This window comes from Nycticebus coucang, chromosome 9 (assembly GCF_027406575.1).
Source record: "Nycticebus coucang isolate mNycCou1 chromosome 9, mNycCou1.pri, whole genome shotgun sequence".
Taxonomy (NCBI): Eukaryota; Metazoa; Chordata; class Mammalia; order Primates; family Lorisidae; genus Nycticebus; species Nycticebus coucang.
In genome coordinates, this window is record NC_069788.1 from 76,343,960 (window position 1) to 76,616,314 (window position 272,355).

Here is a 272,355-nt window from a genome sequence, read left to right on the forward strand (position 1 = left end):
TAAAAATCTGTACATTGAAAAACCATTCTCCTACTTTCTAGTTGTCAGTTTCTGGTATGTCTCTCCAGCATTCTTTTATGAATACATAGATATATCTTTTGGGTTTGCCCATAAAGGAAAGGGAAGATGGAAGAATAATAGCAGTTTATGTGTATTATGTTTTTGCAATATGCTGTAAGTATTCATTTGCTTCTCAAATCAATTTAAGGGGTGATAATTATTATCATCCCTATGTCATATAGATGCAGAAACTAAGGTGAGTACAAATTGAGTTAAGCACCTTGCCTAGGTGTGCGTGGAGGCAGGATTTGAACCAGGCAGTGTTGGAGCTCCTTATTTACATTCCCTGCCCCTCAGGCAGAGAGGTTCTGTGACTGCCAATGGAGGAGTCTCCCTGATAGCTTTCTACCCTGGCAATGTTCAGGATCAAATAAAACACTGCCCCCCTAGTCCTAGAAGAGAAGTCAAAGAGAGCTCTGGACTGTGACAGGCAGGAGTAGCAAAAAGTCAGTCAGTCCCATGGACGTCTCATGGTCTACAAGGGAGACCTGTACTTCCTCTGAGGTGTGTCCAGGATGTGCCAGAAATGGAGCTCTACATGGGTGGTCCTTCCACCTCCCCAACAAGGCATGTATGGGGTGTCAGGGCCCAGCAGTGTCTGTGCCCCCTCCCCGTATGCTCAGCATCTGTGGCAGTCTAATGAGGTGTTGAATGAATGCCCGCCCAACGTAAGAGATGGAGCCATTCTCTAAGCCATTAAAAAATTATTGATGACCATTTTGGGCCAGGCTAGAATGGTGAGGAGACAGCAGTGCACTGGACATTTCTGCCTTAAGGAGTCTACAGTGTAGTGGGGAACATAAGCAAGTATACAGGAAGCTGTGAAATGGGCAGTGGGAATGGCCAGTGTCATGGTGAGAAGCAAATGCCATGCAGATGATTCATCTGAAAAGGTGTGGGCAGGATTAGGGGAAACAACTGGGAATTATGGTATCATTTTTAAAATATGCATTTGGTCTTTATCCCTTGGTCCTGGCAAGAGCTCCTAAAACCCTTGAAATTTCCTGAGTGTTAGAAGTGTATGTTGTTATTCACAGCAAGCCCCTTTTGACTATGTGAGTCATTACAAAAGTTTTGAGACAAACAAAAATGGAGAAAAATATAATCTACATGGACAGAAATAAACAATGCCCTCTCAGCAACACCAGTAAGCCAAGCAAGGTGCAACTTGCACAGGTGAATCAGAAAGGACACTGTTGACTATGTTTCTTGGAAATGAAATAATGGACCATAACCGTCTGTCTCAAAACTTTCATAGTGACCTATGTATATCTGTTTATGCTAACAAAGTGACTATTGGGGGCCCCGTAGGCTGGTAGATGGCACAACCAACAAAGTGATTAGAGGGCTGAGATTTTCTGAGGATGTGAGTAGAGTGGAGACTGAGGCCAGGGGATGGAATGGTGTAGACTGAATTGTGTCTCCCCCCTAAAAAAAGTATGTATGTTGAAACCCTAACCCCTAATGTGACTGTATCTGGATATGAGATTTTTAGGAGGTAATTAAAGTTAAATGAGGGCATAAAGCCCTAATACAATAGGCCTCTGGCCTTTTAAGAAGAGAGAGAAATCCCTCCCAGATATGTGAGAATACAGCAAGAAGGCAGCTATCTGCAAGCCAGGAGGAAAGCCCTTACCAAAACCTGACTGTGCCGCCATCTTGATCTTGAACTTCCAGCCTGCAGATTTGAGAGGAAAAAAATTTTCTGGTTTTTAAGATACCCAGTGGATGGCATTTTGTTATGGCAGCCTGAGGTAATAGAGTTGGGGCAGTGGGACAGTGACTTCTTGTGGAGTAGCGAGAAGTTCACTGAAGTTGGAGAAGCGAAGAAATCAGGTAGTCAGAGCATCAGCTGGGTCAGCCACATGAACACCAAAGTCACCAGAAAAACAGAGTGCTGCAGACAGTGGGCAGTTGCCAGGGACTGTATGGCACAAATGAGGGGAGCTGATGGGGAGGGTGTTAAATGATGGCATGTGTTCCCTCTGGGAACAGCAATGGCCTCTGGTGGAGGGAAGGGAGAGACAGGCTCCAGGCCCCCAAGAGTGGGCAGCACAAGGGACATGGAGGCGAACAATCCACATCAAAGGACCGGTGACCTAAAGGAATTATAGTACATCAACTCTGCCACCCCAATATTTAGTCCAGTACATAATACCTCCCATCAAAAGCTCAAAATGTTTTTCTGAAATTTCTCTGTGGAAAAAAACTGTGAAAAGAAAGGCAATTACTAACACAAGTGATGGAAAACAAGGAGAAAGAGGAGATGCCTAGGGAAATTATGGTATTTTTGACTGTGGGAACTGTAAGGGCTCCAGGGATGCCCTTTGGGGATGAGTAGAGTCTGTTCTGTGGTTGTAGAGCAGAAGGAAAGTGCATAAACAGAGGCTGCACCAAAGAGCCTTGGATCCCCACAAACAATTGCTCCAGATCCCATAGAAGGCAGCCCAGCAACAGGGAGGTCCTCATGCTTCTGGAGGTAAGTCCACTTGCCACTGTTGTGAATCATAGAGAAAACCCTGAGGGAGTGATGGAGCCCTCCACCCTCCCAGTGTACCAGTCAAAGATTCTGGAAGTGGGAAGTGCACTTAAGAACTAGGAGATGATCCAGACATAAAGTGGACAGCACCAAGACTTGCTTCCATTTCCAACTGTACAATTTATAAGTCCTTTGGAGAAAAGAGATGAAAGAAGCCCAATCTATGTAAAGAGATGTCCTTGTACATGTAGTTAAAAAAAATAATAAGAAAACTTCAAGTTTGCCTATAATGTTGTATTTTTCAAAAAATTTTTATTTCGCACTATTAACGGGGTACAAATGTTCTGTTACGTGCATGCTTTTATAATGCTTTAGTCAGGGCTGTAAGTGTGCCCATGCTGAATATTGTTCATTGTATCTGTTAAGCAGGTTTTTGCCCTTTCCCTTTCTGTCTTGATTTCCAATGATTTTTACTTCTTTCTATGCCCCTGTGTGCCTATCGATTTGGAACAATGTTGTATTAAATCTCAACTGATTCCTATTGTTTGCAAAATCTTGAGTCATAGAGCACACCTTTACATGTATGATTTGTTAAACAAGATAAAAGAAGCATAAACCATCTGAAAAAGATTAACAAATTGGACTACATTAAAATTTAATATTTCCATAGAATATTATATAACAAAGACACCAAAAACAAAAGTAAAACCAATATCAGTAACTATAAAACAAGCCACGGACTGGGTGAATATACAGTAGAACCCCCATGGTTGACCACCTCCCTGCACTGACCACCTTGTTAAGTTGATCTAATTTTCATAGAGTGGACATTCATCACCTGTATGTATAGTACAGAAGGCATAATTCCTCATGTTGATCATTTCCGTATGTTGACCAATCTGTTACAGTTTCTTGGGTGGTCAATTCACAGGGTTTCTACTCTATTTGCAATGCATGTAACTGATAGAGGTTGAGTATCCAAGATACATAAAAATCATAGTTTTTAAGAACAAACAATTAAAAATAACCTACCTCTTCACCACCAGGAAAATGGATGAATCCATTGTCATAACTTCATATGAATAATGCAGAAGTAGCAGTGTAGAATAAATACCTGAGTATCAATGGGGACAAACTTTGAAAACATGCAACTGAGAAAAAAGAAGGGTACATGTGAAATTTACCAGGTGTAGAATAGAAATGTCTTAACACAATAACTAAGAAAATGCTGTGAAGGCTATGTTAACCAGTGTGATGAAAATATTTCAAATTGTATATAAAACCAGCACATTGTACGCCATGGTTGCATTAATGTACACAGCTATGATTTAATAAAAAAAAAAAAATACAAAACACACTAAACATTGTGTGTGTGACTATAACATTGGTTATGTACACTCACATGTGAAAATATAGAAATATAGCACACCAGCAACAGAATGGGGGGCCACCGAGAGAGAGGTGCTGGGAGGACAGAGGAATGGTTCGTGAGCCATGGCTGGAAAGCACACTGTTACAGTCTTTTCTGAATAATTCTCTATGTTGGAAACATTCAGAGAGAGAGACTTCTCCAAGTGTCTGGAACAAGGTAACCCTGATTCTTCTTCGGAGCCAGTCTGAGCTACTGTCAGCTCTCGAAATGGCCTGTTAGCTTTCCTCTCCTTCCCTCACTACCCAAAGTGAAGTCTGCCAAAAGCCTTGTCACTGGGCAGCTTCTTGGAAATTAATGCAGATTCGCAGGCACTCCACAGCCCTGCAGAAGCAGAATCTGCATTGTAATGAGCCCCAGGTGACTTTGTGCATTAAAATCTGGCTCGACTCCACAAAACTACTCCTATTGTCTCAGTCCCTCCTGCTCATTGCCCCATCAACTAGATAACTCCCAAAGCTCTACCCAGCTGCCGTGCAAGGATTGTTGACTCTAAGATAGCTTTGAAGCCATCGGAGCAGGAGTTGTCTGTATGCTATGTACCTACTTTTACCAAGACATGTAGCATTATCATGAGCTGCTACCTGGACTATGAGTTCTCCATCAGTCCCATTAACCTTTGGGGGACGGTCCTATCACAGCACACGGCATGTGACATAAGTTCAATGCATGTTGTATGAGTAAATGAGAATCCACATTTTTAAGACTATCATCCATGCTAAAAACGTTCACCAGGGAATGGAGTTTCTGATTCTGGACACATAGAACTAATTTCTTGCCATCTTTTGTTTGTTTGTTTTTGTTGTTGTTGCAGTTTGGCCAGGACCAGGTTCGAACCCACCACCTTCAGTATATGGGGCTGGTGCCCTACTGACTGAGCCACAGGCACCACTCTAATTCTTACCATCTTTTTAAAGTTCTAAATCTAAAATAAATTCATTTAAAAATCATTTACATTTACTCAAAATGTGCATGTTTAAAATTTTGTAATGAAGTACTATGTTTTTATGGCACACCTTAGTAATTTGATATAAAAATTTCTCTATTTTTGGAACTCTTGGTCTTTCGAGGACTCTTGGCCCCATTTGAAAACCTAATGGACAATGCGGACCTTCTCCCCAGATAAATGCACATAATTGGTGGTGTATGATCTTGGTATTCACAAATGCAAGCCAAGAGCATCTTCCCTAAAGTCAACAAGGCCATGTCTGATACCTTTACCTTGAGTGATTGTGGAGTTTTCCACTGTGTCATACGAATAAAGATGTGTCAGCGGATGGTCCCAGTACATGACAGTTGTGACGGCAACTTCATCCCTCTTGTTGCAAAAACAATCCCAACAATCATGACTCCCTTAAAAACTTAAACTATTGTTGACTCACGGTCTAGGGCATCTTCTTTTGAATCAGACCCACAATTCCACCCCTGAGTGTAAAGGACAAGAAGTTACCTCTAGAATCTATGCTTCCTGGAGGACGTGATTACGGAGAGCCTGAGTAAGCCACCAGCCCTGTCTAAAGCAGTTACTTGGGCCAAACAATAATTCATCAAATGGCTTTTTGAAAGACATGCAAGAAGCACCTTGGTAGCAGTTAGAAAGGCAGCAGAAATGTTTTATTCTACTTACAAGCACCATCCAACTACCATGTGGTTTTGAGTATAATAAACAACTACCAATAAACAACTAACACAGGAATCAAGGGCTGGGAGGAGCTATGTATATTACACCAAGTCATGAGGTCAAATTTCCCCAAACTCATTTCCCTAAAAATAGAAAATAAAATCCGACTGTCTTCCTTGTTTCAGTGAGTGACAAAGACTGGGGAGAAGCACCACCTTGGAGCAGTAATTACCTTCCCCTGCCACCACGCTCAGTCCCAGGAACTGAAAGTCACCGCATATTATAATAATAATCATGATACTGGCAATTGGCATTTTTACCACTTTTAACTCTTGAAAGCTTTTTCGTTTTGTTAGCCTAGCATTTTGATTACCTTGCCAGAAAGAAGAGGCTGCTGGAACTTCTGCCTTCACTCAGCCCCACCAGCCCACCCCCAGCACAGGCCCTGAGCAGCACCCACAGAAACCACCAACTTGTGTATGTCAGACAGTGCCAGAGTCACAGGCGCCTCACCCGGTGCTGCCTCGTTTATGCGGAGCTCTCAGACGTTTGTGAAATGATCCCGTGGGGACATGAGTAAGCACTTCCTAGACTTTCAGTGCTGAAGTCAGAGGTTGATTGAAAAAGACTTAGACATTTTAGAAAAGGCTTAGAATGTCCAAGCAGGGCAGTATTCACAAGACAGGCTAGCCTTACCAGAAGAAGAACTTCTCTCTTTAGCTCTCACTGGAGATAAAGAGAAATTTGAATGAGTAACATTTTTATTTTGGATTTTAATTTAAATATTATATTGATGTTTTCAAAGTAAAACAACTACATCACAATAATAGAAGTTAAAAATGAACATTAGCTTCCATTGGTGGAACGTGCTTCCTCCTGTAGCTCATTAACGAAATTAATTGGTTAACTAACAAGGAGTCAATTTGGGCCTCCCTGGGATGGCAGGTTTTGCTGTTTCCTTCATTCACCATTTACTGATTGCTAATCCTTCATTAGCACCATTTACTAAGTGTTAAATATGAAGGATATTTGGACCTTTGGGGAGCTTAACATTTCATGGGGAGGGGAGACTCAGAGAAAACCCGTTTTAATACATTTAAGCCATCTGTTTCTGGAGAGATGATTTTGGAGAATGACCATTGTAAACCCATCATCCATGCAGGAGGAGGAAATGCAAGCTTGATTGTATCAGTAGTTTCTTTGTTGATCATAAGGTGTTCTATGCGAATTTGTTTCTAGGGAGGCAGCATGGAGAAGGTATTGACTAGAAACCAGAAAACTGAGCTCTAGTCCAAGGTTGGACTCTTATGAACTACTGGATTTAGGTCAAAAGATAAAATTTCCCTGGGCCTCAACTTTCCCTTCCAAAAAATGAGGGGCTCACAGTAAATGGCTAGAGACTCCAGTTAGCTTCATTATTTGATATCATGCAAAAACACACTTTCCTGCCTAAGAAAGGGAGCCATTACTAATTTCTTATTGTCTTGGAAGGAAACCAGTCATGGTGCCCTAGCAAATACACAAACAAGCTCAACCCTGAACAAGGTGTGAGCTTCCCTCTTCTATCTTGACTATCCTCCACTGGACCTTAAGGTATCTAATAAAATCAATGAAAAGAATGTGTCCCCCTGCCCTGGGCATAAGCTATTTGCAAAGCTACATAAAGGCTTTAGATAAAGTGACTTCACACTTGGGCTTAAAGGTAAACAGGGCTTTTCACAGCAGAGAACGTCAAACAGTCTTATTCAGTCTGAGGCTGAATTCCAGCACTGACACTGCCAGAAGTGAATAAGGAATAGAAAAGACTCCGGGAAAGAGTCCAGAGACCATGGGGAGGGGCTCGTAATAGGAAAAAAGAGAGGAGCCCCCTAAATTATTTTCCCTAAGCGGCTAATTAGCACCTTAATCTGAGTCAACAGAAGATGTCTATGAAACTATCAGTAAAGATGTGTCTGTGTAGAACTGTGGTTCCCAACCCTGGGCCTTGGATCAGTACCTTTCCATGGCTTGTTAGGAACCAGGCCCTACAGCAGGTGAGGTGTGGGCAAGCCAGGGAAGCTTCATTTACAGCCACTCCCCGTATTTACAGCCACTCCCCGTTGCTCACATCACCACCTAACCACTGCTTCCTGTCACATCAGGTGCAGCATTAGATTGTCATAGGAGCATGAACCCAACTGTAAACTGCAGCTACAAGGGATCTGAGTTGCACACTCTTTATGAGAATCTAATGCCTGATGATCTGAGGTGGAGCTGAGGCAGTGAGATCAGTGCTGGGGAGCGGCTGCAAATACAGATTATTATTAGCAGAGAGGTTTGACTGCACGGAGACCATAATAATCAATTGCTTGCAGACTCATATCAAAGCCTTGTCAGTGAGTGGCAAGTGACAATTAAGCTGCATCTGCATTATGGTGAGTTGTATAATTATTTCATTATATATTACAATGTAATCATAATAGAAATAAGTGCACAATAAATGTTAAAGAGCTTGAGTTGTACGAAAAACATTCCTGCACCCCCCAGTCCCACCCCATCCATGGAAAATTTGTCTTCCATGACACTGGTTCTTGGTACCAGAAAGGTTGGGGATCACTGGTGTAGAAACTTGCCAAAACTGGGACCAGCGGGCTTCACGCTGAGATCTAAGAAACTGGGGACATGAACTGGCCACTCAGCCCACATGTGCTTCTGCAGGGGGAGATAAAAAGTGGAGAAGAGAGAGACACAGGTACGGGACACAATTGACTTGGTTTTCTGATCTTTTTACCTTCCCACTGTTTAAAATTCAGTAGGCCGAGCACAACAAAAGCAAATATAAAGCGTATGTTTACGGAGCAGACATATGGGCAAGGAATGAGTTGAATTCTTCGCCAATTCCAATTGGAATCTGGACATGTTGTTACTCTCATTAAATGAAAATGTGAAGGATAAATGCTCAGCAAAGATCAAAAAGAGAGAGGTGTTTTAAAGTTGCCATAGAGAAGAAAACAAATTAGGCCTTCCAGCAAAGGCCTAATTTGACACTGCCTTGTCACCAGGCTGAGGCTTCCGCTCCCTGGAAGCTTTCATGTGCCTCGGAAGAAAATAATTACCATCAGAGGTACTCTACGAACAACAAAAGAAATCTTCCTTCTTATTTTATAGTCATGGGTCATTTTAAAGCCCAGATGGCATTTCTCGGTTTAATCACTAACCTTGGTTTCAATTGACTTTCAGCCACTTTTTAAAAAGTCAAGGGCGTAAAAGAATTTTCACAATTGGGAATATTCAAAAGAAATGTCCTGCAGACTCCAAATACAATTTCGAAGAAAGAGGGCCAGAGGGGTTTGAACAACAGCAATACCTTTTTTCATAAGTCGATTGTCTTCTTGTTGGAGGAGAGAAATTGGTCTGCACAGGTTCAGGATTGCTTGTTTAAAGATATCTATTTCCATACGTGAACGTCTCATCTGAGGCGAAGCATTCAGATCATTTTTAAATGAACTAGATGGAGGGAGGAAAGGCAAGCACATAGAATAGCATCACATGAAACCGTCGGCATTCTCCATTACTGGATCCTTCTGCAGAGAGGCTCCCTCAGGCTCTCCAGGCCTTCACTGAGTCCTTTTATGACTCCCAAACAGTTCCAGGAACAGACAGTGAACTCCTAAAAGGTCAAACGAAAGGTGAGGGGCCAGAGTAGCTCACCTGAACTTCTAGTCAGTTCTATTTTCAGCTATAGGATTTTCGGAGTATCTCGCACAATGAAGACAGAGTGTAAGTTACAGAATTTTATACTTAAGAGGCTTTGCACCCCAAGTATATGTCTGGACCCAAACCAAAAGGGAGGCAGGCAATTTTGTGAAAAGCCCTCACCTCCCTGACTAGGTGAACAATTTCCAGAGAGCTTAAAGGCTCAGAGGTGTCTCCGGGGAGGGCGCCAGGGATGGCCTACTGAGCTGGGGGCCTGGGAGAGGACATTTTCCTGGAGGGTTTTCCAGGATCACTACTGTTAGGGTAGAGAAGAAAAGCAATTCCAGAAGCAAAGGTCCAGATCATGAAGCCCACTAGGCCTGACTTTCTGCTGAGAGGACAGGGAGGAAGGGGCCAGAGCCATCCGTGCAGTCATCCACGTGTGCTGTTCCCAATCAGAGATGGACACCAACCCCACCCAATCAGAAAGCCTGGCGGGAATGCCCTGCTTTGCTGAGCCCTGCACTTCAGGGGGAGGGGACCTGATGAAGCAGATGAGAATCCTGAAGTTGGCAGGAGGTAAGTATGAGTTTCTATTTGGAGTTCTGGTTCTGATACTGTGTGACCTCAGCAAGTCATTTAGCATCTTTTAAGTCTGGTGTCCTCATTGCCTCATAGTTGTGAAGGGTACTTTAACTGAGGTGATACACACAGAAAGGTGATGAAGGACCCAGAAAATGATAGTTGTGAGGTAGTTGTGAGGATTGTTAAGGTTATTAGGAATGTATCACCTTCTGGGTCTGTCCAAGAGGCAGAGCTATGTGTTTGCACCAAAACAAGCTAAGCTGGAGGAGAAGGGCCAGGACGCAGCATTAGACCTGTCCAATGGATGAGAGCAGGGCCGTTTCTCAGGGTAGTTCTGTGGGGTGTGGCAATCCTGCCTTCTTGATGCCCTTTAGCCTAGTGGACAACATGAAGGGCCGGAACTCCTGCCCCTGGGCAAGTTGAGGCAACGGGGGCAGGGCATTTAGGACAATACGTAGTGGTCTGGGATGGCAGACACTGAGGCTCTATGTCTATCTGACTCTATCATAGAATGTTTAGCAGAACTAATGGAATGAAATGTCCGCAGGGGGATCCAACTTCTCTTCTCTGTGCGATTGATACTGCAATTCGCCCCAAGTTTGTGGCGCTGAAGGACCAGATTAGCTCCGTATACACAGCTGGAGTTGCTGAGTCCAGATGACCATTTCTGACAGGCCCACAATGACAGTGTGCATCTGTATGGCTGTTTACAGTAGCCAGTCCTCTTTGTCCACATTATCTCATTTGTTTCTCACCCAAACCTGTGTGGTGGGGAGTAAGGCAGGTGCAGTGATGATTCCCATTTTACAGATGAAGAAAGTAAGGCCGGCAGAAATGATGTGACTGTTCAGGGTTACACACCCTAACCCTAACGGGCATCATGGGTGCAGGATTGCCACACCTGGGTAGGGTTGTGAAGGCTGGGCAACAATCGTCTGGCTTGAAATGCCTTACTTTTCCCATTAGGTCCTATTAGTGTTTCTTTGGGCTTGAAATTTTAGGTTTTGACTCAAAGAAGCAGATGCCCAAATTTGGGGGGAGGGGGCGGTTCATATATAAGAAAGCAGATGATGGAGCTGGGTCTTGTGTTGTCTCACACTCATCTGTCCCAGATTAAGGGGAAATGAAACTCCCAAGTACTTCTTGCTCTCTTGGCAAATTGGCTTTAACAATGGAAGAGCAATGCTTTGAAGAAAAGGCTAAAGTTGGGGGCTAATCAAAGTAAAAAGGCACCTGAAGCTAGCCTCTTTTCCCAGTCCCTCAACCTCCAAACAAAAATAGTTACGAGAGCCCTGAGGGAAAGTGAGCAAAGCTCTGACTTCAGCCCCCCCAGTCATGTTAGCCAAGAGCACTTCACAGCTCCTCCATCCCAATCCCATAATGACAGGCCATGTAAATAGCAAATTGTGGTCTTTTAGGTCATGTTAGCTAATCAAGTCCATTTTTTATTTGTTTTTTTTTCATAAGCCAGTTAGCCTTGGGTTTTGTATAATTTGCATGTGGAAAAAAAATACTGATGCACTCACACTGTAGGTAATTTCCTATAGATTCCTTGTTGTGTAAATAAGCATAAGAACCCAACTGATCTGCTGTTTAAAATTAATTTTCAGACACTGACATGTGAAGTATTCCCTTTAACTCACCAGCATTCTGTGCCATCTCCCCATTGTCTCTTGTGTCCTCAAAGACTTACATAAGAATGTCAACCGTTCCAAGCCACCTTAGATGATGCTCTATCCAGTCCTGTGTTCTTTGTTTTAACAGCAGCCATAGGACGATTTTTGTGGATTGGTGACCCACAAGGTATCATTTTCAAAAAATTAGATATGATTTACCACACAACCTACAAATTCTACTCCTAGGTAATTACCCAAGAGACATGAGTGAGAGTGGGGAAAATTGCAGCCTTCTGATTTCAAGATTGTTCCTAACTAATCACCCAAGGAGAGAAGAAAAGCCATTTGTTTTGTAAAATTTGGATTCAGTCAAAAGACCACATTTAAGGACTTAGAAAGCCACATTTCACCTTCTACAGGTTCCCTCTAGTAGCCCCAAACTAGAGACAAGCAAATGTCCATGAACAGGAGAATGGACAAGTTATGGCAGGTGCATACGGTGGAACACTACTCAGGGACAAGGAGTAAAATGTTGACATAGTGACAACACAGCAAATCTCACAAGTGTTATGTTAAGTGAAAGAAGCCAGACACAAGACAGTAGGAGCTGCCTATTTCCATTTATTCAAAATTCTAGAGCAGGAAAAACTAATCTCTAGTGAGGGAAAGCAGACCAGTCGTGGCCTAGGGTGGTATGTGGGGCTGGGGGATTGGCTACAAAGAGGCACAACAGATGATTTTGGGGTGGGTTAAATGTTTTTTATTTTGATTTAGGATATGGCTTCATATGTGCATACAATGTCAAACCACACATTTAAGATGTGTATATATAAACTGTACCTCAATTAAGGTTTTTTTTTTTTAAGTGAGGTTTTTCCCCTAGGGTTTTCTTAACATCCTTTTAAAACTCGTAATGTTTACACTTAAAATAGCATCATCCATTCTTCCTCTATAAATACTATAAATCATATTCTGGAAATGCCATACACTGACTACACGTACCCCCAGAGATCCTTTCCCCTTTCCCAGACGTGCACTTTTCATTGTTTCCTTTGCATGTTCATTCTTGCTGTTCCTTCAGCTTGGAATACCCTGTTCCCTCTTCTCCCCTTGGCAAAATCTCACACAGCATCCTCCTCTTCCTTTGTTTATCCATTCAGCAAATATTTATTGAGTGCCAGGCCCTGTGACCAGCAGTGGAGCTAAGGAGAAAGATAAATCAGGGGCCCTTGTGCATAGGGACACAAACTAGAAAATGGGGGTTTCCTCGAATGCCCTCAGATTTCCATTCCCAGTATTTTCTGACTGATGAAAAAGACTGTCGGAGAACATGAACCTGGAGGCTATAGCCTGCTTGGTTACTTGACCTAACGGTGGGCTGCTTATTCCATACACATGTATTTTGCAGCCTCCCTAAAGGGTCTATATTAACTTTAAATGGAATCATTATGGGAGTTAACAAGGCAGGAAAACAAGTTCCAAGAAACTAGAGTAAAACTTGGCTTAAATGCATTTCTAAGTTGATGACAAAAAGGGATAGAACATGGGCATGGAAACACAAGTGGAACTAGAGAATTTTAACAAAGTAACAATCATCATGCCTTTCATATAGAGCTTAAGGCCCAGTAGGCCTTGCTGGCCTCTTAGACCACAGCCTGGTTCATAGCCCATAATTTTGCTGATATACATGTCTTTTATCAGTTATTGGGCGTGGCACCCATATCTCAGTGGTTACAGTGCCAACCACATACACCGAGGCTGAACCCGGCCCTGGCCAGCTAAACAACTACAGCCAAAAAATAGCCAGACCTTGTGGCAGGCGCCTGTAGTCCCAGCTACTTGAGAGTCTGAAGCAAGAGAATCACTTAAGCCCAAGAGTTTGAGGTTGCTGTGAGCTATGATGCCACAGCACTCTACCGAGGGTGACATAATGAAACTCTGTCTCAAAAAAATAAATAAATAAATAAATAAATAAAATCAGCTATTGTAGCAAGCTTTTGTTAAAATGTATTCTTCAAATATCTATATATTTTTTCTGCTTCCCCATCAACTTTGGGTTCCAAACTATTAAGTCTTTACTTGATTAAAAATGCCATCACAGAGATAAAAATCTGTAGATGGAGGAATTACTGATTTAAAGCAGGAAAATGAAATATTAATGTTTGAAAGAGGGTTAAATCACTTTTTAAAAGTAAAAGTAAACCTCTTATTTTGTAATAAGACTTATAAAAAGTTTTGAGACTTATAAAAAGAATTACAAAGATATACAGAGTTTCCTCAGAGGGATGATTATAGGCAGATCCCACCAGCCAGAGATGCCTGGAGTCTTATCTCCCCAGATTCACCATGCCCAGTTGCAGGGAAGCTGTTACTCAGCTGCCATCTTGCTCTCACCTTGGTGTGCCACACCTTTTGGGGGCAAGAGGGACTTTACCTAACAAATGCAATCAGTATAACCTGGCTTATTGTACCCTCAAAGAATCCCCAACAACAACAACAACAACAACAAAAAGGAACACAAAGATATACAGAGTTTCAACATATCTCACACCCAGTTTTCCTTATTATTAACATCTTATGTTAGCCTGATACATTTGTTAAAATTAATGAACCAATATTGATACACTATTATTAACTGAAGTTCATCATTTACTCAGATTTGCTTAGTTTTTATCTAATTCCCTTGTCCTGTCCCAGGGTCCCAGCCAGGACATCACATCCCATTTAATCATTCTGTCTCCTTAGGCTCCTCTTGACTGTGAGACGTTTTCAAACGATTGTTTTGGTCACCTGGACAGTTTGGAGTACTGCTCAGGTATTTCATAGAATGTCCCTCAGCTAGGATCTGTCTGATGTTTTTCTCATAATTAGACTGGGTCATGGAGTTGAGGAAGAAAAATCACAGAGGTAAAGTACCATCTTCATCACATCATAGCAAGGATACATACTATTCAACACAACTCATCACTGTTGATGTGAAACTTGATCACCTAGCCAAGGAAGTGGTTATCAGGCTTTTTCACTAAACCTTACTGTTTTTTTTTTCCTCCCTTTCCATACTCAGCTGTTTGGAATGACATCACTTTGTGTAGCTCACACTTAAGAAGCAGGGACTTAGTTATGCTCCACCTCTTCTACAAAGTTTATTCTTATGCAGGAAAGATTTGTCTCTTCGCACTCATTTATTTATTCAATCGTTTATTTTTATCAGTATGGACACAGTTATTTTATATTTTGGTTTCCTATTCAATTGCACTTTATTTTATTGCTCAAATTGTTCCAGCTTTGGCCTCTGGGAGCTCTTCCAGTTGGCTCCCTCCTCCCTTTGACACACTTCTACAATTGTATGTGTGCATGGGGTGGGGGAGATGTTCAATATTTTCTTCCTTTGCAGCATTACACACACCAGGATCATCTTACAAATTTCCAGTCCTAGAATCAGTCATTTTTACAACGATCCTTGCTTCCTTTTATTGGAAAATGGTACGTGGGTCACTGTGAAAGTTTTGAGGCAGAAACCCAGTGGGCAGCACCCTTTCTGATTCACCTGTGCAAGTTTCAACTTGTTCAGTTTATCTGTGTTGTTGGGAGGGCTTCATTTGTTTCTGTCCATGTGGATTTTAAGTCTCTTGATTTTTGTCTCTCGAAACTTTCATGATGACCTATACTATTCGAAATTAAGATCTGTTTACTAGATGTTCTCATTAACATAGGGTGTTAAATCACCTTATAAATAGACAAAATATTTTCTGTAAATTTAAAAAAGCTTAAAATACTGTTAACTTAGCAAAAATAATTTCATGACTTTCCCATATATTTATATTTTTGCCATAGAAACTATATATCTTAAAGCCCTCTGAGCTGACCCATGTGTAGACTGAAAATTTTAATAATATGGCATGTATGGCCAATATTTTTAATATAAAAAGTTTTTTATGACTAATAGTTATAAATTCAAACTAGGCTTATTTAAGAAAAAATTATTAAAAAAGAGTCTTTTAGACAAACCAATGCCTTGATCAAAGCATTTTGCCTCACAAAGTATATTCTGGATCTAATAATCTAGCTCCTTTAGTAGTATTCAATCCCCCTATCACCTCTACCTTCTAGTCATTGAAGGAAATCCCTTTACTAGCAATAGAGAAGACTAGGAGAAGGCTCAGACCATTCAGCTGTAGGTTTTTCTTCATCCCCACTTAGAATTAATAAGAAAGGGGCTACTTAAACAGCATTATTTTATCTCTCTTAGGAAGTGAAAATTCTCTCCTCTGAACCAGAAATTTTCAACTGGTGTGCCATGAGAGGATCTTAGGTGTGCTGTGAACATTTTTAAAGATCATTAATTTATTTTTGAATATAGTTCAAAGCACAGTAAGTATATTCTGTTTTTTTAACTTTTTTTTGATCAACATAATTTAAGTGTGTTATGGAAGTTTAACTATAGGTTCAAGTGTACCATAAGATAAAAAAGGTTGACGAACGCTGCTCTAAACTCGTTTCTTCATTGTTCTCCCCACATACCCTTCTGACGAAGATTATCTGGAGATTGCTTATCCATTGCCAAAGCCCAGTGTTCATACTTGAAACCTTAAGTTCCTTTGCAAGTGTTAGGATGATTCTTATCAAACAGAAGAGGCTATTTCCATGCTGGGCTGGGCGGTGCCTGTGGCTCAAGGAGTAGAGTGCCAGTCCCATATGCAGAGGTGGCAGGTTCAAACCTAGCCCCAGCCAAAAAAACAAAAAACAAAAAAAAAAAAAAAGAAACACACAATGTTCACATTTTGTCTTGGCATTCTGTCCCTTTTTTGTATGTGTGTTTGTTGCAAAGATCATTTTTAACATGTTGCTAACTGGTCATGAGTTCCAGTCAACAATGTGTTGAGTACAATAAGACAGACAATGGTGACATCTGTGATTAGTTAGCCAACAAAAGACAACATCAAATTTTAGATCAATTTATTTTACCAATTTTTTTTTACTCAATAAAAGTGTTCAAAATTAAATTTGGATCAAACTTAGAAAGTAACTGTGCCCTATCAATCACATTTACAATGTCATAACTCTGCATAGAAGTCTTATCTTCATCTATTTTCACTTGGCCTTTTGATCAAAAGGGTGAATTTAGCTTGTACTGGATGGTTTTTTAGAAAAATTAGGTGGTTGGTTTTTCTCAAGCAATTACCTTGAGCTTTTCTTCAGATAGATTATGTGATGTTTTTATTACTTCTGCTACTGAACAAAAGTAGCTTTTTCATTTTCATTTATAATATGCTTTGTAAATGTCAAATTCCTTGTTAAGAAGTCAGAGTTGACATTCCAAAAGTCAAAGGGGGATATAAATAATATTCAAATATATACAACTAGAGTTGGAAGTAACTTTAATCACTTTTCCCACTTTCCAAAAATCAAGGTAACTTACATTTCAAACGATTATTCAAATAGAAGAAATCAGGCTGCAGTAAGAAAAAAGAAAGACATATGATAATCTAAACTGTGATATATCATCTATAATTTGTGTGGAAAGAACATGAGTATACGAGTAAAACCCATGTGAAATCCATTTCGTATGACTTATACATTTAGTTAATTAACCCTGACCCCAATTCCTTGGAATTAACTTTTACAGAATTGTGGAGGATTTAAAATTAGGTTTCCATCAACTTTAAAGGTAAGGTAAAAATTTTTCTCCTCTTATCTCCAAGGAAGTAAAATTGTTCTAGTGTGTTAGTGATTAGGTTATGACTTGCATTTCTTTACTTTATCAATTTTTAGAAAATTATAAACTGGTAGATTATTTAACATGCTTTCAAAGGAAAAGAGAATGACTCAGCTTATTGATAGTAATCAGTGAATTCAAGATGCTAACATAAATTTAGGGTCACAAACTCAGATGCTTTCAGGAGCCAAATAACATGCATGGATAGTTTGTACCAGCCAAGGTACACGCAAGCTGGACAGCGCCTGCTCATTTGTTGCATTCCCAGAAAGCATGGCCCTGCAAACATGGGGCAACAAAAGGGCCAGGGCTTCTGTGATGTTAAGAGAAGCCCTAAACACATTTTTTCCCTAAATGCTCCATCTCCCAATTTGGAAAGGTTAATAAGTATTTTTTCTGAAAACATTGCCTTTGGTCTGTGAGCTGCATTTGGCCTACAAGCCATTATCTGCAAGCCAATACTACCCACAAGAAGTTCATATTGGGAGCTAACCCAGTAAATCACAATAGCTTGCAAGAAGAAATATAATTATCAAATTCATTTGAATTCTTATGTTGGCTGAGTACTATGTCTGAGAGATTAAATAAATATGAAAAGGTTGCTTGGAGACTTAAGAATTAAAGTAAACAGACTTGCTTTAGTAGATAGTATCTTAGTTGATAGTATCATCAAGAGATAAGTCAGTACATTCATTTATTGATCTTAGTAGATAGTATCATCAAGAGGTAAGTCAGTACATTCATTTATTCCGCAAATATGTAATGAGAGTCTTGCACATGTCAGGCAATGTTTTAGCCACCAGGATACAGCTGAGTACAAGGTACTTATTCCTCAAGGTGCTTACATTGTACAGGTGGGAGGTAGTAAGTAAATAAGTAAACAAGAAAAATAGCAGGTAATGACAACTACCATGTAGGAAGTTCAGAAAGGGCAATTTGACAGCAGATGTCTGATTAGCTTCCCTAGACTAGCCAGTGGACCTAAAATTGGTCTTAACCTCAGAAGCTGTCAGAGTGTCAAATTCTTCTTTTTTCCTTTTGTGCTAGCTATGAGATCACTTGTATGTTTTAAGAAATTGAAGGCCAATTTATTTTAAATTAGTTACATTTTAATCTTCTTGACTAAATTTGGTGGAAATGTCAATCCAAGAGGGATGTAAGAAAACGGCTAATCTAATCAACAGCTTAATTACAATGCCTGAGTCAGTGCTGCAGATGGTTAATTCCAACATTCTATGCTGATTCCTTTTAGCTTCGGTTTTAGAGGGTACCACTTTCCAGTGTGCCCCCAAATTCTGGGAATGTACCATTTGAAGATTTTTAATTACATTTAGGAAAAAAGAATAATAACAGCTTCACAATGAAACACCTTTCCCAGGGACAGGGCTTCTCCCATCTACAAATGCATGTTAACAAATATCTTTCTTATGGTTTTGTAATCAGCCCCTGGATGAGGAAACGAAGAAACCCTGGTTTGTGCAGGCAGAAGGTCTGGGTTCAAAACCAGCTGTTTGCCTCTGCTACAAGCCAACTCTCTGATCTGATTCAGTCACCTAATCCTCACTGCTCAGTCTTGAAAGCCCATCCCCTGGGGCACTGAACATGAGGACTAAGTGAGAATGTGAATTTGAACACCACCTTTAGGATTGTTACTCTCATTGGAATGGCCATTAAGATCAATAGGAATGCCTGTTTTTCTGGTGAGTTATATGAGCTGGGGGTGACTCATATTTGTAATCCTAGCTACTTTGAAGGCTGAGTTGGGAGGATCTTTTGAGTCTGGGGATTCTGAGTGTAGGCAACATACCTAGTCAGACCCAGTCTCAAACAATCAACAAATGAATAGGTGCTTGTGACTGTGGACAAATGAAGCAGAGCCAAACACAAAGCAGACCTCTTCTGGAAAAGTCCGCCACTGAAGAGGAAATAAATGAAATCTGGAAAGTGATATTTAAATTAAGAAAGAGACATGTAAATTACATATAATAGAGCCTGTGGCTCAAAGAGGTAGGGCACTGGCCCCATAAACCAGAGGTGGCGGGTTCGAACCCAGCCCTGGCCAAAACCTGCAAAAAAAAAAAAAAAAAATAATAATAATAAATGGCTAACATTCACTGAACACTTACTCTGCCTCAGGCATGGGGCCTTTAACTTGTGTTATCTTTTCAAATGAGGGGAGGAGAAGGAAGGACAGGTTAAGCTAACAAATATTGTGAAGTTGGAAAAAAATCATTACCACATACACGGTATGCACCATCACCCCCCAAAGCTCTATAAATACATACAGGTTTGACACCCATTTCTCAGAGGTTTGTTGTCTTTTACAGGCCTTTTGGGCCCCTTCCGCCTGTTATTATCTAATCTCCCCTTCTCAGCCATGCAGGGAAGTCCACAACCTCCCCTGTCCCCCTAGGCCCAGCCCACTGGCAGCCTTCAGAAATAGTTCTCATGTGCCAGCATTTTATGCAGTAAGCACATGTTGCTGGTAGCATTGAACTGCAAGTTAAAAATTTATTTCACTAAATTATATAGCGGTTAGCCGGGCAAATAATGGAAATGCAAAAGAATACATTCAGTATATGTAGCTTAGAGTATATTCTTTTGTAAAGCAAAAACATTTCTTTCATATTTCTTTTTTTTGCCCCCAAATTAGACTAGAAATGGCTTGCTCCACTTAAGACTTCATTAATAAACCTCTCAGAATATTAAATGTCTCCAGCATATGGGGACGCTGGGGTGAAAAGTTTCGAGTAATTCTCATTGAACCCCAGCGCTGGGTGCAGGAGGAAATATGCTAATACAGCCGTTCGCCGCAGGGCTGGTGTTATTTATATAGCGTTGGTTGGGCAAGGCTGGCACTGGAGCAGGGAAGAGAAGGGAGAGGTTTGTCTTCTTGTATGAGAGTGTATAGATTGTTTGCCTGTGGACACGACGTTCCAAATGAGAACTCAAAATCTTGGAGAGGGGATGGGGCATGCCATCACGTTTATAATGTGTATATATAACTTGTGTTGGAGATAACATCCTTCTAGCATTGTGCTTATATAGCATGCACGTTGGATTGGGGAAGAAATGGCGATTTGGGAGTGGGTGCTGCAGTAGATCTCCCGAAACCCAACGCTGCAGGAGACTGGAGACCTGAAATTGGCAAATATGCCCTCTTGACCCTGCTCCTCCGACACAAAAATCAGCCTTATCTGCCCCTTCGAAATAGGGCACAGGGTTGTTTCCGAAGGCCGGAGACCCTCGGACTCGCGAGTGGGGTGCAAGTAGCTGAGCAGCTGGGCACCCCCGAAACGACTGAAGTCACGGAGACCCGGCGCATGCAGGGTGGGTGGGGCTGCGGGAGCCAAGCCTCGAGGACGACCCTGTCCACAAGGTCCCGGTGCGCGAAGACTCCCCCTGCTCTGCTTGCCTTTTCCTCCCTTCCCCCGCCGGGCCAGGAGCCAGCACCAGCAGGGGATCCTCCGGCCAGGCGTTCCCCTGGTATCCCGTTTCCCCCGCCCTCCTCCCGCGGATCAAAGGCGGTGTTGGCGGCATGTCCCAGCTGGAGGGGGCGCTCGCGCGCAGGAGCGGAGCGCAGCAGGTGCCGTGGTTACCTCCACCTCGGCGGGGGGAGAGGGGGCGGGCCGGAGAGGGGGAAGGGGAGGAGGAGGAGGAGAGAGGCCGGCTCCCAGAGCCGGAGCGCGGGGCCGGCACGGCAGGCTGGGTCTCCAGCTCTTGGTTTCCGGGAGGCGCCCGAAGTCCGATAAATACATACCCGGCACGGAGGGAGCCGCGGCCGCTGCCCGCTCCTCCAGCACAGCCACCCGCAGGGCCCCAAGCAGCCGACAAGGGCGCGGGCCGGGTGCGGCGGCGGCTCCTCCTCCAGCCGCGGCTGGCGCGGAGCAGAGACAAGCGGCAGGCTTGGCCGCGGAGCCGATGAGCCGCGGCAGCTGAGGGCCCTGCCGGCCTCTGCCCGCCTCTGCCCGGCGCCCAAGCGGGGCCGCAGCGCCCGGGGCGCGGGGTCCGGCGGCTGACATGGGGGCGGCCTGACGCACCGGGAGCCGCCAAGCACTCTGTCTCGAGCCGCGGGCCCTCCTCGGCGGCGGCGGCAGCGGGCGCCCGGCCCGGCGCGCTCTGCCCTGGGCGCCCGCGGAGCCTCCGCCGTGCTCTATGCGCCTCTGCGGGCGCCGCGGCCCCCGGCCATGGCGATAGACCGGCGGCGCGAGGCGGCGGGCGGCGGGCCCGGGAGGCAGTCGGCCCCGGCCGAGGAGAACGGCTCCCTGCCGCCCGGGGATGCGGCGGCCTCGGCGCCCCTCGGGGGACGCGCTGGCCCCGGCGGCGGCGGGGAGATTCAGCCGCTGCCCCCACTGCATCCCGGCGGCGGCCCGCATTCGAGCTGCTGCTCGGCGGCTGCGGCCCCGAGCCTCTTGTTGCTGGACTACGACGGGTCAGTGCTGCCCTTCCTCGGGGGCCTGGGCGGGAGCTACCAGAAGACCCTGGTGCTGCTCACCTGGATCCCGGCGCTGTTTATCGGCTTCAGCCAGTTTTCGGACTCGTTCCTCCTGGACCAGCCCAACTTCTGGTGCCGCGGGGCCGGCAAAGGCGCGGAGCTGGCTGGGGTCACCACCACCGGCCGGTGGAGCGACTTGGGCAACTGGACCAGCCCCCCGACCAACCCCTTCTCCACTGCTGCCTGGGGGGTTCCGGGCAACCGAAGCAACAGCAGTGGCGCGTACGGGGGCGACACACCACCCTTGCCATCCCCTCCGGACAAGGGGGACAACGCCTCCAACTGCGACTGCCACGCTTGGGACTATGGCATCCGCACCGGCCTGGTCCGGAACGTGGTCAGCAAGGTAAGGACAGAAACCTGCCTGGCCCCGGGTCCTTCTCGCGAGCCCCGATCCCCCAGCCGGATCACCTCCACCCTTCCCTCCATCTCCCTCCATGTAGACCGAGGTCTGAGCCTGAACCAGCGGGGAGCCGAAGTCCCCAATTGGTGCTAATCTGTTTGTATATGCACCCCACAAGGGCTTAATTTTCTTCGTCCCCCAAATCAGATCTGTTTACTTGGGTATGCGAGGGCTTTTTGCCGCCTTCTGCGGGGAACACTACAAGCCTGTTCTGAGGGAACACCATAGCCTCTCCTAGTTTGCACCCAAACTCCAGTCCCAGTACACCTATGGAAAGAGCGCCCCTCCCCCTAATAAGACTGGACCGACTCTCCCCCACCCGCCGGGGTGAGGCGGCTGACTGTCACCAGTCGGCTCTGGAGGACTCGCCTCCTGCAAGGTCTGCCAGCTGGAGCCAAGACCGCGGCTCTGATCTTCTGCCTGGTTAGTTGTCCCTGTGTCTCCCCCATAGAAATAGCTATCCATGAAAATAGCGTCCTATTCCCAGATCTTCCGCTTTCTGGCAGACTTCAGCCATACTGCGCTTGGTTTGGACACAGGCAAGAGCCACTAAGTGATAGGCATGGGGCTTTGGAAAATACGCGCCCCTTCACAATGCTCGGTTCTGTCCAAAGATTTTTGACTTTAGCCTTTGCCACCCCCAGTGTTCCCTACAGTGTGTTCTAAGGACTTTAGTAAACATCAGTGGAGTATAGGAAGGACCCTGAGAATATGTTGGGGCCACAGCAGCTGCCTTGGGTTGAGGCCCTGAGCTACCTTGGTGACCTAAGCTGAACACCCACTTTGTCCTCTGAGTCCCGGCAGCTCCCCTTGCAGAGACATTGCCTTGTGTAAAAGTGGCAAGAGTGTTTTGTGAGAGATGTGTGGAGGCCTAAACACCAAGAATGGGCAATGGTAGGCAAAACCCTCAGCCATGATTTGACAACTTTCTTAACATGTAAGAGATATCATATGCCAGCTTGTCAAGCAATTTGTGTTTTTTGTCTCTTCTGTGTTTAAATAATTCACATTTCAAAGAAATTGTAGACTCCTCCCCCCACCCCTTTCTGGGCAATTCTGGGCTGAGTTTTAAGTGCTTTGTCTAAATGCAAGAATGAAATTTGGTAGTTTGTAATAGTCAATGTGTATGTATTTCCACCACCCCCTAAGTGTGTGTTGGTAAACAGTTGTAGCTCATGGACGTGTAAGATGAAACTCTTACATCATCATAATCATTGTTTTAATCTTGCACCAACCTGGCCTGAAATGCTGTGTCCTGTGGGAACTGTCTGGCTTAACTGCAGGGTAATGGGGAAGATTCTTATAGCTTGGTTCATTTTGATCCCCTGCCCCCACCCACTCACCACAACCCCAGACAGCCTCTCCTTTCCAAAGGTGTTCCTGTGACTGTTTTCCATTCATGGAGGGCACTATTTCTTTTTGGTTTAGCAGCACAGAATCAAAAACAATGACTATTTAAATCACTATGTCTGGCAGACTGAGGATTTGGCAACATTTTCAAGTATTTTAAGCCCCATTCTAGAGCAGAGGAAGAATAACGGATCAAAGTGAGTATAAAGAGTGATCCTGGGGTGAAAAGGGAGGTGAACTTGAAGGTTAGGAGGTAGGGTGGACTCTCTTAGCGTGAGGACCCAGGAAACTGCTATTCACACTCTGCCATGCATGGTGGGAGGAGAGAACAAAAATAGTTTTAAAAAACTGTCTATAGAGGCATATTGGCGAGCGGGGCAGTTTCTCTAAATTAGCATTCCAAGAGGGGCACAGATAGCTCTAATATGTGTGGCATGTTTTGGGGGGTGCTTGATGACATGTTACTTGGTGACACTGAGAGGGGAAAGCCTGGGCACACTAATTAGAGACATGTTTCTTATACAATACAGACTAGAAGGGACGTACTGATTTTCATGGACAAACAAGATGTAAATAAAGGACTGCCTTGCACAGTGTTCTCTGTATTTTAAGCACATAATAAATGCTTTAAAGAGTTTTTCAAACACATTTTGGCACATTTGGGTAGGGAGGCAGACTTTTTCCTATGCGGGTGCTGGATCAGATGTGCAGATGTGGAATGTGTACTGTGATGGGTGCAGGAGTTTTAGGGGTTAGGCACTTGTCGGCTTTGTTCCCAAGTAGAAGCAGAAGTAGAAGAAAGTTTCACCTTCTGACAATGGATCAAAGTACAAGGTCTGAGAAGTTGCCTCTTGTACCCTCTTCCCTGCTCCATTCCCAGTGCCTGAATCATTCAGCGTGCATGCATGCTGGTCCCCCTCTGTCCCTAGATGCTGGCTGGGGATGGGGAGACAGAAGAGATGCTGAGCACAATTCTCCACCTCTTCTCAGTTAGCTGATGCTATGCTCGCACCTACTTAAACCCATGAAACTGCAAAGCCTTTCTCCCCTCCTGAGTGACATCCCTGACATGTGGTTATCCATCCTCAGTTTAAACACTTCCACGGATGACGGGTGTGCAGCCAGCTTGTCCTATACTTGCTCTGCCTTGCAGAGAGATACGCTTTTTTGGCGACTAAAACTCAGGTTGTCTCATGCCTATTTGTACAGCTTGATCCTCAGAATGATTGTTTTTTATTCATCATAAAATTCATTTTCAATAATTTATTTCCTGGCTAAAAAAATCTACTTCAGCTGTACTGAGTATTCCACTTGACTAGTGTGCCTTTTAAGCATGACAACCAGAATACAACCCAGCACCCCCTGTATGTTCTCACCCAAAGAGGTAGATACTGTCCTTCCCCTATTAGAGCCCACAGTTGATGCTAAAGGCTTTTAGTAGACATGACATAGTTCTCTATCCAGACCATAGTCACCAAAGCCACCATATCTGCTTCGCAGGATTATATAGAAACAGGGCTTTCTCAGTCTTGGGCTCGTGTAGTGTGGCACACATATAGGTTTCATCTTAATAGTTTTTGAGTTTTTAGATTTCTCCTGTTAGGATCCTTTTTGTTTTTATGTTTTGTCTTGGTCCTTGTTATTTGTTATCTACACCACAATGTGCATTACAGACTCTGCAATGCCTTTAATGACAATGATAACACCTTTCTTTTGTGCAGTCATTTATAGTTTTCAAAATATTTTCACATACATTATTTTTTTTATTAAGAATAATAACCCAAGACCTTTCCTAACACCAAGTGGTATCATGGATTTTAAGTTAGTGAACACACTTTTGAGTGGGCCAGGTGTTCTGCTGTGGAACCAGGGATTGTAAGTCCAAAAATGCATCTAACATATTTGCCTGCCATGGGGCATACTCATCCAACACAAAGCCTATTTTATAACAGTGTGTTGAATATCTCATGCAACTTATGAGACACCATGCTGAAAGTGAAAAGCAGAATGGTTGTACAGGTACCCAAGGCATGCTTTTGTACAATCATGAAGAGGAAAAATTGTTAAGTTGGACCATTGCTAAGTCAGGACCATTTGTATTTCACTTCCTGGTAACTTGTAATTTTGTAATTTATCTCCTAACTCTGTTGAAAGGTATTGTCAGTATCTCCCTGAAAAGAGAAATCAGATTCCTTCAGAGTCAAATAGCGAGCAGGTTTTAGGGAAATGAGAATGAACAGGTCTGGAGCCTGGCTCACTTGGCTTCTCTCTCCCACAGCATTTCCCATGCAGTTCAAACTTGCAGATAACTTCTGAGATTTTGGTCAAGGTTTAAAAAAAAAAACAACTCCACAGACTTAAAAATAATTTGCCTTATTCTGAGTGAATCCTTATTGGTTTTTAGCACTCACCACTCTTGAATAATCTCTAGGATTTTGCCAACAATCAATGCCAGCTAAACTTTCCAAGCCCTGTGTTTTTTCCCTATTTGAAGTTTAGGACATTTGTCCATCCCCAATCTTCTGATAGTATTCCTTCTATTCTGATGAATTCACAAAGATTTCTGACCTTTTTCCTGAAAATTGTTTAAGCTAGGAATTAATTTTTATGCTTTTTCTAGGGCTAAAGACTAGAAGTTATTTAAAGTGACTCCACTGTAGTGTAATTAAGGCTAAATATAGTTACACTATCATTGCAATGGTAATATTTTTACAAGTAGCCCACAATTCTATGATCCTAGCCTTATAACTAGCTTTCACTTTTGGGGGGTGGGGGTGGGGTGACAGGGTCTCACTCCATCCCCCAGGCTGGAGTGCAATATCATTATCATAGCTCCCTATAACCTTGAACTCTTGGGTTCAAGCCATCCTCTTACCTCAATATCCTAAGTAGCTATGTCTACAGGCCCAAGTCACCACACCCAGCTAAGTTTTTTATTTGTTTGTAGGGACAGGTCTTGATATGTTGCCCAGTCTGCTCTTGAATGCCTGGCATCAGCGATCCTCTTGCCTTGACCTTCCAAAGTTCTGGGACTTTAGGCATGATCCACAGCTCCTGGCCCATTTTCACTTATAAAATGCTCTACACATATACATATTTTTAAATTATCAATCCAAGTGTCCATTTAATGAAATCTGCTATTTTTTCTTGACACCATATCCAAAGCATTTGTCCAAGTCATCAGAAACATAATTACTTAAATTATTTTCCTAATGCTGGACTGACTCCCATGAGGTGTTGTGTATATACAAAACAACTGTGAACATCTTTATGAATATCTTTTACAAATTGACTGTAGTAGATAATGCATGCACATGGTACATAAAACATGCCGTAAAAGTAACGTTTCTTGCTGTCACTGCCCCTAGTTTTCCTCTTCAGAAGCAGCCATGGTTACCACTTTCTTATTTATCTTTTCAGAAATACTCTATTTTCATTTATGTATTTTCACCCAGAAGCAGTAGCATATTATATTCACTGTTCTTTACCCCTTTTTTACTTACGTTGGTGATGGGTGCATCAGTACTTACACTTACTCATTCTTTTTTAATGTCTGCATGGTATCATTGTCTAGCTGGGTCATAATTAATTGGTCACCTACTGAAAAGGCATTGGGTTTGTTTCCAGTCTTTGCTATCACATACACAATATGTAATGAAATCCTGGCAGGCATGAACATTTATTTATACATGTGTAAGAAATTCTTAGAAGTAGGAGTGGACTGCATTTTTATTTTGATAAAATGCTATCTATAGAGACACTTCCACTGATAATGTGTGTGCTCCTGTCTCCACACCCTCCCTCACCCAGGGGTAATATAACTTTCAAATGTTCGCTAGACAGACATGTAAGAAATTATATTTGGCTTTGGTGATTCATACTTCTTAAGAGGGAGGTTAAATATCTTGTAGAAAGTTTTGAGCTATTTGTATTTCTTTTTCTTTAAACTGTCTCTTCATTTCCTTTGCTTTTATATTTGTGTATATGTTGGGTGGAGCATTATTTTCTTGTTGATTTATAGGAACATTTTATATATAAAGGAAAGTAACTTTCTGGGATGTCTTGTTAGTCTTTTCACCTCCTTCGTTTGTCTTTTGATTTTGTTTATGGTATTTTTGTTATGCAAAAACTTTTTGGTTTGAGGCCCTATGCAGTGGCTCAGTCCTGTAATCCCATCACTCTGGGAGGCTGAGGCTGATGGATGGATCGCTTGAGTCATTGTGGTGGGCACCTGTAGTTCCAGGTACTCCAGAGGCTGAGGCAAGAGAATTGCTTGAGCCCCAGAATCTGAGGTTGCTGTGAGCTATGACACTACAGCACTCTATCAGGAGCAGCAAAGTGAGACTCTGTCTCAAAACAAACAAAAAAGAGTCCATTGAATTAAACTTTTCCTTTATAGTTTCTCGGCTTTATTAGATTTAGAACTTCCACACTCCTGAAATATGGGAGAAGAATTCCCATATTGTCTACTATTTTATGATACCATTACTTCTTTATTTTGGTGTTGCGGGTAACTATTAGGATAAATTACTAGAAAGGGAAATACTATGTAGATGTTCAGAGGATATAACCAACATTTCATACAGACTTTGACTGTATGAAATGTTGGTTATACAATGTCCTGAATCATCTCCCTTTTCATTTTCTTGTTCTGAACTAGCCTCAAACCTCTTTTGTTGTTAGTCGTTTTTGTAAGTTATAATTTGTTTTGGCTTTTAGTCCAAGGTAGGAATGAGTCAAAAGTTGCTGTCATTTAAAAACACCCAGACTTTATGAATGTTAGTCCTAGTGTTGCCACAACTTCGTGGTATGCCAGAACCAGCTTGGCTTCTACTGACTCTAGAGGGGCTGAGAAGGGCTGACAGGGGCACCTGTCCTTTCTCTTTGACTTGTTCTTTCACTGGCCTATCAGAGATAGTGACCTTCATGACTGTATGTTTAAGTTACAATACAGTCAGCTGTGGTTATACTATGGCTTTGAGGGGGTGGGCAGGCATTTGCAGACTACCCCTCTGGACAGATTGCTCTTATCTCTGTCTTCTCAGCCTCCTAACCAGGTTTCCTGCCTCATCTTGTTACTCTTAAAACCACAGGCCCCACAGACAGAAAATAAGATGGAAACCCAACCACCTCACTCCCCTGTTTGAAGCCTTTCTGGGTTCCTGATCCCTAGAGCTCTCTATCACTACCGAATGAACTACCTAGCTGGCAAGGGTGCCCTCAGGCCTGAGCCCCATGTGTCTTTCTTCTCCCTTGCTACCCACTTTGTCATAAGGGGCCTCTTGTGTATACAGTGGTTCCCAGCCCAGCCTCTTACTGCCTCAGTGCCTTGTTCATGCTGTTCTACTTTCCTGGAACACCCTTCCCTCCTTCCTTAATCTGTTCTTCCTTCACGTCAGCTCAGTCCTCATTCAAGTGACAGTGCCAACCTGTCCTCTCCTCCTAGCACTCCCTGCACCCTGGCTGAAATGATGTGAGTCTGTCTCTCATTGGAGGTCTTAAACCCACAAGTCAATAGCATAAATGTCTGAACTCACCTGATTTTCATGTTGTGAAAAGGAGAGATTTTTAGTTTGGCAGGTGTGAGTTGCAGCACGATACTGCTGCTTGGTAGCAGCTTTGGGAACATTACTTAACTTGAGTCCTCATCCACAGTCTCACTGGGGAGCACCCACCCCTGCCCCCACATGCCTGGCAAATAGCAGAGGCCTGGGAAATCGCAGGTGCCTTTCTTCTTTCCCCTGGTGGGGGAAGGATGGCCTAAATGAGTCACCTGAGAAGATGGGGAGGGGCTGAGAGGCCACACCTGGAAGGGCCTTTCAGTCCTTGGAAGTTCTCATGTGTCAGCTGTCTTAGACCAGAAACTGAGGATGATGTGGAGAAGCAGGTGTGCCCTTGACATACTCCTGCATGCAGGGTGATCCTAGGAGCCTAGCCAAAGAGCACTGTCCAGGAATGTATGTGTAGCTGTGTATGTTTGTGGAGTTCCAATCTGAAAGTTAAACAGCTCACCTGGCTCAGAGAGAGGCCAGGATCTGAAAGGAAGGGACCTTGTGGGGTGCTTACCCTGAGGGCAGGAGAGGGGGCTTTGCCCAGTCTTCACTAACCACCCGGTCTTTACTGCCTGGGCTGGAAACCTGAGCTTATGCCATTTAGTGAAGAACTAGCTACATATGCTTAAGTCTGGCTCCACTGTGCTGGATGAAAACACAGATCAGAGAGGGTGGAATTTTAAAGAGCCATGGTAGCCTTGAGCCGTAACAAGCAGAGCTCAGAGAGAGATGAAACCAGAGAAAAGGCTGGGCTCCTTCCTACCTGAAGCCGAGTTTCTATAGGCTGCCATTGACTTTGACCTCAGTAGTCTAAGAACTTTGAACTTCTGCAGGTGGTGGTTAGTTTTTTGGTTTTTTTTTTTTTTCCTCAACATTTACTCAGTGCTGGTCATTATCAGTGGGCAGATCCCCCTCCAAACAAGTGACCTAGAGATTGACAGAGGCCTCTATTTCTGGGAAAAGGGATATGGTTTTGGTTGTATCAAGTGGATTTCCTCTAAAATAAATCATTGCTGTGAGAGAACACTGCAGGAGCTCACCAGCCCATTGTGTTTGTCCAGCTTCTCCTTTACTTTTTTGGTTACGAATAACAAATTAATTAAATTACATTAAATTACATTAATTTAGTTATAAACTAATGTAATTTAATTAATTTATATATAAATATAAATTTATATATATTTATAAATATATATTTTGTATAAATGTAATTAATTAAATTACATTAACAAAATACGAAAGGATTTCATTGGAAAGATGCAGGGCAAGAGGTGGAGGCTTGAGATCACAAAGTGGTGTGGGGGCGTCTTTCAGGAGCTCTGCTGCCACCACAGTCCCTCTTGGAAGCCACATCTCAGCCCTGTCTCCAGTGTGGGCTTCGTTCCCCCTTTGGGCTGGCTTTGATGCTTCTGCTCATGTGGTCCCTGGTCAAGCAGCAGCCAACAGAGGAGGCCAATGTCCGTCTGTCAAACTCCAGCTTCCCGAGTCCGAATCTCATGCCCTGCTAGTGCTGTGCTAGGGAAAGGCAGCTTTCAGAACAGGGGTGCAGTTACTGGGTGCTGGGGGTGGGGAGCTCCTTCAGATCCTTCCACAGGGTGTGGGACTGGCTGTTCTTCACTTGGGGTGGAATGGGTTATAGGCAGATCTCTTTGCCAATTAATTGAGAAGAATTGAGTATTGATGATTTAGCCATTAAATGCTTTCCAGGGGTCCTCAAACTTTTTAAACAGTGGGCCAGTTCACTGTTCCTAAGACTGTTGGAGGGCCAGACTATAGTTTAAAAAAAAAAAAAATCTGTGAACAAATTCCTATGAACACTGCACATATCTTATTTCGAAGTAAAAAAACAAAACGGGAACAAGTACAATCACACCGCCTCATGTGGTCTGCGGGCTATAGTTTGAGGACCCCTGAAAAGTACACGTCTTCTTTTCCTTCCCAGAGGCTCAGGTTGTACCTCACCTGGCATTGGCAGGACCACACCTTTGGAGGCTGCTTTTCTGGGAATAATGCAAGATGTCCTTAGATATTAGCTCCAGGTCACCTAGGACGCTTGGAAGCACATAGTGGGGGATCACTGAAATGGTGTTGCCAGTTGTCACACTTCTGCCTTCACCCATAGCCAGTCTCTGGCTTTCCAAACCTTTCTTCTAGTCAGGACCAGCTACATAATTCGCAGGGCCCAGTCCAAAGTGAAAATGCAGACCCCTTGCTGATGAAGCTGGCAAAGCTAAACAGCTGTTCCCTGAGCGTTTCCCTGTCTGTCTGCTTTAATTTTCAATAGCTCCTCTGTTGCTCTGCTCCTTTCTTGTGTTTTATATCTTTTTCTAGATTTTCTTTCGATAAAAAGCAAAACATAATTTTCGAGGGCCTGCTTTCTTCAGGAACAGCTTCACAAAGCCCTAATGAATTTTGTTTGGGGTGTCTGGTTAGTTCAAGGTGTGTAACAGTAAGAAAGGAGCCTCAGAGCCTTCTGTGAGATGGTTGGTTTACTTATCAGACAGGGAAACAAAGAGCTGAGTCATAGAGATGTGTGGTTAAGGATGTTAAGTCATAGGAATACTTAGCTGAGTGCTTATCAGGCATTTTTTTTTTTTTTTTTTTTGTAATGTGGGGAAAAGGAGGGTCAGTCCTTTGTGTAATTTAATTCTAGCTAACAGACACATTTTATTTGTTAGTATCATTTTTAAAATAAGTGCCAAGGCGATGATGCTGGCGTAAAACAACCACAAGCATCCTAGTGGTCATATTAAATTATGGATGGATTATGCACTCAGCACCATAATTTGCATTATAGAGAGTTTCCTCCCAGATTAGGTTAAAGGCTCCTTTTTGTGTGTGCTTACAAAATGATTTACAAATTGGGCGCCCTTGATTGTTACATATTGAGGAGTTCCACTGTTCTCGAATATACAGAAGCATTGGCAGTAAGCAAAGTCCTACTTGCCCACTTTTAAAAAAATTGTTTTTATTTGTAATTGTGGTAAAATATACAAACTTAATGAAACTCACCAACTTAACCATTTTTAAGTGCACAATTCCATAATGTTAAGTACATCCACATTGTTGTACACCCGTCACCACCACCCATCTCCAGAAGTTAAACTCTGTAGCCATTAAACTTCACCTCTTCATTCCTCCCAGTCTCCAGCCCCTGGCAACACCCAATCTACTTTCTATCTCTTTTTGACTATTCCAGGTCCCATATGTAAGTGGAATCAGAGTATTTGGGGGGTTTTGTGATTGGTTTATGTCACCAGACATACCGTCCTCAAGATTCAGCCATGTTAGAGCATGTGCCAGAATTTCTTTCCTTCCTAAAGCTAAATAATATTCCATCATACAGTGTATGTTCATCCATCAGAGGACGCTCAGGCCTCTTCCACCCCTTGGCTATTGTGAATTTGCTGCTGTGAACTCAGGTATTGTCCTCCTTTTTGAAGACTGTTTCATGAAATCCCTCCATCCCTGCCCTCCCCTGTCAGAGCTGATGCTGCAGCCACTTGTGTGGCACCTGCCCCAACTTTCTCTCAGAACATACACCCTGGTAGGTGCCACAGGCATGTGGAAGTTGTTTCTGCCCTAGAGAAGGAGCTCAAGGTACAGCCAAAGACAGAGAGTAAACCACGCATCCCAGGTCCAGCATGGACCAAACTGGGGCAGGGCAGGAGCTAAGGGTGTGGGGTGCAGAAAAGAACATGTCCTGGGAGGGCAGAGGAGGTGCCCTGGCCCCAAAGCAGGATGAGGTGCAGGGGTTCAGAGAAGTCACTACCATATGGTGGGCAGGGACGCCCAGGAGCCTGTGGCATTTGAGCTGCCCCCAAGGAGGGATGGAGTTTGGCAGGTAGAAAGGATTGAAAAGGACCTCCTCTGCAGAGAGCTGATGGAGGCTGGAAAGGAGCATGTGCTGGGGGCAGAGAGGATGTGGCCTGCAGGAGGACATGGGTACTGACCTCACAGGGCCATAGAACCAGTCCTGGGGCATAAACTTGTTTTTCTTTTCCCCTAGTAGATAATGAATCTCCTAAGGTTTTTAAACAACGAAATGGTAGAAGAAAAAGATTTCAGGACTTGATAGGAAGAGGCCTGGAAGAGACATGTTCCTCATCCTGGCGCTCAGCCCATATCTACCTGAGGGGGTCCATCCACAGCCCCCTCAAGCCAGCTCCTGGGATGCTAACCTCCCAGGACATACCCATGTCACCCAGTGTAAGTCCTTTATGCCAAACATAGCCAAGACCCTTCCCATGGGCCACAGCCACTTCCCTGTTGGGGTATCCCACCCTTGAGAAGCACCACCTCTGCCTAGTTTTTCTGCCTTGGGTGGTCCCCCCTCCCCTGGCCCAGCACCCTCTGCTGCAGATGGCTTTCAGGCCACCTCCTGCAACATCTCACGGGACTGCTTAGAGGCTTCATGGCCTCCTTGTAGTAGTTTCTAGGGCTGCCATAACAAAGTCCCACATACTGGATGTAATAAACAGATTGGCTTCCTCAGTGTTGTGGAGGATGGAAGTACCAGAGCAGGTATCAGTAGGGTTGGTTTCTCCTGAGCCCTCTCTCCTTGATTTGTGGCCATCTTCTCTCGGTGTCCCTCTGTGTGTGTGTCTGCGTCCTCATCCCCTCTTCTTTCAAGGACACCGGTCAGATTGGATTAGGGTCCACTCTTATGACCTCATTTTATCTTAATCACCTCTTTAAAGGCCGAATCTCAAAACATAGTCACATTCTCAGGTCCTGGCAGTTAGGACTTCAACATAAGTGTTTTGGGAGAACAGTTCAGCCCAGGACACCAAGAGTTCCAGCACACACCCTGAGCAGGGCCATTCTGATCTGTATCTGTACCTGGGATATTGCCTCAAAGCCCTATACCTGTGTTTAGTTATCTGCTAGACTGGCCCTCTCATCTCATCTCTAACCTCCTCCATCCCCCTTGCCCCAGATCCCAGTGTTTTGTTCCTGAGACACTGCAGCTCTTATAACTCCCATGCTTCATATCCTTCTCTTCTGTCCATGGCCTTTAGGACAAATTTGGGCCTGGGTAGTGGGTTTCACAGTCCTTGCCTGCATCTCCTGCCTACAGCCTCTGTGTCCTCATAGAGACCCTGTATTCCACCCACCAATTTATTTCCCCAGCAATGCTCTGTCTTTGAACATGGTCTTCTGGAACCCACACCCTCACCCTTTAAGTCTCCTTTGCCCCCTATTCCTCCATCATCCCCATCCCCCACCCCTGCTATCCTGGTCACCAGCACCTTTTCCTACATCCTCAGCACCCGGACCCAGCAGGTGCTCAGCAAACATTTCCTGAATGGTGCCAGTAAGGATGTGGCAGAGGGACTGTTGTTCCTTCTGGGTGAGGTCAGGTGATTTAATTATGGGATGACAGATAGAAGAAGACAGAGTCATAGGTTAACTCAGACCTGAAGTCAAATTTCTAACTGAGCTCTTGAAGAGAAACAAGAGTGATGTTGTTTATCTGAAATAGCAACTAATCAAACTTGAATTCATACAGTGGGCTGTAGAGTAGATTAGGTCTCTAAGCCACTGGTTTTCAGAACTTTAAGTCACAGCACCTGTTCTTTAAATTGAAGTGGGTTCTTTGAGTCTAGGTCAGGAGTCCTCAAACTACAGCCCGGGGGCCACATGCGGCGGTGTGATTGTATTTGTTCCTGTTTTGTTTTTTTACTTCAAAATAAGATATGTGCAGTGTGCATAGGAATTTGTTCATAGTTTTTTTTTTAAACTATAGTCGGGCCCTCCAGCGGTCTGAGGGACAGTGAACTGGCCCCCTGTTTTAAAAGTTTGAGGACCCCTGGTCTAGGTAGTGGGTGGGGGTAGTCCAGAGTACTTAGAGTCACCTTGGGGAACTTCTGGAAATAACCTGTAGGACTCAGGCATCAGTTGTTTAAAAAAAGTTCTCCAGATGATTTCCATGTGCTATAATTTTGCCCCCAGAGGACATTTGGCAATGTTTGAAGACATTTTTTGGTTGTCTCACCTTTTGGTGGTGGCAGGGGGAGATTGTGGGCTGCTACTGGGTTGGGGTCAGGAGATACTTTTAAATCTCCTATGGTGCACGGAGGAGGCCTCATAACAAAGAACTATCCAATCCCAGATGTTTCAAGTTTGAGAAAGCCTCTTCTAGGCTAATAAAAACATTTATTGTGCTTCTTGGTTACACCCAACAGACAGCTGGGACCTCTGGGACAGTGAGACCCCTGTTCCTCTATACTCCACAGTGGGGGTGAAAGGAAGTAGAGGGCCACAGGAGGGAATTCATCCTGCCAGGGCTCCCTGCCCTCTGTGAAGAAAGGGTTTGATGAGCTCATTAACGGCATACACAAACTTTAGTGGATGTGTTTAGCCTATGTCAGGAAGCACATTTGGAAAAATGGCCATGGCAATTTATGTCCAAATGAATGTTGCTAATGGGCCAAGATATTCCTTAAAGTTGGTCCTTTGAACCTCTGCTTGGAATAACGGTTAATTACTGGAAAAGGAAACACTTATTTGGAAGTAAAAGGTATTTATTTTCAAAATATCTCTAATTCAGACTAGCCTTCTCCATAATTAATTCCCATTAAGGTGGTTTTATAGTGTTGTCAGCAGCAGGAAACGCGAGCCCTCCCGTGGGACACAGACATCAAGTGCTGGAGGCCAGAAGCAGACGTAAGCACTGTTTACATTTGTGCAGTAACAGATCGGCCGGCTCTCTCCTGGGGCCCAAGCAGTGAGCCTAAGTAGTCTTAGCATAACCTCTCCTACCTGTGCTGAGGGCAGGCACCTCCTAGGATCGCCACCTCTGAAAGGAACTGCTAGCCAGGTGACCTCCTACCCTGGGGGCCCTGGAACCCCCCTCCCCAGCAGGATCAGCCCCTCCTAGGATGGTCACAGCATGGCCTGCCCATCCCACTTGCTCAGCCCTGGATGGTAGTGTTGTATTCCTTTCTGATTGTGCTTGATGTTCTTGGCGTCCCTAGCCATGGTCTCTGCAGGTGAGACTTAGCCAAGTGTGCTGGCACAGACCAGCATGCATGTCTGAATCTCAGAAACTATTTTCAAGCAGTCAATAGGAATGCTTCAATTAGAGACTGTCCAGTCAGAGGGAGTGAATGGAAGAAGGTGGTACATTTTCATAGGGGCCTGTCCCCGGGTTGGTTTCTGGAGTTATACATATGGATACATCAAATCCAGTACATTCCAGAGTAGAGGGTGTTTTCCCTTTTAAATAGAAGATTTATTTTTAATCTTTTTCTGGGAATTCCCATAAGAAATAATTTGTCGAAAATGGATATCATCAAAGCTATGAGGGTTCTTTTTCTTGGGGTTTTCTTTTTGGTCCTCCATGTCTGCTGATAAGGTGTTTGAATTGAACAGTGATTTAAGTATAAGCAGTGGTTTCTCTATTTAATTCTTTCCCATTCGCCTTCTTGTTTCTCACCATTTATAGCTCTGAGGCAGAGTCTTAGGAGAATGGTAAGGAATGAATTTCAACTTTGGTGATAAATCTCATTTTCAATGGCAGTTTTTAGGATGCTGAAATGACCTCTGATGGGCAGAATTTAAAGACATTTAAATTAAAGGCATGTCTCCTTAGGCATAGGAGGTGATGATACACAGTAATCTTTCCTTCACCATCTGTTTGAATCTGTATAGCAAACATAGTGGCCTGTGTTAATATGCAGGGAAAATGCCACATAAGACAAGCCAGAGCAGTTTGTTATGTTCAGGTTTTTACTGAGCTGCTACTGTGCATGCAGCATTATTTTGGGGGCTGCTGATAGAGAGTGAGTTGGGGGGTGAGCCTTGAGTATATGTGGCCCCAGTAGGCAGAGCCAGGCCAAGGGGTAGGTGCTGAGCAGAAGGATAGAGGTGGGAAGAGCCTGAGCTGGGAATAGTTGGGAGGTGAGTCCTGGAACGGGACAGGGAGGAGGCATCCATTTCAGGTAGGAGAGAATGGTACATTGCCTGAAGGGTTTAGAGATGTCGGGGGTCAGTTCTGAGCTGCAAAGAGTCCAATACCCCACATCAAACTGAGTTTTAAAAATACAGAAATACAAATGGCATTTCTAGAAGTCCAGAGATAGGAGGGACTTCAATCTCTAGTTCTTTCTCTTTCCCTTCCAGACTTTTCTCAGCACAGACTTCATTCTCATGCTGTGTTAGCGTGGGCCAAGTAACAAACACCTCAGACTGGGCAGCTTAAACAGCAGGAAGTTATTTCTTCGCAGTTCTGGAGGCTGGAAGTCTGAGGCCATGGTGTAGGCAGGGCTGGTTTCTCCCGAAGCCTCTGTCTAGGGCTGGCAGCCAGCCGTCTTCTCCCTGCCTGCCCACACGTGGTCATCCTTCTGTGTGTGTTGTATCCTCACCTTCTCTTATAAGAACACCAGTCATATTGAATCATGGCCCAACTAGAGATTTCACTTTAACTGAATCATCTCTGTAAAAACCTTGTTTCTAAATCAGGTCACATTTTGAGGTCCTAGAGTTCGGACTTTAGCATATCTTGTTGTGGAGAGAGTGAACACAATTTGACCCCCCTCAGAGTCTGTTCCCAGAGGTTGGTGATTCTGTTCTCACATCAATTCTGCAAAAAGAGGCCTTTCTGTCCCTTTTTGTCTATAGTAAAACTCTTGATATGCAAGTGAAGGTGCTGCTGGAACTCCTACTGGAGGCAGCCGTGGTAGCTGGAGTCCAGGTAGTAACGGGAAGGGCAGATCCTGCCACTGTAGAGAAAAGAGATGGCTGTGAACAGGGGTGGGCATGTGGGACATAGGTCATGGGGCAGAGAGAGGAAAAAGAGGAGAGGAGGAGGGGAAAGGGGAGAAGAAGGAAGAAGAGTTGGTTGTGACCGGCTTGCATGACTGGGTGTTTTACAGGTGCCAATGCTGAGTGAATCCTGATGACAACCCCTGAGAAGTGGGCCTCTCCGTGGCTTACGGCACAGCTAAGCATTGAGCTGAGATTTGAGCCCCACTGGTCTGAATCCCAATCTTTGCAGACTGTCTGTGAGCAGAGGATTTCAGATGGCTCTCTGCTCAGTGCCTTGCTGAGCCATTCGTGGCCTGGGTGTTCTGTTCTGGGTTTGGATGGAGGAGTATAGAAGGATCGGGGCTGCTTTGCTTGCTTTTGATACAGTGACAGTAAGGCTCTTGTTTGTAACTGACAGCCCATCCCCACATCTGTTAGGAACCTCAGGCCTTGAAATAGCAACTGTGAGAACTGTTGATGGCTCTGTTCGTGCTCTTGGCCTAGAGATCTATTTCCTAAGCAGAAGGGAAGGTACAAACTAATGCCTTCACTCCAGAAGATGGATCCAGGTACTGGGGTTATTCTGCCAGAGGCTGGCCACACCCCTGCATTTCCTTTCCGTGCCCCCTGCGTGGCCCTAGTGCTGTTAGGGGGAGGAAGAAGCTAACACCCATCTGCCCCCTCATCCATCAGATACTTATTTCTGTGCTGCCTTTGTGCGCTTATTGAAAACAATTTCCCAGATTTATTTAAAGGGAAGCATAAGTTACACAGAGTAAAATGCACAGATCTTCTGTGTGTAGTCTAGTAAGTTTCAACTCACACGTAAGCCAACTAGCCACTACCTAAGTAAAGGTATTTCCCTCACCCTAGTGAATCCCCTCCTGCCCACTTCCAATCACCCCACACCTTAGGCAGCCACTGTTTTAATTTTTATCACCATAGCTTGGTGCTGCCTACCCCAGAGGGTCACGTAAGCGGCATCATGCCGTCTGCAGTCTTTCATGTCAGCGTCATCCTTGAGATGCAGCTGTGTGCATGGTTGTGCCTGTTGACTGTGGGTGTCATTCCACTGTACGTACGCGCTGCTGTGCTTCCCTCGCTACCACTGATGGACATGGGGGTTGTTTCCAGATTGTGGCTGTTACACATGGGCTGTTGTGCTCATTATGAACAGAATATTGTTAATTCCTTTCACTCTCTACTCCCCTCAGTTGTAATATCTAAAAGTTGGTTGGCAGAATCAGGGCAGCCAGTGAGAAGTCTTGACTTGTTTATAAGTTTCCTTCTTTCTCTTTTCCTTTCGGGGGTAGGAAGCAGGAGTGATGGGGGAGGGGTCAGGGAGGGAACTACCCTGTCTAAGGGGCAGGGATCCCTGGCCCCAGACAGTTCTGGTCCCACATCGCCAGGACTCATTCCTCAGGGCTGATGAGGAGGCCCTGGGAAGGGCAGTAGTTCCCTGTGGGTGGAGAGAAGCCCGTGGGGGTGGCACTGCCAGTCAGCTGCTGCATGTGACCCAGGGTGACTTAGCAGGTGTTCCGATGAGTTTCATCTCATCCCTTTGGTGTGTGAGAGTAGCTTTGGGTGGCCAGGCCTTCTGCCTTTCTGTAGCTATCTCCTTCAAGTGAGGGCTCTATGGGGACTTCCCCCTTCTCTCTGTAAGAGTGACCTGGGCAGGCAGCTCAGGGGCTTGAGAGCCCTTTGAGTAAAACCCCAAATAAAGCAGATGGATATATGCTGTCACCCACCCCACAGCTAATACAAAGAGCTGCAGAGTCCCTATTTGTAGACACCCAAGTGAAGGAGAGGAATTCTTTTCTGATAGAATCTGACCTGCAGGACCCTATGTGTTCCCTTCAGTAGGTTCAAAAGGCCACCAAGGAAACATTTACCAGCGGAGATGAGTTAGTGAGAGAAAGGGGCTCAGCCCTCCCAATCCCCCCCTCCTATCTAAAAACCTTAGGGGAATGATGATCCCCACCATGCCTGAACACATGACAGCTGGGCGCTGTTGTAGGGTCCTCACAGACCTCGCGCCTGCGAGCCACTCTGCACTCGGTCAGAAGCATGTCTGTGCTTGTGTGCTTGCATCATCCCAAGATGAACTGCATTCCTTTCAAAGCAGGTTGAGCAACTGATGGTGCACTTTTATTAGGGTAACAGTTTAGAGATCAGAGGCCCCAGACATTCAACATAAATGATGTATTTATCATGATAGCTGTTGAAATTACCAAGCCAAAGAAGAAAGAGGAGACGCATTCCTGGAAGTCCTCCCTCTGTCTGAGTCTACAGTGAGTGAGGAGTAGTTGTATATAGCAGCAAAGGTTAGTTCCTTTGGGTTTTGCAAAGCAGTCTCAGAATTTGGGAAAGGAAAAAATCATTAAAAAATTATTTTAAACGTAGGATTTTTCATAGTCTCACAGTACTCCTTATCTCAAAGCCTACATAGTGTGGAAGGAGCCAGAGTTCACTCAGCAGAAAGAATGGAGCTTTCCTGCTGCAGGTGCTCAGTTACTAAAGATCCTGGAGTAAAAGTGGGGTGAGGAGCACTGGGCGCAGATGCAGACGAACTGAGTCTGAATCCCAGCACTGCCATCTTACCCCCAAGGAAGCCAGGGTCTTGCTTAGCCTGTTAGAACTTAACTGTGTAAGGTTTGTGGGGATTACGTGAAATGATGGATGTGAAAGTTTCCTCTCAGCAGAGTGTATGCTTTGAGATGTGCATTTAATGAGTTCCCAGTGGGATTTTCTTCAAGGAGTTCCCAGTGGGATTCAGAGAATAGTCATGCAGTCAGTGAGTACAGTGCATTGTACAGCTACCTACAGTTTCCCCGCCATTAACTTTAGACCTCTGGAACAAAAAGTATGGAAGGTCACAGATCACAACTGAGATCAGCCCTGGCAAATGATGGTCTCTGTGGCCCATGGTCAGCAGACTGAGCCATGGACACATGTGGCCAATCTGCCTGCTCGCTATCAGGACCCTTCCTTTGGCACCATCTTGTCCCAGGCTATTCAATATCTCCTCATTGAGGAGTGCTTCCTAGTTCCTCTCAAATGGCTAAAATTTCCTCTCGATTCTTACTTTCCAAAACACCTGGGTAGCTAATATTACTTAAGAGGTTAAAGTGGTTTACACTAAAGTGCAAATGACTGATAGGCTTGGCACTACTTTCTGGGCTCATCCATATCTTAACCCTGTTATTCAAGGATGATCAATAGCCTGCTACTTCACACATACCCACAGGTGGTGTATTTTGAAAGGCGGGACCTTTAGCGACTCTCTCTTCCTTGCTCCCATCCCCTGTCCCCTGAAGAGGCAAGGTGGGGAATTTGGTCTTCATCTTCTGAAGGGCTGTGATGCTTGATCAGGATATTTCCAATAGCAGGAGCATCAACCAAAAGCCTCAAATAAGGTTTGATTTTAGTTAACACTTTAATTGCATTTCAAAGGTTAGTCTTGATAAAAGGTCTAATTCTGTAACATGGGGTGCAGGGTATGCCCCCATAGAGATCTCTCCCCTCACCCATCCTAACTCAGTATCCAGCCCAAGTGCAGGGCTCCCTCCTTGAAGCCCCTTTCATCCCCACCCCATACTTCTAAACTCTCATACATGCTATGTTTTTCCATCACAAATAACTCTTCCCTCACCTCCCCACCAGAGCTTTCCCTTCTGGTCTTCCAAACCTGGGTAGGGCCCCTCCGGATGCTCTCACGGTTCCTTCTATGTGGCTGCTGCTACAACTCTTTATTTCTCAGTATTGTCTTATCCATGTCCCATCCCCTCCCCCTCCCACTCCCACCAAAACTCAAGAGCAAGGACAGCCCTTTCTGCACTGTTATTTCCTTGGGGTCTGACACTCAGTAGGTGACCAGTAAATAGTCATTAAATTCTGAAACGATGCCATCCGTCTGCAGTGTCAGTGAGCCCTGGCCTGTGATGCTGTGCCAGAACCTGAGAGCTTGGGATGGCCTGCTTTGAAGAAGTGAGAAGTCGAGGGGAGTAGGTGACATTGGGAAGTGGGACAGTCTGGAGAACAATGTCCTTCTATACTTCTATCCACAGGCAAGCTGTGGAGAAAGGGCACCTTGGTAGAGACAAGATGTTGGGCATAAAGGTCTGCACCTTGGGGAAGATTTTCTTGAGAATGTAATCTACCAGACTGACAGTCCTGGCTGATGCTTTTTGCTAACATCTTAATTTGGGGTCTCCTCCAAGCACTTTGCCATCTGTGTTTATGTTAATCAGGACACTACCTCATTACCTGAAAGTACACATTTAAAAAAACACATTGTTGTAAAACATATACAACATGAAATTTACCGTTTTAACAATTTTTAAGCATGCAGTTCAGTGGCATTGAAGTATAATATATCATATTGTTGTGCAACCATTGCCACCATCCCAAATTTTTCACCTTCCCAAACTGTAGCTCCATCCCCTTAACTAGTAACTCCCCATCTTCCCTTCCCATTCATTGGCAACTCCCATTCTACTTTCCGTCTCTGTGAATTCGACTCTTTAGGAGCTCAACTAACTTTAAAGTTATTTACTCATATGGAGTATCTCTGGCTTAGTTTACTTAGCATTGTATTTTCAAGATTCAACCACGTTGTGTCTGTATCAGAGTTTCCTTCCTTTTTGATGCTGAGTGAAAACCAAGTGTGTGTATCTACTGCCTCTTGTCTGTTTATCCATTGGAGGACACCTGGCTTGCCTCCGCCCCTTGACTGTTGTGAATAATGCTACTATGAACTTGGTGTACAAATACCTTTTTACTTCCCTGCTTCCGCTTTTGGGGGTACATAGACTATTTTTTAAAATAAAGTGTTGTCAGTAATTGCCTGCACACTACATAACCACCATCGAACTTGGGCTGACTGAACAATTGTCCTTCTGCAGAGAGGTGGGGACACGTGGTGCAGTTGTGTTTCTTTTCAAGGAAGCAGAATTTTACACAGTTGATGGCTTCTTGTTGTAGTGAGCTTTTGTAGATCATTTCCTAAGTATTTAATGTTTGTCCATGTCTTACCAATTAGCCATCATAATCGCTTGAGAAGCCAGAGGAAAATAGTTATCATTTTGATTTTCTTTGATCAAAGGTAGAAAAACATTCCTCTGGTTATTTTGAACATCCTTTGATATACACAAATCCTTCTCCCTTCCTGTATGTTGATTGTCAGAGGTGAATAGGACTGTTTTGCCCCAGCCTTAAAACCCTAGAATTTCTATGTGATATATTTGCATTGTGTTCATTTATTAGATCCTGAAGGACAAACAAAATATACATGGCAAAGAGAGGCTCTTGAAAGTGTTAGGGGTGGGGAGAGGGTTTCTAAGGCCAAAAAAAGTTTGGGAAATGTCATACAAAGCCCCTTTTTAAAGATTCAGGACACACAGTAACATATTAAAGGTTCTGAGAAGTTGTGCAAAGGAAACAATAGCTTAACTTTGTTTAACTGAATTTGTTATTGCAAATTATTTAGCCACTGATTTCCATTTTTAAATGAACACCTGCCAGTGCCCTGTCTGCTGTCTTCAGAAAATGATTCAGCTGCTGACCGAGAAGTGAATGCATTTTAAAAATGCAGCTACACAGGGAGGATAGTCCAGTTGTGAAGGGTTTCCTTTATGGAGCATTTGTTTTATCTTTTAATCTAGTCTTATGCTTCCTGTTTGCCAGAAAGAACTAGGGGATGCCAAAAAGGCCAACTCGCTCGTTCTATACTGAGCTTTGTCAAGGCTGCTCTGTAACATCAGTAGTTAAGAGGGAGTATTATTTTGGAAGGGCTGGGGTAGAATCCAGGTACCCTGGCTTGCCAAGCAACACCAAACCCCTGAAACCCGAAACGCTGATTGCAGTTACTACTAACTAAGAAAGACCTTATTATCATGTGTATCTCTAGAGTTTCCTCCAACAAATTCACATCTTCTAAGTCCTGTAATTCCAAAACCATTAGTTGCAGAAGGATATCTTTTCTGGAGCTGTCCACCCTAGGCTTCTCACCAATATTAAAAAACTGTAGGGCGGTGCCTGTGGCTCAGTGAGTAGGGTGCCGGCCCCATATACCAAGGGTGGCGGGTTCAAACCTGGCCCCAGCCAAACTGCAATAAAAAATAGCCAGGCGTTGTGGCGGGTGCCTGTAGTCCCAGCTACTTGAGAGGCTGAAGCAAGAGAATCGCCTAAGCCCAAGAACTGGAGGTTGCTGGGAACTAGATGCCATGGCACTTACTTTAACGACAAAGTAAGATTCTGTCTCTAAAAAAGAAAAAAACTGTAGCACTCTGCTCAGCCTGTAGCTATGAGAAAAGACAGGAAGTACTACTGATCAGAGACCATGCAGTGAGGGCTGCGATGTGGGCAACTCTGCAGCTACTGTGGCATGAGAGGGGTCTCTGTTTCCTTTCTCTGTCCTCTTGTTGAGGTTTGAATTGTCACACACATCCTCCGTGACTTTCCCTGTCCCTTACATAGCCAGCCCAGGCCTCAGTGAGCGCCTAGGGTAGCAAGCAGCAGTCCTCAGGGAGACATCCTGGCTGTGGCTTAAGGCTGCTTTGAGGTTTTGTCAGCTCTTGGAGCTGTTTCTCACTTAACTTGTGGTCACGATGCCAGCGGCACCCAAGTGGGAGGCGGGAGCCCCGAGCCCCTCCCCGCCATCCGCACCTTGTGTGTGGCTACTCTCTTCCTCTGCCAACCTGATCCCAAGGCTGGCCAGCCAGGAGCCAGACTTGTATAATCAGGTTCTGCTATCATGCTGATAGTTCAGCACGGTGTCCTTAGGAGATAAATAGTTAGTTCAAGGGGGAAAAAAATACAAACACACTTTTGAGTATAATAGTATTGTAAGCTTTTAAGAACCATCTTACATATTTTTTTCTTTTGGTCAGAAAAATAGTATATTTAAGGAATGATTGCAGGAAGCGTTGCAAATGAAGTTGTGTTGCTATTTTCATGATGAGGCTGAGGAGGTCAAAGTGAAGGTCGCCGCATCCTGAGATCCAGTGGAAGCATAGTAGAACCCCCTGTGGAACTGGACCAGGTTCTCCCCCCAGCTCCTCCTAGCTGCAAATGCAGCTGTTCCTGGGAGAGTTATCTTCTGTGCTCGCCTGGCCCACTTTCTATTCTGGTGCCAGCTATGCAGACAGGATGTACAAATAGTAAAATACCCCTTAATTTGGGTCATTTAGGGGTGCGGCTAAAATGGATAACTCAGACTCTAAATAATCAAAACCCTTTTTGAAGTAGTTTTATTACTCTCAGATTCAAATGTTACTTACCAACAGACATAAGCCCCCAAGGACCTGCTTAGCTGACAAAATTAATGAGTAATAATCACCTTGTGCCAGTTACTGTACCAGGCACATTCCTGATATTATTTTTGACTCTTAAAGGGTAAGTTTTGTGACTCCTACATCACAAATGTTGAAACTGAGCCCCCTTGAGGTGAAAAACTAGCCCCGGGTCATAGGATGGCCACTGGCACAGAGCTAGTATCAGAACACGGGTTAGTCGGGCTCAAAATCCAAGCTTCTACCACGGTTCGCAGCAGCTCTTGACAGCCACGTTCATGTGCTGGGCTCAGACCTCATTTCAGTCTCTAAATTCCATGCTTCAGCCTCTTACTTACCATGTGACACTCTTCCTCACAGATAATGGTGATCCATGGCCTTTGTGGTGAAAACAAAGGCCAAATTGGTAAAAATTTGAAAAATTATGCTCTGGTACAGTGAGACTGTTGAGTAACTTTGGGGCACCGTGTGAGTACAGGCTCAGGTTTTGTGTAACTTGTTTTTAGCAAGTTGGTATTGGCTGTCTTCGTGGAAAAAGGGGTCGTTTAATCACTGGTTTAAAGTGCTGGTTTCCAGTGTGAACCAGACTGGGCAAAATAAACAACCTTGTTGGAAGAGACCATTTCATTTTAATGGCCACCTGAAAGGACATTCATGTCCTTTTCAAGATGATTAGATCAATGTTGAAACAGAAGAAAAACTGGTTTAGCTTCTCAACTACTCTTATTCATGTGTTGTAAAAAAGATGACTATTTGGCAAAAAGCCTAAGAATTGGTCTCAACTAAAATGTTGAGTTCATTTTCTTTATTCTTTCCTTATACTTGGGGTATAATGAAGGTAGTGCTGAAAGACTGACCATTAGGTTAGGAGTTGTCTTGGCTCAGAAGCAATTGGCTCGTGAAGATTCCTGGGAGTATCATGAATCCCTGTGCGTCAGATCAGCCTGACATCAAAAAACAAAAACGACATTTTCTGTGATAGTCTGGTGTAGAGCAGCTGCAACTGAGGAAACCTGGGCTCTGCTCATGTCTGGCTTGTCTGCAAGTTTTTTTGTTTTTTTTTTAATTAGTCACTTCACTTCTCTGGGCTTCAGACTCCTCATTTTAAAAATTAGTAGGTTGACCATAACCTTTTCTAGCATCTCAGTACTAAAAATAAGATTTGGTGATATTATTTTTAATGGCCGCCATTTATCAAATACCTGCTACTCATAAACACCTCACAGATTCTTTTTGTTTCATCATCACAATAGTGAAATAACTCCTGCATCTGTCCTGTTTCCACTATGATACTTTGCATCCACGTATGTGAAGTGTATTGAACACTTGGCAAGATAAATGTTATTATAACCTGTAAAAAATTAATATAAAGTAAAAAATTGTTTTATTTGTATGAATTGGCTGTTTCTTTGAGTTTATTGGGGGGAATCAGGTATGGCTTTACAATCTACTTAAGAGTCATCTGACCTCAAACTAGTTGCTTCACCTCTCTTGCCTCAGTTTCTTCATCCAAAAAAAGGGCACACTGATAATAATGTGATAGGACTGTTGTGATGACTCACTCAGTGAAGGAACTTAGTCAAAGCAACTAGCAGAGTGCCTACCACAGGATAGACCCTTAACAAATCTTAGTTTCCTTTCTTCTCCTAAAACAATGCTTAATTTAGGTAGTAGATTTGTTCTATTAAGAGTGAAATCATTAATTGTTTTAAATAAGTTACTCAAATACCCAGTTTTCTATTGGCTTTTCCAACAAAACTACAAGTATCTTTCCCTGGAGGAATATTACCAATAGTGAAAAGCTTGGCGGAAATATTTAAAAACCATATTGCCTATATAAATTTGGCATAATAATTATGTATTAATTATTTAAGTTAAATTGTATTTGTAAAAATAATCACAGGGAAAGAAAGGATTAAGAAGGTAAATAGCATGACCTGGTGAATAGAAGCAAACTCAAAGAGCATGTGAATTTCTGAGAGTGGTAGTTCCTGTGTGACCATATCATTTGGTATGTCTCTCATTCTAGAACTTTGCTTAGGTACTAGGCATATAGAAATAAGACATGAAGCCATGGTCCCTTTCTTCAAGGAACTTGTAGGATAGCACAGGAGTCAGCAAACCTTTCCTACAAAGAGCCAAATAGTAAGTATTTTTGGCTTTGTGGCCATGTGGTCTCTGTTGCAATTGCTCAGCTCCGCTGTTATAGTACACAAGCAGCCATAAGTGAGTACATGAGCAAAGAAGTGTGGCTGTGTGCTAATAAAACTTTATTTACAGAAATAGGCAGCAGAGCCATATTTGGCCAGTGGACTGTAAGTTGCCAACCCCTGAACTAATAGTAGAAATGCTTATAGGCCGGGTGTGGTGGCTCATGCCTATAATCCTGGCACTCTAGGAGGCCAATGCAGGGGGATTCCTTGAGCTCAGGAGTTCAAGTTCACTCTCCTTGAGCAACAGCGAAACCCTGTTTCTACTAAAAGTAGAAAAATTAGCCAGGCATGGTGGCGGACACATGTAGTCCCAGCTGCTCAGTTGGGAGTTGGAGGTTGCTGTGAGCTAGGCTGACACCATACGTAAATAAATAGATACATACATACATGGAAGCTGGCCATACTTGATAAAGAGTGTTGAATAATTTTGGTTGAAGTGAGTCTTATCCTTTAAAGAAGGTGCTGAGCCAGAAAAGTCAGGGTTAGGGGAGTGAGGGTATTGTGGAATGGGGCACGGAAGAACAATGTGGGCACAGGGCACAAAGGCTTTTGGGAGCTGGCAGCTGCCTAGTGTGTGTGGGTCACAGCAGGGATTGAAGCGGGGAGTGGTGAGAGAGGCAGGTGGAGGGTAGGCTTGTATGTAGGAGGCATAAAGGAAGTTCAGCAGGACCGTGTTACAGCAGGGCCATAGCCTGCGGCAGGGAAGCTGTAGAGGCCTTTGTTTTCAGCAAGTGAGAGATGATTTTCCTTCCACCTCCAAGTTCTCTCCATGATTGATCACCCAGGGTTATTAAGTTCTTTTCATTGCAAAGATTCCTGATGCTAACATCAGAAGTTTCCCCACCCTGGAAAGGAAGAGCAGAGAGAGAGAAGGAGGGAGGAGGGTGGGGTCTTGGTATCTGACACACCTTTTGAGGGCAAGACATGATTATAAGAGGGACTTTACCTAACAAATGCAATCAGTGTAACCTGGTTTCTTGTACCCTCAATGAATCCCCAACAATAAAAAAAATGTAGAATATAAATGTCTTAACGCAATAACTAAGAAAATGCCAGGAAGGCTATGTTAACCAGTGTGATGAAAATATGTCAAATGGTATATAAAACCAGTGTATGGTGCCCCATGATCGCATTAATGTCCACAGCTATGATTTAATTAAAAAAAAAAGAAAGAAAGAAAAGAAAAAAGTTCCCTACCCTTGGCTCCTTTCCAGAATCAGTGGGGATAGCTTACACGTTAGTGTGGTAGTCCAGTTTGCTTCATGCACTGTGTTATATTAGCAAATATCCTCTTTACATATGAAACAACTTTAGAATTTCTCAAGTAACCAGTCTTCAAGTTATTCAATATCAATCAATGTGCTGCAAACCTGTGTGTTGATGTCACTTACAGCATTAATAGTTACGTCCTTCTAATACAGTGGTTCTCAATGTTCCTAATGCCGCGATGTATTTTCACTGTTACAAAGGAGTCGTGACCCACAGATTGAGAACCACTGTTCTAATACTTGGGGTTCTGTGGGATCCTTTCCTCCCTTTCTCCCTCTCTTTGTTTCCCCTTCCTTCTTGTTTTGTAATAGGCATCTTTATAAAGCTTACTAAAGTCAGTGAGGACTATTAGTAAAATATACATGCAGAATTTGGAAAGACTCTTCAAGGTTTTGGTTAACAGAAGAGCATTGAGTATTATTTTGCTTTCTTTTTTTTTTTTTTTTTTGTAGAGACAGAGTTTCACTTTATCGCCCTTGGTAGGGTGCCGTGGCCTCACACAGCTCACAGCAACCTCCAACTCCTGGGCTTAAGCGATTCTCTTGCCTTAGCCTCCCGAGTAGCTGGGACTACAGGCGCCAGCCACAACACCCGGCTATTTTTTGGTTGCAGTTTGGCTGGAGCCGGGCTTGAACCCGCCACCCTCGGTATATGGAGCCGGTGCCATACCGACTGAGCCACAGGCATCTCTGCTCTCTTTTGCCTACCTATTTGACTTCCCCACATGCCACAGAAGGCAAACCTCGGGCTAGAAAGATACATATCCTTATTTCTTTTAAAAAAAGTAAAATAAACCAAGTAAAAAGAAAAAGTAAAAGTGACTTATTTTATTGTTCTCTCAGAGATAATGCTACATCAAGTCATCTGAGGGTGTTTCAAGGTGATTATTTTCCTGACTACCTTTTAAATTCTTGTGGAAAGAAGTTTATGTCTTTAGCCCTTTAAAAATGTCAAATTCAGTGAGAACTGGGAAAGCCTGTGTCACTAAATGAAGCTGTTTCCACTTCTCTTCCAGCAGGAGGTCTGTACGGTGCAGAAGGAAGCAGGCAGTAAGAGTTGTCATTTGAAGCAAAAGAAACAGAAGATAATTGCTTAAGGGTGACAATGAATCTAAAATTACTACATTACTCATAAAAAAGGGACCACATGAAGTTTAAGAATTTGACTAGCTCTCTAACGCTGTGGCTTTGGAGTAGGTTTTCTGCCAGAGGCTTGGAATGCAGGTTTGCTGGTTGAGGTGTATCTTGCAGGAAGCAGGGACAGGCTGGTAACAGATTTGTGCAATGCCAATTTCTTTCAAAGTGTCATGGTTTTTATTTTGGCACCAAGGTAGGGAGGAAGAATAAGTTGAAGAGCAATTTGAGCAGCAATTAATGAACAACAGAGAAACAAAACTAAAAAAAAAAATTTTCTTTTCTCCAGAGTACCTGGCAAGGTTGTTCATTATGTCATTTAAGGAAGCTTGCAAGGATGCCAAGTCTAATTGGCAGTTGTGTTGGCTACTGTTGACAGTGAACCTCCTAAAATTGGAGGATGAGCTTATAGGAAAAAAGCAGGGAGTATTTTGAGGTTTTCAAATCATGCAGTTTATCTTGACTTTTCTTGGAATCTTTTAGGGAAAAAAAAATCTGTACACTGTTAGATTAACAATACTGAAAAACAAGGGACAGCATAGGCTGCCCTAAATGTTGAGAAACTAATTGTAGCCAATGTGCTTCATCAGCCTAGCTCACGGAGGCTGCTGCTTTTGTCCGTCTGTGACTAATCTTCCAGGGCGGACTCCGTGTGTGTGTTCTTGCCGTTTCTATTGTCTTCAGTTAAGAAATGCCGGCACAGCAAATCCACAGTGGTTCATGAGAGGCTGCTGAAACTCTATTTTAGGGGGGAAAAATGCTGACCTTACATTTTTCTAAATTCCTTTGACCCAATGAGGAATTTGTTTTATTTAAGCTCTTGAATTTTAAGCAGTACTATCCTCTTTGTAGCGTGGAACAAAAGTATTTCCTTTTATCTAAACAGACTGTACTCCGGTTTAGAAAAGATAGCTTGCCGAGTAGATTGGAAAAGCCCTCGTGGTCTATTGATGGAATAAGCGCAAATGGGCATCTCAACTACAAAAGATGAAACTTTGGGGAAAATTTTCATTCAGTTCCCTAAAAAACACTTTTTGCTTTAGTCAGTGGGTATTAACATACAGAAACTTAAGGCTGCAAAGGCATGGTTTGTTCCAGGCCACTTTCAAAATAAGCGTTCTCTAGGCCTGATGTATAAGATTTCTTTAAAATACATGTTCTTTAAAAGGTGAAAAGGTTTTTTCCTTTGTTGCTTTGCTTTTTGATGATTTTATGTTACCCTCACCACCATCATTACCGCCGTGGGACTTTACATTATTTTTACCTATATTTTTTTTTCTCTCATTTCAAGGTATCTAGATTAATTGGAAAAGTTTAGAAATCAAGAAAAGTATAAAATTGAAAATAAAACTCAGTCTTAATTCTACTCTCCGGAGATAATCACTTGAAATACTATGGAGCATCTTCTAATTTTTCCTGCATACACACCCATTTATTATTCACCGTTTTTTCATTCTGAGGCCTTATCTTACCATTATATTGTGAACATTGTTTTCAGTTGTTCATTTTCAAGAGCAAAATTATCAGTGGCTGTATAGTATCATTAGACATGTAGTTGGGTTCTTACTTTTTACTCTTATGACTTAGACCTAGTAACCAACTGTCTTTGATTATTTCATTGGGAAAAAGTTCCAAGAAAGGGAATTGCTGATATAAAAGGTAAATGCGATTAAAAGTAATGTGCTATGTCTTGCCAAATTGTCTTCCAGAAAAACAGTCTCTATATTGTACACATTTGTACAGATTTTATACCTCTTTGTTTCTCTTGCATCGCTAGAACATTGAAAAACAATTTTTTTGGAAAGCAAAATATTGTGTTTTGATTTCCTTTAGTTGAATCAAACATTTCCCAAGTGATTTTTTAACTATTTGTATTTCTTGTTCTGTCAGTTATCTGAGGGTTTAACCTATTTCTAGTTGGAGTCTTAAGGTATATCGACATATAAATAATCACTAAATATTAGGAGTTAATCTTGTGCATATATTTTACAAATTTAGGTCTTTATAATTTCATAATTTTTCTTATGATAATTTTGATGCATAGAAGTTTTAAATAATTCAAATTAATATTAAAATAGTAACAGTTAAACTGTTAGAAAATATACCACTCATTTCCTTAGGTAGTTTCTTTCTTCCTTTTCTTTCCTTCCTTTGCCTTCTCTCCCCTCCCTCCCCTCCCCTCCCCTCCCTACCCCCTCCTTCCCCTTGGTAGAGTGCCATGGCGTCATGGTTCACAGCAACCTCAAACTCTTGGGCTCAAGCAATTCTCTTGCCTCAGCCTCCCAAGTAAAAAGGTACCCGCCACAATGCCCGGCTATTTATAGAGGCCGGGTCTTGCTCTGGCTCAGGCAATCCACCCGCCTTGACCTCCCAGAGTGCTAGGATTACAGGAGTGAGCCACCATGCCTGGCCCCCTTAGGTAGTTTCTTTTCCCCTTAATTTTTATCTTGGGAGATTCCATGTGCACTTCAAAATCAGACAAGTAACCTATTTCCTATTTTCTTGTTCTTGTTTTATATTTTATTTTAACATAGGAATTATTTCTGTTGAAAATGATTAACTTCCTTATCTCTTGCTTATTTTCCATCTTCTTTAGAAATTTCATTAATTTCCTTGATGAATATTTCTCTACCTTGGCAAATCAAACAATTCAATTACTCCTTTTAAAGTAGCATAAATTATATTTACATTAGCTTATCCTTAAAATATATAGGTATAAAAACAGTCTACCAAGTTTCCTGTAACCTTTGCCATTTTTTTTCCTTTTAACAGAACATGTAGCAGCTAATAGCGTGTAAAACATAGACACACACTTTAGAGTCATTGTCTCACCACTTAGTCATAGCTCACAAGCTTCTCATGGCATCACCATAGAATGTCCTGATCTTGGAATAATGGCAAAGAAAGCAAGCCTAAGATGATGAAACAGGGCCATGACTTTAGCACTTTTATGATCTTGTTAAACCTGCTGATGAAGTGTTAACCTGCTTAATTAAGGGATTGTTGTCATTGTTCTCTAGGGAATGGATTTCGGGGAGACTGGAGTTAACACAGGGAGACTCTGATATTAGTTCAGGAGAGGAAGGATGGTGATCTGGTCCCATCCTGTTCTCTGCATTCCCTGCAAACGCCATCCCAGGGAAATTTAATCAGAGAATGATGAGATTTGATTTGCAAAGACCAGAAGCCACTCTGGGATATTTTAGGAGACAGGGATTGAATACAGAGAAGTAGTGCTTACTGAGTCGCTAGAGCAGCGGTAAACTGGGCCTCAGGAAGGATTCCAGAGACTAGCCTGGCCAGGGAACTGTGTCTCAGTTACCAGGCTGGGAAATGAGGACGTCTGTGTGCCAACACTGGCTCCAAGATTACACCTCCTCAGCTACCTCCGGAGCTGTTGGCTTCAGGACCACCCAAACCCTGTCAGATCTGACCAGCAAAGTAGACATCCTACTTCCTCCCCTCTAATACTCATCTTTATTCAAGTCATCAGAGAAATTAGAACTAGGCTGCTCACTCAAAGTTATTTTGGGGTGTGCACCTGATTGGCAGCACTGTAATCACATTTGGAACTGTGGCCGTCCAGCTTAAAAGTGTTGTTTTCAGTCTTCTAGCCCACACTGCAGGAACATGCACCAGAAGGAGGCTGGAATTGCAGGTGATGAGTAAGCGCTTCCTGTGCCCTACAAGTCAGGTTGAACACAGGAGCCATGGAGTGGGGGGGGATAGATTTGGAATATGTTTGTAAGGAAGAGCGGCTGGACTGAGTGATTGATTTGATGCAGAAGGAGGCAGTAAGAGGGACATGACGATGGTAGTGTCAGAAACAAAACCAAGCTGGGCACAGTAATACATGCCTATAGTCCCAGCCACTCTAGAGGCCAAGGCAGAAAGATTGCTTGAGCCTAGGAGTTTAAGACCATCCTGGGGGCCAACATAGTGAGACCCTGTCTGCACAAAAATTTGTGGGTGTTTTTAAAACCCATTACATTAAGGCCTAATTTTGCACTTTTTAGAATCATTACTCCTCTCCGATTTTTCTAAATCTTAAAAATTTTGACATTGCTTTAAATGTTGTTCAGTGAAATGAGCAAATGCCACATCTTATCTATAGTGATGTGAACAAATTTTGAGAGCCAGGTTATCTCACAGCTTCCTCATACTTGTGGAATTCTTTAGAAGGTAGTTCTGAGTTTGAATGCATTTTCTTTTCCCTGTACATTTTTGTCAATACTAGAAGTAGAGATCAAACAAGGGCGTTGGCTGAGTGGACTCCCCAGTTCACCCCAGCGTGCTGAATGGCACTTCCCCCAGAGGGGAGCCTCTGGGTTGGCCAGGGCGTTGCTCAGATGAGTAACCCTTATCTTGGCTGGCCTGCTGGGCCTCCAGTCAGAGTTGGTTTGCTTGATGATTCAGATAAGCTGCCTGTTTTTGTGCTTCCTTGAAGAGGGTTTACGGCGCCAGGTGGCTGCCTTGCCCCAGATTCCATGGCCTCCTCTCCCAGGTGGGTGCTTATAGGCTAAGAACTGGGGTATTGCCGGCAAAGACTTCTAAGCAGGCCTCCTTTCCCTGCCAACTGTGCAAGTGGTTCAGTCTAGCTCTCCTGTTTTCATTTTTCACTCTGGCATTGTTAATTGATAGGGGTTGTATTAAGGTGACTACTGAACATCTCATTAGGTGGGGACTAAATTGGGTCGTGCCTGCCCAAGGCCAGGTCTCGCAGTTGCTCAGGTGGCTGAACTCACAACACTATGGGCAAGTTCCTCCACTCCCCTGAACACTCTTATTAAAATCTCTCTTGTCTCCAGGTCATCTCATATAAGCATAATGTATTCATTTGCATCACTTAACCTCAAGTAAACTCATCAATGGGAAGTCTTGGTGGAGACATGAAAGTGTTTAAAATGATTCTCAGCCATCAAGACAGCAGATGGTGCCCTTCTCCGGGGTGGCAACCTGTGGTTGGGGCTCCCCTCTCTTGCCAAGAATGTGCCAGGCAGAGGCTCCCGCACGTGTGCCGTGGTTGGGAGATGGATAGTTACAGGTGTTGTAAGCACCTCCTCTCCTCCTAGTGTGTATAAAATGAGCTGCAAAAACAGAATGTGCACCCACTGTTAGTTATGAAGCTGTGGCACACATCTCCCCAAGCACAACCTGCATTCCTGGAGCTAGAAGTAGGCTGCACACTAAAAGGTATCTATTATTAAAAATACATTTTCTTTGAACAATAGCACATTTGTGAATGTTGGTTTTCCAGGCTCACCTCCAAAAGCCTACTTAACTCATTGCCTAGCTTTACAATCCTGCATTTGCAGCTCAAAATAACAGCCGAAGCCTTGTGCATGGTTTACATGGTGTTTTAGCCTCTCCTTGCTCTCAGGAGTTGCTTGTTTGAACTCTAGCCCAGGTTGTGATGCTCATTCATTGTCTGCAGAGTGGCAGGGAAATGACAGGGCAGGGCTGGCCAGTGGTTCTTAGAATCACCTGAATGGCTTAATGACACTGCTGTGCTCACCTCCAGAAGTTCTCATTAGTGGGTCTGGGATCAGGCCCAAGGATTTGCCATTTCTAGCTAGTTCCCAGGTGATGCCATCACTGCTGGGCCCTTGGGCACATGCTAAGGACACTGCAGTATCTAAGAGGAGGTTAACTCTCTAACGGGCTCTTGCATCTAAATTCTTTTTTTTTTTTTTGGCCAGGGCTGGGTTTGAACCCACCATCTCCAGCATATGGGGCTGGCGCCCTATTCTGTTGAGCCACAGACGCCACCCTAAATTCTTAATAAGATTCTATGCAACCAGCAGTGCCCTCTCCACAAACATGTTGAATAAACCTCCACAACAACAAATCCCAAACCACCCTTTATTGACGAGGCCCTCATTCTGGCCCTTCGCACATTCCCTTGTTCCAGTTCTTCCTGAGTCTGGTGTTACCAACTACTCTGGAAGCAAGTCGGGTAGCAGAGTGAGTCACTCTCCTCAGTTCTCTGGAAAGTTGTCTCATGTCTCGGGGGCCTCAGAGAACAGGTGTGCATCCCGAGGAGTCCAGGGCAGTCTCGGAGTGGGAATGATGCAGCAGATAGCACCTTCCCACTCTGTCCGGGCCACGTGCTTCACTCTGCATCCACTGATGCTGGGACCCACAGCTGTGGACTTGCCAGCAGTTTGGTAATGGGGGGCAGGACCTAAGCTTACATTGCCCTCTAATAATCCTCTATATTACACTCTGAGTCTAAAGAGAGACAGACCAAGGGGTCAGGAGAAGACATCTAAGAATTCAGGGCTGAGATCAGGTCTCGGCCTGATATCTTCTATATACATGCCCACTCCCCATCCTGTCTTTGCTTCCAGGACACCCCCACCCACTCTGGCATCCTCAAGTCTCCTGCCTGGTACCTCTCTCTAGCTCAGTGGTTCTCAACCTTCCTAATGTTGTGGCTCTTTAATACAGTTCCTGTGGGTCGTGACCCACAAGTCAAGAACCGCTGCTCTAGCTGCTTCTCCACCCCAGCCTCTACAACCCCTTGTCTCCACTGACCTGGAGTTGACAGCCCCAAAACTGAAGCTTTTGCCCCTTCTTTCTGACAGAAGGAGGGCATCTGTCCCCCTGATGGTAGGTGGGAGCACAGAATAGCAGGGTAGGCCCTGCGGTCTTCACAGCCTGGGTGGTGAGGACATGTATATTTGCCCCTCTGACTCAGGCATAAGCTGGGTGTGGATTTGAGTGCTGTGTCCCCATTTGGACATACATCACTTAGAGGGAACACACACAGGTTTCTCTCTTGCTTCTGAAAATGAAGAAAAGGAAATTACCAAGATTGTTTTTATTTTTCTTATTAAAGAATAAAACTTTATTGTAACACATAGTCTGAATATTGTATTTACTAATCAGCTTTTCGTCCAAGTAGAGCAGATAGCTTTACGGGGGAATATAGGAAAACACAAGGGACATTTCCAAGGAATGAATAAGAAAGATGAAAGCTCATATTTCAATGTTAACTCTTTCCTTTAAGTTTTAGATGACTTACAAAGTTTGGGGAGTGTTTGGGGATGAAAATGCAAAAGTCACTTTTGATCTCCTTTGGTCATTAGAATTCCCAGGCAGAAAGTTATTAGGGGCTCCCAGGCCATGGGAGCAGTTCTGCAGGGTGACGGGGTACTGGTCCTCAGGGAAGCCTGGGTCTCCCACTTGCTCCCCTGCATCTGGCTCTGTTTACATTTCCCAGGGTGGGGTTGGGGCATAAGAACCCACCTCCCTAGACTTCATATATCACTCCTTGCAGACTGTTATGGTCTGTCCCAGACTAAAACATTACATTTCCTTTGATGGGAAAATTATTTTTCTCATTGGATTTTCAAAAACACGGAAGAGACTTACTGGCGTATGTGACATGGTACTGGCAACGGGGGCTGTGATCCTTACAAGGTTATTGTATTGCCCTAATGATTGAATACAACTAGCTCTGTGTATGCTTCTCTCTGATTTATTTTCTATTTGCCCCTCTCTAGTGGGATCTTGTGTGTGATAATGCCTGGAAGGTCCATATCGCTAAGTTCTCCTTACTGGTTGGATTAATCTTTGGCTACCTAATAACTGGATGCATTGCTGACTGGTGAGTACCACCGTGCCTGCTGCACAAACCTTGGGAAGCAACAGCACACGTTTGCTGGCTAAAGAGGAGTGGTCAGTGTTAGCTTATGCTGAGTCTTCTCTCTGCCCTGGTGTTGGTGCCAGAGCAGAAGGCTTAAGCTCTGGAGAATACAGAGCTTGAAGAATTGGCCCATGCACATAACAGACTGTCCAGAAGTGAGAATTTAAATTTGGAGCAGTTCTCCAGCTGTTAGAGCCCAGCAAAACCAGCCTGTTTCCCTACTTGCTGCTAACATTCGGAAGAGCTTGAGGACTTGTGTGCAGAACCCCATAGGCTGGGCACTGAGAGATGGGTGCAGAAGAGGCATTTAAACATAGGGATGAGGAGCTGGAGACCTTTGCCCCTTAGCATCGCATCTTCCTTGGGGACCATAGGGAACTGGACCTTGAGGTATTGGCAGCATTTGAGTGCCAAATGGGATCTGCAGGCTAGGGGAGGTTGGTTGCCAGGAGTGAGAATGAATATGCTTTGTTTGGGTGGGTAAGGAAGTCTGGGTGGCTGGAGCAAAGTGTGTGATTCAGGGTGCAACAATAAAGTTGTAGGATGGAGACTGGGAGACATTAACGATGGTAAGGACAATGACTACATTAGCAGCTACACTTACTGGATGATTACTGTGAACCAGGCACTGTGCTAAATATTTCCATACATTAAAATACCCTCACAAAACCCTTGTTAGGTAGATGCTGTCATTACCTCTGTTTAGACTTGAAAATCCAAAGCACAGAAGTTTAAGTTAAATCTTCGAGCTCATCCAGCTTTAAGCCAGAGATCTGGGTCTGGAAACTCAGCCACGTGGCTCCAGAGTAGCCTCTCTACCCAGGCACTGCAGTACTTTTATTTAAGGCATTCTGTGGTCACAAGGGCCACTGTGGTGACGTGTCTGAGCAGGGAGGCAATTGCACAATGTAACAGGTTTTTCAAGTATGGGACTGCTCAGGGAGAGACATGGCATAACTATTTCCCCGGAGGAATTTGTTTTTCTGGTGAATCAGGACGTTTTGGGCCCAATGACATAATGAGGGCTACCAGGGATAAGAAGAGAACTCTATCGGTCATTGTATTGCCCTCTGCACCCCTAAAGATCACTGGCCTTGGCAAGAGCCTAGAGGGTCAAAGCAGAGGGTTCCAAGATCATGTTAAAGTTGGAGACATTTCCTTCCCAAAACTAGCATCTATTTGGAAGTACCTTGTACTAACATATAATGTGACTTCCTGTGTGCTCGGAATCTGCCTCATCATCTTATGTAGATTCGTGTTCTGGACACATTTCCCTATGGACAGAAGTAACAGAGAAGCAGTTAATGACCTCTGGGGCCCCTGGTAGGGGCTGGTGTGGGTTTTTCTAAAACAAATATATGACTTCACATATTTTCAGCATGAGCTATACTATTCTAAAAGGTAGTTTCCCAGAAATTTGCATTGAAAAAGTTAGGAAGTTATACTAATATAATTCATGTCACCTTCTTTCAAAAAATGCAGACTTGACTGAAGCTTTACTGTCCTTCTTTATTCAATAGCTGATTTAAGTGGAAAGTAAATATGGACTTTTAATGAATCAGCATATAAAGGTTTAAATTGTTTAAAGGTTGTTTGCATGACTTATTCTTGCACATATGTGCAGCGTGGGCCCCGATCACATACCAGACCTGAGGACAAAAGAGTCTGGGTCTTTCTCTGGGAGCAAGCAAAAGTCTGACATTGCAAGCCCACTTCACTGCAGCAGCTTTTTCAAGAGTCAGATCGGCAAGAGGAGATTCCCTGGAGTCAGGGGCAGGCTGCTTAGGGGTGTAGATTTTTGAATATTCTGAGCAGGCCTCCATTTCAGTTTGAAAGTTTGGTATTTTCCAACCTTGTTTACTGGCATTTTACTCTCTGCTTATGACTTACTTAAAAGGAAATATACCCGTTTAAAGGGAACTCCAGACCTCACAGCTTGTGGCCCGTTTCACAGCTGCGTGGGGAAGTAGATCAGGTCATGTGGGAAGCCTTGTACCACTGCTGTCAGCATGGGATGATGTTTAAGTGGTACACTTCTTTCTTTAAAAGGTGATTGTATTTGACACAATCACTATTTAATAGATTTTGTTTGGGGATATACCCTGGGTATCATTATATTATAGAATCTGTTCATTCAGGTATCCCAGAGGGAGGGCGGCCAGCGGCTCCTGAGGGTGTGCCCTTTCTGCTGCATCTGTTGCTATGGAAGCTTTCTCACTTTTCTCTAGCCTCCCTGGGCAGCTAGCTGGTCATGGTGGGCTGCCCCTTGCCTTCCAACTCCTGGCTGAGAACAGCCAATGGGAAGCAGATCCTCAGGGCAGAGGAGGGTGAGGTGGGGCATTTTTCTCCCAGCTTGGTCTCTGTAGACATAGAAGGGCTGGTTGCCTCCTGTCTGAGCCCCTCTACATAGCACCCCACTCTCTGGAGCCCAGGACCATCCTTTCCCCAGTGCTCCCTGCTGTTAAGAGCTGCAAAGATCAAACACCTTGCCTTGTGGCTTCCTTCATGGCTTGCTCACTCTTACAAATAATCCCTTTTTAAAATCTCCACTAGCTTCATTTAAGTGGGGCCTCATTTCCTGCTGAGATCCTCTATCAGTTCTACTACATGCTTGGTGGTGGCTTACAGCACAAATTAATTGTCTTACAGTTCCATGGTTCACAAGTCCAACAAAGGTCTCACTGGGCTAAAATCGGGGTATTGGCAAGGGCAGAGGCTCTAGGAGATGGGCAGTTTCCTTGCTTCCTCCAGCTCCTAGAGGCCACCTGCTTTCTATGGCTTGTGGCCCCTTCCTCATCTCAGAGCAGCAGTGGTGAGTTAAGTCCTCCTCATGCCACTCTCTCTGGTTCCTGCAATGAGAAGATGTGTTCCTTGTTGTTAGATTGCACCTTCCTGGAAAATCACCTCATCTTGAGGTCCTTAAGCTTAATCTCATCTGCAGAATTTGCTTTACGATGAAATATTCATCGGTTCCAGGGATCAGAACATGGACATCTTTAAGAGTCATTATTTTGTCCACCACAGATCCTAAGTGATAAAGCCTTCTATGTTACAGACAGAAATGGGGTTTATCACTCACCACTGAGGGGGTTCTGCTCTGGGGAGCCAGTTTATACTAAAACTCCGATGCTAGTAAGTAAAGCATACTGAATGCTTGCTGAAGCCCTTGCCCATATCCATACCTGTCGGCAGCCCTATTGAGTAGGCATGAACTGGCTCTCCAGAACAAACTTGGCCATTCCTGAGATGGCATAGTTCATAAGTAGTAAGCCTGGATTCAAAACCAGGATGCAATGATTTCAAAGACCATGCTTGAAGTTATCACCTATAGGTTATATAATCATACTTACTGAGTTTAACTGCCATTTGGGAGGGAGGGACTTAGGATGATTTCTACAAGATTAAAAAAAAAAAAATCAAGCATCTTTTCTAAAGTACCAAAACAGGGCAGACCATGTTTGGTAGGCGTTAGGAATGCAGAAGGGCAGGGAGGAATGAGAGCTGAGACACTGAACTCTTTACTTGGTGTTGGGCATTGCATTTGTGCCGATCATTCTTAGTAAATGATCTCAACAACTCCGCGAAGTGGGATGCTTACTCCCATTTTGTAGACAAGGGAAGTAAAGGCAAATAAAAATGGATGTTAGATTTTATTTTCCCATTTTAGGACAATGACTAAGCCATATTTTAAGTTTATTTCTGTAAATGAATTGGGGTTGGACAAAAATCATCTATACAGTCCTCCATAGCCCTAGCACCAGTTAAAGGAAGCAATAGCTAAAACCTCTAGATGAGATAATTAACTTACATTAGTGTTGAGACCCTAGCCTTGGTCTCATTCCACTGAACTAAAGTGACTAATAGGGATGGTTAGAACCTTAAAAAGTTCTGAGGGCGGCACCTGTGGCTCAAAGGAGTAGGGCTCCGGCCCCATATACCGGAAGTGGCGGGTTCAAACCTGGCCCCGGCAAAAACTGCAAAAAAATAAAAATAAAAATTCTGAGTGAAATTCTGTCTTATTCTTTTCCTAGAATTTTCTTTGAGAGGGTGAGGACATGCTTTTTTTGTTCAGCAGCTTAATTAACAGATAACTTACATTCCATAAAATTCACCCATTGTAAGTGCGCAATCCAGTGAGTTTTAATGTATTTACAGAGTTATCCAGCCATCACCATGCTCTGAGTTTAAGGCATTCTCATCACTGTAAAAGGATGATGAAAATGTGCCCTTTTGAGGTCTTTCCACATTCTCTCCCCCAGGAATTTATCTGTTTCTCTGCCTTTTCTGGGCATTTTGCTTATAATAGGTGCCTTTGAATAAACATATTTAGGATAGTTCAATCCATGCATCTATCCTTTGTGGTATTAGTGTGCTAGGTCTGGATTTTTTTGCCCTTTTTCCCTTCCAGACAAAGTACATCCACTCTACTCCAATTTCTCTGTGAGATATCCTTCTAGACCAAGCCAGTTGTTTGATGAAGAGTTATTGTTGAAGTTCTATTCATAATGAGTTAATGAAGGAAAAGAGGAGAGTTAGCATGGGGGGATAGGGAGCTGGTGACCTTTCAATTCCCATGGACCACCAACTATTGTCCTCCCAGCCACCATTAGAAACACCTCGCCCCCTAGTGGTCACCAATCTGGCTCCCGCCAGCTCCAAAAGATGTGAATTTAGGTCTGATGGGTGGCCTTTTCCAGAAACTCAATGGCCTCCCACCAACCCCTTGCTGCCAGTGGGCATTACTGTTAGTTCACTATCAGGTTCACGCCAGGTATTTAAAGTTCAAGCTACCTAGCTTAGTGTGTGGCCCCTTAAAAATTACTTGTCATCATGTAGCTGGAACAAATTGGCAGGTGGCTTGACCCCAGCTCTGTTAGACTGTGTGTAGGTTCAAGCCCCTGACTTAGTTAATAGCCCAGAGAAAGGAAATAAGCCACTTCGCTAAGTGCCATGTTGACTTTCACTCCGGTTCCAAAGGTCAATGATTTCTCAAGACTTTTTATGCTGGGTGTGTCAAGGTTCACATTTGGGATATTATTGATTTTGTTCCTCTTGCCTCAAATCATCCCTGCATATTCTCAGAAATAGATTCAGTGGATAGATTCAGCGACAGGAATTAGGTTCACAGCATGATTCCTATACCCAGTAGCTGGTTGATCTTTGCTCCCCGTCTCCAGAATTAGAGGGTTGGGCTAAATCTCCCCAAGGGCCTTCCCACCCATAGAATACCCATAGTATTCTGCGATACAGTGAAGTGGGTCTAGTCTGAAGACTTTTAATGTAGTACTTATTCCACATATATTGGGTGCCTGCTGGATACAAGGTTTCAGCAGCTGGCATCACTGCCTTATTTCCTGATGATTCCTGACTTTTTCCCTCTCCATATGCAGGGTTGGCCGGCGGCCTGTGCTACTGTTTTCCATCATCTTCATCCTGATCTTTGGACTGACTGTGGCACTGTCAGTGAATGTGACAATGTTCAGCACACTCAGGTTCTTTGAAGGATTTTGTCTGGCTGGAATAATTCTCACATTGTATGCACTACGTAAGTAGGAACCTTCATAACTAGTCTTAAAAAGAAAAATTAGCAAAAGTATTACTACTTTTAGGGTTCTGGGAAAGGTACTATGCATGTTGGTTGTTTGGGATGGCAATCTTTTGGAAGCGCAAACTTTAAAGGCCTTGATTGTTGTGAAAGAGCCTTTTCAGGCAATGTCATACAACATTTACTCAATCCTGATCTCCAGATTGGTTTCAGTACATGTCAAAGGATGTGAAAGTTTGTGTAACTGCTTGGAGAAATGGCAATCAGACCATAGGTGCGAAGGAGCAGCTTTTACTTTCCTCCAGAATTTTCTGCACTGACATTCTGTGTCTTTTCTCAAGTGCATAAACGGGAATCCCTGTATGTGGTTCCTGTTACTGTGATATCTGGACTTAGTGTTTTCTTTCACTCTTTAAGAGTTTTTCTTTTCTTTTCTTTTCTTTCTTTCTCTTTTTTTTTCTTTCCTTTCCTTTCCTTTTTCTTTCCTTTTCTTTTTTCTTCTCTTTTCTTTTTCTTTCCTTTTCTTTTTTTTCTTCTTTTTTCTTTTCTTTCTCCTCTAAGGCCATACAGCAGTGGTTCTCAAACTTCCTAATGCCTTTAATATAGTCCCTGTTGGTTGTGACCCACAGGTTGTGAACCACTGTCATACAGAGTCCAAATTTTCCATTCTCATGTGCTTAGATGTGATTTTAAGTGATCTGAAATTAAACCCTAAGCATTGATACTAGAAGATTAAATAGTAATATTTAGTAGTATTTGGTCTTTTTTAGGATGGAGAGAATTTTTTTCCATTGAGCTGTTATGGTCCTTGGCTGTATTAAGTCTGCTGTCAAATATGGTTATGTTTCACTTTTTTGTGGTTGGTATTTTCTAGAACACAACCATAAGCCCATAAGGAGAAAAAAGTGCTAGGGCATAGATGTTTTACTTTTTAATCATCTTGTGGAAAAATCTGTTGGGAATATTGTAAAGTGGTCCATGATATGTTTTGTCTTTTTCTTTCCTTTGACAACATGGGAGTTAGGTATAGATTGAATAGCAATTTCCAGTGTGATAAAATAAGAATAATTATAATGATCTTAAATTTGCATGTTAAAGGCTTCTATTAGATAGCTAAAATTTTTGTTCTGCTGGAAAGATAATCAATTTATGACAGAGATTTATAGCCACAAGGAAGAAACAGGAATAGAAAATGGCTACGTGTATATTCTAAATCCAAAGTCTGCAGTTTTGTCATCATCTTCCAACATTTAACTAAATTGTAGTTTCTCAGAAATCACCTTTTTTGGTTTATCTACATTTATTTTAGAATCCTTGTCCTTAGAAACATGTGACAATATTGATGGATCAAGGTGATGGGTGTTCATTTCTTTGAACAAATAATATAGATATTGGGCTTGAATGTTCTCAGATAAAATGCCTGTGCCCTCTGTGGCCCGCCCCGACCCCTGTCTATCTGTACCCAGGAGAAGGTCTGAGCTCTCTTCTTCAGGCCCTGTATATGCAGGCATGCGGTCTTGTCCTTCCATGTGGATGGCCATTAACAGGGACAGCTCTGTACTTTGACAAAATATAATAGCTGTGTTTCAAGAGCTCCATAGCGAGCATAACCTCAATCTCACCATCCCCAGGTGAGAGCATGTTCATGGAAAATTGCCTTACTGCAAAGTTGGCATATTGGTTTTACCTTAGATGCCAACTGCTAATGATTGGTTGAAGCTGCCAGAAGACTGCTGAGAGAAGACTTCTGAGGACACATGGGGGCTCAGCAGAAGAGAACACATTGATCCGTTAGCCATGTCTGCCAGTATTAAGGCTGCATAAGTAGCTGCCATTTGCCTCTGAGGGGATTATCCCTGAATTAAGCCAGACCAGGAGTGACTTATACCTGAATGGCAATGTTTTAGCTTCACATAGAATTGTTTTATTGACTTGAGTTGTGATATACCTTTGACCCTATGAAACCTATTGCTACATTTACTGTAAAAAATGAATCTAAGTATGTTTTTTGTTTGATTACATAGTGAACTTTTTATAACTAGAAAGTAATCTACCACTTCAGAATCATCTTACAAAGAGTGTGCCTATCCTAAGAAACTGCTTTGCTTATATCTCCTAGGCATAGAATAGTATAACCATAGTATTTGCAAATTTTTCTAGGTGGCAAATATTTTAGGTTTTGAAGCCACGTGGTCTTTGTCCTAGTTACTGAACTCTGCCTTTGTAGCATGAAAGTGGCCATAAATAGTATGTAAATGAGCAGGTATGTGTGTGTTTCAATAAAACTTTATTTACAGAGACAGGTGGTAGGCCCGATTGGACCAGTGAGCTATAATTTTTCAACCACTGATATAAGTGATTGGTATGTGAGCCTGAAAACAAAAGCTTTCAATTCTGATTTCCTGCTTTCATAATAACTTTCCTACTTGTTTTCTCTTTAGTTCCATTTTTCTATTTCCATAATTTACATTATTTGTTGTATGTATTTCTTTAAGCAACCTAAGAAAAATAAAGCAAAAGACATGAATGATGATTTGGAGTTTGTTTAGATAATATTTAAACAATGAAAATCAGGGGATTTGACTAAGAGATGGCAGAAGAGTCAAGTTTGACAAGGGAGAATCACAAAAAGAAAATAAAGTCATACTGGGCAAGTGGGACTTGGGTAGGATGTGTGCGGGCTGCCCATGTCTCTCTACATGTGGCAGTCTTGGGAGAAGGCAGAAGATGGTAACAAGAAGTTAAGAGAAGAACTCCCCACGAATAAGATAGGATCGCTGACTTGCTAGCCCTTTATATACAAGTAGTGTATATACTTAGATAATGCTAAGAAATTTGTTGTGCTTGAAGAAAATTATTGATAAACTGGGTCACAGGGTCGAAGTACTTTTTGACTCTAAAGAGAAGTTTAAAACTTTTGGACATTGATTATTTGGAAGTTGCATTTTTTTTTTTTTTCCTTTTTTGTTTTGTTTTATTGTTGGGGATTCATTGAGGGTACAATAAGCCAGGTTACACTGATTGCAATTGTTAGGTAAAGTCCCTCTTGAAATCATGTCTTGCCCCCATAAACTATGACACACACCAAGGCCCCACCCACCTCCCTCCTTCCCTCTTTCTGTTTCCCCCCCATAACCATAATTGTCATTAATTGTCCTCATATCAAAATTGAGTACATAGGATTCATGCTTCTCCATTCTTGTGATGCTTTACTAAGAATAATATCTTCCATGTCCATCCAGGTTAATACGAAGGATGTAAAGTCTCCATTTTTTTTAATGGCTGAATAGTATTCCATGGTATACATATACCACAGCTTGTTAATCCATTCCTGGGTTGGTGGGCATTTAGGCTGTTTCCACATTTTGGCGATTGTAAATTGAGCTGCAATAAACAGTCTAGTACAAGTGTCCTTATGATAAAAGGATTTCTTTCCTTCTGGGTAGATGCCCAGTAATGGGATTGCAGGATCAAATGGGAGGTCTAGCTTGAGTGCTTTGAGGATTCTCCATAGGAAGTTGCATTTTTAATTGTCCCAACTTTTTCTCCCCCTTCAATCATAAGGTTTTTATCTCACTTAATGCATCTGCTGGAAAGACTTATGCTTTCTCAGAACACACCTGCATATCATTCTTTTTTAATCTTGCAGGTGCGTGGCAATGCAAGTTAGGAGAGTAATGATTTCTGCAGTTTTAGTTTCTTGCCATAAGGGTGGACTCGTCCTTTTGAGAAATGCTGCTGACTTGTGAAAGTTTCCTGCTTTATTTACAAGGCTACTTAAGGGATTTGTTCCGGCTCTGGATTTTTTCTAAGATGTATGCTGGTTAAATACTCTAAAATACTCTAAATACTTTCAAATTTGGGGTTTCCTTCAAGTTGCCAAAGGGAGAAGTGGTTGTGTAATAAAGGAATAAAATAGAGATTACTGGCATCTTCACAAGGAGTCTTTACGCAGAAGTAGAGTGCAGGTCGTCTAGAACAGGCGAGAGGAAGCCAAACTGAATGGGTTTACACAGGGCCACGGTAGGGGCCCTGAGACTGTCGCAAGACCCTGATACAATTAAATACACTTGGACTGCATCAGTGGCTTAATTTAATCTTTACCTCTGGACACACACAAACACATGATAAAAAAGACTTAACTAGACAAGAGGCACATAACAAAAAAAGAAGCAGTAGATGATATTTCCCTACTTGTTTATGAAAATTAAGTCTTATAAAAGACAAAAGAAATAGTCACTTCAATAAAGGCAGACATGATTTGTTGTGGTGTGAATCCTTTTCCCAATCAGGATTCAAAATATTACAGACAAAAAAATGTAAAACATTATTGAAGATCTGTCTTTCTTCCAATAAAGTCAATGAGAGATTATTAATTTTTAAGTTGGTTTGATGTTGGATGTAGTAAATAATCCTATGGGAGAAAAATAGACAGTATTTTTTAATATACTTTGTTTTAGTTTCTCTCCCCATTTGACTCTATTATACCTTTTCCCTCCCCAACCATAGTTTCCTTCTTTGAAATAATGAATAATATCTTTTACTGACAAAGAGACCTGAAGCTTAGTTACTGGGGGCAAATGAAAGTAATTTATTTCCCCTGACAACAATGAACAATTTTCTTAAAAAATTCTCTCTTATAATAACACTCCTTAAACCCAGACAACCTAAATAATTGGATGAATTTTACACATGATTATAGAGTGAAGAGACATTTTACAGCTGACTAAGTTACTGATTACTTTGCAAAATTAGAAGCCAAGTCTTGACTTACCTGGTAAATAGACTCAGAGAAATCTTGAGTTTGCTGTGGGTGGGGTGCTGCTCTGTTCCTCACATGACAGTAATGGTTTTAGGCACTCACAGAAGTGGTTGAGTAATTTCTGATGTGCCGGTGTAGAATAACTTTTTTTCTTTCTTATACACTCATATATTTTTATACTTTGATGTTTCTCTGAACTAATATTCCTTGCAACATATTTCAGTCAGCAGGATTGTTAAGCATCACTACGCTATACATATTTTAAAACATTGACTGGACTAAATGGTTCCATGTAGCAAGTGGGTTCAGTGTGGAATGAAGAGAATAGAGATTATTGAACTGTGTGGAATGAACAGAATGAAGATTTCCTATGTCAAGCAGGAATGGCTTCAATTACTTTGTGGTTGACTTCTGGGAAACAAAGATTTACATTGCATTTCAGTGAAAGGGAAGTTTTATGTGAACACACGCTTTGTTGGTTCCTTTCTCTTCACCTGACTTTTTCAGATATCTGGATAATTCTTAAAGAGCTAAATGTTGACCTTCCATTGGATCCCACACTTCTATTACTAGCTGTCTACCCAGAAGGTACCTGGATCTTCTAATAGCACCAAGTCCTCAGGGTGAAAAGCTGGTCTCCTGGTGGGACCAGCTCTGCTGACAAGGCTTTTTCCCCCTAGGAAATGAGTCAGAGTTTACTGAAGACCTTTGACAGACCATTTTATTTTATTTTTTAAGGCTTCAAAAGAATTTTGGTTTTACCTAGGTTCAAACAGGCATGACTAGGAAATCAGAGCAGATTGAGGCCTCTCTGTTGGTCGTTTGCTCATGAGAAACACATTACTAACCCTGCAGGCATACTGTGAAAAGCAAAAGAGTAAATTTATAAGCAAAACCATAATGGAGCATTTGCCCTCTGCCCACCTGTCTCCCCTCTGTCCCACCTGTGAGCAGTCAGAGCTTCTGGCTTCAACACAGAATTTCTATTATAGAAATAGAAGTACCTGGTGAATAAATTCAATCCCTAATGAGGTGGGGATGCTATGATGGCCAGTAGGTTATGGTTACTGGTCTGATACTGAAGGCATGAGTTGTCAAACAGAGAGTTACAAGTACTAATTTTTCTCAAAGTTGTACCAGTCCATCAAATGAAAAATTTTCATATCTTTTTTCTCTCTGTTCCTATTAACATGTTAGCCAAAAATTGGACTTTTTCTTTTTATGCACATGTAGACCTTTCTCTGAAAAAGTAAGCAAGTGCCTTTAGGACATGATAGAAAGAAGAAGTGGTCAGGGACATCACTGAGACCCATATGCCCATGTGAGACCCCAAACTTAGTGCAAGAATATGTGTAGATATTGCCTAAATACACAAATGTGCATATTTCTTTGGGTGTCTTGAATTTGATGAAGGCAGACCTGTCTCAAGATCAGTGGAAGACATAGTAAATATTTAGAGATATCTGGGCATTTTAAAAAGTATTTGGATGCCTTTTCCACACAGTGCAGAATATTATTAAACTGTGCATATTCTTTTAAGGACTAGGTTTTTCTCAAACTGGAATTTTAATGGTACATGTGTGCTTTGCTTGAAACACAGTTGTTCACTGCACTAAAAGGTGAAGTGGAAAGATGGAAGTCAACAGGTCTGTGCTATAGTGTGGACTCCAAAGCTGACTGACTGGCTGGTACGAATTTTTTGATCTGAGCTCCTTTCCCCTCAGGGGATAGGGTTTTTAAATCATGTCCTGTGTAACCATGGGATCCCCTCCTAGAATAACTCACGGAGAATGGTTGGAAGACAAAACAAATGGAAAAATCACAGGTGCCATCATACCTTCCTGTTATAGAGTTCCATGGCTTTTGAATTCTTAGCCTAACTATTAACCTCTTTCATTGTTGAAAATTTCATAGAGAGGGTTGGGCAGTGAAACCAGGGGTGCTTGACCCGCCCCAATTGTACCCTTCTCAAGTCCACATTAACCACTAGAGTTGTTTGGCTTCCATTCTTGTTGTCTGTGTGGCTGCCTACATCAAGTATCTACACAGTTGATCTGGAAGAGGTGAGGTGATAGGGCAGGATTAATGGTTAACAGCTTTTCTTTCTCCAGGGTTCCAGGCCCTGCCCTCATGTCAACAGTCTTGCCCTTGTTGGCCTCTGCTGGGAAACCCTTTCTTGCTCACTCCCTTCTTCTGTCTTGCCACATGTTTGCCTGCTGGAATCCTATTACACTCCCACCTGGAAAGATAAGATGGGACCTGAAGCTAAAAGCTAGGCTGACCAAAGAGAAAGCTCAGGAACATAAGAGAGCAATATTGGATTTTGCTTTGCTTTCTATTCATAAAAGAAAATAAAAGGAGGAAATAAATCAGTCACCTTGAAAGCAAGTAAAGAACACTAGGCTTCTTGAAAACATACAAACGTATCTTGTGGAAAGTGAAATCGTTATTGGTTTGCCAAGACTCACTGTTAGTGAGAAGACAGAATCTCCACTGAGAGCATGGAGAGAAATACAGCTCACGCAGTGCAGAGCCACGAAGCTCTGTTATCGACAACTGTGTTACGCAAATCAGCACACCATGCCAGAGGAGCTCTGCTTCAAATAGTTTAAGTTTATGTTTTTTGGTAACCCTCACAGACATAAAAGACTTTCTCCTTTGTTCATTTGTTCCACATACATTTGAAGGCCTGGCAGGTGCTAGAGGATCACCCTTGATTACATCTTGATGTATTACCTTGATTATATATACTAATCCCTGGCCACTCTCAGATGTTGAGGACACAGAGACAATCACATGTTTCTGCCCTCTGGGACACTCAGAATTTAATGAGTAAAGATACAGGGACAGGCCCTGATGAGACTAGGGTATCAGAAAGAGACTCCTGAGCGCTGAGTTTTTGTGGGGTCAGGAAGAATAGGGGTTTGTGGTGTGCAGTGGGTGCACAGATGCTGGAAGGGTCTGCTGTGCTCTGGGGATGAGGGCCTGGCTGGAGCTTGGTGCACTCTGGGTACTGTGGGGGACTAGAGCCTGGCTGGAGCCTCGTACATTCTGGATACTATGGGGGATTATGGATGGGCTGGAGTTGGGATTGTAAATAGCAAATCCTGGGAAGGAAGATGGGACAGTACCTAAGATTCTGTCCACTATGGCCTTAGGACAGTGGCAGGCCACTGAAGGACCTCAAGCAAGAAAGGGAACCCTTTAGAAAACCTTAAGATGTACTCGAGCTGCAGTGGTAAAGAAGGTAGCCAGGCTAGAAGCTGGGAGGGAGCTACAATAGCTAGGCTTTAAGGAGAGCTCGAACAAAGGCCATGGCCATGGGGAATGAGAGACTCTGAGAAGGTAGAGTCCATGGCCTAGATGACTAAAGAGTATGGAGAAAGGAGGGGAGGCCAGGTGAGTGGGTTGGCCTCCTGGATAGATAGAATTTTTCCCTGTATGATGGAGTATTCAGACCCAGGCATTCTGATTCCAAATCCTGTGGAGATTAAGGTGAGTTGATAGTCCCTTAGGGCACCCAAGGAGATTCAATTCATAGGTGATTTGCTATTCAGAAGTTCAGAAGCAGGTCTGTACGTTCTCAGTGTAAAGGTAGCTATTCTGAAGGCTACCAAAATAACTAAGATCACCCAGGGACAGTGTAGCGTGAAAAACCAATGGGTAGGGGTAGAATAACCAATTCCGGCAGATGGAGAGGAGTGGCCTGAGTAGTCAGTGGAAGGTCAGGATAGGCTGGTAACCAGGGATCCAAGGAAGAGGCCAACAACAGTGTGTGATAATGAAGGATGTTGAAAAATACAGCAATGATTGCCTAATAGGCCAGAGGTAACTGTGGCAAGAGCAACTTTAATTCCATTTAGTGATTAATGTAATATGAATTATCTCATTTCAAACATAGGTTTTAATTTACGTATACTCCAAAAGAATACTACCTTGTCCTTATGTCAAATATTTCAGAAAGTTGCTGTATTTTTACTATAGTAAAATACACGTAAGGTTTTACCATTTCAGTCATTTTTAAGTATGCATAATTTAGTGATACATTCACATTGTTGTGCAAAAAATAATTTTTTGAGAGTAATAAATGTTTACTGTTATCAGGTAGAAAAAATAGAATTGGAAGGCAAGTTGGTAATGACTGTTTTTCCTTGAAGTTGCCTGAAACATTATCTTCCCATGACTCAGTACCTGGCAGTTCAGATATACTACATGTAATTGAGTAGTGTTAGCAATGCAGTTTTGTTCTCTGTGTGAGGTTGTGATGCTCAGACTAAAAGGCAGCAGGCAAAGACTTGATAGCCTCCCTAATGCCCACAGTCTGAAAACCAAACATCTGATGGCACCCACATCCCTCTGTAGCCTAGACCCCTTCTCTGATCCACCTTTGCACAACCCCCAATATTGCCAGCTTTTTGAGAGAGAAAGTTGTGTGCTTTTGTGTTTGGGAGATAATCCTGGGGCACATGCCCTTCTTGTCCCATGAGCTACCATAGAATAGTCAGAACTTGTACAGTTTAACAATTTCAATCCAATAATTTCCTCTTTGATACAGAAGGCATCCCTGAAAATAGTTAAATGGAGAAAAATGGAGAGCTCATCATCCAAATCTATATTTCCTATAAATGAAATTGACTCCAACCATTCTGCTTCTTGGCAGTTTTGCCACTGAAAAGATGGCCTTTCTTGAAATGAGTGTTCAGTTTTCTCATATTTCACTTGGGTTTCTTAAGCCCCGTATACACAGAGCCTACTGACCACGTATAGGAGTTATTGTGAGAACTTTCATGTGAGCCTGGAGCTGTCGGGGGAGTATCTAGTTACTCTGATACACAAATCTTGTTCTTTGAAAGGGTTTAATTGAATTAGAAAACGCACCACCCATTGAGTCCAAGCTGCAGTCCTGGGATACTGCAGTGCCCAAATCCCTCTTTTCCTTTGTAATCCTTACCCTAAAACACAGTGGTGTTCTCTGACCTGTTCCTGGTTGGATCTTATTTTCCATTTCCTTTGTGGGGTCACTGTAGGGTCTTATTTCATGTTCTCTTCAGGGGGTGATTGCTTTTCTGTTGTTTTTCCAAGCTCTCCTTTTCTGGCATTTTTCCTTTTCACCTTGTGACAGTGGAAGTGAATGTTTGCACAGTTGGCTTTTCATTCTCCGTGTCCGTGTGGAGTGCAGGGAGAGGAGAGAAGGGCAGAGTGAGAAGCTTGGCCACCTCCAGTGCTGAGAGGCCATTGCCCCGTTCCCACCCCCCTTTCAAAGGACGGGGAGGTAACTCCGAATGAACTCAGAGGAATTTACCCTCTGAAAAGGTGTGCAGACAGCTGATGTCTTCACATGTTGAAAGTTATTGTAAACAGTTTTGGCACAGGGTGAGAGCAATGATTGTCACGTGTCCAAGTTATAAAAGAAAAAGTAAAATCAAATGAGTAAACCCATGTTTTCATTTTCTCTCCCATTCTCTCTCTCACATCATCCTATGAGGCAAACCAATGGGGGAGTGTTTCGGGCAGAGCTGTCAAGAGAGCTTATAGCCACCATGGAAGTATCTCTGCCTGTGCTGTCCAGTGGTCTAGCCCTGGGCACATGTGGCTAGTGAGTGCTAGAGATGTGGCTAGAGTGACAGAGGGACAGTTTGTTCATTTTGATTAATTTAATTTTAATTTAAGGAGCACATGTGGCTGGTGGCTACCATGTGGCAGGCCTGGTTCAGACAGCAACTAGAATTAGTAGCCTCATTCCTCCCTTTTCACAGCAAAATCTCTGAAAAGCATGTGCCCTGAGCTGGTCTCTAAGGCCTTGTTTCCCACCCTTTCTTTAGTCCACTCAGGCTCTCAGTATCTCCCCACTCCGGTGAAAGTGCTCTTGATGAGATAAACCACATTCTCCACGCTGTCAGAGGCACCCGTGATTTTCTCTATTCTTAACTAACCTTCTCAGCAGCATCTGATCTGGTTTGACTGCTCCCTCTTCCTTGATTTCATGACACCACACCTGCTTGGTTTTTAGTACTTCCTTTGCTGGCCTCAGAAAGTTGGATCTGGGTGGTGCCCGTAGCTCAGTGGGTAGGGTGCCAGCCACATACACCAAGGTTGGCGGGTTTGAACCTGGCCTGGGCCAGCTAAAACAACAATGACAATGGCAACAACAACAACAAAAATGGCCGGGCGTTGTGGCGGACACCTGTAGTCCCAGCTACTTGGGAGGCTGAGCAAGAGAATTACTTAAGCCCAAGCTTTTGAGGTTGCTGTGACCTGTAACTCCACAGCACTCTACCCAGGGCGACAGCTTGAGACTCCGTCTCAAAAAAGAAAAAAAAAAGTTGGATCTGGGTGGCGCCCGTGGCTCAAGGAGTAGGGCGCCGGTCCCATATGCCAGAGGTGGCGGGTTCAAACCCAGCCCCGGCCAAAAAAAAAAAAAAAAAGTTGGATCTGAGGCTCCCAGCACCTCTCCATTTATGCTTTCTTCATATCTGCTGTGCTGGAAAAACGTGGCATTAAACCAACATCATATGCCACAGAGACTCCCAAATTTATTTCACCAACTCTGATCTCCCCTCTGAATTCCAAACTCATGTATCCAACTCCTTTAAGGATATTCCACTCAGATGTCCAACAGGCATTTCAAGTTCAGTGTGGCTAAAACAGAGCCCTCCTTCTTCCACACCCTCAGAGCTACTCACTAATCTTTACAATCTCAATAAATAGAACCATCATCCATGCAGTTGCTCAAGCCACGCTGTGTAACTTCTTCCTTTCCTCTTCTCTCTCCCCCTTGATCAGTAAGTCTTCTCAGCTCCACCTCAAACTATATTCTGAGTCCTTCAATTTTTCTCTACCGCCACTGCAGCCCCCCAAGGCAATGCCTGTTCATTTCTTGTCTGGACATCTAACTGCAGCGGCTTCCTATGTGACCTCCCCACTTCCTACTCAAACTTCTACAGGTCATTCTTCACTTACAACCAGGGTGATGTTAATATAACCTGAATCAGACCTTACACTCGCTCTGTAGTCGTTTAACAAGAGCCTGATTTGTGAAGCACTGAAAACCAGAACAAGAAAGTGGAGTCTATTTCTACCATCAGAAAGACTTGGCTGCTCTGGCAGTCTGATGACAATGGGAGCCCAGGCCCCTTCTGACATGCTAATCCAGCCAGTGGAGGGGTGGGAAGGAGGAGGAGGGAACGTGCTCATTGAAGTCACTGCCCTGAGGTCATAAGTACCAGTTCCTGTCTGCCCACATCCAATTGCAAGGGTGGCCAATGGAGGTAGTCTTATTTTGTGCAGGGTCTAAGAGGAAGGCTGGTGGTCTTTACCACCCCTTTCAATGGCTTTCATTGCACACCCCAAACTCCTCTCCAAGGCCGGTGTGATTCTGTAGCATCTGGCCCTGGAGATCTCACACCACATTCCAGCCAGACTGACCTTTGGGCTCTCACTGGTTCCTTAGGTCATTTGTACTAACCTTTCCCTCTGCCTGAAAGGCTCCACCCCAGACCTCTGCAGGCCTGGCTGTGTCTCATCACTGTCATCTCTGTTCAGGTTACATCTGTGAAACTTTCTCAGGCCACCTAGTCTAGTCGGTACTCAAATAATGTCTTTAGACTCGCCCTGCCTTTTTTAAAGCATCTGCTACTATCTTAAAATATCTTTATTTATGGGTGGCACCTGTGGCTCAAAGGAATAAGTAGGGCGCCAGCCCTATATGCCAGAGGGCGGGTTCAAACCCAGCCCCAGCCAAAAACTGCAAAAAAAAAACCAAAAAAACTTTATTTATTTGCATATTTGTAACTCTTCACCCACTCTGCCATGATAGCAGAGACCTTATCATTTTTGTTCTCCACACTGTATCCACTCCTTAGATTTGAACCTGGTGCAGAGTGGGTATCTAAATGCTAGTTGGACGAGTGGATGAACATGTGGGACGTGGCGACGTTCTATACGGCGGTATTACAGAATGGAGATGTGTGTGTGACTATATAATATAAAAGCTGAGAGTTCAGTTCCCACATTTTAGAGATGAAGAAACAGGACAGTTAGTTTCACATAGGTGGTTTTGAATAGGAGAGGGAGTTTGTTGAGGTTTCTCACAAAAGCTTGAGACCCAGATGGGTTTGGGTCAGATGCCAAAACAGTTAATTGGATTTCAAACTGATGGCTTACTGCTATTATCCTGTTACTGATTCATGTAGAAGTCACATTTTAATGAACACTGATGGGGTGTGGTGATACCAAATGATCACATGGAGTCTTCCCCTCCTTTTCCTCAGCACTGTTAGTGGACTGTCCCCTTGAGTCATTGCTGTTATTTTCATTGCATCCCCATGAGAAGAGGGATGGAGGTGATCTTACCAGAAAGGAGGCTTTCTGGTAAGTCCGTGAAATTTTCCATCACTGTAACGAGTCAGGATATGGCATCTCTACATTTCACCTGTGCTGTTTGCCAAATTTGTTGGCAGAGCAGCACCAACATCAACAGTAACCGTCCTGGTTCACACAGCTCAGTAGGTGGGGCTTATAGGCAGCACGCCTGCTTCAGCATTGGAGTCCTTGGCTTTAATTCTGCAAGCCAGTGGCTTGGCAGATAGGCAGCATATCATTTAAACCTGCAAGAACTGAACTTGGTGTGTAGAAAGTAAAGCACTCATAGTTCAATACATTCTATATCCTCATTCAAGGTCCACTTACACCTATCTGGCTTAGGAATGCTGAGTGAAGTCCAGCTTTGGATATAGGAAACCGATTGATAGAGACACAGCTAAAACAGCCTGAGAGTGTACATCTCAGCATTAGGTTCTCCTTAGATGACATTTAAACCTGCAGGTGAGCCCCAAGTACACCCTGAACCCTGGGCCCCTGGAGCACTGGGCTTCCTCTGGGTGTGCAGACTGCTACTCATGGGAAATCTTATGGACTAAGGTCCTTGCAGAATTCTTAACTATCACCTATTAGGTTTGCTTTGGGACTTGATGAGACTTTGGGAGGAAACAGGAGTGGACAGGGAAGGGAAGGATGGGAAGTTATACCTAGATCTCCTTATTCTTATGGAAGGAGGGAGCATTTTTTAAAATCTGATTAAATGTATTCCACAGAATACTTGAGATGGCTGAGTGTTCGTAAAATTTCCAGGCAACCCTGCCCTCTTTTCTTCAGTACCTTTTCCTCCTCAGTGTCACTAGTTGTGAGTTAAGTGTAGGCCCAGAGGTTCCCTCTCCCTGGCTGAGGCTCAGAGCTGTTGCAGACAAGCCCACAAACGGATGATGGCGACTGGCCCACTGGTGCTGTGCCAGAAGTCTATTCAGTTCATCTAAAACCAGGCCATTTTTTGAAATGCAAAAGGATGATGTCATTTTCAGAGTTCGGCCCATCCTTTGCCTGGCTGAGTATTAATTTTTGATGATGGGTGTATCAGCTTTGCAAAGTTAGCAAAAAGAAAACAGAGCAAATCTTTGAAATGGGCTCCAGCAAGACTGTTCCCCACTACCAGGTATGGTGGTGTGCTGGTGGGTTTCAAGCAGCTGGGAACAACCGAAGTTCAGATAGTAGCACTCTGTCCTCTCCTGCCTGTTTTGCACACATTGATTCTGAGCCTTTGGAGAATCAGGAAGGACAACCGCATCCCTGTACTTTGTCTTGCACAGGCCGGAGGCCAGATAGCCAGGTGTTACTCCGGCACCCCGATGAGTCTAGATCTTCATGGATTTGGAGCAGGTGCGGGGGGTGGGGATGATTTGGGGAAAGCAGCCTGAAAAAGTGGTAAGGTGTGGCAGTAGAGCAGGAGAGGGGAAGGTGCCAGGGCACTCTGTTGAGACATCCCTCCCACCCTCTGCCCCACCTCCCTGCCTAGAAAGCCTCCCCTGCTGCCCACTCAGAGTTCACCAGCTTGCTCCTCTTACCGCAGCCTCCTGCTCTAATTCCCTGCATACCTGTAAGTTTTTATTGTGGTAGAAAATTGCATTTTCTACCTTAACAATTTTTAAGTGCATAGTTAAGTAATGTTAAGTGCATTCATATTGTTGTGCAACCATCACCACTGCCCATCCCAGAACTTTGGCATCGTCATCTTGCACAACTGAAACTCTGTCCCCATGAAACACTAACCCCCACCCCTCTCTTCCCAGCCCCTGGCAACCACCATTCGGCTTTTTGTCTCTATGAATTTGACATCTAGGTGCCTCATACAAGTGGCATCATATAATAGAGTTTGTTCTTTTGTGATTAATTTATTTCATTGAGCATAAGGTCTTTAAAGTTCATCCTCATTGTGGTCTGTGTCAGAATTTCCTTCCTTTTTAAGGCTCAGTCACATTCCATTGTATATATAGACCATATTTTGCTCATCTGTGTTCATCTCTTGATGGACACTTGAGTTGCTTCCATGTTTTAGCTATTGCAATTAAGGCTGCTATGAACTTGAGTATACAGATATCTTTTCGAGGTCTGCTTTCAGTTTGTTTGGGTATATACCTAAAAATGGAATTGCTGGATCATATGGAATTTTATTTTTATATTTTTGAGGAACCGCCACACTATTTTCCACCACAGCTACCCTGTTTTAAGTGCTAACATTGCATAAGGGTTCCAGTTTCTCCTTCCAGAATCTTTGTCAACACTTATTATTTTTGGTTTTGTTTTTGTGACAGTGGATGTGATCTATATACACGTTTTACTCTGGTGTTTTTGTCTTATTCCACCCCTCCCCCGTGAGGATGCACGTGAGCTTTGTGACATCAGAGCCTTCATCTGAATGATTCTCACGTCCCAGAGCACTGAATGTATTTGTTGGATGAATCGCCTTTGTTCATTTGTTGAAATGATTCCCCTTGATCATTTACAAAACAATACAAAATCAAGAGCTAGAAAGATGATTTGTCTGGTTGTAGACTGTATCAGGGTTTGATGTGATTTTGGAGTAACTGTAAGAAAAGTGGCATTTGCCAGGGGTGCCTTTTTAGGCTTCTCTTTTAGGCAGCAAGAATCCCCCAAAGGAGTGGCACGGGCTGTAGGACCACCAAAACTTTCCATCTCCAGGTTGTACCCAGGATGATGTCTTGGTTCCTGCTAACGCCACCCTGAGAGAATTTAATCAGAAAAGCCCATAACTCCCGAGTTGCTTTAACTCTTAGAATGCAAGGCAGCTATACTTGCTTTTCAGTCTTTTTTTTTTTTGGTAGAGACAGAGTCTCACTTTATGGCCCTTGGTAAGGGTGCCGTGGTGTCACACAGCTCACAGCAACCTCCAATTCCTGGGCCCAGGCGATTCTCTTGCCTCAGCTTCCCAAGCAGCTGGGACTACAGGCGCCCGCCACAACGCCCGGCTGTTTTTTGGTTGCAGTTTGGCCGGGGCCAGGTTTGAACCTGCCACCCTCAGTATATGGGGCCAACACCCTCCCCACTGAGCCACAGGTGCCCTTTTCAGTTATCTTTTTAAAACATTTTATTTTGAAATAATTTCAGACTTAGGGAACAGTGCTAAAGGCAGTGCCGAGACTTTCTTCAGACCCTTCACTCCCCCGCCTTCCCCTAGTCTCACGTACTCAGGCTGTGGTTATCAAAACTGAGAAATTGACATTGCTGCACGACTACTAATCAAACGACATACTTTATCCGGATTTTACCAGCTTTTCCTCTAACATCCTTTTTCTGTTCCAGGATACTCTGTTGCGTTTGGCTGTCATGTCTCCTCAGTCTCCTCTGATCTATGACAGTCCCTTGGTCTTGCTCTCGTGACCTGGACACTTTGGCAAGGACAGTACCATGAAGGGCTGGTATCTTGTAGAACGTCCTTCAGCGAGTGTCTGTCTGATATTGTGTCTTGATCAGACCGGGGTTGCCCATTTAGGGGAGGAGCACTACCCCCGTCATCATGTTGCATCGGGGTCCTGGTATCAACGTGACTTACCACTGGGAAAGCTTACTTCATCAGCTGAGACAGTGTCACCCTGGTTTATCCTCCTGGAGTTACCATTTTCCCTTTCCCCACTCTGTTTGTTAGGAGCGATTCACTTACACTTAGTTCATTAAAAGGACTCCCAAAAATGAAGGGCAGAGACCTGAGTTCCAGGGTTGCTACTGTTTACCTCTTACCCCCTCTGCTAGCTGTGCCTTTTTCAAATCTACACAATTTGTTTAAAAAAGAAACTTGCTGAGGTTTTGATGAGAAACTAAAGAGTTGGGTATGGTTGGAGAGGAAGGGTGTGCATTATTGTTGACTTTAGAGGATAAAATGATGGTTTCAAAGATGAAACAGAGAAAGGCCTGCCCCCTTCCCCACCCCCCAATCAGGGTAGCCTCCATCATGTTCTTTGTGTGGGCACCAGTTCCCTGGATGGGAGACCTGGGTCCTACTGCTGCTCCCACCCCTCCCAGGCTGAGTGACCGTGGGCAGCAGTCCTGGATTCTCTTTCTTCATATGTAAAACAAGAGGATTGGCCCTGGAAGGCCGCTCTGAGTTCTCGGGCCATCCCGACAACACTTGGCATGGCTACTGAGGAGCAAACAGCCTCAGAGCCCAGCGGTGCCAGCCTCCTCTGTGGTTCGAAGAACAAGGCTGCTTTAGAAGAGCCAGGAGCTTCCTGCTTCCTGGTGGCTGCTTTATTTGGAAACCGCACCCCCATTTTCCGAACAGGCCAGCTTCTTGAGGAGGAAGAGGAAGACAAGTTCCTGGGGCCACTTGCAGGATTCATGGGTGTTTGGCTTTGTGTATAGAATAAGCAAATTTTCCCTTTTTCTCTTTCTGGAGCTGAGGCTTGTCTATCTTCCTGAAGAGTCTGCTTAGACCACTGCCACCCACAACATCCTCATCTGCCTCCCTTTCTCACCTTCCCTCTATTGTTTCTAAACTCCCCATGGTGTGCTGTCGCGGCCACCATGCAGTGGCTGCCCTGGATGTTTCTACCTAATGTCGAGCGGGGTCTTTTAATAAATCCATCTTGCCAGGCAATTCAAGCCCAAGAGCAGTGTGGAAATGGGTTCGTTTTTAAAACCCTTTGTAATTTTTAAGTGAGCAGACAGGATGAGTGTGTAATAGGAATTCAAGAGCTATACCATTTAGAGTGAGACTTGTTGGATCTGGCAACAGCTTGGTTGAATTCAGAACTGGGCCACTTGTTGCAGCATCTTGGCAACCTAATAGATTATTCTGTGGATGTTCTTTATAGAAGATGAGCAGGAAAAACATGAGATGACCGAATTTCCCCTTGTAACATTCTAGCTTTAATACATCTCTCTGTCCTGTCAACAAAGTGCTGTCTGAGGAATGTTATTTGTTTTGAGGACAGGGAGTTTTTTTTTTTCCTATGGGCCTGTTGCAGGCACATTTGTTTGTGGGTAGGGATGTCCTGAGCCCTAGTCAGGCATGGCTGGCACTGAGCACAGGCTGTGACCTCAGAGGACTTCCCCTAGGAACCTACAGACTTCTAAAGGAACTATGATGATTAGGCCCAACAGTGGGGTCATGGCTAGTCTATAATAAACTTGCAGTTATGTGGTTCAGTTAAGACAGCCATATTTTGGAAGATTTTTTTATTGTGGTAAAATATACATACCATGAAATTTACCATCTTAATCATTTTGAAGTATGCAGTTCAGCAGCGTTAAGTTCATTCTCATTGTTATTATTACTATTATTTTTTTTTTTCTTTGCAGTTTGGCCGGGGCTGGGTTTGAACCTGCCACGCTCGGTATATGGGGCCAGTGTCCTACCCGCAGAGCCACAGGCACTGCCCTCATTCTCATTATTACACAGCCATCGCCACCACCTCCAGAACTTTTTCAACTTCCCAAACTGAGATTCTGTCCTCATTAAACACTAACTCCTCATTTCCCCTTTGTCCAGCCCCTGAAAGCCACCACTCTACCTTCTATTTCTATGAATTTGCCCATTCTGGGAGCCTTATGTAAATGGAATCATACTTGTCCTTTTATAACTGACCTGTTCACTTAGCATAATGTATAGGTTCTTCCATGTTGCAGCGTTTGTCAGCATTTTCTTGCTTTTTAAGGTTGAGTCCCATTCCGTTGTATGTATATACTACATTTTGTTTGCCCATTCATACTCAGGGTACTTCTGTATTCTAGCTGTCCTAAACAGTGCTGCTGTGAACATGGGTGTACAAATACCATTTTGAGTTCCTGATTTCAGTTCTTTCAGGGCATATGAATTTGGACAATTATATTTACTGACTCATCCTAGAAAAAGTACTAGCACCTCATTGCTCAATATTACCTTCAAAGTACTCCCCTTAGGAAGCCTTGCACCGACATCAGTCCACCTTTCAAAGCAATTTTTCTAGGATGAGTTCTCGGACTTAATTGCCCTCATATACCCAGAAGTGGAAACTGAATCATGTGGTTTGGGGGACTTTTAAAATCACTAAATTCTTTAGAGGCTATCTTTGAGGTTCTGACTTAACTTTCCACAAAATTTAATGAATAAAATTTTTCATTAACATTTTTAAAAATAGAAGTAACAGTAGGCAGAAAAGTGGTAATTATTTGGTAATTAAGTTTCAAGTTCAAGCTAGGTGGTATGACAAAACCAGAAGGTACCACCATTTCATGTTTCATTTTCTTTGTGGTGTCAGATATCTCCATGTTTATTCTTGCCATCAGGAAAGTGTGTTTTCTAAGTGATTTTTCCACTGGTATGATTTAGAAGTATTTATAAATTTATGAATTATTATTAGTATTTTTGCTTACCTATACTTTTAAAGGATTAAGAAGTATTTTTAGATAGAAGTACTTGTTTAAAATGAGTCTCATGGATTAAAATCTATTTTTATAAAGTTGACACGATAAGAGTTTCTTTAATTTATAGAAGGAGCCACTGCTTTGCAAAGATTCACTGAGGAACGTCTTTATAATTGCACACTTTCCCAGTGCATGGACATTTCACTTAATGAACAAAAAATCAATTTATGCTCATTTTTTTTCTCCTGCTTATAGCAGTCTATAGTCTAGAAGCATCTGCTGTGATAATGAAGTGTCTCGTGTCAGTTTGGCCTGGCACCACTTCCGTTTTCTCCAGTAGGAGCAGTGTGCCTCATGGCTACCCATATCATATCTGGAAACTAGCACTGTTCTCTACCCACCAGAAGCCTGAAAGGAGTGTGGGAAAGCAGGAGAAGCTGATGTTTCCTCAGCCAGAACAATCTCTGAGAATGGCAACTCTGCTCATGTCACTTTGTTCCTTGCCTTAATCTGTCAAAGGCTCTCGTTGCTTTTAGAATAAAGACTTCCCTACGGCTTGTCTGGTATGTAATGGGGCCCCAGGGGCCCTCTCAGCCTCCTGTACCCCCCACTTCGCTGGCTATGCTCCTTTTACTGAGCTGGTTTCAGTTCCTTAAAACCTTTATAATCTGTGCCATCACTAGACTTTTGCTAGGCCACAATCCTGTGACTTTTTCTCAGGGTGAAATTTGCTCGTAAAGTCCTCAAATGATGTGCTTGCTACTTTTTCTCCGGATTTCCTTCTGACCCCTCATGTAGGAGTTGGAGGCCTGACTTCTGTGTGCCCACAGAAGTCTTTGCCTTCCTAGTCGCAGAATCAGCACTAATTTCATTGAGTCCACATTCAAAATCACTGAATTCTATTTTATTAACTAGTGGGTCTATAAGAATGCTCATGAGATACATGGTCAGATATAAAGGATTCTGACACTGGGCTTATTTGTAGACTCACTGTGTCCCTCCCCAGCCCCACCGTCAGAGTAACAAGGAGCCTGAATTTTGTGTTATTTACTCCTTCAGACCTTTCTTTATCATTTTGCACCTTTAATAAGTTGAATCATACTGTGTGTGTTCCTCTGTAAACTTTATTTCACTTGCATTATTCCTGAAATGCCATCTGTGTTGATCTTTATAGCTTCAGAATTCATTTGTTTCTCCGTGGTCTGAATATGCCGCCATTATTATTTGGGCTGTCATTGCTTTTCCACATATCTCAATTCCTTTGAGTTCTCTTACTCCCTCATCTTTACACGTAATTTTAAACTCTGACCGGGTAGATAAGAGTTTATGTTGCTCATTTGTCATGCCCCAGGATCTGGCATGAAATGAAAATATTTGTTAAATAAAATTTTGTTCTGTAGGTCTGCCTGTGAATAGTTAGGGGGTTTACCATTCTACCATCCTATCAGTAATCAGCAGCAGTGTCGTTCCTGTTTGGCAAGAGCTCTTCCGTCCTTACCCCTTCCCTTGTCTGCACTTTAGATCAGAGCTCAGCAAACTTTTTATAAAATGTCCCAGATGGTAAATATTTTAAGATTTGCAAGCCATATGTTTTTTATCACAACTACTCAACTCTGCCACTGCAGCATGAAAGCAGCCATAGATTATATGTAAACAAATGGATGTTCCAATAAAACTTTATTTACAAAAACAAAGAGTAGGCCAACTTTGACCCAAAAGCTACAGTTTGCCAATTTCTGTTCTGGATGACTCACATAGTTGGAAAGAAGCACAATATTGCTACTGGGTCAGAGAGAGGAAAACTTAATCATAAAGTCCAGGGGAAATCTCCCAGCTTGGTACCAAAGGTAGAACTCAGCTTATGGCACCACATAAGGTGGGGGCAAAATAAAACTCAAGGTAGTGACTAGGCTCACACCTGTAATCCTAGCACTCTGAGAGGCTGAAGTGGAAAGATTGCTGAAGGTCGGGAGTTAAATTGAGGAAGAGTGAGACCCCCATCTCTAAAAAAAATAGAAAAATTAGCCAGGCATGGTGGTGCACACCTGTAGTCCCAACTTCTCAGGAAGCAGGAAGATTGCTTGAGCCCAGGAGTTTGAGGTTGCAGTGATCATGATGCTACCGTGCTCTAGCTGGGGTGACAGAGTGAGATGCGCACTTGCTCTCTCTCTCTCTCAAAAAAAAAGTCAAAGTATCAATTTTCATCCTTGGGCCAAAATGCATCTTAAAGTTCAATATCTTATGTGTTATAGACTATGTCACAAAGCTGTGAATAAAAATACTACTACAAGATTTGGGTTCAAATCGGTTCCATGCTAGAACAGAATTTAGTTTTTCATGTCACTGTCTTTCATCCCAACCTTTCTTCCCTGATTCATCTCCAGCATGTGAGGCTGGAGCCTGGATGGCTGTGTATACTGAAAACGCAGAGCTCAACCCTGTTGCTCCAGCAAGCACACAGAATAGATTCTCAGGGAGAAAGTGTTGACTTATCTTTGTTGAGTTGAGCAGAGCAGGACCTTTGAAGACCTCTAAGTACAAGTGGTGGACTGACCCTTACTGAGTCATTCTCCTCCTGTTAAAGTGAACCCCTGCCCTGATGTCATGACATTGAGGTGAGTAAGGTGGGACGCTGTAGGGAAAGAACATGAGCTTGGAGGCAGAAGGATTAGTATCTGGGTCAGTCTGGGTCTTCTCATGATGGAAGGGGGGATATGTGACTGGGTCAGAATTATTGTGAGGGATGTGACTCGCTTGTCGTGGAAGCAAATGAATGTGAAAGGAGTGTGGCTGAAGGGGGTCAACATGGTGATGAAAAGGAATAAGGACATTATTGTGCACCGTAAGGTGCTACACCAGTTCCTTCTTCCTCTTCATTCTTGCTGCAACAAAGTAAGGAGTAAGTCCCACTGTTATCCCCCTTTCACAGATGGCAAAGGGGCACAGAGAAGGCAGAGCATGTGGCCAGGCTTGCCTGGCCAGGAAGTAGTAGACCCAGAATTGAGAGCACGTGGTGTGTCTGGCTGGACAGTCCCCACTGTTGGATGTTGGTGCATTTGTGTTGAGGACTAGTCCTGAAACCCCTTACGACTGAGTTGACTCAGTTAGCCCCATTCTGCTGTCCTGTGCCCAACCTACAGTAGAATAGACAAGAACTTTCCCAGTGAAAAGTCCCTGAAAAAAAGATCAGAATGTGAAAGTGAAAACAGCTGAGGCTCCACTGTGGTGTGGGTGCTGTGGGGAATGGCCAGGTACACATTGCTAAGGTGGGGCTGTGCCCTGTGCCTGGCAGAGACGACCATCACAAGGGACTGGAATTTGATTCTCAGGCTCTGATGAGGGAGACATAGAATGAGGTCTAGAGACATCAGCTATTTTTCTGAGGACACAAAGCACCCAGGGATCAGTACCTTCACATATGATGTGTCTTTAAAACATTTTTGAAATGTTAAAGACTCAACTCCTGGTAATGAAGCATGGAAGACATTGGTGCTCAACTTGTTGAAATTTTGTCAGTATTTCCCTTGAGATTGGGCACATCCATGCAACTAGTCCTGGTCAATGAGCTGTGAGTGGAAGTGACCTGTCCCTTCTGGATGGGAGTGTATAGCTAACTATCTGTGAGAAACCCTCTACGCCTCCAGCACTTCTGCCAGCAGCATTCACGATCATGGCTACTCCTTTAACATGCTCGATGATGAGCAGAGCCCCTGCCCAAAACTCAGTGGCCAGGTAGTACAAGCAAGAAACAAACTTTTGATGTTGTAAGTCTCTGAGATTTTTAAGAAAGTTGTTTGTTATTACAACATGACACAACCTATGGCTGATCCACAAATGCACTGAAGTTTGCTCCTTTCCTTAGAAACAGCGTGGTTATACCACTTTGTCATGACTTGGTATGAGTTAGTAATAGCATGAAAGAGTGTTAGTGCTGACTTTGGTTGTACAGAGTTTGGTAAACTTTAAAGACGTCCCCCAGATAGAGTCCAGGTTCATAGGACTTTGCATATATTGACTTAAATCCACTAAAATAGTTAGTTTCATGATAATGTCAAGAAATATTTTATTCGTTCGTCAGGCCATTATTAGGCCACTCCAGTGTATAAAAATACTATTACCTGATGCATCCAGATCAGTTATTCCCTTGATATTCTTCTCATCAATTCCTTATTTTTGTGCTTCAACATAGCTCTTTATAAAAAGGGCTTATATCTTACCCAACTATGTCAGATACTACAGGACAGATTAATGGAGGTGTTATATTCAAGAATATTTTTTTCTTTGCCCAAAATGATTCCTTTTAGTTTGAAACTTTCATAAAAATGTTTCTAAAACATGCTCAACTTGTTGAGTTTGGGCAAACCATTCCCCTACTAGAGTCAGTATTATTCAGATATCAAGCACTGCTCTGACTTAGAACCTCTTTTCCATTGTGTCCTGAATAGATATCATTCAGCATTTCTGTACCTATCATTCCTCATCATGTTCTTATTCTCTCTGTCTTTCACACACTCTTTCTCTCTCTCCTTCACTATCTCTCTCTCTCTCTCCTTCACTGTCTCTCTCTCTCACACACAGGCATTCACGCACATGCACGCATACACACTTGCTCTATAAAGATTCAAGTTGATCCTATTCTGAGATCCCTAATATTGGAGAAATGTCTGCATGTTATTTACATCTAACAGACAAAACCACAAGAACTCTTTGAAGCTTCTGCTGGGAGCTGAGAGAAGCTTGTTGAGTGCCATCAGGTAATCTGAGCCCACCCTAGCTGCAGGACTTCAGTTTGAATTGCATAAGTTTCTGCTTAAGCATACACTCCAAGTTTCAAGTTTTCGACTTGTGTTCAAGGTGATAGGAAACAAGGGTGGACTTAGGGGGAGAATTTTAATACTGGGGGAAAGGAAAAACTGCAACATTCATGTCTGCAAAAGATGTTCTTGTCTTTTTCTTTCACTTAAGCTAAACTTTCCAAAACTAAGAGGAAAATGCTATCTATCCGCCCGTCTCCCAACCTCACCCCTCTCCCATTGCAGGCCTAAAAGAATGAAACCTTAAATTTGCTGCATGGCATTCTTTAGTTATGTGACAAGGATTCATAGCAGAAGGTATATTAGTTTTGTCCTTGACTATGAGAAGCATATCCTAAACTTTCTTGGGGAGCATTTGGTGATTTTTAGTGTTTATAGTCTGATGATTTTTAGAGTTTATAGTTTGGTGATTTTTTAGAGTTGTCTAAAATGTAAACCATTCCCTTAAAGAACTGAACATAGTCCTGGGCCAGGGAGAGGCTGGGAACAGGAAAACTAATGAGGAGACTATTGGCAACATCCAAGCAAGACAGAAAGAAACCAGCACAGGGCCCATGAAGGGACGTATTTCTGCCTCCTATAGTCTTATCTCTTCCAGAGAACAGACTCTCCTGAGTAAATTGAGTCCCTTCCACAGCCTTCAACTTCCAATCTGGCAAGTTATGAAATGACTTTTGCCAAGAGGAAAGAACATGTTAGGTGGGGGGAAGCCTAAGGCCCTTTGGTAGAAGCGGGGTACATTTTAGAATGGCTGCTCTGATCGAGAGTCAACATCAGAGAATAGAACTTATCTCAGAGGCAGGCCGGTATGGGAGAGCATCTCTGGGGAGCTCATTAAGGGCGTCAGACCTACAATGGAGAAAACAGGGCAGAAAGGGGCAGGCTGACAGGAAGACCCAGTCAGGCTGTCCTATAAAGACGGGCTTTGCTACAGTCCTCGCCACAGTCCAGCTTCTTCATGTTCAAATCTGACAGCAAGAAACCTAAAGCTGTGTGGATGTTGTCTGAACCAGGGTGAGCACTCAGACCTCCTGAATAGCAGTCTAATGCCCTTCAGGTAGGGAAGAGGCATCTCAGCTGACAGACTGGAAATATACTACAAGACAGGGAAGAATGAGGGCTTTTCAAGGGAAAACAGTGCCTATTGCCTAAGTAACAATAGCAGCAATGGTTGCATCTTGCAAGTGTAAGTGCTGATAGGAGGGCAAGGTGTTCAAGTCTTTCAGCCTCTTATTCCTAGGAAAACTGTCCAGGTCCCCACTGCCCACTCAGATGGACTTTTGGCCATATTGCCTTGACCTCACAGTGCACCCACCTGACAAAAAAAAGCTAATGGAGAAAGGATCCCAGGTCAGCTGAGCAAGAAGTACAAAGTCTCTGGAGCTGTTGATAATGTTAAATGTTAAAGGAGAAGTCGAGGGCATGTAAGAATTAGTCACAAGTGTCTTAGGTATGTGCTGTCATTGCCAGTTTTCAGGTAAACAGATTCCGAAATGATGTTGCCTGGCCTGCCAGACACCCCAGGACTCCCTGTGTGTGCACCCTGTTCCCCTGAGGAATTGCTCTCAGGAGTTGGGCTAGAGCAATAACCTTAGTCAGGCAGAACTGCCAAGGTTCTGTTGCTCTTGTGGTGACCACTGGGCTGTGGAAAGGACTCGATCTGCTCAGGAGCGCCTGTTCTCTGGAAGAGATAAGATACTATGGGAGGCGGAAAAGCTTCCCTCCCAGGGCCACTGTCTGTCTTGCTTGGATTGTGCCAACAGTCTCCACATAAGCTTTCCTGCCTTCGGCCTCTGCCTGGCCCAGGACCACGCTCAGCTGTGGCATGACCCGAGTCTCTCTGACTCTGCAGCCTGACTGTGTTCAGTGCAAGATCTTAAACATCACAGTTTCACTCACTGGGTTCTGTGTAGCTGCACAGGAGCTGACTGGCATTAAAGCCATGAAAGGTAGTCCCTCACGGATCTGTTGCTTACAGACTGGGAGAGAAAGAGCATGGGTGCTCACTCACTACGCAGCTCAGGAACAGCAGTCTGAGAGGCCTGCAGAAAGCCAGGCAGTCGGAGGGCTGTCTGCATTCACCCCATGTCTCTGCCCCATGTTCCCTCTGTTAACCTGCTCTACCCAACCCTTTCCCCCAACCCTCATCTGTACCCTTCCCTCCATCTGAGCTAGTGGAAGCTGTGGAAGCTGCTTTAAAAGCACTCTCCACCATTTACATATCCAGATTCTACCACTTTCTTGGTAGACCAACTTAGAAGGCCCTTTTTCTTGATAGCTTCTCTCCCATCTCTCCCACCCCAAGCCAGGGGCCAGTCCCACTCTGCTGACCCCCTGCATGATCTCACTTGCCTTTCTCATGTGATGCCTTCTCTCTCCAGCTAGTCTACAAGGTGAATAAATGTGTGTCCCATGGATCTTTGTCCAAATGACCCAATACAGTGAACTATGCCTAAATGCACTAAACAGTATTTAAGAGGCATGAAAATATTTGTAAACTAAATGAATTAATTAAGGATTGATGCAGCGTAGCTGAAAATCATGAGGGAAAAAAACAGCATGAGCTTTGACAGATATGGAAGTTTTCCTGTGGAATGGAGGGCTCAGGAGGGAGGTATTTGGTCAGACAAAGGGATAAGAAAGCATATTCTAGGGCAAAAAAGAGGCAAAAAGTGGCTGAAATGGGAGCTACAGGATGTAGGTGGGCTGTGACTGGTAAGGGCTCTAACCCGGCTCAGACAGGACAGGTTGGGGAGGGCAGCCAGAAGGTTCTCTTCACTAGGTGACTTAGCATTGGCCTCTTTGGGCCAAGGCACAGCAATGTCAGATGAGTTGCTCAGATTAGACAGCAAAATGAAGAGGGAGAAGGCAGCGGCTGGGTGTCCGTCTTTGGTCTGGTTTTCCACTAGTGGAAGCTGCTTTAAAACGCTTATACAATAAACTTTTGTATTCCAAAGCCAGCGCTAGTATTTACAGATATGCTCTCACTGGCGCAGTTGTTAATGCAATCCTCAGAATCTCCATTGCCCTAAAGGCAATGTGTTCTTCCAAAGAAATGTATATAGCTATAAAATATTCAGAGATGAAATATTGAAGAGGCTTTCTAATGCCTGCTAGAAATGGAATTGAAATACACATCATACCAAATGAATTTATTTCTACTATTAAAATTCCTGATTTACCAACTACTTAAAAGTCAACTTCAAGTAAACAGAATAGGCATGTGTTTCCCTCCAAGGGGAGTATTTTAATAAGAGTAGAAACGGTTGACAGACATTCATCTCTGCATCTCTCCTTACTGCTCTATTAAACCAGAAATTGGCCTTTGGCAGTAGTGACCTAGTCTGTGTGTCCAAGGCCAGATAATTAACTGGAAGGGGGCCAATTGCAGAAGTGCTTTTACTGTCGGATTTAATACCAGCCCGGTATATCCAATACAGATATACACATTAGAGACTTTAAATCCCCTCCCTGGAGAGAAAGACTGTACACAAAGCAGTAGATTACATCTGCTGAAAATAGATTGAGCAGTTTCTCCCCAGAACTCATATCTCTGCCCACAGAGATAGCTTCAGCACTAGCCCACTGGCCATATCGATTCTGAAGAGAAAGCTCACTGTAGTGCGCTACCACCATAGTAAGCGAAAGGTTTAGTGGGATACATACTGTGCTGAATATATTGAAAAACATTAGCTTCCTGAGGTTCACTACCTAATATTCCATTTCAAAACACTGAATATTCTCAGATATAATCATGAGAATTCATCAGACCCAACAGCAGTTTTATAAGCAATATTTTGACAGGGGGTGGTTTGTTTTGAAGCTGGGAGTACTGAAAATGTTAAATGATGGATGGGGCAGATAAACCAACTATCAAGTGATTCTTTTTTTTTTTCCCCCCTTGGGCTTGTTTTAAATTTTATTCCTGCTTATTTTTCTTTTGAGGTGATTATTTTCCTTTATGCATGAATTCTTTGTGAATAAATATCTTGGCATTTTCTTCCCAGGCTTCCTTACTTTCATCATTAGCACCACTATTCTTTTGATTTTCTCCACTCACTCTTTATAGACCCTTGCCACTGTTAGATACCAGAGCCCATCAATTTCCTCTTTAAAAAGGGTTCTTAAAAACCACAGCCATCCAGAAAGAGAGATGGAGGGAGGGGGGTGGGGCCTTAGTGTGTGTCACACTTTATGGGGGCAAGACATGATTGCAAGAGGGACTTTACCTAACGATTGCAATCAGTGTAACTGGCTTATTGTACCCTCAATGAATCCCCAACAATAAAAAAAAAAAAAAAAGAATAATGAAGGGCTAATAACTCAAGCAAATCACCATGAAAAGAGCAAATAACCACATCAGTCATTGGGCAAGCAACATGAACAGAAACTTTTCCAAAGAAGACAGGTAAATGACCAAAAAACACGTGAAAAACTGCTCATTGTCCCGAAGTATTAGAGAAATGCAAATAAAAACCACTTTGAAATATCACCTAACACCAGTGAGAATAGCCTGCATCACAAGGTCAGAAAGCTGCAGGTGCTGGCGTTGGTACAGAGAGAGGGGCATGCTTATGCACTGTTGGTGGGATTGCAAACTAGTACAGCCTTTCTGGAAAGAGGTAAGGAGAATCCTCAAAGAACTAAAAGTAGACTTCCTAGGTGATCTCACAAACCCGTTACTAGGCATATATCCAGAAGAAAGGAAAAAATCGTTTTACCATAAGGACATTTACACTTGAATGTTTATCACAGCTCAATTCATAATCAACAAAATGTGGAAACAACCCAAGTGCCCATCAAACCATGAATGGATTAATAAACTGTGGTTTATGTACACTGTGGAATACTATTCAGCCATAAAGAAAGATGGAGACTTTACATCTTTTGTATTTACCAGGAAGAATTTGGAGAACTTCTAAGTAAAGTATCACAAGAATGAAAAAGCGAATATCCCTGTACTTAAGGCGAACATAAAACTAGTAGATGGACAACTACACACCCACATGAGAGAAAATGCAATTAAATTTAAGAATGGGTGTGAGAGGAGGTGACAGAGGGTTTGGTAAGCACCTAACGGGTACAATGTAGGAGTCTATGGCATGCCTCCTGGGTGAAGGGCTCAACTATAACTTGGACTTTACCTAACACCCCCCCCCAAAAAAAACCCTAATTTCATATATCATAGTATTAATGCTTAAAAAAAAAAAAAAAAAAAAGGAGCCTTTGCACCTTTTGGTGGATACAAAATGTACCTACCTGGATGGATTTGCAGAGTATTATTCTATGCAGATTACCTTAAGGATGGAAAAGCAAGCATCCCATATACTCAACACTAATCTGAAACTTATAGATCAACAACTACAGGCCCACAGGAGAGAAAAACACAATTAAATTCAAGAAGAAGGGAGGGGGCTTGATAAGTTCCCACATATTGGATACAGCATATGGGTATATGGTACACTCAACTACAATTCGGACATTACCTTACAAGCACAAATAATGTAACATAACCGTATGTACCCTCATCTTAATGCCCCCCCCAAGGAATAGTGAAAATAGTAAATTACAACTTTACAATGTATTTGATACTATATTTAGTGTAAAACATTATAAAAATGAAGTATATGGTAATTAAACTAAAAGAAAGCGAAGTAAAAAAAAAAAAAAAAAAAACAGCCATCAATCACCCTAATTCTAACCCAAATCTATTAGAATCCTGAAAGGATAAAGTGGGGAGAAACATCTGAGATTGTTATCCAGGGTCTCACGTGGACAGATCCAGCATGGAAACTGCCTCCTGTCTGGGCTTCCATCTGTCCCCCGTGCTGGCTGTGCAGGCTGACATGATACTGGGACTGTTGCAGCAGCTTGTCAGCTGCTCACCCTGCTCCAGGGCCCTGGCCCTCCTAAGCCTTCCCTCCAGTCTGTCCTTGGATTCATCTTTTCATCATGCTCAATTTCTTTTCTTTCTGGCTGCCCATGGCTTTCAAACTTTCAGCTTTTCGCTGAAGGCTCCTCATCATTCGATTCCACCCAATTGCACTAAGGCATACTCTTTATTCCAGCCAACCTTCTCTTGGTCCCTCAACATACCGTGGTCATTGCTGGCTCCAGCACTTTGCTCATGTTGTTACTGCCACGTAAATGCCTATAGAGACCCACCTGAATGTTTGTGTTCCCTGCAGCCTGTCATTACAGTTCTAGACTGTGCTGACCTCCCAGCTCTGGATGGTTTATTCTCATCCACCCCGCTGGATCTGCCTGTTTACCACATGCACAGTGCTAAAGATGCACAGCCTTGGGCCTGGCCACACAGCTGAGAGTCCAGCACAGGCATTAAAATTTATACATAAATAATCCTGGTTCTGGACAGGATGTAATAAAGGCTAGCTTAAAAAAAGAGAGAGAAAAGTAAATAAAGTTGGGCCTGTGTTAGTTGGGGCCTACCTAACACAGGTAGTCCAGGGGGAGATAGTGTAGTGTAGTGGTTAAGAACTAAGATTCTGAAACCAGAGGATCTGCTGCTGATAACTAGCTATGTAACCGTAGGCAGTCACTTAACCCCCACAAAGGTGGAGATCACAAAAGCACCTGCCTCCCAGAGTTGCTGTGAGGACTGCATGAGTTAACATTAAAGTGCTTAAGGCAGGGCCTGCCACATAGGGTCAATGTTCACTGTTATCATCAGCATCTTCTTCATCTTCTCCATTGCTGCCTTCTTTACCTGACTGTAAGTTTCTGAAGGGCAGTGGTCACAATGTTACTATCTGCTAAACGCGCATGCATGATGGGTGCTAGAAGGATAGGTGGCTGCTGCCTGGCTTCTGCCTCACCTTTGATTCAGGATCAGAACAGCAAGAGGCCTCCATGTCTCCCCCAGGCCTTCCAGTCTCACATAGCACACTTCAGAAGAGGGGTATTCCAAAATGAATGGCTGAAGATAGCTCCTGGAGACCACCCCAGGTTGGCTGATTTGCTAAGAGGACTCACAGCACTCAGCATGGCTGTAAATTATTACAGCAATTTGACAAGGAGCAAAACCAACAAAGGGAAAAGGCAGGTGGTACCAAGTCCAGAGGATACCAGGCACAGGCTCCCAAGAGCCGTCTCCCAATGGAGTGACACAGGATGTGTTTACTTTCCCCCAGCAGGAAAGCTCGCCAGACTCCATGGCCCAAATGCATTCCTGTCACATGAGAAAATTAAGCTTAAGCATAAGGGCCCCCTCCCTGGCCATCTCCCGTGCCCTACTCTGTCCGTGTTGTGCACTCTTAGCATTCACTCCCATCCTTCCTGTCCAGCACAGCCACCAAGAGGAGCCTGCATGCTGACATGTCAGAGGATCTTACCATTTTATGCCACCTCTGCCAATCCCTGTTTCCTGTCACTACATTCACACCCTGCTTTGAAACCCAGAAGGACTCCATGGCCTGATGGGCCTGGTACGTGCTCTGTCTCTGCCAGGCTTTCTTGTCTTCCCATTCAGAGTTCCAAGGCATCCACAGATGTCATCTCCCAACACCTGTGCCCTTGAGCTCAGGTTCTGCACCAGGTTGCTTAGGTTCAAAATCTCAGCTCTGCTGCTTCCTAGCTGTTTAAGTGCAGACTAAAAACTGTTTCTCATTTTTCTCTCCTGTAAAATAGGGATGATAATAATACCTCTTGGGATGATTGTGGGGTTAAAGGAGATAACAGATCGTATTGATTCTAAGATGCACTCCTTACACACATAGATACAAACACACACACATTTTATTTAGCATTTATGAGTCAGACTTTTATAGTTGATGACTGATATTGTCAAAAGTTAACTTCCAGCTTTTTCTTTCTTGGTGGCATGTTTGATGCATCTTAAAATTGATCGCATCTTAGATTAGATAAAATACTGTAAGAAGTATGGAGCACTTTATACAATGCCTAGCAGCAAATAAATGTTCAGGAAGATTAGTTGTTATTGCTGGTATGAAGGTCTTTATTATTATCATCAACAAAAAGATCAGCTAACATTTGGTGTTTTCTGTTTGGGTATCTAATTCTTAAAACCCGCAAGGCAAAGATTCTCATCCCCATTTTACACGTGAGAAACTGAGACTCAAGAAGTTCAGGCAACTCATCTCCACCCACAGGATCAAGTAAGGGCAGATCTAGGGGTCTGTCCAGGAGTCTAAGCCACCTGTCACGGGCCAGAGTTAGGCAGCTGCCCGTTTTTATATGGTCTGTGAGCTATGAGTGATTTTTACGTTTTTAAACACTTGGGGGAAAAAGTCAAAAGATTAATATTTTGTCACTCAAAAATGTAATATTCAGCATCCATAAATAAAGTTTTTTAAGACACAGCCTTGCTCATTTGTAAAGTGAGAGGCTGTGGTGGTTTTTACTCTACAGTGACAAAAATCACATGGCCCAAAACACCTGAGATATTTGCCATTTGGCTATTTTCTGGAAAAGTTTGTTGATTTCTAGTCTAGTCCTTGGCACTTTGACTTGTGCCCTTTTGAGGAAAGGGAATGTCTTGTTCATCTTTTTATCTTCCACTCTTGGTAGGCACTCAATAAGTGTTTGCTAAATTGACTTTCTGTAATCACCACTAAGTCTGAAAAGTAAATCTCAAGCCATGCTGGTTACCATGACACCAGATAAACATCGAAATAAAATGCTCGTCAGCTCAGGGAGAGGAAAACCAGTTATAGAGGCTCTCCAAGACACTTTTTCAAATCAGTTCATATTTGTGTTGCAGTATCTCTTGGAGAGTAAATAAAATAAAGTGATTTGTGAAGAACAAGGCCATGTTGCCAGGAGCAGGTGAATGGATAAATAAATCTCAAGTAGGAGATGTTTTCAGGAAATCGAAAACTTAACAGTTCCCTGCTTGTCAGTCCCTAGAAGGCCTGCTGTGTTGGGGTAGGACCAGACACAGGTGGCAGTGGGGCTCAGCTGTCCCCCTAAGCAGGGCTACAGAAGACTGAGTCGTGATGTCCTAGCTTTGAAAACTCTATTGATTTCAAGAGATCAATTTTTTTTTTCAAGAGATCAATTTATTTTATTGAAACCAAACCACGATCGATGTTTTCTCCGCATTAAATGTTTACAAGGTAGGCGAGTGTAAGCACATTCAAGGTCACTGTGGGGACTTGCTCAACTTGGAGTTTGAGCCAGCCATGAGCACATGGACCCACAGTCAGGTGAGAGAAGCTCCTACCACTGTGCTGAAGGGCAGGAGCTGGCACCTGGCCGCAGCTCTGGGGGCTGAGGGTGTTTGTAGCTGCTGCAGCCTGAGACCAGCATGGATGGCCATTGCCAGCATTCCTTGAGGCTCTGTCTGGAGCTTAGGGCTCCCATGGGAGGAAGCCTTGCTTTTCACAGCTGTGTGGAGAAAGCATCATACAAAGTCAGACACAAGAGTGTGCCCTCGGAAGGCCACATGCACCCTTGCTCCACCGGTGAGACTTGAAGTTCCTCAAGGACCCACACTCAGGGTTCTCCAAAATTTGTTTAAAGGATTTTAATTGTATTGTTAAAAATAATTTCCCTTGACGTCATTTCCCACAAAAGGATCACTCTTAAAAGATTTTTTGCCTTCCTAGCTTTGGCTAATGTAAACCTTTTAGTTTTATAAAGAAAATCAATGAAAAAAAATAAGTTTAAGTGAAAAGAAATTCCCAACCAAACATTTTTAAATTAGAAAGTATATATTCAGTAAAGTGAAGTTTTGGTAAAGTCTGTTGTAGCCCATTTTCTAACAGGCATCCTGATAAAATTGGCTCTATTTTCTTATAATTTACATCTTTCTCATAAAAAAATGTTGCGATGCTCAATTGTGTGTTAATTGTGGTTACAATGTACTGAGTTTGTATTTTTGTTTATTTTTTTCTCTTGAATATGAAGATGTACATAAAGGAAATTTTCTTCAGAAAACACATCATGCTTAAGATTTATTGAGACTGGGCTGGATGACTCACACCTAAAACCCCAACACTTGAGGAGGCCAAGGTTAGAGGATCCCTTGAGAACAGCGTCTCAAGACACCCAGCTGGGCAATATAGCAAGATCTCATCTCTACAATTTTTTTTTTAATTTACCAGGCATGATGGCCAGCTACTATAGTCTCAGCTACTCAGAAGGCTGAGATAGGAGGGTCCATTGAGCCCAGGAGTTTGAGTTCACAGTGAGCTATGATTATACCACTGCACTTCAGCCCTGTCAAAAAAAAAAAAAAAAAAGAAAGAAAGAAAAGAAAAGATAAAAAAAAAGAAGACATCTATTGAAAACCATTTCTAATATTGAAGCCACATTTCATACTCACATACATGTGTGCCCACACATTTTAAGCATGAAACACTTTAATAGTTGGTTAAAATGTTCGTATGAACTGGTCCAAGGCCCTTAAAAATTGTGTCTTCTAATTAAGAACCTAAACAGACATTTATACCATTATTTCTAATAAGTTACCTATGAACTGACAGAAAACATTTGTGAATATGGATACTGCCTACATTGGAGAAAAATTACAGTGAGATAATGATGATTTTTAGAATGCCAGGGCTACAGTCTTTTTTGTGTGACCATTTTATTGTTTGAATGTTTAGATTTAATTAGGGGCCCTGGATAGTGGGACACAAGAATTCACATAGTCTTTGCCCTCTGACCCATTCCCTTCTGCCTGGAAACGTCCCCATATCTTTAGAAGAAATGCTTGAAGGAGACTGGAGGAAATATCAGCTAGGCTAAATTATTCATGGGAATATTAAGAAGGAAAAAAGTATTTTAGTAAAAAAAAAAAAAATGTAAACCTCACACCCTAGTGACAGAATAAGGTTAAAAATAGAGCCATCTCTGGGAAAGACCATAGAATTTTAATTAGCTCATCACTCTGAGCAATTCTGGTGTGTCAGCAGGTTCTTCTGTGCCATATACACATTTTTTCCATAGGTTTAAGTAAAAATAGGAACTGGTGTGCAGCCTAAACAAGCTGCATAAGGAACACAGCTTCCAAACAACGTAGATCTTGGAAATAGGACGTTGCTGCCGGGCCCCATGCAAGCCTCCTTCTCCCGTTTGGCTTCTGCGCTATTCCTTGCTCTCTCTCCCTTCATATTATTTTTTCCTCCACCCCTTTCACAGCTAATCATTCCCTATTCTATTGGAATCCTTTTGCATAACATATTACTTTGGAGGATTTGTTTCAATTTCTCTGAAATCTTACGGATTAAATTGCCCATCCTTGACTTTTTTCAACTTGTAATCACTCTGACCCACTTTATGTTGAAATTTGGCCAGTACAACAGAGAAGAAACTTCCTTTTAAAGCAATATGTGTGAATATTTTTGGGTCAGAGGCCCATCCAGAGTCTGATGAAAGCTGTGGGTCTGTTCCCCTGGAAAAAAATTGTACATTTCTTACACACACGTGTGCACACAGGCACACACACAAATTTTCACTTAAAATTTCAAAAAACTCACGGATATCCCCAAGACACATCCATGCATCCCTGGTTGAAAGTTTGTAGCTAAGGGGCAGGCTGAGCTGAGCATGGGCGAGGGCCTTGGGGAGCCTTGACTCGTGCCGTTGCCAGCTGGGGACCATGTGGGAAACACACACAGGAGGGGCCAGAGAGGGGAGCACATTTCCAAGATGTAGATGCCGTCAAGTCCTTTGTCATTTGGAACCAAGGATTCAATAAACCTTCTGTTTCCAGAAAAAGCCTTTTGTGCAAAAGGATAGAAAGTGAGTACTTTAACTTCCCAGCCCAAGGGCTGCCCACTTTACCCTCTGCCTCAGTCATCTTTTTTTTTTTTTTTTTTAGAGACAGAGTCTCAAGCTGCCACCCTGGGTAGAGTGCCATGGCGTCGTAGCTCAGAGCAACCTCAAACTCTTGGGCTTAAGCGATTCTCTTGCCTCAGCCTCCCAAGTAGCTGGGACTTCAGGCGCCCACCACCACACCCGGCTATTTTTTGGTTGTAGTTGTCATTGTTGTTTGGCAGGCCCGGGCTGGACTCGAACCCACCAGCTCCAGTGTATGTGTGTGGCTGGCGCCCTAGATGCTGAACTACAGGCACCAACCCTGCCTCAGTCACCTTGACCTCACTCAAGATCAGGTGAGAGGCAAAGGCCCTCTCAGTCCACTGGTGAAGACACAGAGCCCCAAAGTTTCCTGGTGAGGCTGAGGCAGCAGAGTAGGACTTGGCAGTCAACAAAATGTGACACAACCCTGTGAGGATAATGCAGATTCCAGTGCCTGCATTTTTCCTTGTCCTAAGCAGAAGAAAAGATGGTTAAAGCTTTGAGTCCCAGTCATTGGGTGCACTGGTGGGGACAGGACAGAGTCTTATCCCCTTTCCATTTCATATGACTAATTTTTAAGCACTAACAATTGGAGTTCTTCAACATAGGAGCCACTTGAGAACCTCACTTAGGAGTTACTCTCAGCCCGTCTGCTGCCACTTCTAGCCGTGTGACTTTGGGCAACCTAACTCACCTCTCTTAGCTTTAGTTTCCTCAACTTTGAGATGAGAACTGAGAGTGTATTTTTCTTGGGATTGTTATGAGGCCATATAGTGGATGTCTGGCCCCATCTCTCCACTTTCTGAGACCCAGATGCTCTTGGTCCTGCCCCAAATTGGTGTGGGCGTGCTGTTAAGGAGTAGGGTAACTGCAAAGACACGTGCAGCACCGTGGAGGTCTGGGGAGGACAGTACTGTAGATGCCAAAGCACTCAGCTCACTAATCAGGGGTCCTCAAACTTTTTAAACAGGGGGCCAGTTCACTGTCCCTCAGACCATTGGAGGGCTGGGCTATAGTTTAAAAAAAAAACTATGAACAAATTCCTATGCACACTGCGCATATCTTATTTTGAAGTAAAAAAACAAAATGGGAACAAATACAATCACACCGCCGCATGTGGCCCATGGGCCGTAGTTTGAGGACCCCTGCGGATGGTGTATAAAAATAGACATTTCTATTAAGCAATGAAAAAAAGCAATAGATATTCCAATGACGACCAAAGGACAAGGCTTTGAATATCTAACCAACTGTACCAGTCTGACTCTTCAGCCCACCTTAAAACTTTGATTTCTGGACTGTTTTGGAAATGTGCTTTGACTTTTTAAAGGCCATGAGATTGATGCTCCTGCTACTAACACAATTGTGACCTCAGGGAAGCAGAAAGGTCCATGGAATAGAGTGTTTCCTTTGAGATACACATGTACTTTACTCTAAAGGTTTGCTGGCAGATGAGTGGTGGAGGCAGAAGGCGCCTTCTCAGGAGTTGGTGGGGCCCCTAGAATGACTAAATCCCATGTTTGCATGTAAGCAAATTCCTGTTCATCTGCTCTCTGCCCACGACTTGGTGCTAATCCCCCTTGCCCTTTCCTTCTGGAGGAAACTGATTTCGGGGAGGGGAGTTGCGTAACACTGACAAATCTCAAGAAAGTTTTAATTTCAAGTAGAGGATGGGGTAGGGGACAGAGGCCACTTGCTAAACTAGGTCTTCCTTACCGTCACTAAAATCCCTTGTGCCTAGGGTCGTGGCGGTGTCTGCTGGGGAGAAGACGGGGAGGTGAATTATTAAGCTCTGTGCTTTAGTAGTTCTCTGAGACTGATATTTGGGGCTGGCGTTTTGCATACAGGCATGGTTTGAGCAAGTTTTGTGAACTTCAACAATTTTATAGATCGTACAGAAGTATTTTCCACATGCGGTACCTTGAGTAGCAAATAACTCAGGAAAAGTTAGTTTGCATCCATTACTGGTGGTAATAACAGTAATCTGTTGAGTCAGGAACTATAAAAGACACTGAGCACTTATTAACCCGTCTGCCTCCCAACACTGTGAGTTAGATATTCAATATCACTTAACAGAGGGGAATGCCACCGCTCACAGGAGGTCCAAGGCCACATGGCCCTGATGTGGTAGAGTCATGGCTCACGCCCGTCTCTTTCTTTTTTTTTGGCCAGGGCATCTCTTTCTTTTTTTTTTGGCCAGGGCTGGGTTTGAACCCGCCACCTCCAGCATATGGGGCCAGTGCCTTACTCTTTTGAGCCACAGGCACCACCCCTGACACCCGTCTCTTTCTAACTCAGATACCCAAGGGCCTGCCACCATTTCTCCAGCTGTTGCCAGATGTCCTCAGCACTCTGATACATGTATCATTACTGTGATGAGTTGAGGCAGCCAGAGAGAAATTCAGTGAATGCAAGAATAAGAAACCAACATGTCTTTGATTAAATTAATGTGATGTTTGGAAAATAAACTTTTCTGGTTTCCCATTTCCTTCTGCCTCTGATTTTCCCAGTAGACTTAAGTGTAAGCATTATGGACATGGTGATATTTACAATATTTTTAAAAATACTTTTTAAATTTTAGGAAGGAAAAATTGAACACATGACACAACCATGGCCCATGGTCACAATAAAAAAGAATATTTTTTGAATGGGATTATCCTGAAAAATCCAGGATAAATAGTTTCCATAGTTATAGGTCTACATTGGGTTCTTTGGTGTTAAATTCTGTGCCAGAAGCACTATCACACAGAGAATGTGTGCTACTCAAGGGCACATGCCCCAGCACCTAAGCAGGACCAGGCACATGGTGGGCTCAGCAGCACTCAGCAACTGACTGGACCAGAGCTAAAGCCAATATGTCTGGGGAAATCCTGTCCTATTGTCAAAGCAGTACGCCAAGACAGCTTCATGGTGGACCTTCCTGCACATTCCCAAATCAGAACAAGGAAACAGAGGTCACGTCCATCTCTGGAGCTGGGCTTCATTTTCTCCGTAGTGGCCCCTGGGCTCTCTGGAGCTTGGGTTGCTCTGGGAACCCCTACACCTTTTTGCTCCCCCTTCCGAATCCCTTTTCTACTTCATTGCCAGGGCCACTTTTCAAAACCCAGCCCCCTGGTGTCACTCTTCTGCTTCCTGTCCTCTCAGTGACTGCGACTTTCCTCGAGCCAGCTTCTAAGTCTCTGCCTACACATCCCAGACTGTGGGCAATGCCAGCTCCTCTCTGCATTCCCTGTGGTCCACTTCTCCCTGCAAGGCCCAGGAAGGGCAGGTGGGTGCCTCCCTGCTCCCACACTGCTGCCTCCGTGGGAGTGAATTCTTCCTCTAGCTGCCCACTACACAAAGGAGACCTCACACTGACCCTTGACACCCCTCCTGACACCCTCCTTCCCTTCTGTGTCGATTTAGATGCCTCCTATGTGACCTCATCATGTGGTATGAGCAGGGAACATGGGCCAGGTGTGACCTCATGTTTTCATTCAAAGAAAGTAATGGATTTTTTAAAAGAGGGATCACATATAAAAATTTCTTAGCCTAAGTGTTGGAAAGCTTGGATTCTGGTCCGAAAGTTAGGGCTTAATTAGCTGTGTGACTTTGGGTAATTTACTGTAACATAAAATGGGAATTATGGCTATTCTGCCTTCTCTAGTCACCATGGGAATCAGATTCACTTGTGTGCATGGAGAGGTTTCTATACATTGTGAAACCCTGTGCAAGTGTTTGGTGATACTGTTAGAGCACTTGATGATCGTTTCCAAGTAAGACAGGATGGCATGTTTGTGTGAAGATTGGATATGAACTTTCTTTTCTATATGTCTCTTACCTTTATCCCATCACAAAGACCCTCATGAAAGTGCCCCATGAGAGCAGGACAACCAAGAGATACACAGAAGTCAGAGCATACCGGGGTCTTAACATGGGCGAGGTGGGATAAGGTCAGCACCTGTTTGGGCTACTCGCTAGAGCAGAATGTCCTTTGTGCCCTTTGCAGTGCCCAGAGGTGGCTAATGCCTGCGGGATCAGCCAGTTCTTGGCCCTTCCCCACATCCTGTCTCCTCTCCGAATGTAGAGCACATGCCCCTGAGAGCACTGGGCAGTGGGTAAGGGCACCAGAGTGACTGTCCTGTGAAGGACCAAGCAGAGGCCAGGGTGAGTGGCTCCCACCACAGTCCCAGGAAAGCACCCTTTTTTCTCCCTAAGGAAGGTGGGTATCCAGAGCAAAGAAGGACCAGGTTGGGGAGTTGTGCACTTCCCCTTCATGAGTGGTGTTGTCTTCTGGAGAGTCACTGGCAGACCTCTCAGTGCTGAGGCTGCTGATGGCCACACTGGGCCCGGGGCTCACTGTGGGCCTCAGCAGTCCTATCAAGGTGAGACAGCTGGATCATGCGTGGGACTGAGCCATGTTCCTGCCTGTTTCTTTCCTGTCCCCTTCCCTTCTTCTTCCCTCCCCGCCCCTCCTCAGCCTGTGTCTTCCTTGAGGAGGAAGGCTGAACACCCTCCTATGTCCCGTTTTGGCTGGAGTCCTGGCCTCTGGGACATAGCCGCCCAGGCCACTGCCAACTGTCTGGGCCTGATGCTGTGTGGACCGCGCTGCCCGAGCCCATCCACACTGCTATGCCAGGTGAGGACGGGTGAGCCAGACTACAGGAAGAAGAGACTGACCGGTGGAAGGGAGATCCTTCTGCTTGTGCGTTCAGTTTCATTTTGAAATGAATATATGTCACAAAAAGCATGCTGCTGCCTGGGCATGCCCTGTCTCACATCTCAGGTGAGTGCAGAACCCGTTTCTGATGCTCGTGGGCTACGGGAGAGTCCTGGCAGCACAACCAAGGACTTGCAGATACATGCTGTTAGGCAGCGATGTCACCCACTGTAGGCACAGGGGTCGGGCTGCTTGGGCGGGCCATGGGGGCATAGACCTGGCTGGGCTGCCAGCGTCTGAGGAAGGAGGTGAGCAGGGTGCTCACACAGGACAGGACGCCATGGCCACTGAGCATTGAGCAGGTCAAGTAGGGATGTGGATCAGAATGCACTTCTCAGCTGCTGAGCAGTCTGGAGTTGAGAGGCTATTCCTTAGCTCAGCCTGTTTAACACTTCATTCATACTTGTGTGGAAACAGCAGGGAGCAGAAGCTGATATAGGACTCTCCCCTGTCCCCTCCACTCCATTCCCTTTGTCCTAGAAATCTTAATTGATGGTCCTTAATGTCTGCATGAAATTCAGGTTTCCTCTCCTGGGTCCTGGGGTCTGTGAGCTCTGGGACCTGCAGCCTTCCTCCTGGTGGAGATAGGTCAGGGCTCCTGTCTCCCACTCTTTGCTCTGAGCAACAGAGAGACAAGATTTGTAGACAGTGGACTGACTCAGGCTTCCACTGGGCCACAGGGCTCTAGTCCAGTGAACCTTCCTGAAAAAGTGGAATGGGAGCTTCACCATTCTCATTAATCCTGATCCCCTGGAGCCCAGGTCTGTAGCAAAACCCCAGAAAAATTATGGTCTTTGCTTCTCTAAGAACTGTTTGGCCCAGGAAAAGGGTTTCTCTGTAGTGCTTCGATTCCTGACGAAATTTCATACTAAATTTTATTGATTAAAGTGTACTTTAAGCTGGTAGGGTTTTTTTTCACTAGAGGACCTCACAGAGGCTTTGATTTGCTGATAAGCATGTGAACATTCAAGTGTGTGGGATGGTACTGATGCATTTTCTCTGGGTCTCCAGGGCCCTCATATGGAGCTCTAGCAGAGCAATAGCCCACACTGCACCGTGTGTGGCCTCGGAGTATTTTCTGTGTCTGGTTGTAATTCCCCAGGAGAGGGACTGTGTCTTTATCTTCCTAGTTATTAGCATGGAATTGGTATGTATTTCACATATTATAAATGTTTATGGCACAAATGCCTTTGCGAGCTATTGAATGGCCTATGTTTCTTCTTGCCCCAACAATGTAATTCAACAGCAACAACAAGAATTATTGGGTAATAATTCTTTTGAGTAGTTTTTCTTGGATCCCATGGGGCTTGCAGTTGTCAAAACTGTGCTTTTTCTTTTATTTTCTTTTTTTTTTTCTTTAAGACTATACTTTCAAGTCTGATTTCCAGTGGAGTGAGAAGCGACACATGGGTCTGGCCCTTGCCCACTATGAAACTAGGGGCAGAAGTGTAAGTCTGGAGACCCAAACCCCAGAGCCCTTGGAAATCAGAGCAGGCAGGGGGTCAGCATCTTCTCGGGACCCCAGGGGGGACCCCTCTCTCACTACATCACCCTGGTCCTTACCTGGCCATATGATGCTGCTTGAGGTGGCCAAATCCTAATGGAGGACAGCTCTTGAGAGAGGATAGGATGTGGGAGGAATAGTCATTGCTTCATATGGAAGCAGCCCAACTGTGCTACAGAGTAATGTGGGAGTCTTCAAGCTCCTTACAAGGGCAGGGCTTAGGATCCTAGCAGCCTCACTCTTGAAGCACCTTTTTCTCTGTTTTGGAGTTAGAAAGGCATTCTGGAGGGTGTGTTCTGCCTGTTGCCACTGTAAGGCTCTTTGGGGAGGGAAGCCCTGATCTAAGTCACAGCTGGATGGGTCTTTATGTCATTTGAGCAATTTCACTTGGGGTGAAGCATAAAGTGGAGACTATACATAGAAAATATGTGAACTATGGGAATGTAAAATGTGGGACACTTGCCGTGGCCTGGATATAGTCTCCTGTCTTCTCCAGCTCTTCTGTGGCTGCAGCTGTCTCACTCGAGGCTTTTCCCAGCCTCAGCGTCTGCTGGTCCCACTGCCCCTACTCCACCCCAGTATCCTTGCTCGAGGGAGAACTTTGTTGATACTGACAGGTCTCTGTCAAGGAGTCCACCTGTGTGGGGCATTTCTCTACATCACTGAACGATCCCTTAGGAGCTCAGCCCAGCTCATGGACCTGTTCGTTTCATAAGTTACTAGGATGCATCTGGAGCTTGGATGAGCAATTAACATAGGAATAAGTGAACAGAAATATGGAGATGTGTGCAGTAAGGTTATTGTGGTTGACCTTTGCACGTGCAAAGGTCTTGAAACATCTGCCCCCGCCCCCCACTATTGAGCCATTGCTTAAAATCTGACCATGAGAATGCCATCCTCTATTTTAAGCCACATAGGAGATGTGAGCCCCTGAGAATGTTGCTGCAGTAAGCTGTGTGGATCACTTCCACCTCTTGGTGCCTGAGCTTGTCTGATCCTTAGGAGAATGAGGACCCTGGGGGATAGGGGCAGGCACAGATGGGCAGCAGAGCTCCCAAAGGCAAATGCTACCTGCTTTCCATTTGGGGTGGGGGTGAGGGGTTGGAGGGAGTAGATAACATAAAATTTACGATTTTAACTATTTTTAATTGTACAGTTCAGTGGCATAAAGTACACTCTCATTGTTCTGTAACTGTCACCACCATTCATCTCTAGAACTCTTCATCTTCCCAAAGTGAAACTCTGTCCTCATTAAGCCCTAACTCCCCATTCCCTCCCCTCCAGCCTCTGGCAGCTACCAATGTACTTTCTATTTCTGTGAATTTACCTATTCTAGGAACCGCATGTAAGTGGAGTCATATCTGTGACTGGTTTATTTGCTTTAGCATCATGTCCTCCAGTTCCATCTATGTTGTAGCATGTGTCAGAATTGTGTTGCTTTTTAAAGGTGAATAATATTCCATTGTATGCATTACCACATTTTGTTTATCCATTTGTCTATTGAGGATACTTGGGTTGCTTCCCCTTTTTGACTATTGTAAGGAATGCTGCTATTATGATTATGGAGGTACAAAGCTCTTTTCATGTTCCTGTTTGCACTTCTTGGAGTATATGCACCAAAAGTGGGATTGGTAGATCATTTGGTAATTCCACATTTAACTTTCTGAAGAACCACCGTACAGTTTTCCATAATTGGCTGCACCATTTTACATTCCTACCAGCAGGATATAAGGATTCCAATTCTCTACATTCTTGCCAACACTTACAATTTTCTGTTTTTTAAATAACATCCTAATGGATGCAAAGAGGTACCTTATTGTGCTTTTGAGTTGCATTTCCCTGATGACTAGTGATGTTGAGTATCTTTCCACATGTATATTGTTATTGGCTATTTGTGTATCTTCTTTGGTTTCCAGTTCAAGTTTGCATGCAAGATACTTACTCAGATGGACACTTACATGTGTGGCCCAAGAAGAGCCACTTGATGATGAAGGATAAATGAGACAGCACCAGCCAGCATAGCTTAACAGTGTCTGTGGTCTGCCTGAGAGCCATGAATTTCCAGTGAGGAGCTCATTGTAGTATTGTCCCAGAATAAAATGAGTGTTAAGTGATGTGTTCCCCTTTCCCTTCTCAATGCTTATCCTTTTCTCAGTTGAAATGATCTGTGGTTTTGGAAGTGGCCTAGTTGTCTCTAGCCTATCTCTATCCTGCACTAAATTAATAAAGGAATTTTCATGGTTGCAATTGTATACGTTGGACTCCCTGTTTCCCTTTCATCCCGAATGACAGAGATGTGACTAGGCATCAGTGGAACATGGAATGGAAATGGATCCGTCAGTGGATATGGAAAAGTGATGGGTGGCGACTGTGATAGTGCTGAATGATAGAAACCAGACAGCACACAGGATTCTATGCCTGAAGGGAACCAGGGCTTCCCTTTGCAACGGCAAAGTCTCCCGGTGGCAAGTCCCTATTTGACACTTCCTTATCAGCTCTTTCTGGTATTTTCCGTGGTTGATGAAACAGAAGTTCTCCTGGGAAAGCATCTTTTTAAATTTTATTTTATTGTGGTAAGAACACTACCATAAGATCCACCCTCTTAATGGATTTGCAGTGTAATATATGGTATTGTAACCTATAGTACAATGTTGTACAGTAGATCTCTAGAGCTCATTCTTCTTGCTTGGCCGAAACTTTGTGCCAATTGATCAGCAGCTCACCATGTCTCCTTTTCCCCAGCCCCTGAAATCACCACTCCCTCTTTGATTCTGTGGTTTTACCTATTTTTAGATACCTCCTAGAGTAATTGTACAACCCTGTAACTGGCCTGTTCCTGCTTAGTGTAATGTCCTCAAAATTAATTTGCATTTCAGTATGTTCAGAATGTCATTCCATTTTAAGCTGAATAATATTCCATCATATGTTTTACCACATTTTGTATATCTGTTCATCCATCAGTGGACACTTGGTTTTCTCCAATCTTGCCTATTGTGAATAGTGCCACAGTGAACGTCCGAGTGCTCACCTCTTTGAGATGCTAATTTCAAGTCTTTCAGATAAATATCTAGAAGTAGAATTGCTGGATCATATAGCAGCTCTATTTTTAATTTTTTAAGGAACCTCTATTCTGTGTTCCATAATAGCTGCACCTGTTGCATTCCCACCAACCGTGTGGAAAGTTTTTGATTTCTCCACATCCTGGGGACTCTTTGATTCTGAGAACTTAGCCTGTCTCAGCCTCTTCTGCACAGGCCTTTAATGATTGCCTCTGTTGAAAACTCTCCTGCCAGACCCCTTCCCTTCTGTACCACTCACACAGCAGGACAATCCTACTTACTTTTCCCTCGGGGCCAAATTCAAATGCTGTTTCTTGGCCAAGTCCTCCTAGGGTCTTGCCGCTTTCTCTGCATTCCTACAGTGGGCATCACATCTGTCTTACAGTCACGTGTCTCTTCCGTCAGCCCCTGAGGCCAGCAATGTGGCTAATTTATCTTGGCCTCTTTCCTAGTGCATAATCTTTGCTGCATAGGTGAATGGGATGCATTTATTATGCACAGTATCCTTCTGTTTTCCATTATTTGTCATTATTCAGCATTTTCTATGGGCCAAGAGCTGGGCATGAGATAGTGTATAAAAACATGGCCCCTAACCTCAAGAAGCTTTTACTTTAGTAACTGGAAGGGTCAATTCTCAATTTCTTGTATGCTTATGACATTCCTTTAGGTATCTTTTTGATGTTCAGAGTAAACACAGTAGAGGGGGTTCAGTTTTGAACGTAGTTAAGATCTCTGCCTTCTCTAGCAGATAGAAAGGAAGAAAAAACACACACACCTGCTCTGTATTTGAAATTGCTTCCTCATGCTGCCTAACAAGGGACATGATGGCTGCTGGGCCACACCTGTATCCACAAAAATTAAAAATTAAGAAAGCTGTCTGGATAATTATTAGCAAAGACTTTGCAGAGGCTGTGATGAGTCCTCCAGCTGGTTGTTTGCACTGGGAGTTTTACAGTGCGCTTGACCTTTGCTTAAGGTAAGGGAGGGTTTGTTTGTCAAAAACAATGATAAATATTCCCATGGCCATTGAAATGCTGCTGGATTTGAGACTCTGGGAATGTGACGTGGGTGCTGCAGTAAATATGGGCTTTTCATACAGTGCCTGCCTTGTTTCTTGTTGTTTGTTCTGCTTTGGTTTTCTCTTCCAGGCTGTATGCTAGGCTTACTGCTTAAAAATTGTCTGTGTGTGGGCAGTGCCTGTGACTCAAGGAGTAGGGTGAGGTCCCCTATACCAGAGACGGTGGGTTCAAACCCAGCCCTGGCCAAAAAACTGCAAAAAAAAAAAAAAAAAATTGTCTGTGTGGTCCAGGTTGCCTTAGGCTTTAGAACCAACCACAGTAGTTGGGATCTAGAAGCCTGTGCCTCCCTTAGAGGCACCACTTGCATCACATCACTGTGTCTGTGAATTGGCCTTCGAAGGCGCCGGTTCCCATCTTGGAAGTGGGGATAATATTTGACATTCTTATTTATAGGATTTGGCAAGGGTGCATGAGGTAACACGTCTATAAATGCTTTGAAGGACTTAGGCATGATCATGCACCTTAGGACGTTTGTTGTTGTGTTCATGCAAATTTCAAACCCAGAGGTCCAGGCTAACCCATCCTCGCTGCTGAGATGATGAAGAGGGAGGAAGATGGTTACAACAAAACTCCAGGCTTAAGAAGAAATGTTTCACACTGATGTGAAATGTCAGCTCAAGAGATGGGAGTGTTTATTTTAGAACTAAACCCACTGGCCAGCACGTCACATTGTCCAGTTCGGTGGAGAAGCCAGCAGGAGAGTAGTGAGGAGCAGCTAAGTTTAGGGTCAGCTTTATTTTCAGAGGCAAATGAGGAAGGGAAAGACTGCCAAATCACTCTTCTGAGGTTTCCTCTTCCCCTTGGAGAAGGTCACTGCCTTCTCCAAGATGGGGGTGTGGTTCTTTAACCTTGCAGACTTTGAGGTTGGATTTAAGACGCTCTTATATGATCTAATTCTGTCAGCTGTTGAGTTACTCACCATTTCCTTTCGAATGTTTTCAGTAGCCAGCCGTCCAAATCCTAAGAGCTGGCATGCAGAGGGAAAGACTCCAGAGAAAGCATGCATGCTTTGGTTCTTGTCATTGTTATTAACTATAAAATATTTCTCACATCACGTGCGTCCACTACTCAGACTAGGAAACAAAGCCTAGTGTACTCCTGCCCACATCTTCTTTCCCCTCCCTCTATCCAGAAGTCTCCACTGCCCCCTATTTGCGGTTTCTCATCCCTGTCTGTACTTATCCCCATGCAGTGTCTAGAACATAGTATTATACCGTTTTGTTTCTCAAAACCTTTATACAAATGGTATCATTCTTTTTTTTTTTTTAATAACTCAGCACTATATTTGGAGGTTCCTCTATATTGATGTGGGTAGAAGGAATGTCTGCTTTAATAATTGGGGTTTACCCAAGGTTGAAAGAGGCCTTAGGACCCCTTGGCCTGTGACTTAACAAATACCAAAGAAGAATAGTAGATGAGCCAGGAAATAATGTGGTCTGTTTCCTCCCTGTCAAAATCCATTTTGGAAGGCACAAAGAAGATAAACCAGGCACCTAATGCCCTAGCTGTGGAACCTTGAGTAGGGCTGACCCAGGGCTTAGGGCAGGAAGGCACAGATCAAATCCAAACTCAGAAGAACAATGACCTTGTTATGATCGTTTCTCTGCCCAGCAACCTCCTGCTTTTTCTCTTTCTTATACAAATGGTAAGAGGGGAAAAAGTTATACATATATGCATATTTATTTTTTCAGATATATATAAGTAATTATCTATTTTTCATATATAATTATATATATTTTCACATATGAAATTATATATTTACATATATATGAAATGATATATATTTCATATACATGAAATTATACATCTATATTATATATGTATATATTTTTTTGGACCAGAGGAGGGTTGCTATGTTGTCAAGAGCAGGGTATGAGGGACCGAGGAATAGCATACATATCTTTCTCATGTTTTTTAATTTCAAAAATTAAAAATTTATTACTGTGCATAATAAGTCACTCTCTTTCCTCTAGTATTCTTAATTTCTCATTATCAGTTTGAAGATGAAGAAACTGGTGGTATCAAGGCCTATCAATTCATCTTATTTAAGAGCTGCTAAGTCATATTTGGAGGGAGATTATTGTTTTGTTTTTTTTTAATCATAGAAGATAATAACCACAAAGATAGGAAACCACATCCAAGTAGGTAGAGTATGACAACCCAGAGATAAGAATTTGAATACTGGGGCAGTGCTTATGGCTCAAAAAGTAGGGCGCCGGCCCCATATATCGGAGGTAACAGGTTCAAACCCAGCCCCAGCTGAAAACTGCAAAAAAACAACAAAAAAAAGAATTTGAATACTGGGGTGTAGTGAGGTGCTAGTTTTTTTGTTTGTGTTTTTATAAACTCAATAATAAAAGCCTCTTTGTTTTTCCTGTTGACTGTTAGAGGCAGAACTATAGCACACAGATATCCGAACACTTCATGCTTTTATAGTTGACACTGTGACCCTCTGGCCCTCAGGACAGTACTTTGTCTATTCTGCCATATTGCTGTTCATGAGCTAATGAGGCTACCATCTTAATTGACATGGAAGGACAAATATTTATTAAGGAAGATGACATTGAATTATGAGATTCAACAGCCCATTACATGTTCACTTCCCCATTGTATCTTCCCCATTGTAGACATTCACTAATTATTTGATTGATTAGTAGGACATTGGAGCTGGTATGGATAATTGGAATCTAGATCAATCCCTCTAACTCCTTGACTTCCCCCTAACATTCCTTTTGGGATATCTACTAAAAAATGGAGACCAATTTCAGTTCATTCATTTGTTCACTAATGAATGGTTCATCTAGCCTTTATTGAGTGCTTGCTGGATGCTGGGGCTCTAAGGATGGAAAGACATTGTTTGCCATGGATACACCCAGAGTCTACTATACCTATGCATCTGGGGCATGTACAGGGGTCACTATGACAGAGGCATGTACTGAATACAGTGGGGGCATGGGAGGAGAATCTGAATCTTTCTGAAATTTTCTTTTGTTCACCAAACTCAGCTCTTACAAAGGAAAATGAAGCAAAAGAAGGAAAAGTCTGAGTGCCCTCAGTCAGTCATTTCTTAGTAAATGTGCCTTTCCTGTCGAATTACTGTTGTGATGTCTTGAAGGGAGTATCCAGTGCCCATCCAGTGCCCTGACTACCAGTGGACAGGGGATGGGTCCTGCTGTGCAGACTGTGTGTGACCTTGCATGTGTCTTTAGATTTAAAGCTTCTTCCAGTCCAGAGACACATGGCTCTTGTTTTGGTCATGCCAACTTCAAGGAGAAAATACCTCTGATCATCATGCCCATATGCCATTCAAGTCTTCAAGTAGTTTTGTCTGATCGGAAAGGTGGTTTAGCTACCTGCTACTCCAGGGCCCACACCAAAGGATCTGTCAACCTGCCCAAGGAATGGCATGTTTCCCCCACTGTCTTCCTAGAAAAAGCAGAGCGTCCCACCCATAGAAGACCTGGCAAAGTTGATGGGCTTGAATTTGAAAGAAGCCTCTGAATGTGGCTTCTTTGATACCAGAAGTGGCATCCCAGGAAACACTGCTTATGTAGGGAAGTATCTGCCTCTACTAAGAAGTCTGGGGGAGCCCTTGGGAACAGTGACCCTGGAAGCCAGAAATTACATAAGCACATTTAGGTGGTAGTATGAGGGACAGAAAGAACCACATCAATGAGGGGAAGAGAAGGGCACAACCCCCACCTAGACTGATTTGGTGATTTGAAAACAAAAATCCCAGTAGTCCTAGTCTTTTGGTTTTCAGCTGAACTCTTTTCCTGATGTCCGAGTACTTGTGATCTTATAAAGCGTAATAAACACCTGAATCAGAGCAGTGTGATGTCACCTAGCACCAAGGTCTCAGTACCCATTGGGTGTGGTCTGGGCCTGAAGCCAAACTGCCTGAGCACGATGTTGAGACACAGGAAGTTGTTTAAACTAAAGCACCATAAATCAGGATGAGATTAGCAACCAGGAGAATGGCAGAGGCCGGGACATCTCTTAATTGCGGTTCTGGCCATGGTAGGAAATCTAACAGAGTTTTTGTTCAAATGCTGGAGAACCAGGTTTCTGTTAAGGCAGCCAGGTAAAGACTCCAATTATGTGCGTTTTGTGACTTTCTGCCGTCTTTTCTTCAAAATCTCCAAGAATAAAATATTATTCTTTTGAACAGGAAAGTAACAATACTTGTGTGTGATATTAGATTAAGCAGAACACTCGTGACTCTTTGCATCTCCTGACAAGATGTGGGACCAGTCAATATCTGTACAGGGATTATATTTATTCTCTGCCTTCACTTTTAAGTAAGACTTTTACCCTATCCTCAGTAACAAAGTTTTGTTGGGATGAAGCTGATCATCAGGGTTCTGTTAGCAATGTGAAAGGTGAGCAGGCATCCTCTGGGGGTTCCACCGCAGGTTACACTGGACAGTATTTCCAAACTGTTGCTTGTACTGTTTTTGTTTTGTTTTGCTGTATGCTTTTCCTGCTTGATAAAAGTCTCTCACTCAGACTAACGATAGAACTATATGTTCTTTTCTTTTTTTTTTTTTTTTTTTTGGCCGGGGCTGGGTTTGAACCCACCACCTCCGGCATATGGGACCGGCGCCCTACTCCTTGAGCCACAGGCGCCGCCCTATATGTTCTTTTCTTTTTTGAACACTGGTAAGCAACACTAGTCATTCACAGACTTGAAAGAAACTTGGGCGATTTTCATGTACTGTGAAGATGTGATGAAAGGACTCAAGTGAGTGCATTTTCCGTGATTCAGGTGAGTCCCAGTAGTAGCAGATTTCTGATTTTCAGATGAAAAAACGAGAATGACATGGAGATTAGCAACTGTAGAAATTAAACCCTTACAGTGGGTTTTCCTTCCTTTTTGTGTTAAACCTTTGTTTTGGCTGCGGCTTGGCCTGTGCTCACTTAAGCGCTCTCCAGCACACATTCTCTCTGTACGTCTGTGTGTGTCTGCACATCTGTGTCTGGGCATGTCTGTGTGGTTTTCCCCATCAGAGCAGCAGGACAGGAGGTGCTCACTCATCTCCTTCTGTAACCTGCCTTGCCCTTTCCTTTCTCTGGGGGTGGCCCCCTACCCAGGGAGGGGAGGCCCCAGGGTGCTTTCTTTTTATCTCAGATTTCAGAAAGGAACCTTCCCATTGGGCCTTGGGCAGACGTCTACCCTGAACATCCCTCCCTGTTTGCTGTTTGTGGTGGCTCAGAGGGGAGCTCCGTCTGCCTCCAGGTGTTCCTCCCACGCCATCTGCACAGCAGGGAAGGGCTTGGCCTTGTTCTCTTTACTCCTCCTCTTCTAGGGTCACATGTACCCAATGAGAATGCATTAGAACCCAGCTTTTCTGGCTCAGTCCAAAGGAAGCAGCAGCTCAGTCCAAAGGAAGTTTTGGCACTAAATAGCAGTAACGTGGCATGTTTAAGGCCCACCCTGTGATGCAAGGTGGGTTAGGGGAGGAGATGTGCTATAGAATCTTCCAAATGGTCAATGGTTTATTCTTAGGCTAAAGCCAAGAGAGGCCAAGAGGAGAGAGGCTGCCAGGGCAGCAGAGGGAGGAGTGGGTGGGGAGGCCACAGCAAGGGTGGACAATTCATTCTGGACAGCTGCTCATTCATCTAGCCATGCAGTACTTGCTGTGTGAAGGCTCCATGCTGCCTGGCGTGCTCAGGGCAATTCCTGGGGTTGGTGTTCATTGCCCAGCTCAGCCACCCCCACCCCTAGAAAATCTCAAGACTCGTCTTTCTGCCAGCGCTAGCGGACAACATCAGATTACTTTTCCCCACACCCTTTTCCTTTGCCCCTCCGTTTTCCACCTCAAGAGGCTAAATCATCAGGCATTTTCCACCGTACTCCAATTACACTGGACAAAGAGCCATCCAGCTAGAATGCTAATAGGGAGATTTCTTTTCCATCCCGTGTGAGCCTCACAAAAGCTCAGGAGCTGTAAATGTGGGGCCTCTCCAGCTCTTACTTTCTTTCCTGTAATTCTATACAAATGGCATTAGCCTTTTATAAGGTCTTTGTTTGCAGCCATTCAGAGGGTACTTTTCATCTCACATTGGTTTCTTGAATTTTAAGTGGGATTTCTTCAAATCAGCCTGGCGTTACTTCTCATAGAGGAAGTGCAGGCTCACAATTATCAGTTGGTAAATTCAAAAGGGTTGTTCTTTACAAAATATCTCTTCCAACACAAATGAGAAGAGAAGAACATCAAAAATTAAAGTACCCTTTGATGATACTAGATTATTTCCCTTATAATACATCAGTGAGAATGGCAGCGGGAACAGCTCCCTGCTACCCGCAAGAAATTCTACTTGTATTCTCTCTCTGATGTGGAGATAGCTCAGCCTTCCTGAAGGAATCTGCTCTCATAATAAAAATCACGATTTGCATTTTTTTAAATGATAGTACTGATTTTTCTGTTAGAAACTGAAGTAAAAGGAAAATATGCTACCTCTGACAACCGATGTGTCACATTGATCAGATAATCTAGTTCTTCATAACAGGTATAGTCAAACTTGTCTGTAAAGGGCCAGAATACGGATATTTTGGGCCATGCAGGCCATATGCTCTCTGTTGCAGCTACTGGACACCACCGTAACTATCACAAGCTAAAAATGAATGAGTATGGCTGTGTTCCGATAAATTGTTTGTAGACACTAAAATTTTAATTTTACGTGTACTTCACACAAGAAATATTCTTCTCCTTTTGGTTGTTCTGAACCATTTCAAATGTCAAAACTTAGTATGCCACTGGTTCTTGAAAAAAAAGTCAAAACCTTTGTTAGCTCAGAAGCTGGATAAAAACAGACAGTGGGTTATACAAAAAACAGGCAGCGAGTGGCAGGATTTGGCCCAAGGGTCATAGTTTTCTGATCCTACCTGAGAGCAGCATTTTTAAAGAAAAAGAGTAGAATTAGTGCATCACACATAAGAAAGGTTAATTATTATTTCATGAAGCTTTTGGAGATTGTGTGTGTGTATACTGGTCACTGTGATGTCCAGTACTTAGAATTTTCTATCAACCATGGTCTTCCTCATCCCCCAGACCTGTATATGCCCTAAGGACTCAAAGGCTAAGAATCAATGGAGTGTGACAAATGTTAGCCAGCAAGAGTGGGACAAGGTGACGGTGGTCATTTTCCTTACTGTATCAAAGAAATCAAGACCCCTGGCATAGGTCCTCTCTCCCAGGTCTATGATCAGGGAGTGATAGATGCAATAAGTAAATATCTATCCTGAAGGTATTAGGTTTCTTAGGACACTACCTACTCAGTATGAATTTCCTGCTTTCATGTCTGGCCTATTTCTAAGTAGTTCGAAGAATGCATCTTCTCTTTTCTGCTCTCACATCTCTCCAGACTCAGTGATATTTAAAGTATTTGGTTGGTTGGATATTCAATATTCTTCCCCAAAAAGAAACACAATAGTGTGTGGGAAGAGGAGTGATGCACTTTAATTTGATAAAAACATCTCATGTCAGCCGTGACAGTTGGCCTAACTGTGAGCCAGGCCACAAAGAGGTGGAGGAGGAGAAAGAAGGTGTATCTTGGCACTGTCGTAATGCAGGGACTACAGGGGATGCCCCAGGGATGGTCTACATTCTACAGAAACTCCAGGGGTCACAGGACTGGCTACAGGGTTTGGCTTTGTGCTTTGGTGGTAGGTGTCAATTTGGCTGAAGAGTCTTCTAGTTGCAGGCTAGAGAGACAGAGATAGACTCTTGGGTGCCTTTGGAATGGGAAGGAAGAAAGATAGGGGCAGGGAGGTGTTTAGGCTTCTCACTGGCCAGCCGGTGGCCCCCACTTGGCAGTCGAGGGCAGACTTCCTTGAGGGCTCCAGGGGCCTGGTAGGGAGGAGTGAACAGCTGGGAGAAATGGCCCAAGGAGCAGCTGGCCTCTGCAGGGAACCTCCCCCTCCTGGCTATTTAGAGAAAAGACAGCTGTCCTTGAGGGCTGACCCAGAGGAGCCTGAACCTTCCTTACCATCCTGCTCAAAGGAGGCTCTGTGGCTTTATTGTTTACCTAGAAGGAGAAACTGTTTATTCTTTTGAAGGGATAATGAAAGATTAGCTACTATTTCCAGGGTGATGACGAAGGCTGAGGAAACAAGTAGAAGAGAAGAGAATATCAGTTGACTCCCCTCCAGAACAAAGACTAAATTACACAAGTCACTTCTGCCCTGACTCTGGTCACGGTGACTTCCAACCCACAGTTGGTGGAAAAGGGTTTGTCTCCTCACAGTCGAGGACCCATGCTACAAGATTCAGGTGGAAGGTGGGAAACCCCAACTTTCCCAGTTGGATCCTAGGATGACTGGGCAGAGCCTGGGCTGGAGCACCTGGGCTCAGGTGTTGGGCGGGGCAGGTCCTGGGGGATGGGCAGGGCACCACACCAGGCTCAGAGTCTGGAATGTGGTTGATTCTCACATGATCGTCAGGTTAGTTAAGTGCAGAATGGCAGGCCTCATGGTCCCCTCAACAGGGCCAGAGCCAGTTGTGTGCGTAGGCAGGAGCCCAGTGACCAGGCAATGGCCTTGCGGTATAATGAATCTGAGGGGAATATGGATACAATGCAGACTGCTATTGTCACTCTAAGCAGATGGCCACAAATCTACCAAAGCACACCTTCACAGGGTTAAGAAGAAAATCTGGGAGCTTACAGAAAACACAGTGCCTGCTCCAGAAAAGATAGGACTTAGGCTTCAACCCAGAGCCAGGACACAATAAGGGGATGTAGTTGTTCCAGGCAGTGGTCAGAAGCCAACATCCTCCCTTCTTTCTCCCCTTCCTTCCTTCTTTCCTTACTATTTTCCATAAGAATAGAGCCATGTAATGTGCAGGCACTGAAGGTTAGAATATGGGATTAAAGAAGACAAAAATAGTGTCTCTTTCCTGCTGAAGCCAGGAGGAAAGTCCAGGAGATAGATGGTATGCAAATAGTCACATAGTATACCACCCCCCAAAACTGAGACAAGTGCTATGAAGGATGAACCGAGGGTGATCTGTGGGAGCATGGGGTGGCCTGAGTTAGAGGAGGAGATGAGGGAGTGGAGACCAAAAACCTCTAGGAGGAGACATTACCCATGCAGAGACCTGGAGGCCTACCCAAGGGAAAGACAGGAGAAGGGCATCCCAGCTGAGGCACCTGCCACATACTTCCCAAAGCTGGTAGGAGCCTGACCTCTGAGCAGCAGGATGAAGGGCTCATCGCAGCTGCTGGAGAAGAGCAGGGCAGACCTTATAGGATCTCTTATGTCACTCGTAAGACTTAGGAGTCTTATGGATAAAATGAGAGTCTCTGGCGGGGATTAGAGAAATAATGAGAGATCAGATTTTTATCCTAAAAGGATTACTTTGGTTGAAGTGTGACCACAAGGAAGCCATTGCAGCTGTCCAAGCAGGAGGTGATAGCAGAGCAGACCAGGGTAGGAGAATAGAGAAAAAGGAGACAGACGGGGAATGGTGGGGTTGGGGGAAGGATGACCAGACTCTGTGAGGAATCAGATCGGGAGGATGAGGGCAAGATCAGGAGAACCACAGGTGTCCAACACAAGCTGCGAGTGGGGGAGATGCTGCTTCCTGAGAGGGCCAGAGGGGGAGAAGCAGCTTGGGAGACCCAAGAGATCTAAACAGAGATGCAAGGCATTGGGGGCCATGGCGTAGTTGGGTCCTGCTTCTGGTTACCCAGCAGAAGGAATGGCTATTTCGGTTGTAATTAACTTCCATACTCCTAAAGTCCTGCCCAGACTTCAGGAGGTAAGTTTCTCAAGTCAGCCAATCAACCAGTACTTATCCAGGGTCTGCTCTGTGTCAGCTCTTTGCTAGATCCCTGGGGATTAAGAGGAAGTGTGAGAAAGAACCTGGCCCAGCAGAAGGTTCCAGTCCATTGGGGGGATGGACATGTGTGTGTATAAGATAATGGAACCATACAAAATGGAAAGCAGCTGGGTGTCCAACAGTGAAGTGAGGAGTGAGTTCATGAGTGGTATGGCCACTCAGCCAGACCTCATGCAGTCATAGAACGTCACATGGGGGTGGTTATGGCTTGAAGAAATGTGCACAGTGTAATGCTAAATCACAAAAGCAAGGGCCAAGTGTAGCGGCTCACACCTGCAATCCTAGCACTCTGGGAGGCCGAAGTGGGTGGATTGCCTGAGCTGAGGAGTTAGAGACCAGCCTGAGCAAGAATAAGACCCCATCTCTAAAAATAGCTGGGTGTTGTGGTGGGCACCTGTAGTCCCAGCTACTTGAGAGGATGAGGCAAGAGGATCACTTGGACCCAAGAGTTTGAGGTTGCTGTGAGCTGTGAGGCCAAGAGGCATTCTACCAAGGGCAACAGTATAAGACTCTGTCTCTAAATAAATAAATAGCAAAAGCAAGCTGATAACCAATTTTTTTTAAAACAAACTTTTTAAAAGATTGGGAAAAAATATACTAAATTAGGAAAGCTGGGTATTTGAATTATTGGTAATTCCCTTAATAGATGTTTCTGTATTTTCAGAAATTTCCCATGATGATCATAGGGAAAATCCCCGTGATATCTTTGTTTAATTTGAAAAGTTAAAATGTCTGTGTTGTTCCTTAAATGCTACTGGGGTATACTCTGTGTGTCATATGTATGTACTGACCCAAGATAGCTTTGTCAGTATTCCTGGGCTTTGGTGAGGGCAGAATATTCCTAAGATGAGGACTGAGCTGCACCAAGGCCTGGCAGAATCGAGTGGAAGGTGCATTTGAGGGATGGTAAGGGGTAAACTCATCTCCCAAGGACTCCCAGGAGGTGGTGGGCAGATGCAGCTGGAAAGTAGCTGAAGGTGCCAGAATCCCAGCCAAGGGCTTAGACACAGTAGCATGGGAATGGGCCGCCAGCAGAATGGTTTGAAGAGGCTCTGGCTTACTCAGAAATGACCTTGTAAACTGTGTGGCAGCAGATGCAGGGGGGACCTTGCCCGAGCTGGATCAGAGCAATATAGATGGGGAGAGGCCAGTCAGCACGAGGAAGATTTGTAGGGAGGAAGCTTGCTGGACCCAGGGACTGCATCTGTGGGTCAGATACCCCAGCTCTCAACCTGGGGGAACGTGTAGGTCATTAACAGACATAAAGGGCTGACTTCTGGGTGGGGGGGGGGCAAGGTGAGTTTAGTGTGCAATGTGCAATGCTGGGTTTGGGAGGTGGCAGAAGCACAGGAGCAGAGACACTGACCTGGGAGGTTGGGGGACACCGCAGGGGCACATCAAGCTGGCAGCGTGCACATACCGGAGGGGCAGTCAGTGCCCTCCAGCAGACAGGAGCTTTTCTGGGCTTTGAGCAATTCAAGTGTAGAGAAATTTCAGTAGGAGCAGGCTGAATCACCCATACGTTGTAAGAGGAACATTTTAAATGCTGAAGTGAAAGCCCTTCAAGGGAGCATAACCGCAGTCAGCAAACAAGGATACCACCCCACTCAGTATATTCTTCAACACTAAGGAGGCCCACAGCTCACAACGCAGAGAATGAGTGACCCAAAATGAGGAAAAGGCTCGGCTATGTGTAACAGCAGGTTTACGTAAACACAAAAACAGAAATAACAACAACAAGAAATCTCTTTGGCATCATGTAGGCCACTTTTACTACCTGATTATTTGGGGTAGAACTTGTTACATAATAATAGAAATGTATTAGTCAGGTAGTCAGCAAGCAAGGAGCTCCTCACCTTGATTCTGTATAAATACCAGGCCCATGTTTCTCTCTTATCCTCCCTTGTCCTGTGAAAGGCACTGTGTTTCTAGAAATGTAAGAAACTGATACTCTCTTTATAACTTAAAAGTGAGTAATGTCCCTTTAAGGCAATGTTTTCAGCCTTTTTTTTTTTTTTATCTCTGGACACACTTGAACCTATAGTTTCACTTCCATGGCACACTTAAATTATGTTGATCAAAAAAAGAGTAAAAGAAAAAAATATACTTTGCTTTGAACTTCTTTCGAAAATAATTTGATCAATGATCTTTAAAACTTTTCATGGCACGCCAGTGTGCCGTTTCATGGCACATGGGTTGAAAGTCACCGCTCTGAGGAATCCTTTTCTTAAGGCAAATGTAGATGGACTATATGAAATTCAAACCCATGTCCTTGCATTGGTTTCTTATTCATTTGAATCTCTGTACTTCCATGTGCTAATTCTCCAAATGCTGATGCCAGGAGTCTACTGGATTCACGAACATGGTGGGAATGACACTAAAATGAAAGAGTGTAAGGAATTCGGACAGAGCCAGACGTTCCTAGCATTTGGACATAGGAAAATGTATATTACAGCCTTAAGCAATGGATCTTTTGTCTTGTTAAGTATTGGACAATAAATAGCCATTTTCTTTGTATAAAGGAAGCTTGAGCAGTCAGAAGTCCATTTATTTCCTGACATTTAAACTGCATTGATAAATTCACCAAAACCAAGGAGTTGGTCCCCTCATTGCAGGCTCCTACTTCTATACCCAGAAGCAGAAGCACCTTTATTCCATTTTAAGGAGGCAGCAGGCAGATAGTTTGCAAGAAGCTTGTTTCTGAAATTATAAAGACTAAAAAGGTGATATTGAAGGAGTTTGTGGTTGCCTATAATGTTTACTTATTTTAATATGATTTTGGAAGTGGTTCTTTTAAGACATGCTGTCCACTTTTCCCTTTATGCATCATTCTGTGTATTCAATTAGTTTCATTTAACTTTCAGTGGAATTCCAGACATTTTAGAATTGCTTCTAATTTCCCAGGAAACTTAGAACCTGGGCTGTCTGGCTCCAGAGCCCAGGTTCTTATGTCCTTGGAATTCTTCAGTAGATCATTAGACTCTTTACAGGGGTCCTGTAGAGCTTCTACTATTTCTGTTGTGTTTTATTTCTTATCTGCACTAACAAAGTGGGAGGAGAGGGGAAGAAAGTATGGCACATTTAGAGATTTGACCAAGCTGTATGTGTGGTGCATGCATGATCTCTATTTATTTCTTAGACTTGTTCAAAATATGTAAAATATGACATAATATTTTTCAAAGTTTTTTATTTCAGTTTTCTCTTCTTTCCTGCTTATATATTCTTGAGAATTCTTGGAAAGTGTCTCCATCAGATTCTAGATCAGATCTATCCAATAGATAGCCTTGAAATGTGCTAGTACAACTGAAGAACTAAATTTTAATTATACTTAATTTTAATTATTTTAAGTTTAAATGTAAGTACCCATATGTGACTCCTCTACTGGACAATGTAGTTCTGGAAGAAAAGGCTGCAGAAATCAAGATATTCCCCAGGACTATCAGAGACTAGGCTGTATATTTTAATTCATGTACCATTCCCTTAGCAAAAATCCTCTTAAAAGATTTTCTAACTTAGGGATAAATGAATCAAGTCTAAATTTCACTGAAGGCAAATATTCTAAATATTTATAGAATGTTAAGTTCCTTCTCCTGTCTTGTGCATTCTGTCTTGTCCTTTCCAAATGAAGCATTTTTCTTCCGAGTGTGTGTATAAAGACTGCTCCCTAACAGGCACCGCTGTTTGACAGAGATTAGCTCTTCCCTAGGTTTAACTACAGCCTACTCCCGGAGATCGTCAATCACTGTCATTATGTTTGGAAGTAGATGGACAATTCAAGACCAACCTATGGTCCTTGACATTTGGCTGGTTGCTGAGTGTTTAATTATGTCTCAGCAAACACTGGAGCAAGCCCTCCTAGGTAAGCTTAGCTTATTAAAGGCTGGTTTCATTAATGGTCATGGTGATAAATTGTGCTAGTCTTATTTAAAAAATATGTCTAAAAGGAAGACAATATGTATAAATGGTGAGAATTTGTATGTGTGTGCGTTGTGGTGGGGGATGTGTTTTTGAAGGATAAATGTGGTATTTAAAATCAGAAGATCTGAAGTCAAGTCCTGGGTAATTTAAACTGTGTGACTGAGGCCTATCTGGTAACTAGCCTCTCAGGATCATCTTGTACGATGTGGTGGTGCTTGTTTACATGGTAAGTGTGGTTAGGGATAGGTGTGGAGATGCAGGTGACTGTGTTGGTTGACAGAGTGTCCAGAATATGCCACTGAGCATAATGATTGTTTTGAGCTGAAGGTATTTGAAAACCAACAGACGCCAGAAGAGGCTTTGTCTGTGTTTCTCTCATCTACCTCGAGCAGAGCCTTCCCAAAAGACTTCAACTATTCATTTGAAATCTCCCTGTAAGGCAAGTTTCCCTGACCAGAGGCAAAGAGGGGATAAAATAGGATGACAGGATGAAAAATTATATAAACACACTTTACCAAAACAAACCTTACTTTCCATTATTTTCCCATTTCTCAGTCACTTCCCATCATTTATTGTCCCTTGAAATATACCCTCTCCCTATGTTAAGATGGTATATAAGCCCTAAATTGTAGCCTCTTCTTCCAGCCGCTCTCTCTTTGTGAGCTTCTGCAAGCAGACCCAACAGGAATAAATGTTGTCATTTCCCTTGCCAGTCTGTCTTTGGTCAGTTTAATTCACAGTCTCCTAAACAGGAACCTAAGAAGATAGAAGGAAGATTTTTGCTCACCCACACTAATGTGAAGGTGTTAGTATAATGGTGATTCAAGATGGATGAATAATCCCAGTGGTTTTGCTGACACTGGAGGGAAAAGGTTCTCAAACTTTGCCATGTATACAGCATCTTCTGGGACCCCCTGTTAAACTTGGCTTCCTGGGCTCCATCCCGAGAGCACCTGCTTCTGTGGGTCTGGCATTGAGCCCAGGTCTGGCATGGAGCACTGATTTGAAATTCAGCCTTCTGTCTTGAAAAAAAATCACTGAAAATGAGTTTTCACACAGACACTCCTAAAATTTAAACCCATATCGTTTTACCAAAAGGAACAAAAAACTGGTTTAGGAGTTACTAAACTTGGATTAGCTTCTTAACGCTTCTGAACAGATTGCTTCCTCTAGCCACAAATTAAAATATATTTAATCACTTCGTCCCTAGGATTTGTTTAGGAAATGAGAGAAGTACAAGAAAATTTAAGTTGTATGGTTTTTTTTTTTAACTTCTCTTTTAAAGAATTTACATTAATTATTTATTTTACCTAAAGCACATCGCTTGGGGAAAAAAAATTTTTTTTTTAATTTTTCCCAAAATAAGTGTGGAGCGGGCAGGGCATGGCCTGGAATTATTTTTGGCTGTGTTTTATTATTTTCCAGCCCCCTGCTCAACCCCCCACACTTGACAGGGAAAGTTGGGTCACAATAGATGACAAATGAATTGCTCAGTGGTTTCTTCTCTCTTGCCTCTGTTCTGTCAACTTTGTCAAAGGCAGCCCAGCATGAATCAGAAGTGCCAGCTGAACATTCACCCCATTGCTGGGATGGTTTGGTACGACAGCATTTACATATGAATGTCACCTAATACTGTAGAAATGATTAACAGAGTCACATCCTAAATGGAGTAATACTATGATACTATGATTCGTGTGTGTGCTTTCATGTTCCGGACCCCAGGGGGAATTTGAGGAGCAGGGGGACGACTGAGGGTGGGGAAGGAGAGAGAACCAAACCCCCCAATCTCCTGTAGGAGTTTTCCAGTGGGGTCTGACATTTGTCTTACTAAAAATGAGTTTCAAGTATGTCCTCTAAACTTTACCTTGAAATAGCCTCTTGCGGGCGGCACCTGTGGCTCAAAGGGATAGGGCGCCAGTCCCATATGCTGGAGGTGGTGGGTTCAAACCCAGCCTCGGCCAAAAAACCACAAAAAAAAAAAAGAAATAGCCTCTTGCACTATATGAAAGCTAAGCTTTTGGAATAAAACCTTTGTGACAAAAGCAACAAAAATTGTGTTTCAATGGCGTAACTAACTCTACTCATATTTCAGTCCTTCATCTTTAGCATTTTCCCTCTCAGCCTGATTCGGGAGATGGCTTTCTGAGAAATTCTTTTGCACTGAACCACAAAAGGACTTCTGAGGGCATCTGTGAGCCTCTCCAAAGCCTGGATGTGAGGAGCTTTCCTCTCTATCAAGTGTTGCGCATTCTGAATTTGTTTCCATCAGAGCCAAGAACTAGAAGAAGCCCTATAATCCCCAACTTCACAGCAGGCCATTTGCAATTCTGTGAACAATGGGAAGGCGTTGTCGCCTGCATATGTGATGGTAACACCAACAAACGTTTACACAGAACGTAACAGATGGGCTCCTTGCATTTAACTTGATCCTAAAGAAGGAATGGAGTGGGAAGACATGACTCTTTAAATAGAGTTACTCTAAAGCCACATTGCCTCCATTTCTGTTTTCTCTTCCAGACTTATCCCGTCAAAAACCACAGGTACCTGGGGACAGTCTCACGGGTTCTCACATGTCCTGCTCGTAATGGGCAAGGGCCCCATCTGTTTTCCATAAGGATTGCTGCTCCGTCACTTAATAAATTTGCTATGGCAATTGTCTCCTGCTTTTTCACATGGGACCTTGAAAATCTTTTTTGGCTTTTACACAAAGGATTATTTAGAAAGTTCTTTTCTTATACTATGGTTAGAGATAGGGTCACTTTGCAAGTTGCCATTCTCATGCAAAAAGTCTCCAACAGTTTGCAAGAGTTATGAACGTTTACAAAAGTTCATTTATATCATGGTTACCTAGAACTAAAGGAGCAATTTGTCATAGATGTTATGGTTGTGAACAAGTCCCCAGGCCAGCCCACAGGCTGTTTAACTGTGTTCCTGAATTAATGTATTAATGTGCTGTTTTAAGGCACTCGAGTGACTGTGCCAGGCACTTTGCCTTATATCATTTCCTTTAACTCTCATAATCAATCCTTCCAGCTAGTGCCCGTCCATACTTCATAAGAGTCACAGTATATCATATAGCTGGTACTTAGAAAAATAGAAATTTCAGCCAATTTCAAAGCCTCTGCTCCCATGACTTCCCTCTCCGGAATAATGCTGTTTTTTATGGGAGAGCTTCTAGGCTAGAAAACACCTCCCCTATGGGGAGGAAATAGGAAGGGAGGTGTATCTTCATGGATACAGTCATTTTTAATTTCCTACGTCTGCATAAGGAGGTTCAGATATTCCTCAAGCATTTATGAATTAGAAAGCTGAGGCTGTTATCCCAGGAGGGAGGGGCCCAGGGATTGGGAACTCAGCTGAACCAGGAATGAACAGAAAACAGAAAGCTTTATGCAAAGCTCGACAAGTCTCTGAAGGCAGATTGCCCTCTGTCTCTATGGAAGGCTTGTGTGCAGGGTGGGGGGGTGGAGGGAGAGTGGGGTAAATCACAATGTTTTTCTTTTGATCAAAGTTGAGAGAGGAGCTTTAAAGGATACAGAAACCTCAATTTGCAGAAAGAAGACTGACATGGGCTTTAGTTGCCATGAGAATCACAGCCACAGAGCCATTGTGTCCCCTAAGAAATGCCTGGCCACTCCCTCCCTTCCACCTGCCCTTCCCTCTGCTGATAGGTTCTCTCCACCCCTTACCCCTTCATCTGGCACCTCCCCCTCATCTCGCTTCCTCTATTGGGCGCTGCTGATGCCCAGCCCTCCTTCTGGGCCTCTTCCTGGGCCTCTTCCTGGCCCTTCTTGATGGAGTGGTGGCTCTGGACTAGAAAGGGCAACGTTCTCAGACAAGAGCAAGAAATCCAAAAGACCTCATCTTATATAACTGAACTCATCTCAGTGCTACCACTTTTAATTTTGTACAGGCTTTTAATTCTCTAACAGCATCATTTTTTAATTACAAAAACTATCACACAATTATGAACTGTTGCAATTCTAAAGGTGCTGCTGTAGAGAGCTAAAAAAAATGTTTTCCTCTACCCTTTTTGGTTCAGCACCAGGAGCCCTGAAAATTAAACTGATTAAAGATGGATTAACAGGAGAAAAGGGCATGCCAATTTTATTTAGTGTCAATATTTTAATTTTTACATGTACAGAGGCATCTCACAGGAAAAATAAGCGAAAACCCAAAGAAGCAATTAGGCCTGAGCACTTACATACTATTTTAATGTAGAGCAATAAATTTGTTGAGAAATGACAAGACAAAGGAAAAGGTTTGGGTTTCTAGGGACAGTAAATTGTGGGAAGGTAAATATATAGGAAGTTAACAGAAGATAAGAGTTACTTCACTAAGATTTATTTATGTAGATTCAAGTTGGTACTTTCCCCAGTGATAAGAGTCATCTTGTGCCCTATTCCTCAGATGGGAGAAGGATGGGATTGGGAGATATCTTCACGAAGGGAAATTAGACAGGAAGGTGGAGGGTAGAGAGCTTTTCTTATGTTTGCTTTATCTCAATTGCCTTCAACTCAAAATAAACCTTATGCCAAAATGGGGTATTTCAGGGTGACATACTTTGATCCTCTTCACAACTTTGTAATCTTGTCCAACTTTCCTTTTACACATGAGAAAACTAAGAACCAGAGGGAGTGCTCAGGGGTCACTGAGGCTGATCAGGCCTGAGGCCTCACCGTGTCTCTCCCACACCGGACTGCCCAGGCCCTTTGCAGAGCTGGAGCACACTGGTCCCCAGGAAATACTCACCCAGGTCTCTGATCCCTTGGCTACCTGTTATCTTCTCACAGGGGCCTGGGCTTGAAATCTGGCTCTTTCTTTAACTAGCTATGTTTATGAGAGTCAGTGAGTTAGATTTCCTGAGCTTTAAAGAGAATATTAACACCGTGGGAAGGACAGGGCAGGTAAAAAAAGGAAAAAAAAAAAAGAATGTTGACCACTAGGAATTATATACATAAAATTTAAACAAGGGGTACGTGAAGCACTTGGCCCAGAAAATGCAAACCTCGGTGAGTCACTAAGCTGATCAAAGTCTGTCCATCTCATTCTAAAAAAAATGATCATAATTATCTCCCTCATAGGTTCCTTCCAAGAATAAAAATAAAAGGTACGATGTCCAGTGTGTGGCACCTACTGGCCCTCCCTGAATGATGACTGCTGTCCCCACCATCACCATTAGCAGCTCTATAAATGGCTCCTGTGTTTTAAGCAGCAGATATGCACTGAGAGCTCCAGGGCAGTGGGGTGGAGATCTACCCTAACAAACTGGCGACTGGCTCTCCTGCAGCTGAGGCAGCTCGAAGGGACTCACTGCATTGGTATTTGATGTAGAGTCCTCAGAGGCAATATTCATGACAGACCCAGACCCTCTGCCCTTCTATATGTGTATATAATAAAAGCTTCAATCATTTTTTAATCTGTTAGCTCCCATGGAAATTGTTTGTATGGATTTAATTTAGCACATGTTAATTAAGCAACTGGTAAGTGCCAGATACAAAGCTAGACATTAAGAAGGCTATAGATGAGGGAATGTGGTCTTTTCTCAAGGAGCATGCTCCTGTGGGGAATAAGTTCAAACCTGGTGTGCAAGGAGCTTGGAGTTGTGTGAGGAGAGCAGTGTGCCAGAGGGAAATGGGAAGTGGGCTGGGCCAAAATCGTGAAGAACGGGGGATGGTGTGTTTGGAATCCTAGACTGGACTTGGCATTTTAGCAGTGTTGAAATAGAACAGAGCTGCACTTTCGGGACAGTAACCTGTCGGCAGCATGGATGGCCCGTGCATCAAAGGGAAAGCTCTTTGGCAGTGAAAGCCCTCATCTAAGATGACTGTAGCAGTCTAGGAAGAATAATGAAAATGTGGCAATCCTTCCAATTGCCTGGAGTCAGGGTCCATGGGCGAGTTCTGTCTCTCAGCGGCCCACCATTCTGGGAGACATTTGCTTGTGCATTTTCTATCACTTTAAGCAGCCACCCCAGGAGAATAGTCCAGATTTGAGTCAGCTCATTTATAAGCTCCTACATCATAGAACTGGAGGAACAGATGCACCCCCACCAAGGGAAGAAAGCCCCTGACTTCCAGAAGGGAAGAAAAAAATGCTGGATCATCTTAAAAGTGACTGAGGTTTAAGAGGTTGAGTGACTGCTGCAAGGCCACCCAGATGTGAGTGAGCGGAGTCACTGTGGACTAAACTCAAGTCCTCAAGCAGACAAATCCATCTCAAATGGACAGAGGTGAAGTTCACTAGGGAATTTAAGGAGGGAGTATTTTATTACTTGGAGTTCATAAAAGTGTTACTCAGCATCTATTCACTGAGCCCACACTATGCATGCAGCTGGTGTGGCTGGGATACAGTGTGACCTGTGATGTCCCCACATGGGATTCGAGAGCCAGGCCTTCTGAGGCTGATCCACACAGGGACACACCGGGCGAGAGGAATTCACCACAGAAACATCTCAGAGTCAGGGAGGACATTGTCTCCATATTCCCAGTGTGGGACTTGGCTGGGAACTAAAGCTCTATGATGTCAAACTCCTCGTGGCTCAATCTTCATGTGCAGGAAGGTCAAAGTCGCACACCATGTTGAAGAAGTGCTGTCAAAAACAAGATGGGCCCAGACCTTAGAATGTCTCAGAATCCTCTGCTGCTGAGGACACATCCTTTTATTTGGGCTGAGTGGAAAATTACGTATCGCTCCTGCCTGCTGGTACATTCCCCACTGTGGACTGTTCCTTGAAAGCCCCTTTCTAGTTGCTGGCCTGATGTGACCCTTTGTTTCATTGACTGATGCTGTTAGGTTAAATTCCTAGAATAGCATAAATAAGTTTTCTGACTTGTTAGAGGAGGCAGAAGCTAATTTTATGTCCCATCAAATTTTATTTTTGTTTTTATTATAATCTCCATTTTTACAAAAAGCTAAAAGCAGTCCTAGGGACTTATAATCTCCAAAGGCAATGTAGTGAGGCCTGGAGAGCCTCAGGCATGGAAATCATACTTTGCTTTTGCTACCAACTAACTCTGTGACCTTATTTTCCCCTTGAATAAAATGAGCAGGCTGGACAGGGATCAGTTGCTACAGACGGGTGGTGTGCAGGCAGACCCTGACCCAGTGCATGTTTTGTGGGACCCAGACAGTGTTTTATTTTCTAATTGAATGTAAAGGCCTTTAAACTGGACAAGAACTGGGCAATGTGCCCCAGCTCCGCCCCTCATACTGGCTAGTTTCGGGTGTTCCTTATTGTCTGGCATTTGACTCTGCCAACCCTGGTGGGTGTTGTCTGAGCTGCCTTTCATCTGAAATAGGCTTAGAAATTTTGAATTTCTTTGCAACTCCAGGTCTCTAAATGCTCTGTCTGCCTTGCCCTCTGGGCATTGGAAGTAATATTTTTTTCCAGTGGGGAAAAAAAGTCACACATATGGTGGTCATAAAAAAGCAAATATGTAGTAATCACTCCAAGGGTGATAGGCCAACAAGTGTTATAAAATCTAAGGCACCTTTGTTTTATTTTAAATATGCTGATGCTACAAAGGGAAAGTTAACTATGGCACCTCAGGGCTGGGATGTGTAAAACTCTACTTACAGCTTTTAGAACGCTGGTGTCCAAAAGGGTATTCCCTGAGCCAGCAGCATTGGGAACTCATTAGAAATGCAGATTCTAGGTCTCTGCCTTAGACCTTCTGACTGAGAACCTCTAGGGGTGGTGCCCAGAAGACTGTTTTGTTATCTCTAAAATGGGGCAATACATCAAGGTGCTGAGAGGATCCAATGATGTAGTATTTTAAAGCACCCTACAGTGGTTCCTCCACACAGGAGCCTGCATCTTAATCCCTGCACAGCTTGTTGACACAGATGGCTGGACCCAACCCCAGTTTTTGATTCAGTACTTCTAAGAACGGCCTTGGGATCTGTTTCTGATGCGGCCCCAAGTGAGGCTGCTGCCCCAGGTTTGAAAACACACTTGTAAAGCACTGTTCTAGAGGCGTTCTCCCCTGTGTGATAAGGTGTGGGGAAGCGAGGCGAGGTGATTTCCATTTTACATGGAGGGGGCAAAGCTTCCAAGAAAGATGGTGCTTGGGCAGAAACCTGAGAAAGGGAGAAGGGAGCCCTGTGACTTCCAGGCACTGGGGACAGAGGTGAAGTGCACAGTCCAGAAGTGGGGTATGCTTGCTGGCTTTGAGGAACAGCAGGGAGGACAGTGTGGCTGAAATGGTGTGTGGAGGGGAGCATGGCAAGTGATGTAGTCTGAGGGACGTGGGAGGGGTAGAGATGGTGTGGGGTCTTGAGTCACTCTGGAAGTCTTAGCTTTTGGTCTCAGTTGGATGGGAGCCCTTGGAGGGGGACATGCTATGTGAAGTTATCCAGAGTGATTGTGATTATAGGGGCCAACTCTTCGGAATTTACTATATTTCAGAGTAAAGAAATGGCCCTTGTTGGTGAATACAGGTTTCTTCTTTACAAAATTCAAGGTGAAAACAATACACAGTGAAATGGAATTATAAAATCACCATTTTGCACTCACAAATGAAATCATCATTCGAGGCATTGATCAGCAAAGGATACTGAAACCATCAGGGAAAATGTTGGTCAACAACTCTAGGAGGGAGCCCACGGAGCAGAGTGGACGTCCCGGTCAGGAAGCACGGGCGCTACCGGTACAACATTCTTACCAGAAACCTTGAACCCCAGTCTAACTCAACTGTCAGGTCAAACTTCAAGCGTAGAGGTTAAAAGAGAGAATTAGGTAAAGAACTGACAACGCCATGAGAAAGCAGTGACAAAAACTCAGAACCCATCTGGTTTCTTCAATAATACAGTGCAGCATGAGGGAGACTCCTTCTGGATTGAAGGAGACTTAAGAGATCAGCAGTATGTAGATCTTGTTTGGATCCTGATTTAAAAAAAAAAAAACTATGAAGAAACTTTTTTTAACTGAGTAAACTGAACAGACTAGATATTAAATAATATTAAAGAATGGTTAATTTTGTTAGATGTGATGATAGTACTGTATTTATGTAAGAAAATTTCCTGCGAATACGCCCAGGAAGCGGTGAAGAAAGGATCCACCACGGTTGGAATTCGAGGTACCAATATAGTTGTGCTTGGGGTAGAAAAAAAAAATCTGTTACCAAACTTCAAGATGAAAGAACTGTGAGGAAAATTTGTGCCCTTGATGACCACGTGTGCATGGCTTTTGCAGGACTGACTGCTGATGTCACAGTAGTGATAAACAGAGCTCGTCTGGAATGTCAGCTTACAGTGGAGGACCCAGTTACTGTGGAATATATAACTCGCTTCATAGCAACTTTGAAGCAGGCACTCAAGTAGTTATGAGTGTACCCACAGGAACCAGATTTTTGGAGTTTGAATCCTGACTTTGCTACCTCTTAGTGCCTTGGGAAAACTATTTACCTACTTTAGGCTCGGTTTTCTTATTTATAAAATTAGCATTAAAATAAATGCTATTGGAGAGATTAAAGATGGCGGCCGAGTAACAGCTTCCCTGCAACTGGGAACAGCCAGTCTGGGGACACAAGACTCCAGGCATCTCTGGCCAGTGGGATCTGCCTATAATCATCCCTTTGAGGATACAGGGAGCCAGCAAGGGACTTCTGGACCCCAAGAGGAGGACAAAAACAGTGGAAAACTGGCAAGTGGTTGCGTGTGTTCAATCGACCTAATCCCACCGGCAGCCATAAGTACAAGCAGCAGTGAGACTGCAAACTGGAAAGGCCTTACCTGTGAACTGTTTCGGTGTTCTTGGACTTGGCACTCTGTTGAACTGCCTTGGGGAGAGCTTGAGCAGGAGTGTGGAGAACTTTGGGCATTGTCTGGGGCCCCAGACTGAGCCACTGAGCTGGGCACAGGAAGCCATTGTGAAAGAACTGCCCCAGCAAGCTCTGCCCTCAGGGTCTCAGAGCAAGGATTGGGCGGGTCAAAGTAACCTACTGACTGAGCTGCCTTACAGCTTTAATCCTTAGGGGCAGAGTGAGACGGTTTTGGCACACTGGACCCTTGGGCTTTTGCCCTGGGTAGAGTGCCGTGATGTCACAGCTCATAGCTACCTCAAACTCCTGGGTTTGGCGCCTCCCAGATCTCCATAAGAGCTGTGCAGCGACCCCCGACTGGTGACCCACACCCACCAGGCCTCCACATTCCCTGACCAGGAACTGCGGGAGCCCCGCAACCCTGCATCCTCCCTCCTGTGTCCTCCCAGCTTCCACACTAGCCCGTTCATCTGGACAGGGACTCTGGTAGCTGCGTGCCCTTTGGAGCTCTCCCTGCCTCTGCACAGAGCTCTTCTCCTGGCCAGAGACTGCTGGAGCCTTGGGCTCTCTGTGCCAAAATCACTGGGCGCCTGGCACTCCCAGAACTGTGCGCACCACCCCCAGCCCTGTTGCTGGATCCGGGTGTGTCACAAACCAGAGCTGCTTCCACAACCAGAACTCCCTAGCTAGAGCAGCCCCAGAGGAACTACACAGGGTCACTCTCTACAAAGATCTAGCAACAAGAGAGTGATCCCACTGGGGTCTAATCTTGGAGAGACAGCTCCCCAACTCTGAAGACAGCCAGAGGCAACGGTGAAAAACAACCATGAGGTGAAATCAACAGAAAAACTCTGACAATATGAATAATCAGAGTAGATCAACTCCCCCAAGAATCAGTGGGGCAGAAACAGCACAAGACCCCATACACAAACAAATAGCTGAGATGTCAGAAATTGAATTCAGGATCTGGATAGCAAATAAGATTGAATTAGAATTCCAAAAGTTATCTCAAGAATTCAACGGATTCAAAGACCAAATGACCAAAGATTTCGACACATTGAGACAAGAAGTTCCATCCCTCAAAGATCTGAGAAACAGTGTAGAATCTCTCAGTAACAGAATGGAGCAAGCAGAAGAAAGGATTTCTCACATTGAAGACAAGCTTTTGAACGCTCCCAAACCCTCAAAGAAGAAGAGAAATGGAGAGCAAAAACAGACCACTCTCTTAGAGAGCTCTTGGATAATTTGAAGAAAACCAATATTCGTCTTATAGGGATCCCCGAAAGTGATGAAGTGGCTTCACAAGGCACAGAGTCTCTTCTCCATGAGATTATGAAGGAGAACTTTCCAGACATGCCAAGAGATTCCAAAATTCAGATAGCAGACAGTTTCAGAACTCCAGCATGACTCAACCCAAATAAGACATCCCCCAGACACATCATAATTAATTTCACTAAAGTTAATATGAAGGAGAAAATTCTGAAAGCTACCAGATGAAAGAAAACCATTACCTACAAGGGGAAGAATATCAGAATAACTGCAGATCTCTCTGCTGAAAGCTTTCAAGCTAGAAGAGGATGGTCATCGACTTTTAATCTCCTAAAACAAAATAACTTTCAACCCAGGATCCTGTACCCAGCTAAACTGAGCATCATTTATGACAGAGAAATTAAATACTTCAACGACATTCACATGTTGAAGAAACTTGCCACAACTAAACCAGCTCTCCAGGACATTCTTAGACCTATCCTCCATAAAGACCAGCGTAATTGTCCACCACAAAAGTAAACCCACCCAAAAAAATTTTTGATCAAATTCCAACTTCCACAGTCGCAAAAGGATTACAAATGTCCACCAGTCTCTCGAAAGTCTTATCAATACTCTCAATTAATGTGAATGGTTTAAATTGTCCTCTAAAGAGGCATAGGTTGGCAGACTGGATACAAAAACTCAAGCCAGATATCTGCTGCATCCAAGAATCGCATCTTACATTAAAAGACAGATATAGACTCGAGGTGAAGGGATGGTCATCTATATTCCAGGCAAATGGAAAGCAGAGAAAAGCAGGCATTGCAATCCTGTTCACAGACACAATAGGCTTTAAACCAACCAAAATAATTAAGGATAAGGATGGACACTTCATATTTGTTAAAGATATACTCAATCTGATGAGATCTCAATTATTAATATTTATGCACCCAACCAGAACACACCTCAGTTTATAAGAGAAACTCTTAACAGACATGAGCAACTCGATTTCCTCCACTTCCATAGTAGTTGGAGATTTTAACACCCCTTTAGCAGTCCTGGATAGATCCTCCAAAAAGAAGCTAAGCAAAGAAATTTTAGATTTAAACTCAACCATTCAACATCTGGACTTAACAGACATCTACAGAACATTTCATCCCCAAAAAACTGAATACACATTCTTCTTATCAGGCCATAGAACATACTCCAAAATCGACCACATCCTAGGCCACAAATCTAACCTCAGCAAATTTAAAAAAATAGAAATTACTCCTTGCATCTTCTCAGACCATCATGGAATAAAAGTTGAACTAAATAACAACAGGAACCTGCATACCCATACAAAAACAAGGAAGCTAAACAACCTTATGCTGAAGGATACATGGGTTATAGACGAGATTAAGAAGGAAATCACCATATTTTTGGAACAAAAGAACAATCAAGACACGAATTACCAGAACCTCTGGGATACTGCAAAGGCACTCCTGAGAGGGAAATTTATAGCACTGCAAGCCTTCCTCAAGAAAATGGAAAGAGAGGAAGTCAATAACTTAATGGAACATCTCAAGCAACTGGAGAAAAAAGAACACTTCAACCCTAAACGCAGCAGAAGAAAAGAAATAACCAAAATCAGAGCAGAATTAAATGAAATTGAAAACAAAAGAAGTATACAACAGATCAATAAATCCAAAAGCTGGTTTTTTGAAAAGATCAATAAAATAGATAAACCTTTGGCCAACCTAACCAGGAAAAAAAGGGTAAAATCTCTAATTTCATCAATCAGAAATGGTAATGATGAAATAACAACAGACCCCTCAGAAATTCAAAAAATCCTTAACGAATACTACAAGAAACTCTACTCTCACAAATATGAAAATCTGAAAGAAATCGACCAATACCTGGAAGCACACCACCTACCAAGACTTAGCCAGAACGAAGTGGAGATGTTGAACAGGCCTATATCAAGCTCTGAAATAGCATCAATGATACAAAATCTCCCTAAAAAGAAAAGCCCAGGACCAGATGGTTTTACATCAGAATTCTACCAAACATTTAAAGAAGAACTAGTACCTATGCTACTAAACCTCTTCCAAAGTATAGAAAAAGAAGGAATATTACCCAGCACATTCTACGAAGCAAACATCACCTTGATCCCCAAACCAGGGAAAGACCCAACAAGAAAAGAAAATTATAGACCAATATCACTAATGAATATAGATGCTAAAATACTCAATAAGATCCTAACAAACAGAATCCAACAACACATCAAAAAAATTATATACCATGACCAAGTCGGATTTATCCCAGGGTCTCAAGGCTGGTTCAATATATGTAAATCTATAAACGTAATTCAACACATAAACAAACTTAAAAATAAAGACCATATGATTCTTTCAATTGATGCAGAAAAAGCTTTTGATAATATCCAGCATCCCTTCATGATCAGAGCACTTAAGAAAATTGGTATAGAAGGGACATTTCTTAAACTAATAGAGGCCATCTACAGAAAACCCACAGCCAATATCGTATTGAATGGAGTTAAATTTAAATCATTTCCACTTAGATCAGGAACCAGGCAAGGTTGCCCATTGTCTCCATTGCTCTTTAACATTGTAATGGAAGTTTTAGCCATTGCAATTAGGGAAGAAAAGGCGATCAAGGGTATCCACATAGGGTCAGAAGAGATCAAACTTTCACTCTTTGCAGATGATATGATCATATATCTGGAAAACACTAGGGATTCTACTACAAAACTTTTAGAAGTGATAAGGAATATAGCAATGTCTCAGGCTACAAAATCAACACCCATAAATCTGTAGCCTTTATATATACCAACAATAACCAAGCCGAACAAACAGTCAAGGACTCTATTCCTTTCACAATAGTGCCAAAGAAGATGAAATATTTGGGAGTATACCTAACAAAGGATGTGAAAGATCTCTACAAAGAGAACTATGAAACTCTAAGAAAAGAAATAGCCGAAGATGTTAACAGATGGAAAAACATACCATGCTCATGGCTGGGAAGAATCAACATTGTTAAAGTGTCCATACTGCCCAAAGCAATATATAATTTTAATGCAATCCCTATGAAAGCTCCATTGTCATACTTTAAAGATCTTGAAAAAATAATACTTTATTTTATATGGAATCAGAAAAAACCTTGAATAGCCAAAACATTACTGAGCAATAAAAACAAAGCAGGAGGAATCACGCTACCAGACCTGAGACTGTACTATAAATCCATAGTGATCAAAACAGCATGGTACTGGCACAAAAGCAGAGAAGTAGATGTCTGGAACAGAATAGAGAAGCAAGAGATGGATCCAGCTACTTACCGTTATTTGATCTTTGACAAGCCAATTAAAAACATTCAGTGGGGAAAAGATTTCCTATTTAACAAATGGTGCTGGGTGAACTGGCTGGCAACCTATAGAAGATTGAAACTGGATCCACACCTTTCACCATTAACTAAGATAGACTCTCACTGGATAAAAGATTTAAACTTAAGACATAAAACTATAAAAATACTTAAAGAAAGTGCAGGGAAAACTCTTGAAGGAATCGGCCTGGGTGAATATTTTATGAGGAGGACTCCCCAGGCAATTGAAGCAGTATCAAAAATACACTACTGGGACCTGATCAAACTAAAAAGCTTCTTCACAGCCAAGAACATAGTGAGTAAAGCAAGCAGACAGCCCTCAGAATGGGAGAAAATATTTGCAGGTTATACCTTCGATAAAGGTCTAATAACCAGAATCCACAGAGAACTCAAACGTCTTAACAAGAAAAGAACATGTGACCCCATCTCAGGGAGGGCAAGGGACTCGAAGAGAAACCTCTCTAAAGAAGACCGACGCACAATCTACAAACACATGAAAAAAAGCTCATCATCCTTAATCATCAGAGAAATGCAAATCAAAACTACTCTGAGATATCACCTAACCCCAGTAAGAGTAGCCCAAATAAGAAAATCCCAAAACCAGAAATGTTGGTGTGGATGTGAAGGAAAGGGCACACTTCTACACTGCTGGTGGGAATGCCCACTAATACGTTCCTTCTGGAAGGATGTTTGGAGAATACTTAGAGACCTAAAAATAGACCTGCCATTCAATCCTGTAATTCCTATAATTCTAGGTTTATACCCAGAAGACCAACAGTCACAATATATCAAAGACATCTGTACCAGTATGTTTATTGCAGCCCAATTCATAACTGCTAAGTCATGGAAGAAGCCTAAGTGCCCATCGACCCACAAATGGACTAGCAAATTGTGGTACATGTATACCATGGAATATTATGCAGCCTTAAAGAAAGATGGAGACTTTACCTCTTTCATGTTTACATGGATGGAGCTGGAACATATTCTTCTTAGCAAAGTATCTCAGGAATGGAAGAAAAAGTATCCAATGTACTCAGCCCTACTATGAAGCTAAATTATAGCTTTCACATGAAGGCTATAACCCAACTATAGCACAAGACTATGGGGAAAGGGCCAAGGAAGGGGAAGGGAGAGGGGAGGTTTTGGTGGAGGGAAGGTAATGGGTGGGGCCACATCTGTGGTGCATCTTAGAATGGATACAGGCGATTGCACTAATGTACACAGCTATGATTGAACAATAAAAAAAAAGAAAAAAAGAAATGCTATTTATTTTATTTAGTTGATTTGCATTATATATTTCAAGCACTTGATTCAGATTTTACCATTTGTTTTGTAGAGTTTTTTTTATAAATTTATTACATATTCTGTATGTAAATTTTAACCAGTTGAGTTATAATAAAATTGTCCTTTTTTTCAAATTTGTTAAAAAAAAAAAAAAAGAAAATTTCCTTTTTGTCAAGAGACATATTTAGACGTGAAATGACATGATTTTAGGAATTAGTTTAACGAGTTACAGGAACGATGGAGAAAGACAGAAGAACCAAGTGGGGCAAAATATTGATAATCCCTAAGCCTAGCAGCCCAGAAATAGGGACTCACTGAACCATTCTCCCTTCTTTGTGAATGTATGAACTTTCAAAAGGGAAGTGTTTTAAAATGCAGATGCAAGAGAATTGAGAAGGTGAGAGAAGAAAAAAGGAAAGCCCTGCTTGTAAAAACAAAGTTGCTAGTAACATACCATTCCTTTGCTGCGTGTTACACAGGTGACACTATGAACTTGTGGGGAGATAATATTCTATTTGCCATAAGCCCAGCCCCTAATTTCCTGATTGCTGCCAAGCTCATAAAATAAAAACAATGATTGGAACATTGATGATGAGAAATAAAAGTCAGGTTATCTTCCCCACCCTCTGACAGTTGGGAAGCTATGTGCATGTTGTTAGAGGACAGAGTTGGGAGTAATTGAGGGCTATTCTATTCAGCCACACTCTTCTGAGGGAGGTTGCAACTCTGAAGGCCTGTGAAGCTTTATTTGCTCAGATGTGTGACATAATTATGCATGCAGGATCCATCATTGAGTGATTTTGAGCCAAAGAATGGGTAGCACCAGAGGAATTGAGGATTGAGAATTATTACTTTGGAAATTGCTGGAAAACCTGGATGGTAATTTCCAAACTGTGTTCTTGACCCTAAAACTACCCAGTCTCTTTCTCTACTGCTTCACTTTGCTTGAAAATGTACCATAGGCATGAACTGCAGGAATTCTAATGAATAGGGGGCTGTTCTGATAGTAGAAGTCATTTGCTCCCTGGATTTTTCTCCTCTTATTAAGTATTGGATAACTAAAAGTACCATTCATTTAAATTCTTAAGCATGTGCTGTGGAATATCAATCATTGTTTTTAAACAGAAGAAATTGCTGAGCATTTAAATCTCTGTTCCTGGTTTGAGTCATTGTAATGTTAGTTTTAAAGAAAAGATATGACATGGTAGAAATAACCTATTACCTGGGAAGGAAATTGAACTTTACGGCTCATACTAAGTTTTATGGCAGAGATTTTCTCAAATTATTGTTAGCATATGAATATATATGATGTGGACTTTGGTAAGTTCCCACGTGAGACGGCAGCCTGGCTTCTACCACTTCACTGGCTGACCTCTTCCATGATGAGTAGAATTGATTCTGTTGTGGCAATCCAAGAAAAAGGGGACACAGGTAAGGTGACTGAACTAGAGAGGAAGAAACTATACTATATTTATTCATTCAACAAATATCTAAGCCCCTGGTCTGTGCCAGGCACAGTCCTGAGCTCTAAGGAACAGCAGTTAACAGAGCCTTGGAAGCCTTTGTCTCCATGAGCCTAGATTCTGGTGGGGCACAGTGAAGAGGCATTACCCCCTGGAGACTTCATCTGAAGACAGCATTGAGTGTGGCAGAGATGTGGGGTAATATAGGGGGGTCCTAGCTTCAACACCTATCCCGTTTCTTCCTTAGCCATGGGATCTTGGACAAGTCAATCACTCTGAGTTTCAGGGTCCTCTTGTGTAAAAGGAGTATTGAAAACAATACCTACCTGGTAAGAGTTGTGCAAATTAAATAAGTTTAACACATGAAAAATACCTACCAAAGCATTTGACTCACAGCAACTGGGAGCTGTTACTTGGCCTAGTACTGGAAACATAATAGGCATTCAGTTGATGAATAATTCAATATTTCTGCATCTGAGCATTTAAATGTTCATGTCTACATACCTGGCAGGCACTGAATGTGATTTGTAAGAAAAACTTAAAATTTCCCTGGTTTTTATTTTCTCTTTTTCTAAATGGAGAAAATCACTCTTCCAAATTATTTAAACCATTTTTTGGGTTGGCCGAGAATAAGCTGAGAGGAAAAAGGAAGTCTTCCACGTGGAGGTGGCGGGGGAGGGAAGGGGCATGAAACTTTTAGGATAATGGTTGCCTTTTACCATCAGACCCTCAAAAGTTCTCTGGATAACTGTGACATGCAATTTCAGGCCCCCTGGGTATAATAAAGAATTCCACAATCACATGTCCTACTGTGTATTTTCCAAGATTCTGGAGCCCCTACCTCCTTACTCAGGCTGTTATGATCAAGCAGTGTCTCTGGCAGAAAGGAGTTCCTTGGAGTCCTCTGTCTTACTGGGGAAGGACAGAGGGGTCCAAGATGATGGGGTTGTCTTTGAAAGGAGCCACGGGTGGCTTCCAGGTAAGCATTAGTAGCCCTGAGACTGAGCCAGAGCCAGGACGGAGGAAGCCAGTGTCCAGAGAGGCAGGTGGAATGGCTAACCCCCCAGTCTCTGTTGAGATTTCTTTTCCCCACTCTTCTTCACTGGCTGAAAAAGATTTCTAGTTTCTTCAGTAATAGAGAAGAGGAGAGGAGTGGTCCATTTGTAAGGACAGTGGATTTGGAAAATCAGCCTCTGAGAATCCTACATGTTCTTGGGGCCAGGCTCTACCGTGGTCTCCAACCCCCGGAGTCCCAGTGGCCCAGCTGGCCTTTGTGAACGCTTGGTTTTGGAAAGGGACAGCTGAGCCATTCAACAGTGGATTTCTCATTCCATAGGCCTATTCCAAGAAGCTTGTTTAATTTAGGTGTTTCACAGTTTGGGGAGACTCTGGCTGAGCTCATTTTGCCTCCCTCTGCCAGTGTGCTGTGCAGTCTCTGCTTATCTGGAGAGCAGTCTTGAACCCAGCCAGAGTGATGGGGGACAGCACAGCTGGGGAGATTGCAAGAGCTGGCTTTTCTCAGAAAGGGCTTTCAAAGCAGAATGTACTGTAAAAAATGTTTCTCAGTCCTTGCTGAACTCATCAGGAAGAGCTGATGTTTTTCTCTCCTTAGAAGCTTGTTACTCCTAGATTGAGACCTCTCTGCTGCTTTCCTCAGAATAAACTAGTGAGGGGGAGAAGAGGGAGCAGGGCATGGGCCCTGCAGAGGGAGACACAGGGACAGGAAAGAGGGACTCTTGAGGGCCTTCCCACCCACACCTCTGCCCTCACAGGGACAAAGAGCCTTCTCCATAGGACACTGTTCTTTCCAAGTAGCCTGGCCTACTTTCTCTGGATAGCAGAGGCTATAAAACTTAAGAATACCTTACACTATATCATTTGAGTCCCTTTTTGGCCAAGTTTTATCTAAATCATAGCATGGTTTAGGTCCCAAATGGAAGAACTGATTCCCTTATTCTCTTAGTAACATCAACCACCCAACACTCAGCCTCATGTCTGTAAGGACAGTGGCAAACAAGGAGTCTTCTGTGGCCATTAGGTGTGAGCCAGAAACCACTCTAACTATTTCATGTGCGCTGCCCTGCCAACTCCCATCTGTGGTAGATGTGGTGACTGTCCCCTTCATATATGAGGAAACAGAAGCGCAAAGAGGTTGAGTGACTCCACACAGCCTGGAACAGGCAGGGAAGGAATTCAACCCCCGCAGTCAGGCCAGGGTCTGTGTGTGCCTCATCCTGTGCCTTGTGGGTATACTTTGTTCCAAGCTCAATGATTCTGGGAATTCCTAGTTTTCTGGTTTAAATATTGTCAGTCAACTGAATGTACACCTTTGTTACTAGCCAGCTGCAATCCAGAAAAGAATCCCAAAAGCTCATTTCAGGGAACCCAGGAACACTTAGCAATCCCAAGAAAATACATACTTCTCTCTACCTTCACCAGGCATTCAGAGTTCTTTTAAATGTGTGTAAGAAAGAATAAGTGTGGCTCTGCACCTGTAGTTCAGCGGCTAGAGCACCAGCCACAGACACCGAGGCTGGCAGATTCGAACCTAGCCTGGGCCTGCCAAACAACAATGGCAACTACAACCAAAAACTAGCTGGGTATTGTAGCAGGCACCTGTAGTCCCAGCTACATGGATAACTAAGGCAAGAGAATCACTTAAGCCCAAGAGTTTGAGGTTGCTGTGAGTTGTGACGCCACAGCACTCTACCCAGGGTGACATAATGAGACTCTGTCTCAAAAAAAGAAAAAAAGAAGAAGAAGAAGAAGAAAGAAAGAATAAGTGTCTTGTTTTATTCATGTGTATATTATAGGAACATATTTTTTTAAGACTGATTCCAAAAAATGTTTAACTATTTTAATTACTGAATCCAGTGAAGAGTCAGATAAGCACATGTGTTTGGGGGGGGGTGTGAAGGAATTAGAAGGAGAATGTTAAAACTTAGTTCTCTGACTGGTATTTCTAGGAGGCAAATATCAGTTGCTGAAGCCAGGGATAAATTCTGCTAGCTAACAGCAACACAGAGCCGTGAGCTTTACCTGGGGCTCCTTCCCTAGATGCTTAGATGCCTCTTAGTTTTGACTTAGATGCCTCCAGAGCCTGCAGTGCCCTGTGAGGCTCAGACCCTGGGCCCAGGATGCTGCCGGGAGCATCACTTCCTGACAATGCCAGAAGGGCAGCTTCTGAGATGGGCCTTGTGGGAGGGCCCATGTGACCCAGTGTGATGGGAAAAATGCCTTGACCTCTACATCAGGGTTGAACTGGCAAACAGAACCAGTAGGAGACCTACATTGAGTAGCACATTAAGAGATTTTCTGCAAGAACTTGGCTCACACGATTGTGGAATTTTTTCTTCTTCCTCCAGGAATCCTCAACTCTGTTTTTAAGGTCTTTCAACAGATTAAGTCAGGCTCAATTTATCTAGAATCACCTCTCTTACTGAAAGTCAACTTATAATGGACTTTAGTCAGGTCTATCAACTATCTTCACAGCAACCCTGAGGTCAGTGTTCGATTGAGGCTAGGCCGTGGACAGGTCAGTCTCAACCCTTACGTTCTCCTCCCAAGGAACGACTACAGTACCAGGGCTCACACTGGGCTTTGATGCCTTGCTGTCTTGGGACTTCTTCCTCTGCCACCTGTGCTCTGGGCAGCACAATTTTCTTTTCCTTCTGAAAATTTGTAAGAATCTGAAAACTTCTGAAAAGTAAATCTTCCCAGAATTGCAGTCTTCTAACTATGCCAACTTTACAACAGAGCCTGCGTGCTGCCCTGTTCCTGCATACTCAGGCTGTCCTGGTCACAGTCAATGTTTAGTCACTGACCTAATGCCTCAGTGTGGTCTTAATTACATGCTAGCTCATTCTCACAACCTTCAGCGATTGCTCTGCTTATCAACAACGTATATGTAGCTTCCATGAACAGCTTAGAAGCCTTCTCCATTAAGGATTCAGGGGGAAAGTTATTTTTTTTAAGAGACAGAGTCTCACTCTGTCAAATGAGCCCAAAGCATGACTTAGCAATAATTATTATTAAACAGGTTGAGCTTCCTAATCTCAAATGCCCTCAAATCTAAAACTTTTTAAGTGCCTAAATCAGGGGTCCTCAAACTTTTTAAACAGGGGGCCAGTTCACTGTCCCTCAGACCATTGGAGGGCCAGACTATAGTTTAAAAAAAAAAAAAAACTATGAACAAATTCCTATGCACACTGCACATATCTTATTTTGAAGTAAAAAAACAAAACAGGAACAAATACAATATTTAAAATGAAGAACAAGTAAAGTTAAATCAACCAACTTACCCATATTTCAATGGGAACTAGGGGCCTGCTTTTGGCTAATGAGATGGTCAATATCCGGTTCCATATTTGTCGCTGCTAGTTGTAACAAGTGATGCAAGTGTGCGTCAGTTAGTCCCGAGACTGAGAGGAGGAGTTGAGAGACAGAGAAGGAGGGGAGTCGGAGTGTGCGGCGCACATTCCACACATGCACACTGCGGGCCCGGGAACAGTCTGCTGCTAAGCAGGACAGGCAGCGGTGGCAAAAACACAGCGGGCCGGATAAATGTCCTCGGCGGGCCGTAGTTTGAGGACCCCTGGCCTAAATGATGCTGCCACAAGTAGAAAATTCTACACATGATCTCCTGTGATGGGTTGCAGTCAAAACTTTGTTTCATGCACAACATTAATAAAATCTTCTTATAAAGTTACCCTCATACTACGTGTATTAGGCACAAATACCATATTCACAACACCCCATTTTGAAGATAACAAAACTGAGGCACACCAAGGCCACAGCCTAGAAGTACAAGGGGCAGGTTTGAACCGAGGCACTCTGGGCCAGCATCCTGGCTCTTAACCATAGCAGTGAAAGCACTGGATACTTGAGATATGTTAATGCTTGAATCTTTGATGCAGGCATTAACATATCATTGATCATTGATGTCTAGGATGACAGCTATGGTGACCCTTAATTGTTTTATATAATCAGGAGTCTTGCTGCCCATAAGTGAAAATCTACTGAGATTATTTGGCCTTGGCTCCATTGGCAAAGAAATTGGCTCTAACAAGTACTGGGACACAGCTTCCAGACAGGGTCTTCCAAAGGGGCTGTGGATGCTGCAGAGAACCTACTTACCACAGCAGCCAGACCCAGAGGGGACCGTTGGGTTGGGGACAGCATTCTCTGCCCTTTGTGGCTGGAACCGTCTCCAACATGTAAGATCCATTTCTCCAGCTGCACCTGCTGGAGGGGTCGACCTGCAGCCCCCATCACCTTCTGATGGATGTCAGGACTCACAGCATTAATATTCTCATGTATTCTTTCCACCTCCACTTCAGAGGAAAGGAACACCCAAAGGGAACATATGATTAATGGCAAACCTAAAGTACCTGCAGTTCCTTAATAATTGCTTTTTTAAAAAAAATGTATAGCCACCTTCAGAATGTAGTTGGATTCAGGCAGTTTGGAAAGAATTTCTGGTGAGTCAAGACAAAAAAGGTATTTATGTACAGATGGTCACACCTGTGCCCTTACGTCAGGTCACTGTGTTTTTCCATGGCTCGGCAGGAATGCTAAAATACCAGATACCTGCTAGAGTGCGCTGCATTTTCTACCTTATGACGTAAAGTCTCTGCTAGGATTCCTAGCATAAAGAGGAGGAGTAGAGAGATCAGAAAATCATTATACCTCTTCAGCAGGGAGGCAAAATATGCGAATGGTTGCTGCCCAAGCAGTCCCCTGGGGGTCTCTTTAAAATGCAGGTGCTGGTTCTATAGGTCTGGGTGGGGCCTGAGGTGCAGCCCCATGTCCCCATGTGCTGCTGACACTGCAGGTTCCGGGAGAACATTTCCAGGAGCAATGACTTAGGGGGCCACTCAGACCACTTACACATGGAAGACGAAGGAGAGAACCTTTAGAAGAAATATTCTGACAGTTTAATAATTGTCATATTGACAGTCACAGTTAGGAATGTGCCAGCCACGGCAACTCACTGCATCCCAGGGGGACTGAAGTCCGATTAGAATCCCCAGCCACTAAGGGCCCATTTGTCCTCAGTCATGTGCAAGTGGACACTGGGCTGGGAAGTGGCCTCCTGTTCCTTTGTGTGATATCACATCAGTGTAGATTAGTATGTGAAATGAGAAGTCCCAAAGGGGAGTGAGGTGGAAGAAGTGTAATTGCAGATATTTTCACCCTTCTTGTGTCACTAAATTAAAGACGAGTAGTGAAGACAAAAACCACAAGCTATGCAGTGTCTGCTGCACCGGCAAACTGTCGCCGTACAGCCATCTTGCTATTTCCACATTATCTCTCTGACTTTGTTTACAGGTTACCTGGGTGCCCAAATGCTATGTTTTCTTATCTGATATGAGCCTGTGCCAAGCTTCCGCTAAACTTAACCGAGGCTAATGCAGATTTCTGGTTGCCAAAGCAGTAAGTCTACGGCTTGTGCTTAATAAGTTAAAACTAAAATCTACAACTGTTAGTCCTTTCTTAAAAGAAAGACCCTGTTTTCCTTGTTAAAAGCAGAAGTGCCAAATCTGGACCATGCTAAGGATCTTTTAAGTGAGCCCAGTACTGAAAGGAACAACATCACAGCTGATGGCTATTTAATCCAGTTTTCCTAATAGCGGGGTAAAAAGCTCTTTATATTCAGTGAGAGCTGGTTTCTTTCTTGCTCATCCATAGCCAGGATGATGATCTGTTTGTTTGTGGCCAAACAGGAATAGAAATTCTGATGGCATTATTTTTTTTTTTTCCAGCAGATGAGCTGGTGTAGGAATTGGCTGGCATGGTGCCCTCTCCTTGGTAGGGCTGACAATACTCTTGCAGCCAAGTGTAATTTATCTCTTCTCCCTCTAATCTGCTGCCCTTCTTGCTGCCTTGCAACCACCTTCTGTGATCCCTAAACAGCCAGCAGATGAGCTGTCCCAGCTGATCTATGGAACAGTCTCCAGACACAAAGACGTGGAAGGTGTTCTCTCTCCCAGGGTCTCTCTTCTTCCCTACTCCTTCCTCTCCTTCTTCCTGCTAAACTTTAAAAAAAGCAAACAATGGGTGGCGCCTGTGGCTCAGTCGGTAAGGCGCCGGCCCCATATACCGAAGGTGGCGGGTTCAAACCCGGCCCCAGCCAAACTGCAACCAACAAATAGCCGGGCATTGTGGCGGGTGCCTGTAGTCCCAGCTACTCGGGAGGCTGAGGCAAGAGAATCACTTAAGCCCAGGAGTTGGAGGTTGCTGTGAGCTGTGTGAGGCCACAGCACTCTACCGAGGGCCATAATGTGAGACTCTGTCTCTACAAAAAAAAAAAAAAAAGGCAAACAAGCTAATGGGCATACATGAGCACAGAAAGAAGTAAAAAAATCATTGGAAATCAAGAAGCGGGGGGAAAGAGAGGTATAAAAACCTACCTAAGAGATACCACAATCACTATTCTGTTGATGAGCCCAGTTACAACCCTAACTGAAGCATTATCAAGACTATCCATGTAACAAAAACGTTTGTATCCCCTTAATATTCTGAAATAAGCATTTAATTTAATTTAACAAGCAAGTAAGAAAGCTTTAGGGAAAACTGCATATTGTAGAATAGCAAATAAACTTACATGTTCTATGGGGAAAAATATGTAAAACCTAGCTGCATTTTCTAGTATAAAAGATCTTTATTACAGGGATTCATGTGGTAGGTCTCTATCAGTTGTCACTTGGGTGCTACCGGTTAGTTTTGTGACTATATTTTTGACTCAGCATCAAATGAAGAGAACAGATTCTTGCGAACAGAAGGGACCGTGGGTCTCCCTTCGTTCAGTGGGTGTTTATTGAAGACAGGCACTATGTTTTTGTTTGGGAGCTACGAGTATGACTCAGACATAGCCCCTGCCTAGGGAGGTGTTTATCTAATAGGGATGGAGAAAGGGAGGCACATAGTACAATGGGCTACAGCATTCCATTATGGAGAAGGAGCTTTCTGGTTAGATCATTACTGTATGATTTGAGTCTGCTTTATTGTTTGTTTTTGGTCTGGTTTAAATAGCTAAGCTGCTCAGTCTGTCTCAGTCTCGTAATGTGAGTTAGTTGCCTGGAACTTAGAGTCCTCCAGGAGCACGGAGTCAGGACTGGAAGGGATGGGTGGTACAAGTGGGTGGGACACATGCCTGGTGTCCTGTACAAATGTTGAGCAAGTCCCCAGCTATAGTGTCACAGACAGGAAGGAATGGCAACAGAGATGAGGATGGACATGAGGGGGAACGTGCTAGATGGCAAGCTTGGTGACATCTGGAGAACAGAGGAAGCGGGAACATTGGGCAGTGCAAAAACTCTATGCCTATAAGAAACAGCATTTCCAGCTGGGTGCAGTGGCTCATACCTGTAATACCAACACTCTGGGAGGCCAAGGCAGGTGGATTGTCTGAGCCCAGGAGTTCAAGACCAGCCTGAGCAAGAGTGAGACCCCATCTCTAAAAATAGCTGGACATTGTGGTGAGCACCCATAGTCCCAGCACTCGGGAGGTTGAGACAGAAGGATCGCTTGAGCCCAAGAGTTTGAGGTGCTATGAGCTATGACGCCACGGCACTCTACCCAGGGCAACAGGGCGAGACTCTGTCTCAAAACAAGAACAACAAAAAAGAAACAGCATTTCCTGGTTTCTAAGCATACAATGTCCTTTTGCCACTGACTTGTTCTGTGGCAATGACCAACAATCCTGCTTCCCAGCTGGGGCCTCTGTCACCCACCTAGGAAACACTGGCACACCTCGCAGGGCTATTACAATGGCAGCAAATGAAAACAATCTCAGTCTTTGGTGGGTTGAGAAGTGTGCTGGCCTAGTGCACTCGGGGCTGCCACAGGCCATCGGGCAGGGCACTCATCTCTTTCTTGTCGGTTTTGTATTCTAGGAATAGAGCTGTGTCCCCCTGGAAAACGGTTCACGATCACGATGGTGGCCAGCTTCGTGGCCATGGCCGGGCAATTCCTCATGCCTGGGCTGGCCGCCCTGTGCCGGGACTGGCAGGTGCTGCAGGCGCTCATCATCTGCCCCTTCCTGCTCATGCTGCTCTACTGGTCGTGAGTATCCTCCTTGCCCAGAGGCCAGCCCCAGGCAAGACAGGGGCCCCACCGTCCCCAAGCTTCCTACTCATTTCAACTTGCGCTTTTTTCTGAGGATGTTTTCCTCTCTTTTTAAAAATCACATTCTTTTAACTTTTGATCTTGGAAAATGTTGGGAAATACACAAAAGTAGATAGAAGAGTGGAATGAGCCCCCATGTGCCCTGCACCAGCCCCTACCGTCTGTTCCTGGTCAGTCTGGCTTCACACGTCACTCCAGGGTTATTCTGATGTTTTATGTTAGGAGGGGGAAGTTTGTAGATGTTAAAGGGTTTAGAAAATCTCCCTTATCTCTCCTAGGTGAGGAGTGGGAAAACTTTGGCCATGGGCCAAATCTCTCCCACTGTCCATATAAATAAAGTTTCTGGAGCACACCCACACTCATGCGCTCACACGTGTGCAGCCTGTGGCAGTTCTCCTGGTGCAGCAGTGGAGTTCAGCAGATGCAGTGGAGACGGTATGGCCCACAGAGCCGAAAATATTTAGTATCTGGTCCTTTACAGAAAATAGTTTTCCCACCCTTGTTCAAGACTTTTAGGACCCTGTATATAAAACTTTTAAGTTTTGACTTGCTAACTTTAGGAAAAAAACAGCTAGATACAAAGGGTTTGACCTGGGTGACTGGCCTTTTTAAACTCCCCAGAGAATTAATGTTCAGCTAAGGTTGAAAACTACAGCTCTTTGGAGAAAGATGTTTATATTTTAAAAAATGATTATTTGACCTTTCTTTCCTCTCTATCCACGCCCTCACTTTGCCCACAATGTGACATCCTACGGGGTGGGCTGCACATGCTGCCCTGCATTGCTGTGACTGGTCGATAACAGAAACCAGATTTCTGGCCCACACAGTCAGTTGCGCTCTTGCTTTAAGGGTTCACTAGAGCCGAGCTTCCTTCTCGAAGGCTCCAGGGAAGGCAGAAAGCATCTGTGTTTTAGCTCCATAGTATTGACCCCATCCAGCCTATGAGCAGATCGGCCCACAGAGAGACCACAGCAGTGAGCATTTTCCTCAAGAGCCGGGTTCTTGCTTACTGTGTCCTGAGAACCCCAGCAGCAGCTGGGAGCTGCCAACAGCAGATGGGAGAAAGGCCACCTGCTGGGAAGGCCACCCTGCAGCCACAGCTGCCAGTGCTGAGCTCCTCTGCCTCGTGCTCTAGACTACACCCAAGTCACCATCCACATCCCTCCCCCAGCTCAGGACAACCTTCTCCCCCGACAGGGTCTTGAGAGCCAGAGAATGACATGATCTCCCAGAGCAGGAAGGAGTTGGCAGCTCTTTGCCTTTTATCTCTGAAGGAAGCCCGTCTGTCACCTCCCTTGTGTCACGTGTCTCTGGGCTTCACTTGTTTCAGAATTCAAAGGCACTGATTGATCTAACAAATGCTGGCTCTGTGCTTTCCTCTGTACCCAGCACAGATGGCAAGCACTTTACAAATAGTAAATGGTTCAGCCCTTAGATCGCATCAGAGGACAGAGCTGCAGTCCCCTGCTGGCATGGGTCAGAGCCTGGACCTGAAACCATCCATTCTCACCAAACTCCTGCCCCAATCTCTTAGCTTCCTCCCCAGCCCTGTCCACCACCTCTGCCCCTGGCCCCCACTATTCTCTCTCCAAGCTGGGAGACAGGGCTGGAGTCCTGATGGGTAGGGAGACAGCCTCTCTGAGACTCACACTCCTGGACAGCAAACAGGACTGTTTACCTGACCACATGCTCTGCTCCCACCTGTCCCAGGTAGAAGGACACTTGATAGGGAAGAAGTGGCAGACACAGGCTTCCCAGAGTAGTTCTGGCTCTACAGGGCTGACTCTCACAGAAAAAAGTAAGAGTTTTCATTTAAGAGTTTTGTTTTTTTTTTTTTTTAAGTTAAATTTTAGAAATATATTGAGGTTTAATGACAGGCAAGCTTACATGTTCATTATCTAAATACATCATAAAACCAGGGCGGCGCCTGTGGCTCAAGGAGTAGGGCGCCGGTCCCAAATGCCAAAGGTGGCGGGTTCAAATCCAGCCCCGGCCAAAAAAAAATACATCATAAAACCTTAAGAAAAATTCTTTGAAATACACAAATTTTAAAACAAAATTGTATAGCACTTGAAAAGGTACCCGGGGGACTTAAAGGAAGAGTAAGTGCGTGTATGCAACGTGTGTGGTCCCACAGCACTGCCCCAGGTGCTTACAGCTCTGGGCTTCAGTCTGGGTAGAGCCAGCCCAGCGACTGGCTATGTCACCTCCCTCACAGCCTGCTTCACACTTCTCTGAGCCCTCCATTTTCTCATCTTTGTAAAAAGTGGGTCAGGATAATTCCTATCTCAGGAGTCGTTCTGAAGACTGAAATAATGCAGGCAAAGGATATCACCAGGTGGGGATAGGGGCAGGGAGTTGGACCAGGGGACATGGGCACAGGGACTGGAACTCTGCTACTTAATAGCTGTGTGACTGGGGGCAAGTTGCTTAACCTCTCTGAGTCATATGGTCAATAGTGGGATTAAAAGGAGTCAGTGAATATTATGAGAAGCACTTAGAATAGGGCCTGGCATTTAACACGTTATGTATATTAACTGCTATGATAATCATAATTATTTTCATACTTACATTATTTGTGATACTTAGCACAGGTCTGGTCTATAATAAGTGCTCATAAATATTAAATAGTAGCTACTACTATTATCATTATTACATCACCCCTTTAACATATACAGGAGTCTGAGTGTCATGGGGGCAGGTTAAAAAAAATGGTGGTGAGAAACATATTACACTTTTGCCTACCAGCCTTGGAAGGCTCCACTAGAATTATTGGCTTTAAAAGCTAATAATTGCCTACCCTTTTTTGTCCTCTCCCTAATTTCCACACTTCCTCCTATCTGGTGCTCTGTTGTTCAACAGGATGACGTGGCCTGCTGGGGCAAGGGGCCGAGCTGCAGCACCAGCCAGCATGACCGGCTGTTGGTGGCAAAACATTGAAAATCGCTCACTTTCCTTTAATGAGCAAGTATTTATTGAATGCACCCAGGATGCCCAGCAGCGTACTTGGGGCTCAGAGCACCGTACTCTAAAGAGCAGACATGGAAGCATGTGTGTTAACAAGGACTAGAAAACAAACTTCATGAAGCAAAATTCTCAGGGGGCAAATTCTTGGGTTAGAGGCAATAAAGGGGTGTGTGTCACACTTTATGGGGGCAAGACATGATTGCAACAGGGACTTTACCTAACAATTGCAATCAGTGTAACCTGGCTTATTGTACCCTCAATGAATCCCCAACAATAAAAAAAAAAAAAAAATGGGGAGATTGACCTGAAGGGATCTTGTGACCAAAGTGGTGGACTAAACAGACAGGCACCCCTCCAATCCACAGAAATGCTGGATAAAATACAACATTCTTTTTATTTATTTTGTTTGTTTGTTTTTGGCTGGGGCTGGGTTTGAACCCGGCCACCTCTGGCATATGGGGCCAGTGCCCTACTCTGTTGAGCCACAGGCACCACAATGCTGAGCTCCAGCACAAGAAAGGGATGCTCCCCAGGACCAGATCAAGGGAGAATTCCAGCAGGAGCAGACACCAAGCTAACTCACAGGGCACCCAAACCCAGAAAGAAGCCCAGGGAGCTTGAGTTTGAACACCTCCCCTGGGGGGCTGGAGCTGAGCTCTCAAGTCTCTTATGCAATTAGAACTGAGCTCCTTGAATCAAGCCAGCTGTCATAACTAACTGTGACAACAGAACTATAAAATCTTTGCCTGCTAGAGGAACTCAGCTCAATACTGGCTGATTGCCTTGGACCATGGCAGGAAAAGATTCACCCTGGAGAAATTAGAGCCCGGAAGTAGGCACCACACATGGTTGTACATTCCAAATTCCAACCTCTGCTGAGGCTGAAATATGTAAGAACCAGTGAAACTTACTGGACTCCTCAGGGTCAAAAATAGAACTCCCCATGGAGGCATTCAGGACTTAGGCAGAAGAAAATTCTTGTTCAAAATGAGCTCGCAAGCAAAAATCACAGATCCATGGGAAAACATTATAAGGACCAAAAAGTATCCATCGGGGAATCTGTGTCTCAGGAACTATAGAAAATAGAGCAATCTGTGAAAGAGTGAATGGAGCTGATTGACTTTCCCCCACCCCAAGCCAGTGCTATTCTACATGCCGAGTGTTCTAGACATTGCACATGTGCGTGAGCAAGCCCCTGCTTGCTTGAAAAATGCATTAAGGGGCAGGTGGGGGCAGGAGGGAGCTCAGAGACAGCAAGGCCATAAATAAGCAAGTATTACGCTTTCATGGAATCAGCACCTCAAAGAAGGGGACAGAGAGGCCTCTCTGAGGAGGTGACACTCGGCCTGAGAACTAACACAAACTTTGGGGCAGAGAAGTGTTCCAGGAAGGTGAGGACAGCCAAGGAAAGCTGGCCTCCACTCTGCTCTTTCTGGAAGAGGAAGGAGAAGGCCGCTGTGGCTGGAGCATGGTGGACAGAGGTGGAGGAAGCTGACTCAGTAAACTGGGGGTTGGGGAGTCAGTTTCTGTGGTTTTAAGAACAGGAATAATATGCTCCATATGTGCTCTGAGAGGATCTGTCTGTTGTGTGGAGAAGGGACAGAGTCTGGATGAGGGTTGGGGCAGAGGCAGTCAGCACTTGGGGGGAGGGCAGGGTGTCACCTACAGAATCTGGTTTGAAAGATGCTTTGCAAGCAATTCCGGTGAGACTTAATGCTGATTCCATGTGGCATGTAAAGGTGACACAGGAAATGATGACTGGGATGGGGTCCATCTCCTGAGATGGAGAGACCAGGGCATTATGAGACATGCAGGTCCAGGAGGGGTAGAGCCTCAAGTCCTGTCCTGCCATCAGAGCGTGGAGGGCAGCAGAGCAGGTGACCTGCTGAGGGAGAGCCTCAAGAAGAGCCTAAAGACTCAATTGAAGCCACAGCCTGTTTTAAGATTGAGTTTTATTATTATCCACGTATAGCAAGGTCAATAGACCAGGAGATGATTGCCATTGTAAACATTGCTCATTACCCATGGTTACCACACAGGGCCATGTGGCGAAGACCCCAGGGTCAGTCAGGAGGCAGAGGGAGGGAGAGACTTGGGAAGGAGGCTTTACTGTGGTTTCTGCAGAGGCAGGGAATGCGGGCTTGGTTGGCCCGTTTGGATGGTTTCAGCAGGCTCTGGGATGCAGGGACCTTCCCTAGTTGTCCAATACCTGGCCCTGGTCCTAGGGTGACTGGGGTAGGTGGCTAGTGTCTCAGAGTGTGAAAGCCCGATGAAAGAAGTGTCTGGGGTGTGGAGTCTGGACAAGGGAGTCTGCATGAGACACCTGCACTTGCAGGCAGATCTCCTACCATCTCTAGGAACTAGCTAACCCAGGATGGGGCAGTCTCCAGGATCAGCAGGGCCTCAGATGTCAAAACATCAGGAAATATGGAAAACAAAAAAGCCTAATATGCAATTTTTCTGCAGCTACAGGGTTATAGAATGTTCTAGAATGAATGCTCCCAAGGTCACCAGCCAGGAAGAGGTGGCTGTGGCAGGGTGTGGTGTGCCCAGAGCCTGGACAGGGGGTTGGCTGGGTGTGTAATGAGTACAGGTGTGCTGGTGATGGCAAGATGTGACACATAAATGACGTGTGCCCCAGCAAGGGGAGCCAAGACAGGAGATCAGTGTCATCACATGAGCTGCCTGGGGATGCTCAGAACACGTGCCATCCAGGCTCACGTGGGACCCACTGTCCTTTTCCTATGGGCTTTAGGTCTGCTCCAAGGTGCTTTGCAGGGTCAGACGTGGGCTCTTGGTTGTGACACAGAGCAGAGAGAGGGTTTGTGAGTCTACTTTCACCTGAATGCAAGCCTTGTCAAAGGTGGTGGATAATTCACTGATAGACGCAGATGCCTGCTGCTGGGATCTGCCCTGTCTTAGTACCTCAGGGTACCAGGACCAAATAAATGTGTGCTAGGTCACTTTTCTTGAGCATTCATTATTACCTAGGAAAGGACAGCAGACCTACAATAATGCTAATCTAGAAGGAAGTCATACTGACCGATCCCTTTTCCAGAAGAAATGTGGAATTCTTCCAAGGTCACAACAAACAAACAAGGCAGGGGTGAGGCTTAAAGATCCAAACTTCAAGAGGAAGGAGGCCTCTAGGAGAAATTGCGCACTGATGTGCCAGAATGGAAGAGGGAGCAGGGTGGAAGGGCCACTGCTTTCAAATTGCACAAATTAGGGGATGCTGCCTTTTTAGGATGGCTGTAGCCTGCACTGGGGTGTGTGGCTTGATGACATTATCTCCCTTCCAGCTGTCATGGGAGGCACAGCCTGGTCAGTGTATGGTCCTTGTGATGTTGGAGTATCTTGGGAGATGAGAGGGTGGAAGGTCAGGGAGGTAAGATGTGGGACAGGGTGACATCGGTATTCCTGGATGGACTCACTGTTAAACAATGACTCAGAGTCAAGGAGGGGGAAGGAAGGCAAGGAAGGGGAACATTACATTCGGACATTGTGTGATTCCTTTGTCGCCGATTCATGCGCTGTGATGTTTGCTGGTTTAAGTGTGTCTTAACATTTTAAGGGTGTGCCTCCTGAATCAGAGTGTTGCAGGTGGCACCCTGCCATGTGGTTTTAAGAAGCCCTCTGGGGTGGGCAGCGCCTGTGGCTCAGTGAGTAGGGCACCAGCCTCATATACCAAGGGTGGCAGTTTCAAACCCAGCCCTGGCCAAACTGCAACAAAAAAAAAAAATTGCTGGGCATTGTGGCAGGTGCCTGTGGTCCCAGTTACTCAGGAGGCTGAGGTAAGAGAATCGCCTAAGCCCAAAGAGCTGGAGGTTGCTGTGAGCTGTGACGTCACAGCACTCTACTGAGGGCAACAAAGTGAGACTCCGTCTCTAAAAAAAAAGAAAGAAGCCCTCCAGGCCTGCTGATGAGCCCTGATATTCGAGAAACAGTCACATACCAGGCTACCCACAAAGGAAGAAAAGACCAGACTTCCTGCATACAGAATACAGGACACATCTACTTTCAGGAACAAAGGTGTTAAAAGGGCACGGAAGGAGGACCACTGGCTCAGCTGTGTAGAGCACACACTTCTTATAAAAAGAAAAGGTTCTGCAGTGAAATGAAACAGACACTGTCCTAGAAGGGTCAGTGAGATCTGATTGCCAGTCGAGTTCTACAGAGCAGACAGATATTGACAGCAGAAGTCATAGAAAGATGTGCCTAGAGGTGATGAAAAAAGTTTAAAGAATGGGTCTGTGCATTTTGTCTGCACTGTGGGGACCCACACATACGCAGGTACATTTTGGAGTCTTCAGTCACGTAAGACCCCCAAGGGCCTCTTCCTCACAAAGTGCTTTCTGCTCCCAAATGCATCCCTCCATCCCCACGAGGGAGCACGTGGGTGCAGTTCTCTTGTACTCTTTCCACAGACTTTAATCCAGTACATACCTATCAGTGAAAGAGTCTCATCTTGGACTCAGCTTACATGTGTGTTTTTTGTGAACCAATTAGAGAAAGAACAGTAGACAGGTTCGAGATGGGTGAAGATGGTGAATTATCAACTACACTTTGTTCAATTGGAATTTTGTTGTGACGAGAGAAAAGAGCTGTTGGCCATCAGCGTGATCACCGAAAGCATCAGGGAAAACAATAAGAAGATAATAAGCCATATGGGAAATAATGAGGAAATTAGAGAAAGATGAAGCTGCACTGTGTAACAGTGAAGAATAAGTAATAGTACCAATTCCCCAAATGAAGAGATAAGGCTGGAGGCACAGGAAATGAGAGTGCCCTGCTGTAAAGGACAGGCTGGCTGGGCAGGAACACAGTTCAGAGTTTGGTTGTGGAGGAACCTTTAGGAAAAAGTGTACATGCTCAAAGGGGATTTTTTTTTTAATTTGGATAGAAAGCCATTATAAAACATTTAAATGTCAGATTTGATAAATATATAGCTTTTTCTTAATTACCAACAATTCTAATATGGAACTGGTCCTAATTCTGGGCTCTGTTGAATAACATTAGAAATATTTTAGCCAGCATAATGCTGATTTTAACATTTCTTGCAAGTTTATTTCTTAGCCCTGCTAACACTTTATATAACTTAGATCCTCAAATCCCTCCAAAGACCCTCTAAAGTAGCTACTAGGACAGCCTCAGTACAGACGAAGAAACTGAGGCACAGAGAGATTCAATGATGTGTTAAGATCTTATACCTGGTAAGAGGGGTCAGGGTCTAAATTCCAGCAGGTGCAAGTGAACTCCTGAGGCAGAATGGAGTCCACCGGCTGCTCAGCCAGTCCTAGGAACCAGGCTGCAGCGTTCCTGGCCCCAGGAGGGACGCAGAACTCCAAGCAGCGGAGAGTCCCCTTGGCTGCTGCCAGCAGCATGTGCTTGGCACAGCTATGCTTCTCTCCAGGAAGAATTCTTTATGCCCTGTTTTTTATTTAGTATATTGTTTCAGTTACAAAAACATTTCTTTTCTAATTTTTTTTTTTTATTGTTCGGGATTCATTGAAGGTACAAAGCACCAGGTTACACTGATTGCATTTGTTAGGTAAAGTCCCTCTTATAATTGTGTCCTGCCCCCAAAAGGTGTGTCATACACTGTGATCCCACCCCCACCTCTCCCTCCTTCCCTCTTCTCTGCTTTTCCCTTCCCCTCCCTCCCTCCCTCCCTCCTTCCTTTTCTCTGCTCTTCCCTTCCTCTAGCCCCTCCCTCCTCCCCTCTCTCTTGCTCTCCCCTTCCCACACCCCCCACCATCTACTAGGTCATTAATTGTCCTCATATCAGAATGGAGTACATAGGATCCTTGCTTCTCCATTCTTATGATGCTTTACTAAGAATAATGTGTTCCATTTCCATCCAAGTTAATACAAGGGATGTAAAGCCTCCACCTTTTTTAATGGCTGAATAGTATTCCATGGTATCCATATACCACAGCTTGTTAATCCATTCCTGGGTTGGTGGACATTTAGGCTGTTTTCACATTTTGGCGATTATAAATTGAGCTGCAATAAACAGTCTAGTACAAGTGTCCTTATGGTAAAAGGATTTTTTTCCTTCTAGGTACCCAGTAATGGGATTGCAGGATCAAATGGGAGGTCTAGCTTGAGTGCTTTGAGGGTTCTCTATACTTCCTTCCAGAAAGGTTGTATTGGTTTGCAGTCCTACCAGCAGTGTAAAAGTGCTCCTTTCTTTCCACATCCACGCCATACAAAAACATTTCTAAAATCATTGTGATATCAGTACCTACTCTAAAAGGGAATCAGTAAAAACGTGTTAAATGTATGAATTAATTTTGCTTCTTATCATTGTTGGAATAATTTTGAAAGACCCTTTGAAATTTTTTACGGACACACAGTCCAGTAGGGACTACATATTAGCCTTTTTTTCTTGCCAAAACATACTTAAGGGACATAGCATCTTCCTCCATCAAAACCAGTTTTATTTCTAAAGGGGTTCAAAGTACCACATTATACAAAGAGACTCAATTACAGATAAAATAGGAGATATGAGACTCCCTGCATGTGAGGAGGTAAAGTCGTTTCAGTTATACCAGCAGTTGGCATCACATAGGAAAATATTTTCCTCAAGGCAGAGTGAAAGAGATAAGTCATAAAACAAATATAGTCTCTGGAAGCTTGAATAAATAGGCAATAGTTATTTTTGCAGGTTAGCAAACAGTTAATTTGCAGTAGTGTATAGGGAACTTAAAGGAAAAAAAATTGAGCCAAATTCTATTTGCCTACAACTACCTAGATTAGGAGAAGTTTAGGTGATACTCTGACAAAAGACAAGTGCAGGAATACCAATGGCAGCCTGTATTTCAGTTGTAAAAACTGAACAATTAAAAGTAAGGTGAAAATAGTCTCCAAGTCATTGTTTTGTGATTTGCTGAAGGCATGGAATTTTAGGGAGCCCTCGGGCAAGAGCTTGCCCCAGTTTCAACTTCTGAGTATGCAGAGATTGTGTAAAATAATCAGAACCTCTGCATTAGCACAACCACTTCCCAGAAGAAGTGGAAGGAGGCCCGTGAAGGTAGCAAAGTGTGGTCCTTGAACACCCTCACTATACCTGAACATGTTGCTGTGTTGCTGTTACCACCCAGTGCCAGCCATTGCCCTTACTCTGCCCATGCTGAGAATGTGCCCCAAGGGTCCATCTCATTGCTCAGCTCCCACCCCAGCCAGCTTGAGCATCACTGCAGCCTTGAAACCAGGCAGAGCATAGCCAGCTCTGTGTGTATGTACATGTGCATGTGAGTACATGGACGTGCATGTGATTAGTGGTTGCTGTACTGCTGGCAGCTGGAAGTAAGTAAGGGGACAGGCCCCTGCTGATAGGCAACTAACTGCTAGATGTTGCTATGTTGGCAGCTGACGAATGTCCATGTGTATGGATAGAGTGAGGCCAGCAGGGACCCAGCCACCCATCAGGTCGGGCTTAGGGACTTTGGCAAAGCACATGGCCAATACAGAAAGAATGGCAGTCCTGGACAGGATATCAGGACAGCCTCTCTTGACCATTGGGATTGATTAACAAGTCGTGATTCATCTTCACTGGAGTTGGGAGAGGTGTGTGTGGTGACAGCAAGAAGCTATCTTCCAGAGCCAGGCATGAGGTCAGGGCAGGCCCAGAAAGGAAGCCACCCTGACTGTGAGTGGAGGCTGTGGCCATGGCCCCATTTGTCATCCAGGGTCAGAGCCGGCCAGAGGGTGGCTGGCTTCCTAGGAGGGGCTGCTTGAACTGCAGCCAGAAGCAGAAGCAACAGAGACCCTTTGTTCCCCTGCCCACTTAGCTCTTCACATTGTTTTGCAACATCACACTTTTTTTTTAATCATTTGTGCAAATGCCAAATTAATCCCCCCAACAGCATTTTAATTTAAATGTCCTGCGTGCCTTGTATTTTCTGCAGCCTGGTAATTGCTTACATGGATAAATAAGTGCAAGGAGCAAGAGGCGGAAAGTGGAGAAAGTTATCCCAGCTACATTCAAGGTTACAGATTGTGGGTGAAGCTATATGTTAGCTGAATTCTAAGTATTCACTTACTTGTAATAGGAGAAAGATTTTAAATGTATCCCAATTGTTAGAGATTCAGAGTTGGTAGTTATGAAAAGGCTAGTTCCAAAGACGTTTAGGTACTGACTTCAGTCTGCCTGGCAAAAACCTCCAGCAGCAGCATATATACGTTCAATGCTTGACCTTCTCAGAAGGAGGCCACAGTGACCATTAGCCCTGAGTACACTCAGGGAATGTTGGAACCAGGCAAACCCTTGGCGCCATTCCACACCCCTGTCTATGGAGTGGGGAAACTGAGACTCAGAGAAATAAGGTGACTTGCCCACATTTCCAAACCCGATATACCAACTCAGGATTCCTTCCATAATTTTTCTGAAATTTTCAGAATTAGAGATCCTAGGCATACACAACTCTGAAAAACAATGGAGACACAAAGTTCCGAGATTATATGGCAGATAGATTAGTAGGATGGACACTTAAATTATGAAAGAACTTTTCTACCAAGAGATTTGTTTTCAAGGAGTCCATTTGCCTTAGGAAAATCTTAGGGTTTCACTATCTTCCTAAATTTAATAAAAATCATAAACGTGTATCTTTCGAAAAGAGCAAATTCACCCATTTGCCATATCCTGAATCAAAATATCTCACCTTATTTGTTTTAAACCAAATAGCACTGAAGTTAAAAAACAATACCCAGGCCAGATACAGTGGCTCATGCCTGTAATCCTAGCACTCTGGGAGGCCGAGGTGGGCAGATTGCTTGAGCTCCCAAGTTTAAGACCAGCCTGAGCAAAAGCAACACCCTGTCTCTACTAAAAATAGTAAAACTGAGGCAAGAGGATCTCTTGAGCCCAAGAGTTAGAGGTTGCTGTGAGCTATGATGCCATGGGGCAACAGCTTGAGACTCTGTCTCAAAAAATAAATAATAATAATAATATCGAAGTGGAAGCTTATGTATAGGATCCAAGCCTATATTTTTTGCAAAAGCTTTGAACCAGAAACTGAAGGTATGCCCCCAATTGGTCTTTACTTAAGGTTTGTTTTGTTTTGAGAATCTCTAAAGACATCCATAATACTGTGATACTTGGAAATACCACAGAACATCAGCATCTAGAGTCACCTCTTTCTGACGTACAGTCTACAGACCCTTCACATCACACCCCATCTCCGTAAAGGGAGCCCTTTGTGATTCTCCGCCCACCTCCAATCCTGGTTTTACATCCCTCCCTCTGTGCTAGAGAGGCTATTTGACAGAAGTTCCTCCCTTGTCAGGCATTTATTAATCTACATATCCCCCACCCTTCCCCCTGCCACAACTAGGCAGTGAGCTCCTTGGGGCCCAGACACCATGCACGGTTCCTCTCCACCCCAGTCCTCTCCTGGCAGGTGGAGGGTGCTCAATACTCACTTACCCCACAAGTGATGTCATGTACCGCCACAGCTGGGAAGGTGTGCCTGTCCACACAGGTGTTGCCCTAAAACTAAGTACTTCGAAAAACAATATAGGAATGACTTGAGGGTAAAAGTAATTTAATAAGCATTAGTGGTTAGTCTTATTTCCTTCCTGTATTTTCTGTATGAGTAAATGTGCTAGTACAGTATGTGAAAGAGGATAGATGTGCTTCTCACACAGAGAACTGCCAAACTGGCATTTTACCAGAGCGAGTGTTAAATGAATTGGCAAGAAGGCAGCCTGCGTAGTATACTTGTCTATGTCAGGTTCTCCAGTTGGATAGAAGAATAATTTCTCTTTAAATACCAAGGTGAACTGATCAACCTCATATTATTAAATTTAATGAAAGTATCACAGTATCGAGATTTAGTGACTGATTCCCCTGAGTGATTATACAGGATGCAGGGACTAGGATGTAAAACCGGTCCATGAAGGTAATCACACGGGCTTGAGATTTAGTCAGATCACCACTGCAGGAAACAGGACAGAGGTGGGAATGTGCATCAGAAGCAATGCACTACTATTAAATCACAAATGCTATTAAAGCATAAATTATCTGAAAAGCATGTGACACACGGATGCTCCCTATGGGAACTACATGCTCACACTCAGCTTTGAGGGTCAAATGTGGTGGTGTGAATTAAGGAAACACAGAGAAATTTTTATGCCTTGATACAGCAACACATCATTTATGTTGTGATACCATTGGAGAAAGAGTTGCACATAAATAAATTTCCTATGTAACTATTTAAGAGCCAATGTTTTATTGCAGCTAATTTTGGTGGGACTCTTTCTAGAATGGATGTTGCCAGCAATTTTAAGCAATACTGTAAATATGGGATGACATAGAGAAAATTCCACTGGTCTGGGGGTCTACAGACCCAGGTGCTGGGCCTGCCCCCGCCATTCATGCAGCCCTAGCAGGGCATTGGGCCAGTTCATCTGCAGAACAACGAGGGGCTGGGCCCAGCGCAAACCTGAGGGCCCCTCTGACTGCAGTTCCGTTTGGTAGCTCTGCCTTTCCCTGGTGAGTGGTCGAGGGGCTGTCACTGTGGCAGCAGGTACTTCTGTGCTACAGCATGGTGTTCAGAAGGCTCCTGGTGTATAGAGCTCCCTGCAACCCCGTAGGAGGGTGGAACACCTGAGCTTCCCCATTCACTGACTCCCATGCGTGGCTGGCTAGCAGACATAGTCCCACCTGCCACCAGGTTCCCACTCTGTTGCCTGGAGTTTTCTTGCCTAGAATTTAGTTAGCTGAGTGAAGATCCTAAGTGCTCTTCTGGGAAGCAAGTCTGTGTTTTCAGTGAACGGACTGTGTAACCTCCAGTTATTCCACCAGAGACCCTTTCATTTAACTTCCAGTTCTTGGCTCTTCTTAGGTAAGTTGAAGCCACAGGGTCAGGGACCCATCAGTCCACATTGGTTTTAGGGTTAGGGTTTGTATTGCAAGTGCATGCTGGAAACTGATGGGGTTCAGATTGGCCTAGGGTTCAGTGGAACTGTGTCCTCAGCTCACAAGTTAACATGCTTTTCTCCAAGACCTCAGGACATGAGCCGCTGTGCACAATACCTGGTGGACCACCAGGTGGGCGGATGAGGACCAATCTAGAAGGAAGAGAATTTTTGAGAGCAAAACTGGCATTTTTCACTGAAATGTGGGGGCAGGGTGTCATAGCAGAGGAAGCACCTGGAGATGTCTGGGTGTGGGAGCAGCGGGAATGCGATTTGGAAGGGCACACGGTTAGCCCTGGGAAGGGGATATGGGAGGAGGATGGGAAGCAGTGAGGGCAGTGCAGGGCCCCTGGATGGGGCGAGGAGTCCAAGAGGGCTTTCATTTTCTTTCTAATAGTTTGGGGTTTTTTTAATTGCAGCAAAATACACATAAAATTTACCACTGTAACCAATTTGAAGTGTGCAGTTCAGGTGGCATTAGGTACATTCATATTGTTGTACAGCCATCATCACCATTCATCTCTGGAATTTTTTCATCTTCCCAAACTGAAACTCTGTCCCCATTAAACACCAACTCTCCATTCTATCCTTCCCTCCACTCCCAACAACTCCCCTCTACTTCTAACAACCCCCCTCTGCTTTCTGTCTCTGTGGATTTGATTCCTCTAGGTTCCTATATGGGAATCATACACTATTTGTCCTTTTGTGACTTGCTTGTTTCACTGTCTTCTAGGCTTACCCACATTGTAGCACGTGTCAGAATTTTCTTCCTTTTTAAGGAAGGAATCATATTCCTCTGTGTGGATAGACCACATTTTGTTTCTCTACTCACTGGTCAATGGTATATATAATACTTTAAGTAGAGAACTGATTTATCTGTGATTTGCTTAATTAAGCATTAATTCCATGGCCAAGCTCTTTGACCTTGCTTTCTTCGCTGTATGATCGTACCTCCCACTGCTGCTGGGATGGTGGCGGTGGCACATGTCAGCCGTTCAAGGTGCCTGCAGCACAGCCCCACACCAGCCCACTCTCATGTCCACAGGCAGCTCTATCACTTATCCAAAATACCAAATTGTGTTAACCACCAGCAGGGCCCTCAGCCACCCTGTCACCCAATACACGAACATTCTGCAGAGAGGTGTCTGTGGGACTCCATGAGGAGTGATGAGCAAAGGCTAACGGCACTCACATCCCTGTCAGGTTCTACCTCCATCGAATTCAGGCCTATTCAGGTATTATTGCCAAATTCAATGAAAAGGCTTTGGGGGTTCTGAAATTGTGAATAAGGGATTGTGGACCTTCTAACCATCATCCTGAGCATGTGTCTGAAAAGGGCTCAGCCCACTGCATCATTCACCTCTGGGCAAGAGGTCCACTGGACATGTCATCAGGAAGAAAGAGCCTTCTGCCCATGGTCCCCAGAGGAACTCTGCTGAGATAAGATGGGTCGAAGCATTGAGTCGAGCTGAGGCCTAGGGCCCAGTGAGGGTGGCTGCCCAGATGTGCTGCTCAGAGTGTGAGTTTTGTGCCCAGTGTCAACTTGTTGGTAAACAAGTCCCCTGCATGCAGGCATGGTGTTTCTGCCTGGTGTCCACTCGGCGTGCTCACAGGCCATCAGCAAACATCAGTTGTGAGATCCTCCAAATTAGCAGTGTTCCACACAAACTAAAGGATGACTCCTCAGGCCTCTCCTTTGCTGTGTCAGCACCACTAAAGGGTCTTGGAAATGTGCTTGTTGGGACGGCAGCTATCTTCCCCTCTCTACCTCCAGCAAACACCACCCAGAAGCACCTCTGTTTGTACCTTCCTGGTTGGTCCTAGGTGACCTCAGCTTGATCATTCTGCTCAGGGAGTGTCCTTGTCCTGAAAAGCTCTTTAGAAGCAAAGAGAAAAATACCCTCCACTCTGCATCCAGCAGAGCTCTTTGTGCTTGCTCCCTGCGTGGGCTTCAGGGCTTGAGCAGAGCTAGAGGAGACTTGAGTTTTGCCTGCATCCTTCCTGCAGAAGCCCTGGGGGGTCAGTGAACTAGCCAGTTCAGAGCTATCACTCGTCAGGCATGAAGGTCGAATTCCTTTAGGTCTTCCCAGCCTGGTAACCTCTCATGTCAGACTTTCTGGGTTCAGATCCCAGCTCTGCCATCAAATAGCCGCATTGGAACTTCATTTGCCAGTTTTCTTGTCTGGAAGATGGGAATAACAATCAAACCACCACACAGTAAAGAATTAAATACTTTCAGCTTTTGAAACCTCTTGTTCCACTCCTGTGGCTCCAGGCAAGCCATCTGCTCTGTGAACTGACTTCCTTTTCCTGTACCCCAGACTCCCTGGGTGTGTCCCTCTCTCCTTACCTCATAAATATGTTGTGCTGATAACTACAAAGATCTGGGGGGAGAAACACAGAAAGCTCTGGCTGCAGCCAACTGCAAAGCTTTCTGCAAGGGAAGCCAGCGGGCCTTTTATACCTGGTCACCTTCTATACCTACAGAAGCCATCCCTAAGGTCATTTTGTGACCATCCACTTGTGTACTGGCAGGCGTGGCCTCCAGCTGCCTTCTGTGCTTTCTGATATTTTGTTAAAAATGATTGATTTCTCTGAGGATCAACTCCGTTCTTCCCAGGTCCTGGCCCACTGGCTGGCTTTTTAATTTGTGTGGCGTTATTACATTGTGTACTTGTCAGGAGATACTTCATTAACTTCCCATAATGTGGCCATACTGCACATTATCCAAACTCAAACAACCCTCTCCGGGCTCACTCATAGGCCAACAGTGCAACACTTTCTTTATAACTTTGCAGCAAATTTAAGTTCATGGAGAAGATCATAAAGCTTAAGTATTCCCTACACATGCCTTTTGGGCTGTGGCATTCTGGAACGCCTGAGACAGCATCGCTAGAATAGTACCGGCCAAACTTCAGTCACTGGAGTGCAATGTGGGCATTTGGGTTTGCTGCTCTGCTGTGTCCACCGGGGTTAAGGGTTTGGGCTCTGTGGTTAGAATGGGTTCCAATCCCAGCTCTACCATTTAATAGCTGCATAATGGTTAACCACCTCCTCGAACTCCTTTTGCCCAATTTTAATAACACTACTGCCACATAATGAGCTTGAAGGTTTAAACGCATGGGACACTGGTCAAACAGTGCCTGTTGATCGTAAACTCAAAGGTGGTTTGCACTGCTACCTGTCATCAGAGGTTGTAGGGCTTATGGGAATGTACTCAGGACCCTGTGCCCAGATCTCCTAGAGAGCATTGATTCTGCCATTTCAGTTCACTCCCATCCATAGCTGCTGCTCCTTAAATGCTGTAATACTCAGGATCCCCACTGTCTGGGCCCTGCCTCTGTCTCCCTCCTCATCTCATTTGCAGCTTCCTGGCTTATCTGCTTGCAGCTCCCTGAACACAACACACTGCCCTAAGACTCACTTCTGGGTCCTGTCTCCCCACATACCCCCAAACCTGCCAGGCCTGACCCTCAGCTGTTCATGTTCCAAGACAGCCCAGGTAGATGACTACCTTCCAGAACGTCCTCTGACCAGACCCATATCACCTGCCCAGGATTTCCCCCTACTGTGCAGGATTCCATCCAGGTAGCACCTAAGTCTAGCGGGTAAGGTGTACACTTTATTTATACTTTCAGAGGTCTCCCTGTGTAAGACATGAGGTCAGGAATGTATCCATTTGAGATGGACTTGGAATGATAATGCTTAATACATCTTAGAAAAAAATCCTTTGGTGACCCAATAAAAGCTGGATCTCCAAAAGAGGCCTAAACCTACTTCTTAAAGAGTCACCCCATTCCTTCATGAATACTGCTGTCCTTGAAACCATGTATGCAAGCTTTGCAGTCCTCAGAGATTCTCTAGAAAGGCTCTTTCTTGACCATCTTCACTTCTCATAAAGATGTTTATTTGTTCATACTGTTGCCTATGTTCTCAGCCCTGGGCACTGCTGCTGAGATCTTGGTCCCAGGCATTGGAAGGTAAAGCTGCGGCTCCCCCCAGCCAGCCCCAACTTTCGTTCTCTGGTCCTTGTTTTCCAATCATGGTCTTGATTCTCAAATTCCATTTCCTGCCATGGAGTTAGTTCTGTAAACATTTTATATAAATGATTTAAAATTTTTTAGACAGGACACAAATTTCCATGTATTGTACATAATATTTTAACACTTTGGAGACCACTGACCAGATCACTTATGCTTTCATGTTATATTTATATTTTTTCCATCAATAAGGAAAAATTCCAGTAGAAATCATAAAATGTTTGGAATCAAATCACAGATGTAGCTAAAATAACATGAAATGGTGAAGTTTTAAGTATTAGAAAATGAATGTTAATGATCTATATGTTAGCCTCAAGAAATTAGAAAAAGACACTAAATCCAAATACATCACAAAGACAAAAATAATGTAGATGAGAATTTAAACTATAGGGGGTTGGCACACAACACAAAATAAAGCAAAGATCTGATAAGAAATATGACAAAATGTTAATATCTATGTAATATATGTTGAATTATATCTGAGTGTTTCTGCTTGCTTGAATTGTGTTATTCAAATTTAATTTTTCATGACTAGAGACCAGTAAACAAACATTTTTAATCAGTGCTTACAATTTGATACATATAAGGTCAGACAATTAAATTCAAGGACTCATCCTAGAAAAAGTGCTATAATACCTCACTGCTGAATATCAGTGTGGTCACCTTCAAAGTGCCCTCCTTGGCCATCTTGTGACCATTGTGGTATTAAGCAATGAAGTATATAGCACTTTTTCTAAGATGAGTTGGGGAACTTAATTGTCTGACCTCATATATTGTGGCTTCCCAGTTGGGGTTCCCATTTAAAATGACTTGACACCTTCCATCCATAGCCATGCAGCCCTCCTGCACCTCACAGAGCTGCTCCAGGAGGAAAGCTTTCAACTCTCCCAGAAATTCCTCAAGTCTCCCAGCGTGAGTTGACATTCAGATCAGGCCATCTGAAGTATACCACCAAGTTCAGTGGGGACATGCCCAGCTCTTTCTGTAAAATGCAGTATAGGAAATGAAAACTAAAGCCCAAGTGCCCATCGATCTATGAATGGATTAATATATTGTGATATATGTACACCATGGAATATTATGCAGCCTTAAAGAAAGATGGAGACTTTACCTCTTTCATGTTTACATGGATGGAGCTGGAACATATTCTACTTGAGTAAAGTATCTCAAGAATGGAAGAAAAAGTATCCAATGTACTCAGCCCTACTATGAAACTAATTTATGGCTTTCATATGAAAGCTATAACCCAGTTATAACCTAAGAATATGGGGAAGGGGGAGAGAGGAAGGAGGGGGGAGGACAGCGGAGGGAGGGTGATTGGTGGGATTACACCTACAGTGCATCTTACAAGGGTACATGTGAAACTTAGTACATGTAGAATGTAAATGTCTTAACACAATAACTAAGAAAATGCCAGGAAGGCTATGTTAACCAGTGTGATGAAAATGTGTCAAATGGTCTATAAAACCAGTGTATGGTGCCCCATGATCGCATTAATGTACACAGCTATGATTTAATTAAAAAAATAAAAATAAATAAAAAGCAAACAGGTAAAAACAAATAACAAAATTTAAAAAATTTATAAAAAAAACTTGAGTTTTGTTCCAGTAGGTAAGGAAAAAGCAATAGTTATTAGTTATCATTAGTGATGTGACTTTGAAATAAAGATTTACCACTTCTCTCAGTCTGTTTCTGCTGCTATAACAAAATACTTTAGACTGGGTAATTTATAAACATAGAAATGTTTTGCTCACAGTTTTGGAGGCTGGGAAGTCCAAGGTACCAGCAGATTCAGTGTCTAGTGAGTGCCCGTTCTTACAGGGGGCACCTTCTATGTCCTCACATGTCAGAAGGCACAGGGACGCCCCCTTCAACTTCTTTTATAAGGGTACTAATCCCATCCTGATGATTTAATCACCTCCTCAAGGCCACACCTCTTGATACTGTCACATTGGGTATTAGGTTACAACATATGAAAGTGGGGAAGGACAACATTTAGACCATAGCACCGCTAAAACTTTTTCCATCTTCTCGATTTATTTAGTTAAAAGACTCATGAGCTTGCAAGGCAGGTGCTCAGTGGTTAACAATAACTTCTTTCCAGGGTGGATCATGATTTTCTTGCTACTATGTAACCAAAATAAGATCTAGATGTAACTGGAACAGGTAGGGCTGCAAGAGGCTAGGACTGTCACCTGGACTTCCATTTCCACTTTGTGTCTCTCCCAGTAAAGGGTCTGCTGCCTGTCTTGTGATACAGCACATGGCCACGTCTACTCTTGTCACTGTTGGGCTGTAAGGCAGAGTTAAGAAGTTAGAACAGACACCATTTTCCCCCAAAGTCTAAAATATTGACTACTTGGACGTAACTCCTGCTCCAAACAGTGGCAAATACTGTCATAAATGTAAATTTACAAAATTAATTGAAAATAAAACATGAGGTTTATTTTTCTATTGGGGCTCCTCATGAGATTTTATCTTTAAAAAAAAAAAAGAAAAACAGATACCCAATTGCTGATATAACTTGAAAACCACTGTGTTGTAGCATCATCTCAGGGAAACATGACATGCAGTTAGCAGCAAAATGGAAATAATTCTGGTTCACCACCCGTAGCACAGTGGTTACGGCACCAGCCACATACACCAAGGCTGGCGGGTTTGAACCCTCCTGGGCCTGCTAAAACAACAATGACAACTGCAACAAAAAACAGCTGGCATTATGGCGGGCACTTGTAGTCCCAGCTGCTTGGGAGGCTGAGGCAAGAGAATCGCTTAACAAGAGTTGGAGGTTGCTGTGAGCTGTGATGCCACAGCACTCTACCAAGGGCAACATAGTGAGACTCTGTCTCAAAAAAAAAAAAATTGAAATAATTCTGAAGGGAAGCCCTGTGAGAGTGAACCTGCACACCGTCAGAAACTGAAAATGACTGCCAGTTTAATCATCACTTAAAATAATTCTATTGCTAATTTCTTAGTAACAGAATACAACAAAAACAGCAGCCTTCAATGAATTGTTTTTACACGCTTTAGAAACCCACGGTCATTTTGAAATGTGTACGTTGATTTCTTAACACCGTTAATAGAATGTTGCTCATATCTGACACTTTAAAAAAAATATTTTTATTTTGTAATTGACAAGTAATAATTGCACATCCTCCTGGGGTACATTGTGATGTTTTGATACACAATGCATAGTGAGCAGATCTGGGTAATTAGCATATCTGACACCTCAAATGTTTATCATTTCTTTGTATTGGGAACATTTAATACTCTCCTCTTAGCTAATTGAACCTAGACCAGAGGTCCTCAAACTTTTTAAACAGGGGGCCAGTTCACTGTCCCTCAGACCGTTGGAGGGCCGGACTATAGTTTAAAAAAAAACTATGAACGAATTCCTATGCACACTGCACATATCTTAATTTGAAGTAAAAAAACAAAATGGGAACAAATACAATCACACCGACTCATGTGGCCCGCGGGCCCTGCTATATACTATATTATCATTCACTAACATCATCCTCCAGTGCTATAGAACACTAGAAATTCTTCTTCCTATCAGACTGTAGTTTTGTATCCTTTAACCAATCTCTCCCTATCTCCCCTTCTACCTTCCCAACCTCAAGTGGGATCTACCTTTTACTTCTAGGAGATCAACTTATTTTAAGCTTCTACATACAAGTAAGAATGTGCAGTGTTTGACTTTCTGTTAAACATACGTAAAGCCTCAATTTTTATACTTTCTAAAAGAAAACTGGAGACATTTCGGTGTGCACAGTCTTACGCCCCCGATTGGCCCAATGCGTGTCCTCAGCCCTTGCCAGCCCCTGGTGAGAGACCCACCTGCAAAGGTCCCTATGCCCTTTGGAATCGGGAGACATTCACCAATTCCCTTTTGCCTTTGAAGGATATTCCCTGAGTCCCTGCGGTGGCTGATGGCAACCCAGCAGTTTGAGTCTGCGAAGAGGCTGATCCTACACTTCACACAGAAGAACTGCATGAGCCCTGAGAGTGACATCAAGGGTGTGATGCCGGGTGAGTGCTCCGAGGGCTGGCGGGTCCCTTGGCAGGTTTAGTTGCAGCAAGCCACTGTCTTCGCCCATTACTCTATTCTCTGTGACCACGCAGTCTGCACAAGGGCAGCACAACAGCCAGAATCTAGGAGTGGGAGTGAAGTGAGATTCTCTCCACTTTCTAGGTGTGGAATATTTTCATGATCAAGTCCAGCTTACTGTGCCCCACATGGCCTGTCCAAATCCAGAAGCGAGGCATGAGCCTAATGCACTGTCGGGCCCACAGCCCTGCCCGCCCGCCTGCCCAGTTTACTGCCAGAGCCCTGGCTTGCAGTGTGCGTGCCCTGCATGACCTCTCTTTTCCCAAGAGTGACCTGCCGAGAGCTGCTATTGTCTATTTCTGGCCATGATCTCTTAGTTGGGCAACAGAAGACAGGAAAAGTGATGTATTTTTGTCTGGCGGCTCAGATCTGTGGAATCCTGCGTGGCAGGAGCATTACCATCACTGCCTGGCAGGGCTTTCAGGCTGGGACCCACAAGCATCACCAGGAGGTTGTTGAAATCCAGATTCTGGGCCCCTCCAGGGCATACCAGAGATTCTAGCTTAGTAGATTTGGAATCAACTCTGGGAACTGGCATGTTTAATAAACACTAGAGAGATCCTGGTGCAAGCTGTGCACAGATCTCTTTTTGAAAATCACTAGTAGACCTATCCCAAGCTCTGATCCACTGCCCTAACCTGGAGAACTGAGAGAGAAAATATTGTGATAAATTCCCTGGGAAAATCATCCCCAGGCCCTTGTCCAGGAGAGAGCATGCTCACTTTCCCCCATGATCACAAAGTCTAGTGATAACAATTCATTCCCTCAACCAAGAAGTGTTTGCTGAATGTGTGCCGTGTGCCAGGGACTGCTCTGGAGCAGAGGAGAGGGCAGGGGAAGCCTTGCTTCCACAGAGCTTGCAGGCAGCACATGCAGGTTCCACATGCAGTATGTCAGAAGGAATGAAACTGTGGGGCTGAAGGATGGAGAGTGGTGGGCAGTGGCCGCAGTTAGAGTGGCCGGGGGAGCCTGGCTCTGAGGGTACAGGTGAGCAGGGGCCTGAGCAGTTGGGGTAAAGTACCCTGCAGGTCTCCATTCGCAGCCAGAAAGTTTGAGTCAGGAAGGCCCATAGTTCTTAGGCTCTCATTAGAACCCCAATTCAGGAAACCAGAGGACTCATGTAGGTAGAAATTCCTCCGCCACCACTGTGGTTCAGTCTGGCTATCATCCCTGCCTTGACCCGTGCCCGTGACCCGAGAGTCAGGACGGCAGGGCACAGTCTACCACAGGAAACCTCAGGCTTTGGCTTCACTGGGACGAAGGGCCTGGGCCAGGTCTGGTGCACCTGGACAGCACAGAGTGCTGGTGCTTGCAAGGGCGTGTCCAGGGCCCTTTCTACGCAGGGACAGTGAGAACAAAGAGGACGGCACTCACATTGTGCTTACATGTCAGGCACTAAATGATCTGCCAGCATTAGCCCATGTTTAATATTTACTCCTAAGTGCTTTACATCTGTCAATATACTTCTTCACCACGGTCTATTAGAGAAGTACCATAGTCTATTCCAATTATAGACGAAGAAACTGAGGTGCTGAGAGACTAAGCAGCTTGCCTTGCCAGAGGCCACACAGCTACTAAGTGGTTGAGCTGGGACTTGAACCCACAAAATCCAGCAGAAGTGGCTTCAATGTGCTGCTCTGGGAGACGAGAAAGAACTTAGAGGTAGATAGGAATCTCCTGCACAGGGAGGAGTATCAAACCAAGATGTCTCCTTTGGGCCTCGTTTGGTTGTTTGGGGCCATCCATATAGCATCTCCAAACCTCCCCAGACCCCATTCATTAGCAGGCTAACGCTCTTAAGTCTTATAGTAGGATTTGTTTGTGGAATTTCCCTAATTAAGTCATCACGCTCTGCTTCCTTCACATTAAAATATTGTCTGAGAAAATGTTGTTTTCTCAATCCTAATTATACTGATTCATTTCCCTCCTATTTTTGGAAAGTGGTATTAAATCTTTTTTAAATTTATTTCTTTGCTTATGAGTTTAGTTGGTTTATATTTCCATTCCAATGTCCTAGGCAGGATCTGGGAGAGAGGTCATTGGTACATGTGACTTAGCAGAGTGGGAAGAGGCATCACCCCCCCCCCCCCCAGGAGCTGTACAGGACGCTCTTCATATCCGCCTCTGGCTCCCTGCCACCTCCCAGCTGTCAGAGGCATTGATGGCAGCATCACAGCAAAACTGCCACTCGCTTTGTGGGTGGACACTGTCTGTTTCGCCTGGCTATGTTGTCACTTCCAGCTTCCTTGGCCCAGACCGGCTTCCCTGCTTGGGCTCTTCTCCCAAGGCCACACTGGGTCCCCTAATCACAGCCTGACTTGAGCTGCATGGCCTCCCACTGTGCTCGCTCACTGGCCTGCCGACGGGTCTCACCGCCTTGCTCTGTCCTCCCTGTGGTCCGTTCTCTTTCTGCAGTCAGATCAGATGTGATCTGGTCACATCACCACCTGTTTAAAAATCCTTCCGTGTCTTCCCGGGGCCTGGCAGATAGACCCCCAGCTGACCTCAGAGGCTGTGTCTGATCTTTGCTTACTCTCCAGACACCTTGGCCATCATTTGGCTCGCAGGACACACCATCCTCTTCCTCCGCAGAGCCCTGTCCTCTCAGCTCCCACACACCTTGGCTGGCTCCACACAGACCAGGTCAGCCCTCCCTCCGATCATACGCTGTTACAGCTGCTGCACTTCCCCTCAGCTCCCCCATCCTGGCTGTAATGGGTGAGTGCAACACTCCTTATTAGTGCCCGTCACCCCTGCAGAGCCGCAAGGCTGGGCATGGCACAGCCTCTATCTATACAGCCATCTGCTGCTATGCTCCAGAAAGACCTGCCACAACGACAAATCTCCATAACTGTTTATGGACTAAATGGACACAGGGCTCCTGTAGGCAGGTTAGGGTTGCTGTTTGCAACCATTGCCTCTGGGTGGATGAGTGTCTCAGGCCCGGCTGTAGGTATGTGGGCGGGAGGGGAGTAGAGTGTTACCCTGTCGAGGCATCTTCACCTTGGATCTGTACTAGAGGACAACCTGATGTTTTCAAATTTTCTGTTTCCTTTCCTTTTTTAAAGCTATCCTTGTTTATCTTTGGGCATGTCTCATGTCCTTTGCAGCATGTACAGCTAAATTACTTTAAGTATTTGGATGTGTTCCCTCAGTGTCATTCTCACAATGGCAGTCTTGCAACCTTAGCGTCACATGACATGCCCAAGTTCTGACAGCTCTCCTGCCTGTGTCATAAGTCCCAAGATTTTAAACATTTATAGCAAGAATGAAGTCTTGCTGGTTCCAAACATGGCTATGTAGACGACAGCCCACTGTAAAAAGAAACCCCTGAATGAGAACTTCACTCAACTCCTTGCTTTCGGCAATACAGTTGAGTATGCCCCATTATCCAAAATCCTTGGGACCAGAAGTGTTTAAGATTGCAGGTTTGGGAGACTTGTGAATACGTACAATATACTTGTCAGATTTGCATCCTTAACCTGAAATCTAAAATACTCCAAAATCCAAAATTTTTGAGTACTGACTTGATGCTCAGAGGAAATGTTCGTTAGGGCATTTTGATTTCAGATTTTGGGGTCTAGGATGCTCAATCAATAGTAAGAGAAGTTATCAGACAGTGACTCTGCCGGGCCTACAAGGAAGCACTTTACATGCATTTACTCCACATCAGAGCCTTAGGAAGAAGAGCACTCTTCTCCCCACTCTAAGGGGGAAGGGAAGCCCAGGGAGAACAACTATTGGGGAACAGTAATGCCTAGGTCCCCTCCATGGGAAAGGAGCTCTCAGTGTCAAGCCAGCCCCAGGACAGGGAGAGCAAACTCTTTGGCTCCTGGCGGGTGAGCCACTGTGGGAGAAGGTGTCCTCTGTCCTCAGCCAGCCTGCGGCGGCACTGCCAGGACTCAAGATGAGTGTGCGTGATTCCAGGGCCCCCACCTCACACTTAGCCCTCAGCAGTAATGCAGCTTGGGTGTTGCACTCACCTGCCTAACTCTGTCTTGTCAATCTGTTCAGAACCTTGGTTTTCATCTTTTTAACTGATGTTCTTCCAACTTCGCACCGAACACACTAGCACTGTCCACAAGCACAACAAAGCGGGTTTTTCTCACAGCGACTGAAGCAAACTCAGATTCTCCTCTGTGTGTGTCTTCTCTGCGCCTCCCGAGCCTGGTCTTGGGTGATCTGCCTTCCACCACCACCGTCCTCAGGAGGCCTGGTGTGCCTGTCGTACCAGATCTCCGCTGGATGCGGAGATGCCGTACCTGCCCGCCAGTGGGCCTGCAGGACCAGCTTTCCCAATCCTGGCTGGTGGCAAGAAGCGGGGGGGTGAGGGGGGGACTGGAGGGACATGTGCTCCCTGAGTGTGCCCTGAGCGTTGACCAAAGCCTGGCCCTGTCCTTTCGAGCAGCTGGGCACAGAGTGGCGCACAGCCTTCCTGAGAAGCCCAACAGGAAGTGCAGAGCCTGGTTCCCCCCAGGCTTAGCAGGCCCCTGGGGACCCCAGCCCTCGGCCTGACCACACAGGGATCTATAGAAATGCAAAGGAGCAGGGCCCCAGGGTGGAGTTGGGCACACCTGGCTTGTCAACATTAAGTAAGCTCCATTTTTTTCTGGTTTGAAAGTTTTCTAAGGACTCTAAATCAGGAGGGCTGAAGCATCTGGGAAGGCATCTGGGAGAGGGATGTGTTCAGTGGTGCCATCCTGGACACCCATATCTGATCAACTGGCCAGGCTCCTCCTGTCTCTTTTTATTTCCATGTACAAAGAGTTTAGAAAACTCCCTAGATTTCCATATGACAACCACAGATACAAAAAGGCCTCTTGGATTCTGTTGCCTTAGTGCAGTGGTTCTCAACCTTCCTAATGCTGCCGCCCTTCAATACAGTTCCTGTGGGTCACGACCTACGCTGCCTTAGAGGGTCTCAAAATCATCTAATGTTTGTTATTTCACACAGATCTTGTAGTAATAGGCAACTGTATGCATCTAGGAACAGACTTAGTGCTGTGAAGTTTCATGTTGTTGTTGATGGGTTGGTGGTGTGAGTAACAGAGACCCTGAGAAAATATCAATAGCCCTGGAATAAAGGTTAATTTAATTCCACTTAGAATGATACAGTTACCTCTGCAGACTACAGTCAATTCTTCAGACTGGGCTCTAGGGATTAATGTTATTTTGAATATCATGCAATTGCTATAGCTTGCTTAACATCTTATTTAACATACAATAATATGTATATATATTAGAAGTTAAATTTGAGGCATGTCTTCTAAAAAAAAAAAATTAAACTTACATAAATAGGCTAATAGACATTTAAATTTTCTTCTTGCAAAATTTCCATGATGAGAACATGTGGCTGTTACATGTGTACTTGTTTTCTGATAAATTTTATAACGTGAAAAATACTCAAATTACATTGTATCCAAGATTTTCTGTTAACCATAATATAATATTTGAAAGGTCTTTAAAAATATTTAGTCTTTGTAACCATAGAGAAAGTATGTGTGTAAGTCAAATCACCCTATTTTTGCTGCGGGAAATTGGAGGCCAAGAGATCTCAGAGGTCCCTGAGAGGTCGGACCAACATCCAAGCTTGTGCACAGACCTCAATCTTTGCACCTAAATGTGGGAAAGAAGGTTCTGGAAACTCAGGAAACCACTCAGTCAAAGGAAAGATTTTCCTTCTCCCTTTTATGGCCTGGCTGACGATACTAAGTCTGAAAAAAATTTGTTTAAATAAAAAATTCCTAAACCCCTATTGTTAAGCAACATATTTTTCATTCAAACCATGCAGAATGAGGTTTGTGACCACCCTACTGTTGGATGGCAGGAAGGATGTTGGGGAGAAGAGTTGAACTTGGGCCTCCCAGGCAAGTACCTGTGCTGGCCCACTCCCACTGCTTTTCTTATTTTAAATAAATTCCTTATTTCAGAATAATTTTAGATTTATAGGAAAGTTGCCGAGATAGTACAGAATTTCCATGTACCTCTCACTGAGTTTCCCCCATTGTTAACATCTGATATTACCATGATACATTTGCCAAAACTAAGAAACTGACACTGGAACACTGCTACTAACCAAGCTTCAGCCTTTACTCGGTGTCACCTGTTTTTCCATGAATGACTCTGCCCAGTCTGGTGTCCCATCCAAGACTGCATTCAGTTCTTCCCTCTCCCTGGCCACCTCTATTTTGACAACTTCTCATCTCTCTTGTTTCTCATGACCTTGGCAGTCTTGAAGAGATTTCTTTTTAAAAAAAAAAATTTTTTTTTTTTTTTGAAAGAGAGTCTCATTCTGTCACCCTGGGTATAGTGCCATGGTGTCACAGTTCACAGCAACTTCAAGCTCTTGGGCTTAGGCAGTGCTCTTGCCTCAGCCTCCCAAGTAGCTGGCACTACAGTCACCTACCCCAACGCCTGGATATTTTTTAGAGACAGGGTCTCTCTCTTGCTCAGCCTGGTCTCAAACTCGTGAGCTCAGACAGTCTATCCACTTCGGCCTCCCAGAATGCTAGGATAACAGGCATGAGCCACCATGTCTGGCCCTTAATTTTTTTTTTTAATTGACTTATTTTTTAGTAGAGACAGGCTCTCACTATGTTGTTCAGCCTGGTCTCAAACTTCTGGCCTTGGCCTCCCAAAGTATGAGGATTACAGGCATAAGCCACCACACTCAGCCTTCCTTTTTCTAACTTTTCAGTAGGGAGGACAGAGGGGACAAGAGGGAGCAAGGCTGCAAGTGTGGCATCTGTGTCCAGATGGGAAGGCGCACAGCTCCTGGAAGCTGGGCCTTTTCTTGTTTTGATCTTCCCTGTTGAAATGCCAAATCAACACTAGCACTTCCATAAATTCCTCGGCCTGGTTAACAGGACTCTGCTAGTTTGAGCCTTACAAGAAACTCAGTCTTATAACTTTATATAATAGTTGGTCACATCCATTGGAGCCATAACATTGACTGGTTCCTTTCCCAGATACTGCCTATTGTTAACTAAAACATACATATACACACAGGCACATATGAATATGTATGCACATATACATATTCACATATTTATTTGTCTTTCAAAGATCCATGTGCTCTGAGGCCAATTCCAACAGCAGTAGCTATGGCCTGGGTCAGTCCTGCCCCACAGGGTTAAGGAGCACATGTGTATCAAAGGCCAGCTCCCCCAGCCTCTGAGCTGTAGGTGACATGGATAGATGCAGACTCCATGCAGAAAAAAAGTACTTGTTTAGGTTTTCCTAGGGCCTAATTAGTGCCTTAAGAAACCTAGAATATCATCATTTAGTTCTGTACTCAGACAAACATGAAATGAGTCTACCGTTTGTTTATTCGTGTGTGCCCTGCCTCGTTCCAAAACAAGGGTTTGCGATGGAAACTGACTCTGACACTGTGTCCTGGCTGCCCCTCAGGATCATAGGGAAACCTGAACTGCAAAGCTGGAGTCTTCTGAGCACATTTCTGTCCTGGAAAACTAGACCCTATCTCCTGGCTTATGGACCCTATCTCCTAGAAAGAAAAAGGCTTTCTCCCCTTTCCATGGTGTCTGAATTGGGGAACCGGGGCTCACAGAGCAATTTCTCTGCAGAGCTGGAGAAGGAGCTTCACCGGAGGCCCAAGAAGGTCTGCATTGTGAAGGTGGTGGGGACGCGGAACCTGTGGAAGAACATTGTGGTCCTGTGTGTGAACTCGTGAGTTGGAGGGACGCCTGCAAGCCAGGGTTCAGGGTGGGGAGGGCAGGCAGCAGGGAAAGGGCCCTGCTCCCCCAGCAGCTGAACTTGGGGGAGAGCTTCCTCACAGTGGGTCCGCAGGAGGACATGGGCTTGAAGGTATCGACCCCTTCCCAGAAGCCTCACAACTGGCATCCCCCATCAGTCACCCCAGCCCAGGCCAGCTGCTGGCCACCTTGCCCATGAGCTGGTTGGTGCTGGAACTCCCCACGAGCAAGGGCAGGAAGATGCCAAGCTGGATCATGCAGAGACCTCCTTGGAAGGATTCCCTCTCTCTGCACTTTTCAAGAGCAGTTCACATGGGTCTCGTTTGCTCCTACCTGTGTACACTCTGTGAAGAGGGCCTCCTCACCACGTGCCTCTTAGGCACACAAATGCACCTCCTTAGGTGCACAGTGGAGGACACTCCAAGGTTAGAATTTGTAGGCCCTGTCTCAGGAGAGGGGATGTGACACCGTGGGCCTTAGCCAGCCTCTCATCCCAAGCTGCAGAGTGGCTGTGCCCTCTGCCTGGAGCTGGCCAAGAGGCCCGACCCCAAGGCAGCCACAGGTTTTCATAGGTCTGCCTGAACCTCCAGCATGGCCCCACGTTCTCCAAGAAACCCCTCCTCTGCTGTTGTTCATATTCGCGCCACCTACTAGGTTGAGTGTGTTATGTAGAAGGAAGTTTCCTGTCTCACAGTGCGATAACCCTTCCCTTCCCTGACTGTGCAAGGTGGACCAGGGTCAGAGGTCATCTAGGTGGGAAAGGGAAGGGATTTTACCCTCATTTGGAGTTAGAGGTCATGGGAGTATTATACTCATTCATGAGGGTCTCAGGAATACTGTCAGGTAAAGAGAAAGGCCCAGGCCTCGGCTTGGGGCTACCCCCGTGGCTGTTTCTGGAGAAGGAGCTTCTTTTAAGCAGCTCTCCATATTGGGATTTCAGGCTGAATTTCATTTGGGAAGGATACAAAAGCTTCTACTGCCAAAGCAATAGAAGGGCATGGATCTAAAGTGCACCTTCATCCTACAGCCATGTGCGGGTCAGGCCCCGGGGCCTCCAGCCTCTGCATCCCCGGGGTGTGGCTCCACCCTGGCTGGGCTGATGGCATTGTTAGGAAGTGAATGACTGCTCTGGCTTTTATGTCAGAAAAAAAAAAAACACACAAAATTTGACATAGACAAGATGGTGAGTTTCCATTTTGATGATTCTTGTTGGAGAGAGAGGGAATCAATCTCCGAGGTTTTGTTATCCTCAAATGATCTGTTGTGGTCAGAGTACTTCACTTCTACCAGAACAAAAAGGTGGAGGATTGACCTGAAATCTCAGCAGGCCAGGAGCAAGAGAAATTCATCTGGCTCTTAGGAGACTCCCTAAGTTGAATCAATTGCTAGATTATAAAATGGTTGTGCAGGGGAGCTGGGTGCACTGCTGAGTATTTGCCAAGTAGCAAGGCAGAGAAGTGGCTCCCTCTTGCAAGGGAGGGGGTCTTTTGTCATTGACCTTGATGTATCCTCAAGGTTGGATGAAAAGCACTTAGATTTATTTGAATCACAAAAGGCCAGGAGAGAGAGAGCAGAATTTGTGGTGCTAGGATGTGTGCCACAGCAGAGCAGCTGCCTCACACATGGCCATGCCCAAAGAGGGCCCTGCAGAGGCCTGGAGATGGCCCTCGGATATCAGCTACATGTTTGGTCCTCTTTTCCAGAGTAGACACATGATTCCCAGCAGGCTTATATGCTTGTGTGGGGCAGTAGAGGCCTGAGCAAGGGCAGTGGGAGGGAAGCAGGGATAAGTTAAGAACTGAGAGGAAGTTTCCTGAAGACCAAATGGCCTGACATCTTACTGGCTTTTCCCCGCTGCACTGGCGCGTGGTGGTAGGTATAGGCGGAGTTCTCCGAGTGCATCTCCACCTTTCCACGCTGAGTGCCCAAAGAAGAGGCAGGCATCGAGACAGGCTGTATGTCTTTGAGATTGTCACTTACCCACTAAAGAACTGTGAGCCACTCTACACCTGTCTGCCCATCCATGACATGGGTATGACATCTCATGGTGCTGCCATGGGGTTGAGTGAATTAGCACATGGAAAGTGCTTCATCTTACTTGTAGATTCCCCTGCAAGGTGGAATTTGAACAAAAGTCCTCCTCACTCTCGTGCCTACACCTTTCTACTAAATTGACAGCAGAAGAAGGTGAACATGACCTCCATAAAGGGGCACACACCTGACATTTCTCTGATGTCTTATCTTTTGCACTGTGCCCTGTAATAGGTCTGTGGATAGCAATGGCATGCATGTCTACAGCATATTGAGTTGCATCTCTGTCTCCTGGTCACCTGACATTACAAGCCTCCAGGAAGTGAGGTGGCCCTCCAGCTGGTGCACCGCCCTCTCCATGTGTCTTTCCACAGGTTGACAGGGTATGGGATCCACCACTGCTTCGCCAGGAGCATGATGGGCCACGAGGTGAAGGTGCCGCTGCTGGAGAACTTCTATGCTGACTACTACACCACAGCCAGCATAGCGCTGGTATCCTGCCTGGCCATGTGCGTGGTGGTCAGGTTCCTGGGACGCAGGGGAGGGCTGCTGCTCTTCATGATCCTCACCGCCCTGGCCTCGCTGCTACAGCTCGGGCTTCTCAACCGTGAGTGGGCCCAGGGATATGGGGAGGGGAATGGGGTGAGACTCGGGTGTTCATTCCAAGTTCAACAGCTTAAAGAAAGGGCTTTGGGCAGGATGGAACTTTTATCAGAGGATCTGTGGAGCCTGCCTCCTTCCCTCCCCTCCTTCCCCTGCCCTGCCCATTCTGACACCCTCAGAGTCCTGGTGGACTGTGACTTTTCTAACGGGCAGACTATTTCTCTGTGATTCATTGCATGACAAAGAACAAAGGATTGTTTATTCTGTGTGACATTACGGGGAAATAAATCAGTTTTGACACCCTCCCAAATTTGGGGCACTGCTTTTCAGCAGATGTTCCGAAGTTAATCATCCTCTCTTTGGAGCAAATAAATTCTCAGCAAATTTTTAAAATAATCTAAGGCAAAATGAAAGAGTCCATCTAGCCTCCGGCATGCTCCATATTGCTCCTCACTAACAAATACCTGCCCCCACGTGTGGAAAAACCACTGTGGCATCGCCCAGGCTGGCCCAGAGCACAACATGAATGAGCAGGGCCACCAAGCCCTCTTCTCTTCCCAGGCACAGTCCCAAGAACCTGCAGGGAAATTGAAGCCACCAGGCACCCCCCTCCTTTACAGAGAAAGTAAACCCACTTGCACCCCAGGCCAGAGCAGCCTTTTTGTACAGACTGGATTGTAGAATAGCTACCTTCAAACTCAGGAGCGATTTGTCTAGCTTGGACAAAGTTTGTATGCATGCTATAACTCACTGGGAGACTTGCAGCTGTGACTAATAATAGAAATGGACACGGAGTGTCTGTCTCCCACATCCCCATTCTCCTGGTGGGGATAGGATACTCCCAGCTGTCACTAACACCATCTTAGGCCCCGTCCAGGATGCCACAGGAACCCCGGGCAAACAGCAAGTAACTGTGAGGAGCAGAGCTGGGGTGAGCAGAGAAGCCCTGGTGGGTCCACCCCTGCTCCTTGAGCTCAGACCAGTAGTGACCTTTGAATGGCTTCATGCACAGGAACGTTTCTACCCTTTGGATCTGCTAGGGTCTTTGCTGTGAAGGATTACACTTTCTCCCCAGGCTCTAAGGGTGTTAGCCCTCTTTTCCCAACAAAAAGATCTTTGTTAGGTCCAGTGTTAGTTCTGCTGCCCGGCGGCTGGCGCCAACCCAGACATGGAAGAGAGTTAGCTTAGAAACAAGTCACGTGGGAATACCCCGTAATAATTCCATGCCTAATGTGCTCTCTCCCTCTCTTCCCACTTTCTCTCCCTGTGTTTGTGTGATCATTTCTGCGGGCCCAGTGATCGGGAAGTACAGCCAGCACCCGGACTCAGGTGAGGCCCACACACAGCCTGTGCTGCCTGAGCTCACACTGCACCCAAATGGTGTTTTCATGAAGACTCACAAACCTGTGGTTTCCCTTTCCTCTCTTTCTCCCCCCTCCTTGCCCTCCCAGAATTGCAGCTGAAGTTGGCCGTAGGTTGGACACTATAAGGATACATTTGTATTCCCTCCCTCTTGCCTCTAGAAAGAGCGCCTGGTGTTTCCCCATCTCCGCACAGCCTGGCTCGCATGCCTTAACCCCTTCCCTAGCACCAGTGGTCAGTGAAGCCCCGGGCCCAGTGCCAGTGCGGTGGGTCTCATGGACAGTGCCTGGACATGAGCAGAAAGCCCAGGCATGCTGGGACCTGGCCGTCCGGCTGCCAGGGGAAGCTGCTGTTCCCCTGTGACTCATCAGTTCTCTGCTCTCTGACCACAGGGGACAGCAGAGCTGCTGCCCTGCACCTCATTGCTGCTGTGACACCTGCTTGGCCCCCCCCAAGCCCCCATCCCCATTCCCTTGGGGAGCGCTTGCCCTCCAATGCAGCCTTGTGGGGAGCTGAGCTGCGCCCCAGCTGAATGGCCCAAAAGCATGCCTTCCCACTGCTCCAGACATGGCCTTCGTGAAAGCTCAGACTCTGGGGCCCTTTACAAGGTGCTGGATAGGTGGAGCACTTTCCCTCTGGGCCTGTAAATTCTTCTATTTGGGCTTTTGAGTATTTGTTCCTTAAATCAGCACTGACTCAGATATCCCATCCCACATGTTGGACTGCTTGAACCTGAGGCTGAAATTGAAATGCCTCTCACAGGAGGCCAGGGCAGAGTGTACATGCCATGGCCCCGGGAGACGCCAGCCTGCCTCCTACTGAGGAGTTCCAACAGAGGCTGCACACTGGATCCACAAGTGCCTGGAGGAGCCCGGCAAATCCTTCTGCTGGGAGATGCGGGCTCCGGGCTCCCAGGCCTGGAGATGCTACCCTGTCCCCAGAGGGAACTGCACACCCAACTGTGCTGCAAGTCAGGCAGTGGGGAGGAGGGAGCCCCTCAGCTTGGAATGGCCCCAGGCCTCCCTCCTACCCTGGCCTGGCTCCCTTTCTCTTCCCCTCCGCTCCCCCTCACTACCTCCTCCCTCCGGTTCTCCCTCAGGGATGAGTGACAGTGTCAAGGACAAATTCTCCATCGCATTTTCCATCGTGGGCATGTTTGCCTCCCACGCAGTGGGGAGCCTCAGCGTGTTCTTCTGTGCAGAGATCACCCCCACGGTGATAAGGTGAGTGATGGGAGATGCCCCAAGGATGCTTTCTTCTTGGGACTCAGAGATGAGACCCTGGCTACAGGCATGTGTGAAATTAACCAGTGTCAGCTGTGCTCCATCCCCGCTCCTGGGCCCTGTTCTGGGCATGTTGGTTTTGTAACCCACAGCCAAGACGACCAGTTCCTTTCTCCCTGACCCCAAGGCACCTGAGAGTTAGGTGAGAATTTGACCCCGGGGGTCCCTCCCATCCAGTCAGTAACACGAAGAACAGGAGCAGAGAGCGTTTCAGGGAACAAGAAATGTGGTGAAGACTGGAAAGGGGGAGAATTAAGCAGATCGCTCATGCCATACTTCTGAAATCTGTGCTGCCAACTTGTCTATGAGACTTCATAATACAGCTATTTCAAAATAAAGGAATATTTTACTGCCCTAGAAGTTGATGTCGCTAATCCAAAGGAAGGCCTGTCAGAGAGAAAGCCCAGCAAGTTAGAACACTGATCTATTTGAGAAATATTTACTGAGAGCCTCCTATGCGTCGGTGCTGGTCAGGAGAGCAAGGCAGCACAGAACGGTCCTCAGCAATCTTTCAGGACTTCATGCTTCCCTGAAAGGGGTGGCTGATGCCTGTGCTTAGCTGCTTTTGTTTTCATTTGTCAAGTGAGGCCGAGTCCTTGTTGGTGCTACCCTGGGTAGTGATTCATGGATACTATACACCATTTACTGGCATTGCGATTATAGCATAATAAAAGGACATGCCTCTATGTAAGAGCATCGCTCAACTGCAGTCAGGTCATTTTCCCAATACTGTTTGTGACGTACTGAAGAGCTTGATTTGAACTTTTTATAGAAATAACATTAACATTTCTAATGCACATGCTTTTGTAAAATATAAATTGAGTGTGGGCAGTTATCCAGCTGTGAGACAAAACCCAGAGTCAGCACGATGACACCCTTCAGAGAAACAAGGAGAGGCACTTCCAGTTCCAGCTGGATGTGCAAAGGCTAAATTACTGTAGCCCCTCTGGTGCCAGGGAGTTCCGTGGGAGTAGCCAGGAGGGTTCGTGGACTTTTGTCCTTCCCGCATTTCCAGTAGACATGCTGACAGTAGCATCTTCACCCATCTTCACTTTGATTCATTTCATTGGATTTTTACAATATGAGCCAACCCTAACAGCTACTCGGTCCCTGTAAGAAAATGTCAAGGTATTGTGTGTTTAAGAAAAAAAGCAATTAGGGCGGCGCCTGTGGCTCAGTCGGTAGGGCGCCGGCCCCATATACCAAGGGTGGCGGGTTCAAACCTGGCCCCGGCTGAACTGCAACCAAGAAAATAGCTGGACGTTGTGGCGGGAGCCTGTAGTCCCAGCTACTCGGGAGGCTGAGGCAAGAGAATCGCTTGGGCCCAGGAGTTGGAGGTTGCTGTGAGCTGTGTGAGGCCACGGCATTCTACCGAGGGCCATAAAGTGAGACTCTGTCTCTACCAAAAACAAACAAAAACAAACACAAAAAAAAAAAAAAAAAAGCAATTAATTGCCAAGTAATTCATCCTGTTCCGACCTTCTGCATAAGCCACAGTGAAGAGATAAGTCTAGAGCTTATTTCTTCATCCTTGCAGTTCAAAGATACTGCAGGCAGACAGTAACTCTCCGTCCTTCCTTCACCTAGTTAAATTTCCTTCCTTTATAGAAGAATACAGCAAAAATGATTCCTTTCAATAGCGTAGCAGTCACAGTCAGACCTTCTGTGTTTGCACCTGGCCTCTCTGCAGCCTTTGGGTGGTTGTGTATATTTCAGGGGTGGAGACATCCTTAACTCTGGCAGTGTGTAGGCCTCATTATTCACTGTTAGATTTTGCTTAGCAAGCTAGCCTGAAGGAAACATTGGATCCTTTTCCTTTTTGATGTAAACCAAGAAAGATTTGGGGATAGAAATTCAACAAATACGTACTCCGATGCAGCTTGCCAAGATGACAAAATAGAAAAAATATTTGACCCTTGATGATGTTTTTGTACCTGCAGAGGATAAAAGGCAGTGGAGTCCAAGGGGGGTCCCCAGCCAGGCTGAAGAAGGTCTAATGTCCTGATGGGTCACTCTTCCCACTGCGAGCAAGCCCTTCTCCCCTCTGTCAGGAGGCCATGGCTCCTTCTTGCCCATATTCTCAGGAATAATTCCCATGGAGTCTCAGGATGGAAACGGGCTTTCCTACCAGGCCCCCAACTTCACACAGATGAATCTACACTAAGCCAGCATCGGCAGTGGGGCTGTGAGTTTCATCTTGCTTAATGCAAAACTAGCCGTAATAAAAACAAGCCTTCTGTAATGCCGTAATAAAAACAAGCCTTCTGAAAAAGAACAAGAAGCCAAGATTAACTGGTAACACACAAGAACTTTTCTGCACAAAAGCTTGAGGAAATTCATTGTCCCAAGAATGGTAGAGACTAAATACAGGAAACTAGTGTCTCCTGAGATTCTGCCCAGCCCTTATGGTAGAGAGAACCACTGCCGGTCCACTTACGGTCCAGACGGCATTTATCATCAGCTGCTTCTTAGATTCACTTCTAAGACTTCAGAAGTTGAGTGACTTTGAAGTCACTTTGGGCGGGAAGGACCCTATGTCTGACAATACCTATTTCTGTCCTTTATGTGGGCAGAAGTGACCTTGGGTCTTGAGTGGATCTAGAAGAAGCTGGTGCCTTTTCTGCAGCAGGTCACCTTTTCTGTTCACTGTCCATATGGAAGCTTCAGGTGAACACCTGAGGTCCACACTGGTTTGGAGCTAGTGATGATGTCACCGTCTGACATAAAACCTCCAGAGGCCCCAGAGCCCTGGACTCAGCTACACATTCCCCATGCTTTTCCTTCCTCTGCAAATGGCCCAACCCTTTCTAGGCCACAGTCAGGCTGGCCTCCCTGAACCAGGTCCTGATATGTGTCCTCTGCTTTAATCTTGCCTCAAGAATAGGCACTAAGGATCAAGATGATCTGTGTTTTATGTGGCATTTCCAGTCTGTTTAACTATTCTTTAAAAATCTATTTCTTAAAAAAATAATAATCTAACATTTGATAACAAATAGTGAGTGGCCAGATGAGAAGCCAACATGTTTTCCATGCTGGCTGTGCCTGCGCCACCTCTGCACTGAGGAGCTGGGTAGGATGAGGGAGGTGCAGAGGGCAGAACAAGTGGCTGAGAACCTGGGGCTTGGGGCCTTAGCACAAGTGGAGGAAAGAGCCAGATGGAGCAGCCTGTGACTCATGGGGCTGCTTTCTTGTGTGACCTCGTGCTGGTCATTCAGCAAGCTTTAGTTTCCTTGCCTTAAAAGACAGGGAGAGGCTCAGCGCCTGCAGCACAATGGTTACAGCACCAGCCACATACACCGAACTAACCAACAATGACAACTGCAACAAAAAAATAGCTGGGCCTTGTGGTGGGCGCCAGCAGTCCCAGCTACTTGGGAGGCTGAGGCAAGAGAATCGCTTGAGCCCAAGAGTTTGAGGTTGCTGTGAGCTGTGACGCCTCTACAGCTCTCTACTGAGGGTGACAAAGTGAGACTCTCTCAAAAAAAAAGACACGACAAGACAGGGAGAGAGAAACAAAGAGAGAGAGAGAGAGTGATGGTGGTGATGGGGATATGTAAAGAGCCCGGCCTCAGCAGATGACAATGGACATTATTATTCCTACCTGAACATTTTCAACGGCCACACATTCTGTTAAAAAAAAAAAAAAAGTACAAATATGCATTCATCTTTGACTTCACAGAAATTTTGTAAGGGACAAATTAAGTAATACAAAAGAGGAAATGATAAATGAGAGGTTTGCTTCCTGTGTTTAAATGCAAATAGTGATGTTCACATGTTTAACGACAACACGAAGATCCTGGGATTCTTAATCCCAGAATTAGGGATTAGAAGCTTATTAGAAACTTGCTACTTCTAATAAGGCTGTTATACTTATGCCTGTATGTCAGTCTTTCTATCCTTAAAGTTATTTAAACCTTATTACTAGTAAAATAAAGATAACCAGTGGATATTAAAATTTCTGTGCTCCTAAAGCACAAGGAAGAAAACTTACCCTTTGATGCTCCTAAAGACCGGTCAACATGGGCATATACTGCCCTCTAGTGACAACCTAGAGAAAAGCAGAAAATGCACAAAGCCCACGCTGTGGGTAAAGAAACAAATGATAGATTATCTATGCACATGCACATATATTACATATTATACACACATTTAGGTAAGTATATGTAGGTATTTTTCTAATAATCCATAAACACATATATTTCATTTGACATGACCGATTAACACAGTAGACGAGTATGAGATAGTTGATCTGGCACCAGGTGAGGAGACGCTTTGCCGCTCCACGGCAGCTGCAGGCACACATACTCCCCACTAGCGGGCTGTACTTTGCCCTCCTACACAGTAGCCCCGGCCGGGGGAAGAGCCAGGGAAGCCCTGATCGCTGCTTGTCTGTGCGTCCACCCTTGGCAAGGTTAGGAGAAACCAGGAGGGTTCCAGGGAAAATGATGTCTTACTGGTATCAGAGGCCTCAGCCGAATACAACAATTACTCCTGGTATCTTGTCCACCCTCCCAACAGCCTGTGGTTTCCTAAAGGGGCCGAATCTGTCAGAAAAACCAAATGGCTATTTTAGGTGTTCCTATTCTTCATCTCACAGACGGGTTTGGTCTCATCGCTCTTTGTAGTGGTATCTATATTTAACCTCTCCCGTTCATTCGGGCGAGCTGACCTTCCTACCTAGGAAGCCAGTGTGAGCCACAGGCATCCAATATTTATTAAGCACAGACAATGTGTGCCTGTTGATGTTCTAGAAAATAATTCTTGCCCTTGAAGGGTTCATAGACTAGTCAGGATGACAGGCCTGTGAACAAATACTGAGAGAAAGAAGCAGTGTCTGTGAAAGGTGGTCGGGGCTCTCTGCATGGGAGGCCACCTGCAAAATCATCTCTTCCTTATCTGTGTGCCCTGAGGGGCTGCATCTGTTCCTGCCTCTTCCTTGATGAAAGACTTTCTAATAGATAGGGGACTATTTTCTTCCACGGCCAAGCCTAGGGAGTTGTGTCACTCACTAAGTGTATTAGGTTATCTGTTGCTCCGTAACAAATTACCCTGAAACTTGGTGGCTTAAAGCAGCACACGGCTTATCGTACAGTTTCTGTAGGGCAGGAGTCTGACATAGCTCAGCTAGGTCCTCCACTCAGGGTCTGTCACAGACTGCTGTCCAATGGGACAGAATCCACCACCAAGCTCAGTGATTGATGACAGGACCCAGTTCCTTGTGGGCCGTTGAACTGAGGGTCTCAGTTCCTTGCTGGCTGTTGGCCAAGGCCACTTCTGTTCCCTTACCAGTGCAGCAGCTTGCTTTAGCAAAGCCAGCACAAGTCTGCTGAGAGTCACAGTCTTTTCTAACCTAGTCATGGGAGGGACATCTCATTACCCTTGGCTGTATTTTATTGATAAGAAGCAAGTTACTTGTACCCTGTACCTTGAGATCCAGCCCACACTGAAGGCAGGAGGGTGTGAATACTGGGAGGTGGCATCACTGGGCCATTCTAGAAATCTGATTACAATACCAAGTAAGCACCCAGGTGCCCACAGTCTCAGACAGCAGCTGGGCAGGTGCTGGGACAGCAGCCTGAGTAGAACCTGGTCCTGGCCTTGAAAACCTCTGAAGTCTATTAGAGACACACAGACATGCCACACGAGTGTCTCTGGGCTAACACCACCCAGAAGGAAAGGCAGGGTGACCCAGCTGGCCTCCATAGCACTTGGAGGTTGGAGCTTTTGTCATCCTCAGTTTATAGACAAATGCTGAGGCCTCAGGAGGTGAAGCTGGGCAGTGGTGGAGGCAGCTTTCCAGCTGGCTGCAGAGCTTGTGATCTTAGCCAATGCACCCCACCCCACCTGTGGAGCAGGAACGTCTGTTTGCAGCTCGATTTTGGCCAGTCCTGTGTATCTGGGTGTGTGTGAGGCTGGGAGGCCCATGACAAACCAGCCCTGTCTTGACAACCATCTAATTGGAGAAACATTAATCAAGCCCCAGTGCCAAGGATCGTGGCTGGCACTCCCTGAGATAAGTACTTATCTCCCTCCAGAAATGGGTGAGGCAGCTCCCTAGTCAGCTACCCCAGCAGGAGTTCAGCTGTGCCACAGTGAGAGAACTTCATGGAGCGAGGGAGTGACTCACAAGAGTACTGGGAAGGGCAGGTGTGTCTCAGGAACTGCATCACCCTGCAGGCAGGACTCTGAGCCAACAAGTGGCACGATTAGCTCTGTGTCCTAGAAAACCACTTGGCAGTAGTAAGCAAAGTCTAGGGGGGTGGGAGATACGCCAGTTAGGAGAGTAGAGCCAAGGCAGACTGGACAGGAAAGGGTCTGGGGAAGGGAGGAGTCCAGTGACTCTCAGGCTCTGACAGTGTCCCTTAGGGCCAGGCACCTAGTGAGGCTGCCCTAGACCCACCCAGCCCTGGGCCTGTAGGCAGGTAGAGCCCCTCCCCTCCTGTGCCTGGTGCAGCTGCAGATGGCTGGACTACAGGCTAAAAAGATGGGAAGGGGAAGGAGAAGTGTCTTCTATTTTTCTGTCATAGAACATGACCAAGTGAAAGTAGGAGACCACCTATTGTCCCCTCTACACACACCCTTGTCATTTTTACATTCCATTCAGTAAGAAAAAGGTTTCTGAATCTGTAATTCTTCTTGCTGTTCCCATAGACTGAAATGTCTGATTTAATATGGCACCTGGAAGCCCCCGGATGTCTGACCCCCATCCTTTCTCCCTGGGTTACTCCTGCCCGAGTCCCTCTCCATTCATGCCCCCACCCCATGTCAACCCAGGGCTGGTCTGACAGGATGGCACAGGGCAGCAAAGGCAGGGACTCTCTCTCCCCCTTGCTGCTGACCATAAAGCCCTGAGACGATAGGTGGCACAGGCTGCTCAGTCCCACGGTAGGCAGAGCAGAGCAGAAACCCTGGCCAAGCAGCTACAGGCAGCGGTGGAAGGGGAGCCATGGCCAGTCCCTGGGGTCTTGGAAAGAAAAGGCAAGGCCTGGGTGGATGCCTAGGCTGAAAGCTCTGGAGATTTATGCCAGCAGGAGGCCAAGCTATTGGAAAGTTGTAGAGTTTTCTTTTTTTTTGAGACAGAGTCTTACTCTGTTGCCCCAGGTTCGAGTGTCATGGCATCTGCCTAGCTCACAGCAACCTCAGACTCCTGGGTTCCTCCTGCCTCAGCCTCCCCAGTAGCTGGAACTACAGAATCCCCCCTCCCCCTCCACACACACGCACATCCAGCTTATTCTTCTATTTTTAGTAGACACAGGGTCTCACTCTTGCTCAGGCTGATCTCAAACTCCTGAGCTGAAGACCTTGGCCTCTCAGAGTACTAGAATTACAGGCAAGTTTTAGAGTTTTTTGTAACTGATTTATTGAGGCATAGTCTACATACCCCATAAAATTCATCCATTTTAAGATAACAATTTGATGACTTTGAGCAAATTTATAAAGCTGTGTGATCATGGCTACAATCCAGTTATAGAACCTTTCCATCACCCCCAAAATCCCCTCATCCCCCTTTGCAGTCAGGCTCTTGTCCCTACGCCTGGCCCCAGGAACCACAGATCTGCTTTCTGTCTCCATACATTTGTCTTTTCTGACCTTTCATATGAATAGAACCATATAATCACTTACCATGATGTTTCTGAAATCCATCTATTTTGGAGCACGTGTCAAACTTCGTTCCTTTTTATAGATGAACAATACGACATCACATAGGATGTACCACATTTTGTTTATCCATTCACCAGCTGATGGGCATTTGGATTGTTTCCAAGCTATAATAACACAACAAACATTGGCTTGTAAGTTTTCGTATGAACATATTTTTCACTTGTTTATAAGGAGCAGAATCCCTGGGTTGTACGAAAGTTTATGTTTTAACTTTTTAAGACACTGCCACCCAGTTTTCCAAAGTGGCCGCCCTATTTTGTACTCCTGTCTGTTGTTTCTGTCTTTTTGATTAGTCATCCTAACAGGTATGAAGTAGCGCTCAATGGTGGTTTGATATGCGTGTCGCTGAGGACTAATGATATTGCACATCTTCTTTTGTCTTATTGGACATTTGTACTTTGTGGAGTTTCTTTGAAGAACTGTTTGTCCAAATATTTTTTCCATTTTTTTTACCTGGGTTATTTGGATTCTTTTGAATTGTAGGACTCCTTCATCTATTCTGGATACAAGTTCTTTATCATCTATATGCTTCACAAAAGTTTTCTCCTAGTCTCTGGCTTTTCTTTTTCTTTTGTCAGTCATAAACCAATGCAGGGAGGGATCAGGGACATAGGAAAACAAATCATCCCTGACCCTCCCATTGGTATGTGACTGTTTTAAGTGTGTGTCTTGTAAGAGTAGAAGTCTTTCATTCCAGTGAAATCCAGTTGATCAGCTTTTCTTTTACGGATCTTGCTGTTGATGTCATATGGAAAAAATCTTGGCCTGACTCAAGGTCACAAAGGTTTTCTCTTATGTTTTCTTCTAGTAATGTTACAGTTTTAGCTCTTACATTTAGGTTCTATGATCTACTTTGAGTTTATTTTTGTGCATGATGTGAAAAGTCCTTCTTTTCCAAATAAATAGCCTATTGTCCCACAACCACCTGTTGAAAAAACTATAACTTCTCCCCCACCCCCATTGAATTTGCCTTTGTCAAAAATCAGTTGGGCATAAATGTGAAGGGTTCTGAACTTTCCCATCTGTTCCACTGGTTTGTCTGTTCCTATTCCAGTACCACACTGGCTTTAAGTAACGCAGCTTTATATAAAGCTAGGCTGAAAGTTTTGAAACTGGAAAGACAAGCCTTCCAATCTTATTCTTTCTGAAAATTGTTTTTGGCTCTTCTGGGTTCTTTGCATTTGTATATAAATTTTAGGATCAGCTTATCACTTTCTCAGACAAAAAAGAAGAAGAAGAAAGTGAGCTAAGATTCTGATGGGGTTTTGTTCAATTTATAGATCAATCTAGGAAGAACTGCCATCTTCACAACACTGAGTCTTCCAATTCACAAATATGACAAATTTGTGAATTCCTGTATAAACAAAATTACTTTTCTTTGTAAATTTCTCTCATCCATGTTGTGTAGTTTTCAGCATACAAGTCTTGCATTCTTGTTGTTTATTTCTAAGCATTTTATCCTGTGGATGTTACTGTGAGTGGAATTTTCTTAATTTCACTTGTGAGTTGTTGCTAGCATGTCAATTATGTTAACTTTTCTATGCTGATCCTGTACATTGTAACCTTGTAGGACAGACTTTTGGTGAGTTAGGAGCTGCCTGCAGTGCCAGCCAAGAGAACCACAGACTAGTCGAGAGTGGAGTTAGAAGCCTGCCTCCTACCTGCTCCAGAGACCTGCCTTCCCCCACCTCTCACCCCTACCCCAACCCCACCTCAGCAGGTCCAAGGATAAAGGTCTCCTCACTTAAGGGCAGTGCATAACTCTTGAGCCAGCTCTATTAGAAAGTTCTTCCTTACACCACCTGAAGTCCACATCCCTGTCCACTCTGCTGGATTCTCTGAGGCTGGGCAAACAACTCCACTCCCCCTCCCTCAACACAAGACCAACTTCCACTCATCCCCTTCAGTGAGGCCCCCAAACTGGAGATCAGGCAGCCCTCTCTGGCCTGGCCTGTCACTTGAGCACACAGTCCCTCTGCAGCCTGGGACAGCACTGCTTTCGTGGTGGCTACAAAACACCTTAGTCCCAGGAGTATGTTTTTGTTTTTAGGTCAAAGTACAGAGGTTAATGCTATAAGGGATTTTCTAAGTGCTGCGTATCTGCTAAGCCTTCTGGGGCTCTTGGAAAGCTTCCTCACAAGGCAAAGGAGTGGTGGTGAATGGCTCATGCTGTGAGCTGGGTGCTCTCTGAGCCTCCTTCTGAGCACCCTTCTGGCACAATCCCCAGAGGCCAGACAGTTTCCACTGGTGATATACAGAATGATTTTAGGAAACACACAGGCCATCAACTCACAGTGAGGAAATGACTGTTTTAACGTATCTTCCAATCCCCCCGGTTATGACGAGAAGTCTCTGTTAGTGCTGATGTGTCTTTATCACCCTCTTTCCCCTTGGAATCTCCTCCCTAAATTTTTTAAAAATAACTTGAGGGGTAGCATAATTTGATTATCTATTAATTATCTGGTTTTCCATTTAAAGTAGTAACATAAAGTTGCCTTTTAAAATAAGAAAAAGATTCTCAGTTGCTAAGAAGAAATGGGCACTTTAAGTAGAATTGGCCCACACAGATGGATGTCTGGGCCGTGTGAGACGTGGCCTGCAGGGTGACACACTGCACGCCAGGGTGGACCCAAAGGGCACTGACCCCCGAGCGCTATGCTTCCCCCTGCAGGTGCGGCGGGCTGGGGCTGGTGCTGGCCAGCGCGGGCTTTGGCATGCTGACAGCGCCCATCATTGAGCTGCACAACCAGAAAGGCTACTTCCTGCACCACATCATCTTCGCCTGCTGCACGCTCATCTGCATCATCTGCATCCTCCTGCTGCCCGAGAGCAGAGACCAGAACCTGCCCGAGAACATCTCCAATGGGGAGCACTACACCCGGCAGCCCCTGCTGCCACACAAGAAGGGCGAACAGCCGCTGCTGCTCACCAACGCCGAGCTCAAGGACTACTCGGGCCTCCATGACGCCCCCGCGGCAGGTGATGGGCTGCCCGAGGGCGCCACGGCCAACGGTATGAAGGCCATGTAGCCGGTGGTGCAGTCCTGTGGGAGCCTTGGGGCACTTTGGCACAGGTGTACAGACCAAGGACCAGACGGTGGCCGGGGATGGGCAAGTCCAGCTCTGCAGCTGCTGCCAGCCAATCGCAAGACTTTCAACTGGTGTGGGGAAATTCTCTCTTTCCAAAAGTCCAAGAAAGCATGGGTTTGAGGAGACTTAACTCTTTGGAAATAATCCTTCAATGACTTTCTTTTTTGCCATTAAATATTTGTATTTATTTTGGTCATTTTTACAAGAAGCACTTTATTCCCTCTCCCTCTCACTGATTGCAGAATGGAACCATCTCCTTCGAGAGCAAGAGACGGTCACTCCAGGGAAGATGCTGGCAGTGGCCACCACAGCGGCCAGTCTCCTCTCTGGAAGTGGGACACTGCTCCAGGGACACTGCCTGCCACCTGGGGGCCAGATGTCACCTCACCTGCCCAGAGCCCACCCAGGCTAACTGTCTGTGTACAGAGGCAGGACATTCTCACGGAGCGTTCTGGGACTACATTTTAGACAGAATGAAATGTAAATGAACTAGGTTTTCCGAGTCTGTGTATGGTTTTTTAAAATCTTTTTTTCTTTCTGTTTGTATGGTAAGAGCTTCCGTTCCATGTGTTGAGGGAAAACAGCTCACGGATATCATTAAAACCAGCTTAGTCTTTCTTCTGATCATCCTTTTGTACCTGACGCTGGAAGCTCTTGGGGAAAGCTTAACCATCTCACCAGAAATATTACATGATCAGCGGTAATACCGCCACAGCTTTCTGACCCAGGTTTGCTTCATTAAGTACACAACTAGCAAATGTGCTGAGGTCTGAGACGTGTTAATTTTTATTAATACTATTTTCCCACATTTGGCTCCAGCAGAAAAGTCCCCTCCTGCACAGTCAGCTTTTTTGCCGGCACTACTTGAAAACATGACTACTTTCTGACCTATGAACAACAGGAAAATAACGGACAAAGATGACTGAGGCCAACTCACAGGGGGGAGGGCTGCTCTCCCTAATATGGCCGGTCACCCACATCTCAAGCACACACCACGGAGATCACCAGCTTGGACAGCTGTCACTCTCACTGATGTAACGCCGGGGAGGCACCTGCAGCCGCTGGTCCCCCACACCTTCCTCAGTCTGCTTCTTGCTTCTTGTCACTCACTCAGCACAGAGCTGGGGCTTGGGGCAAGGAGTGGAGATTCCTCACAGGTGAGTCCAAATGACCTCCAGCCCCTTGAAAGCATCAAGGCAAACTGAGAGAAAGCAATAACTCACCAAAGTTCAGTTCACGTCCCCTTGGCCCACTCTCCAAGGATTTTCATGGTGTTCCTCATTTTGCCCCAGACAGTGAAGGTTTCCTCATTTTCAGAGGAAACTTACAGGACACTCAGGGCCACTGAGAAACGAGCCTCCTTGGTGCAGGCAGGCACCACTCTGCAGCAACTCAGGCAGCAGCTTTTCTGGACAACCTGGCTTCTTACTGGAATTGCCCACCTCACCCCTTTCTAAAGTGCATCTTTGCTGTGGTTTGTATCCTTCCAGGAAAATTTTTGCCTCGGGTTTGGGTAAGGCAATTGTGTGAGAGTTGCTAGAATTAAAGGGCCAGAAAAGGAGTTGACCTTCTCTCCTTCCAGCTTTCCACCTGATCTGCTTCTTGCCTTCTCCGCCTGCCTCCCTTCCACATCTGGTCCACACATCAGTAGTAGCCCACTGACTTGTAGATATAGTAAGGGGCAAACATGTGCCCCATGTGTTTCCAGCAGCTGAACAGAGGCCTATTCAAGGCCCAGTGCCCAGGAAGCGAGGCTATCTGGCTGGCCTCTTCCCAGCTCCACCTGATCCAACTCATCCTCACCTTCCCTGGTCTCTGAGTCACCTTGTTCCATGTCTCAAATGCTAGTTTGCCTTCACCTTTACAAAGGCCTTTCTTCAGATCTGTGCAGCCTTCTTGTGCCAAAATTGTGAGATACCCTTTTTTTAGAGTACTTGCTACAAAGCCCCTTGGCTTGGCAGCAAACCCATTAAATACAGAATAGGGCAAATCCAGGCAAGTAGGCAACGGGTGAAGGTGTTGAGCCAGTGAGGCCCCTGCGCCTGCACCTGGACAGGTGCATGTCTGCGCACATTCCCCCAGCAGGCAGCCACCCTGCCAACTACTTTGCTGCAGAAGGTCATACTAAGCAATGCAAGTCGTGAGCACTCTCACTGATCATGTAGACTTTTTTAAGAAAGGTATTGAAGCTGTACTAGAAAGGTGTAGACTTCTGGTCCTCCACAGTCTCTGATCTTTACCTTAAATGACAATAGTGAAAACACTCCTCATCACATCAGCAATCAGAACTAATCTCAATGACTAGAAGCTAGCTTTGAGGCCTGGGCTCTTGGGACCAAAGTCTAGCAGATGTGAGTGAGGCTGACTTGCCAGCAGTTGGCAGGTGCTATCCCCTGGCTGGCAAGGAGGTGCCATAGCCCTCCTCTCAACTGCTCCTGTTCTGTTGCTGCCTCGGCTTAAGAATATCCGAAGCGCCCAAGGAACACCACAATGAAATGTAGCCAAAGCAGAAAAGTTTCCCTGCAGGCAGAGCCCCATGATATCCGGTACCACGGGAGCAAGGCGCACCTGGCTTCTCGGTCTGGGGGTGTCACGGGGTGCTGCGGCAGCCAGCTTCTTAGCACCAGCCTGTCGCGCTTGAGCCCCTCAGTCCCCTCTCCTTCTTGGTTAGTAGGGAGACACTTCTCAGGCCCCTGCTGCTTCGATTCAGCCCTCCCATCCCCAGGGAAACACAGGAAGCTGTGTACTCCCTGCTGCTCCCCCTCCACCCGGCCCTGCGTCCTGCTAGCCTAAACTGTCAGGGAGCTGTGACCTCTCAATAAAAGTTATGCACAAATGTGAACACCTGAGACAGCTGTATATTCTTCATGTTATTATTTTCCAAAAGTCGGTAACTCTTTATCAAGTACCTTAATTATTAGCACTCAAGACAATTAGGAAAAAGTTTCAAATGTGTTTGTTTTCTAAGAGTAAAATCACCTGCAACTGGAGGACAGGGGCTGGTAAGCTGGTTTGGCCACTTGCAAGGGAAGTATTGCACTCAGACACTACAGCTTCCAAGAGCCAAACGAGAAATGTGGGACTGCAAGTGCCACGACTGTGTCATCACACCACCCAGCCCCCAGGTGGTGCACGTGCTGGGGGCCACACTTCCACTGTCTCCTTGTCTTAAAAAGACACCACCTCACTTTAATGTACTGTGTGTGTTTTGGGAAAGCAGTATGGTGTGTTATGTCTAGTGAGGACTACGTCCCTCCCTCTGTCCTTCCTGCAACCCAGGCATTTGAGGTTTTACTGTAAGAACCATGTTACTGTACATGTCGATGGGACTTCTCTGATGGTGCTCGTTCATAGCACAAGCTTACACTGAGCTCTGAACTGTCCTTCACAGCTGCGTGTCTGCATGGTGTCGCATCTGTTGTACCTTTGGGGAAAATTTGTATGTAAATGTACAGAAATAAAAATGTTGCCCCAGTAACAGATTTCCTATGGAATGTCTTCCCTACCTCACCTGATGGTATCCAACAAAGGGCATTTCACTACCATGACAACAAGTAATAAAAATCCTCCATGTTTATTCAGCGTAACGCCTCTGTAAACTGTGTCTTCACTGGCCCCGAGGGGTGGTGGGTGGGTAGCCTGTTGGTCCCCTTTGAGAGGCCTCCTCTCAAAAGGAAGGCAGAGGCAGAGACTGGATTAAACAAACTGTTTATCTAGTGTCATTCCCAGACCACCTGAGAGACTGGGCGGGGTCTCATCAGTCAATTTAAAAGGAGTATTTTCTCTTGTTCATTTATGTTCTGCTGTGTCCTGAAAGTTCCTAGAGAGGTCAAGAAATGAAAATCTTACACTGTGATTCTGTGAGGAAAGACTGATAACCCAAACTCTCTATTGTAGTATTTTTTAACCAAAAGACAATATTTCTTTAATAAAGTATTTATACCAAACTCTTCTCTCCATAGCCCTGCTTTTGTGTCACTCACTATCCTAACCCCAAAGAGGTGTCCACTCTGCTTTGTAAGCTACGATTATGCAGCCGAGGCCTCCTTTGCAGGAAGTCTCAAAGGAAGGAAGCACCGGGAAGCCCAGACTTAACTCCTCTGAAGAGCCTCTACATCGTGGCCAGCGTCACCACCTTTAGTGTCACCACTCCCTCAATGCAAGACTTTTGCCACTGCATGAAACATGTTTCAGGGCCCTGAACTATCTGCCTCCAGCAACAAAAGGGGTCAGATGGATCCCAAAAATTAGAAAATTCTTTGCCGGTGTTCCTCAAGCTTGCCTGCGCAGAGAAGCACTTGGGGAGCTTTTTAGTCCTGCCCAAGCCTAGGCCTCAGACCATCTGATCCTCTGGGCAAGGGCCAACATTGGAATCCACTTCAAGTGGTAGATGGAAAAAGGTTAAGGATTAAAAATGACCCAAACAGATATCTGATGTACTTGGGACTTGGGAGAAAAGAGAAAGGTAACAGGAAGATAAGGAAACAACAGGAAGAGCAAGGACATAAAGCCTTTGAATGCGTAACAAGGAGGGAGATAAAATCATAACTGACATCTAACTACCATGGCACTTAGAGTTTGCAAAGCATTTCTACATGCTTAACCCTAACAAAACCCTTCAAGGTGGGGATCATTTCCATTTCACAGGCTAGGAAACAGAGCCCAGAGAAGACCACATAGTAAGCAGCATAGGGTGGGGCCTAAAGTTTACGCAAGAGAGAAAACAGCAAGTAGAGACATGCCCAGGAGAAGCCTTTAGCTGAAATGGGAAAAAGATAAATACATCAATTCACAAGACAGAAGCCTCAGGAACACCTAAGTAAACCTAAGGCATATTTATGAAGACTTATTGCCTTAATTCTAATTGGGAACATACATAACAGAGTCGTGACTGATTTGATCTCTTGAATTATTAGATGATAGTCTTCGACCCCAACAAAATCCCACTTCCATCCCTTTTCTCTATCACTGACAGCCAAATGAGAGCAGGCATACTGCCCACAAGGCTCTCTTCCTTCCCCAGGTCCTTCAACATGAGCCTTTTGGCCCAGTGCTGAGAAGGAAAGCTCCTAAGATTAACCCTTTACATACAAAAATGTGAACACAACATGATGGCAAAATGAAATCCAATCCCTTTATTTAAATGTACATTGTACATAAGTTACAAATTCGCACTTCTGCCACTCAGCTAGAACTTTTCCGGAAAAGTCTCCATTTCTTCCTTGATCCTGTTTTCTACAAGTAATGCGAAGTTACTGTCTGTGTTTTGAAGGTTATAGCTGACAAACACCTGTTTGTTGGTCTTCCTGGCTAAAAAGAGAGAACACATTGACAGCCATGATTGAGATACTGCAGGTCCTATGTTTTCCACACCTGCCTATGGCCGGGAAATGCCTGGAAAAAAAGAGAAGGGGGTTGTAGGGAGAGAAGAACATTCCAGTTTTTAACTGTCCTAAGACAGCTGCTGACCTCTCACAGTCACCAGAAAAGTCGTTCCTAAATATGGTCTCCATAGCAGTAGCACCCCCTGGACCTGGTTAGAGACCCCAAGGTCCCACTCCAGACCTCCTAAATCAGAAAGTCAGGTTTGGGCAGCGATCTGTGTTAAGCCCTCCAGGTGACCCACACATCAATGTCTGATAGCTGATGCTCTATATAGAGGAGTTTTTTGGTGTATTCTTTATTAACTTGTAAAAACACGACATTATTTAAAATAAAACATTAAAGTTCTCCTCTACCGATTCCACTTCCCTCCCAAAGGTAATCCCATATTTCTATGTATTTACATATATAATATACACCTGTATATACATGCTATATATATAAATACAGATGCTATAAATATATACACGTGATTTTCTGATATTGAATTAAGTTTTAGCCCCTTTCTATAGAACCTATAATAAACAGTTGATGTGCACCGGTCAAAGTGCAAAAATCAAGCAGAGTTATATGCCCAGAATTTGAAAGACAATGCGGTATCCTGAAGGGGGCAGAAAGCGCGCCACCCCACCCCCACGCATCCCAGGGCAGGTGCTGAAACCCCTCCTCATGTACAGAGGGACTATGCCCACCAGCATCACAGGACCATAATGGCCTCATCACCAAAAGACAGAAGGGCAGTCGGTAAGGCTGAGCCACCTGCCCCATCAGTAGAGGATGGTTGAGAACACAGTCACTGCATTCCATCCAGGTGACAGTTACGTCCTTTTGGTTGCTGCTATCTTACCTGCAGTCCCAGCAGGAACCAAAGGAGGCAGTATGGCGGGAGGGAACAGGCCTGGCCCCAGGACCTGCTATGGCCTGGAAACCTCTCTGGGCTTCATTTGTAAATGGAGAAAGGGTAGATGTCAAGATCTCAAAGATCTGTTTTTCAGCTGTATAAGGCTGTCTGATTTTCAGGGCCAGAAGAGATCTTGGACATTATCTGATTGCCCTCTTTATAGCTTACACGTCCATGGAAAAGGTGAGATAAGGATGAGCCCAGCCTCTGCCTTGAGGACAGCTGCCTCAATAAAGCTGTTTAAAATTTTTAAAAAGTGAACAGAAGCAGCAGTTCAATTATCCTAAGAGCCAGTGTTTAAACAGCTTACAGTACTTAGCACAGAGCCTCCCACCAGTTTTCTGGGCAATGTGCACCCAAGGTGGATAGCAATGCTGAGACAGGAATCCACTCAGCCTTGCAAGGAGCAGGGAGCCTCTATAGGTTTTCCCAATTGGCAACACATCAATCTTATTTTCAGGGTGCATGAGGCAGTCTGGGATTTAGGGGTGGGGAATCTGCAGCCTGAAGGACACCTGAGGGCCTTCCAGATCCCCAAGTGCAGCCCCTTAATTACAGCCTCTTTATTAAAAGGATCTGTTCTATAAAATTTGGATTCAGTCAAAAGGTTGCACTCAAGGATCCAGAAGGCCACTGTGGCCCCAAGGCTGTTCCCCACCCCCAGAGGAGCCTGTCAAGTCACACTCTGCCCTTATGAGGGCCAGACAAGTCTCCTCTCCCCGCAAGAGGACCCACCACAATTCCAATTGCTCTAATTGCTATGACAGGACTTCCAGGGAACAAAGCCACGTCTGCCAGCATCAGCCCCCACAGACCCAGCTGTGGCCTCCAGAGCCACATCAGTCCAGTCCCCTCATTCACACCAAAGCCTGCACTGCTCTCAGGGCTGCTCAGAACCCCCCAGGGTTTCCCTTTTTTCCTACTTGCTTTCATCTTCTGCCTAAGACACGGTTTCAGGACACCTCTCCCTTTTCACTATGATACATGCATTTTCAACTGGAGGGCCCAGACCCAGGCTGGAGACAACTGGCACAGCACAGGACTTCACTGGTTGTGCATTGCTGGTCCCTTTGGAGATGCAGGCAGCCACCTTTTGCCACTAACTTCAGGCTATGGAGAACCCTTCACCTTCTGCATACAAACTGGTATTAGGCCTCCAGATATTCTGGAGGTTAATGGTATAAACCTTACTAATGACACACCAGATGAGCTCCCACCATCCTTCCCTACCAGAGTCTGTCTCAGCAAGCCCACCCTCCTTTTCTGCCTCTATAAACATGGACACCTTCCTGCATCTTTATCTGTTGTATATAACAGATTACTGTGTACCAGGCATAGGCACACAGTAATCTGTTATATACAAGCAGATTACCCCTTACACACTGACAAACACACGGTGAGAATCATGTATTCTCAACTTAGAAACAAAAGAGCATCGTGTCTCAACTTACTTTCATGTGGTTCAAAAAAAAAAAGTGATATAAACACAAAGAGGAAAGAAACTGGAAAATCTGGGTGAAGGCTAAACAGGAATACTTCTTTTCAACTTTTCTATAAGTTTAAAATTATTTCCTAATAAAAAGTTACCAAGAATAACTTACTAGTCAAGCATCTCTAACTCCAGTATAGAGAAAAAGCACCCTGCAAGTTGTTAAAATGCTGACCTCTGCCTTCCCATCTGACCTCTACGCATAGATGTGGGTGCAGTGAGTTCGGAGCAGTCTGCTGGTGAAAACCGGCCCTGCCTCCCATGCTGGCAGGTCCTCCTCTGCCATGTGCTGTGCTGTTCATGTGAGTGTACCTCACTATGCCTGGGACAAAGATTCCTACTTGTCAGGGATCTGGTACCTCCCCTGCCCAGGATGCAGAAGGGCTCCATGACTGACTCCAGAACTGAAGCAGCTGGAACCGCTGGAGAACAGGACTGAGCAGGAAAACAGGGCTGCCTTCCTGCTCATGGTCTTGGGGCATCCAGATACCGGCCACAAGCTCTTGGAGCTGGAGATGACAGAACACATGCCATACTTACCTGGCTTACCTGGGTATTTACAGAAGTGTGTACTGACGTGTGAGAAAAGTGGAGCCTTCAATGTCATGGTCTTTGCTTAACCCCTCGATCTACACCACACTCACAGGCCAGGCTGATCTCCCCTCCAATCCCTGAAGGGTGTCACACTGCGAGTGAAGGGCTGTCCTTCCCATGCAGTGGTGACACCTGCTCCATAGGGTTCACCAACTTCCCTGGGAGGCTACCATGGGGTGCTGTGGGAATCACTCATTCTTTCTTCCCATGAGGAGGTGATGCACTTATGGAAGGAAATAAGTCAGCACATGGGCTCCAAGACAAAGATAGCCAACAGTGACATGGAAATCCCTTGGGAATGTCCTGGCTCTGAGACAGTGGTGGTGGCAGGTGAGCACAGATGTGCCCCTGTAAAGATACAGTGTGTCCAGGTGTGTGCAGTAATGAGGTAATTGCACTTAATATAAAGTCTTTGCTTCAGAAGTGACCTACTTCATGAATCCAGAAAAGTAGGGCTCCCTGGCTGGCCACAGTACGTACCTAGGCGCTGGGCAAGGCCAGTGGAGGTCGTGTCAGAAGTGTCTCCAAGGAGTGAGGTGGACACAGGGATGGAGTCCTAAAAAAAAACAAAAGCAAAAACAAAAAGTACGCTGCAGCTTCTCCACCTGGAGTGGGCCAGCCACTCTCCGGGCATCTGATTCTTCATGAAGGTGGCAATAGCAGGTCCTAAGAGGGCAGACATAGGTACTGAAGGGAAGAGGGGCTGCCATCAGTCAATAGCCAAGCAGGTGGCCCCCCACATGTATGGCTGGAGCAGACAAAGAGAAGTCACCTGACGCTGGATCCACAGTGCTGTTAGTAACTTCTAAGGTTGATTTCCCATAAAGGGTTCATCTATTGTCCAAAACTCCCAAGCATGCTGAAGGGCAACATTACAACCAAGAGGGACACAAACAAGATCATTACAGCCACAGAAAAAGAAAACAAATCCTAGGGTCTGTCTGCTAAGGGCCTGGGGGCCCACAGAGGCAACAACTAGGCAAGATGCCTAATCTCCTCATCTCAGCCTGGGAGAGAACACGCGGCTCCAGTGTAGCTGCAGGCTCATCTGGGTGCTTTAAGGTCAAGTGCCCTGTGACTTTGAGAAAGGGCAGCAGTGGCCAGCAACGAAATAGTGAAAACAATAATTTCTGAGTACATTTGGCCAATCTCAATTTAGACAAAAAGCAATAAAATGAAACCAGCAGTATAAATGATCTTAAGATAAATGTGGCCCTTTTTAAGAGAGATGAATAGAACCTTCTCTAAAGAAGACAGACGAATGGCTAGCAAACATATGAAGAAACGTTCATCATCCCTAATTATTAGAGAAATGCAAATCAAAACCACCCTGAGATACCACCTAACCCCAGTGAGAATGGCTCACATCACAAAATCTCAAAACTGCAGATGCTGGCGTGGATGTGGAGAGAAAGGAACACTTTTACACTGCTGGTGGGACTGCAAACTAATACAATCTTTTTGGAAAGAAGTATGGAGAACCCTCAAAGAACTCAAGCTAGACCTCCCATTTGATCCTACAATCCCATTACTGGGCATCTACGCAGAAGGAAGAAAATCATTTTACCATAAGGATACTTGCACTAGACTGTTTATCCCAGCTCAATTTACAAAATGTGGAAACAGCCTAAATGCCCACCAACCCAGGAATCAATTAACAAGCTGTGGTATATATACACCATGAAATATTATTCAGCCACTTAAAAAGATGGAGACCTTACATCCCTTGTATTAACCTGGATGGAAGTGGAACACATTATTGTTAGTAAAGCATCACAAGAATGGAGAAGCATGAATCCTATGTACTCAATTTTGATATGAGGACAATTAATGACCTAGTACACGGTGGGGGGTGGGGAAAGGGGAGAGCAGAGAGAGAGAGAAGGAGAGAGGGGTGGGGAAAGGAAGAGCAGAGAGAGGGAAGGACGGAGGGGGTGGAAGAAGAGAAGAGCAGAGAGAGGGAAGGAGGGAGGGCGGATATCAGTGTGTGACACACCTTTTTAGGGTCAAGAGCACAATTTTAAGAGGGACTATACCTAACAAATGCAATCAGTGTAACCTTGTTTCTTGTACCCTCAATGAATCTCCAACGATAAAAAAAAACTTTCAAAAAATACAAAAATAAAAATAAATGTGGCCCTTTTGAAATTTGGAAGTAATCTTACTCCCAGTTACTTTGAAAGTGATGGCTCATGCCTGTAATCCTGGCACTCTGGGAGGCCAAGGTGAGTGGATTGCCTGAGCCCAGGAGTTTGAGCAAGACATCTCTAAAAAAATAGCCAATGTTGTATGTATGTATGTGTGTGTGTGGTGGGCACCTGTAGTCCCACCTATTTGGGAGGCTGAGAAATGAGAATCACTTGACCTCAAGACTTTGAGGTTGCTGTGAGCAGCTATGATGGCATGGCACTCTACCGAGGGCCACAAAGTAAAACACCATCTCAAAAAACTAAAAATAAATAAATAAAAAGGCCTAAAAAGAAAGACACCCACTAATTTGTAATATGGCCTGAATTGCTTTTATCAAAATAGCAGACTTCTAGGAGAAACAGCCTGGTACAGGGGCCAGGAGTCTTGGGAAGTGGCAAGGTTTATAGAAGGATAGAGGCTCTGGGGTTTGCTCTCCTCCCACTCTGCTGGGGGACAGCAGTGAACTCAACACAAGCCTGCTGTGTGCTGAAGAGACCAAAGGGACTGACTGCTCCTCACCTCCTAAGAGGGTTCAAAGCCACTTCTAGGCAAGACAGAATTTGTTCAAGTCTACAAAAGATAGGAGATCAAAAAACACAGGAGAAAGATGAAAGCATTAACTGCATGCTTTTTTGTATGCTAATTCATGAACCTGCTACTTACAGATTCTGAGTTCAACGGTCAGCTACACAGTCACAGTATTTACAGATAAACCTCCTGGAAAAAGAAAATCCACCTTACCAAGGTTACCTTTTCCACCAAAAATAGAATTTTAAGCCCCATAATGTTACCCTTCTTAATAGTTCATTACTTCCCAAATCACACTAGACTCTGGCCTCCCCTAAGACACATACCCAGATGATTCATCTACAAACCAAGGACCACCAAGTACTGCCAACAACTATCAGAACTGAGAGCGAGGGATGGAAAGGTTTCTTCACCTTCAGGGCCTCCAGAAGGTACCAACCCAGCTGACACCTTAAATTCAGACTTTAGAGAATTGTAAGAGAATAAATCTCTGTTGTTTTAAGCCACCCGGTTTGTGGCACTTTGTTACAGCAGCTCTGGGAAACTAATCCACGTTGCAAAGGGGGAAGCAGTAAGGGGAGCGATGATAACGTTGCAGGCCTGGGCCAGGGTAGCAGGGGAAGGGGTGAGGAGATTCGGATTCCCGATCAGTGCCTACAGATTTGCTGACATTAGGCACGTGAAGCCTGGGAGAGAGGAATTGAGGATGACTATGAGATTCTGACCCTGAGCAACCAGGAGGACGGAGGTGTCACTACAGAGATGGGCTGGCTGTGGAGGGCTGTTGGGGGAGAAATAAAGAGTCTAGTTCCGAACATGCCTACTGAAAGATGCCGGGCAGGCATTTACGCTCAGACGCGGGAGTTCCAAGTTCTGAAAAAGCTGTCTGTACTGGAGGTGTAAATAAACACTGGTGTGGTCAGGACAGACACGGCACGAAAGCTAAGAGGTGGATGGCGTCCCCCAGCGTGCGAGTGTCACAAGAAGAGACCCCAGGACCCTCCAACATACACAGACCAGGAAGAAGCGGGGGAAGGGGCGGATCCGGCGCAGGATGGGGGCCGAGCTCGGGGCCCGCCTGGCCACACAGAGCTCACCCTGGTGGCGCAGGGGTCGAGCCGGAGGTTCCCTGAGACATCACAGGAAGGAGTCCGGGGAGTGCCATGGGCCCAGGAGATACCAGAGGATCCCAGCGCGCGCCTGAGGCCCCTCCGGCACCCCGCGGTCCAGTCCCCTCGAGCCCACCCCATTCCGCTGGGCCCCGACGAGCACTCACATAGCGGCTGCACATGGCCACGGCGAGGTTGCGCAGGTGCGGCGTGGCTCCCACCCACAGGAAGAGCGAGTCCGTCAGCCGCATGACGTGGAAGTGGACCAGCTGCTCCCACAGCCTAGCACTGAAGTTGTGCAAGGAGACGTCCCCTGGCGCAGCAGCCAACGCCCCCTCCATGCCGCGGGGCCAGCCCCCAGCTCACCACGCCGGCCGGGGTCCCAGCAGCTGCCGGCCCGGCCAGACCCGAGCGAGCGAGCGCCGAGAGGCCGAGCGCGCCTTCGCTTTCGGTTTCGGCAGGAGGGGCGGGGCCGGCTGCAGGCCCGCCGCGCGATGTAGGTGGAGCCTGGTCTCGCGCGCCTGGCCGGTCCCGCTGCTTTTGCCACCAGCGCTCCAGTAAGTCGCTGGGAGCCTAAAGAAAACCTTCGCTGATTGCGGAGTCTGACGATGACCTCTGGGAGTCCACGGATACCCAGAAGTCGCCCTCTCTTTGTTCCCAACCCCCTCCCTTTGTTTCCTATTATTATTGACGGGGAGCAGTAACCGGCTGAAGCTAACCGCTGCGTCTTCCCAAGCGGTGACTTGTCGCCCTACAAAGATGTTCGCTTTTAAATGGTTCCTTAAGGTCTCTGAGAAAAGCCAGTCTCTGGCATTCCATCTCCTGGCAGCCTTTTAACTCCAGCGTACACATACCTAGCCTTAATGAAATACGGTAAGGCTTTTTTGGAGAAAGCCTTTTAAAAGGAAAATGAGGCTCGGCGCCTGTGGCTCATGCGGCTAAGGCGCCAGCCACATACACCTGAGCTGACGGGTTGGAATCCAGCCCGGGCCTGCCAATGACTGTTGCAACCAAAAAATAGCCAGGCGTTGTGGCAGGTGCCTGTAGTCCTAGCTACTTGGGAGGCAGAGGCAAGAGAATGGGTTGAGCCCAGGAGTTGGAGGTTGCTGTGAGCTGTAATGTCACAGCACTCTACCCAGAGCGACAGCTTGAGGCTCTGTCTCAAAAAAAAAAAAAAAAAAGGAAAAGGAGTGGACTAAGTTAGGATGGGCAGACACTCTATTGGACCCGGACCCCCCAGCCAACCCCCAGCTGCGATTACATACAAGCATGGGCGCTTGCTCTCTCTGAGACTCAATTTCTCACCTGCAAAGTGAAGATAAGAATGAGTATCTTTCAGAGATGTGGAAAGAATTATGAGAGATTACATGGGAAACACCAGGAATCATCCCCTTATCATCCTTCCTCAGGGATCCTTTAATTTTAATCACTTTGAGACACTACAAAGTTGAAATAAGGAAGATTTTGGTGGTTTAAGAGAGAATGTGGTAAAGGCAGAGTTCATTTCTTCAGATTCTGTTACATTTTAGCTGACTTTGAGGATTTAAGTCAACTATAAGAGGTCTGTTTTTTAAATCTCTAATAGACCTAAGTTGACTAAATTAAAATGTAAGCGGGTATTTTTATAGTTTTGTTCTATTTTCTAACTACCAATAATTCAATAATATCGTTAATTTTCAGGTCAATATTTTAAAAGCTTTATTAAAGTATAGTTAATAATAATAGCTACACATTTAAAGTGTACAAATTGGAGTTTCGACATGTGTATAGTGTGTGACACTGTTGTTACAGTCAAGATGGTGAACATATCCAATATCCCCTCCCTTCATAATGTTAATGGAAAAACCAAACCCTGTAAGATATTTTAAAGAGGTTTATTCTTAGCCAATATGGGTGACCACAGCCTAGGGTAAATGTAAACACAAGAATCCTTGAGCTAGTAGTCAGATTACAATTAGGTTTTATAAAGAATAAAAATAGGGTCCAATGAAGATAAGGGTTTGAGAAAAGGGTAAGGAGTTGGGAGACTCAAGCCTGATCACCTGTTTTCATTGTAAAGCCCGAGCAAGGTCATCTGCTGAACTTGAGCTTGGTCAGGGTCAGGGCGAGGAGGTTCAGGGAAGTAAAATGTTTCAGAGGTCTCCCATAACATCACCTAAGTCAGCCAAAGAGGTGGGGGGATGGTCTAGGCCTTGGGACCCTCTGGCCACATTACCTACTCTACACCGCCCAGAAGCTGCTGCCCACTGAGGGTACAACTGAAGTGCCTGCTTAGAGATGATATGTGTAAGGATGGGAGTCATCCCCCAAGCCTCTGTGTTCACCATGAATTGAAGGATTTTCTCTGGTACTAGTCCCCAGTGAGTAGACTCATTCAGGGAGGGAAACAGGAGTGGAAGCAGAAATGGCCCCACTAGCCATTGCTCCTAGTGGCCCATTGTTCCCCCGACCTGCACTGTGGACTGCAGGATCAGAGATCCCATTTCCCAGAGAGAGAACACACCCACTGAGAAAGCAAGAGTCCCACTGAGCAATAACCTGTGGCTGCCACTGGGCATTTTGGGCTCTTTGTTTCCAGAGCCTGAGAACTAAGAAGTCACCATCCTGGTAGGGGAAATTTGCCCTGGTCTTCAGGAGGAGATTAGGCTGTTGGGGCCAGGGAGGGAAATGTCTAGCATCCAGGTGATCTAGTTGGGTGTCATTAGGTACTTCTTTGCCCCAAGTAAATGGAAGAAACAGCAACTCCAGCCAAAGAAGGGCAGATTCCTCTTTCTAGGAAAAAAAAAAATGTTGCCCAAGTGCTGTGAGCAGGGAGCCTGGGAGCATCATCCCCTATAGGGATTGGTTTAGCTGCTAAAAACTGCCTTAGCTCAGGGTCCTTCATGAAAGGTTTTCTGGTAGGGGCAAATAATAAAGACCCCACCATTTGGTCTAATGCGGTCAACTCTAATAGCCACTTAGCTCTAGAGCTCAGTGCAGTCAGCTGAGGCTTTGGGGTCTGCATGGCAACTGTCCTCCTCTCCCCCAGCCCTGCCCCCTTTCCCTCCCAGTCCAAGGGTACTCCTCAGTAAATATAATAAGTATTCAGAATAAACTTTCTCTGATTTGCTTTCTGGAGCACCTGAGCTGGGTCAGTCACCTTCTGTGGCCTATTCTGATCCAGTTTGTGCATCCCTGTACACTTTCGTCTGTGGCCTGATTTCACTCATCAACTGTTTTCCAAAGTGAGAACCCACAGCCAGTGTTGCTGTCACAGCCACAGGCACACCCTGCTATTCTACAACCCCTGCCCACCCCCACCCCCCCACCAGCTTCCCCTCTCCCAGTCCTGCCCCAGGGCCTGCTTGCCTTTCTGTATCCCTACAGTGGTGAATGAACCAGACCCAAACCATAAACGTGGGAATCTTTGCTGGCTCTCCCACACCCCTCCCCGTCTGTACTGCCACAGCCACAGCCACACCTCCCCTGCCCCTGTCTGCACTGCTGCCATAGCATTCTGACCAGTTTCCTTGCTTCTTGTTTCACTGGCTTCCACTTTGTCTTTCTCACTCACTGTTGCCTGAAAGATCTATCAAATCGATAAATCTGATCATGCTATGCCTTCTAATAAAAATTCTTTAGTGATGTCTAGCCCAAACACCCCTGCAGACACACAGGGCCCCTCAGGCAGCCACTGGTCCCCTTCAGGTCTGCCCCTTCCCTCTCCTCCTGGCTTTACACTCAGGTGGTGCTCAACCTCAAGAGGCAGCCAGAGGCCCCCATGGTTCCTCTGGGCCTGAGCCTGCCCCATATTTACCTGCCTGAGAGACTCCTTTTCAATTCACCCCAACACCAACCTTTAGGGAAGCCTTCCCTGGCTCCAGGCGACATGGCTATGTCTTCACCTGGCCAGGATTTTCACCTCTCATAGAACCATAATTATAAATAAAGGTCCTCTCACATGCCATCTGCCCTCTCAGGAAGAGCCTAAGGTTAGCAACTACGGGTCTTTCAGCTTCCCTGCCGCATGCAGCCTTGGATTCTTTGTCTCAGGCATGAAGTAAAATACCAATTGATCATTTGAGTAAGAGCACACATGGCCTTAGAATCTACCTCCAGCTCCACCACTAATTAGCTCTATTCTAGATCTCTGTTACCTTAGCTGTAAATTGAGAACATGGGCTTAGATTGTCTCCAAGGCCCCTTGCAGAGCTACATACAGCCCGCTTAATATCAGATAAGAGCCAGGAGCAGGTAGATGTCATTCTACAGGGAGCCGCTGGGTGGCAGGCGGGAGACAGCAGACCAGGAGCAGAGTCACTTTTGCTTTTAGTCCTGGTTTCTTGCTCTTAACCAGAGCCCTGGGTCCGGGAGGGTCTTTTCTCTAGGCTCCGCCATTGCAGAATACACATGAACTAGCAAGTCCTGTTCCCAGGGGAAGTCGACAGCCCACAAATACAAAACCACCAGACTGCAGAAGATGGAAGAAGAGTTTAAAGAAAAAAGGCAAGCTGGCCTTGGGTGTTTTGATTCATCCTTTCTTTTGGCCACCAGTGTGGATTGTGGTGTGAAGTTCATAGGAACCGAGATTTACAGGACTTTAGATGATAGATAAGAAAACTGCTCTGTGGGGAGAGGGAGGGGAGGGAGGGGGAGGATGGGAGGAGGGAGGGTGATTGGTGGGATTACACCTGTGGTGCATCTTACAAGGGTACATGTGAAACTCAGTAAATGTAGAATATAAATGTCTTAACACAATAACTAAGAAAATGCCAGGAAGGCTATGTTAACCAATGTGTTGAAAATGTGTCAAACTGGGGCGGCGCCTGTGGCTCAGTGAGTAGGTGCGCCAGCCCCATATACAGAGGGTGGAGAGTTCAAACCCAGCCCCAGCCAAAATGCAACAAAAAAATAGCCGGGCGTTGTGGAGGGCGCCTGTAGTCCCAGCTGCTTGGGAGGCTGAGGCAGAGAATCGCTTAAGCCCAAGAGTTTGAGGTTGCTGTGAGCCATGTGATGTCATGGCACTCTACAGAGGGCGGTAAAGTGAGACTCTGTCTCTATAAAAAAAAACAAAAAGAAAGAAAATGTGTCAAACTGTTTATAAAACCAGTGTATGGTGCCCCATGATCGCATTTAATGTACACAGCTATGATTTAATATTAATAAAAAAATAATAAAATTAAAAAAAAGAAAACTGCTCTGTGGGGATGACTCCTGTCACCTTCCTTCCAGGTACAAAAAGGTGAGTTACGTTTATAATGAGGCCATCTGCAGTTGAAGCTGTCCCTGGGGTTATTCCTGGTGCCACAAATGAATCATAAGAACTTCCAAGATGTTGACAGCATCATGGAGTCACTCACATACAAGATCCTTAGGGCTGTACTCCAAGATCAAACCCAAATTTGGTTATATGCCATGGTTGGTAATGTGGTGTTTCAGTTAGTAATAGATGACGTTGTGCTCTGGCAACACTTAAACCCCTGAAATGTCAATACCCTGATGGAACTATTTTATCTCATGCTGAATATGTAGTTTAGGGTGAAAGGAGGGAGGGAGGGGGTGAGGTAGAAGACTCTGCTTCAAATTGTCCCTTGGCATCCAGGCTGACAGTGACCCTTGACATGATGAGTCATAGCCACAGAAGAGGGTGCTGGAGTGTTGGGTTGGCCTTTTTATGTTCTGACTTAGAAGTAACACATGTCATCCACGCATAGCCCATTAGCCAGAAATGGTCACCTGTTACCACCCACCTGCAGTGGGGAGCTGCCCAACATGGGGAGCAGATGGAATGTTTAGGAAACACTACTGTCCCTGCTGCCACAACAAAATTATGATTCAATGTAAATTGCTTCATCTGCCAAGCAGTGGTTCTCCAGATTTTTCATGAGAACACCCTAAGGCCCCCAAGAGATATTGCCCAAAGCTGTATTCACTACTGCAAGTGATCCAACTATTTTAAGTCTTTTCTAATCTTAAGAGTATATGATCATTCACATTCTGCTCCAAATATGTCCCTAACCACCAAACCCACCAAACTATCTGCAACAGAACCTACGTAGTTCCTTTCTGCCCCCATGACTATGCATGACAGGTCTGTGCTCCAATGTGAAGGTAACCCCTCCCCTCAGCTATGAGTTCCCATCTCCTCTCACTTTCTCAAAGACATCACCTAAGTTATTGTTGCCTCTTCCTCCACATCGAGTTTCACATCTCTACTAGACTACTCCTGTTGGACATACTGTTATTTTTCCCATCTTAACAAAATAAAATCCTCCTTTGACTCCACATTCACTCGGATCACCTTCCGAACACACAAGTGTCTGCTTCCCTCTACAGCAAAACTGGGAAAAGGCTTTCTGCACACTATCTCCAATTCCTCCTTTCCCTTTCTGTCTTGAATTCACTCCTATCAGTTTCCTTTCCCACATGTCACTTAACTGTTCCCACCAAGGTCACAATGCCCTCCTGGTGTCAAAGCCTGTGGCCTCATCTCAGTCCTTTCCTTGCTTGGTGGGCAGCATCGGATTTGCAGGACACTTCTCTGTCCTGGTGCTGTGGACCCCTCCTCAGACTCCTCAGCTGGCTCTTGGTCATAGCCCTGCCTCTGCTGTGGAAGGGCCCAGTGTCCCTGTTCTCCCTGCAGGGGGGTCTGCCTAGCCCATGGCTGACTTCCTTCTGTTCACTGGTGCCTCCCAGCTTGTGTCTCTGGAGCCAACCGCCTTCCTGAACGCCAGTGCACACAATTAGCTGCCTAGTGGCATCTCCATTTGAATCTGCTAGAAACTTTCAACTTGTGGGGAGGCAAGTCCCCACCAACTCTGCTTTCCCACAGCCTTCCCTGTCCCTGAACATGGCACCTGCATTCTTCTAGGTGTTCAGCCCAACAGCCTCAGAGTCTTCCTGAACTCCTGGGTCCAGCTGTCCCCCACACTCTTTCCAAGTACAGACAAAACACTTTGGCCAGCAGCCATTGGCATTTTCTAGCACACAAAAGAAGAACCCCTGCCCAAGTTCTGATGTCATTCAGCTCTGGGGCAAAAGGATAAATAAGAGAATCTTATCTGTTTGATCCAGAGGGAAAAAGCTTAAAGTGGATGGAGACAAGTTAAACCTTGAATCACTGTGATTCATCGGCAGACTCAACCTCAATGAGATTTTTTCTATAATTCTTCTTAAAACGTTAATACAGTTTTCCTAACCAAGGAGGCCTTAGTACAGCCCTGCCCTACCCAGAGGACAGCTCGGACTGTTAGACTCTGGGCACCCCTCCAAGGGGCATGGAAGAACCACCCCCTCCTCACTCCACCCGACCCCTGCTGCTGCAGAGCTAGGATGGCAGGAGCCCAAATTCTACCCTCCCCTCCCGAACAGCTCTGAATGAACCACAGTGATGAATAAAGATTCCTCCCCAGTCAGGCTGGGCCTGGAGGGCAGCCCAGCTTTCTACCCACTCACTCGTTTAGGAAAGGGCAGCAACATTATCTGCAGAGTGAGTGTAGCAAAGCTCTAAAGGGGGTTCCAGCATTAGTGTGGCTGAGCGGTTGGTCTTCACCTTGAAAACCCTGCCCCTACTTTAGCAGCTTTCCCAGCCATCGAGGACTGGATTGTATCTCCACGCATAGACAACCTGTTGCAAAGCCTAGACCTACAGACACAAAATGATGTTCAGCAACAGAGAGCAAGGCATGAGACACCGCACGCTTCAGGGATCCGAGCAGGCTAGGCCAGGGAAGGTGGGGTGCCAGTTAATTAGGCCAGAAGAAGGGAATAGGGTGCCCTGGGCATAAAGAAACAGGTGTGAGCAGAGTCCTTGGCAGCATGGGAAGCTTGGGGATGGGGGTGGGGTGGGTAAAGTCGTTGCATAATTGAAGAAAGACATACAAATCCCAGGGAGGAGGTGCCAAGACTCACATTTTCAAACAAGGAAATGAGCACTGGGAGGAAAGATAGGTACCCACAGGAACTGAACTGTTGAGGGGTAGGGCCTGGATCCACATCCCCCACAGAGCCTCCTCTCTCCCTAGAAGAGTAGGATTTTGAGGGGGATAGAGAGTGTGGACCCACAGGGAGCTATGTGGAGTGTGGTTACCACCTCCCCCAAGTCAGCCCCTGATGGAGCTGGCCACCCTGAGCAGACCTGGCAGGTGGACAGTAGTCCTGGGGCTATATAATCAAAGCCAGAGGGAGTCATCATCTGCCTTCTCTCTCTGGGTTTCTTGTCTATTACCTTGGAATCCCCAAGACAACCCCAAGTTTCAATATTTCAATTAAGTGTAGGTATGAATGTGATTTTATTTAATGTTTTTTCTTTCTTTTTTTTTTTTAAGAGATTGGAGTCTTGCTGTGTCATCCCGGCTGGAGTGCAGTGGTGTGATCATAGCTCACTACAACCTTGAAATCCTGCCTCAAGCAATCCTCCTGTCTCAGCCTCCCTAGTAGCTAGGACTACAGGCCTGCACCCCCACACCCAGATAATTTTTTATAATTTTTTGTAGGGAAGGGGTGTCACTATGCTGCCCAACCTGGTCTTGAATTCCTGGGCTTAATCAATCCTTTCACCGTGGCCTCCCAAGGTGCTGGGATTACAGGCATAAGCCACCATGCCCAGCCTCATTAATGCTTTTTAGCTGAGCCAACTCATCCATATGGGAACAGGGAATCCTTTCCCAGATGGCAGGTACCCCTTATTTGGGTTGGGAAATATGTGGTTGGTTGCACAGATGTGGGATTGAGGAGGGGGTTACCTGCAGGCTGTGCAGCGTACATGTGATGAGGAAGGCTCAGGGAGACTCACCAGAGATAATCAAGACACACTCTGCTGTCCCATGAAAGACGGAAGCCCAAAGCAGTGCCGAGTGGAAAGACCACCTTGTCTTCTGGGTACATCTTTTGGTGTTTGATTAGACTCCTCAGCCTGACTTCAGAGCTTTGTGCCTAGCTACGCATCACGGAGGGTGGCAGGACTAAAGACTGTTTCTCTCCCTCTCCCTTTCTCTCCCTCTTGCTCCCGCTGAGCCCAATCACAGGACGTTGCAGAAGCCGATTCATCTGCAAGGCCCTGCAGGGGGGGAGGGGCAGGTAGGCTGGGTCTTCAGCAAGTAGAGGGGGTTGTTCTGAGAACGCCAAAGCCCTTTTCCCCACATGGCTGCATGAGTCATGGCCTGTCTGCAGGCCCAGCCACAGGACCTTTGGAGTCCCAGCGGACTCTGACCCTCCATCCAGCTGTAGACGGTTCTGTTCTGGGCACAAAGGCAGGCTCCTTTGTGGAGAATGTGGCTGCCTGGGAGGGGCAACTTCTGTCCTTGTTTTTCCTGCCTGGCACTGAAAACAAGCACATTCACCAAATAAATAAAGACTTGGTCAATGAAAGCAGCTGTATTTCAAGGGGAGTCAGAAAGTAAGCCAGGGAATAAATAAAAAGGCCCAGTGACAAAATGGCCATTCATCGGACGCCCTCGGCAAACATTTACTGAAGCATCTGTGTGCCAGGCACTATCCTGGGTGCTAGGAAGACATAATGATGCCCTGACGCGTGGTGGCCCCTTCCTCCCCTGTGCTGGAATGGGGGGGTGGAAGCACACAGCAAGGTTACCATCCACAGTTCCACAGCATGCGAAGGAACCAAGAATGCATGGAATGCACAGGTAAATACGCAGCCATGCACATGAATCTCACAGAAAGAAAGTGGGCAAAAGAAGCAAGACAGAGTGGCACCTGTGGCTCAGTGAGTAGGCACTGGCCCCATATACGGAGGGTGGTGGGTTCAAACCCAGCCCCGACCAAAAAAAAAAAGAAGCAAGACAGACAGAGCACACTGTCAGATTCCATTTCTTTTTTCTTTTTTTTTTTTTTTTGTAGAGACAGAGTCTCACTGTACTGCCCTCGGGTAGAGTGCCATGACGTCACACGGCTCACAGCAACCTCTAACTCTTGGGCTTACGCAATTCTCTTGCCTCAGCCTCCCGAGCAGCTGGGACTACAGGTGCTCGCCACAACGCCCGGCTATTTTTTTGGTTGCAGTTTGACTGGGGCTGGGTTTGAACCCCTACCCCGGGCATATGGGGCTGGTGCCCTACTCACTGAGCCACAGGCACCGCCCCAGATTCCATTTCTATACAGTCCCAATGGCAGCGAGACCAACTAGAGGGTCAGGGATGGAGGGGAGAACCCCTGGGGGTTTTGGAACAGTGGGCATGTTCATGAAAGAATATATTCATGGAGTTGGATGCCTATGGTCTAAGCACTTTTAAAAATCTATATTTGAACAGCTCAAAAATCTATTTATATGTGTCTATGTATGTAGTTGTATGTTGAATTAGAAAGGCCACTTAAGGCAGTTATTTTATACTTGACTTTGACACAGATAATATGCATGTTTCTAAATAATTCTGGCCCCTTCAGCATTCACTCTAACCTATAATGTGTCTATCACCAAAAACATCTTTTTCTTCCTTTTTTTTTTTTTTTTTTGAGACAGGGTCTTACTCTGTCACCCAGGCTAGAGTACAATAGCATTATCGTAGCTCACTGTGATCTCAAACTCCTGGGCTCAAGCCGTCCTCCTGCCACCATGCCCAGCTAATTTTCTACTCAGGCCCCTGAGTAGCTGGGACTACCGTCACCTGCCACCATGCCCAGCTAATTTTTCCATTTTTTGTAGAAATGAGATCTCACTCAGGCTGGTCTCAACCTCCTGGCCTCAATCCTCCCACCTGAGCCCCCCAAAGTGCTAAGATTACAGGAGTGAGTCACTACACCTGGCCAAAAGTATCTTCTTTATAGCTAACCTCACTCTATAAAATGTGTCCATCAAGCCCGTAGAGACAAAGGAAGGCACTGCATTTTATACAGAAGACCGACTTTCAGAAGATGGTTTTCACTTTTGCATGTATATATTGATTTTAAAAACAATTGTTGAACTTCTGCTGTTTGACAGGCACTGGGGATACAAGAAAAAGTAAAGTGACAAAACTCTTTGGCGAAAGAAGTAAACAAGCAAATGGCCACAGTGTGGCAGCAGCAAGTGCTACAAATGAACACAGCGGCTCAGGAGGCTCTCCACTTAGAGACAGAGCAGCCAGGAGGGCTTCCCGGAAGAGGCAAGGACGGAGCCAGGCTGGAGGATTGGGAGGAGTCAGATGGACAAGGTGGGGAGGCAGAGGCCAGGCCCAGGAACTGCAGGGTGACCAGAAGGCAGGAACACAGGCTAGAGCAGATTAGGAGCCAGGAAAGCAAAACAAGGTAAGGAAGGGCAGCAAGTACAGAGCTGAATTCAGCAAAATGCTCCCAGATCCGAAGAAAAACCCTTAGCCAAATATCTGGGGCCACCCACTCATAAGGGCGACCTCATCTCACAAAGGCAGGCAATTTGACCCCTGCCACCACGTGGATGAACCAGGAAGACATTGTGTCATTGCTCAGTGACATAAACCAGTCACAAAAGGACACATGCTGTGTGATTCTACTCATATCATGTCCCTAGAGCCGTCAAATTCACAGAGACAGAAAGTTGAATGGTGGATGCCAGGGGCTGGGGGAGATGAGTGGGGAGTTAGCATTTAACTGGGGCAGTTTCAGTTGGGGAAGGTGAGAAAGTTCTGGAAATGGATAGTGGCCGTGGTTGCACCACACAGTGAATGTAATCAGTTCCACTGAACTGTGCACTTAAAAATGGTTAAGGTAGTAAATATTACACTGTGTATATTTTACCACAATTAAAAAATTTTTTTTTTAATTAAAAAGGCAGCCTTGGCCTAGAAAGTGGATCACCTTGGGCTTGGGTTTAGCCAAGAAGTCCCATCACCCTAATGAGATTCTACACATACTTTGCTGCCCAAACTATGACAGATCCTCCTCCGAGAACCCAAAAGAATTCACAAATTGTTATTGTCTCTACAAAGATCCTGTTTTACAGTTCTTCAATCTTCTGAATCAGATTCATTTCCAAGAGCCCCACTGGGATGTTTCTGAACACTCCTCTCTCAAAGGTACTGCTAAGAACCCACCATCCACACTTCTCAGATCAGTAAGAACTTCAACATAGCAATTGCCAGGTACAAGAGAGACTAAGCCTCTTCCCTATACCACTTCTAGCCTTCTCAGCAACCCTGCAAGGGAGATGTTACTATTTCAAAGATCAGAACTGTTAAGGTACCTGCTGCAGCCCCATGCAGTGGGGTTGAGAAGGGAAACTAGGATCCCTGGCTGAGCACCAGCACTGTACCCACTCATTTCACACAGTTCCATGTACTTACTTTCTTCCGTGGTGACTGCATGGAAATGCAGATTCCACTTTTCAGTCCTCCTAGATTAGCTTCCCCAAACATATTTGTACATAGTTGTATGGTCTCTGCTATGGTCTGAATGTTTGTGTCCCCCTAATTCATACATTGAAAACCTAATGCCCAAGGTAGTGTTATTAAGATGTGGGGCCTTGAGGAGGTGATGAAGGTCATAAGGGCTCTGCCCTTGTGAATGGTATCAGTGCCTTTATAAAAGAGGCTCCACAGAGCTTCCCTCCCCTTCTGCCATGTAAGAACATAGCCAAGAAAGCGCCATCTATGAAGCAGAGATCCCTCACCTGACATCTAATCTGCTAGCACTTTGATCTTGGCCTTGTCAGCCTCCAGAATGGTGAGCAATAAAATCCTGTTGTTTATAAACTACCTAGCCTAAGGTATATTGTTACAGCAGTGTGAACAGACTCAATCCCTCAGCCTGTAATATAACACAGATGCTAATGCTTACCAATCACCAGGCACCAGTCACGTGTTGGGAACAGTGCTGTGAGCTTTAAGTACTCTCGTTAACATTCTGGGGAGGTACTGACAGTCCTTGGTTTCACGGGTCAATTTGCCACTTGTTTTCAATGCTATGCTCTTCCCACTTTGCTCTTCTGCTTTCATTTGTTTAGTCTGAGTTTGTCTTGCAAGTGTATTTAAGGTACTCTGGGTTGAGAGGATGTGACAACAGACCTAACTAGGTCACCAACTGTTTCTCTTATGTCCTTCCCAGCTTGGGCCTTCCGTCTTGGCCTCCTCCAGGGCCTGGTTTCTAGTCCAGCAACAATAACATCAGCCACAAAACACCTCTGAATATTACACACATGTGCCCCAACAGTTTGCTGTCTGATCAAAAGATCTCCAGAGCCTCCCAGGTGCCCCACTTGTCCCTGGCACAAAGCCCATCTGAGGCTGAAGCAAGTTGCTACCTGAATCCTGCCCTCCAGCCAGTCTCTCAGCCGTGAAAATTCTTGCAGCAGAGTGGAAAGGAACCCAAGAGCAGAGGCTGCACCTTCACTGACTCCTCTTTTGTTTTTCCAACTGCATGGCTGAGGGCAGACAAAACAGACTCAAAGTCCTGGTAAAATCTTTAAACTCTAATAACTGTTAGAGGCATCAGCTGAATGATTTATGACCTGACTTTATGGTATGGTGAATTGTCTTCTCACAGCTGGAAATAAAAACTTTCTACAGTGGTTACAAAGTTCCCTACCCCTGGCATTCACTCCACTGCACCCCAGCCTTGTCTGTCCCCACATACACACTTTGATGAAAAAGACCCCTCACTCCACTCCCGTATTTACCATGATAGAAACCTCAAAGTTCCCATCTAGTGAACTCTGAAGACTCCAAGCCTCCATCCCCAAGACTGGAACCAAGGGAATCCCTTTCCAAAGAGCTTGCATTTGGGCCCCAGGGAGATTCCATCTCTCTCTTTGCTGGGCTGTAGCAAAGTGGGCTTCAAAGTGAGGTCAGCAGATGAAAATGCTGAAGGGGTACAGACCTATGAACAGCTTTCAGGGATTCATTTCCAGATCTAAAACTTGCACATGTGTCTTTCTGATATAGAAGTGCTCTGCCCGAGAATGTTCTCTGCTCTGAGAGCTCACCCCTCCCCTACCACGCAGGAGAAAGGCAGGCCTCTCCCTGCCTGGTATCTCACTGTGGGCATTGCTCCAGGGAGTGGAAATCTCTGGCACCAAACAAGGGACAATTCAAGAATAAATTGTTCCTGAATCCCAGGAGAGCAAAGCAGAGAGAGAAAGAGAACTTAGCGAGTGATGTGGAAGAGACAAAGTCTGTTTCATCCCAGAGCCACAGTCAGGGCGAGCCTCCACACCTGGACCTCTGTCTCTCTTAGAGCTCGAGGACACCTTTTTATAGGTGGAGAAAAAACTTGGGGTTTGACCAGAATGGCATGCTGAAAATGTCATAGAGACGTGCTGGATGCTGGAGGGGATTAACAGGAAAAATGTGTACATACCGAGTAGAATGTGGAAAGGCACAGTTGGTGGAAATCACTTATTAACTAATGTTTGAGTTGAATTATGGGTAGAAACTCAGAGGGATGGTACTATTAAGTTTTACATTTACTTCTTGTGACAATATGGTTGAAGGGGGCAGTTTATTAAAAGGAAAGACAGTACAAACACTTCATACACATAAATAAGAAGAGGAAAGATTAGAGAGGCAGCTTCATGGCTGAAAGGAGGCCTGAGATCCAGCGGACCTGAAGATGACCACACGCACACTCACACTCACACACACACACTCACATACACACACACTCACTCACACACACATGCACTCACACTCACACCCTCACACACATGCACTCACACTCACACACACATACACACACTCACACATACACACTCACACACACGCATACACTCAGACACATACACTCACATACACACACTCACATACACATACACACACTCACACACATACACTCACACACACTGTCAAGTATGTGGCAAGGCAGAGAAATGGGCCTGCGATTACACTCAGCGATGCCTAGATCCTCTTTGGAGTACTTTTGATAGTTAGGCTTACAATGAAAAATAACTTTTGGAGAAACTGCATAGATTCACAAAATGGGGGGAGGGGCATGGACGGAGGGAGAGGTAAACTGAGAGAAGAAGCTCAGATAAGTGAGTGCCCAGGAGTGAAGAACCAGGAAGCGGAAGGAAGTGACAACCCTGCCCTGGAGGTTAAATATTTACAAAGCCTGTGGCCTTTATTTGGGAACCTGAAAACTGAAAGGTAATATTGGAGTTGGAAAACTGAGGCATGAAGCAACTTAAAATGAAAGCATCCCCCCTCCCCAATGACACTTAAATATCAAAGAAAGAAAATGATTTAAAACAAAGGACAGCTTGGGTGGGGAAGCATCAAGTATCCAAAATCTGGAATGTCATAATTATGGAATTTGAACCTGTGAATGACAAGGAAGAGAAGATGAGGGTACCTAGAGCTCACTGTCATGAGATGTGGCAGGCAAGGGCAGGGACAGCCATTGCATGTTTTACCTGGCAAATGTATTCAAAGCAGTGCATTTGTGGAGGGCTTGGTCCCATGTGTCCTGGGCTAAAGCTCACCTGCATGGACTCACTTGACCAGAGGACGTTTGCATCTTCATGTAGCCACTTCCAAGTCAGCCCTCTGAGAAAAGCTGAGGTCGTAACAAAATAAAGGCAAGGTGGGCTGTGAATGTAGCCAGCAGGCCCCGGGGATTTGAGGCATGGGTTCTTGTAGAAGGAGCTAGACAGCAATCCACTCAAGACCAACTGTTGAATCTTCACTGACCATAGGGTGATCTAATGTTAAATGCCAGTGATTGAGTGGTAAAGTTGATGCGTTTCGTGAAAACTAGACCCCAGTTATATGTAGTCATTACCAGCAAATGGTAAGGCCCGAATTCCAAATTTCAAAATCAAAAGACAAAAAAACAAGACCCAACCTCCAAGGTTCATTTCTGCCTAAAACCACAACAGCAAGTACTCTGGAGAATGGAGTGTCAGCAATAGAACTGCAGGTTTGATGAAGCAACAGTACATATCTTTTTATTGCCATGTTAGACACTCAATAATTAAGAGCTGATAATTATGGGAAGAAAAGGAAAAAAGCATAGTTCATAACACTTAAATGAACTATTTTTTTGTTCCAATGCCATGTACCACTTATGCAGGTAAGGGGTATGATAGGGTATAGGATCTTAAGAAAGCCAAGTTCTAAGGTGGCTACTACACGCTCTATATTAATCCCCCTTTGATGTGTTACTGCTATCACCATAATAACAGCCTGGGCTCACACAGTGCCAGTATCTAGGAATAGTTCAAAGCACTTTGTGGTGACCTTATCTCATCTCTTCTCCCAGTTGCCCTATAGAGTGAGAAAGAAGGAAGCAATTTACAGAGATGACAAGGCAGGGACAGGGTGGGTGGCTTGTCTGATTCCTCTTAGCTCAGGTCAGGGGAAGGCTAAGAAAACAAATTTGGGAGGACAACTCCTCTCTGAGTAAATTAAGCTATCTCTTGTGTACTCTAAAATCAAATTGACACTGTAAAAATAGTAGCCTGCTGAGAGAGGACCTACCTTCTAAACTGCCCCCTGGCTAACTTGACAATGGATAATAAGTATGTCTGGGAAAATAACTTTACTTTTGTCCTTTGTAGTATTTCTATGGTGGGATGACCCATGGAAGAGCCAAGATACTGGGATCCACTCAGCATTGACCCTTTATTATTCCCTGGCTACAGCTTATGGCATAAAGGAGTAATTTACTATTGTCATTACAGATGGCAAACACCTTGGGTTTTCCAATGCAATTTGGCTTTTAATTTAGTAATCACCATAGTGATGATCCTAAATGACATCAATTTTTAAGCAGAGAGTTTGTTTCCTTGTTTTTCCCCCTAATCAGTCACTTATTTTCCTATACCAGGTAATCTACAATCATTCAGAGAACAGAAGAAAGGGGAAGGGAAACCAGATTGTGACAGTGTCATCATGGCGTGACTCAGATAACCTTGATGGCACTTTGTCTAATCAGCCGTTACAGACCCTTTTCATTACATGTCAACAAAGTCATCTGCAGCCTCTAATTACTGTCTCATCACACTATTTAGCAGAGGAAGGAGGAAGGTATGGAAAAGAATAAAACTGCTATAAAAAAAATCCAATGAAGGAAAATAAGGAAGAAATAACAGCAAAAAAAAAATTCTGAAACTTCAGACCTGAAGAATCACGCTTTATCCCTCGAGGAGAGCAAAGATTTTTGTCTGATTTATTCACTGCTATCTTTCTGATCCCTAAAATAGTGCCTGGCACACAGAAAATATTTGTCAGAAAAATTCCATCACCTCTAAAGCAGTTTGTAAGGATGAAGCTAGGTGTGTGTGACTGTAAGACAGTGTTTTCAAAGGCTCTGAGGACCCCACGACAGGTGTTCCTATTCACCAGGAGCAGGAGGGCTGTGGGCACTCTCACTGTCCTGGGAAGGTTCACTGGGCCTTTCTCTTCTGTCCATCTGGGAAAGCACCTAGCATCAAAGTGGTTTGGGAAGCATTTTTAGGCAAGCACTGGTTTCTCCCCTTCACCTCCCAGCTCAGCATAACCTACCCTCCCTGGGCTCTTTGGATCATGAGGAGCCCTGGGTCGGAGCAGTCCCTGCACCTTTCAAGGAACTAGAGCAGTGTGTTGCCCCTCTCAGGAACACACATGATTTAAATAGGCTTCTAGGATAAAGGCAACATGTCCCAGTGGTAGCATTGTGGATCATGTGATTCCTGAATGAAGAAATCATCTTGATGTGAAGGTGGGGCCTCCTTACTACACTTCAAATTAGTTTAAGTTTATGCGGTTTTCTTCCTGCATTTTGGAGTACCTTGACAATATTTTTGAACATAAAAAATATTTATTAAAGGCATTTTACTTTCACAATGTTTTCATAATGTTTAAAATAATTTGCGAATTTACACTAAATAAAATAGGCAAGTAGTACCGTGTATGGCTTTATCTTCAGCCTTCATTTGTAACTCAACATGTGCAATTTTAGGTCAGCCTAAGCAAATAGAAAATGCAATAAAAATGATAAAATCTCTTGACTCATAAGAGATGTTCCCATGGTCCATCCCTTGTCACACTGAAAGGTCTGGGAGAGCTTGTGAGGACCCGCAAGAGCAGGGGCAGCTATGGAGCCAGAAGACATTCTTGACTCCTGCAAAAGGTAGAGACAACTAGTCCTTTGGCACTAGAATGGGATGAGGATGGTGTGGGATCTCAGGTCAGAAGCAGCAGCCCTTCAGGGCTTCTGATTCTAAAGGGTGAACTCTTCTTGGGGCCAGGAGAAAGTCTACTTCATATATGCAGTATTCTGTAGGACTGCAGGAGGAGCCCAGAGGGACAAGAGGCAGAAGGAAAGGTCTGGAAGCCCCCCACCCCAAGATAAGGAGGGGTGGGAGACTCCACGGGAGTGACTGGTAACCACGTGGATACTGGGCAGAGCTTGTGTGACCCTCCAATGTCAGTGAGCAGAGCACAGGCGTCTTGGTGAAGAGAGTTTTGCTCTGGAAGTCACTGGTTTCTGCATGTTAATTTCTACCCCAGACTGGCATAATTCACCCTCCACTCCAGCCAGCCAGCTGTCACGTGCTTTCTCACCAGGAGGAGCAATTAGGGACTATATAAAATCTCTATGTTGACTGTAATTTATTCAATGTTCCTCACCCCTCTTCTTGTAAGTTTTCACTTCCTCTGTAGCTGGTGGTTTCTGTCATTTCTTTCCCTATTTACACCAGGCCTAAATCAGTTTCTTTTCCAGAACCTTGCATTTCTCTCCAGAGAGGTCATTAAGCGTCTCTACTTTCTGCTACAAAGTTTTTCTTTTGTTCCCCTGCAGAGTTTAGGCTGGATGTCACACCAAAATGGTTCCTCTTCAGTTAGTTTATGCTGAAAACAAAGAAATTGAGCTGAGCACAACAGCACCTGTGGTCCCAAGAACTCCAGAAGCCAAGGCAGGGGGGGTCATTTAGCCCAGGAGTTCGAGGTTGCAGTGAGCTAAGGTCACACTCTAGTCTGGGCCACAGACAAAGCCAGGCCCCATTTCAAAAAACAAAAAAGAAAGAAAAGAAAACAAAGAATTTGGCAAATATTTTTCTATTAGTGCTTCATTTTCCTCCTTCTCTGGTTTCTTGAACAAAATTCACTTCAGAGATCTGCCTCTGCTTCAACTGCGAAGTGCAACAATTGAAAACTTTAAAAAAATTTTTAAATTTTAAAACACCAAATTGTGTAGAAAACCCAAAAGTAAACAATGCTTGCCGCCTGTAACAATAACAAAAAATTACTTCTTTATACCATAGCTGTAGCCAGGAAAAAGTGACGTTTCGATGTTGAATGGATCCCACCCTCTAGGCTCTTTTAAAATTTCCTTCTCTCTGCAAGCAAGGGCTCCTTGCTAAGATTTCCTACATAATTTTGTTATGTTCACTGTGACTTCAGTGTGTTTCTTACTCCAATCATCCTTCCTCAAGAGTATCTTTCCATGCTTCTCTGAGATTTGGTTATTTTTTTCTTAAGTCCGGTGAAATTTAGACTTTATCTTTCTTCTTTTTAACTTAGTTTAGCTTCATCGCAATATAATATTTTTGCCTCTAAAAGTTTCACAGAATTCTATATAAAAACATGTAATATTTCCATAGAGTTTTAGCTGTCTAATAGTTTACCCTATTTATTTCACATGGTATTTATCCTCAGCAGCCAACATCAGAGTGTTTTTTCTTCTGGAATCTGACTTCTTACTTAAGGCCCTCAACCCTCTCACCTTAGAGACACTCTAGTTCAGTTTGTTCTGTCATGTCCAAACCTCATTACCAAGACAGCTGCCTGTTTGACACCCTGATCTGCATGACAAGAAATAGGACGCAGGCTAGTAATTCAACACTGATTCCTAATAAATTATTTCCTTCTCTCCTTCCATTCTGTCTTAACCAGAAATCTTAGTCATGTGTTACCAAGACAGATGAGCAAGAGTGAAAATGCAAGAAAGGGACTTGGTAGATATTTGTAGGGAATTGAAAAATAATTTCAGAGGAAGAGAGTATATCCTCCAGGCCCTTCAGTGTCCACCATCTCACTGAAGCTGCAGAGTCTGGGGAGGACGGGATGTGGCCTGGCCAGGTCAGGCCTGGAAAGATGAAGAGAGAGGATGATGGTTTCTTTGTACTTATCTGCGAATGATCTGGCCTGCTTCAGGCTTTTGTTTTGTTTTTTTTCTTTAATTGCCTTGTATCTGTGGTGTCTTATTTACCCAAGTTCCATTATTATTTACCCATGTTTAGTTTCAGGCAATGTAGCTAATAGGCTAATAAGAGAGGGTCCCTGTCATCGAGGGTTCACAAACCAATAGAAAACAGAGGCATCTGTGGAACTAACTCTAATCTAATAGGAGGTCTCAAAACGGGGCAAGCAAGACCCTCCTTTGGAACTTGGGAAGAAACTGTGAGAGGTTCTGTTTATACTTATTTCATGTAAAAATAAAGTAATTACATGTTAGCTAATGTTAAAAATGACACTGGTACTCTCCCAGGATCTTTTCATCTTGTGGTCATATGTCATTAATTATTCCCTGGAAAAGGAGATCCATAAAGGAGGAATTGGAAGGAGGTTTGCCTGGTATATTATCTGGTGTTTGTTTTACTGACCCTCACATGGGGCAAGCAGCTTCAATGGCTACAGCAAAGCGATTGTAAAGTGTAGGTGATGTTAGTGATGTAGGCACATGTGCATAAAAAAGGAAATGGTGAACCTGACACTCTGCTCCTTCTATTAGCTCTATCAGCTATTTGTCAAGCCTATTTCCAGGTAAGAAAGTCATGAAGAACCCAAGTCAGGCCAGATACTGGCCAAAATAAAATTAGAAGTTATAGAAAAGTTTATCTGAAATATTGATTAACAACTGATATTATTAATGATGCACCTCATATTAATTTTATTGTGCCCTGAGATATTGGCTTATGAGAATACATATATATCATTTATGAATAAGTATACATATTTTGGAAATGCATGCCCTTCTTTTTCTTTTGGTGGGGGTGTGCAATGAAACAGCTTATTATATCACTGCTCCCTGTGCTGCCCTACGAAGAAAACTGTGGGAGCAGAGCCCAGACTATCATTGTTCCTGGCAAGGAGGGAAATAAATCACAGGAGTGGCATCTTGGAAAAATGAGTGAGATGTAAAGAATAGAGGCTCACTTCAGGTAGACTGAAAAGTCCGAGCAAGGAGACCAGAGGCTTCAGAGAGCATGCCCATTTTAAAGATCAGTGGCCAGGCAGATGTCTCTTAGAATGCACTGTGTATAGCCAGAAGGGTGGCAGGTAACGTGGGAAACATAGATCACACCTAGGTTTGAGGGACCAGAATTCCATATTAAAAATTTGGACCATACTAGAAGCAAAGTGAGTGGATGGAAATGTACAAATAAGGAAGTGTCTTTACCCAAGGAATAGTTTATGTATCTCTGATCTCTAACAACACTGTCAAGGGGTAAATTAGCCAGGGGAAGAAGCAGTATTTTTTTTTTTTTTTCAGAGACAGGGTCTCAGTTTGTCACTCAGCTCACTGTAACTTCAGCATTGACCTCCTGGGCTGAAGTGATCCTCCCACCTCAGCCTCTGGAGTAACTGGGACTCCCTCTTTCTCTCTCTGAATCTATCTAACTCTCCACCTGTTGTTAAGGAACTTGGAGTACTATTCAGGGTGGCCATAAAGTTTGTGTGCAATTTAAAATAGTGTGCCATTTAAAAATGTACACAAACTTTATGGATGCCCTGTTATTAGCATCAAGATGGAAAATGTCACTCAATATTTAGGAGATACTTAGCAACTAATCTTTCTCAGAAATAAAAGAAATTAATTGAGGTAAAATGTACATAACACTTACAATCTTAACCATTTGTAAGCTTACAGTTCAGGTGTGTACTTCACATTCATGTTATTATGCAAACTGTCACCACTATCTATCTCCAGAAAGTTTTCATCTTGCAAAACTGAAAATCTGTACCCATTAAATACTAACTCCCCTTTCCCCCTTCCTCAGCCCCTAGAAACCACCATTCCACTTTCTGTTTCTATAAATTTCATCATTCTAAATACATCACATACGTGGAATCATACACTATTTGTCTTTTTGTGACTGGCTTTTTCACTTAACATAATGTTTTCAAGGTTCATCCATATTGTATATGTATCATTATTTGCTTTCTTTTTAAGCCTAAATAATTTCCATTGTATGGCTATACCACATTCCTTTTATCCATTCATCCATTAGTGGGCCCTTAGTTTGCTTCAACCCTTTGGCTAATGTGAGTCATGCTGCTATGAACACAGATGTCTTGAAGAGTTTGTTTTCAATTCTTTTGGGTATGTATTCGAGAATAAACCTGGCTTGGCACCCATAGCACAGTGGTTACGCACTGGCTGCATGCACCAAGGGTGGCAAGTTCAAATCCAGCCCGGGCCAGCTAAACAACAATGACAACTGCAACAAAAAAAATAGCCGGGTGTTGTGGCAGGCACCTATAGTCCCAGCTACTTGGGAGGATGAAGCAAGAGAATGGCTTAAGCCCAGGAGTTTGAGGTTATTGTGAGCTGTGACGCCACGCACTCTACCAAGGGTAGTGAGACTCTGTCTCAAAAAAAAAAAGAGTAAACCTTAAGTTACCTTATCTGTGAGTTATTTTGAGAGAAGCAGCAAGTTCTCCCAGAGGTTCTCTTAATGCATTATTTTCTTGAAAATGTACTATGAATATTTGGTGGCCACTCAAAAAGAGGCTGGTCATGTCAAGCCAAAAGATTTTCCCCTGGGAAGCTGACCTGTATCTGCAGTGAGGTAGTAGTGATTGCCCACTAGGCATCTAGAGTTAAGAGGCAAGGATGTTGCTAGGTGTACGTGTTTGTATCTATCTGAATATACATTTTCATTTTACTTCAATAGCAAACAAAGGTCTACAGCAGATTTTGAAAAGAAATAGCTGCAGAGATAGGAATGGTTTCTAAGCCCTACAATCACATCGATATTATAACAATTTGCTTCTGAGCTTAAAATGGCTCTCTCATCTTATCTTCTGGTGTGTACTAATTATTTCATAAGGGATTTATTTGTAACTTTGTGGATTTCACAGGCTGCACCTTGCAAAGGGCACGATGTCAGTCTCAGTTTCTATAATGCTCCCGTTTGAGAGTTCTTCTGGTCTGCTTGTTTTCTACACAGTGTGTTTCTGTGTAATGAAATGCCTTTTACCTAGGATTCACAGAGCATGCATTCCCTGGCTTACCCTCCCAGAGGCTAAGACTCTTAGGAATCATTGATAGTGTGGGGGAGGGGAGGCTGCCTATGAAAGGGAAAGGGTACCCTGGAAAGCCAGGGTTCTAATTCCTCTGCCAGTTTGTATGACAAAGAGGGCAGATATCCTCCGTGAAGGCTCAGCACTTTCAAGTCGAACCGAGGCCATTCCAACCCAAATTCACGACCCCTGGCCGTGGAAAACACCCAGCCTGGCTGAGGACCAAAGAGTAAACGTCTGCCGCACCGGGCTGCACCTGAGGACTCGGAATTGTCTCTGCTTATTCCAATCTTTTGTTACGTGGGCTGGCTGCTCTCTGCAGAGCTCCACGGCTGCAGAAGGACAGGGCCTCGGAGGCTCCCACCAAGGCAGATCAGAGAGCTGAACAGCGCTGCCCGGCGCTGCTGCGTTGCATGCGGAGGAACCAAGGCCTGCAAGGAAGGAGGGAGGGCAGCGGGAGATAAATCAGGGGAGCAACAAAGCTGAGAGAACTTAGATCTTGGCCTCCCTCCACCGGGCTCTCTACATACTTAACAGTACGGAGCTGCGACCCCTTCCTAGCCCCAGTTCTCTGGGCATTTGGCTTCTTTACATAATTGTTAGGATTGATAACCTTCGAATATTTCTAACTGGAGAACACTGAGAGGAGTAAAAGGGTGGGGGGGGGATAATGATAGATTTGTAGGCTTTCTTTCAATTCTCCTTCGTTCATTGGCTAAGTGTCGGTTGCCTAGGAAACCGCGTGCATCTCGGCTGCGGAGTAGGTTGTCAGGTTGTGGGGCCGAGGGCTGCGTTTTAAGTGGTGAATGCAGGCAAGCGGGGGGTGAGGGGTGGGGAGGGATCCTCAAGCTAAATGTCTAGTTAAATTTCAATAAATATGTTAAAATATATTTTCCATTAGTAAAACAATGCTTTTAGAATTTACTCCCAATTCATCTAGGCAAAGCCTCCTTTCTATCAGATTTCTTCAATTACTTAAAACAATGACTGTATGTAATAAATGCAAAATCACTTGAGGATTTTCCATTGAAAATAATCTGCAAATTGTGACAGCAAACATAATTTTAATACTTTGGAGTATATCTCGCTCACCTCAGCCACATGATCAATTATGCGAAAAAATGTATTTTACTTTACCTAGGGTTATTTCTACGTCTGTCTCTGGACGGGAAATTTTTAAAATGTTGGGTATCATTAAAAACCAATGTTTAAACCTCAAACTGCGGCCCGCGGGCCACATGAAGCAGTGTGAATTTTATTTGTTCCCGTTTTGTTTTTTACTTCAAAATAAGATATGTGCAGTGTGCATAGGAATTTGTTCATAGTTTTTATTTTTAAACTATAGCCCGGCCCTCCAACGGTCTGAGGGACAGTGAATTGGCCCCCTATTTAAAAAGTTTGAGGACGCCTGGTTTAAACCAATGTATGAAAGAGATCATGAAATCTTCCTGTCTGATACACAATGACCTAGATTGAAAGGAATTTGTATAATTAACAAAAAGAAATGCTGGGACCCAACTGAAAACGATTCTTTTTTATTTGAAATCGGGGAAGCAGCTTCTTCCTGGGAGCTATATGGAATAAGGGTTTTTAAAAGTGTTATCAGGTAAACAAAAATGGGCAACATCCTAATTCCAATTGAGGCGGGGTTAGTGCGTGGAATAGTTAACATGCCTACTCAGAGAGGCAAGGGTGTGAGGGATAATTCCAACAAAAAGCGTGAAAGGAAAGATTTGGGGTCGAAAGAGCTTGGGTCCCCAAGGCCATGAAGCTTTTTTTAGAGGGATAATTTCCAGTCTCAGCCTATCCGAAACGTCCTCCCCTAAAAGAAACCCGAGAGGAATGGGTTCTTTCATCTATCTGATCTGAACGCACGTTTTCACCCAGGCACTCCGCGGAGATCTGGCTTGGAAACAGAAGCTGAGAAACCGTTAAGAGAGGCAGGCAGGAGGCTGGCTCAAATTTCCCAGCTTAGAGTTGAGCCCCAGCAGCGCTGCGCGTCGGGGTTGCTCTCTGGCGCTCGCAGCAAGGCGCTGACCTCCCGGAGTGCGTCTACATTCGCAGTGCGGGTGTCCTTCTCAGTTCCTTCCAGCGCGGCTCGGGGTCCCACCGGAGCCGCCCTCCAGGCTCACACTTGCTACAGCCCGTTCGCTGGGCCCTGGTCACCTTCCCGGAGGGCTAGAGCGCCTGGAAGACGCGATTGCAGTCCGAGCCTTGTCTTTAACTTGCCTTGTGACCTTGGGAATTGTTCGCCTTCGATGTTTCTGCATTTGTAGTATCTGGATTAGAAACTCCGGGGTCAGGCCCACCCCGCGAGCAGCAGACCTCGGCTGCTCTGCCTATCTCTGGACCCAACCCTAATCCCGGCACCTGCAGCCGCGCCTGGGAAACTCTGCCCCTTGGAGGTCCAGACTGAGCTCCCAGCAAGTCTGGAGGCGGCTGGGCTTTTGTTCTTGTTTCTTTTTCTTTGTACATTGAAATTGAATTGAAATTCCCCTCCCACCCCACAGCGGGAAAGGGAGACGATGACAGCTTGCTGATAGTTCTGGGAGGGTCTCACTCAACAGCTGCAGGCACCGCTCAGGGTCATTCTGCCCCTCTTGCCAGGGAATTAAAGGGGTCATTTCACCTCGCAAACCTTCCGCCTCGGTTGGGGGTGGCGTGCGTCAATTATCGAATTGCGGAGAACATGCTGTGCAAGTGAACGTTTCTGCCACCCTTCTGCCTCCCTCCCCCCAAAGTCAATCTCTCTCTCCTCTCTCTCTACACACACACACACACACACACACACACACACACACACACACACGTAACAAAGAGATCAGCTTCTTCCTCGAATACCTAGAGACTGCGGATTCGAAGGGTGTCGGCGCTCCAAGACTGCGCACGCGCTTGTGTGAACGCGCCCGGGTCTCGGGTGGTCTTTCTCGCGCGCGGTGCTGCAGTTTTTAGGTGTGTCACCCCCTCCCCCGCACCAGGGAGGCTGGGACTTCGTGGCCTCTGCGAAGGAATATAAGAATGTACAGCGGGGAGAGAACCCACCCCTTGACTCGACCATACATGAACGCAACCCCGAGAGGGGGAGCACCTGGCGTGTGATTATAAATACTCAATTGCGGAACAAATCCTAAGCTTTTGTGAGCCCTTTGTTCCGCCGAGAGCCCCGCCCTCAGAAGGTGGGGACCCCACCTTCTTTCTGCCCTCAGAACAGTCCACTGCAGCACGGCTAGCCACACCCACTCGGTCCTGCGAGGGACTTTTGTTCCACAAAGTCAGCCCGCAGAATTAGGGGTCCTTGGTACCAGCCAGGGCGCTGAGGACTAGGAAAGGGTCGGGCAGGAGGGGCTCAGAGATCGCTCCACCCCTGGATGCTGCTGCAGCAGGGAGAGAGAGCAAGAGGCCTAGACCGAGACAAAGGGGAGAATAGGCCGAAGCTGGAGACAGGGCACAGGGCATCCTGCTGCTCTTGGGCAGCAGGTGTCCCGGGTCGTGACCACACACGACTTCCTTCTGTCACCACCTTGTCCTCCTCAAGGCTCTAAATGACAGGGCGTCGGCACCTGGGCAGCCGTTGGCCTCCAGGGATGGGGAAAGGGGTAGTGGTCTCACCAGGGGCAGTTGGCTTGGGGAACTCTGGCTGGTGGCCGAGTAAGGAGCTGCAATCCAAGCTGGCAGAGCAGATTGTGCCACCTCAACCCTCCCACCACTCGGAGCACCTGACGGTTTTTCCACCTGCTTCAAGTCCTTCCCACCTCCTCAAGCAGTGCCAGCTTTTTCCCAAACCAGGCCTGCCGCTCTGGTTGCCCCGCCTCGTAACCCTCCCCTTCCACACGCTTCCCCCTCAGTTCCTCGCACCCAGTTTTCCCCTCCCTTCCCCCACCCCAGTTCTAGACAATGCGCACACCCCCAGCCTTCTCCCGGAGCCCCCCCGTCCAGGTCTGCACGCCCGCGATGATTGGCCGCGGGCCGGTGGTCCAGCCCCCTGGACGGTCCCTGGGGCTCGGAGCATTACGTCAGCCGGGCACCAAGAGCGCCAGCGCGAAGCGGACTGGGGGGACTTGGGCTGGGGGCGCGGCCTGCGCCGGCCGCCCCACCCTCCCTGCATAAAAGGCCGAGCCAGCCGGGACGGCCCTCTCAGCCCGTCGGTTCCGGAGCGCCTTTTTAGTGGCCCCGCTGTGGGTGTGTGAGGGGAGGACGGACAGACCCACTAGACATCACCGGACCAGGAAGAAGCTAACTAGGCACCATGCGTGAGATCGTGCACATCCAGGCGGGCCAGTGCGGCAACCAGATCGGTGCCAAGGTGGGCGCGCCGCCGGGGAGTGGGTAGGAACCCGGGGCGAGCGCCCCTAGCGGTCTCGAGGCGTGGGTGTGGTCCTGGGGGCTTGCCGAACGCAGTCCTTCCTGGCCGCTTTGTGCCGCCTGGTGGGGCGTGGGCTCGGAGGTAACTTTCGGTAGGGAGTAGGGAGACCTCTCTTTCATTTTTGCAGTAACTCGTTTGGAGTCCGGGCCACCCCTCGGCCTCCCTCCCTGCTCACCACCTAGTTAGGCTCGCGTGCCGGGAGAAGACGAGGGTGTGTCTTCCAGGCCGTAAGCGCGGGTCTACTCCAGCAGCCGACACAAGAATTGATTTTACTCGGCTTGAACCCGAGTCGCCTTGCGGGGCGTGGGGAGGAGAGCAATTGTCTCGCGGTCGCAGGACGTGCTCTGAATCGAAATCCACAGTCCTTTAGCTCCCTAGCGTCCGGGGTTCCCCGCCCTGCCCAGCCGGCTGAAGTGCTAGCGCCCTCTCCCCCCACCGCTGCCCCGGGGCCATGACCCGGTGAGCAAGGCTCAGCCACCGTCTAGCTTTGGCTAGTGTATTTCTCCACGCCCCCCACGACCCCTACCTCCTACCGCGAGCAGCTGTTTGCCTGGGAAACGCCCCGTTTCAACTTTCTGACCCTGCAAAATACAAGCCCTGCGGCTGTGCCCGGGTTATGCTGCCCTTTGAAGCCCCTGAAATGCTGGGTTTCAGAACTGAGTCTTGGACGTTTCTTTGAGAGTCGTGGCGTCTCTGGGGGGTCATGCAGGACTAAATGTAGCCTTTTTCTGTCTCAGTTTTGGGAGGTCATCAGTGATGAACATGGTATCGATCCCACTGGCAGTTACCATGGAGATAGTGATTTGCAGCTGGAGAGAATCAATGTATACTACAATGAAGCCACTGGTAACTGCCCTTACCCCACCCCTCCCTTCGGTTTCTTACTGCCGGGCCCTTCTCCTGGGACTGACCCCAGAGGTGTGGCTCCAGGGGAGGGTGGACTATAGAGTGCTATATTTCAGAGGGCCCCATTTGGCAGCAGAGCCCTTTGAGGACTTGGTGGTGGCTCCTCCTTTGTTTGAGGAAACATCAGTGCCTGACATAAGGAAGCTGGTCTCTGCAGAGCTTTCTGCCTGGGGTCTAAGTCAGCTGTTTTTCCCACTGCAGGTAACAAATATGTTCCTCGAGCTATCCTGGTGGATCTGGAGCCGGGCACAATGGACTCCGTCAGGTCTGGACCATTTGGCCAGATCTTCAGGCCAGACAATTTTGTGTTTGGTGAGTGCCTGGCATAGCTGGCAGTGTGAGTGGATTATTTTACGCTAGGCAGCTCAGGGTGGAGAGGTGGGACTGCACAAGGGAAAGGTGAATATCCAACTTAGTATTACTGAAGGCTAAAAAACATGCTTGTCTTTCAACTTCTAATAGCCAGGTGTCCTAGACGTTCTTATTTATAATTACATCCATGGACAAATATTTTAACGTCTAGCCATTTTGGTGATAACCTGAAATAATCTTCTCTGACTCATTTATCTATATTATGGGGTTTGAGGTAAACAATTTAATACAATCGTCAGTGGCTTAAGAATTCTCTTTTCCCTCTGGCAGGCCAGAGTGGAGCCGGAAATAACTGGGCAAAGGGCCACTACACAGAGGGAGCCGAGTTGGTAGACTCCGTCCTGGACGTGGTCAGGAAGGAGTCAGAAAGCTGTGACTGTCTCCAGGGCTTCCAGCTGACGCACTCGCTGGGGGGCGGCACCGGGTCCGGCATGGGCACCCTGCTCATCAGCAAGATCCGGGAGGAGTATCCAGACCGCATCATGAACACCTTCAGCGTCATGCCCTCGCCCAAGGTGTCAGACACGGTAGTCGAGCCCTACAACGCCACTCTCTCCGTACACCAGCTGGTGGAAAACACAGACGAAACCTACTGCATTGACAACGAGGCCCTGTATGACATCTGCTTCCGCACCCTGAAGCTGACCACCCCCACGTACGGGGACCTCAACCACCTGGTGTCGGCCACCATGAGCGGGGTCACCACCTGCCTGCGCTTCCCGGGCCAGCTGAACGCAGACCTGCGCAAGCTGGCCGTGAACATGGTGCCCTTCCCGCGCCTGCACTTCTTCATGCCCGGCTTCGCGCCCCTGACCAGCCGGGGCAGCCAGCAGTACCGCGCCCTGACCGTGCCCGAGCTCACCCAGCAGATGTTCGACTCCAAGAACATGATGGCCGCCTGCGACCCCCGCCACGGCCGCTACCTGACCGTGGCTGCCATCTTCCGGGGCCGCATGTCCATGAAGGAGGTGGACGAGCAGATGCTCAACGTGCAGAACAAGAACAGCAGCTACTTCGTCGAGTGGATCCCCAACAACGTGAAGACGGCCGTGTGTGACATCCCACCCCGCGGCCTCAAGATGTCGGCCACCTTCATCGGCAACAGCACGGCCATCCAGGAGCTGTTCAAGCGCATCTCGGAGCAGTTCACGGCCATGTTCCGGCGCAAGGCCTTCCTGCACTGGTACACGGGCGAGGGCATGGACGAGATGGAGTTCACCGAGGCCGAGAGCAACATGAATGACCTGGTGTCCGAGTACCAGCAGTACCAGGACGCCACGGCTGATGAACAGGGGGAGTTCGAGGAGGAGGAGGGCGAGGACGAGGCTTAACTTCACAAGACAGAGCAGGTTAGGGCAAGCTAAGAAGGAAAGCAAGGGGGTGGGGGGCTTACTGGTGAAAATATCTTGGCAGTCGAATGAAAGCAGCATGGTCTCCTGTAGGTGTGTGCACTGGTACTCTGGTGCTCTTCACTGTTGCCTGTCACTTTTTTTTCCCTCTTTTTGTAATATTGATGACATCAATGTAACATTTGAGATATTTCTGAGCTAATGTAATGGCTAAAAATCACATAAACGTTTGTGTCCGAATAGTGTCTGTCCTTTCTTTTCCTTTTCTTCTTTATTGAGTTCCTTATTACCAATTTAAATCAATTTAAATGTAACTTTCTGAACACTTTATATTAAATTCTTTTCAAAAGGGAAAGGATAGATAATAGCTGACATGACTTCACTCTCTTGATGTGGTAAAACTGAACAAACTACAGTCATATCCGATTTAAGGTGGGAGATGGATGTGAGTTTTAAAATACCTTCATGTATTTTATTAGCTGAAAGTTGCTTTAAAGCACCTTGTGTTTTCATGTAGGAATCCTACTATGTATTTCCTTCATAAAAATTTTAGTTACTACATTCTCATAGAACAATTCTAAAGGAGAGTGGAAAGTTAGTGTTCCCTTCTTCCTGTGTTCCTTGATACAGTTTCCTTCTTGAAGGGAAATCATTCCTACCATGATTTTCTTATATCCCTGAAGAAATATTTCATACATTTTCAAAACTATGTAAATTATTCCCCTTTTTTCTTTCTTCACTCACATGGAGTGTGACACTAATACATTATTCTCCAGCTTCCTTCCCTTTTCTAAACAGTGTATTTTGAAGATAAAGAGGTTCCCTCCTTTAAATGGATATTATACATAACATCCATTATGTACTTGTCCATATTTTATTTAGCTGATTCCCTACCAATGGGCATTGGTGCTTTTTTCTTACAGTGTAGTGCCACAATCAATAATTTTGTGCATATGTCATTGTGTACCAGGGAATAGCTAACCTATAAATTTCTATAAATGTAGTTTTCTCTTAAAATGCATATGCCTTGTTAAATACATGAAATAATTTGTACTTAGGAACTGCCATAGATTTACAAATGGCTAATAGGCTCATTTTCAAGCTGCTCATCATGTTTACACTACATAACAAATTATTTATACTTAACTTCATTTAAGTTTATATGAAATTATGAATCCTGGATTGTTGGAAATTCTTAAATAGGCAAGGCACAATAATATTCACAGTTTATTACCTTTTTGCCTGCAGTGCCCAGCTGGGATTTGGGATTTGAGCCCATGTCTGACTATAGACTTAACTCATCCACTAAAGAAGCTATGGGATTTTTCAATAATCAATTTTCAGTTAAAGTACTTCTATGGGATAAATTATACTGTATCAAAATGGTGCTGATACTCTGCTTTAGTCTGGGCCAGTTTCTCATTTTGAGGAGAGAAGTAGATTGTAAATCATAAATAAATGTATAAAACTTATTTGCGTATAGGAAGAAAAATCAGAAAAACTAGATTTAAGATTTTTCTAGTTTTTAGACTAGGGAGGGAAAGTATTTCATTCTGCTTCATTCTATTACTTAAATGTCAAGAAAAAGAAAAAATGAGTGTACGTAAAGGATTTCCATTATTAGAGGGGCTGAAATATATTTGAAAATAGTTTCAAAGAAAAGCATGAGCCGTATAATTTTAAAAAGTGTGAAAATAAGTTAATGCTACCACATGGCTCCCATAAATGGAAAAGAGCAGTAGTTCGCTTTACAAGTATTATATATCATGAAAACTTGATGGATAGGGTCAAACAGGTCAGGAGCCAGTGGCTTCAGCTCCAGTTTTCTATATTTAACTGGCAGGTGGGATTCCCACTGAGCTGGTGTAAAGCTTCCAACAGCCTAATTAAAGGGTGACTTTGGCTTTAAATGCCCAGAAGACTTGAGGCAGCTGCCAAGGCCCCTGGATCTTTCCTTGGTTGTGCTTTCCCTACAATCTGTCATTCATAAGATCAGTACCTTTGGAGAATGGTGGGATTGTATCCAAGCACCTCTTGGCATACTGGAAGCATCCTGCTTCTCTTCCACCTGGTGAAAAGAGCCTGTACCAGCAGGCCAGCCTGATAGCCTGTCAGCAGACCCATGTCTACACTGCTAAAGCTTATTTTGGCATGATTAGAACAGTGGGTGCCAAACTGACCAGCCAAGCACTTGCTCTGGGGCCTAATTTAGACTTAAATGCACACTTAGAAAAAATAGTTCAAAATGAGGGAAATACTCAGACTAAGGATTAGATTAAGATACTATTTTGAAACCATTGATTTCCTTTGTTGTTACCTGATACGATTGGTGGTGGTGGTAGTGGTGGTGGTGGTGTGGCGTGTCTGTTTTCAAAGCTTCCCAAAAGAAATGTTCTATTCCTCCTTGATGTTCCCTAAGAAGGATATTCACTTCTGAACAGCCATAGCACCCAAATTACAAGACCCACTGGGGTCGATGCAAGATTCAGAGGTTAGGGTTAGGGAGGGGACATCTGAGCCTCCTTGAGGTCATCCTGAGAGTCTGAGAGGAAGTATTAACCCAGTGTGCTCTAAATTGACTTGCATCTCTACATGAGACCCGGGGATGTTCTAAGGCTGTTAGATTCCCCATTTTATCACTAAAAGTGTGTCAATAGCAATTTGAACTAAAAGTAACATTAAGAGATCATATCATTTACCCTCCTTTTTGTGTAAGTAAAGAAACAGGATCTGAGACCTTTAAAAACTAATTTTTCTTCACCCATTCTACAAAAACTTTTATCTAAGATTCCAGAACAGATTAGGTCTCAGGCCTGGTGCTTTTTGTCTACAGCTGTGTCATTTAGGTTCTATTACATACAAATATCAGATGAGGATTATGAAGAAGGGAAAGATGAATTTCCTGGCATCAAGGAAAACCCCAGCAGTGTGCCCTGGTCCCACTCAACCTTCCTGGTAGGCTGTGCCACACTATAGAAAAGTGCCACACTTTTTCTATAATGGAGAGTCCCTGTTTGACAGCTACTGGTAATGTCTTGGTTCTAAAATACCACATTCACGGCTCAGCACCTGTAGTTCAAGCAGCTAAGGTGCCAGCCACATACACCAGAGCTGGCAGGTTGGAATCCAGCCCAGGCCTGCCAAACAACAATGATAACTATAACCAAAAAATAGCTGGCTATTTTGGAGGGTGCCTGTAGTCCCAGCTACTTGGGAGGTTGAAGCAAGAGGATCGCTTATGCCCAAGAGTTTGAGGTTGCTGTAAGCAGTGCCATGGCACTCTGCCCAGGGAGACAGCTTGAGACTCTGTCTCAAAACAAACAAACAAACGAAAAAACTGACATTCACAATGCTTGAATGCAAATGTGGCTGCAAGAGGAATATTCTGCAGGGACAGTCACGGAAAAAAAAGAGTAGGAAGTTACTGGAGACCACCTTGTACACATCCATTTTAGTTAAGATGTGACTGAGACACTAGATAAAGCTGTTGACAAACTCCTATGTCTGATTTCTTTCTGGTGTGGAAGAGAGGTCCTATTGTGAAGTCACCCCTTTGTAAATATGCCTTGAAGTTGAGGCATTCACTTGAAAATAGTCTCATCTTTGTTTCTTTGCCTCCTGGCTTCTCACTTAAAAGAGGACAGGTCAGTGGGTTTTAGTATATACACTAAAGAGTTGTGCAACCATTATTACTACTTAATTACAGAACTTTTTTTTTCCTTTCTTTCTTTTTTTTTGAGTCAAGAGTCTTGCTCAGTTGTCCTGGGTAGAGTGCTATGGCATCATAGCTCACAGCAACTTCAAACACTTGGGCTCAAGCAATTCTCTTGCTTCAGCTGCTCAAGTAGCCAGGACTACAGGTGCTTGCCACCAGCTAATTTTTCTGTTTTTAGTAAGAGATGAGGCCTTGCCTTGCTTGAACTCCTGAGCTCAAGCAATCCACCCACCTTGACCTCCTTGAGTTCTAGGATTACAGACGTGAACCACCACACCTGCTCAATTCCAAAACATTTTCATTATCCAAAAAAGAAAGTTCATATCTATTAAAGGTCACTCCCAATTTCCTTCTCTCACATCTTTCCTTCTCCAATGCCTGCAAATCACTAATTCTGGACATTTCATATAAATAGAATCATACCATTTGTGGTCTTTTGTGTCTGGCTTTTTAAAAAAATATGTTTTCAAGTGTCATTCATATTTTAACATATATCAGTGCTTCATTCTCTTAATGGTCAAATATTGCCATCGTATAGATAGACCACGTTTTGTTTATTCATTCATCTGTTAATGGACATTTGGGTTGTTTCTACTTTGGGGCTATTAAGAATAACGCTGCTATGAATATTCACATTTTGGGCTTGTGTGTGTGTGTTTTCATTTCTCCTGGGTGTATAAATATTCTTAGGAGTGGAACTGCTGGTTCATATGGCAACCCTGTGTTCATAATCATTTTGACTTCCCCCTAAGTCAAAGATATACACAGTTTCAGATTTGCCTGGAAGCCTGGGATGGAAAAGAGATCAGGCAAACCTTAGGCATTCTGTATTGTACATTCATAAAAAGTCTTAGAATTCTAGAGTTTTAGAAATTGAGGGAATTTTAGAGATCTTCTCATATGACCTTATCAGTTTATAAATCAAGAATCTAAGACCCCAAGTAAGCAATGTTCCTAGGTCATTGCATCAGTTAGGTAGATGTTCAGCTGATAGCAACAATGGTGACAGGTTATTTTTTCACTTTCACTTTAAAAAAGAAGTCTAGAGACATACAGTCCAGGCAGTGTAGCTCCACAATATCCTTATGGACCCAGACTCTTTTCTTTCTGCTCTTCTGGTCAGTGCCAATAGCTACCACCTCAAGTTCTCAGGCCATAGACTGTAGCAGCTCTGGCCAAAGTACCTGGTTCCAGGCAAGAAGGATAGGTAATAGGTAGGGTAAAAAGGCATCTTCCAGCTGAGGAAGCCACCCCCAGTGATCTGTGCCAGGTTCCCCCTCACACACACACTAACCTGGGCTTGCCCTTCCATGGCCACTCTTCCACAAGTGAGCAAAGTAAGGTAGTCTTCAGGCTGGGTATGATATCCCCTCAACATTTTATAAGTTCTGTTAGAGAATGGATAATGGCTAGATAACCAAAAGTTCCTTCCATAATTAGAAAGTGGTTAAGAAGTGACATCAGTCTGGCCTCTTAGTTCCTCTCCCAGTGTTCTCTATAAACATAAGTTTGCAAAATGTTTCATGCTAAGAAGGACCCCTCATTTTCTAAAACAGCTGAAGGCCAAGTGAAAGATTTCTTGCTTCAAAAACATTTACACTCTCCTTACCTTCAGGCCTTTCTAACTTTCAGTTGATTGAACATATGCATGACTTGTAGGGAAATTCCTTTCAGTGACATATAATGACATATAATGATCATGGACATTTGTTGGCTAAAGCAGTGGGACTTTTTTTTTCATGAATATATTTTCTGTGGATTGCATGCTGGTCAATGAAGAGAAAAAAACCAAGACTACTTTGGTGCATTGAGTGGGAAGAAAGGGTACCTGGGTGCACATGGGGTATTAAGCAGCCATGGGTTTGGCATGGTCTTTCAAAGGACTTCCCCCACCCCTGAAGAAACTGATAGATGACAGGACTAATGCAATTCAAAGTGATGGAGGGCAAGTCAGTGCCAGGGAGTGGATTAGACACCCACATCCAGAAGTGGCTGAGAATCAGCTGTAAGCAGGAGCCTTCAGAGGTGGAGACAGGAAGATACAAGCATTCAGCAAGTCAGATCATTCAAAGATAAATCTCTGATGAGCAAACTATGCCTCAGTGACCCAGCATTTAGAGAAGCAAATTTACATCTCTGCTTTCATTTAGATCTCTAGGTAGATAGGGAAGGGAATCCACCGTTAGCAAGTGTCTACTATGCACTAGGCACATTGCTGTAGTCTATAGTGTTGGGTAGAGAGAGATCTCAACCACGTGCTTTATGAACTTTGGGACCTTTTAACAAGTTATTTGCCTCTCTAAATCTCTCTATAGAATAAGAGTTCTTAATATCTGGTTATACAGAGGATTAAATGGCATTCAACTATACAGTGAGAAGAAAGAATTAATAGTCAGTATTTGTTGAACATGTGCTGTTTGTTATGTGTTTATCTCATTTAATCCTCCAAGAATGCTGTATAGTTTGAGTTTTTTTGGTTGTGTTGAAATCAATTCAAAAGGGGTAAGGTAGGAAATTATTGGCTCATGTAATTGAAAACTCCAAGGGCAGGTTGATGATTCAGGTTCTTTCATAGCTACATCTGGAGACTCTATGTCATCAAAACTTTTTCTTGATTACTCTCTTGACTTTGCATTCTTCTGTTTTGTTTTTATATCTTGCCAAGCTTCCCACATGGTGGCAACTTTAGGCTCATACCACCCTATTACTAGAGAATATGAAAAAAGAAGGACCCATATCTGTGTGTGGTGGTGAACACCTGTAGTTCCAGCTACTCGAAGGCCGAGGCAAAAGGATTGTCTGACCCTAGAATTCAAGACTTCAGTGAGCTGTGATCGTGCCAGCCTAAGCAATAGAGTGAGACCCTCTGAATGGAAAGGAAGGATATGGATCCATATATGAAGGATCATGTATCCTCCCATGAGGTGAACAAGAAAGGACCAAGTGATTAGTTTCTTCATTAAGGGAATTAACTGTTCCTGAAAGAACTCAAGCTTAGATTAAGTAACTCGTCCCAGAATCATTCAGCTCGAAGTGCAGAACCTTAGAAATCCAGGTTTTCTGTATTTTTTAAAAATTTTGTCTATAGTTTACTAATAATCAATTCATTTTTTGCTCAGTCATTTTTTTTCTCTGTGCTTCAGAGGTTCTACTTCAAGTTCATTGATCTTTCCTGCAGTGTCTAATCTGCTGTTAATCTACTATGGGTATTTTGCACTCAGATATTACATTTTTAATCCTTAGAAGTTCTAATGGAGTCTTTAAAATTTGTTCCCTTTCTCAACTCTTCATATTTTTCTCTACCTTCTTGAATGTAGGAAGCATATTTATACTAGTTGCTTTATGGTCTTTACCCCTAATTTCATCATTTCTGGCTTCTCCAGGTCTCTTTCTATTGACTGATTTCCCCCCTGTAGTTAAGGGCTACATTTGCTTGCCTGCTTTGCCTCTTTCAGTTGGATGTTAGATGTGAATTTTATGTTGCTGAGTGCTGAGTTGTGCTGTAGTCCTCTAAACCTTGTTCAACATTGTTCTTGCCTGCAATTACATAACATGGATTTAGTTGGGTCCTTTTGAACTTGCTTTTAAGCTTTACTAGGACGGGTCCAAAGCAAATTTTGTACTAGGGATAATTTAACTTCACTATTAAGCCACTGCCCCATGCATGAGATGTTTCCATTTGGGCCAATAGGAACACAGACTAGTCTGATTCTTGTGTGAGCCCTAGGAGTTGTTTGGTCTACTGTTTTCCAACTCTTCTTTCCCTATTCTCATGTAGTTTCTTACTTGCATGTGCACGTCAATTCTCAGCTGAAGACTAAAAGGACCTTTCTGCTGACCTCAGAGCTCTGTCAAGTTCCTTCCATTTCTGGATCCTGCTCTGTGACTCTAGCTTATTTGCATTCTCTGAATTCTATTCTGAGCTCTCTGAATTCTGGTTTTTGTCTTTAACTCAATGAGACCACAAAGCTCTGCCTGGGTTCCCACTCTCTGCACTTCAACACAGACAATTGCTCCAGATAGTAAGTTGAGGAAATCATATGGTGACTTCATTGGTGTCGCTTTTCTCAGGAGTCACTGTTGTTCACTGGCTGTGTCCAATGTCCTGAGAAACACGGTTGCATATATTTTGCCCAGTTTTTTAGTTGTTTCAGTTGGGAGGATAAATCCAACTCCTGTTGCTTCATCTTGGATGAAAGCTGAAGTCTTCTCTTCATTTCCTTTTGATTAAAATGTTTTTCTTTCTTTCCACCTACCAATTCTCTTGTGGAAGTATCTCTTCTGTTTATTTGCCCTTGTGTATCTTTTAGTTTAGACTTCATTTATAATTTTCCCTGTTTCTACTCTTTTGTGAGTTTTTCACCTTTGTTGTTACAGAGTTTTCTTTTCTCCGGGAACCTCATTTCAGAATTTTATAATTTTAAATTTTATTTGTTCTTTCATATGTTATTCTTTCTTTGATTATCTTATTTTTATCTTTTAGCTATTTTGAAATGTTAGGTTACCATTTTCATCAGTTTGAAGACGCCTTTCTGGCATATTTTCATTATCTGGAGAGACATTATTTTGCTCCTGATTCTTGTTCATTTATTTATTTATTTATTTTTGAGGAAGAGTCTCACTTTATTGTCCTCAGTAAAGTGCCATGGCATCATAGCTCACAGCAACCTCAAACTCTTGGGCTCAAGCAATTCTCTTGCCTCAGCCTTCTGAGTAGCTGGGACTACAAGTACTTGCCACAACGCCCGGCTATTTGTAGAGGTGGGATCTCACTCTGGCTCAGGCTGGTCTCGAACCTGTGAGCTCAGGCAATCCACCCGTCACCACCTTGCCTGGCCCTCTTCTTGCTTTTATTAATAATTTTGTGTAGGATTTGACAACAATCTTCCTCCTTTGCTTTTTTTTTTTTTGGTTGTTGTTTTTGAGACAGGGTCTCATTTTTATTGCCCAGGCTGGAGTGCAGTTTTGTTGTCACAGCTCACTGCAGCCACTTCTGGGCTCAAATGATCCTCCCAGTACAGCCACCCTGGTAGGTAGGACTATAGGCACCCACCACTATGCCTGGCTAATTTTGCTTATTTTTGTAGAGATGGAGCCTCACTTTATGGCCCAGGCTGGTCTCAAACTCCTATCCTCAAGCAATCCTTTTACCTTGGTCTCCCAAATTGCTGGGATTATGAGAACAAGTCACTGCGCAGGACCCCTCATTTTTAAGTGAAATGAATTTTCCTGTAATTCAAGGAGGAAGATAAAGGTCTCCATAGTTTAATAGCTGCATGGCTCTATTGGTCCCCTTTCTGTTGTTTTCAGAAAGTGATTTTTTAAAATGACCCACTGAGACATCTACTTCAATATTCCCTGCCATATTTTTACCTACATCTTCTCTTTCCTTCACTGCTATTAATCTTATCTTAGTACAGAATCTGTCTCCAGCAGTTCTTTCTCATTTTTAGGCTTGTTCTGAAAGGGAATTTTGATTTTCTTTAGCTTGAGAATTCATAGGGCTCATTTTTTCATCTGCTTGGAGGGAGGGGGAAGGTGAGGAGAGAATGGTTGAGGGAGATTCAAAACCATGGCCCCATCATAACAATCTTCTACCTATGCCAGAATCAGGTCATTTCTCAAGTCTCATGGTTCCTACTGTCAGGTTTCTATTTTATTATCCATTTACTTCAACAGATATGTGCTGGGTATCTGCCATGTGCATGGCACCGTGCTAACCATACAAACACAGATTAAACATGTTCTGACTTCCAAGGAGTTTCCAAGCTGGGGAGAGGGGAATAAATATAAGCATACGTAGGTATAATCGGGCTGCAGTAAACGCTGCTAAGATGCTATGGAAACACAGAGAAGACATCAACTCACATTGGCTGGAAATCAGAGTAATTTTCACAGAAAAAGCAACATTTACATCCCTCGGATTGGAAGGTCTAATGGAATTCACATATTAAGAAGAATCTGGTTCTTAGAGGAGGAAGGACTAACTCAGACAATGGCTCTTGAAACATCCAAGAGACGTTATTAAAGAAAATGAACCTAGATAATTAGGGCCGTCGTCATCATCATTAGCCTGACCTCCTTTTTCTTTTATTTGTTTCCTTCTTCCCCTAGCAATTCTGACAGGTCTCTGGGAAGAAGCGAGTATGGCTGTTACGGCGTGCAGACTTGATCTCTTCCTCTAGTGGAGGTCATACGAGGTTATAGCTTTCCATGCTTCTGCTGAAAAGGGGGCTGCAGGGAGCCTTCCTGCATTCTTGCCCTGTGATGTCTGCCCTCCCCCCCCAACTCGCAGGCTGGCATCTCACATAATCATGCCCCTGTATTTAGATATTATCATGAAAAGCCAAATGGTTGTGTGTGCTAGTGAAGGAAGAGAGCTGGCTACCGTCTGCCCAGCTTCGCCCACAGCAGTCTCTGTGGGCAGAGCTTTATTAGAGAGCCTGGATGTGTGTGTCTTATATCTATTCATCAAAATGAATAGAAAATTTGTTTTTGTAAGTGTGAAATCCTATATTCAATTATTTAAGAGTTCAATTGGAAATTTTAAGAACACGCTGAAAATGTGGTTATCTTCAAAATTTGCAATACTTCCTCCATCCCTATGGCCTCCTACAGAAGCAGAGGCTCAGAAGTAACCCTGAGACCAGGAGGTAGGAGCTAAAGAAGGCCTTCCCCTAGACCAGCCCTACTACTGGCCTCCCAGAGTGGGACTCTGCTAAGAGGAAACATGGCCTGAAAGTGGTGACTTGCAGGAGAAGGAGGAGGAAGAGAAGGAGGATGACTCGGAGTCCAGAGGAGAAGAGACTAGCAGGTTCCCAGAGGCCCCTCAGCCTGCCCTCTGGGCATCCTCTCTCCCCACACCAGCCTCCTTAGCTCACACCCAGGCCTAGAGGCAACTCACTGTGGGATCATCACTGCTTCTGGACTCTAGGGGTTCGCTGACATCCCCCAATTCCTCATCCTGGTGAGGAAAGCCCCTTTGCAAGATAGTCCCATAAAATAAAGTTTAAAATGCTCTTGAAGAAATGAGACGTTCTAAATCCTGGAAAGGACTTCTGACCCATAAGATTTTTGCTCTAATTCAAATATCCCTCAGCCAGATTGGTGCAGCTGGCCCAGTTCATGGGGATCCCCTACTGCTTCCTCTTCCTTCCTGACCTCAACAGTGTGTGCATCAGGAGTCAAGCAGATTCAGTTGTTAGACTACAGGAGACCAGGGACGGAGCCTTTACCCACTCTGGGCACAGGCTTCCTCCTTTCTCTCACTCCCCCTCACATCCTGGCACGGCCCAAGTTTGTACTTCTGGTCTTGGACTCCCAAGGGCTTCTTTTTGCAACCTTGGGTTGCCCCTAAGCCATAGGGATGGAAGCACTTGGTAACTTGGACATTGAGTCTGTCTTTGGGGTGTTAAGTCATCTTGAATAGGTCCTTAACTGCCTGTATCCTGGTCTCTATGGCTCTAGCCTGTATTCCTTACCTGCCTCAGCCCCTCTTCTCTGATTCTGTCCAGGCTTCCTCAGGCAAAGCTTCTGGCCTGTGATAGCTCCAGCCTCCAGTGAGGACCCTTTACCTTCCCAGTTGCAGGAGCCAGGGGCTGGGCCTGACTATGCTGGAGGCTGTGGAGGAGCCCCGCAGCATGGCCATAGCCACATTCCTTGGCATCCCAGTTTTCTTCCCTCATTTTAAAGTAACTCACTAAGTCTCCAGCTCCTCTGAGTGGTTTCTTTAGCTTTAAGTTCATACGCCCAGGAGTAAACAAAAGAGCTTTTTTGTTAAAGCTTCTGTCTGATTCTTGGAACATAAAGCAGCTCTGCCCTGGGCCCAAATACTAGGCAGGTGACACTTCACTCACAAGCCGTGTGACTTGAACAAGTTACTTAACCTCTCTGGGCTTTAGTTCTTTCTTCTGTGAAATAGGAATGATCGTTGTGCACACCTCATAAAGTTAAACCCAAATGAGCATCTAGAACAGAGCCTGATACATAGCAATGCTCAATATCATTATGGGCTGCATTATCTTCATTGTTGGTGATGTTCAAGGCAGTGCAAAGGACCCTCCCCTCTTCCACAGGCTGGCCTCTACAAGCAAGCATCTTGCCCATTTCCCCTCAGGAACTGTGGCTGGTGTCCAGGTCAAAGAGCAGGAAACGGGGATGTCTCATGGTCACCGAGTGATTAGGGCTTATGAGTCACACTCTGGGGACTCCCCAGGTATTAGGTCAAGTCATAGGAAATTGCTGGGACTTTTGGAGAAAACCATAGGTTTCTCCTAGCGTGAGCCCCATTCAGCAGAGCAGACTGGAAAAATAGCAATTTTTTGGGTCTCCTACCTCTTCTTCTTTACCCCTGGTTCTCATGATTCATAGGGCAGAGCTTCTGAGACTAGACCTGGCTCCTTTACCTCTCAACTGCCTACTCATCATCTGGGGATCTTGTTATGATGCAGATTCTGACTCAGCTGGTCTGGAGTGAGGCCAGAGATTCTACATTTCTACCAGGCTCCCAGTGGATGCCGCTGTTGCCTGACCACCCTGAGAAGGGGAGGGCTCTAGAATCTTAGCAGAGCTTTGACTCCCTCAGAGATCCCAGAATTAATCATTTCCCTTACAACACTGTTAGATGAAAAACAGAATGAAATAAAGCTGCAGCCGAGCTGTAACATCTGTGTCAAATACCCTGACCCCAACTGTCTGGAGAGTTTCATAAATTAGACTTCTTGCTACAAGCCATTAAGCCCATTATTTTCTTTCTTCAGTGAATAGTCATTGAACAGATATTTACTGACAGACATTGTAGTACAAAGAATAGTCCCAATCTCTTGTACTGCAGCAGAGTCATGATCAGAAATGAAAACTTGACACTGTTACTTCTCAAATCCTCCTGCTACAAAACGCAAGTGCCCTATGCAGCATTCATTACCCTCTGGAATTAGACTTATACCCTGTTGACAGCTCACTCTGCCTCCAGCCCTACCTTTCTAGAACCCTCTCTCTGCTCTTCAGCCCTGATGACAAAACTTGGGCTCCTTCTCTCTTCCAAGTCAGTCCTTGTCTGAACACTCATCCTCTTCAAGGGGAAGCTCCTCATGACGCCTTTTGGGGCTCTTCTTGGAACCTAGGTGGATTTCCCAGGCTCCCCCTGTTTCTGATCATTTAACATGGAAATTCTGTCAGTTTCTTTCTCTACTAAACTTTTAAGTTTCCCAAGTGTAGAGAAATGTCTCGGGCATTTCTCCGTCAACAAATTTTCGTTGAACTGCATTTTGGTCTAGTATGATGCTCCTGATAGGAGCCCTTGGCTCAGGTTTTCCCATCTGAGTTGCCACTGGAGCTAATATGCTTCTGAGGCATTAGCTTTGACTCCAGCAGCTGGCAAAGGGCTGGGTCAAAGACTGCTAGGGAATGGAAAACGTTCCAGGACGAATGTGCGTCATCTGTGGTATGTAACATTGTACAGCTCAGCTGTCAGGACAGAATCAATAACAACCCTACCAGGACGGGGTAAGGAGAATACCAAGGAGGCAAGTAAAGAAAGGCTGGGGCCATGTTACCCTTAGAAATGGGGTGTACCGGGAATTTTTTATTTGCTCCCACACTGAAATTCTCTCAACTTTGGATACATGAGATGAAAAGGGAATCCAAACTCTTTGCAGCTTCTCAAACAAGTTCTGTCTTGCTTCACCTAATGTTTGGAATGGCTAAATCTTTCCTAATGTGGCAGCTGTTGTAATCATTTCACTTTTATGTCACTGAATGGCTCAAAGCCCATTCTTTCTTTTTACGAGAGAAAGGTTTGGGAAAATATTTCATTTTCTTATAGTTTGGAAGTCACAACCCTTATGCACAAACCACGCACACATACAACCAAGAACACCACAAAACAAAGACATGTTTCTATGTTATAAAATAGAATCACTAAAAATGTAATGTAATGAAGATTTGAAGTCATCGGCTTTGCTGTAAGTTTCCATGAAGCCAAATCTCTAGGTCATGATTAAGAAGCAATATATAAAGGGGGCAAGGAAGGGGAAGGGAGGGGGAGGAAGGGTGGCGGGAGGGTGATTGGTGGGTCCACACCTAGGGTGCATCTTGGAAGGGTGCAGGTGAAGTTTACTAAGTGTAGAGTATAAGGGTTTGAACACAATAATTAAGAAAATGCCATGAAGGCTATGTTAACCAGTTCGGTGAAAATATTTCAGACTGTATATGGAACCAGCACATTCTACCTCATGATTGCATTATTGTACACAGCTATGATTTAATAAAATAATAAAATTTAAAAAAAAGAAGCAGTATATATACTCATTTTTATGTTATGGTGTTGGGGGTTGGGAGAAACTATTAAACCAACTTCTGATGTTTGGTATTGCATTACTTTTGTAATTCAAATGCCTAAAATGAAGGGTGATCTTTTAATTCCTCTGGCAATAGTAGGAAAATGTCAGTTGTTCAGCATCTCTGTACACTTGGCATTTTTCTCAGCTACTAGCCCATCACCTACTTCAATCCTTAGTTCTTTCCCTTGGTCCCTGACACTGGGCCTTCATTACTAACACTTTGGCAGTCACTCTGTGAATAAAGGCAATTGTAAATTGGAAGACGGTTCTGATTTTGAACAGGGTGGTAACATGGTATTAGAGTGCCTTATACCATTGGGACTGCTATAACAAAATACCATAGACCAGACCAAGTGGCTTATAAATAATAGAAATTCATTTCTCCCAGTTTGGGAGGCTGGACGTCTAAGATCAAGGTTCCATCATGGCCAGGTTGTGGTGAGGGTGGCTGATGGCCACGTTACCCTTATATCCTTACATGGTGGAAAGCCAGCTCCCTTGTGCTAATCCCTCCGCTTAAGAACACCACCTTGGGGATTAAGATTTCAATATATGAATTTGGGAGAAGGGTATAATCTTTAGTTCATAACACAGTGATGACTTCCAAAGGATGATCCAGTGGTTGAGGAGAAGGACAAAGAAGGACCAGGACTCATCTACTTTCCAGTCAAGAAACTAGAATCAAGAAGACTAACTAGTTCAATCAACTTTCCGAGTCATGTGTGAATCATCTTGGTGGCTGCACTTGGCTAACGCATTCCAGTTTGTGCGTTTTTCACATAACATATATTCTTAAGACTCCCAGGTGACCAAGTTAAGGGAAAAGGTGAATCCCAATTGTCTGAAGCTCACAAGGGACACAGCGAACATTATGCAATGCAGAGGGAAAGTGGCCTAAAGAAGGAATTGCACACAACATCATAATCCCCACAGGGCCTAAACACTGTCAACGCAAGAAGACTGGCTGATCCTTCTCTCCTTTCTCTGTGTGTCATCAACCAAAACCTAGTATCTAAATTGAGGTATATAGCCAGAGTCAAGGTCAAGCCGTTGTTATGCAGGCTGTGGAAGGGACAGTGACACATGTTGTCCAGAAGTTAGTTGGAGTCTTTAGGTCTTAAAATTTGATACAGATCCTATTCGAGGTGTGTGTGTGTGTAGGCATGAAGATGTGTACTTTAATTTTCTGCTCTCCTTATGCTCATTTTTAAATTCTCCCACCTATTTGTCATTTCTGGTGTTCTCCATTCTTTTCTATAGATCTGATTTTCACTGTTTTTGAAACAGTGTTTTGCTCTGTATCCTGGACTAGATTGCAAGGGCATCATTACAGCTCATTGCAACTTCAGATTCCTGTGCTTAAGCCACCTCCTGCCTTAGCTTTCAAGTAGCTGAGACTATAGGTGTATAACACAACACCCAGCTAATTTCTGTTTTTGTAGAGACAAGGTCTTGCTATATTGCCCTGACTGCTCTTGAACTCCTCGCCTCAAGCTATTCTCTTGCCTTGGCCTCCTAAAGTGCTAGGATTATAGACATGAGCCACTACATCTAGCCTATTTTTAATTGAGTTATATTTCACATACATACTGTAATATCCATTATTTTACCATTTATATCCTCATTGTGTTGATGTTTCACTTTAAATCCTTCTGATAATTACATTTTTAATCTCTGTCATTTCTGGCTATCTTTCTATTGACTTGATCGTTCTCCTAATTATGGGTCAGATTTTTTTTTTTTTTTTTTTTTTAAACAGAGTCTCAAGCTGTCACTCTGGGTAAAGTGCCCTGGGTCACAGCTCACAGCAACTTCAGATTCTTGGGCTTGTGTGATTCTCTTGCCTCAGCCTCCAAAGTAGCTGGGACTAAAGGCACCTGTCACAACACCTGGCTATTTTTTTTGTTGTTGCAGTTGTCATTGTTGTTTTAGCAGGCCCGGGCTGGGTTCAAACCCACCAGCCCTGGTGTATGTGGCTGGCACCCTACCCACTGAGCTATAGGCACCACCCTATGGGTCAAATTTTCTTACTTCTTTGCATGTCTAGTTATTGAATGTTGGACATTTTTATTTCATTGTTGAACATCTGGATTTCATTGTCTTCTTTTAAGGACTCTTGGACTTAGTTCTTACAGGTGGTTAATTTACTACCTGCACAATTTTATCAGTATGATCTTTCTGTGGCTTGTTTTTAAGCTCTGTTAGGGTGGATCTACAGTGGCCTTTATACTAGTTCCATTTTAGTTATACTCCTAAGGTATGACCTTCCTGAAGTTTCTACCAAATGCCCTGGGTGTTGATTGAGATAATTCCACGTATCTACTTAGCATTCAAATGGCTCCAGTATTGTGTATGCTATAATTACTCAGTAATTGCTCTTTTCCTTGGTAGTTGTTCTGTGCACAGCCTTGTGGAATCTCACCTGCACACCACAACCTAGCATTCAGCCCAAATCGTCAAGGGTATGATGCATATTTATGGAGTTATTTACTTATATATCACTGAAAATTCAACCCGCCTCAGCCTTCAAACACCTGCCTCTGTCTTCTCAGCTGCTGTGCTCTACTTGGATTCCTTTTCCCTACACTAGGGTGTAGAAAGCCTCTCAGGCAAAAAACAACAATGATTGTAGAGCTCAGTTTGTTGCTTCTCTTTCAGAGATTACTGTCATTGGGTGTCTATTTTCCATGGACTGAGAACAGTTGTTTCGTATATAGTATTTTGCACATGGAATGGATGACTTTGACTGTGTAGATGGCTTGAAAGAGTTTTAGCCCCAACCCCACCTCCACCCCGCCACTACCAGGGGTCACTGGAACACACTTTGACAACTACTCCTCTAATGTTTTTATTATATGAGGTAATAAGTACCTTATTAAAGTCATTTTCAGTTGGGTCTTCTGTTACTTGCAGCCCAAAGCATCCTAGCTAATAAACTCCTGGATATTTTCACAAGCCAGAAATCTACATACTGGTTTCTCTCTTGTTCATATTTCTTTTTTTTTTCTTTTTTTTTTTTTTTTTTTGAGACAGAGCCTCAAGCTGTCCCCCTGGGCAGAGTCCCATGGCATCATAGCTCACAGAAACTGCCAACTCCTGGGCTCAAGAAATGCTCCTGCCTCTGCCTCCCAAGTAGCTGGGACTAAAGGCACTTGCCACAACACCCGGCTATTTTTTGGTTGCAGCCGTCATTGTTGTTTGGTGGGCCTGGGCTGGATTCAAACCCACCGGCTCAGGTGTATGTGGCTGGTGCCTTAGCCAGTTGAGCCACAGGCACCGATCCTTGTTCATATTTCTTAAACAGCAATGCCAATACATTCACCCCCACCAGTTTGACATGCCTGTAGTAGAGTAGAAACAGCAAGATGCATGTCCAGGCTGAGAGATCCAGAGACATCCCCGTGGAGATTCACTGGGTCCCAGGACATTGTGGGAGAGATTTGGAGAGTTGCCCATGTTTTCACTTGGAAGGACATAGAGCTAACTGAGAGAACCCCAGGGAAACCAAAGAGGCCTCTTTATCTAGACAGTGGGATAAGGCAGGATATGTGAGCATGAACTTTATAATAGAAGGCTCTAGGGGATATGGGCATCTCCACGGGTGACAGCCTGGATTGATGACAGTGAAGGGAGAATGTAACCTCCCTCTGTCTACAGTTGCCCTGCCATCACATACAACTTTTCTAACTTAGAATCAACCTCAGATTGATTGAGAAGTTGACCAAGGGTCTCCTACATAGACTAAGTTGAAGCTGTTTCTGCCAAAGAGAATGGGGACTCTTGAACTAGATATTAAGGTCAATTTTAGGAAAGCCTTAACATTTTTCATTTATCTGTGTGTAATAAAAATTCGTATTCTCCAAGAATGAACATCCAATTTAAAAACTGTGCCAATGTGGTGAAAAATGATATCTCATCATCATTTTATTTATATTTCTTAATTATCAGTGAGAATGAACATCACTCAAATATCATTGGATGTCATTAATTTTAAATCCATGCAGCTCTATGAATCTAAGCTAATAAACATTTACAATCTAGGATACAGTACTCCAGAATCTGCAGACAAACCCATTTGCACAGAAATGGGCGCTGTAGATTTACAGTTTGTTAAGTATTAGACAGAACTCTTAAGAGACATATTTCTCTAATTCAAATTGACTTTCTACCCTTCCTGTATATTTATGCTGCTTATCAGGAAGTTATACTCCATTTTTATATGTATCCCTGCCTGCCCAAGCCTCCTGCTCACACTATTGACTGGTTTCTGGAAAAAAGGCAAAAGCATTACATACTGCATGATTCCAGATCTTATTGTTTCCAATATTTCTTCTCCCTCCCAACAATCTAATAAAGTCAAGGCACATATCTTTAAATCTAGACCCTATGAGATCAGAGGCAAGTTATTTTCCATGTTGTGCTATTTCTTTTATATATTAAAACAGCCACAGTCTGCTTGCCTCATGCATAGATAGTAGACAAGCTAAAAAAAAAACACTCTAAATCCCACCACTCTAACACAACCATTAGTTTTATTTTTGTGCATCTACATCAAATCCTCACTCAACTACCTAGATATTTTACATGCTAATAATGTTATATCATTAATTAAGCACTTACCCCCTGAGCATTGGACATCAATCTGCTATCTTTAGCCTACAAAACATCATAACTTATAAAAACAATGAAGTTATAGATTTGTGTGATCCTTGGCTGCTGTGAATTCAAATATCATCACATTTCTATTTTCTACATTTAGCATTTATTTATTCAGTTATTCAACAAATACTTATAGCACTAGGCACTTATATGCAGAGGTGCCAAAAGAATGCATACACATTTTAAGAAAGGAAAACTGTATTAAAATTGTAATAATTCATACCGATAACAAAAGATGAGTTCATGTTTGAGCACCTCCTATAATTGCAGAAGTCAAATGTGCCTTGTGTATTATAATTTTAATACAGTTTTTTTCCATTCTTAACATGTATATACATTTTTTGGCACCTTCTATAAAAAGAGCACTGTTTCTGCCCTTAAGTTCTTACGGTACAGTGAGAGAGTTGACATCGTCATGCAATTTTCATGTCTTTATGTATTTGAGCTATTTATCCATGACATAGTTAAAATAATCTAAAATAGTAATTGCGCACGAACTTGATGGGCACCCTGTATATAGACTACCCAGGTTGTGCCGCCACCTGGCGCAGGAGGCTAGATGGGCCCTGCTGGTTATATAACTCCCCGGTGCCCCACTTTCCGGCTCTCTGAGCCCCCCTCCCCTGGGGACACACTGAGCCTCCTGAAGCCCTCAGCTGTTGCTGGCTCTGCTAGAGGTATGAATGACAGAAGGGGAGCTGCCCAGTGCCTTCAGTGAGGTCAGCCTGTGCCTCCTCTGCCACAATGACATAGCCACCATGAAGCAGCTGTGCAATGACTGGTTCCCCTTCCAGTACCCAGACTCATGGTATGGTGACATCACATCCAAGAAGAAGTTCTTTTCCCTTGCTGCAACATGCAGAGGAGCCATTGTGGACCTGATAGTAGCTGAAATTAAAAACAGGACCAGGATATATAAAGAGGGTAGAGATATCCTAGCCTCTAACTTCTCTGCTGACACACAGGCTGTGTACATTCTGAATCTGGGACTAGTGAAAGAATTCCCTCTTGAAAGTTTAAAGGATCACACATCAACCACTGCCCAGGACCACTGCAAAGCTATTTACCTCCATGTCCTCACCACCAACAACACAGTAATAAACTTCTACAAGAACAGACACTTTAAACAGTCTCACTATCTCCCCTCTTACTATTCCATCCGAGGAGTCCTCAAAGATGGCTTTACCCACATCCTCTACATCAGTGGTGGCCACCCTCCCAGGATTATCTTAGACTACATCTAGCATCTGGGCTCTGCATAGCCAGTCTGAGCCCCTGCCCCATCCCGCATGGGTTCTACCACCAGGACCGTAGCCTGCTCTGTAGCTTCTGGCCATGGTTGGGCTTCTGTGTGAAGGGCAGCATCAAGAACAGCCAGACCATGCCAGTCGGGCAGCCTCCACTAAGCCCTATCCTTCGTCCTTTAACACTCTGCTGAGCCCACTTTCCCATCCAACTACTGCTGTCCTTTACAAAGGAGCTGACAGCCACCTGCTAGGCCTGTCAACCTGCCCCAGCTACAGGCCTTTTGCTCTGCAGACTCCAAAGCAGAGTGTCCTAGGTTTGCCTAGGGTGTGCCTGTCTCCATCAGGCTCTCTGCTTCTGAAAACCTTCATCATCATCCTCCTCCTGGAACCCTGGTCTTGCCTCCAGGTACATGCAGCATAGCCACAGGTGGCCAGGTAGTCACTAGAGAGAGGCCTCCCTTGCTGGGCTGCTCCCAGTCCACTGCCCATTCCTTCAGCTCCTTACTGTTTAGCTAGAGGGAACATTCTGGGCCAGGGAGAAACACAAGTATTACGGATATACTTCATCTTAAAGACATAAGGGCCTCAGAACAAGGGGCACACTTAAGGTAATGCCAGGCTCCCAGCCAGAAATAGCCCAGTGAAGCCTGGAAGATGGGTGGTGGCCCTGCCTCTCCATAAGGGGCTAGTGTGGGGTGGGCTCAGTGGAGGAGGCTTTTACACAAGCCCAGACCTCTGGGGCTCACCTCCCTAGCATAGATGGTCAGACAATAGGCCGGCTCCCCCTCCTCAGCACCTCCTGCTGTACAGGTCAACCCTGAGCTGGACGCTGTAATGATTGTGGGGCAGGAGGGAGGGAAAAGTAGGGCAAGGTTCAGTCATGAATGTCCAAGGCAGAGGACATTCTTGGGAAGATTGCCCTTCCCATTGGATCATGGAATGCTCCCTTTAGCTGACCTACTGCTGGGAGCTGGGCTGAGGGACAGGAGCTGCCGAGGCTCCGGGGTCCTCTCCCCACTTCTCTCATCTTACACGAGCTGCAGCCCTAAGGCCTGGCCAGAGGCAGACAGGAGGAAGCTGAGCTCAATGTCAGGCTACAAGGCTGCCAGAGGACTTGTAGGGCCTGGCCCTGAGAGCAGGGGGCAGTTAGGTGCCTTGGGTGCTATCCGCCTCTGAGCGCAGAGAGACTATGCCCGGGTCAGGAAGTATGGTGGCAGCAGCCATGCGTCCACGCTTCTAGAATTGCCTCCACCCTGCATTCCCCAGAAGCCGCTTGCTGCCTGCCCTGCCCTCCAGAGCATCTGTGGGTGGAGAGCAATCCTGCCCAGCATAGCTGCAGCGTCATAAGAGCCTTGGCAGAGGACCCTGGTAGTGCCACAGAGGAGGAAGAAGAGGGAGAACAGCCTCAGTGACCTGAGTCCTTCCCACCCCCAGAGTTTCCCAGCCCAGGGGTCTCAGGGTATCTGGGCCAGCCCAGGGCCTCCTCCTGGCCTCACACAGGGGCATGCTGTCCTCATCTTCAAGATGAAGGCAAGCCCTGGACAGGAAAGCTCCCCCTCCCTTGACGGTGCTAACCGATCTGAAGCTCTGCTGACGTCGGCTGCCTGCTGAGGCCCCACTTTGTGTACTCTACTCTGAATCAGTGGTGATCATGTGATTTTTATTTGTACCCCACAGAGTAAAGGAAGAGTCTTCTGGAAGGTTCTGCTTGGACATTCATAACTGCCCTTCTCCCCTTCTGCCCCCAAATCTCTGCAGTGTCCAGCGCAGTGTTAAACAATTGTAGTGTTTTGACTCATTACAAATAAATAGATCTTAATTAGTCAAAAAAAATTGAGAAAGAATGCTTGTATTTTCATGTGAATTACATGCATGTGGCCAGATGTGTGTGATTTGGCTACTTCCTCAAGGCTACCAGAGCTGACACACACAGGGTCCTAGAAGACTTGTTGTCCATTTTTGTAGTGTCATCTCTAGACAGCACACACTTCCACTTCCAGTCACAGGACAGGTCATCAAAGTATTCTTTTGGATGAGGAAAACAAATTAGCATTGAAAATGTGAGAATAAGAACACAAAAGATAAAATAACACTCTCCAGTCTGCTTTATGAAATGCATTTTACTTGGTTGGGTTTAAAGGCAGCACTTTTACCACATTCCATTCTGTCTGGACTGTTCTAGCTTTGTGATGAGGAAGTCGGGGGAAGAGTAACCGTCCCACTTATTCTAGTTTTGAGCTCTAGGCCAATTATGAGGAGAACTGTTTCAAGTTTCAGGCCTAGAACTAATCATTAGCTCTTTTTGAAAAACTTCAAAAGGATTAATTGAAAAAGAAAACCTTAAAATCTACAGGTTGAAAACATAGCATCTTCAGCCCTATCTTACCCTTCCTCTAACTTCAACGATTTTTAACATTTTGCTCATTTTGCCACATTTGCATGTTTACTTTTTGTTTTGAATTATTTGAAGGTAGATTGCAGACATCATGGCACCTAACCCTAAATGTTTCAGCACACACCTCCTAAGGACAAAGATGTTTTCTTATGTAACTATGATGCCATCACCACACCCAAGAAATGTGTCATGGGTATTCAATAGCATCATCAGCTGCCAGCTCCGCTGCTCTGGGACTATGTCAGCTCTACCCTGCCATCTGGCCACTAATCCCTGTCCAGAATGAAAAGTCTGACTTGGTGATACACAGCCATGTCCAGTGATGTGCCAGCTACCTTTGCCCACCACCTCAGACCCCTGGGTGCTAATGCCTCCCACACTCCTATAACTAAGCCCACCATTCCCAGTCTCTGCAGGTCAGTGCCACCTCTAGATTAGTGCCTGTCACCTTGACCCTCAGCCATCCTGCAGCTGACCACTAATATTTGGAATGGCAAGTGAAGGTGTTGACCCTATGTAATGGGGCCTGAAGGGACATTTCTAACTTGTTCTTTCATATAACGTTACCAAGAAAAATGGTTTTCAGCAGCATCCTTGATCTTGCATTTCATTAATATTTATGTCAGAAGAGAGCTGTTCATAAAAGCAAAGTGCATTTCAGCGCGTTAGAAAAGGGTAAAGGAAATGCTCTGGATGGATAGAAATGAAATTGTCAAAGGCAATGAGGGAGTTCACTGCAGCAACCCTTGTTCCCCGTGCTTAGTCAGTCTAGTCAGTCTCCCAGCCCAAGCCTGTCTCTTGCAACAGGGCAGGGAGAGGAAATTCTTTAATCCCAGCAGCCATCACAAGACAGAACCCAACAAGCAAAGACGCCGTACCAGGATGCTAGCTCCGGTCCCTGTTCTGGACACTCAGGGGAGCCGTTTGCCTGTAGTGGGGGCAGGGAGTTGGAGAGATGCTGGCATTTCTCTAAGGTCACAGGCTCATATGAATAAGGAGTACTCACTACTCGCTGCAAGAACAAAAAGCCTGCGAGAAAAGGAAAAGGCAGGGGAGTGAATAAAAATAGGAACCAGCTCAATGTGCTGACAGGCGAGATTCTCAATGAATCGGGTTTTCAGTGAGTAGAAATATCTCATTTGAAATAGAATCCCACGGACAAGCTTCTGGGCTCTCTGCTTTCGCCACATTAACACCCTGACAAAGGGCTGCACTATTGATGATGCGGGAACTGAGAGATGTTGGCTGCATCCGGCGCCCTCCCTGATTATGCAGACAGTCCTGGAGGCTGGGTGGTGGTTACCTAGGAAACAGCTCGTGTGAAACTTCAGAAAATGTGCTGTCAGGCAGCAGAGGATGCAATTGCTGATTTTTTTTGCTGGTATTGTGTGGTGCCAGGCCATTTTATTAACCCCTTGGAACCGGTTTCCTCACATGTAGGAAGGAGATACTATCCTCCTGGTGCGCGTGCTCTGTGTGTGTGTGTGCACGTATGCATGTAGCTCTACGGCTGGCTGTAGAACTCAGGAAGTGCGCAGTGTGGATTTCCTCCCTTCTTTCCTACCCACCTCACAATCTTTCACTAAAAAAGTGCCACTGAATACATAGGATATAGATATGAGATAGAAAGACCATTGGTAATGAATGAAAAGTTAATTCAATTTTTATAACTGGAACAACCTTTAAGACTTAATGAGATAATTCACTATGTAGTGTTAGATGATTAGTCTATTCCAAATGAAAAAAAATTCTTTAAATGCAAATACTTCTAAGTCATCACTTCTGTACATTTGAAATTGTTAAAACGTGATGTTTTATTTCTATGATCTTTTATTATTTTTTTTTTTTTTTTGTAGAGACAGAGTCTCACTTTATGGCCCTTGGTAGAGTGCCATGGCATCACACAGCTCACAACAACCTCCAACTCCTGGGGCTTAAGCGATTCTCTTGCCTCAGCCTCCCGAGTAGCTGGGACTACAGGTGCCCGCCACAATGCCTGGCTATTTTTTGGTTGCAGTTCAGCCGGGGCCGGGTTTGAACCCGCCACCCTTGGTATATGGGGCCGGTGCCTTACCGACCGAGCCACAGGCGCCGCCCTATTTCTGTGATCTTTAACTCCTGGACCAGAGACTGGTATAGATCTGTGGTCTGTTAGGAACCAGGCCACATAGCAGGAGGTGAGCAGTGGATGGGCGAGTGAAGCTTCATCTTTATCTACAGCCACTCCCCATCACTTGAATCACTGCCTGAGCTCCACCTCCTCTCAGATCAGTAGCAGCATTAGACTCTCATGGGAGTGCAAGCTGTATATAAACTGCTCATGCAAGGGTTCCAGGTTACAAACTCCTTATGGGAATCTAATGTCTGATGATCTGAGGTGGATCTGAGTCAGTAATGATAGCACTAGGGAGTGGCAGCAAATACAGATTATCATTAGCAGAGAAGTTTGACTGCATAGAGACCATAATAAATCAATTGGTTGCAGACTTATATCAAAACGCTATCAGTGACCGGGAACAGTGGCTTGCCTATAATCCTAGTACTCTGGGAGGCTGAGGTGGGTGGATCCCTTGAGCTCAGGTTTGAGAACACCTCTCTATTAAAAATAGAAAAGCTAGCCAGGCATCATGACAGGTGCATGTAGTTTTGGCTACTCAGGAAGCTGAGGCAAGAGTGTCGCTTGAGCCCAAGAGTTTGAGGTTGCTGTGAGCTATGATGATGCCACCGCACTCTACCCAGAGCAACAGAGTGAGACTCTGTCTCAAAAAGAAGAGAAAAAAGAAAGAAAACAAAATCTATCAGTGAGTGGCAAGTGGCAATTAAGCTGCATCTGGTGGCAGGCTTTGTAGTGGTAAGTGAACATTTTATTTCAATTATACAGCTGGATCTGGTGGCAAGCTTTACCTCAGAAACCAACACTTCAGGCCACACATGACCCACACATTATTGCACTTACCACTCTGTCTGTGCCTCTACCCTGTACTACATACCTGTCTTAGTCAGAGTTTGGCTAACCCTAGCAAAAATGAGTAAAAAACATTGCTGGTGAGCTTCTTTGGGAGAAAGACCTAATAATGAGAAATCAGAAGACTCTAAGACTGCCAACAAAATGAAAGCTACATCTAAAAGAAAATACCAAGAGTCCTAACTAAACCATGAGTTCATTACAACAGGTGATTCACATTCTCCACACCCACCTTGTATAACATGTGGCAACCGGCTATCCAGTGAAGCTGTGAAACCTTCAAAATTGCTTCGCCACATGGAGACCAAGCATCCTGCATTAAAAGACAAGCCTTTGGAGTTTCAAAAGGAAAAAAAACATAAACATGAAGCACAGAAGTGATTACTGAAAGCCACCACTCAATCAAATGTGTTTGCGCTGAGCACATCAGTCTTAGTGGCTAACCACGTGGCTAAAGCTGAGAAGCCCTTTACTGTTGGTGAAGAGTTGATCCTGCCCGCTACTAAGGACCTTTGTCACAAAATTCTAGGAGAGGCTGCAGTTCAAAAGGTGTCATGTGTTCCTCTTTTGGCTAGCACCATAATTAGAGAAATTGATGAAATAGCAGAGGATACTGAGGCACAATTGTTAGAGAGGACTAATGAGTCACTGTGGCGTGCAATCCAGGCTGACGAGTCTACCGATATTGACAACAAGGCAACAATGCTCGTTTTGTGCAATATGTTTTTCGGAAGGACGTGCATGAGGGTGTGTTATATGCGCTTTTGGTGCCAACCAACACCACAGCTGCAGAACTAATCAAATCTTTGAATGATTACATAGCAGGAAAACTGAATTTGTCATTTTGTGTCAGTATATGCACGGATGGAGTGGCTGCCATGACTGGACAGCTTTCTGATTTCACAATTCATGTCAAGGATGTCATTTCTTAATGTGAGTCGATGCACTGTGTCATCCACAGAGAAATGTTGGCTACCTAAAAAAAATGTCATCTGAACTAAACAACATTTTGCAAGAAGCAATTAAAATTATCAACCACATGAAGGTACATGCCCTTAACTCACATCTGTAGCGCAGCTCTGGGAGGAGATGGATGCAGAGCACACAGGTCTTCTCTCAGACATAGACGTGAGATGGATTTCTAAAGTTAGATCACTGGCCAGAGTTTTTGAGATATGAGGGCCTCTCCAGATATTTCTTTTAGAAAAGCAGTCTCCACTGGCAGCACATTTCAGTGACACAGAAGGGATCACAAAACTTGCTTATTTGGGTGACGTATTCAACCTGCTCAGCGAACTTATCTGTCACTTCAAGGGAGAACAACTATGTTCAAGTTGGCAGGTAAATTGGCTGCATTCAAAGCCGAACTGGAATTATGGAGGTGACAAATGAACATTGGGGTTTTTGACATGTTTCAAACGTTAGCAGAGATTTTGACAGAGACTGAGCCAGGGCCTTCTCTCTCTCAGCTGGGGCATGATCACCTATTTCAGCTTTCAAAAGAGTTTGAGCTTTACTTCCCAACCACAAAAGACCCCCACCCTTGGAAGGGATGGATCCGTGACCCACTTGTGAATAAGCCAGGTGCATTGACCTTATCTATGCTAAGAGAGGATCAACTGCTTGAGATGGCAAATGACAGTGCCCTTAAAAGTATGTTTGAGACGACTTCAAATCTCCATACCTTCTGGATTAAAGTAAAAGCAGAATATTCTGATATTGCCACAAAAGTGCTAAAAGTGATTTCCTTTCCAGCATTCTATCTTTGTGAAGTAGAGTTTCCCGTAGTAACAGCAACCATAATGGGAGTAAACTGAACATGAGCAACATACATTGAGTATCACTGTCTCCCATCACCCCAAGATGAGACTGTCTGGTTGCAGGAAAATAAGCTCAGAGCTTCCACTGATGCTGCATTATGGAAGGCTGTATAATTATTTCATTATATAGTATAATATAATAATAATACCAATAGAGTACACAAGAAATGTAATGCATTTGAATCATCCTGAAACCATTCTCCCCACACTCATGGAAAAATTGGTCTTCCATGAAACTGGTCCCTGGTACCAAAAAGGTTGGGGACTCCTGTTTTAGATATTCTTTTAAATAAGCACGGCCACATAGTAGGGCTTGTAAGACCTCATAAAGAACATTCTCTTTTTCTCCTGCTTGAGTTCAGACCCAAATGAGAGATGGATATGGAAATCAGACATAGCAACAGCAGAATAGCAGCATTACGTAAAATTTTACAGATAAAATCCATGTTATCAACTTGTACAGCAACAATGGGCTCCTTCCTTCCTTCTTTCCTCCCTTCCTCCCTCCCTCCCTCCCTCCCTTCCTCCCTCTCTTCCTTCTTTCTTTCTTTCTTCCATGTTATCAACTTGTACAGCAACAATGGGTTCCTTCCTTCCTTCCTTCCTTCCTTCCTTCCTTCCTTCCTTCCTTCCTTCCTTCCTTCCTTCCTTCCTTCCTTCCTTCCTTCCTTCCTTCCTTTCTTTCTTTCTTTCTTTCTTTCTTTCTTTCTTGACAGAGTCTCACTTCACCGCCCTCAGTAGAGTGCCATGACATCATACAGCTCACAGCAACCTCCAGCTTTTGGGCTTTCGTGATTCTCTTGTCTCAGCCTCCCGAGCAGCTGGGACTACAGGCGCCCGCCACAACGCACGGCTATTTTTTGGTTGCAGTTTGGTCGAGGCCGGGTTTGAACCCACTACCCTTGGTATATGGGGCCGGGGCCTACTCACTGAGCCACAGGCGCCACCCTTTTTTTTTTTTTTGAGACAGAGTCTCACTTTGTCACTCTTGGTAGAGTGCTGTGGTGTCATTGCTCACCACAAGTTCAAACTCTTGGGCTCAAGTCAGTGGTTGTCAACCTATAGGTTGCAACCCACAGGAACTGAATTAAAGGGCCGCAGCATTAGGAAGGCTGAGAACCACTGGTTCAAGCCATCCTCTTGCCTTAGCCTCCCAAGTAGCTGGAACTACAGGTGCCTGAAACAACGTCCAGTTATTTTTAGAAACGGGGTCTCCTTGCTCAGGCTGGTCTTTCTTTCTTTTCTTTCTTTCTTTTTTTTGAGACAGAGTCTCAAGCTGTCGCACTGGGTAGAGTGCTGTGGAGTCACAGCTCACAGCAACCTCAAGCTCTTGGATTAAGCAATTCTCTTGCCTCAGCCTCCCAAGTAGCTGGGACTACAGGCACCCACCACAACGCCTGGCTATTTTTGCTGTATTTGTTATTCTTGTTTGGCAGGCCGGGGCTGAATTTGAACCCCAGCTCTGGTGTATGTGGCTGGCACCCTAGCTGCTAAGCTATAGGCACTGAGCCTTCAGGCTGGTCTTGAACTTCTCAGCTCAAGCAATCCACCTGTTTCAGCCTCTCAGAGTGCTAGGATTACCAGAACAATGGGCCTTTAAAAGGCATCCCCCAGAATTAAAGAGATCTCACATTCCAAACACAGGCAGCACTGGGCACCTGCAGCCACTTCTGGCTTTGGCACCCTGATCAGAGCTGCACTGCCCCCACCCACCCTGTATAGTGGTCTGCACTCAGACCACTATCAAAGTCTGCAGTACAGTTAGAGGTTGTTGACCAGATATGCATTGAAGACTTCAAAGGAGTTAAGACTAGATGTTTCCAGTTTAATTAGTAAAGCAGACTCCCCCTGTAGGGCTGTCAAGCAACATCTCCCCATTTGCTGGGAGCTGGGGGCCACTCATGACCCTTAGGGTACCCCTCTCTTAGAGCTGCCTTCAGCTGGAGGAAACAGTCCCACTCAGTGCTGCAGCCCCCTCCTTAGGGATGGCTTACCTACAAGGGCTGGTCAGTGGGAGAGTGAAGTTTAGTCCCTCTGCCTCAATTTGGGACATCTTTGAAGGGTCATCTGAGCTCCAAAGCACCCCTTGGGATTGTCTGAGACCATTCCTGAGACTGCACAGTTTGACCCCTGGCATCTCCAATCCTTCTCTGATACGCTTCATGTGCAAATCTGTTTCCCGAGGAACCAACCCGAGACAATTGAGTTCAAAGTAACTGCATTGTACATTCAGACTGTAAGAAGGTGATGGGCTCCAACATATAGAATTACATCCGGAAATGCTTCAGTTATGTTTCTTGATGTATTTATGTGATCATGTCTCTTTCCAGTTTCTTTTTCAATACTTCCCTGTGAAGTTTCTATCTGATACTGGACCTTCTGAGCTAGTCCTCTCATTTTCTTATCATTTCTCTCCTATTTCTCATCCCCTTCTCTTTTTACTGTACTTTCTAGATTTGCTTAATGTATCAGTCAAGGTCATGGAGACCTTGGCTCATGACCTATGCTCTTCTATTTTGTTCCCAAGAAGTTTTTCCTTTTCTTTTTTGAATTTAGGATTATATGATCAGGTTACATTGTTTGCATTTGGAAGGTAAAGTCTGAGTTATACTTGTGTCCTTTACCCAGGAAGTGTGCCATATACCCATAAATTGTACTGTTAGGTGGAACTTACCAAGCCTCTTCCCGCATTCTTGAATTTATTTATTTATTTTATTTACTTATTTATTTATTCTGAGATAGAGGCTCACTTTTTGCCCTCCGTAGAGTTCCATGGCATCACAGCTCACAGCAACCTCCAACTCTTGGGCTTAGGTGATTCTCTTGCCTCAGCCTCCTGAGTAGCTGGGACTACAGGCGCTCGCCACAATGCCCGGCTATTTTTTGTTGCAGTTGTCACTGCTGTTTTAGCTGGCCTGGGCTGGGTTTGAACCCGCCACCCTTGGTATATGGGGCTGGTGCCCTACCCACCAAGCCACAGGAGCTGCCCATTCTTGAATTTAGTTGAGTTTTTCTCATGTGGGCCTGTAGTTGTTAGTCTACTAGTTTCAACTTAGCACCAAGTACATAGTATGCATGATTTTCTATTCTTGAGATACTTTACTTAGGAGAAGGTTCTCCAAATCCTTCTAGGTCAGCAGTTCTCAACCTGTGGGTTGTGACCCACAGGAACTATATTAAAAAGCCATGGCATTAGGAAGGTTGGGAACCACTGGTCTAGGTGAATATGAAAGATACAAAGTCTCCATCTTTTTTATTGCTCAATATTATTCCAAGATATACATATACCACAGTTTATTAATCCATTCACGGTCTGATGGGCACTCGGATGGTTTCCACATCTTTGTGATCCAAGAAGTTTTCTCATTTCCACATTTTATTTTTTATATCATTCATTCTTATTTTTGGATACACTATTGCCTCTTATCTGAGGAGATTCATGAGGTTTTTCTTTTTTTTCTTCTTTTTAAATTTTTTTATTTCTATTTTTTCTTTTTCTTTACTTTTTGTTTTTTCTTTTTCTCTTTTTTGTTACATTTTAATTTTTTCTTTGTTTTTCATTTTTTTAAATTTTATTCCTTTTTTTGTAATGAGAGACATTTTATTCTCCCTACATAATTTCTTCCAAGTTTACTTTTTTCCCTTTGTTTGCTTGTTTGGTTCTCTGTCTTTCATGATAGAGTCTATCTACAGGGGTGTGGCTGGTAGTCTTTAGTTGCCTGCTTATTTTTAAGACAAGATGGTGGGTTTATGTCTTTTGTATTAACCTGGATGGAGTTGAAACACATTCTTCATAGCAAAGTATCACAAGAATGGAAAAGCAAGTATCCAATGTACTCAATTTTATTACGAAGCCAGTAGATGATTTAACACATGCCCACATAGGAGAAAAACTTAATTCTATTCAAGGGAGGGAGAAATAGGGAAGAGAGAGAGAAGGGGGATTGGTGTGCTCCCACTTAAAGGGCATAAGGTAGGGAGGGATGGCATACCTTTTGGGTACAGGACACAACTACAAGAGAGACTCTACCTAAAAAATTAAAAAATGTGACCTGGTTGTTTGTACCCTCACAATAATGTGAAAATAAATAAATAAATAAATAAAGACAGAGGCACTACTAAGAAGCTAATCAGAATCTCTGAGCCTATGGATAGGGCTTTTTGACTTCTAAGCCCACTGGATGAATTGTAGATTATCTATCTGGTTGTTTCCTTGGGTAGCCATGAGTGCCAGTGTACAGACATAACAAAAACTACCAATTTCTGCCATCCCTGAATATCCACTCTGTCATGGTGACACTTTCCATGTAAACTTGGCAAGGCTATGTTTGGTTGAACAGTAGTCTACATGTTACTGGGAAGGTATTTTGTGGATATGATTGACATTTACAATCTGTTTGCTTTAAATATAACAGATTACTCTCCATAATAAGATGAACCTCATCCAATTAGTTGAAGACCTTAAAAGCAAAAACCGAGGTTTCCTAGAGAAGAATTTCTTTAGGACCATAACATGGTGGCTGGGCAAGATGGCTTATGCCGATAATCCTAGCACTCTGGGAAGCCAAGGTGGGTAGACTGTCTGAGCTCACAGGTTCAAGGCCAGCCTGAGCCAAAGAAAAACCTTGTCTCTTAAAAAAAAAAAATAGCCGGGCATTCTGGTGGGCGCCTGTAGTCTCAGCTACTTGGGAGGCTGGGGAAAGAGAATCGCTTGAGCCAAAGGGTTTGAGGTTGCTGTGAGTTAGGATGCCATGAGACTCCACCAAGGGTGACAAAATGAGAATCTGTCTCAAAAGAAAAAAAGACCATGACATGGAAATCTTGCCTGAGTTTCCAGCCTCCTGGGCTGGCCCACAGATTTCAGGTTCTATTGGTTTTGTTTCTGGAGAATTCCTGATACATTCCTTTGCCAATCTATTAGTCAAGAGCTGGAACCTATTTCTCTATCTCTTGAACCTAGGTCCCACGCTAATGATGGGACATTAGCAAACATGATGTAAGCAAGGGTAGGTAAAACACATGTGACCTGGGGACTGTCCCTTCCTGCAGCTGGAGATCTTTTTGCCACCACTAAAGCCTCAGTTAACCTGACAGGTGATGAAGGACATGTGATGAAGGACAAGTCTGTTGTTCCAACTGACTTCAAGTCAAACCAGCAGAAATGACAGGAAGGCTATCACGGAATACCAAAGCCCAAAAGAACTCACTGGCCCAGAACAGAAAACCCACTCAGCCAAACTGCAAAGCTGTGATTAATAAGTGCTCTGTCTTAATCTACCAAACATTGAGATGTTTTGTCACAGAGCAAAAGCTAACTGATACAGTTGTTATCATTAAGTCTTTCTTTTTAACCACTTTTCCCCAGAGAAAAATACACCAATATCCTACTTCTTATGCTTGGCTGCCAGCCTTCCGAGATCTGAGGAAAAGGCTAAGGCTTCACATTTGGTATGTAAATATAGGGCCAACCATGAAGTATTAGGGGCACCCAGTATCTATATAGTCTTCTATGATCCCACTTCTGACACTAAGTGAAAATTTGGAGAGCTACCCTCAGGATCAATAATTTGCCTGAAAGGCTGAAAATTGTTATACCCATGGTTGTGGTGGGAATACTGAATACTTTCCTCTTACAGGGCAAGTATAAAGGTTAAAATCAGCCAAGGAAAAGGACACCTGAGGTGGAGTCCAAGCATAGAGGTTTCCCTCAGAGGAGTCCTAGACAGTACTAACTCTGCCTCTACTGGCATCAATGTGTGACATCATGCACAGAGCATTTCCAACCAGGGTTTGGTGTTCAGAGCTTTTACTGGGGCTTGACCACATACTGCCCACGTGGATGCCCTTTAGTGTCCAGCACTTCCTGGAGGTTGGGCTAACATCTTTGGTCTCCAATTCTTGAGATACTGGAACTGACATGGTGTGGCCTAAAGCCCCCATTGTTAGGCTTTCCAATGGCCAAAGTCCTCAAGCAAACAAAGACACCCTTATTAGTCGGGAAATTCCAGGGGCCTAGAGTCACCTCTCAGGAGCCAAGAGCAAGGGCTTGGCCTCTCTTTGGATAAGATCAATTTTTGCTTCACAGGCCACTCTCTAACATCTGATCAAGGCTTTCTAATAGCAAAATAATCATTTGGGAATCTGTATTTAATATAGTATAATTAGACAGCATAACAGTAAAATAAACTCATTCTATAAAGCTAGTAATGACCAACAAAAGATTTCTACCCCTAATCCCTCTCCCAGCTCTTGCAAATCTTAGTTATCTGTTACTTCCCTTTGGTAGAACACAAGGTTACTGGCTCTAGCTTGGACAAGCCTGAATCCATCCCAATACTCTCTTGCTTTCATTTTGGTTACTACCAAATAATAACCAAGGGATTGGTACTAGCTTGTTTCTTATTATTGTTCATTTCTTTATGTATCCAGAGCCAACTCCTCAGAATTTGGGATTCGTCATTTCTAAATTCTGTTACTGACAGTTTGGTACTTATCCTTGTGGTTGAATGAAGAACGAGGACAAGTGGCTTGAGGAGAAGGAAAAAGAAGGTATTAATTTGCCAGCAAATGAGAAGGATGACATTCTCATGTCTTAAAGTATCATCATCCTACCCATAAGGAGAAATTTAGAAATTTTAACCTTAGTTTGCAGCTTTGGGCAATTGCTATTCAACTATAGCATCTCCAGTGAAGAGAGTCTTTTGACCTCTGCCTGGACAATTCTGTTGAGCCATCTCCTATTGTACAAAGGACAGACACTCCCTTGCCACTATGATCACTGGCTTTAGGCAGGAATGCAAACTTTTTTTTTTTTTTTTTTTGAGACAGAGTCTCACTATGTTGCCTTCAGTAGAGTGCTATGGTGTCACAGCTCATAGCAACCTCAAACTCTTGAGCTTGAGCAATTCTCTTGCCTTAGCCTTCCAAGTAGCTGGGACTACAGGCGCCCACTACAATGCCTGGCTATTTTCTTGTTGCAGTTTTCATTGTTGTTTAGCAGGCCCAGGCCAGGTTCGAACCCACCTGCCTTGGTGTATGTGGCTGGTGCCCTAACCACTGAGTTATGGGCACCACGCCAGGAATGCAGACTTTAATGACCCAAAAGACCAGGGAGGAGAGTTAAAGAAACAACCTATAGGGCGGCACCTGTGGCTCAGCGGAGTAAGGCGCCAGCCCCACATGCTGGAGGTGGTGGGTTCAAACCCAGCCCCGACCAAAAAATGCAAAAAAAAAAAAGAAACAACCTATAATACATCTTGACGTTTTTCAGCCCCTGATTCCGTTACATATTTCCTGTGTCAGTTGTGCCTTTCTATATCTATGCCAGGAAGGGTGACATAGTCATTGAGCTACTTCCTGATAATTGGGGCAATGTTTAGATGGAAGGTTTATACTTATTTATGCCATTGCAAAGCTTTTTTTTTTTTTTTTTTAGAGACACAGTCTCACTTTATTGCCTTTGGTAGAGTGTCATGGCATCACAGCTCACAGCAACCTCCAGCTCCTGGGCTTAAGCAATTCTCTTGCCTCAGCCTCCCGAGTAGCTGGGACTACAGGCGCCCGCCACAACGCCCGGCTATTTTTTGTTGCAGTTTGGCCGGGGCTGGGTTTGAACCCGCCACCCTCGGTATATGGGGTTGGCGCCCTACTCACTGAGCCACAGGTGCCGCCCCCATTGCAAAGCTTTGACAGCAGACTTAAAATAAAGAATGTAACAGATTACCAGGCGAAAAGGGGCATAAGCAACAACAACCTTGATTGATGGCTCTTCAGGGTCCGCATTCTGGGCCTATAGCAAGGAGTTCCTCAGCTGCCACTTGCCACTGGGCTGCCTCACCACTGCCCGACAACCCCAGCCTGGCTTGTGAAGTGTCG

At 44.7% G+C, this 272,355-nt stretch overlaps 4 protein-coding genes across 6 annotated transcripts; 3 read left to right on the plus strand and 1 right to left on the minus strand.

Moving 5' to 3' along the window:
* Window positions 1–21,368: 21,368 nt before the first annotated feature.
* Window positions 21,369–198,624, plus strand: SLC22A23 (solute carrier family 22 member 23). 3 transcript variants are annotated; one of them, XM_053602391.1, is made up of 11 exons: window positions 21,369–22,022; window positions 57,148–57,251; window positions 62,681–62,835; window positions 149,025–149,193; window positions 171,091–171,218; window positions 178,884–178,986; window positions 181,418–181,650; window positions 182,943–182,975; window positions 183,098–183,121; window positions 184,108–184,231; window positions 194,625–198,624. In XM_053602391.1, the coding sequence occupies exons 1-11, from the start codon at window positions 21,369–21,371 to the stop codon at window positions 194,980–194,982; spliced, it is 2,085 nt and encodes a 694-aa protein (XP_053458366.1). In that variant the 3' UTR covers window positions 194,983–198,624. The 3 variants fall into 3 exon arrangements, with proteins under 3 accessions (XP_053458366.1, XP_053458367.1, XP_053458368.1); XM_053602392.1 differs by lacking the exon at window positions 183,098–183,121; XM_053602393.1 differs by lacking the exons at window positions 183,098–183,121; window positions 194,625–198,624 and adding an exon at window positions 193,524–193,636.
* A 1,532-nt stretch (window positions 198,625–200,156) lies between these two features.
* On the minus strand, window positions 200,157–207,700 carry PSMG4 (proteasome assembly chaperone 4). The gene is made up of 3 exons (XM_053603060.1): window positions 207,403–207,700; window positions 203,889–203,964; window positions 200,157–200,352 (listed from the first exon to the last, which is right to left on the minus strand). Exons 1-3 carry the CDS (start codon window positions 207,574–207,576, stop codon window positions 200,231–200,233), a joined length of 372 nt encoding a protein of 123 aa, XP_053459035.1. The 5' UTR covers window positions 207,577–207,700; the 3' UTR covers window positions 200,157–200,230.
* A 26,661-nt stretch (window positions 207,701–234,361) lies between these two features.
* Window positions 234,362–237,575, plus strand: LOC128593648 (tubulin beta-2B chain). The gene is made up of 4 exons (XM_053601862.1): window positions 234,362–234,652; window positions 235,450–235,558; window positions 235,820–235,930; window positions 236,261–237,575. Exons 1-4 carry the CDS (start codon window positions 234,596–234,598, stop codon window positions 237,319–237,321), a joined length of 1,338 nt encoding a protein of 445 aa, XP_053457837.1. The 5' UTR covers window positions 234,362–234,595; the 3' UTR covers window positions 237,322–237,575.
* Window positions 237,576–256,736: 19,161 nt separating this feature from the next.
* Window positions 256,737–257,491, plus strand: LOC128594747 (N-alpha-acetyltransferase 60-like). Its single transcript, XM_053603637.1, is given in 2 exon segments — window positions 256,737–257,310; window positions 257,313–257,491. Coding segments are annotated over 2 exon segments (753 nt in total).
* The last annotated feature ends 14,864 nt before the right edge of the window (window positions 257,492–272,355 follow it).

Excerpts from the sequence above, each read along its gene's own strand:
- SLC22A23 (XM_053602391.1), top strand. The coding sequence starts at position 21,369 with ATGGCGATAGACCGGCGGCGCGAGGCGGCGGGCGGCGGGCCCGGGAGG. Across the intron at positions 57,252-62,680 it reads ACTGGATGCATTGCTGACTG|GGTTGGCCGGCGGCCTGTGC; the intron begins GTGAGTACCACC and ends CTCCATATGCAG. Across the intron at positions 149,194-171,090 it reads CTCATGCTGCTCTACTGGTC|GATATTCCCTGAGTCCCTGC; the intron begins GTGAGTATCCTC and ends TTGCCTTTGAAG.
- PSMG4 (XM_053603060.1), bottom strand. The coding sequence starts at position 207,576 with ATGGAGGGGGCGTTGGCTGCTGCGCCAGGGGACGTCTCCTTGCACAAC. Across the intron at positions 203,965-207,402 it reads TGGCCATGTGCAGCCGCTAT|GACTCCATCCCTGTGTCCAC; the intron begins GTGAGTGCTCGT and ends GTTTTTTTTTAG. Across the intron at positions 200,353-203,888 it reads TGGCCTTGCCCAGCGCCTAG|CCAGGAAGACCAACAAACAG; the intron begins GTACGTACTGTG and ends CTCTCTTTTTAG.
- LOC128593648 (XM_053601862.1), top strand. The coding sequence starts at position 234,596 with ATGCGTGAGATCGTGCACATCCAGGCGGGCCAGTGCGGCAACCAGATC. Across the intron at positions 234,653-235,449 it reads GCAACCAGATCGGTGCCAAG|TTTTGGGAGGTCATCAGTGA; the intron begins GTGGGCGCGCCG and ends TTTCTGTCTCAG. Across the intron at positions 235,931-236,260 it reads GCCAGACAATTTTGTGTTTG|GCCAGAGTGGAGCCGGAAAT; the intron begins GTGAGTGCCTGG and ends TCCCTCTGGCAG.